General features: G+C 42.6%; 3 protein-coding genes across 6 annotated transcripts; 2 read left to right on the top strand and 1 right to left on the bottom strand.

Moving 5' to 3' along the window:
- Nucleotides 1–56,319: 56,319 nt before the first annotated feature.
- WIF1 (Wnt inhibitory factor 1) lies at nt 56,320–108,718 on the bottom strand. The gene is made up of 10 exons (XM_084810581.1): nt 108,400–108,718; nt 106,364–106,503; nt 83,648–83,756; nt 68,346–68,486; nt 68,016–68,111; nt 64,814–64,909; nt 63,131–63,226; nt 61,104–61,199; nt 60,824–60,919; nt 56,320–58,646 (listed from the first exon to the last, which is right to left on the bottom strand). The coding sequence occupies exons 1-10, from the start codon at nt 108,557–108,559 to the stop codon at nt 58,522–58,524; spliced, it is 1,155 nt and encodes a 384-aa protein (XP_084666707.1). The 5' UTR covers nt 108,560–108,718; the 3' UTR covers nt 56,320–58,521.
- A 20,686-nt stretch (nt 108,719–129,404) lies between these two features.
- LEMD3 (LEM domain containing 3) lies at nt 129,405–157,220 on the top strand. Of its 2 annotated transcripts, XM_084810579.1 has the most exons (13): nt 129,405–130,994; nt 136,112–136,146; nt 137,474–137,537; nt 143,111–143,178; nt 146,653–146,732; nt 147,116–147,264; nt 148,177–148,278; nt 149,209–149,311; nt 149,578–149,756; nt 151,985–152,066; nt 154,620–154,725; nt 154,811–154,889; nt 155,091–157,220. In XM_084810579.1, the coding sequence occupies exons 1-13, from the start codon at nt 129,482–129,484 to the stop codon at nt 155,252–155,254; spliced, it is 2,724 nt and encodes a 907-aa protein (XP_084666705.1). In that variant the 5' UTR covers nt 129,405–129,481; the 3' UTR covers nt 155,255–157,220. The 2 variants fall into 2 exon arrangements, with proteins under 2 accessions (XP_084666705.1, XP_084666706.1); XM_084810580.1 differs by lacking the exons at nt 154,620–154,725; nt 154,811–154,889 and having other exon boundaries at nt 155,091–157,213.
- Nucleotides 157,221–160,474: 3,254 nt separating this feature from the next.
- On the top strand, nt 160,475–263,153 carry MSRB3 (methionine sulfoxide reductase B3). 3 transcript variants are annotated; one of them, XM_084810577.1, is made up of 7 exons: nt 160,498–160,671; nt 181,360–181,486; nt 202,153–202,261; nt 204,129–204,206; nt 213,717–213,745; nt 252,465–252,562; nt 260,297–263,153. In XM_084810577.1, exons 2-7 carry the CDS (start codon nt 181,411–181,413, stop codon nt 260,459–260,461), a joined length of 555 nt encoding a protein of 184 aa, XP_084666703.1. In that variant the 5' UTR covers nt 160,498–160,671; nt 181,360–181,410; the 3' UTR covers nt 260,462–263,153. The 3 variants fall into 3 exon arrangements, with proteins under 3 accessions (XP_084666704.1, XP_084666703.1, XP_084666702.1); XM_084810576.1 differs by lacking the exon at nt 181,360–181,486 and adding an exon at nt 179,250–179,393 and having other exon boundaries at nt 160,651–160,671; XM_084810578.1 differs by lacking the exon at nt 181,360–181,486 and having other exon boundaries at nt 160,475–160,671.
- The last annotated feature ends 6,566 nt before the right edge of the window (nt 263,154–269,719 follow it).

The following is a 269,719-nucleotide window of genomic DNA, read 5'->3' as shown; positions in this document are numbered from 1 at the left end:
ATACCCGTTTAACATCATTATGACCATAACAATACAATCAGTATGCAAAGACCAAAAATAAATAAAAAAAAATAAATTAAACCAGAGTTAAAATCAACTTCTAAAAAGGTCTGGGAAAATAAAAAGTTTCTATCTGAAAGCCAAACCCTCAGTTCTTTCCATGACTGCTTCAGCCTTGTAATGCCTCTATGGGCCAAAAGCCATTACATGGTTGAACGCCAAGTTTAATATTTGGGTTTGAGGCGTAGGGCGACCTTGTAGCCCACTCCTAGGCTGTGCTATACAGGCAATGCACAATAGATTCCTCTACCTTCACAAGAGGGTTCTTTATTTCTACAATACATGAGAAAACACTAACTTATGTGGAGCCCCATGGCATGCTGTCTCAGCTTCAAGGCCAGCATTAAGAGAAAGATGGGGAGAGGTTCTACTTGGGCCTCCTGCAAGAGCTAAAGCCTTAATAAATTGCACTGCTGCTACAGTCAGCTTCCCAGCCCCATCTGCATTTCCCTAAAACATTAACAATGCTGCCCTGCACTGCAGAGTTGTCATACACTAACACACACGCCTCTGCAAAATGGGATTAACAATACCAGGCTACTTGCAGGACTTGAGTAACCCACGCTTCCTCAGTCACAGGCCTGCCTCCTGCAATATGGTTATAATAACGATTAACCTTACCTGCACAAATTTTCAAGGCAATTGTTTAAATATTTATAATCTCAGAAAAAATATTAACAACAGCTGAGTTAGATCATACACTCCTGTCTTTGCTGTACCTCCTGGAACAACGCTGCTTTCAGGAGGCGCCGGAAACAACACAGTATTGGTGTGTGCCTGACCAGGGGCAGCGAGTTTCAAAGAAAGAGGGTCACCAAACTGAAGGCTCTTCTCCTGGTGGATTCCAATCGGGCTATAGGTCCATGTGGAACCACCATATAGAAACAGATTATTGATCAGCATTGGAGCATTACACAATCCCATATATATATATATATGCGATTATATATATATTACACAATCCCATATATATATATATATATATATATGGGAGTATATATACACACATACATACACACACACACATACACATAGCGGGGGGGGCACACATAAGGAGAACGAAGTTGCTGTTGATGAGCCTTGCTTCACTTACCCACCAGCTCAACCAGTAAGGGAGGGACAGGTAAGCAAGCAAAGCTAGGATGATGGAAGCAGAAGAAACTAGTGGGATGGGCTATGTGCTCTCCCCCCCCTCCCATGTCACCTCATCTGTGGGCCGGAAAACAATTCATTGGTTCACTTTAAAGTGAACTTGGCAAGGGGCCCATGCCTGGGGGAACAGGATGGGAAATCAGTGATTTGAATAGTCATAGTAAGGGAATCCATCATACTACTGGCAGTTTGCTTTACGAGGCAGGCGCTCCCACAGGCTAACAAACTGAGACACCACGCCCCCAGGTTTACTTTACTGACCTCCCTGGCTGGGCTGGGGCGGGAGGCGACTAGAAAGCAGAGACAGACATGATGTCATGACTGGACTAGGAGGAGGAGTTGCACCTCCTTGCCCCTATGAGCCATGGGTCAGGTTGGCCTCTCTGGGAAGGCCAATCTGTGTTGGCAAACCTGGGTTGCCAACACAGAGAAGGTTCTATCCCCGGTCACCATCCACCTGATCAGTGGCAGCAAGAACCAGGAAAAAAAACCTTGAAGCAAATCTTAAACTTGTATGGAGGAAATTGGCCCTTGAGGTACCTGGGCCTAACCTATTTTAGGCTGTTGACACTGCAATCCCACTTATCTGGGAGAAATCTTCATTGTGTTCCACTGTACTTTCTTCTGAGTGGGCATGTATAAGATTGTGCTGTAGAAGTTAATCCTACCTAGTGCTTTGCTTTGTGCATGAAAGAGGCTAGGAGCCTGTTTAGAACTGATGTAATATGTTCTGTTCTCCTTGTCCCAATGAGTAATTTGGTTGCTATATTTTGAATGAGCTCCAGTTTTCAACTGATCCCTGTAAAAGATATTTGACCCATTTCAGCTGTTTATTTCATAGAATCATAGAATAGTAGGGTTGGAAGGGGCCTACAAGACCATCAAGTCAAATTGTCAATCATTAATCTCCAACAGCTATGCTTTCTAAATTCATCCCCTAACACAAGAAGCAACTTGCGAATTCAGAACTTTATTTTACATCCTGTATGAGAAGTGTATTTTTCTACAGACCCGCTCCAAAATCAAGCAATCATTTATATATATGTGTGTGTGTGTGTGTGTGTATATATATGTATATATATATAAAATATGCACCTTTATAGAACTTTTTTGTTTCGAAAGGTTCCAAAGATACAGGAATGAAGCAAAATTCTATCGTTTAAGAGGAAAAGGACACGGAAAAAGCAGTTATTAGCAGAGAAAAATAACTTCATTTTCAACTTGATCACTAGATGCCACTATTGGTCTAAACACAAACTACTTTTGCAGTTGGGAAAGGCTGGTGATTATGTGCGGATATAATGGCAGTTCCAAAAACATTCCCTATGCAAACAAACAAAAAAACCCTGTGGTTTAGGGTCAGTTTAATAAGATGCTCTTCGTGAGATGACTGTGTCTCAGATGTATATATGTGCTGCTGGCTATGCTGAAAGTTACCAAGTATTAGGGATGTCAGAGAATTCCGCTGCAGATCTCGGTGAGGCCGAATGACAGTGCATTCGGCCCCCCGAACTCCGTGGTGGAACGGCCTGCTACCCCCCGCCCCCTGCGGATCCCCCCCGGGACGAGACTTACCTGGGGCGGATATTCTGGGCGGCGGCGGCTCTGGCGGCTGTGGCAGCTGGTCTTCCGACCGGCTGCTGCCACTGCCATTTGCAGTCTTGTCGTTTTGGGTTTTTTTTACAAGACGTGGCTGCGTAAAAACAACAACACACACGTACGGAAATGGTGGCGGCTACAGCCGCCGCCATTTGCGTTCCATATTTTTGGCCGTCTTAGTATACGTAAATATTTATGTAGACTATGACGGTGAAAATAAACGGGAACACAAATAGCGTAGTGGGCGCTATTTGCGTCCCTTTTTGATTCGCCGTTTTAGCCTACATAAGTATTTACATAGGCTAAAACGGCGAATCAAAAAGGGACGCAAATAGCACCCGATACGCTATTTGCGTTCCCCTTTATTTTCGCTGTCATAGTCTACGTAAATGTTTACGTAGACTAAGACGGCCAAAAATAAGGAACGCAAATGGCGGCGGCCATAGCGGTTTTTTTTTTGTTTTTTTTCTTATCCGGCTGCGGATGGCTCTGGCCTGGGCCTGGCTGGCTGCTCTGCAGAGCTGCCGTGGAGCACAGCCGGCCATGGAGGATTCCGGGGGGAGGAACGGATCGCCTCCCCCCCCCAATCAATATAATCCGCGGAAAGGTAAATGACTTTCGTACATCCCTACCAAATATTGATTCAGCAAGACTGGACCCAGAGGGAATAAGGCATTGCCGTCACTCAGCTGCTCGTCAACTTAATAAGACGCAGAGCATCTTATTAAATTGACCCTAAACCACAGTTTTTTTGTTTGTTTGCATAGGAAATGTTTCTGGAACTGCCATTATATCCACACATAATCACCAGCCTTTCCTAACTGCAAAGCAGTTTGTGTTTAGACCAATAGTCTAAATGGGCAGGGAAATGTTAAAAGAACTTTTTGCCTGTTGAAAGCCTTGGGTTGAACATGTAACAGTGCTGAGTGTTCTTGTAATGCAGCCTTCTCCAACCTGGCACCTTCCAGTTGTGCTGGGCTACAGCTTCCATCATTGCCAGCCAACATAGCCAGTGGACCTGCTGGCAGGGGTGATGGAAGCCAGTTGGGGCTGGTGGCTCCGCTATCAGTGGGGTGGTGAATCTGTTCTGGGTTTCAGGCCAGAGCCAGTCAGAACTCTAGAGGAGCTGTCTAAGGTGCTGTCACTGATGGAAGCTGTAGTCCAACACATCTGGGGGGCACCAGGTTGGGGCAAGCTGGCTTAATGTATAGGATTCTACCCCAATTAAAGGATTGTATGTAGGAGGCTAGGAATATAGACACCATCATGAGACAATGGAGAACTGCATAGCCAAAGGTGCAGGAAGATGGGACTTGTAAGCCAAAACATCTGGAGGGCCACAAGTTACCCACCTGTGTGCAGTAGACAGTAGTAGTCTTGATGGGCTAAGGTTGAAATTCTAAATACGTTAACTAGAGAGTAAGCCCCATTGAACTCAGTGAGATTTACTTCAGAATTTTATTTATTCATTTATAATATTTATATACCACTCCACATCAAAGATTTCAGAGCAGTGAACAACAAGATAAAAGAATAAAACCCCATAATAAAAACTATTAGAACATTTTAAAAGAACAGATTCTGAACCTAATAAACCTCAGCTGGTCACTCAGGGAAGGCCTCTAGAAATAGCAATGTCTTCAGGAGGTGCGGAAAACAACACAACATTGGTGCCTGCCTGAGCTCCAAAGGCAGGAAATTCCACAGGAAGGGGGCCACCACGCTGAAGGCTCTTGGTGGACTCCAACCGGAACCACCGGGAGCAAGCAATGTGGAACCACCAGGAGCAAGCCCTCCGATGACCTCAGTGACTGGGCAGGTTGGTAAAGAAGAAGGCACTCTCTCAGGTATCCTGGTCCCAAGTTGTTTAGGGCTTTGTACCCAAGTACTAATACCTTAAACCAGGCCCGGTAGTGAATAGGCAGTCAGTGCAGTTCCCTCAGCAAAGGAGTTACATGCTGAAAAGGGGCAGCTCCCGACAACAGCCGAGCTCCTGCAGTCTGCACTAGCTCCAGCTTCCGGACCAGGCTCAAGGGCAGCTCCACATAAAGCACGTGCAGTAATCCAGTCTTGAGGTTACTAGTGCCTGTACCACTGTGGCCAAGCTATCCCTGTCCAGGAGAGGCTGTAGTTTGAGAACCAGATAAAACTGGTAAAAGGCACTCCGGGCCACTTGGGCTTACAGCGACAGTGATGGATCTAAGAGTACCCCCAAACTATGGACCTGATCTTTCAGAGCGAGTGCAACTCCATCCAGAACAATGAGCAATGAGCCTATCACCCGGACTTGGGAACCGCTCACCCACAGAATAAACATACATAGGATCGCACTGTCTGTGTATGGCAGCTTCCTATAAACCCTTGTAGCTGAATCTTACACATATTTACTCAGCAGAAACTGCCTAAGAGATCACTAAGGCTTAATTTCAAATCCGTAGGATTGCAGCTGCGTTTGCTAAACCACAAGACCAGGATGATTTAGGTTGTAATCTCATACCCTATTACCTGGGAGTAAGCCCTGTTGAACACAATGGAGCTTACGTCTGAGTAGACATGTATAGGATTGCACTGTTAACCTGTCCACCTGCAATCTACTCCAGGAGGCTCGCAATAAAAAGTATTCCACCACACAAAATCCTTTAATTGGAATCAATGCTAAAGAAGGTGTTTGTTTGTTTTGCAACAGTTGCTCTAAACTATAACAAGCCACCAAATGACTGTGAAAATCAAAGTGCCTTGCAGCTCTTCCTAAAAATATCTTGGGCTTGGGCCGAGATGGCTTTCACTAGATAGGGGTCCCATAGCTGTGAAGTGACTACTGATACTGAAAAGGCTTGGATACATGCTCTACTTACCTACCCGCTCTAACAGACAGGTGAGATCTTCAGTGGGAGGATTTTAGCATTAGTCAGAAGGCTCATTGGAGACCAGATTTTCCCAGGGTTTTATAAGGGCTTTACAGAGCAACCCTATACATGAAGGGAAGGTTGAGGCTTAGTGGTAGAGCCCATGCTTTGATTACACAAGGTCCCAGGTTCAATCCCTGGTAAGGCTGTAAACGCTCCTGAAACCTTGGAGAGGTGCTGCCAGTCTGTGTTAACAATACGGGCCTAAATGGACCAACAGTCTGAATCTGTAAAAGGCAGCTTCCTATGTTCCTATGTCTACTCAGAGGTAGATTTTGTTGTGTTTTCAATGAAGCTTGCTTACGTTGAAGTTCCCAGGTAGCCTTACACCAGGGGTGGGAAACCTGTGGTCCTCCAGATGTTGTTGGACTCAGACTTCCATCCACCCCAACTAGCATGACAGATGGCTGGAGATTATGGGAGTTGTAGTTCAACAACAACTGGAGGACCACAGGTCTCCCACCCCTGACCAAGGTTAAAACCTTAGTGGCCTGGAACTGCCACTATAAGCTAACAGGACTACCAGACCACACAGGTTAATGCTGTGAAGCGACTGATTGTAGTCTCTGATCCACCCACCTTGTTTGCAAGCTCACAGCAATGGATGAGGTCTGGAAAATTGCACTCTTGTTTTCATACTGCAAAGGCAACAGATTTCTCCTGAGAAGGTAGCAAAGCAAAGATCATACTTGTCTCCAAGTGATCTTCGTAAGTGAAGACATTTGAGAAAGCACCAGATAGTGAATTCAAGGAAATTGAATTTTTTCCACATGTATGTTCTCAGATCCCCCTGCCCCGCCACCCGCTCAGATGACTCAGTATCTCTTTTAATGTTCCTGAGTGCCTTGATGAAACATGGTGTTTATCTAAGATCCCAATCCAAATCACCCCTCCCCCGCTAAGCTAGAATGGCTCTGTCACTGATGTGATCTGTTCTACAATAAACTAAATGTCGAGCTGACACTCTTGCAGAAACCACACCAAGATGAGAAGTGACTTCTCGCCTACTCCACCCAGCACAAAAATGTCCGACCTATTATTCGCTTATATTTTTACCATATGTATGTGTGCTTGTATCTTTCCCTGCTGCCTATGTTATTGCCATCTGTGATTCAGACTGATAATACGTTCTCTTTTATGTCAGTGGGCTAGTGAGAGTGTGGAAAAGAAATTAAAAAGTGGCCAGCTGCTATATCTAGAGACGCAGGACATATGTATTCATGCCCCAATCCTTCATTTTCTTGCTCTGTGCCAATATCGCTGTTTCTCCCTCCATATAAGGCCATATAATTAGGTTTGGGCTCTCTCTGCTTTGCCTTCTCTTGCTAGGACTCTGTATTTTCTTTCCATGTAATCCTGAAATAAATACTATTATTCAGTTTCATAAACCACTACTTTGTTTTGTTTTCCCTTTGACTGATGCATTCATGCAGAATCACAACACAGGTATTTGTTTAGCCACATCCCATACAAAACTACAAAACCAAAAACAAGCTATGTAAATTAGAATGTGCCTTTGAATCTGTTCCCCCTTCAAATATTTAATTTCAGGGGCCATTAAAGGGAGACTGTAGCAGTCACAATGCATAAAGGAGCCCTTATTCATGCTCTCAGGGTCAGCCCTGCCATTAGGCAGAATGAAGCAGATGCTGATGGGGCAATAAGGTGTTGGAGGAGAGAGATGTGTGCCACGCAGACCTGCCCTATGCTTCCTAAACTAGCCTGCTGCCTTCAGGTGTGGTGGAGGATGCTGCCCCATCACTTGTGTTAAAGGAAGCTTCAAATTCCTGTCCAATTGGCTTTTGTACATAGAAAGGGAGGGGCTGCTGCCATCTTGTTCTTTGCCTCAGGCAGCAAAAACTCTTGGGCCGGCCCTGCATGATCCTGTAACAGTACTCTCACCATTGGAAAGACTCTGGGTGCTTCCAAACAGCGGGCTCTTACCACTGTCAATCAAAAGGGGTTGTGCAGCAATTCCATCTTTCCCTCCTTAATGGATTTTCTGAGGTAAGAAAAACGATGGAAGAAACTGTGGGGAAACAAGAGGTTACACATGGAAGATGACAACATCTGGACACACAAACACTGCTAAAATTCCACGAATGAGGCAAGGCAGTGGTGTGATAAAAGCCTCATCTGGAATCCCCCTCTGAGCATATTACTATTACCAGTAACCTACTCCAGTATGCTGCTTGGTTTTCCTAAATTTAGGAAGATGCTATCCCATTTTTCCACTTTGCGAGCAACAGGATACTTCTGCTTACACTTGCATGGGATAACACCCAGATATGATTTATGTCAGGTTTATGGAGAGCTGGTTCCATCTTCAATTTATTAGATGTTAACTTTATTCAGAAGCCTGCTATATTGTGTTGTGTTGTGTAAATCCTTTTCTTGTGAGGATGATACCACCTGCATTGAGCTCATGGCTTGCTTGTTTTTCTGTAGGGAATACTGGTGGGGAATGGCAGGCTGTTCACACAGACTGGAGGGTATCCAGTTAATCCCTAGAATGTAATGGCCAAAATAGACATTACTTGAAATCTGTGTCTAGCAGCTACATCTTTTGTTAATTTTTACTCTAGAATAGGCCCAGGAGCTGCAAATTTGGATCTTCAGCCCTCCTGTCCCAATCTGAATTGGGCCCCCTGCACCTACTCTTGAGTAAAAATGGGGCAGGGGGGGAGACGTAGCTGCTCAACACAGATTTAAAGTAATGTCTGTTTTAGCCCAAAGCATTAGGTTGTGGCCAAGTCTATCATTAAGAAAGGCAGTGATATGTGCGGTGAGGTGGAGTGCTTGAGGAGAAGCAGAAAGGAGAGCAGAGAAGCCTCTGAAAGTTCTCCAGGTGTAGCAAAGCCCAACAGGGAAGCCCTAGTAAAAACATAAGAGCCCTGCTGGATCAGACCAAAGCTCTATCTAGTCAAAGGGTGGGTAATTTGTGGCCCTGCAGATGTTTTGGCCTACAACTCCCATCAGCTTGCACTATTAACTGTGCTGATGGAAATTGTAAGGCAAAACATCTGCAGGGCCACAAGTTGCCTGATCTAGTCCATCATCCTGTTTCCCACCATAGCTACCCAGACACCCCTGGAAAGCCCACAGGCAGGACATGAAGGCAATAGCTGTCTCCCGTAGGTGCTCCTCAGCAATCAGTATTCAAAGGCAAACTGTCTCTGGCCCTGGGAGCTGCATATAGTCACCATGACTATTAGCTATTGGTACATTTTTCTTGCATGAACTTGCCTAATTTAAAGCAGTCTAAGCAAGTGGCTGTCACCATTTCTCATGGCTTCAAATTCTACAAATGACTTACATATTGTTCTGAATCTCCCAACATTTGGCTTAATTGGATTACCCCTTTGGGTTCTCATATCTTATGAGAGGGAGAAAACTTTTTCTCTATCCACTTTCTCTATACTATACATCAGAGGTAGGCAACCTGGTGCCCTCTGGTTATTTTGGACTACAAGTCCCAGAATCCCTGAGCAATGACCATCCTGGCAGGCTTTATGGAAGTTGTAGTCCAAAGCATCTGGAGGCCACCAGGTTGTCTACCCTGACTATACATAATCTAATAAACCTCTTATCATTTCCCCCTTTTGTTGCCTATTTTAATAAAAACTAAAACCTCCCAATCACCATAGCCATTCTTCATAGGGAAGGCTCCTGATAATTTTGGTTTCCATTTTCTGTATCTTTTTCAGCTCTGCAATATAATTTTTCATATGCAGCAACCAGAAGTATACACAGCATTCCAAGTATGTATGGACCACAGATTTGTATAAAGACATTATTATTCTGGCAGTTTTATTTTGAGCCTTTTCCTACTAACCCCTAGCATAGAATTCTCCATTCCCCAGAAGGCAAATATATGGAGCAAGGAATATGTGAGTCACGGACAGAAACATCACAACTTCACCCATGGAAATATGCTATAATTCAGTGGTAGAGCATAGGCTTTACTTGCAAAAGGTCCCAGATTAAATCCCTGGCATCTCCAGATAGGGCTGTGGAAGACCCCCCCCCCAACCCTGGAGAGCCACTGTTTACACTGTCTGTGTGAAGACAAAGTTAGGTTAATGGTCTGGGGAACCCTAGAAGGCCAGACTGGGGCCACACCAGGGCCAGACTTCATTCCCAGGCCTGAAGTTCTGCACCTCTGATGTAAGGCAACTTCCTGTGATCCTACCTAATCCAAACAAACCCATCCCCAAATACAAATTATTCTGAACTAGTGCTTAAATTTTGAAATTTGAGTTGGGAGGGCCTGAAGCCTGACTAGGAGTCAGCATCAGTGTGGTTGTTGTGGTAATGCAGGGTAGGAAGGGCACTCCACAGATGTCCTCCTAGGAATATGCTATGGAATGCCCAAATGAACTGGCCCATAATTTAATGGATGACATGGCTCATGGCCCCACAAGCTTCTAAAGTTAGCCAGCTCTAAGTCTAGATTGCAGAATATGTTTTGAGTCAGTTCTCATTGCGGTAGAACAAACAATCCGTCTATTTCACAAGGCAACCGTGAGAGAACAGCCCCTTCAACATACTCAAGGGCTATGAACGTGCTGAAGTAAAGATTTAATGAACTGAACAGAGAATTGGCTGCGAAATACAAACAGAGATTTGCCAGCCAGCTCTAATTCTGAGGTCTGGAACAAAATATCCCCTTGGAAAACAGCAGTCATTAAAATGGTATGCTCTTGTGAGTAATTTAAAGATGATGAAAATTGCCAGCATGTGAATTTAGAAGGAAAAGGGGGGGGGGGCTTTAGTGTTCTTATTCCCTGCCACATTAGAATCAATTCAAATGGGAATGCAAAATTGTTCCCAGCATTGATCTTGATTATTTGGCCGCTGTTTAAATTCCATTGGGCATTACTATATAAAGAAGAAATTACTGAGATACACAAGAAAAGCACCTTTGGTGAGCGTATTGGACTCAGATAAACAAGCGAGCGAGTTAATGAACTGTAGCGCAAGAGTAGGAGATGGTGCTGTATTTTTCATGTCTTAAAGGGGATGCTTCCACTTGGCCCTATCTTTCCATCCTAAGCTGTTGTGAAATAAATCATCTGATGCCAACCACTTGCCATGACTTCAACGCTGAACCATCTCCTTTTCTTTTATGTACAAAGAAGGCAGGGACCTAACAGAAGCAGATGAGATTAAGAAGAGGTGGCAAGAATACACAGAAGAACTATACAGGAAAGATCTGAATGTCCCTGATAGCCATGATAGTGCGGTCACTGAACTTGAGCCGGACATCCTCGAGAGTGAAGTCAAGTGGGCCTTAGGAAGCATTAGTAACAACAAAGCTAGTGGAGATGACAGTCTTCCAGCCGAGCTATTTAAAATCCTAAAAGATGATGCTGTTAAAGTGCTGCATTCAATATGCCAACAAATCTGGAACACTCAACAGTGGCCACAAGACTGGAAAAGGTCAGTTTACATTCCAGTTCGAAAGAAGGGCAACGCCAAAGAGTGTTCAAACTACCGCACCATTGCGCTCATTTCACATGCCAGCAAGGTGATGCTCAAAATCCTACAAGCTAGGCTTCAGCAGTATGCGAACCGAGAACTACCGGAAGTACAAGCTGGGTTTAGAAGAGGCAGAGGAACTAGAGATCAAATCGCCAACATTCGCTGCATCATGGAGAAAGCAAGAGAATTCCAGAAAAACGTCTATTTCTGCTTCATTGACTACGCTAAAGCCTTTGATTGTGTGGATCACAACAAACTGTGGCAAATTCTGAAAGTGATGGGAGTACCAGACCACCTTACCTGTCTCCTGAGAAACCTGTACGAGGGTCAAGAAGCAACAGTAAGAACCAGAGATGGAACAACCGATTGGTTCAAAATTGGGAAAGGAGTACGACAAGGCTGCATATTGTCACCCTGCTTATTTAACTTATATGCAGAGTACATCATGAGAAATGCCAGGTTGGATGAATCACAGGTCGGAATTAAGATTGCTGGGAGAATTATCAACAACCTCCGATATGCAGACGATACCACCCTAATGGCAGAAAGCGAAGAGGATCTCAAGAGCCTCTTGTTGAGGGTGAAAGAGGGGAGTGCAAAAGCTGGTTTGAAACTCAACATTAAAAAAACTAAGATCATGTCATCTGGCCCTATCACTTCCTGGCATATAGAAGGGGAAGAAATGGAAGCAGTGACAGATTTTACTTTCTTGGGCTCCAAGATCACCGCAGATGGTGACTGTAGCCATGAAATTAAAAGACGCTTGCTCCTTGGGAGGAAAGCTATGGCAAACCTAGACAGCATAGTAAGAAGCAGAGACATCACCTTGCTGACAAAGGTCCGTCTAATCAAAGCTATGGTTTTCCCAGTAGTAATGTATGGCTGTGAGAGCTGGACTATAAGGAAGGCTGAGCGCCGAAGAATTGATGCTTTCGAACTGTGGTGCTGGAGAAGACTCTTACGAGTCCCCTGGACTGCAAGGAGGTCAAATCAGTCCATCCTAAAGGAAATCAACCCTGAGTGCTCATTGGAAGGACAGATACTGAAGCTGAAGCTCCAATATTTTGGCCACCTAATGCGAAGAGAAAACTCCCTGGAAAAGACCCTGATGCTGGGAAAGACTGAAGGCAAAAGGAGAAGGGGACGGCAGAGGATGAGATGGCTAGATAGCATCACGGATGCAATGAATATGAACTTGAGCACGCTCCGGGAAAGAGCGCAGGACAGGAAGGCCTGGCGTGCTATGGTCCATGGGGTCACGAAGAGTCGGACACGGCTGAACGACTGAACAACAACAACAACAACACATGCCTCTGGTACTCAGTGGATTATGTGTCTGACTAGAATCCAACTATTTGTGCAGTTTAGTGCAAATTCCTGATGTGATTCAATATTTCACAGTGACATCAAAGGGACATTCCCCCAGTTAATGATGATTCCTCTCAATTCATAGGGAGATGGGAATTGCCCTAAAAGGCTACTGCAAATAAGGAAGTGGGAAGAATGAACAGCAAAGACAAGACAGGGTTCGGTTAGGGTAGCCTGATCCAGGCAGGCATGGCCTCCAGGCAGGGAGAGGGGAATGAATAATAAAACAACTCATTACAACTAAATGCCATCTTTAATACAGTTTTTTTTTAATTTCCCTGTCAAATGCATACACCAAAATGGCTTTGAAAAAATAAGTGTACTCTTCAGCTTCAATTTCCCTCCACTCATTAAATTGTGCTTCCCCTTATTAATCAACTATTTTTTTAAACTAATCTACTTAATTAAACAATTAAAGGACCAATCCTACGGCTGCTAGTCATTGGCTAGACGGTCATAGGATATGTCAGTTTCCGGGATCCGATGTCAGAGTCTGCACTCCCTGAGAACCGACCTCCTCCCCGTCCCATGCTGCCTCTCAGGCAGCTCAGAATGGCCCAGTGCTCGGAAGAGGAGCACAGAGTGGTGAAAATGGGGCGTTCCTGGGGACGTTCCAGGGCAGGGAAGGTGGAAATGCCAGTACAACACATCCAGTGTGTTGTCTGGCAGCTGCTTCCCCCGCCCCGCCTTCCCACGGCTAGACAGCCGAAATTGGCTGTCTAGCCGCAAATGCAGGGCGGCTGAAGCGCAGGGGGGACGATCTCTGCACTTCTCTTGCCCTGCATTGGATAGGTGGCTGCCTCCAAGTTCAGAGGCGGCTACCTGTCCCAGTAGGATTGCTCCCTCCATCTTGGAGTCCTAATTTTTACCAGTTGGTATATTTGAAATGCCAGTTGGTTACAAGATTATTTCATTTTATATTCTCCTGTGATGTTTGCGTACTCTTAGCATTTGAACTATAACCATGACTGTATGTAATCCACATGAACCTGTCAGTGCATTAAGACTCTTCTTAAGGTCAGAGATCAGACAGGCAGCAACCAGGGTTAGGCCTTTTCAGTGGTGGCACCCTGATTATAAATTGCTCTGATTAGTTTTAGGTGCCAGGCTTTGTTCCTTGCTTGGGCCTTGCTTTTAGAGCTACTATTTTATGGTGTTTGTTTTACTGTGGTTTAATTGTTGTTTGTATGCCGCTTTGGACATTTCAGTTTCATAGCTGAATTAAAAAAATATACTAAACATAGATAATCCAAAATTCAATTCTAAAGTAATATATACAAGTGAGGCCCTACAAAAAAATTGTGTGCGTGTGTGTGTGAGAGAATGAGAGAGAGAGAGGCTGGGTTCACACAAAAATGACAAGAGGGTTGTTTAACCCTCTCATAACTGACGCTCTCTGGGTTCACATGACATGACAACCCCCGAGTGGGTTTGGGATATTCAAAGTTTGGGATATGCCTGCGGGTGGGATATCCCAAGTGGGTTTGGGATATGCCTGCGGGTACTGTGGCTCGTCGTGGGTTAAATAACCCACAAAGAGCTGTGCCATGTTTTGTGAACCAGGTGTTAGTATTTGGGATGCTATTAGAAAGTGCTGCTGAATGATTCAGTCCTGCTTATAAGCAGACATGCAAAAGCTTTTCCTGCTTTTTGTTGTTGTTGTTCAGTCATTCAGTTGTGTCCGACTCTTCGTGACCCCATGGACCATAGCACGCCAGGCCTTCCTGTCCTGCGCTCTCTCCCGGAGTATGCTCAAGTCCATATTTATTGCATCGGTGATGCTATCTAGCCATCTCATCCTCTGCCGTCCCCTTCTCCTTTTGCCTTCAATCTTTCCCAGCATCAGGGTCTTTTCCAGGGACTTTTCTGTTTGCATTAGGTGGCCAAAATATTTGAGCTTCAGCTTCAGTATCTGAGTAAAAATGCAGTGGCTTAGTATGTGGGATGCTTTTTAAAAGTGCTACTGAGTGATTCAGTCTTGCTTAATTCTGAGTAGACATGTAGGGACTTGCCATGATGCATTACTCATAAATTTCAGTTGATTTAGGGAGGAGCATGATGTGAATGATTGAACTGAATAGGATAATTTATTGAAGGGAAATTAGAGCAGGATCTGGATTGAGGATAAATTAATTGAATAAAGGAACTGACTTGGAGTAGGTTGCAAATTAATTGAAGAATTTGGGTGTGTGTGATTTGGACAGGAAATTAATTTGTTTGTCTTCTGTGAAGTTCAAATTCTAGTAATTAGCTCCAAATGTACATATCTGAAAATAATTAGCATGTGTATTTTGTACGCAGGGCATGCTCTTTTGTCCTCTTTTTTCTGTGGTGCATGCCCTCTTTCTTAGCGGTGCAGAACTGGCCTCCCTAGTAAGGGGGCTTTATCTGCTTTCCCTCCAGCTGTGTGGATCTTGTTATCTCATGCTGTCTTTTTGAGGGAGGAGAGAGTAGTGGTGTACTTAGGTAATTTCAGACTCAGGATTTAATGCCCCCTAGGGGCAGTCCAAGACCCTTTTCTGCCTGAGGCAGACAAGATGGTGCCCCTTCCCACTGCATGTACGAAAGCCGACCAGACTGGCAGTTGAATCTTTCTTTAACACTGCCAATGGGACAGCATCCTGAAGGGGGGCACAGGACCATATGGCCTACTGCTCTCTCCTCAAATATTTTGCTGCCACCTCCCAGCATCTGCCACCTTAGGCGACTGCTTCACTCTCCCTAATGGTAGGGCCTGCCCTGATGCCCCCCGCCACCAGTTAGATGGCAATGTGTATGACTTGACTTAGTTCAAAACTTGGTAAGCCAGCCTCTGCTGCATTTGGAGGCCTCCTGCTCATTCTGATGGATTTCTGCCCAAAAGTCCTGCCATCATGGAACCACCGGGAGGGGAGAGGACGAAGACGGAAAGGACCTCTTGGGCAGTGCAGCTAAGCCATGAGAAGGATGAGGATCTTGGGGGTACAGCTAAACCCTCTCCTCTCCCTTTCTGAGTCCTGGAAACAGAGGCACCAGGACCCTGCTTCAACAGGCAACCTCATCTCCAACACTTAAGGAAATGAAAAGCATTCATCCCCCCATTCCCTGCACAAGTTGGAAACAACTCGTGGTGTGTGTGTGTGTACGCGTGTGTGCTTTTTCAACCCCTTTTGGCTTTTTTCTCTCCAGATTTTTTCTGCTTCTGCATACCTCAGGGATTCCCCAAGTCTTCTGATACCTCCTCTTGTGTGTGGTTGTGGCTGTTTGGACAACATAGCATCGGCCCTCTTCCCTCCTGATAGGAAATAGACGATATGATGATATAAAATAGCTTTGTGACAAGAAAAGCCAGGCATAACAGTTATTATAATGGAACGATTTTCTAATCAGATATTGAGATACATGTTTGACCAAGCTGAAATCCAAAACACTGTAGTGTAGTTCTCTGAACACCGAGAGTGATTTCACGATCTTTAAGGAAAGGTTATCAGTTTATTAACTAGTACATGAAGCAGTCACATGTTTTCAGTTACATTACGCTCCAAGGGTAGCAGGGGCTCCTCCTTCCCCACTTCAAAAGAGATCCTGTTTCAAATTATGGAGAAGAACCTGATATGGAATGATAGATCTAACAGTGGATTTAAAAAAAGATGGTGAAAATGAATTCCTAATAAGTTTCACATTGTTGAAGTGCCACTATTGGGCACTGCGGTGATGAAAGGCTGACAGGTGCATCCACTTCCCCTCGATCGGAGTGATTAAGCCCAATGGCATTTGTCAAACTGAATATATAACTTTTGGGTTATTTTTTAACCCTTGCCTTGATAGCTACTGTAACAATATCACTTACACACATAATGTTTTCCAGCTCCCCAAATGTATGGCATGAAGCAGCAAAATGTACCAGGCCACCACTAACATGGTGTAGCAAAATCTACAGGACAATTGGAACACACGAGTGTAAATTACATAATATTATAATATAAGGGGACAAAAACTGTGTGTATACAAAAAGGGCTAAACAAAAATAATATTTTAGATGCACCTTTGGTTCAATATTTTTATGACCAAGGTCATAATTATAACAAAATGAGGTTTTTGGCCATTGACAGGATTTATGCCCACAAATATAATCGGTGTAATTATGATAATTTACTTCTGCGAAATGAAGCAGAATGGATCTTTAAACTGAATACTGTTCAGCCTCATGATTTGAACCTGAATTTGGAATTAACGTCTTTCTTGGTTCAATGAGCAGTATCTATATATTTTTCAAGTGTTATATTATTATGGGTGCAATCCTATGGCCGCTAGTCAGTGGCTAGACGGCCATGGATAGGTCGGTTTCCAGGAACTGAACTCGGAATGGCCCCGTGCTCGGAAGCGAAGCGCAGAGCGGCAAAAACGGGGCGCCCTGGCAGTGTTCTGGGGCGGGGAAGTCAGAAATGCTGGTACGACATGTCCTAGGTGTTGTCCCGCTGCTGCTTCCCTTACTCCGAGGTCCTATGGCTAGAAAGCCGGGCAGAGGGAGTGAGGAGGAGATCTGCTCCTCACCACTCCTCCCACCCTGCACTCAATAGGCAGTCGCCCCCGGGCTCAGAGGCGACTGTCGACCCAGATAGGATTGCTACCTAAATTAACAATGCTTTTGTGTTGCACAATACAGCCCTGGTTAAATGTACCTAGGTTGTATTATCAGGTTAACAATATGCTGGTGACTCTATTTTTGGTTGAAACCCAATGTAAAATTGATACACTCCAATGCAAAAAATATGCACACTCTTTGAACTAAGAATATGGGTTTGTACATTGTTTACTTGAGCCGTTTGACACTCTGAGTTATTTAGGACAATATGTACAATTCCAGCAATAATTTTTGCACCACTGTATCAAAATCAAAAGTTGTGATTTTATGTGCTGGCAATCTTTGTTGTTGTTGAATAATTGAGTAGATATGTCCTTAAGAGAATATTGTATCTCTCTAGTATATATGCGTTTAAGACGACTGTATATATTGTAAGGGCTGGGCTACCACACCGGCCTAAACTCAATGCCATAGAAGCCTCTTTATCTTGGTTGTGTCGGGGAAGTGAGGTTTGAATAGTTGCTCACCTTTCTCTAACTGCTAAATATTTGTATTTAATTTCATATAGTGTTAAGTTATTTTTGTTTTTTAGTTAGCATTCTTTGGAAGAACTGGTTGATAATTGGATGTGAAGTCTTCCATTGGATAAACAATGTTTCTGTTGGTCATAGAGATTATCTCACTCCCACATCTTTATCTCAGCTGTGCCGGTGAGTTTACTACGACTATTAGGTCCATCAGATTGCAACACTGTTATGTATTGATGTGCAACCTTTAACAGGGATAATTATATTATTTACAGTGCACAGGCCACTGATATACAGTGCACAGGCCACTGAAGGCCACAACCTCTACAGCACAGTTTTTCCAGTTCCAATTAATGACTGTTTGACCTTGGAGCATTTAGCCAGTTTCATCTACATTTTTTATAATTTTGTTCCTTGTATTGTGAAGTTACTCTTGTGGTCCTTTTTGTATACGCACTGTTTTTGTCCCCTTATATTATAATATTATAAAATTTACACTCATGTGTTCCAGTTATGTGCGGTTTAGCATTTGGGGGTTTTGTTACAACTGGTGCCCTTTGTATTAGTCGGCAAAATCTACAGGGCCAGCCCTGTCATAAGGCAAAGTGAGGTGGCTGTCTCAGGCAGCGAATGCTGGGGTGGAGGCATGGGGCAGCAGTGAGGTGTTGCAGGACAGACCTGTGTGTGCCACATGTCATGCTCTGTACCCCCTATGCTAGCAAGCTGCCCTCGGGTGCAGTGGAAGCTGCTGTGTCTTCTTCAGTGTTGAATTCAGATTCACCTGCCCTGCTGGTTGACTTCTGTATGTGGAATGAAGGAGAAGACTCTTGTCCTTCACCTCAGGCAGCAAAATGTCCTGGGCCAGGCCTTATTTAGTCTGCCCCTGTGAAATGCCTTTCCTTTTGCCGCAACCGGGTACCTACATTTTTTTGCTCTCTGTCTCACATGGACATCTGTTTTTTACTCATATACCTACTTTGTCAGAGGAAATTGATTGGACTGACTATAGGGAGCAGGAGACTGGGAAGGCAGAGATCAGATTCCTGTGCAGCCTACAGGTGCTTCAGATTTGGTGGCTCAACCCAGGGAAGCACCATACCTTGTACTGGCTGTAAGAAACACCAGGCTTACACTGCAATTTCCTGCAGAAACATTTACCATGTGGATGAAATAATATACATGTGCATCTTTAAACACCTGTGTACACATATCTAGAAACCCTGACTGAACCCTGATGTGTGTTTAAGAGTGCAATCCTGTGGGGATAGGCGGCAGCCTCAGAATTCAGAGGTGACCGCCTATCCAATGCAGGGTAGGAGAAGCGCGGAGGGGATCATCCCCTCCGCGCTTCAGCCACCCTGCATTTGTGGCTAGACAGCCAATTTCAGCTGTTTAGCTATGGGAAGGCAGAGTGGGGGAAACAGCTGCCGGACGACACATAGGATATGGTGTCCCAGCATTTCCGCCTTCCCCGCCCTGGAACGCCCCCCAGAATGCCCCGTTTTCGCCGCTCCATGCTCCTCTTCCGAGTACGGAGCTGTTCCGAGCTGCCTGTGAGGCAGCGTGGCAGGGGGGGAAGGTCGGTTCTCTGGGAACCAACCTTGGAGCATGGACTCCAAGGTCAGTTCCTAGAAATCAACATATCCTATGGTTGTCTAGCTGCTGACTAGCAGCCGTAGGATTGCTCCCTAAGTATATTAAATTATTATTTAAATTATTAAATCTGACCTTATTGGAATTCATCTTTTAAAAACATGTTTTAGCTGTTTTAACCTGGTGTTTTATTATTTTATCTTTGTTGTTCACCGCTCGGAAATCTTCTGATGTGGAGTGGTATATAAATATTGTAAATAAATAAATAAATAAATAAATGAATAAATGAATGAATGAATTCCACATTTTACATCAGGGTGCAGAACCTCAGGCCTGGCAGATAAATCCAGCCCTCTGGAGTTCCCCTGGCTCCACCCCCATTTTCCCTGACCACTGTTCATGTGGTCATTTCTTAGTTTTTGTGCAGTTTTTTCCCCAGTTGTAGAAGTTTGAAATGCTTCTCCTAAGGCTTCGTTACATGCAGTAAGAGTTTAAGCTAAAATATGCTGGTATTTTTGCTATTTTGGCCCAGCCCCTATCTGTACAGGGATAACTGGGCTTCAATTTGCCTTGGCACCAGCCACCGCCGGAATGCAGCCCCTGAGAGCTACTCCAAAATGGAATCTGGCCTTCAGGCTGAAGGAGGTTCAACATCCCTGTTTTACATGGTTATACAGGCATAGCAGTGCCTGTTTAAGGCAGAGGCAAAAGAAGAAGAAGTGATAATCATGTTAGAGTCTGAAAATTCTGTTCTTTATAGTAATATAAAACACATACGTTGTATGACTTGACTTAAACTATAGTTTGTGGCTTGGCTCATTTTTGTAAGGTATCTGCCCTGCATGTACCTGAGTTCCTGTTTCCCAAGTGTGGCACAGTTGTAGTCTGAAATGTGTTGATCTGTGGCAGCCTGATACCTGAAGTGGATTGTATGCTTTGGTGACAGGGGATTTGTAAGCATATGTGTCTTAGTTTCATTTATGTGAACTATATTTATGGACAATGTCTGTCTCCAACATTGCATATTGAACTGAATATGTAAGCTGCTTTGGGAGACTTTTTTTGTCTGGAAAACGAGAGAGAAACATAAGAAATAAAATGAACAGACCGTTTTCTTTGGGCATCCTAACCCGCCAAACTCTGTCTCCTGGCCCTGGTGGGAGTGGCTTGCCAGGATGGAAAGGCTTTTAGCACCCTTTTCGTAGAGATACCAGCCATTTATTATATGTGAATCAAACAAAGGCTATTCTGTTCTTGTTCATATTGTGCTGTTAGTGGGTGCTTCTCCTGACCAGATAGATGATGTTCAACCTGTTCTGGATGGGGTTGCACTTCCTCTAAAGGAGCAGGTTTGTAGCTTGGGGTTCTCCTGGAGTCATCTCTGTCACTTGAGGCTCAGGTGGCCTCAGTGACACAGAATGCTTTCTACCAGCTTTGGCTGGTGGCCCAGCTATGCCCCTATCTGTACAGGGATAACTGGGCTTCAATAGCCTATGCTCTGGTAATCTCCAAGTTAGAATGCACTCTATGTGGGGCTGCCCTTGAAGGCTGTTCAGAAGCTGCAGTGTGTGCAAAAACCAGATTAACAGCAAGGACCAGAAGGTCCCTGAACATATAACACTAAGCCTGAACCAATTGCACTGGTTGCCTGTTTCTGAGCCCAATTCAAGGTTCTGGGACAGCAACACCTGATGGAGCACCTCTCACAATATGAACCTACCCAGACACTACGATCAACATCTGAGCTCCACCTCTGAGTGCCTCCTCCAAAGGAGGCTTGGAGGGTAGCAACAAAGGAGAGGACTTTCTTGGTGGTGGCCTCTCGATTATGGAATACTCTCTTGCTGAGGTCCACTGGGTGCCAACATTGTCGTCTTTTCAGTGCCAGGTAAGGACTGTCCTCTAATCCCGGGCATTTGACAGCATATGATGGGGCATTTATGTCAGTTGTTTTTATCAAGTCCAGTACCTTACTGTAACTGTATTTAGCTGTTTTAATTTTTTTTAAACTTTTGTATGTTAATTATTTTAGCATTTTAGCATTCCAGTTTTTTTAGCTCTGCTTGTCTGAAATCTGCTGTTGTGTTTTAAATATCTGTACTGCTGCTCGGTTTGACTCTGGCTGTATTTTTATTTTGTAGTTTTAATATATTATATTTTAGATTGTATTTTCTGTTGTATTTTTGTGGTTTTAGTTTTGTGAACCGCCCAGAGAGCTTCAGCTATTGGGCGGTATAAAAATGTTTTTAGTATCTATATTTGTAATTCTTGTGAACCACCCAGGGAACTTTGGCTATTCAGTGGTATAAAAATGAAAATAATAATTCTACATGTTAGAATTTTATTTTTTTTACCAAAGTCTGCATTAGTTTAGGAGCAGACTTAGGCATGGATGTTAAATTAAGTTAAGTAAGTTAAATTAAGGAGGTTCACAGAAGGAAAGTTTCCCTCCCCTCCTCCCCGATGCAGCCACCTTCCCTTATCCCCCAGTGCCTCCCTTGAGCATCTGGGGACCAGTGCAGAGGGCTGCTGGGGTAGGGAGTGCCCAAAATTGGGTTTGGATTCTAAGATAACTTAAGAAAGTTCACAAAAGGAATGTTTCTTGTCCCCTCCTTTCTCCACAAGACTTCCATGCCTTATCCCACATTGTTCAGTTTCTGCAGATAAACTTTCCGTGGATCACAGGTGGCTGTGGAGAGGATGGGAAAGTTCCTCTCCACAATTTTTTCTTAGGATCCAAGCCTTAGTGCTGATCCTGGATCACCCAATGATGGACCTTCCTACTTTACCAATGTAGCATGCCATATTTTTAGTATAGCACTGAGAACACAAGTGGTCACTTGGAGAATTCTGCTACTTCACTTAAAAGCTCCCATGACTTAATAATATCCAGCTAATCCTATACCACATCTCAATACTCATTTATTTATGCACACATCTCCAAAATAAATCTCTTGCTGTAATCTATCTTTGCCTTTTGTAGTTTCAGTGGCTCTCAGAGTGTTCTGCTTGGAAATGCCATCCAAAAAGATTTTATTCCTTGCCATCGAACAAGTTATTTTAAAACTAAGCTTCACATGTTAGTTGACAGGCAATTTTAAATTGTGTGCATTTAAATTATCACATTCAAATAAGAAACACCAGGTTGGTGTCCTTGGGAGGCTGGCCACTTACACATTGCCAAAAAAGTGGAATTGCAGCACCAAGAATGAGGACAAATGAGGACACAGATTTGTATAAAATGTGCATGTGCTAATATATATGTACAGTTGCAAATTTGGAAATATAATTTAAATAGAAATGCAGTACATCTCACTGTTGTGGGGAAGACTGTGACTAGGATTTATGTGTATGAAACAATATACATGGACAGAAAGTTTAAAAGGTGGACCCAGGGAGCGGAGTGAGCAAAACATGTCTGCTTGGAAGTAACTCATTCCCTTCAGTGGCACTTTACAGAGTAAACTAATGCGGTTTCAGGTGCTATTTGCCCCATGAAAGTGGGATTTTAAATATATATATATATGCACACTGCTTTACTGGCTGTTTGCCTCGGGAGGAGCAAACCCAATTTAATGAAAATCCAGATTTAAATGGAATCACCTCAAAAAGCATGTCCATGTCCATGGGACCAGAGAGAGAGAGAGAGAGAGAGAGAGAGATCTGATCATTCAGCAAATTATGTTGATGAATGATTCTGACAAAATATCTCCTCGTGTATGATGCATGCCAAACCAGGTAACCACCAAACAATCATAGTTGGTGGAAAGGGGACGTGGCCATGGGAACAGGACGTGGCTATCCAGCGACCCGCTGGAGAACCACACAGGGACCTCAGGTGGGGCAGATTTGGCCCTCATGCTTGCAGTTTAACGCCCCAGCTGTATGGTATTACAAATGGGAAGGGATCTGCTATATGACTTTGAATGAAGAGGTTTACTCTTAGGAAAGACAATACAATTTTTCAAGTCTTATATTTTTTAAAGATAGGTGAGGATTTAAAAAAATTCAACTTTGATTAAAATTTGATCACATTTTTCAGGAAAGAAGTATGACGAAATATTTAAAGCTACATTTATTTGTTTGTTTGTTTAAAATATTTCAAGGCTGCCTTTAAGCACAAAAACCCCTCCAAGGCGGCAAAGGGTGCAATCCTACGCATGTTTAGACAGAAAAAAGTCCTAAAACTGCATGGCTGCCAGGGGAATGTTGGGAGTTGTACCACTTTTTTCTGCACCCTTACATGATAAAATCCCGTACATTAAAACCCCACCTCATGATGAAACAAGAAGATAAAATAAAATCAACAATAAATCAATCAACAATCAAACATCTAGCCCAGATCTAAAATCTAAAACATACTCTGGGAAAGGCCAGAGAAAACAGGTAGATGAAATGGAGCTGGCAGCATTTGTTTTATGTGGGTTAATTGTAGTGTTATAAAGAAATCTGTTTTAAAAAATGGAGCTGGCAGCAAAAGACAGAAGCTTAAATGTTTTCCACTTGAATTTCCTCAATATTTTATTTCTTGCCAAATAAAGGCTATTATTAATTAAATCAAGTGAAGATCTTGTAAAATACTACAAAGTAAACAAAAACAGTTGTTTTCCAAAGCAACTTCGGGTTTTAAAACATGGGCCTCTTTCAAGACTTGGTATGTGCTATTGCCACTCTCAAGAGTGCCTTGTCGTCAGGGTCATGCCAACTGTTAGCCTTGGGTTCACTTGAACTTCCTGCAGCTTGAAAAGGAAACTAGAAATTCCACTTAAAATTCCAGCCTGACTTGTATCTGTGATTGACAGCTCTGACGAATCCCAGATGACTTAGCCCATGCTTTTGAACAGATTGTTTGATCTCATTTGAATTTCCTTCTGGGTTCACCTGTTCCATGTTTATTGAATGGAGAGAGAGCAGGTGGATACATCAACCATTTTACCACGGGGTGAAAATGGTTTGTAGGAAATTGGTGGACACAGCTGGAAAACTATAAATGGAATCATTCAGATTTATGAGCAAGTTAAGTAATGACGATTTTAATTATGTGAAGTGTAATGCTAAAAACATGCCATGGTTTGTAATGAAATTATCAACCCAGAACTCCTTTGTCTGCAATGTGTAAGTGTATGTATTAAGTATTTTAGGGTGTGAAGTTTTAATATGGTTAGTCCTTTGATCTAAATACTTGTAACTCTTACAAGGACAGGAGAGTCACTGCAAAGAATTGAGATTATAACCACACCTATTTCTCTTTAAAGACACTTCCCTTTTCCTTCAAAATATTTGTTTTTGTTTGGCAAACCTTTCTTTTGGATGTTCAGGCCTTTCTTTGTCACACCCATTCTGAAAATAAAATAAAGGTTGCATCAAACCCTAATGAGAAAACAATAGTTCAAAACCACAGAGGTGCACTTCAAACTTTATTGTCCGGGCAACCACTAACTGCTCCTTCATGGATCACTGCCTTGTTGTGGCGAAGGGGCTTGCGTAACTCAGTGAAGCCATAAGCTATGCCGTGCAGGGCCACCCAAGACGGACAGGTCATGGCAGAGAGTTCTGACAAAATGTGGTCCACTGGAGAAGGAAATGGCAACCCACTCCAGTATTCTTGCCAAGAAAACCCCATGGAACGTATCACAAGGCTAAAAGAGATGACGCCGGAAGATGAGCCCCTCAGGTCGGAAGGTGTCCAATATGCTACTGGGGAAGAGCAGAGGGTATTTCCAAGTAGCGCCAGAAAGAGTGAAGCGGCTGGGCCAAACCCGAAAGGACACTCAGCTGTGGATGTGTCTGGCGGTGAAAAGAAAATCCGATGCTGTAAAGAACAATATTGTTTAGGAACCTGGAATGTCAGATTAATGAATCAAGGTAAGCTGGAGGTGGTCAAACATGAGATGGCAAGACTGAACATCGACATCTTGGGAATCAGCGAACTAAAATGGACAGGCATGGGCGAATTTAATTCAGGTGACCATCATATCTACTATTGTGGGCAAGAATCTCTTAGAAGAAATGGAGTAGCACTCATAGTCAACAAAAGGGTGGGAAAAGCAGTACTGGGGTACAATCTTAAAAATGATAGAATGATCTCAGTACGAATCCAAGGCAAACCATTCAACATCACAGTAATTCATGTCTATGCCCCAGCCACTGAGGCCGAAGAAGCTGAGGTTGATCGGTTCTATGAAGACCTACAACACCTTCTAGAACTAACACCAAAAAAAGATGTCCTCTTCATCATAGGGGATTGGAATGCTAAAGTAGGAAGTCAAGAAATTACCGGGATAACAGGCAGGCATGGCCTTGGTGCGCAAAATGAAGCAGGACAAAAGCTAATAGAGTTTTGCCAAGAGAACATGCTGATCATAGCAAACACTCTTTTCCAACAGCACAAGAGGCGACTCTACACATGGACGTCACCAGATGGTCAATATCGAAATCAGATTGATTATGTCCTTTGCAGCCAAAGATGGAGAAGCTCCATACAGTCAGTAAAAACAAGACCTGGAGCTGACTGTGGCTCAGATCATGAGCTGCTTCTTGCAACATTTCGGCTTAAATTGAAGAACGTCGGGAAAACCACTAAACCGTTCAGGTATGACCTAAATCATATCCCTGATGAATATACAGTGGAGGTGAGGAATAGATTTCAGGGATTAGACCTGATAGACAAGATGCCTGAGGAACTACGGACGGAGGTCCGTAACATTGTTCAGGAGGCAGCAACGAAATCCGTCCCAAAGAAAAAGAAATGCAAGAAAGCAAAGTGGCTGTCTGATGAGGCTTTACAAGTAGCTCACGAAAGAAGGGAAGCGAAAAGCAAGGGAGAAAGGGGAAGATATACCCAACTGAACGCAGAGTTCCAGAGAATAGCAAGGAGAGACAAGAAGGCCTTCTTAAATGAACAATGCAAAGAAATCGAGGAAAACAACAGAATGGGAAAGACTAGAGATCTCTTCAAGAAAATTGGAGATCTCAAGGGAACGTTTTGTGCAAAGACGGGCATGATAAAGGACAAAGAAGGCAGGGACCTAACAGAAGCAGATGAGATTAAGAAGAGGTGGCAAGAATACACAGAAGAACTCTACAGGAAAGATCTGAATGTCCCTGATAGCCATGATAGTGCGGTCACTGAACTTGAGCCGGACATCCTCGAGAGTGAAGTCAAGTGGGCCTTAGGAAGCATTAGTAACAACAAAGCTAGTGGAGATGACAGTCTTCCAGCCGAGCTATTTAAAATCCTAAAAGATGATGCTGTTAAAGTGCTGCATTCAATATGCCAACAAATCTGGAACACTCAACAGTGGCCACAAGACTGGAAAAGGTCAGTTTACATTCCAATTCGAAAGAAGGGCAACGCCAAAGAGTGTTCAAACTACCGCACAATTGCGCTCATTTCACATGCCAGCAAGGTGATGCTCAAAATCCTACAAGCTAGGCTTCAGCAGTATGCGAACCGAGAACTACCGGAAGTACAAGCTGGGTTTAGAAGAGGCAGAGGAACTAGAGATCAAATCGCCAACATTCGCTGCATCATGGAGAAAGCAAGAGAATTCCAGAAAAACGTCTATTTCTGCTTCATTGACTACGCTAAAGCCTTTGATTGTGTGGATCACAACAAACTGTGGCAAATTCTTAAAGTGATGGGAGTACCAGACCACCTTACCTGTCTCCTGAGAAACCTGTACGAGGGTCAAGAAGCAACAGTAAGAACCGGACATGGAACAACCAAGTGGTTCAAAACTGGGAAAGGAGTACGACAAGGCTGCATATTGTCACCCTGCTTATTTAACTTATATGCAGAGTACATCATGAGAAACGCCGGGTTGGATGAATCAGAGGTCGGAATTAAGATTGCTGGGAGAATTATCAACAACCTCCGATATGCAGACGATACCACCCTAATGGCAGAAAGCGAAGAGGATCTAAAGAGCCTCTTGTTGAGGGTGAAAGAGGAGAGTGCAAAAGCTGGTTTGAAACTCAACATTAAAAAAACTAAGATCATGGCATCTGGCCCTATCACTTCCTGGCATATAGAAGGGGAAGAAATGGAAGCAGTGACAGATTTTACTTTCTTGGGCTCCACGATCACCGCAGACGGTGACTGTAGCCATGAAATTAAAAGACGCTTGCTCCTTGGGAGGAAAGCTATGGCCAACCTAGACAGCATAGTAAGAAGCAGAGACATCACCTTGCCGACAAAGGTCCGTCTAATCAAAGCTATGGTTTTCCCAGTAGTAATGTATGGCTGTGAGAGCTGGACTATAAGGAAGGCTGAGCGCCGAAGAATTGATGCTTTCGAACTGTGGTGCTGGAGAAGACTCTTATGAGTCCCCTGGACTGCAAGGAGGTCAAATCAGTCCATCCTAAAGGAAATCAACCCTGAGTGCTCATTGGAAGGACAGATAATGAAGCTGAAGCTCCAATATTTTGGCCACCTAATGCGAAGAGAAAACTCCCTGGAAAAGACCCTGATGCTGGGAAAGACTGAAGGCAAAAGGAGAAGGGGACGGCAGAGGATGAGATGGCTAGATAGCATCATGGATGCAATGAATATGAACTTGAGCACGCTCCGGGAGAGAGCGCAGGACAGGAAGGCCTGGCGTGCTATGGTCCATGGGGTCACGAAGAGTCGGACATGACTGAACGACTGCACAACAACCACTAACTGAAATACAGTGTGTTTTAAATTCAGATGGGGTCTATCTAGACCACCAGCAGAGATTGTGTGTGTGTGTGTGATATCCTGCCAGTATTATTTTAAGTGCGGGCCTAGTCCACACTGCACTTCTTAAATCTATAATTGAGCCCCACTTCCTTGGGATGTTGTCCAAAATCTTCTACATGACAAACAAAGTCTAAGCTTTTCTTGTGATGGATCTGGACAGATGTTTTAAGCTCTCCTCAGGCACCCAGCTGGGAATGTTAGAGCACCTGAAGGCAGGAATATTGGAGAAATTTGCAATGGATTCAAATTTCTATGGATCTGACCTGCGGATTCTCCAGCAGACTGGCCTTTTCTCAGTCACATGGATTCCATGGACTTGTGGACCAGTTTTTAATGGGGGGGGGGGAGATTTGTGCACATTTGCAAGTACACATTAGCGCAAGTAGAACAAAATTCTAATAAACAAAATCCAATTCTGTCAATGAGCGGAAGACGGAACAAAAGACCCCTGACAATCTGCAAAACACAGACAGAACAGATTTAACAAAATCCATACATCACTACCTGAAGGGGCCAAAAAAAAATCACAGAATGGCCAGATCACAAACACACATAACCCTATATGTATAAAACTATTTAATTGCATTACATACCAAGCAAATACATTTTAATTTTTGAAAATTGAAACATAATGTTTGTCAATTATCAGTCTGAAGTCATTGGCTGGAACACTGGAAAGTGGGAATAAGTTTACATCTTACAGAGCATGCTAACCCAACCGCCCCCGCCCCCCCCAGCTGGTGGGGGTTGGGATGGGGCAGAGGTGCTCCTCTGCCGGTGGAGAGAAGCTGCACCAGCAGAGGGGGATGTCTGCCCTAGAGACCCTGTTATGCCTGTGAAAAGCTCCAGAGGAGTAACTCTACCATCAGAGGTGCTTCTGCCAGTGGTAGACCCTGAAACGGTGTTGTGGCAGCGGGAGGGAGATGGCTTTGGATCAGGTGGATCCAAAGCCTCTCAACTACAGCAGGCTGTAGGTGGTGTAGTTAATTCCTCTCATTGGTTTCAGGTGGGAATTTTTTTTTTAAAGTTCTGTCATGGACCTTCAGGACAAAAGGCAAGGGAAGTCCACCCCTGACACCTCCTGCCTTAGCTGGGGTGAGTAGGCAGGGCTTTGGAAAGGGCAGATGATCCTCCATGTTGCCTTCCCACCCCCACTCAGTGCCTAGTGAGCCATTGGGCAGAACATGGCCTGCGTGCATCTCCTAATCATATCTTGGGAAGTGAAAGAGTTGGAAAGGGCCATACTTTTTAAATAAAAGCTGAAAATTCAGGGAAGGGGCTCAGGAGTATTCCTGAAGGGTCTAGTGCACCCCCCTTTAATGGCTATGGCCAAATATTTCTCCCAGGGCCCTGGATGTATTCCACAGAGCCCTGAGTGTCAGAATTTCATGTCTGTTGTATGCAGATGGTGGGTGCTTAAATTCTCAAATTCCTATAGGCTCACAAAGGTTCCTTAATGCTTTTGGAGATTCCCAGTGTGGCAAAAAAAGGGAGAACATCTTTAAGCATGTACAGAGTGCCTTCCCCCAGAATTATCACAATGAATCCACACACGTATGAGATTAGGAAGGAAGATTTCTGGATAGATGACTTGCAGATAGATGGGGTGATCCCTTGGGTGCCTCTTAGCCCAGGTTTCCCCAGCCTGATGCTCTCCAGATGTGTTGGACCATAATCCCCATGATCCCCAGCCAGCTCGGCTAATGCTCATGCTGGTAGGAGAGAGTTGTAGTCAAACAACATTTGGCAAGCATCAGGTTGGGGGAGGCTGTGGGAAACAGTAAGGCTGAAATCCTGGTCTAGATGTTCCTACACAAAGCCCAATGAACCGAGGACCAAAACAGATGTTACTTTACATCTGATTCTTGCAACAATGTCTCGCAACATTTTTCCTCTAGAGTAGGCACAAGGGAGCAAATTTGGATCTTAAAAGCCTCCCTATCCCCACACACTGGGACCCTGATCCAGACTGGGGGCCCTGCATCTACTCTAGAGTAAAAATGGACCCACCCACCCAGCATAGCTGCTAGATATGGATTTAAAGTAATGCTCTGTGGTTGTTACCCTGAAGACAGGATAGTAGTTGTCTTAGGCTAAAATCCTATACACACTTATACCTGGGAATAAGTCCACTGAACTCAGGGGGGCTTACTTCAGAGCAGACATATAAAGGATTGCAGCTTAAATCACTGAGCCTATCGGGCTTGGGCTCTATAAGAGCAGTCACGTATCCCCTAGAAAAAAAACTGTGTGGAACATTCCACCTGGCATAACCCTGAATATTCCCTAAAAAGGAGAAAGCCTCTTTATAGGATAAGGAAAATGTTGAGCAGCTTAGGTCTGACCCATGTGAGCAGGAATGGAATACTTCTCTGATGTGGTGACAGACTAAAATGGACATTACTATTATAATGCCAAAGCATGTCATTGTACTAGGGTTTTTTTTTTTAAAACATAGAAAACTAATTTGAAACGTTTTGGTTGTTTGTTGAGGAACAAAGGAAATCCACTGAAATACAGGGCATTTGTGATTACTTAATGTCCCTAATCTACTCTCATGCATTTTGTTATATATGCACTTAAGAGAGGGAGGAAGGGAGAAATTTTGGAAGATTATTTGTGTGTGTGCGTGGGCGGGGCAAGGCATGTATCTGTGATATTGTTTATTTGTTTTGCATAGATATAGTGAGATCTATTTATTTTTACTTTGCTTTCTGACACTAGGGCCATCAAACAGCTGAACATCAAGAATGTAAAAATATGAAATGATAGCATAAAACAACTAAAAGCTTCAAAACTCATAAACTAAAGACAGCAACAAGGTGCTATATCAACCAGCTCGCTAAGCACAAACAAGGGTGGCCATGTGTCCTACTTTATAGAGGACAGTCCTCAATTTTGAAGGCTTCTTGTGTTTGAAAGGCTGCCCAGTGCAAGTCCAGTTTAAAGATACAGAATAATCAGCAGGAAGACCTGGGCCCTGAAGTTGCCCATCAGCAATTCTTCCCCACTCTGGTGAGATGTATTGTATTCCTATCACTCACACCTCACCCCCCTTTCACTCACTCAGCCAATCATCTCCCATATGATAATACACCATTCCTCCTGCCACACATCCCATTCTCACTCTATATAGTCACCATAAAAAACAGAGATACAACTTCCCCACTCAGTCTTCCCCACTCTGGTGAAATGTATTGTATTTCTATATATATTGTAGTTATAATTATGAATTATTTCTAAATTAGTACACGCAGATGCTATGCAGATCTGTGTCTTCTCTTGTGCTCTTTCACAGAATAGTCATAGAATAGTAGGGTTGGAAGGGTAAAAGTGGACACACTATTTAGGGGGGGAATGCTGAAAATTGCTTGAAAATAGCCTGTCAGATCTCACCAGAGACAGCATTCAAAGAATAGCTACCATCATTGAAAAGATTCTGTTCCCAGCGGATGAAAACACTGATAGCGGTGGCATCTGAGTAACTAAGGATGCAATCCTATGCATGTTAAGGCAGAAAAAAAGTCCAACAAGACCCAGCATCCCCCAGCCAGCCATGCTGGCTGGGGAATGCTGGGAGTTGTATGGCTGTTTTCTGTCTAAACATGCATAGAATTGTGCACAACTCACCAGAACGTTATGTCTGAAGGGCTACATATGGGGGAAGGCATTCCTAGATATCCTGAAACCAGGCTGCTTGGGGCTTTAACATACTGAATGTGGCCCAGGAACAGACTGTTGCCCTATAATTATATATCCTGTATAATTTCATTTAATTATATGAGGAAGAGGCAGAGTTTAAGGAGCTCATCAAAGATCACAAAAGAGTGTAGGTCTTGTGCATCCTTTGTTAGTCCCTCCCTATCTGTTGTGGGGTCCAGCAGGGTCCAGTGTTAGCTAAGAAGGTTTAGGGTCAAACTACACCTTACATTAAATAAGCAGAGTGCAGCTTTGTATGTGTTTTTTTTTCTTTACGCAAAAGTAAGCATGGGGCCCCTAATCCAGATTAGGTTTGTGAGACACAGGAATAGCAGGTTTACAACCAAGACTGCCATCCCCCCCCCCAAAATCATCTCCCCCATCCCCGCTGCAGTTAGATAAAATTTTTAAAAATCTAATTGGTGTGTGTGTGCGTGTGTGTTTTACTCTCTCTAACTCGGGAACAGGGGGAGGGGGATTGCAGCCAGGGAGGGAAAGATTATACTGTCCCTCCCCACACATTGCCGTCCCCACACATTGCAGTCCCCACACATTGCAGGTTGCCCCCCCCCAAGCTTACTTTGAGTAAAGAAAGAACACAAAGGGAGCCACATGCTACATATTACACACAGTGGAGGCTGGTGGCTCCAATGTCAGTGGGCCAGTGAATCCACTCTGGGTTGCCAGTCAGAACTCTAAAGGAGCTGTCCAAGGTGCTCCTTTAGAGTTCTGACTGGTTCTGACTGAAATCTGGAGCGGATTCACTGCACAACTCACATTGGAGCCACCAGCTTCCACTGATTGAAGGTACTGCATAATTTTATCCTTAGACTTCAGGGAATCAGTGGATCAGAAAGGCTGTAATAGCACTTCTGTTTTAATGGAGAACTTTTTGACAATGAACATTACATGCCTGGGGGCCTCATCTTGATCAGGACATGTGCAGGGTGGGTGGGAGGGTGGGGAAGGCTTACAGCCTCCTGTCCACCACAATGCCCTGTCTGGATTGGGGACCCTGTACTTACTTTAGAGTAAGAAAGAAAGACATAGCTGCTAACTACGACTTCAAAGTACAGTGTAGTTTGTGTCTACCTTACAATTGTGGCATGGGCTTTACTCTTTTACTACAATTTCTTTGTCTCTTCCTAAAACATAATTGAACATATATTAGAAAGGTCTCTCCCCCGCCCCCAAGACGACTAAAGTCAATTTTCTGAAACGCCAACATTACTTAACCCTAGGAAAATAACAATAATAAGGGAACTTGAAATATAAGCAAACCACATGGCTGCATTTTGCTGTGTCAATCATTCTCTGCCAAACTGGAACACTAGCATGTAGAACTGTCAATTGCAGCTTTACTTAAATGTAGACTTTCATTATCCTGCCCTCATCTGTCTAAATTCATAGGGTGGACTGTTTAACCCATGAGTTATAGGGCATGATCCAGCCAAGTTCCATTGATTTCAATTAAGAGGATTTAAGGAAGTGCTTAACTCTCCCACTGAAATCAGAAGGGCCAAAAGGTTGGATTGGGGTGGATTGTTCCCTTATTATTTAAGAAGGAAAGGAAAGGTTCCTCCTGTGCAAGCACTGAGTCACTGCTGACTCCTACAGGGACGCTGCTTTTGCTGGCGTTTTCATGGCAGACTATAGCGGGATGGTTTGCCATTGCATTCCCCAGCCGTGACTACCTTTCCCCCAGCATGCTGGGTCCTCATTTTACCGACCTCGGAAGGATGGAGGGCTGAGTCGACCTGAGCCGGGTACCCAAGTCCCGGCTTCCACTGGGATCGAACTCAGGTTGTGGGGAGAGTTGCGGTTGCAATACTGCCACCTATCACTCTGCGCTACATGAGGCTATTATTTAAGAAACTCATAGGCTATCTTTTAAAAACAACAACAACAACAAGCCCCAAGAAGATTAAAGCATTTCCTCACAGAAGAACATAACATTAAGATCACAACTTAGATTTCCAGAACAAAACAACGATGAAATCAAAACAATGTAACAAGTGTAGACCAGCCTTTCCCAACCTAACACTGTCCAGACATGCCCGACTACAACTCCCAGCATCCCTGGCCAGTGCTTGATGGGAGTTTTGGTCAGACACATTTGGAGGGCGCTAGGTGGCAGAAGGCTGATGCAGCATGACAATATAATAATGTGAGTTTGTTCAAAAATACCTCCTTGAATCACATTGTCTTCCCTTGGCTTCTCAGGAACCATTAAGTTAGTACCAATGGGCCGCTCTGGGTTGGAAATTACACACCAGCGGGAATTAATATATTTTAGAAATGCACAGTTTTAGATCTTGCAAAAATGATGTTTTGGGGGACTTTCACAAGTGATGATGCCAATAATAGTTTTTACTCTGAAATCCTATAGTCATGATGAATGTGAGCTTGCCAATTAGGTATCTCAGCTCTAAGCCCAGAGCAGACCAATTTCCCTCCAGCTATGCTGCATAAGGAACTTGGAGATCACCTAAATGTTTGCAATGCATGAATGAACAGAAGTGAGGGATCATCACATTGCCAAAAGGGGAAGGGATGGTTATTGGGTTGGGAATTATGTAAAAGGCTGGTTTGGTTGGATGGCATATTGATGAAAGTTCTTGTACTTTTAATAATGTAGCCCCTTGCACATGTTACTCATGAGAAGAGAGGCTGCACATAGAAAGGGACAGCAGGACCACACACTGGCCCTGTTTCCAACATCCATGCTTTTCCACCTGCTCCGTGGCTGGGAAGCATACAAGCATAGATCTGTGCATGAAAGCTTCCAAGAGAGCTGGCACCCCGTGCAGTCCGTGTTCCAGATGCCAGGGAAGCCTGTGCATGCAGACGTCTCTGTGTGTAGGCATTGCTGGCTCAGATGTCCGTGCCTGATGTGGAGACATCAGGGGTGGGTGAAAAAATGTGGTAATTGAGGGCAGGGCCAGTGGTGTGACTCTGCTGCCCTTCTTCTCTCTGTGGAGCCCCTTTATGCAACTAACGTGACCTAAGAACTTAAGCAGCATGTCTTCTTTTGGTAGTATTGCATGAGCCCCAATACTGAGAGCTTGGTTATCCCTGATGTAGGAAATTTCAGAAGTTTGGAGCCAATGTGGTGTAGTGTTTAGAGTGCTGGACTGGGGCTTGGGAGACCTGGGTTCTAGTCCCCACTCAGCCATGAAGTTCACTGGGTGACTTTCAACCAGTCACTGACTCTCAGCCTAACTTACCTCACCGGGTTGTTGTGAGATAAAACGGAGAGGAGGGGGATCGTGTATGACTCCTTGGGCTCCTTAGAGGAAAGGCGGGATATAAATGTAACAAATTAATAATAATAATACAGTAATAATAATAAACTAGGTGACTGGTTTTGACCTTTAAATAACTTCCAGATTCTACTCCTTTCCTTCCTTTACCTGCCCCAACTAAAACTCTGGTATTTAGTATCAAAGGTATTTCGTAGAGAAAAATTCCCTTCCAGGTTCTTGAGTTTTGGTTGATACTCCAATTCCAAATTTCTGGATGGAAGCTCATACCAAATTAGGCTCCTTGTGGCTATTAGGCAAATTAGACAGGGCTCTGTCCTTGTGGCTAACTACTGCCATTGTTGTATTTCTTTCTTTCACTTATCCCACTCTCCTTTCATAAAACACAGAGCATCAGCCCCAAAAAGGCAATAACCAGTCTGAGATCTGCTTAGCTTTAGATCTAGTTAGATTTACTTATTTTAGCTCTACTTTATACCTACTTAGGTCTACTTATTCTGCACTGTTTTTATTCTTTGTTTTAAAGTTTGCATTGTATGTTTTTAATGTACTGAACACCACCCAGAGAACTTGGGTTATTGAGCAGTTTAAAAGTACAATAAATAAAATTAACTTTACCAGTGTAACAGCATCATGTGTTGCCCCCAGAGCGAGCTCTACGTCTGCATATCTGTGGAAAAACTTGGCTTCGACTACCCTGAAGAGAAAGATCCAGAGCAAACATGGTCTTTTCACTGTTGCTTTCAAGTTGCAATTGAGTATTTGTGAAATTGTCGTTTGCCTGCCAAAGGAATTATTTGCCAAAGGAATCACCTCAGCATTCTGTTGACATTGTAGTAATTTAGGCTCCTCTGTACCCATTTTAATTAGTAGCATAATTTTAGATGTTGGTTGGGTGGGGGAGGGGGTGGTGTCAGTTACTTTTATTATTTCTTCTGGCTGCCTCTCACCCCCTGAATGAAATAAATAACCCACATCCACTAAAGCAGAGTTTGGGGCCATTATGAGTTTATCACTGCCCTGAGCTTGGTCAGTTTTGAGCTGAAGTGGATTGCATCTGACCTGCAGTGTTTGTGTTGAAAACATCTGGGAATCAGCATAAACACCACTGGAAACTGTGTTTGTACAATTCAAGGTGTTCCACTTTGAAGAGGGGCAGATGTTCCTGCTAGCAGCTAATACAGGACACAAATATTTAGATATGGAATTTCGGAGTTAATCCCATCCTTGGCACTTGTGACTGCCATACGTAGGCTGCACTGTCTGTCCATGTGTTCTTCCCCACCACCCCCATATTATTGTTCCTACCTGGCGCAAGCTACCACTGTGTATATCAAGAACGCTGATGGGGAATTTCTTCCTCTCTCTCTGCGCTTTTCCCCAACAGGGCAAGGGGCAAATGCCACTGACAGAGCTTGAAGACGTTTTTTTCAAGCAAATGTTGTTAAATGCTGTAAAAACAGTAACTATGATCTCTAAAGCCCTCCATGGCTTGGGAGTGGGAGAAGGCTAGCTGAATGCTTGCCTGGGTACTGAGATCTCTGGGAAGGCCCTTTTCTCTGTCCTGCTAGCATCTGATGTGCATTTGGAAAGAACTCTAGAATGGGCCTTCTTAGTGGCTGTGCTCAGACTTGAGAATCCCAGCTGAGGGAAGGCCCCCTTATTGGTGGCCTTTCCACCAGCAGGCAACCCCATTGTCATTTGAACATATTTGAGTGGATTGGTGCAGCTCTGCAGCTCTGTGTTTTAATTTGCATTTTAAAATGTTTAATTATTTGTTTAAGTGGCTACCATTCTTTTTGCTCTTCTCTGAGTTTTATATGGTATTGTTGCTTATTATGTTGTGTGGCTTGATCATTTTCTATTTTAGATGTTATTGTTAGCTGCTTTGGGTATTCTTGATGGGAAAGGTGGCATAGAAATGTAACAAACTATAATATAATGTAATATAATATAAAAGGGTTCTAGCCTAGCTGTCTCCCTGACATGCTAGTTTTCTATGTGTGAGGCTTTTGTTTGTTTATATAGAGGATCATTCCTTCAGAAGAGCTCTCACCTGCAGTCTGAAGTGCCGCTGACCAGAATAAGGATCCCCCGCCTTGTGAGCACGCGCTCTGCACCTGCTGACATTCCCTCTTCTGCACAATTCTTAAAGGCACAGGATCCCTGTCTATGGCATCTGCTCACTGTTCTCATGATAGTAAAAGCATTTTTGAAAACCACCAAACCCTGTGAGAAGAATGGAGAGAGTGGGCAACACTGCTTCACGCAAGGAGATCTTGATGGCTCCAAAATGATAACTTTAATTCATGTCTGCCAAAAAAGACTATTATCTTAAACATTCCTAACATTTTTGGGGGTCTTATTCTGGGAAGGTTAGGTTGATTTGAGTGGAAGAGGGCAATTACATTCCCCACCAACCAACACTGTCATTAAAAATGGGATAAAATTTTGTTTACCCATCAGAGGCCACATTCAAACCTTTACAGAGTAGATTGTAGCAGTAGATCTCTATTTTTGTACTAAAATATAGCTGTCACCGCAAACCATGTCTTGACATTTTATATATGACACTGTGACAGCCTTCTAGACTTTTCAGTTCCACTCTCTCCTTGTACTGTCAAACCCAGATTTGTTAGGCTAAAGAACATGAGACAGGACTTGAGGGTGAATTCAGATCACCATTTGATTATTGTAGCCTGCTAAAAGTTCAGTGTTCTGAAAGCAGCCCCAAGGAACCATTCATACTGCCCAGTTCCATCTGAAACTTACTGTGGAACTAGATTTCTCCCCCTCAATTAAATTGTTGTGGTACGACCACTAATCAACTGGATCTTTTAAGTGCATTGTGTAAAAAAAAAAAAAGTATTTTATTTCAAATATTTATTTCCTGGGTTTTTTTCCTCTGATAAAGAACTTCAAGATAAATTTACAATAATGTAATCAAGGCAGGGCAGGGAGAGATATAAATGCAATTTACTTTTAGGTACTACAAGTGAGAGGGGAAAGTGAGAGCAGAATCGGTTTAACAAACCAGGAGCCAGTTAAGAACAAAACACAAAAACAGGCAGCAATTGCCTTAAAAACATTGATGATCCAAGACATTTTGCTTCCTGAAGTGGGGCGCAATGGTACTCCTCCCCCCACCACACACACACACACACAGACATTGCTAGGCCCAGCACTACGATGTGAAGCAGCTCAGCTCACCCTACCTAAAAGGCAGACCAAATGCCATTAAAAACAAAAGAGAAAAGGACAGACTTCACCTGACACCTTAAATACAAATAACAAAAATACATGCTTAGAGAGGGAATGTCATAATTTGGGCACTTGGCACCTTTGTTATTATCTTGAAAAGGCCATCTACAATCTTTCTCAGCCCTACAGTGGCACTGCTAGGATTGGATCGCTGGGCCGAAGTCCAGAGTCCCACAGACCCCAAATGACCATCCAGAAAGCAGCAGATGATGGGGGCATGGCAAGCAGTTCATCACCTAGGCTGGCAAACCCGATATTCTTCTTGTAGTCATGAAGGTGCTATGATTTAAATGAGTTTAAAAGGTAAAACTGCACATGCTCAGAGCATTTCTTTCTTTTATCAGGGATTGTATTGTTTTGTTATCACATATCAGGCATGTAGAAGCAATGGAAAAGCATGGAATGGTGATGAGGAGAAATGTTAATTGTGGGCTTCACAACTGAAGTAATAAACATTACTAAAGCCTAAAGTCTCCCCACACCCCCAGCTCCCCAGAAGACCATTAAATCCAGGATCTAAAATTACCAAGTTGCACCACTGGTGAAGATTCATACCAATAAACGTAACTAACGGTGTCTGAGTTGGTGCCTGCTTTTGATGGTATTAACCACAGCATAAGCTTTTTTTGTCATAAGCAAATTAATCCTGGGTCTATGGGAGAAGCAGCATTCTCTGAGCATCACAATAACTAAAATCATTGAACATCTCTGTTGATTAGCAAGACACTCCTTGGAATATATGTGCTTTTAATTCTTGCACTTTATATAATTCAAGCCCTTCAGAACCTAATTGTTTCTCAGTAAAATTCTCCACCCAAAATATTCTTAGTGGGTCGATCACACAGGGAGCTGGAGAAAACTTTGTTCTGTTCTCCTTCCTCTTGTACATCTACCCCCGCCCGCCGCCACCCGCCAAAACATTCCTATCCAGGCAGAATAAATCCTTCAGCAGCATTCTTTATTCATGGCTGTTTGATGTAGTTCCAGCAACTTCAAACACAAGAACTATCCAGACTGCTTAAAGTCGAAATGGCTGAGATTCCACTGTCAAGGGAACCGGCAATAGTGACAACGCAGGCCTGGCTGTCACGATGAGGAAGTCTGGAAGGGAAACGCTGTTTGGGGACAAACTGGCTATAGAGCCTCCCCCGGCGGCCCTTCTGCTTTTCAGTGGCCCTTGATGCATCTTTTGTCAATCTGTGACCAACCAAACAAGAGCGAGAGAGAAACTCCTCAATAGCTTTACTGCTGTGCTCAAAGCAGAGTAATGGGAACAGGGGCTCAGTGCAAGACACACAAGAAAACTTCAAGGAGGGTCTGAATGTGCAGCTGAAAACAACAGTGTGGTTATGTGGAGGAGTTTGGCTCTGCTTAAGAATTTCACAGCCCTCCTTTTTGGTGTTCGAGCTGCCTGGCAGCTTCCATCCATATGTCTGCAGGGTCAGCTAATTCCAGAAGCGGAGCACTACCTACAGGCCAAATGCTCAGGCAGTTCTGAGGCAGATTTGTTCTCTCCCCATCATTTATAATGCTAGAACCTGGGGTCATCTGATGAAGCTGAATGATGGGAGGTTCAGGACAGATCAAAATACGTATTTCTTCAGATAGCACATAGTTAAACTATGAAGGTTTTTTTTTACCACAAGAGGTAATGATGGCCCACCAATTTAGGGCCAAGCTAAACGTTCTGCTAATCACACATAGTGTAGCTATGCGCAGGGCTAGCCCTACCATTAGGCAGAGTGAGGCAGTTGCTTCAGGCAGCGGGTACTGGGAGGTGGCAGCAAGGAAAGTGTTGTGTATCATTCAGCCTTCCCTCAGCGTCCTAAGTTTGCCTTTCAGGTGCAGTGGGGGCTACGATTCCATTGCCAGTGTTGAAGAAAGAGTCAACCGCTGGTCCAGTTAACTTTTGTACATGGAATCTGAGAGGGCACCAACTTGTTCTTTGCCTCAGGCAGCAAATGTCTCAGGCCAGCCCTGGCTATGTGTGGTAGTTTTCCTTACTCGTATATAAGCCTGTGTGGCCCTGATTTGGATTGGGACCATGGCGCTCTGGGAGGGGGAGTAAAACTCTCACAAGCCCATTTTTTCCTGAAAATCCAGCTGCCCCCACCCGGGGAGTGTTAAAAAAAAAGCGAGGGGAAACATCTCCATGAAAGTAGCAAATCATGATGGCTACACATTACCTCCATTACCATAGTCAGTATGCCTCTGTATGCCTTTTGCTAGGGAACCAAAGTAGGAGGGTGTCTTGCATTCATGTCCTGCTCATGGGCTTCCTCTGGGCATCTGGGTGGCCACTATGGGAAACAGGATACTGGATTAAATAGGCCTTTGGTCTGGTCAAGCATAGCTCTTCTTATGTTATCATATTCAAATACCCTCATCAGGTGCCATAAGTCTGAAAGCAAAGATACCTGAAAGCAAGACAAGAGGAAGGAGCAGTACTCTCTGCAAACCTCCCACCACCAATTAAAGCAAGAAGCCATGGAGCACAGACCACTGGTTCCAGTTGCACTATGCTCACTTGAGGTGCTTCCAGGCGAGGCTTCATTCACTGGATTTTACAGGGGGTCCAGCCAATTATGCCTTCCATGTATAACCCTCCAGTGTTTTCCTACCACTTCTTCCATCTTTTGCTTACCACAGAAAATCTGTTATGGAGGGAAAGATGAAAAAGCTGCATACTGTCTTCTGACTGGAAGCAAGATGCATCTTTTATCCATCCATTTATTGAATTGCTAATTCCTTGTTCACAGATGCACTGCCCTGTGGGTGAAATATGGAAAACATTCGTGCTGAAGAAGACATGCAAAATGCTTGCTCTGTGTAGCACAGGCTTACCACCAATTATTTGTCCCACAACTGTGGTGAATGGGGCTGGTATCACCACCATGGTTGGGCATCTGCCAAGGGCCTGCACCCCAGCAGGGGTCCCCTGGACTTGCTCCTCCTCTTCACCGTTGCGACCTGATTGTTCACCTGCCTCTCGCTCTGACCCAGACAATGGTGGTGGTGAGAAGGAGGAGCAGAAGATGCCACTGCCTACTTGCACACTGTCTCTCTGCCTGTCAAGCAAGCAAGTGGCAGCAATGAGGAGAAAGACAATGAGGAGCAATAGTAGCTGGTGACAGTTGTCAGTGAGAAAGCAGACTTGCTGAGGGAGAGGGCCCATGGAGGGTTCTTGCCCAACAGCCCTCAAAAACCTGGAGCCAGCACTGGTGAAGTACTGAAACCAGAGACTATGGCAACCTTCCCCAACCTGGTGCCCTCCAGATGTTTTGGACCATTGGCCATGTTGGTTGGGGCTGATTATCTATCTATCTATCTATCTATCTATCTATCTATCTATCTATCTATCATCATCATCATCATCATCACATTTCTATACCACCCATTAGCCGAAGCTCTCTGGGTGGTTTACAAGCTTAAAACTATAAAATACAATAACTTAGTAACACATAATACGAAAACTGTACATTTAAAACAGAAAAAAGCCAAAGCAGTAACCAAGATAAAAGCCAGCAGCAGTACAAAGCTCTAAAAACACACTAAAACTATTTTTTAAACTGAAGGGCTAAAAAGCCTGGGAAAACAAAAGGGTTTCACCAGGAACCAAGAAGACCACAATGTAGGCACCTCTCTCTGGGGAGGTCATTCCACAACATGGGTGCCACCACTGAAAGGACCCTGTCCTTCGTAGCCACCCAGCTCACCTCATTTGGTGGGGACACCCAGTGAAGGGCCTCTGCGGATGATCTTAGGGTCTGCACATATGGAAGAAGATGGTCCTTCAGGTAACCTGGCCCCGAGCTATGTAGGGCTTTGTAAGTTAATACCAGCACTTTGAATTTGTCCTAGAAATGGACTGGCAGCCAGTGCAGATCATAAAGCACTGATGTAATATGATCATATTGGCCAGTCCCTGTTAACAATCTTGCTGCCCCATTTTGAATAGGCTGAAGTTTCCAGACTGTTTTCAAAGGTAGCCCCATGTATAACGCATTGCGGTAATCCTAACAAGAGGATGCCAGAGCATGGATGACTGTAGCTCGGCCATTTCTGTCCAGATAGAATCATAGTTGGTATATCAGCCTAAGGTGATGAAAGGTGCTCTGTGCTAATGAGGCCACCTGTGCCTCCAGTGACAGCGCTGGATCCAAGAGCACCCCCAAACTATGAACCTGATCCTTTAGGGGGAGTAAGCCCCATCCAGAACAGATTGAATATCACTCATCCAGGCAGAAGAATCACCACTAACAGTACCTCTGTCTAATCTGGATTTAATCTCAGTTTGTTGGCCCTCATCCAGTCCATTACTGCACCCAACCACTGATTCAGCCCACTGCCTCACCTGGATTTGGTGAAAAAGAGAGATAGAGCTGGGTGTCAACTGCATATTGGTGACGCCTCATTCCATACGTCCGGATACTCCCCCCCACATTTCACTTATGGAGGCATCCTCATCCCTCCCCAGGTTATCCAGTGAACTTCCCAGGAACATATTAAATTCTAATATAAAATGGAAAACCCCCCAGCCTAGATACCCACCCCAGTGTCAGCTAGAGCTTAGTTGCCAATGGCGGGGTGGGGGAGCTCTCTATCAGTCTCGGTCCTCTCTCAGCGCAGCAGCTAAGAAGGAGCAGGCAGTAAACCAGTAAATGGTTTTGAATGTCCCTACCTGCTCCTCTGCTGTCCTACTTGCTCTACTGTCCTGCTGCTGGTTGCTGGAGTGCATTGGACTGGGAAGATACGATGTTTGTGGCACTGGCCCCACTGATGCTACAGACTAAAAACCATAGGCTAAGAGCCAAAGGCCAAGAGGCCTTTGGCTCTTGCCCTTTGGTCACACCAAAGGCTCACACTTCTGCAACGATGCAGCCTTAAATATCTGGAGGGGAGGGGAGAAAGACAAACAGCTTCAGCTGGTTGGCACAGATGGAAAACTGGCCCTCCTGCCAACAAAAGGCTCCAACAGAAGTCCAACACATCTGGAAGGCACCAGGTTGGAGGAGGTTGCAGTATGCTATACTGAATAACAGAATGCCCAAGCTTACATAGCAACAGAAGGGCCTGGTAAGTGGCATTCCTATTAATCTTCCATGTTTCTAGCATAAGAGTGAGGGGTAACTAAGTTGCTGTCGCTACTGTTTGTGGGCAAAGAGAAGCTGCACATCTCCAGTCACTGATTAATGTTCTGGTACCTTTTATAAGCAATGCAGTTTGCTTTTGAAGAAGGGGGAAAAAACCAAGATGACAAATCTCAAATAAACATCTCAGAACCACAAGAGTTACAAAAGATCCAGTTTAAGACCTTTTTGAAAACTGAGTATGTTGTACTTATTGCATGTGCTTGTTGTTGTTGTTGTTCAGTCGTTCAGTCGTGTCCGACTCTTCGTGACCCCATGGACCATAGCACGCCAGGCCTTCCTGTCCTGCGCTCTCTCCCGGAGCGTGCTCAAGTTCATATTCATTGCATCGGTGATGCTATCTAGCCATCTCATCCTCTGCCGTCCCCTTCTCCTTTTGCCTTCAGTCTTTCCCAGCATCAGGGTCTTTTCCAGGGAGTTTTCTCTTCGCATTAGGTGGCCAAAATATTGGAGCTTCAGCTTCAGTATCTGTCCTTCCAATGAGCACTCAGGCTTGATTTCCTTTAGGATGGACTGATTTGACCTCCTTGCAGTCCAGGGGACTCGTAAGAGTCTTCTCCAGCACCACAGTTCGAAAGCATCAATTCTTCGGCGCTCAGCCTTCCTTATAGTCCAGCTCTCACAGCCATACATTACTACTGGGAAAACCATAGCTTTGATTAGACGGACCTTTGTCGGCAAGGTGATGTCTCTGCTTCTTACTATGCTGTCTAGGTTGGCCATAGCTTTCCTCCCCAGGAGCAAGCGTCTTTTAATTTCATGGCTACAGTCACCGTCTGCGGTGATCTTGGAGCCCAAGAAAGTAAAATCTGTCACTGCTTCCATTTCTTCCCCTTCTATATGCCAGGAAGTGATGGGGACAGATGCCATGATCTTAGTTTTTTTAATGTTGAGTTTCAAACCAGCTTTGGCACTCTCCTCTTTCATCCTCAACAAGAGGCTCTTTAGATCCTCTTCGCTTTCTGCCATTAGGGTGGTATCGTCTGCATATCGGAGGTTGTTGATAATTCTCCCAGCAATCTTAATTCCGACCTCTGATTCATCCAACCCGGCATTTCTCATGATGTACTCTGCATATAAGTTAAATAAGCAGGGTGACAATATGCAGCCTTGTCGTACTCCTTTCCCAATTTTGAACCACTCGGTTGTTCCATGTCCGGTTCTTACTGTTGCTTCTTGACCCTCGTACAGATTTCTCAGGAGACAGGTAAGGTGGTCTGGTACTCCCATCACTTTCAGAATTTGCCACAGTTTGTTGCGATCCACACAATCAAAGGCTTTAGCGTAGTCAATGAAGCAGAAATAGACATTTTTCTGGAATTCTCTTGCTTTCTCCATGATGCAGCGAATGTTGGCGATTTGATCTCTAGTTCCTCTGCCTCTTCGAAACCCAGCTTGTACTTCCGGTAGTTCTCGGTTCGCATACTGCTGAAGCCTAGCTTGTAGGATTTTGAGCATCACCTTGCTGGCATGTGAAATGAGCGCAATTGTGTGGTAGTTTGAACACTCTTTGGCGTTGCCCTTCTTTGGAATTGGAATGTAAACTGACCTTTTCCAGTCTTGTGGCCACTGTTGAGTGTTCCAGATTTGTTGGCATATTGAATGCAGCACTTTAACAGCATCATCTTTTAGGATTTTAAATAGCTCGGCTGGAATACTGTCATCTCCGCTAGCTTTGTTGTTACTAATGCTTCCTAAGGCCCACTTGACTTCACTCTCTAGGATGTCCGGCTCAAGTTCAGTGACCGCACTATCATGGCTATCAGGGACATTCAGATCTTTCCTGTATAGTTCTTCTGTGTATTCTTGCCACCTCTTCTTAATCTCATCTGCTTCTGTTAGGTCCCTGCCTTCTTTGTCCTTTATCATGCCCGTCTTTGCACAAAACGTTCCCTTGAGATCTCCAATTTTCTTGAAGAGATCTCTAGTCTTTCCCATTCTGTTGTTTTCCTCGATTTCCTTGCATTGTTCATTTAAGAAGGCCTTCTTGTCTCTCCTTGCTATTCTCTGGAACTCTGCATTCAGTTGGCTATATCTTCCCCTTTCTCCCTTGCTTTTCGCTTCCCTTCTTTCCTCAACTACTTGTAAAGCCTCCTCAGACAGCCACTTGGCTTTCTTGCATTTCTTTTTCTTTGGGATGGATTTCGTTGCTGCCTCCTGAACAATGTTACGGACCTCCGTCCATAGTTCCTCAGGCACTCTGTCTATCAGGTCTAATCCCTGAAATCTATTCCTCACCTCCACTGTATATTCATCAGGGATATGATTTAGGTCATACCTGAACGGTTTAGTGGTTTTCCCGACGTTCTTCAATTTAAGTCGAAATTTTGCAAGAAGCAGCTCATGATCTGAGCCACAGTCAGCTCCAGGTCTTGTTTTTACTGACTGTATGGAGCTTCTCCATCTTTGGCTGCAAAGGACATAATCAATCTGATTTCGATATTGACCATCTGGTGACGTCCATGTGTAGAGTTGCCTCTTGTGCTGTTGGAAAAGAGTGTTTGCTATGATCAGCATGTTCTCTTGGCAAAACTCGATTAGCTTTTGTCCTGCTTCATTTTGTACACCAAGGCCATGCCTGCCTGTTATCCCGGTGATTTCTTGACTTCCTACTTTAGCATTCCAATCCCCTATGATGAAGAGGACATCTTTTTTTGGTGTTAGTTCTAGAAGGTGTTGTAGGTCTTCATAGAACCGATCAACCTCACCTTCTTCAGCCTCAGTGGTTGGGGCATAGACTTGAATGACTGTGATGTTGAATGGTTTGGATTCGTACTGAGATCATTCTATCATTTTTAAGATTGTACCCCAGTACTGCTTTTCCCACCCTTTTGTTGACTATGAGTGCTGCTCCATTTCTTCTAAGGGATTCTTGGCCACAATAGTAGATATGATGGTCGCCTGAATTAAATTCACCCATGCCTGTCCATTTTAGTTCGCTGATTCCCAAGATGTCGATGTTCAATCTTGCCATCTCATGTTTGACCACCTCCAGCTTACCTTGATTCATTGATCTGACATTCCAGGTTCCTAAACAATATTGTTCTTTACAGCATCGGATTTTCTTTTCACCACCAGACACATCCACAGCTGAGTGTCCTTTCGGCTTTGGCCCAGCCGCTTCACTCTTTCTGGCGCTACTTGGAAATACCCTCTGCTCTTCCCCAGTAGCATATTGGACACCTTCCGACCTGAGGGGCTCATCTTCCGGCGTCATCTCTTTTAGCCTTGTGATACGTTCCATGGGGTTTTCTTGGCAAGAATACTGGAGTGGGTTGCCATTTCCTTCTCCAGTGGACCACATTTTGTCAGAACTCTCTGCCATGACCTGTCCATCTTGGGTGGCCCTGCACGGCATAGCTTATGGCTTCACTGAGTTACGCAAGCCCCTTCGCCACAACAAGGCAGTGATCCATGAAGGGGTGCATGTGCTTACACCGGTCCATTAATGTTAAGATTGTTCAACATAGTGAATATATTGCAGTGCTATCTGGTTTTGTTTGTGGTTTAAGAATCACACTTTCCAGGCTCTAGTTAAATAATTTACTTTACAACTTAATGCCTTTCAGCTGTCAGTCAGATAAAAGAGATCTCTAGAACAAGCTGCCAATGAAAAAAAGCCAACATTTGTCCAAACACAGAGTTTGGCGAAACAGTGGAAAACCCAGTTTGACAGAATATATAGGAGGGACAACGTAACACCCTTTGATCTACTCCCTAGTACTCAACGGAAAGAAAGAAAAACTAGTGTGTTTGTGCCCTTCATACCTACTTCCTATACACCCTCATTTTCAATGTATCTTTTTGGAATTAGAGTCATGGTGGTTTTGTCTTTTGTGTTTTATTATGCTCATTCAGTGCACCCAACACTAGCAAAAGGTGAATGTATTGCACGTTATCACGGAATAACTTTCAAAGAAGTAGCCGTGTTAGTCTGTTGCAGTAAGAACAATACATTTATGAGGGGCAATATGTCCCTATATGCCAGTTACTGGACACATGAGTGGGAGGGTGGTCTTGCGCTCGTCCTGTTTGTGGCCTTCCCATGGACGTCTGGTTGGTTGGCTGCTCTGTGAACAGAATGCTGAACTAGAAAGGCCTTTGGCCCAATCCAGCATGGGTTTTCTTATGTTCATATGTTCTTAAAGAGACCTGTTGCACCTTAAAGAATGACACATCAGTGAACTAGAGTCCACTTCTTTAGATGCATCTGAAGAAATGGACTCTTTAGACCACAAAAACTTATGCCAGCATAATGCATTTGTTAGTCTTGAAGGTGCTATGAGCCTCTTTGATGTTATAATGTGGGTATCAAGCGAGCAAAGCTGGATCAGGGCTCCGACATTAATGGTGGTGGTGGTGGTGGTGGTAGAGGAGGAGAAGTAATCCCATTTACTATACAGCACCAATTGTTGTCTCCACGAAACCTTGGGCAAGAGAACCAAGTGCCTCAATCCAAGTCAGGGCAAATCCACTGTAGGGTCACTGGACAATGTGACCTGTGAAAAATACTTTCCCAGCTTTAAATACAGTGACCAGTTAGACCCTACTCATCAGCACACCCCATCTATTGAGTTTCCACCATAATGGGTCATTTGATGCTCCAGTACTGAATGTCTTCTCCTGATGTGTTTCCTGATGGCATATTTCCTAGTGGCAGGGCCAGCCCTATCATTAGGAAGAGTGAGGAAGCAGATGCTGTGGATGGCAGTCAGGTGTTGAAGGAAAGAGCTCTGTGTGCCAGGCAGCCTGTCCAGCACACGCTAAGCTAGTGTGCTGTCTTCAGGTGCGGTGGAAGATGCTGTTCTGTTGCCAGTCTGAAGTAAGAGTCAAGGAGGGGCACCATCTTGTCCTTCACCTCAAGTAATAAAATGTCTTTGGCTGTCCCTGCTTTTCATACAGGATTGCAATCAGTCAGTCACATCATGCAAGCCATATAGCAGTGGCATACTTAGCAGGGAGTTCCTGCATACCCTCAATAACAGTTGATGTGATTAGTAGCCTAGTAAAATATCTTTTCGTGAGAATAAAGACGACAGTGAGGTAGGTTTAGGAGAACTAAGAACGTATGAAGAGCCATGCTGAATCAGATCAAAGGCCTATCTATTCCAGCATTCTGTTCACACAGTGACGAACCAGTTGCCTGTGAGAAGCCCACAAGTAGGACATGAGTGTAATAGCACCCTCCTGCTCATGTTCCTCAGCAACTGGTATGCAAAGGCATGCTGCCAACCAATATTGGAGGTAATTTATAGCCATCATGACTAGTAGCCATTGATGGATTACATCTCCATGAATTTGTCTAAGGCTAAGCCATCCTAATTGGTGGCCATCACTACATCTTGTGGAAGTGAATTCCGTAGTTTAACTATGGGTTTTGTGAAGAACTACTTCCTTTTATCTGTCCTGAATCTCCTACTATTCGGCTTTATGGGATGACCCGGGTTCTAGTATTATGGGAGAAGGAGAAAAAAGTCTCTCTATTCATTTTCTCCATACTATGCATAATTTTGTACACCTCTATCCTGTCTCCCTGTACAAATTAAACTGTCGAATGAGGTTGCTTGTCACCTCATGCCCTCGTTCTTTTCCATGTGATGTTTTGCTGTTGCCTGAAATTCGGCAGTGAGATACTCTTGGAGTGCCAGCATCTCTTCTTGGTTACATTCATCTCTTTGACTTTTAATTATTTACCTCTGTCTTCACTAATTAAAAAGAACCCCAGAGGGCCACATAAGGAACAAATAACATTTTGTTACAAAAGCAAGGGCAATCAAAAACAAATGGCCTGAGGAGCGCCGATTAAAGTTCCCATTAGGGTAGTACATCTCCCATTATCTTTTCTATTTTCAAATGTTCCTCTAAACGATAATAATTTAAAAACTTCTGAAACAAGTGGGCAGGTTAGGAGCTTAAATGTCAGCCTCTTCCTTGTGTTAAATTAGGATGTTTTCTAGTCCCATAATGAGTGAGTGTCTAAATGTTTAATAAACCATGTGCACTATTCCGTGTATTTTCTCTGCTTAATGGATGTCATCCTTTGATTTAGCTGTTTTTTTGTTCGCTGCCAGGGAAAATTGATTGGCCCTTCTCAGGCAAAACAGAGCCATCTGAATGATCAAAAGGAGTTTCAGTCTAAATACAAAGAAACAAACTGTTTTCTTATTGTTCCTAAAAATCCTCAAGATATCATGCAGGATTAGCATAGCTAGGCTCCTTTTGTCTGTGGGTGGTCTCCCAACTGGTTTTGATGGAAAAGAAACATATCGCCGGGGGAAAGGTAGAAAGAAAGATTTTGTTACTCCAATATGTATTTATTTATTTAGCTTATTTCGAAAAGCATTTGTAAACTACTTTTCGCCTTAACAAGGGCCCCTTTGTTAGGGCAAACAGAATCAAACCAAGCCAGACACCATCAAATGATGAAAAATACATCCTAACATCAAACAGAGCAGAGTTAAAACCTTCAGTGATAAAACCTTCCCTCAGAAACCATTAAAAGCCAAGCAGAATAAGAATGTTTTTGCTGCCTGCCCACACTCCGTTGGTGACGGGCCTAGTTTCACCTCCTTTAGGAAGGAATTCTACAATTGGGGTGCTGTCACAGAAAAGGCCCCGTTTCATGTTCCCACCAACCTAACCTGTTTTGGTGGTGGGACATTTACTAGGGGCTCTGAAGATGAATGATCTCTACTTACAGGTAGGTTCATATGGAAGGAGATATTCTGAGCCTAAGCTTTCCCTTAATGTGCTGCAAAGTCTTGGACTGAGGTTATTTTCCATAGACAGAAAAGCATTTTCTGTGTTTTTACATAGATTGTTCATGTTTACATAGATTATTTATCATATAAAAATCTTGTCATTAAGCTTTTATTATATTAATAATAGATGTTCATGATACACAATACACAGTTTTTAAAAAGCAAAACAAAAAACAAAAAATCCCAACCCCACCAATCTTCTCAAAGTATCCAATCTCTGAAATAAAGAAGTAACGTTTAACCATCATTATATAAGTCAGTGGTGGGGAACATGTGGCCCTCCAGATGTTGTTGGACTGCAACTCCCATCATTCTTTTCCATTGACTATGCTGGCAAAGGCTGATGGGAGTTGCAGTCCAATAACATCTGGAGGGCCACATATTCCCCACCACTGATAGAAGTCATGCATGTACCTTTACAACATGACTTTGGCGGCAATCCTATATTCACTCAGCTAGGGATAGATCCCATTGAATGCAGTGGGGCTTACTTCTGAGTCCATGCACTGTCAACATGGATGACAGAACATTCACCAAGTACATGCAGCACAGTATTCAGACTGAAAGCTGAACTGCAAACTCTGACATGTGGCTTTAAATCCTGATACTCAAAGGCTGCCTTCCCCAACCTGGTGCCCACCAAATGCTTGCTGGGGATGATAGGAGTTGTAGTCCAACATATCTAGGGGTGCCAAATTGAGCCGGGGTGAAGCAGCCTTCCCCAACCTGGTGCTCACCAAATGTTTGCTGGGGATTATAGGAGTTGTAGTTCAACACATCTGGAGGGCATCAGGCTGGGGAAGGTTGCTTCAAGGTTCGAAGGAACAATCCTAACATACTGGTGTTAGAGCACATGTTTGTATGCAGAAGACCCCAGGTTCAATCCCTGACATCTCCAGGTAGGGCTGGAAAAGACTTTTCTCTGAAAGGCTGGAGACTTGCTGCCAGTCAATGCAGACAATACTGACCTAGATGGACCAATAGTCTGGCTCAGTACAAGGCAGCTTTCTGTGTTCCTATGGTTCGAATGTCTAGATTATGTCTTCTGAAGTATTGCTAGTGAAATCAAAGAGATTACACTGGTCTAAGGGATTTTAGAACGTAGTGTGCATCAAAATATAATTTCAGTGCATTTACTTGGAACTAATCCCATAAATTTTAGTGAAATTCCCAAATAGCTAAACTAAGGCTGCTAAACTAAACTAAGGTTCTATACACACTTATCTGGAAGGAAGTCTCATTGAACTCAATGAGGCTTACTTCTGGGTAGAAACAGATAGGAATGTGCTGTTGGAATCTCTTGTGCGCATTCACTTGGAAGTAAGTCTGAGTTCAATGGGGCTTATTCGCATATACCTCATGTTGCTATGTTTATCTTTTCAAATATAATGCACTCCACTATTAACCCTTTACAATAATGTCCATGTAAAACAAACCATAGCACAAAATCTAAGTTAAACAAGAAGTGCTTATGCATTTTGATTCTGATATTTCATTTGATTTGACAGATCTTACGAAACTTGCAAATCAAAATGCAATAGTTTCAAATATATGTAGTTAAATTATATGTGTTCAGTAGAGCCTTTCCACAATCCACTACAATCCTGTTACTGTAGGCATAGATTTTTTGAAGTGTTTGATGGAGATTTGGATAATGGGGGTTCTACTGTAATGAAATACTCTGGCCCCAATCCAGTTAATATTATTATGACTTGCATTATTAATGACTAGCTTGTTCCATTAGTTTCGGGGGGACTTATTTCTATGTAAGGCTGCAATCGTATGCATACTTACATGAAAGCAAGCCTGATTGGAATGGATTCAGTGGAACTTACTTCTGAGTAAACATGTATAGGATTGCATTGTAGGAGCCCAATCCTATGCACATTTAATCAGAAATAATTTGCACTGAGTTCAACAGGGCTTAATCCCTAGTAAGCCATGCTCATGACTAACTATAGCTGGAGCCACCATCTGGAAATATCAAAACAAGATACACTGATGTCTTTCTGCCACAGGTGTAAATACCTTTCACATAACTTCAAAACCTTAAGCCTCAACAATGAAAAATTGGCCTTATGGTATCTGTTAGAAGCTGAACCTGGCAGCTCATCAGTTACAAAAGAGAAGGAAAGGAAAGGTTCCTCCTGTGCAAGCACCGAGTCATTGCTGACTCCTAGAGGGACGCCGCTTTCGCTGGCGTTTTCATGGCAGGCTATAGTGGGGTGGTTTGCCATTGCCTTCCCCAGTAGTGGCTACCTTTCCCCCAGCAAGCTGGGTACTCATTTTACCGACCTCGGAAGGATGGGAGGCTGAGTTGACCTGAGCCGGCTACCCGAGACCCGGCTTCCGCTGGGATCGAACTCAGGTCATGGGGAGAGTTTCGGTTGCAATATTGCCGCCTACCACTCTGTACCACATGAGCTCATTACAAAAGAGAACAAGACATTAAAATAAATAAAGAGCTGCTGGATAATCAAGACTCAGAACAAACCAGAGCACAAAACAAAAACCACTCGCACAGTAGCCAAGATTGCTCCATAAAATGTGGCGGCCAACTTTCTGGGAATGGAAAAAAATGCCAAGCTGAGGTTTCATCAGTGTCAAGTAGCCGTGTAAGACCCACCATGTTAGAATGTATAACATGAAATGCAAGCTGTTAACTGGGAAAGAACAATGATAATCAAGGGAGGCTCCATTCAAATATATACTGAAAGTGTTTGAGGGAGTCCACAGCAAAATGCCCTCTAGTGATTCCCTCCTATGTCACTGGGCTGCCCTGGTGGCTTTACCTGGTGGCAGTGGTGGGGGGTGGGGCAGGGGCAGAAGAACTCTGATGGACCTAGCCTGTAAATTTTCCCACAATGCCGCTGACATAGCATTGTCCCAAGGTATTGTGTGAAACTTAAAATGACAGCTCTCAGACTTGGGTACCTGATGCAAAAAAATGTTTAGAGGGGAGGCTAAGGCAGGCATCCGTGGTGGACCCTTCCAAGGCACTGGGCCCTTCAGTGTCAAACAATGCCAAATGATGATGCTGGGCCTATTTACATATTCATACTCCAAACTCCAATTTGTTTTAAATTAACTCACCACCATCCAGTTTTTGAGTCTCGCTTTTGTCATGAGTTCACGAGGTGGTCTTAGCCAAGCCACTGTCTCTCAAGTCTTCCTGCCATTCCATATGTAATACAGGAATAAAAATACTGACCTGTCTTACAGGGTGTTGTAAGAATTACAACGACATAGTACATGTGAAGTGTTCTGAATATTCTTAAGTGCGAGTCTCTGTGTGTAGGTACACGTAACACCTCCTCAGCACCACCCACCTTACCCTTTTGTGATCAGACAAAAAGCACTGGGCCTGGAAATCATAATTTTATAGGTAATATTTACAACCTGTGTAGATGTGCAACTGTGGTAGCTTCACCAGCTCTCTTCTTACAATGTTCTAAAGCTAGCCTACAAGCTAACTATCATTACTTGATGACTATGTATGTTTCAAGGACAAATATAGCAAACAGCAAGATCACCTCTTAAATTGAAAAATGCCGGTCACCTTAGTCAACAGTAGGGATATTGAAGAAATCTACAATGGATTCAGATGATTCGGAGTTCTATAAATCTGACCTGCGGATTCCAAAGTGGACCAGCTTTTTCTGAGCCATGCAGATTCTGCCAACTTACGAACTGGTTTTTCACTTGGGTGGGCTTTGAGCTAATGCACATTAACTAATGTGCACGTGTGCTAATGCAAATTAGCGCAAGCAGAACAAAATTCTGGTTTAAAAATCCGATTCCATCAATGAGCGGACAACGGAACAAAAAATGACTGACAATCTGTGAAACAGAGACAGAACAGATTTAACAAGTTCCATACATCCCTAGTCATCAGAGCATAATCTTTGTTAAGATTATCTGAAAGTTATATAAATATACACAAAAACAAATGCACCATCACGAGGGTTGGACGTGGCTTGAAATTAATAAATGCAAACAGTGTTTAAGTTCACCTAGAAATATTAGGATGGATGCAGGCACCATCAAGGGAATACTCAAAAGCATTAGGGAAGCCCAGGATCAAGGAGGTATCCAAGGTGCTTCTTTAGAGTTCTGACTGAAACCCCAAGCGGATTCACCAACCATGCTGACATCAGAGCCACCAGCCTCCACTGCCCGGGATGTTCAGTTGTAACCCCTGGAGGCTAATATGACTGCACTTGGGATGTGCGGCAAACCTTTTGTTCTGTTGAAGGCCACCTTCCCACAATGATAACCTGTTGGGGGCTGCCTGCTGGTGGTAGGCACAGTTAAAGACAGAAGTAGGTTGGGCCAGTGACCAAAGAGGATGGTGCCACCCCTTCTCTTTGTTTTCTCCCTCTTCCTCCCCACCCAGCAGGCTGCTGGAAGGATAGATTGTGATTGTCCGAGGGCTGAACTGATCGCTTGGGCCCCATCTACACAAGCCAGGGTAGCTGCAAGTTGAGGTCCCTTGGGACAGATGATGCAGTTGCCACCTTGCAGCCATCCATGGTTTTCTCCCGGAAAATGCAGATTTCCAAGGGGACATTTTGCTGCGGGTTTTCTGTGGTTGCGAGCCATCTGTCCCTTCCCCAAACCAACTTTGCATTTTGCAGTGGGTGTGTTGTAGGCATGCATAGTGCTTGCATCACTCTGTCATGCCCCTTTACTCCCCCAATCCCTTCGCAGCTGCACAGTTCCAGAGGCACAGAGAGGCGTTTTCATTTATTTAATCACAGTTTCGCACATTTTTGCAGCTTCATATCTTCGCAACGGTTGCTTTTGGACTCAGTGCTCAAGGGCCAGGGGGTGGAGGTCTTGGGGAGGATCAACTTCACTCTGGCCACCATTTCGGAGCGATGGGTAGGCATGTACCGCTCATGCTTGTGAGTGCAAACCATCGTGAGAGTCTCAGGCTGGAGAACGGACAAACAGATGGTGTGGAAATTAAGGAGCACAGAACACCTACATTTTACCTAACGTGGGATGGAGAAATACAACAGAACCCCTAAAATACAAAACAGCTGCTGAAGTGTCACACCCCCATGCTCATGGGACTGCACAGCTGCACATTAAAATATAATGGCAAAAAAAGGGCAAGGCGGAGTCTGTTAGGGAAGCCCACAGTAAATCGCGAGTGTATCGCAGAAGCTAATTCGAAGCTGAAATGTTGCGACAAGAGTGAAGGGTGAAAGCAGTGCCGTGTAGATGGGCCCTTGCAGTGGCTTCTGAAATTAGGCCTAGGGTAACAGGTTGCCCTCCCCTGGTAGTGCACCTACAGCTGAGTGCTGCTAGAATGACTAGAACACAAAACATGTCCCCAGAAATCTAATGTAATCACAGAACTTTTGTAATTGTACAAGATTTTGTGTGTCTACAAGTACAAGTTACTACTGATAATCAAAATCCCTGCAGAAGAGGGCTTATGTGCTTGTCTGATGTTTTTGTCCTTGAGAAGTGTCTGGGCAAGGATTAAACTCACTTCTACATTAAGTCATCATTTATAAAATATGCTTGAGGAAACTGAAGACTTACCAGCTGGGAGAAGGCTTCTCAAATAACCTTTTCTCCTAGGCAAAGCACAGGGGAATATATCATCTTTATCCTGCTTATGGAAGACATTATTGCCTTTGTTACATCAAAAGCCTGTACACCAACCCCTTCCTGCATCTCAGACCTATTTGCATGCCAAGCAACCAACACACTTCATACTACGTAAAGGGTGAAGACTGTCAAGCTTACTTAAGCTCAAACTAAACAACAACCAGCGTAGCTCCTTCAGGTACATTCCCATCATTCTGTAGGTATTTCACTAGTGAATGAATATATATACACACACGCGTGCACACACACATATAGTATTTATAATTTTCACCAACAATTTGCAGGTGACACACATATGTAATTTTGTAGGACCCATAGGGATCTATATGAGGGTATAGGGAAGTTGCCACACCTTGGAGAAATATTTTTGGTCCATCATTTGTATATCAACATGTGCTGCTGTTGATCCTGATGGTCAAGGTTAAGTGCTGTGATGTCAAAGAAGTCAGGAGAGCAGAGAAACATCTGCCATTTAGCCACTGCTTGGCTATACTTGTCATAGTATATGAGTGTGTATATGTCTCTGAATGAAATATTTGCATGGATAATGGACAGACAGTATTGCAAACATAAACACACACAGAAGCTTCCACTTCTTTTAATTAAAAACATTTGTAGTTATAGCTATCCTATTAGATAAGGATTTTATTACAGAATAGGGCTTTATGATAAATATAGGATTATGCTGGTTTTTCATTTCAAATTTTGAGAATATATGGATTTGATGTGCTAGGTGATTACACCCTTTTTCTGGCATGCATGTTACATGGAGAGTCCTTCTCATTTGTTTCCTATTTAAATACTGCAATAGAACTGTTAAAACAAATGAACTGTAACTTAGTTCTGTATGAAATGCTTATCCCCCCCCCGCCCCGCCCCGCCCCAATATCTCTGGGTAAGTTGGCAGTATTGTACCATAGCATACAAAAAAACCCATGTTGGGAGGTCACATTAAATTAATGGGATTTATATAGGAATGTATATTTTAAAAATACACTACAACCTCATTTATATGCTTAGCCTACTATAAACACTCTACAATGCCCATCAGAAAATAAAATGGGATTGCAGTTTATATATGATTGTTTTGACAAGGAAGCACACTCGGGAAACTGATCTTTATTATTACTCTGTGCTTAATTGCATACAGAATGCTTTATTATTCTTGGAGGGATCTAGAGCAAGTAAGCAACACTTAAGTCTCACTGAAATTAATGGGACCTAAGTTAGTCACGGTCAACTATGCACATTGATTTTAGTAGGAAGTAAGTATGACTAACTTGTTCTGGATTCAATGTCTTCTGTTTACCTATTAGTAAGCTTATCCAATGACCTTTTGCGCTCTATATTACATACATAATTATTTCTAGGCCTCCTAAGAACAGCTCACTACAGGAATTTGCTGGTGCACCCTTGTATTGGGGCCAGAGAACTAAGGCCGCTTTGATTACTGTTTCTATGCCACCAAGGGATAAGCTAGCTTTCCAACTTCTCCCATTTCGATAAAGTCTTGCAGGGGCTTAAAAGAAGTGATAGGAGAGGCCAACAGCATTGTTGTGAGAGCATATGAAGTAGCATTGGATCCCTGCGCTGGAGGAAGTTGTCTCCTTGCACCTGTCTTGGCCCCAGCACACTGAAGCAGAATATCATAAAATCATAGAGTTGGAGGAGGTCTTACAGGCCAACAAGTCTAACTCCCTGCTCGATACAGGCAATCCAGAGCTAGGGCATTTAGTGGCTGTCCAGCTGTGAGATGAGACAGTCTGCATATTCAGATACTGGGCTGGTGTCAAAGGTAGGCATGGTTGAGCATCTACTGAGGACCCAAATCTCAGCAGGGGCCCACTAGCAAGAGCCACCCGGACTTGTTCCTCCTCTTCACCATTTCAGTCTGCTTGTTCACCTGCCTCTCACTTTGGCCCAAACAACAGAGGTGGTGAGAAGGAGGAGCTGTAGATACCATTGCCTGCTTGCTTCCTGTCTGGTAACAATGGTGTTGAGAAGGTAGCTAAGTGGGGGCATAGAAGGTACCTTGCACAAGTGCCCTCAAAAACCTGGAGCCAGCATTGTTCAGATATTATGTCATGTGTCACCACATCTCAAGACACAAACACTAAAGCAGCATCTTTAATTTCATACATATCAGTATAAAAATGTTTTATTACATAAGAGCTGTATCGTGTACAATATATTATATCGCTATAAGCCAATGCAAAGATTGAGTTCATACGTCATACTTCCATTTTGTTTCCAATATATTATATCGTTTCAATGCCACAACCACATTATATTAATACAGAGCATCTTGCAGAAATGGGAACTGGTTTTAAATTAGAAAAAATGTATTATTAAACCAAACAAGTAAAATGCCATCACACTGAAATTCAAATTCAAATGTACTACTTGTTTAAACTAGCTAGGCACAAACCAGGGGAAAAATGGTGTGTTCCAGGCCAGACTTTTTTCAAAATTCCCCCTTTTGGATTGTCAATTTGTTTTGAGGAATTTCTGAGCAGAAAAAAAATGTAACTCAATAAAGACTTGAAATATAGTACAAAAAGAAACCGGTCAAAAACACTGAAAACAAGATGCCTATATAACGGTGCTAGAGAAGTAAAACTTAAAAGGAATAGTAAATATCAGCTCAGTGGTTTATAATGAAGCTAGTAAAATTCAGGCCAGTCATCTTAAAATGTAATGAACAGCATTTTAAACATTCAACACATGAAAGGTTAATTAAGGCTACGAACTTGGTGTAACATAAAGCATTGCAGACGCTGCAGTTCACCAGATATAATTGGATTCGGGGGGCGCTCGTCTCTCCTCAGCCCTTTTAGGTGAAGGCGTGTGCTGCTGCCTGTGTTTGGTGCCTGTTGGTCTGAGGGCGTTCAAAAGGTTGGCTTCATACCCTGAAAAACGATCCAGTTCAAGAGTAAAGAAACTACAAACGAAGCAGGCTTGCTGTCTTCACTGTTAATATTTCCCATGGAAGAGTTTTCTGCATTTGGATTAGGATGGTCACTTATGCCTCACCCCAAATGCAGGATGATTTGCTCTGGGTTTCAGCACCTTGGATAGCTCCTTTAGAGTTCTGACTGGTTCTGACTGAAACCCAGAGTGGATTCACTGACCCACTGACACTCAAGCCACCAACCTCCACTGCATGGAACAGGTCACAGATTGGCATAAAATCTGCATATGCTAATTAATATGTACAGAGGCACATTTAGAAATAATTACTACAACTTAAATAGAAATACAACAGATCTCACCAGAGCAGGGAAGGGTGAGAACAGGACCAGGTGTCCTGTGTGCTTTAGTCTGTTGTCCAGGTATTAATCTTCAAATAGAGGACTGTCCTCTGTCATGTCGGACACATGGCCACCCTAATTTGGATGCAGCAAGGTTCAATATGTGCCACACCAAGGCCTCGCACCAACAAATGCAGTGCCATCCATTTTACAAATACTGAATTGTGAAACAGCCACTTTCTCATGAGATTCATGGATTTACCTTGCCACAGGTGTCCTGCACCAATTTACAGACACACCGTCACAACAGCCAATTCACTTGATCATTTTCTATATAGTGAAACCAACAGAAGTTGACATTCTGGGTGGATTCTGGTAAAGGGCCTTTTTAATGCTCTGACAGAAGTGGCCAAGGTTGCAACTCTCACTATGATCTGGTACATTCACTTTTCAAAGGTTCCCAGAATTTGGTGAATTGTGATTTTAGCATATATTAGATCATATGAATGGCTGTTTTGTATACCACAGAGAAATTCAAATAGTGTTGGTGGATGAGTGGGCGGGCTGGCGGTTGTAGTGGACTCTGGTCCATGCCATAATAAATAATTTAGTCTTTAAAGTGCCACAAAACATCATCGTTTCTGCAACAAAATGTTTCACTGCGCACCACATTTCTAGCCAGTCATGCCCTCTTCCAGGATATTCCATTTCCTGGGAAATTGAAATCCTGGGCTGTCCTTGAGCCTGCTGAAAACTCTCTCGTGTGTGGAGATGGGGCCATTTAGGCTACATAAGCGTCCACACTCAGAGAATGAGTTCGCTATTAGTATAGTATACGGTGAATTGCAATAAGCCCCAGGCTGTTAAATAAATGTTAACCATGAGTGACTGTTACATGTACAGTGAGAACGTTTGAAGTCATATCCTTTTCTAAGAGATGATCGCCTTTAAAGAAGGCCATCGAAAGAAGTGCTTAAGATGGGGCACATCCTTCGGCCCAGGTCAGCTCACAGCCTGCGCCCTTGTACTAGCACTGCAGATTGAACTGGGATACCTAATTTGTGCAGCTGCAAGACTTCATGTTGCCATAACAGCAGCAGCAGCCACCACTGCCCAATGTGTCACAGTGCCAGTGCTCAAAATCACTGCGTGGAAACCAATTGCTTGGAGAGGAAGACTTGCATGATAGGGGTGGGGTCTCATTCACAATGGAGCCTGCTAAATCATTTTGGGTGTATGCACCGAATGCTCACAAGTGACCAGGTGTGATAGGATTTTAATGGAGAGGATGCCATTGTACCTACGTCAACTCAACTACATAGGCTGTGCATATTCGCAATACTGATTTCCAAATGCAAGGCTGTATATGAATGTACACAGTACCAATATCCCGTTTTGACCAATCTGGTCCTCTTCAGTGGGAGAAAATATAAACAATCACTGCAGCCCTAAGACAAAATTAACATATCTGAATTCCTACACGAATCCATATACACAGAAACTGAGATCCACACCATGCAACAGGTAGCTGCTTAAAAGAAAAAGGTTCTTCCATGTTCAAAAATGACTAATTCCTTTCGCTTGAAGCAGCCATTTAACATAACCAAAATAGACAAACCCATTGTTCTAAACAGTTTTTACAATGCTAACACACTGACAAAATCCTGGAGATGGCTTAACGCATAGTGTCTAAGCCATCTCCAGGAGTTGGTTGGTGTGTTACCATTCCAAAAACTGTTTAGAACAGGTTTATTTTACCTATGTCAACTCAAACCATCACAGCAATATTGCATATTTATACGGCCGAAGAATCAGATCTTATCGGTACCACTTACTTTTATTGCAGTGCCTTCCATGCCAGCCTTCTTGACACTGACATGTATTAGGTTCAATACAGGAGCCATATAATCCACAACCAGGTTCACAGACAGCTGTAAACAGATATCTACTGTTAATATCAAAACCAAGTGTCTTTCTGCTGAAGGATCATCTTCCACATGTATACATAAAAGCATATCTACTAGTACCTAGACAACACGATGTAAGTGTGAATGTAACAGACTTCTGAATCTTAAAACCCTTTAGAAAAAAATATCAGGTGGATTTAATACTTACGCTTTTTACAAAGATCTCCTTGGTAGCCCTTCGAACACTTGCATTTGTTTTTACCAGTACATTTACCTCCATTTCTACATGACTGATGGCATTTGCCTAGAAACAGAAAAGATGACAGTGGTACCTTAAAGCTAAAGCCAGTCAAGTGCCACCAGAAGTGGAGTGGTGACATACTGAACAACAATTATTATGACCTATGACACCCAAATGGGGCATCAATATGGTCAGGAAACCCTGACTCTGCATACTCAACAGAGTAAGTTGGAAGGGAGGCTTCTTTAGTCCTTTTGGTTTTTAAAAAAAATTGTGTTAGTGTATTTTTAGATCTTTGCACTGCTGCTGGCTTTCATCTTGGTTCTTTGGTTTTATTCTGTTTTAAACATATGGTTTTTATATTGTGCTTTGCTATGTTAATATATTTTATGATTTTAAGTTTGTTTTGTGAACCACCCAGAGAGCTTCAGCTTATGGGCAGTATAGAAATGTAATAGATAAATAAGAAAAATAAGGTAGAACTGGATCTAGTGGAAGACTTCTGTGTGAATTGCAGATGATTAGTAAGGATAACTGACTCCCACCAGCAACACTAACATTACACCCACCTCCACCCTAAATTATACTGCTGAAATGAAGAGAGCTCAGGGGTAAGGAGAAGTGGATGTTTTTGTGAAAGGACTGTGAACTCCTCTCAGCTCTGGTACTTAAAATTCGTGGGCTTAGGATTCTTTAATTCTAACTGTATCTCTTTTGCACCAGGGCCTGGCTGGTGGATCTCTAAACAAAGTAGATCCCGCAAGCCTGAAGTGTGCCCACTCCTCGACTAGGTACCTAGATACGGTCAGGTGGTTTGAGGGCAGTATCTTGAATGAAATCCAACACAGCAGCCTTTCACACTGCCTAGAATGGCACGTGAGGAGGGCTGCTGTTCAGCAAAATTAAGTCTAAAAACCCACTGGGCACATAAAAGCCTCTGGGCACGCCTAGAGTAGCTCTTTGGATCCCAGCCAAGGAGTCTAGGGAACTAACTACATATATTGCAGGCAATGCAAACATGTGCAACAGTGCCTGGATGCCAGATTTTTGTTTTTAAGGAAAACACTGCTTCTGGATGAGAGACGTTAATCCTTTCTCCACCCATCACTATTTTGCGCCAGATCAAGCGCTCCCAAATTAATTCTCTTTGGATAAAAAGAAGAAAGTCACTTGGGCTCCATTTGTTTATCACATCCTTTCCTAAGTTGGTACCCCCATATGTTTTAGACTGCAGCTCCATCATCCCAAGCTAACACAGACAATGACTGTGCTGGCTGAGGATGATGGAGGTTCTAGTTCAGCACATCTGGAGGGCATCAGCTTGGGGACATCTGGCTTATAATATGTACTTAGCTTCTACATGTAGTTATAATAACTTACCTACTTACCTGGGACTTGGAACTCATTGGGACTTATTTATGAGAAAGCCTGTGCAGGATTGCACTGTTTGAGTGCTACATCACTCTTTTGTCTTTTTGCTTCTATAATTTAGGATGACTATTTTTCTAGATGTGGGTGACTAACGGCGCAATCCTATGCATATTTAGACAGAAAAAGTCCTACAACTCCCAGCATTCCTCAGTCAGCCATGCTGGTTAGGGAATGCTGGGAATTGTAGGACTTTTTAGTGTTAGTTTTATGCAACCATGCATAGGGTTGCACCCTGAATTATTTTTGTCTAGCTAACCTGTAGAATGGTGCAACTTAGTTCTTTTCAGTCAATATACATGATAATCCAGACCACATTTGTGAATCATGGATGTTTGCCAAGACAGGGTTCCTAACAGTGCTTGATTAAATGCATCTAGTTCCCATGTTGCCTTATGACTTCTGTATTGTTAGAGAATACACAAAAGATAAAAATCAATCCCCAGGCAGACTTGTGTTGTGATGCCCAAGGATCGTTTTGGCCATGTATATCCTATTCTTGTATTTTAGGAATCTCAAATAGAATATTTTTGATTTAGGGAAAACGACATAAAACTGGGACATACTAATTTCACACTGATCCCCCTCAAGTCCTGCTGGGCAAATACATTTTCCTGGATAAAAACATGTTCCTCCGTTGAAGCAGGTGATCGTGCAGTTTGCTGAGGGATATAAAAACAAAGCATTAAAATATGCGGATTTTAACAAATAATAATGGAGAGCTATTAAGCCAAAGGCCTCCGTCAAGAGTAATATCCTGATTTAAAGCTCATGGCTGCTCAACTGTATTCAGAGGTCCAGCATCCCTTTGCATGAAAAAGTGTCATTTCCACTGAAATTAACTGAGAAGCCCCTAAGGTTCATGCACTGTGTGTGCTCCTCAGTGTTGCAGCAGTGCTAACAGGTACAGAAAACTCTTGGAATTGTCTTATCTGTTGGTGCAGAGAGTGATGTTTGGCCTCTGCTATCCTAAAGGGTAAACTCAGTGTAAACTGGAAATGTTCCCTTAGGCACACTCTAAGGTTAATTTTCGCAGAGAGTCAGCTAGGCCACACTGTCCTGAACTTGGATGTTTCCTGCTTAAAACTGAAGTGTATGCAAGAATAAATACAGAGGAATGCAATCCTGTGTAGATTCTGAGCCAAACTAGATGTGATGGTGGTAAACATGTGTTTCTTTCCATGAGTCCATTCCATTTGCATCAAAAACCGGGGGCGGGGTCAAACAATAAACAGAGCACGCAGACACGTCGTTGCCTCCTCCCTTCTTACCTCCACTCACTCCGTTGTTCAGGTCAGGCACTTTTCTCAGTTCCCAGCTGGAATCAGAGCCAGGAAGGGGGGAAAGTTCCAGGAGCAACCAACTATGGGAAGGTAATGCACAGAGCAGGGGGTAAAGGTCAGAGCCCCCCTTCTCCTGTGTGCCCCTTTACTGGCGAAGCAAGACCCTGTCTTTACTTTATGTTAGTTAGGTAGATATATGAATGTCTCTGTCACGTCTAGATTTGGCACGCTTAAGTTTAGCAATGGGTGTGGAGAGCTATGACTCCCCACCATCTTACAGGCCTAACAGGCAAGGAGAAGCAGGAGGCAGAGAGCTGAGGCAAAAAGACAAGGCCCTGGAGTCATTGGGAAGGAGTGCCGAAAGGGAGGCAGCAAGCTACAGTGGGTGGGAGGGCAGCCCAATGGATGCCCCCCCCCAATATTCTGATGGAGATTTAACCAGTTAAATAAATGCTACCCCACTCATTGTTAGTAGGGAAGGCCACCTTTTGTTTTTCACCAGTTGGCTTATCTACAACATAGACTATCATCCACATGAAAATATACCACAGTTAAAATGGCTTCAAAAATGAACAAGTTCACATCCTTTCAGTTACTGTGGAAGGAAAGTCAGGCTTACTAAGGCAGTTCCAGCCAACACGTCTCTGCTTCAATTGTCTGGGGTTGTCACTAGCTGAAGTGGCTTCATATTAAAAATGCAAAGTATTTGTTAGCTGTGGATAGAAACTGGGAGAAAAACACAAGAATCTCTTTCATCAAATCTAGCATAGGGAGAAGGAAATTAGCAGATTTAGCAGATTTGTACTGCCTGCACAGTGCTGTGGCTTTCAAGAGCCCTGAGATTTTGCTTGTTCAACCAATGAACTGGGCAGCAATTTTTTATCCGCAGTTACAGTTTGGGTGGCTTAGCCTCCTGACTGAATTGATTAGAGCTCACACATCTAATCACGATCCTTTCTGGCATACCTTTATCACAGTTGATGCCATAGAAATCAGGTGGACAGATGCACAATCCTGGCATGACGCAGAGCCCACCGTTCATGCAGTGCGGGGTACACAGGGCTGGTGAGAGAGTGAAGGTGAATCAACATGAAAGTGAGTCGCTGGTACTAATGCAGAGGGAAGAATATCGGGGGGGGGGGGTGTCGCTAAAGAAAAAGCCTTAAAGTCTAAAGCATTATTTTAAGCTCAGAACTGATATGATTGAGCAGTCTCTTCTGCAAAGCAAAATGGTTGTTTCAGTGGTAGACAGTGCCCCAAAATCCAGGTGTGTGAACAAGCCCTTGAGTCTTGATTTTCATCCAAGTCTCTCTGTAAACAGCATTTGGGTCATTGTACTGCAGCAGAAGGAAACTATAAGTTTACTAATCACTATGTCTAATGGGAAGTATACACAACCAGACTCACACATTCACTGAATGCATGAGAGGGGAGCAGGATTACACCCGCTGGGCTTGCCCCCAATGCTAATGTGTCCACTGGCCACGCCCCTCTGGTGGCCACAAGTAAAGTGATATTAAGCTATACATGTACAGCTATACAGTCAGGGCCAGAAATATTGGAACAAGGATAACTGTTTTGGCAGTTGGCCTCTGTACACCACCACACTGAAGTTGAAAGGAAACACACCCAGATGGGAGCGGTCAGGACTTTCAGCTGTAATTCAAGGGGTTTGACAAAAGTGGGGCACTAACCATTCAGGAAGGACAGCCAGTAGCATACACCCCGCCCCCCCCATCGTTGGTGGCTCATAAGTAATGGAACAAACCAACATCATTTCAAACTTAAGGATCGCCTTTAATACCTGGATGAAAATCCTTTGCAGTCAATGACTGCCTGAAGTCTGGAACCCATGGACATGACCAAATGCGGAGTTTCCTCCCTCGAGATACTTTGCCAGGCCTTTACTGCAGCTGCCTTCAGCGGCTGCTTGTTTGCGGGTCTTTCTGCCTTCAGTCTTGTCTTCAGTAATTGAAAAGCATGCTCTATTGGGTGGAGATCAGGTGACTGACTTGGCCATTGAAGAACATCCTGCTTCTTTGCCTGGAGAAACTCTTGGGTAGCTTTTGCTGTATGTTTGGGGTCATTATCCATCTGCAATATGAAGCAGCATCCTATCAGTTTGGCAGCATTCAGCTGAATCTGAGCAGAAAGTATAGCCCTCTACACTTCAGAATTAATCCTGCTGCTTTTATCAGCAGTCAGGTCATCAATAAACACCAGTGACCCAGTTCCATTGGCAGCCATACATGCCCATGCCATAACACTGCCTCCACCATGTTTGACAGATGATGTGGTATGCTTTGGATCATGAGCTGTTCCTTTTCTTCTCCATACTTTTCTCTTCCCATCATTCTGGTACAAGTTAATCGTGGTTTCATCAGTCCAAAGAATCTTATTCCAGAACTGGGCAGGCTTTTTTAGATGTTTGCTGGCAAAGGCTAACTGTCTGGCCTGTCTGTTCTTGAGCGTTACCAGTGGTTTGCACCTTGTCATGAAGCCTCTGAATTTACATTCATAAAGCTGTCTCTTGACTGTTGATGTTGACAATGACATGCCTACCTCCACAAGAGCGTTCTTGACCTGGCAGGATATTGTGAAAGGGTTCCTCTTCACCAGGAGCAGAATTCTGCGGTCATCCACTTTAGTTGTCTTCCGTGGTCTTCCAGGCCTTTTGCTGTTGCTGAGCTTGCCAGTTAATTCCTTCTTTTTCAGAATGTTCCAAACTGTTGTATTGGCCACTCCCACTGTTTTTGCTATCTCTCTGATGGGTTTATTTTGTTTCCTCAGCCTAATGATGGCCTCCTTCACTCGCATGGACACCTCTTTGGACCTCATGTTGGGGGTTCCAGTGAACAGCTACCAAATGCAAATGTAACACTCAGAACCATCTCCAGGCCTTTTATCTGCTTGATTGGTCATGGGGTACCCAGGAAACAGGCCACACCTGGCCATGCAGCTGCTTGTCAGCCATTCATTCCATTACTTATGAGCCACCAATGATGGGTGTGTGTGTATGCCACTGGCTGTCCTTCCTGAATGGTTAGTGCCCCCCTTTTGTCAAACCCCTTGAATTAGAGCTGAAAGTCCTGACTTTGCTTCCATCTGGGTGTGTTTCCTTTCAACTTCAATGTGGTGGTGTACAGAGGCCAACTGCCAAAACAGTTATCCTTGTTCCAATATTTCTGGCCCTGACTGTAGATACTTAGGGCCTTTCCTCATGATCAGGAACCCTGGGCCACTCCAGACTCCTGAACATGAGGAAGAGCTCTACACATGTAAGGCCCTGTCTCATTAACACCAAATGTGGGGCAGTGTGGAGGCCTGGCGAATGGGTACACTGGCTTTTGGGGGAAGGAATGGGGCGTATGATCCTCCTCTCCCCTTCATGCATGAAGGAGTTTGTGTGTACAGCCAAATCATAGTGAACTGATATACTGTACAAATAGCACGACACGCTATACAAATGTGGAACTGGAAGTTCTCCACAGTTCCTGTTCCCTGCAACATACTCATCTTGTGTACTTGTAACATCCTTAATCACATACCAAGAACCAGCCCTTCCCGGTATTGCTGTAGCTTCTTATCCTCCTGCTGTATTCCAGTTTTTCCCAATCTGCCGCCCTCCAGGAGTGCTGGACTCCAACTTCCATGAACCCCAGCTAACGATGAGATCGGTTATCAGAAAACCAGGACTGGTCCTGGTAAATAGGCCCCATTGGAATGTATGCAATAATATCATTCGTTCTCGCTCATACGGGCTGTTACTCTGCACAGATGCAGACATGCTTCTATGATTGGAAATGGACATACACTTCAGTAACAACAGTGGAGTAAAATAATTGTGGTACTTAGTTTTACAGCTAGTGTTCATTAGCAACAGTAACGTTTTGCCAGATGGACTCTCATTTGGTTTTTGGTCAATTCTATTCCATCTTTTAAACCCTTCAGTGGAGACTTTTTTTATCGTTTGTATAAACAATCTATGTTTTCTTAGAAGACACAGCTCATAAAATATTTTCTTGTGTGTTTAGATTTAATTTTTGGAAGCCTCCTAGCCACATCTGAAAACCTCTATGAAACAATATTGTGAAAGGCAGCGACTGCTTGGCTGTGCTTGCAGTATAAGTAGAGTACATAAAATAATTGAAGAAGCCTTTTTGGTTACCTTTTTCACAGTGAGGACCATAAAATCCATCTGGACATTCGCATACATGCCTTTCATTGCAAAACCCTCCATTTCTGCATCCTCCAGGACATTCAGCTTCAAAGAAGACAATAATACAGATTAAATGAATTGCATGTGTTGTGACTAAGTTATTCTTTGAGTAAGAGCAAACAGCTTCTAGTGATGATGTAACAGTGAAAGATATCCTGGGAGCAAATCCCAATCAGTGTCCGAATGATGGATATTTTGGTAGTACCTGCTGTGGATACTCCCAAAATGTGAGGACTATGATAAGACAGACAACATTGTCTTCAGGTCACTTCTGGTTACCTTGTTGACATGTTTTAAAGAAGATGGCGTTCTGTGGTGTCTGCAGGATGATATTGCCTTCCGAATTCATGATAATGACAGTAACTTCAAATGCTGCCACTCCATCTTGTTTCCCAAGGCAAGGAAATCCAACTTGAACAACTAAAAAGGAAAGGGGAGTTACCATTTTCAACAATATGTTCATTATGTCAGGGGCAATCTTATTATCTGGAAATGAAAAAGAGACACCAGACCAATGATAACTTATTGATAACTAAAGAAAACAAACATTGTGTGGAGCCACAAAACAGTCAAAATATGCCATATTTTAATGAGGTAACCCCTCATTAAAAATAGACTTGAAGGATTAAATTATCTCCTCTAATACAGTGCAAACCTGCCAAGTTTCCTACATATCAGTGACTGGTATTGAAAGGCAGATAGCCTCTGATACTGGAGGCGATATGAGCCTTCCTGACCAATTGCCATCCTCCTCTATGATACAATAGGATCTCCCACTTGGACGTCCCTGATCATGTGCAGGCTTTCTTCAAAGTTAAAAGCAGCTGCACAGAAGGAGGCAGGGGAATTGGATCAGGCCTGCAGCAGCACTGGGGACAAGGGCTTAACCACTCCCTCATGCTGTTTTTCCCATTAAATTGCTACTCAAAGTTGTTATTTGCCTTACACAACAAATATTTGATTCATGAGGGGGATTTAGATTGGGAAAACAGCATGGAGGGTGGGGTTAACTCAGCCCCCCCCAAATTCCCCCCATTCAATTTGGGCCGTCCTACTGCTGCTTTTCACTTTTAAAACAACCACAGGAGACCCAACCATGATTCTCCTCCTGCTACCTTGTCTATACGTTAAATGCATTGCCTGCAGCATCATCAGGAGGTTTACAAATATTGATTCTATGCACACTGGCAGGGGTAGGAAGGCAGGATTTAAATCACGACCACACTGTGTACAGAGAGGAAGTTCAACCTTTCCCTTCCCTGTCGCAAGCCTGATGAAAATCGCCCCTGCGCTGCAATTAGAGTCGGGGTGCGGGGGAAGGTTTCAATGGTACCAATGGGTTATTTTTTTCTCTTGCTAATTCCCACACTGGGGTGGTGGTGTCTGTTGATGTTGTCAGGATTGTAACGGGGGAGTTTAAACCTCCCCACCCCCTGCAAGCTGCAGTTCTGATTCAACACAGATCCACACATCCATGCTTACTATTTAATTTTTTAAAAACCCTTTCATATGATGCTGCAGACAATGCATTTAATGTCATGTATATGGCAAACCTAGACAGCATAGTAAGAAGCAGAGACATCACCTTGCCGACAAAGGTCCGTCTAATCAAAGCTATGGTTTTCCCAGTAGTAATGTATGGCTGTGAGAGCTGGACTATAAGGAAGGCTGAGCGCCGAAGAATTGATGCTTTTGAACTGTGGTGCTGGAGAAGACTCTTACGAGTCCCCTGGACTGCAAGGAGGTCAAATCAGTCCATCCTAAAGGAAATCAACCCTGAGTGCTCATTGGAAGGACAGATGCTGAAGCTGAAGCTGAAATATTTTGGCTACCTAATGCGAAGAGAAAACTCTCTGGAAAAGACCCTGATGCTGGGAAAGACTGAAGGCAAAAGGAGAAGGGGACGGCAGAGGATGAGATGGCTAGATAGCATCACCAATGCAATAATATGAACTTGAGCATGCTCCGGGAGAGAGCGCAGGACAGGAAGGCCTGGCGTGCTATGGTCCATGGGGTCACGAAGAGTCGGACACGACTGAACAACAACAATAGTTAAGCCCTACTTATGCCCACAGATGCTGATTACAAAAGGGGGTGGGGAGAGGGCTAACATCTGAGGCCTGCTGTAATGCACTGGCTAGGCACTTCCAGAATAAAATCTCTTCCATCCACCGGGACTTAGACTCCAGTATTACTGCAGGTGAATCTAGTGAGGTATCCAGAGCACAGTCTTGTCCACTTTTCTTGAGTTTCAGTTGCTACAGCCCAAGGATGTGGACAAGGCGTTTGGACCGGTTTGTGCAGCCACTTCCATATTGGTTCCTTAAGCCTTCTTGGCTAATAAAAACTAGCAGCGAGGGAACAGCTGGCTTGGCTAGGGACGTGATTAATGCCTCCTTGTGAGAGGGAGTGGTTCCGGGCTGCTTGAAAGAGGCAGTGGTGAGACCATTCCTGAAGAAATCCTCCCTAGACCCAGAAAACCTTAATAATTATAGGCCAGTTACAAATGTTCCATTCCTGGGCAAGGTCCTTGACCGAGTGGTTGCCAACCAGCTCCAGGCACTCTTGGATGAGACCAATTATCTGGATCCATTTCAATCGGGGTTCAGGCCTGGTTTTGGCACAGAAACAGCCTTGGTCACCCTGTATGATGACCTACATTGGGAGAAAGACGGGGAGTGTGACCCTGTTGATTCCCCTTGATCTCTCGGCATCTTTTGATACCCTTGATCATGGAGTCTTTCTGGGATGGCTCTCTGAGCTGGGAGTGGGAGGCACTGCATTGCAGTGGTTTCGCTCCTACTTGGAGGGTCGCCTCCAGAAGGTGGTGCCTGGGGAACACTGCTCGGCCCCGTGGATTCTCCAATATGGGGCTCCACAGGGGTCAGTTTTGTCCCCCATGCTGTCCAACATCTACATGAAACCATTGAGTGTGGTCATCCAGAGTTCTGGCGTGTGTTGTCATCAGTGTGCTGATGACATGCAGCTCTATTTCTCCTTTTCATCTTCTTCACATGAGGCTGTGCCTGTCTGTGACAACGGACTAGATGAGGGCTAATAAACTGAAACTCAATCCAGACAAGACTGAGATGCTGTTGGAGGGTGGTTCTGCTGCCTGGATGGAGGGTGTTCAACCTCTTCTGGATGGGGTTGCACTCTCCCAAGCGGGTCCGTAGCTTGGGGGTCTTCCTGGAACCATCTTTGTCACTTGAGGCTCAGGTGGTCTCAGTGGCACGGAGTACCGTCTACCAACTTTGGTTGGTGGTCCAGCTATGCCCCTGTCTGGACAGGCATAACCTGGCTTTTGTTGTCTATGCTCTGGTAATCTCCAAGTTAGATTACTGCAATGCACTCTACGTGGGGCTTCCTTTGAAGATGGTTCGGAAGCTGCAGATTGTGCAAAATGCAGTGGCCAGATTCCTAACAGGGACCAGAAGGTCTGAACATATAAGACCAACTCCGGCCTGCTTGCACTGGCTGCCTATATGCTTCCGAGCTCAATTCAAGGTGCTGGTTTTAACCTATAAAGTCCTATATGGCTTGGGACCGCAATACCTGATGAGACACCTCTCCCGAAACGAACCTACCGTACACTACGTTCAGCATCTAAGGCCCTCTTCCAAGTGCTGCCTCCAAGGGAAGCTTGGAAGGCAGCAATGAGGGAGAGGGCCTTCTCGGTGGTTGCCCTCCATCTGTGGAACAAGTTCCCTGATGAGGTCCACCTGGCACCAACATTATTATCTTTTAGGTGCCAGGTTAAGACCTATCTCTTTTCCCAGGCATTTGGCAGCACATGATAAGTTTTAATCAGTCCTGGATGTGTCTTTAGTTACGACTGATAGTTCAATGTTGTTTTTAGTTATATGTTGTTTGTGTATATTATCTGTGTGCTTTTTTTGTAAATGGCTTTTAAACTTGTTATATTGTATTTAATGTTTTAACTTCTGTAAACTGCTCAGAGTGCTTCTGCTATGGGGCAGAACAGAAATGCAATCAATCAATCAATCAAATAACTATTGCCTTCATGCGCTGTCAGTGCTCTGCTTATATGCCAACCTTTTATGTGCACAAGACAGCCTCCAATAAGAGTATCCGAAAAGCTCCCCTAGATCAGACCAGCTTTCCATTTAGTTCAGGATCCAGTTTGCAACAAAGCGCATATGTTATTATTAATAGGGTAACACCACATCAGAAAAGAGGAGAACTGAATTCTGGTAGTCCATCATTGAATTCTCCCCTGTTTATATATTGCCACATTTAAAATAAAGAAATGGATCAGACAACTCCCCTTTGAAAAAGAAAATATTCCCAGCTCTGACCAAAATTGTTCTAAATCCATTGAGTGAATGATCTTGGTCTCCCATGTCATGATATCTTTACCCTGCCTGCTACAAGGAGTCACATTATTAATTTTTGTTGGATTGACCGATCATTTCTCTTTGCTGTGACAGTAAGGAGATACCTGGGGCTGCACCATAGGATTTCTTTTCTATTTCTGGATTATCAGACGGATCTATCACATATGTAAACAGATAATTTTTTGGCTGCAAGATGTGCTTTGAAGCCACATGATGGAGAAACCTTGCTGATGCTAAACAGAGGAGCCCCTGAGCTTGTGATAGAAGAAAAGTGAGATATCAATATAATAAAAGAATCCAGAGCTTGCTTTAAAACAGGGGTGGGCAACTTTGAGGAGTCTGGGAGCTCTTTTCACCCCCGCCCCCTGGACTCCTCCATGAGTCACATTCTGTGGGGATGCCTGAAAAAAAATCATAAAAAATGGCCACATTTGTGCTAATAGAGCCCTCAATAGGCCAAATTTAGCTTGTTTGGAGCTAAATTTGACCCACATACTGCTGGGTCAAATTTAGCTTCAAAAACCCCCAATTTGGCCCATTTTGTAAAATAAAATAATAATAATATATTTACTATGGCAGGGATGCAGCCTGCATGAGGCCTGCGGACCACATGTTATACACCCCTCTTTAAAGATAGAACTGAATTTTATTGAGAGAAAAGGTACCAGTAATGTGTAACCAGGGTTTTATATTAGAACTAATAGATTTTAGCATAAAGTGTTTATGTTAAAAGATTGCAGTGTCAAACCTTTCACTTTCTAAATAAGATAACAGTTAAGAAATTTTGGGGCAGGGGGAGAGAGGTAAAGACACAGGTTTAACCAAATGTGTTCAGTGTTCTTTATGCAACAAATAGATGCAGTGGGCTGCTTGTTTCAATACAAATGTCTTCTTTTTTAACTACAAAGAGAAAGGCAGTAAATCTGGAGTGTTTTCATGAGGAGAAAGGCCTGGTAATCCCCCAGCCTTGGAATGCTGCTCTGTGGTTGTTTCAGCTGAAGACTGCTTGAGATTAACAGTGACACATATTTGTTGTCTTTATCGCTAGCTACTCATTGATGCTTTTAAAAACAGCATCAATTGCTCAGTCACCCCACCACATGTAGCACATTTTGAGGTTTTACTGCAAAATACTCTGCTAGTAAAGATATTTCTAGAAAAACCAATGAAGTCTGAATCTATTTTAGTGGGTAATCATCTCAGAGGCTGTTCACAAAAAATGCTAACCCATACTCAGTGGTTGAATATGGGTTGTTGTTGAACTGTGGGTTAGCGTGTTGTCTGAAACCAGGACATTTTCTGCAGAATGGCTTGTTAACCATGCAGTGTGGCTTGTTAACCACCCTGAACAACCCAACAACAAACCATGGGTGCTCAAGTGGCTTGTTTGAGAAAAATAAGCCAGACTGCATGGTTAACAAGCCACCCTGAGGAAAATGTCCTGGTTCAGACAACATGCTAACCCACGGTTCAACAAACAACAACACACACTCAAGCACTGAGGGTGGGTTAGCATGTAGTGTAAACCCAGTCACTCTCTTTGCAAACAATAGATGATCATAAATGTAACACCAGCCAAAATATAAGAAGTGTTAATTACAGATGTTTTTTCTACTAAATCTATATCATATTTTTCAATGGCTCAAGTGGCCTTGGGGCAGAATGGTCCGAACGATCAAATTCTTGCTTTTGTATTATTTTCATCCTCCCAGTCTTTAGCTCTGCTTCTGTTCCCATTCACAGCAAAAGAAAATGTTCATCACTTACCTACATTATTTCAGGATAACCAGTTCCACCAAGTCTTAAATTATGAAATGTGTCATTTTGATGCACACACATACATTTCCAACTAGCATACTGAATACTACTGCATGCCATATGTATTAACTTCGTGCAGGCTTACACATTATATGCATATATTTTTGTATGTCCGCACGTGTTCACCAGATGGAAATACACTCTAGATCTCCATAGCAGCCCTGGAACTCAGTCACCAGAACTACAGTTACAGTGAGCCTACTTTCATTCAACTCAGACCTCCCAGAATGTAAGGATGTCAGAGAATTTCTCCACGAATCTCCGGGAGGCCGAATGCCAGCGCATTCAGCCCCCCGAAATTGGTGGAGAAACGGTCCGCCCCCCCCCCCGGGATGGGACTTACCTTGTGCAAATGTCCATGCCGCCGCCATTTTACTTGGAAATGCCGCCGCCGCCATTTCCAAGTAAAAAACAACAACAACAACAAACGTGATAGGCTATGTAGAGATTTACGTAGCCTATCACGGCTAGATTTTCAAAAAACACCGTGATAGGCTACGTAAATGTTTACGTAGCCTATCACGGCTGACTTTGGGGGGAAAAAAAAAAAGCGCCGCCATTTGTGTTCCTTATTTGGGCACATGTAGTCTACGTAAACATGCTATTTGTGTTGCCCTTATTTTCGCCGTAGTCTACGTAAATGTTTACGTAGACTACACATGCCCAAATAAGGAATGCAAATGGCGGCGCCCATGGGCGCCGCCATTTGCACACGTGCTTTTTTTGGTTTTTTTTCAAAGTCAGCCGTGATAGGCTACGTAAACATTTACGTAGCCTATCACGGCTGACTGCAGGGATGCAAACGGCGGCAGCTACGGCCGCCGCCATTTGCGTCTCGGCAGGACAGCAGGATTCGTGGCCGGAGGGATGGGCGCCTCCCCCCCACCCAGAATTTCAGGGGGAGGGACGGAGCGCCTCCCCCCCACCGCGAAGCAAGCTGCGGGACTTTCGTCCATTCCTACCAGAATGTCAGTTAGCAGAGCTCCTTGAAACAAGAAGCCCTCTCTCTCCACCAGACTGGAGAATGAAGATAGTGGAGACTGAGTACTGGGCTTCAGCCTTCCAAAATGGTCAGTCACTGAAACAAACATCAGATTGCTGGGTGACAGGACCAGCCCCAAACACTTTGCTGTCTGAGAAAAAGGGCAAGGTGGCGTCCCTCCATTCCACATACATCATCCAACTGGACTGGCAGTTGAATTTCATTTCAACACTGATGAGGGACAGTATCCTTCGTGGTACCTGAGGTCAGCAGGCTAGTTTAGGGGGTGCAGCACAGGACACATGGCACACTCAGCTCTGTCTCCAAAACTTTGCCACCACTCCTTGCACCCAGCACCTGCCACCTCAAGCAACCACGTCATTCTGCCTAACGGAACAGCTGGCCCTGCTGATTGACATATTGTGCCCCAAACCAGGCCTTTCTACACGTGTTGCCTGATTCTTATGGGAAATCGTGTTTCACAGCACAGTAATTTCAAGGATTCAGTTGCAAAGTTTGTAGTTCCTCCTCTCATAAGAACATAAGAAGAGCCCTGCTGGATCAGACCAAGGATCCATCTAGTCCAGCATTCTGTTCACACAGTAGCCAACCAGCTGTCAACCAGAAAACCACAAGCAAGACATGAGTGCAAGAACACCCTCCTGCCCATCATCCCCAGCAACTGGTGTACATAAGCTTACTGCCTCTGGTACTGGAGGTAGCACATAACCATCAGGACTAGCAGTCATTGGTAGCCCTCTCCTCCAGGTATTTATCTAACCCCCTTTTAAAGCCATCCAAATTGGTGGCCATCACTACATGTTGTAGCAGCAACTTCCATTAACTATGTTCTGTGTAGTTCCTGCGCTCCTTTTATCTTTCCTGAACCTCCCACCAATCAGCTTCATGGGTTGATCGTGGGTTCTAATATTACGAGAGAGGGAGAAAAAAGTCTTCTTATCCACATTCTTCACACCATGCATCATTTTGTAGACCTCTGTCATGTCTCCCCTTACCCTCCTTTTTTCCCAAGCTAAACAATCCCAGCTGTTGCAACTTTCCCTTATGGGGAGATGCTCCAGCCGCTTGATCATTTTACTTGCCCTTTTCTGCACTTTTTCCAGCTCTACAGTACCCTTTTTAGGTGTGGTGACCACAACTGTACACAGTATTTCAAGTGTGGTCACACCATAGATTTGTATAAGGGCAGTATGATATTGGCAGTTTTATTCTCAATTCCTTTCCTAACTATGCCCAACATGGAGTACGCTTTTCTTTACAGAGGCTGTGCACTGGGTTGACATTTTCATTGAGCTGTCCACCTCAAGCCCAAGATCTCTTTCTTGGTCAGTCACTGCTAGCTCAGATCCCATCAGCTTATACTTGAAGTTGGGATTTTTTGACCCAACGCGCATCACTTTACACTTGCTTACATTGAACTGCATTTGCCATTTGGATGCCCATTCTCCCTGTTTGGAGAGATCCTTTTGGAGCTCCTCACAATCCCCTTTTTGTTCTAACCACCCTAAATAATTTGGTGTCATCAGCAAACTTGGCCACTTCACTGTTCATTCCTAATTCTTTTCAGATGTGGAACATCAGATACATTGATAATAAAGTTCAAGGACTCTCGTGGTTACCAAGTTAACAGCTCATCTGACACTAATAAGTCTGCAGAGCAGACAATGCAACTGCAAATACAAACAACCTTTTCTTCACATCTTTCTAACTGTCATTTCAAAAAGCATGCAGTTCACATAAGAAATCAGTGTTGTTGTATGTATTACCTATGTAATGGTTGCAACATCAAACAAGGGCTTGTGTGTGTGAAGGAACCATCAGAAATCCAACAGCAAAGACAGACCTTTCACAGAAGCGTACATTTGCTCAAGCACGAAGTTTTTCAAAGGAGGCCATTCCCCAATTCAGCTAGAGCAGGGATAGGCAACCTGGTACCCTCTAGATGTTTTGGACTACTAATCCCATCAGCCACAGCCAGCATGGCCAATGGTGAGAATTATGGGTGTTGTGGTCAAAACATCTGGGGGAAACTGAGTTGCCTACCCCTCAGCTGGAGTCATCAAGTGATATACACCATTGAACAACGAGATGTTAAGTGATACATGCGTATGTGCAAATCAACTTGGGTCTCTCCAGATGCTTTGTAACAAAATTCCCATCATCCCCAACCATTGGCCATGTTGGCTGGGGCTGATGGGGATTGCATTGCAAGACATCTGGAGGGACTTAGGTTGGGGGAGATTGCCTCATAGTATGGCCACCAAGTGGGAAGCTGGTGGAAATGCTTCTGTGGGCAACAATTCTACGTAGCAGCTGTAATGTGTGAGATTCATCATGTGGACTGCCTCAGCTACAGGTAGAGTTTTCACATCAATACAGTACACATTATGGCCTTTACATATGGCAATATTGCTATATGGAAGCATTTCTAGCAATGTCCCATGTGATTGCTACAAGGTACGAATTTGCCCTTGTTTGCCTCTGTCCTTTTAGCCTTTGCTCTGAATGTCCTGAGAACCTACACGATGGCCTTGACAAGCAACCGGCAGCCCTACCATGAGCCACATGACTCAGGCAGCATACTGGGAGGGGCGGCGGATCGTGCCTCCCATCTTATCCCTGACCTGCAGAGCTGCTCATCACTGCTGCCATACCTTCACCCCATAGCTGCTTCTGCGGTTCCATCAGCCCATGAGCTGTGGAGCGCCACTGCTTTTGCTGCTAAGGCAAACACCATTTAACTTTAAACAGTATTTGACAGATGATTAAAAACTTAAAGAGTTTTGGCAAACTCATCATGGCAAAGTGGCGGTGGCACAAGCGCTCTCTGGAGACTCCTCACCCACAACGCCTCACTCTGAGGAAGGACCCTTTCCTCAGAGAATGGCACTGAGGGGCTAGATGGCCCTGGAAATGTTGGCAGTGTCTGTGCTACCACCACTAAAGCAGAGGCAAAAACAACGAAGAGGAGCGAGACAGGAGCCAGAGGCAGTGGATCTGCCCATCTGCCTCAGGCAGCATCACTTATTTCCTCTGCCTTCTCCATATTCTCTCACATTTCCTCCTCTGATCCACCTTCCCGCCAATCTCACACTACACTCTCATAGCCTCGTTCTCTCTCTTCTCTTCTGTTTTCATTCCTTACCCAGCCTTTCAGCCATAATCCCTTTCTAAATGCTATCTCCTTCTCATCTGCTCATCATCCAACTCTGATCTTGGTCTTCTCCAGTCATGCTTCTGTCCTTTTCATTTTGCCGAAACCGCTCTGACCGAGTTTTATAATGATACATCAAAGCAAATAAGGTGAAGAAAGAACTCCTAACCTCTCCCCAAACCCCACCCTACTTTGCCACAACACTCCCACCTTTGCCATGGCTGGAGATATTGTTGTCTTCCCTGTCTCTCCTGGAACCCTTTAGTCATATTAAGTTGGTCTGTTTCATTCCCTCTCCTGCAACAGTTGCCAAGTTCTGTTTGTTCCTGTTCAGTATCTTCAGGATGCATAATTTCCTAAAAGTGAAATCCATGTGCTGGTCACCATTTGTCCAGACTGCTGTATATTCCCTGCTGCTGGCTTTTCTTCTCCTCACAATCTCTCATTGCTTTAGTCAAATCAGATGACTTTCTGCTTAAGCTTTCATCACCATGAAGATGCCACTCATCTCGTAAAACTTCTAGGTAACAGGAGTTTTGCCTAGAGCAATTGGAGCCTATGCATCATTAACCAACTCTGGATAAAGGAGGGAGCTGCATGGAAACCAGCAAAGGAGGCCAGAATAGATCCCTGTCCCCTAAAACAGATTCTGGGTCAGATTTGCTCACTTGTTTGAGCAGCTAGAAGACCTGCTCACGCTGAATACAGATGGTCTTCTCCATATCTTCAACTGCACAGAAGTCCAGTCTGACAGCAGGCCTCTCATTTAAAGTTTTCCATTTCTCTGCACCTGACTACTGGCCAATCAACACAAGCAGAAGAATCAGAATACAGGCATGGGAGATACATGACTGAGTGCTCTTTCACATTAAAAAAACACACATAGAGGGCTAGGGTAAAATACTTCTCTCTTACTTATTAACGGATCAAAGCCTAGGAGTTTTTGAGATGCAGTAGCTTTCCATTATGCAATCCACCCACCATCAACTGCATTTTCAAGAAGTATAATTACAGGACGGCTCTACCAATGACTTTTTCTGAATATCTGAAACAGTGATTTATTTGTACAATTATTTACAGCCTGCCTTTTGGCCCTCAAAAGGACACCCAGGACAGCTTACACACACACACACTTTAATACAAAAAATAATAACCATAGAATCATATAGAGTTGGAAGGCATCTTGGAGCTCATCTAGTCCCATCCCTGTGCAATGCAGAATCTGCAATTAAGGATGCAACTACAGCATCCCTCAGAGATGGCTGTCCAGCCTCCGCTTAAATACTTCCAGCCAAGGAGAGCCCACCACCTCCTGGGGCAGCCTGTTCCATTGTCAAACAACTCTTACCATTGGGAAGTTCCTCATAATGTTAGCTGAAATCTGCTTCCCTGCAGTTTCCACGTGGTGTTTCTAGTCCTGCTCTGTGGAGCAACAGAGAACAGGTCTGCTCCATCTTCTGCATGAGACTCCTTTAGATACTGGAAGACTGCTATCATCTCAACCTTACCTTTTCTTCTCCAGGCTAAACATACCCAGTTCTTTTAACCACTCCTTGTAGAACTAGGTTTCCAGATCCCTCATCATTCTGGCCACCCTCTGCTGGACATGCTCCAGTTTCTCAATGTCCTTCTTAAACTATGGTGCCCAGAATTGTGTACAGTATTTGGAACTAGTTTCTGTTTCTCACTGCTTATCTCCCCTTCTTGCTCTCTTATTCCACAGAAGATCATCTGCTATTTATGCAATTTGTCTCCTTATCCTGCTCCTATCTCTGTGCCTCTGCCATGCTGCTCCTAATGCTTAAAACGGCTTTCCCCCTCGATTTATCATCTCCTCTTTCAAATCCCTTTTCAAAGTCCACACATTCAGCAAAGGCTTTCCTGAACTCCATTTGCCCTTTTCAGTGCAATATAGAGCTTTTCTACATGAGGCATTTATTATTATTCCCTACTCATGGTTGTGAATGGGTTCTTTAGACAACGTTGTAACCCTCCAGTTTCGCTTCTGTTTATAAACAGTACTTTTGGCGAGTTTTTTAGAGCAGGGAAAATGGGGTATTATTTCTGATGGGAGAAAGAAAACATTTCTACTTGTGTATTCATGCTATACCACTATATCGCAGTGCCACCTAGACGTTACGGTGGACAAGCAGGAAAGGAAATGCCCCTCGTGTAGTGCTTGGATCTCAATTCTGTGATGTAACCAAAAGTAGATACAGCCAATTAACAGCCCCATGTAGAAAATCCCATAGCCTGCTTCTTATTCCACCTGCATTATTCTAACAACCCTCCTCTTGTTCATCTAATAGAGTCCATAAAGACATATCTAAATCGGGTGTCACTTCTGTTTTAGACAGAGCACCCAGATAACTGTGATGTGGTAATGGAAGAATACATGTACACATGTTTAACAGAGTCAAAGGCTAGAAGCAGATGAATTTGGAGAAGAACTCATTGGGAATTTCTCCTACATAAGCCTTATTGATATTACTGGGAGTTGCATGAAAGAAAGCCACCTGTATCAGTGAATAACCTTTGTGCCCTTTGTCAGATTCATATTCCTTTATTATATCAATCAGCAGAAAAGGCACATAAATGGATATAGAAATAGAAGGCAGATTACAAGCTAAGTAATGCCAGCACATCACAAAATATCAAATGTAGTAGGATAGACAAAAAATAGGCCAAAAGACCTTAACATATTATTCTTAAGAGTGTTTCCAGACCCTAAGAGCAATTGCCCTACTTTATTCACAGAGTTTTACAGGGGCAGGGTGGTCAGACAATGTCACCTTCCATTTGTACCCCTCTTGTGTTTTCCTACCACTTCTTGTATCTTTTTCTGTTGCCACAAAACATCTGTTAAGGAGGGAAAGATGGAAAGTGCTTCCAGAAGAGGCTTTTATCATGTCATCCCTCTGCCTAAGTTTCAGAAATTTGCGGGAGTCCAGACATTGTCATCTTCCACTCGTAACCCTTCTGCGTTTTCCCTACTGCTTCTTCCATCTTTTTCCTTACTGCAGAAAACCCATTAAGTAAGACGCTGCACAATGCCTTCTGATTGGTAGCACTAGGAGACTGGCATGTGGAAGCGGCCAGAATTGCTGCACAATGTCTTTTGATTGGTACCACTAGGAAGCACCTCTCAATTTCACTCCTACAAAAACAGCTGAACAGAAAGATTCCCATTTCAGATATATCATTTCTGCAAAATTCCTTCCCTAACAGACTTGTGTAATGTAGACAAGTTTGTGTAACATTTAGAATCCACTCCATGTTTTCTACTAGTTCTAGTACACCAGAATCTGGAAAGCCAGTGTGGTGTAGTGGCAAGAGTGTTGGACTAGGAGCTGGGAGATCCGGGTTCTAGTCCCCGCTCGGCCATGGAAGCTCACTGGGTGACTTTGGGCCAGTCACAGACTCTCAGCCCAACCCACCTCACAGGGTTGTTGTTGTGAGGATAAAATGGAGAGGAGGAGGATAATGTAAGCCGCCTTGGGTTCCTTGCAAGAGGAAAAAAGGCGGGGTATAAATGCAATAAATAAATAAATAAAATAAATAAATAAATAAACAGCCCCAACCCAGGTTTTACTTATGGCTCAGTCTTTTTGAAGCTAAATCTCTCAGGCAGCCATGAAAGATTCTGGTTGGCATCAACGTACAGATGTGCTTGCCTGCTTTGTACTGAAGTGGTTTCAGTAAAACTGGACTTTCCCCTTGAACACTTTTCTGTATTTTCCTGGGTCCATGAAGAATCTGACAGGCTGCCAAGGCAAATGCAAAAGACTATCTTTTTAACAGGTGTTCTTTGCCACCTAATAATTATGCCTTCCACCACTAATTTTAATTACCCCACCCTCGTCTTTCAGTCTAGTACAGCCTTCCACAACATGGCATCCTCTAGATGCACTGGACTACAACTCTCGTCATCCCCAGCACAGCTAGCTGGGATAATGGGAGGTGTAGTTCAATATATCTGGAGGGTGCTGGGTTGGGAGAGGCTCGTCTAGTACATCATCAATGCGGGTTTAAAACACTCTCCCCCCACCCGCAACCACACTGTACAGTTACTGTAAAGTGATGCTACCAGCTGTTATTTTGGCTACTGGTATGGAGATACTGAAGACTTAAAACAGTAATGCCTTTGTGAGTATTCTGAGTGGGAATCGTATTTTACATATATATTTTATGCTTTGCACTTTGGACTAGCTCCTACTAGATTGCATCCATTAGCAAGGCTAAAAAGGTTGTCTTGTATACAGAAAATATATAAAAGGTGCTCTTCATTAGATAGTTCAGAGATGGGGTTATGTCAAGTTGATAACACATTATTTTCTACAGAAGTAATGTTCAACATCATGGCAGACCTTTTTTATATGTAATAGCTCAGTTTGTAATATAGTATCTTTTTAAACTACTCATTGTCAAATTATTTCCTTTAAAACAGGGGTGGGAATCCTACAGGCCACATGCAGCCACCAGGCTTCCCCATCTGGCATTCTATCATATTTCCAAGCTCTGTCCACTCTCCTTGGCCCCATCCCCTCTGCAGCCGAGTTTCCCCCCATTTCTCATCTGAGCACTGGAGGGGGAGGGGAAGATTGCAGGAGAGAGGAGGTTTCATGATCTCCCCAACAGTTCACTGGATCCATGGGAAATAGCTGAGAAGTGAGGAAAACTGCAGAGGGGGCAGGGTGAGCTGGGGAAATCTACAGAGAGGGTGCTCTCTTCCCGCACTGCCAACTTGCCCCCTGTCCTCACTGCAGTCTCAAAAAGGGGGAAGAGAGAAGGACAAACAGAAAGTGACTGACAAGGCAAAAGAGATAGGCGGGGGGGGGGGAGAAAAGGGACAGAGAGAGAGCAAGAGAAAGAAGGGGCACAGAGAATAGTTGATAAGAGACAGAAAAGGGGAAAGAGAAGCAGGGGAGAAAAGGGTTATAGAGAAAGCAAGAAAAAGAAGTGGGAGAAAGAATGGGCGATAGAGAAAAGGAGAGAAAGAGAAGGGGGAGAGAAGGGGTAATGGAAAGTGCAAGAGAGACAGCAAGAGATATGGAGAGAAAGAAGAGAGAGAGAGAAAATGTGTCTTTGGCCCTGCCCATTTTTGGCTCTGGCCACACCCACCACTAGCATATGGTCCTCCAGAAAGTTTATGCACACAGAATGTGGTTCCAGGTGAAAAACATTTTCCCATCCCTGCTTTACAAGAATAACATGTTTGGACACATACATGTACACAGATGCCACAAACCTGAGGCTTGGTAAGGTACTGTTCCAAGTAGAGGGATGTTTACAGTTGGGTCAGCCATTATGCCTTTATCCAGTGATCGCAAAGACAGGAACTCGTAAAAGTATTCAGCCTATAAGAAGATCAGTGCATAAGACATATTTATTTCATTTTAATCAAACTGGTCTGTCTGTTGTTCAGCATATTAATTCCGATGAGAATCCAACTAAGACTGCAGTCTTGGTATTGCAGTCAATACACACTTGTATTGAATACAATTTGAGCTGTATTGAATACAATTTGACTTACTTCTGAATAAACATGCATAGAATTAGGGTGGATTTCTGTCTATTCATGGGCATTGTAGTTTTTTTTTTTTTTTTTTTGCTACTGCGATTTTTAAAATATTTTCCTCAAATTTAAACAAAAATACAAAGGATCAGAATAAAGTCTGCAAAAGCAAACTGAAACCTCCAATGACTATGGAGATATGATTCTTAGTTTTTCCAAGATCTGAAACAGAGATTTGAAAATATTCAAAACCTGCCCAAATTCCCAATTTACCATGCAGATGTTGGATGCAGCCTTTTTAATCTTGAATCCAAATGTTAATGTGTGACACTTCCCTCCTCAAAATTTAATTTAGACGTTGGCATCTCTTGATGGCTTTGATTTTGGCAGGGATCAGGTAAGAAATCTTATAAGCCATCAGCTGTCAAATACTAAATCAATATTTCATATTTGACAGTTGATATGTGACAGTATTTGATAGTTTACATATAAGGGTAACTATCAAATACTGTCAAATATCAACTTCAGATATTAAACATTGAATTTGAATATAATTCAATGCCAAATATAGATATAAGATATCTGGTGAATATTTGGCAAAGACATAATTAAGGAATAATTTTTAATAAATTTTTAGTAGTTTATATTTTTTTGCATATGAACCAGAAAGTAAAAGAAGATGTCCCTCACTAATTATGGCCCCCTCTTTCTACCTATTCATTTCTATAAATTAGGTTGGGCATGCATCCTACTTTACACATAGAGAAGACAGTCCTCTATTTGAAGGGCTGGCAGAGAACAGCCCTCCATTGGAAGGCACTATCTATTTGAAGGCTGTCCAGTCAAAGTCTGGTTTCAGGAAGGAAGTCCCATAAGAAGGGGGGGCAAGTTGTCCATCAGCAGTTAGCAGTTGGACCACAGTTGAGTGAGCAGGCATACAGGGACTTCCCTACTATAAAGAGATATATTCTGTTTCTATTAAAATTATATTGTTTCTACATTAAAGGGAGCAATGTCTGGAGTTCAGGGGCCAATTCCCCCCCGCCCGGAACCCACCGGGGGCAACCTCCTGTTGCTACCAAAATTCGGCAGTGTGACAGCTCGGCAGTAAAAAAAAGTATGGTACGTTACTACCACACAGCCACTTTTGGTGGCAAACCACAGCTTGTTTTCCTCTAACACAAGGGAAAATTGGCCCTTTTTGGCTCTGGCATTGCTGAATTTCTACAGCAAATTTAGTGGTGGGCAGGGGGACAAAAAAAAAAAAAGAAGGCCAGGGGACAGCATGAGGGCTGTGGACAGCGTGTTGCCCATCCCCGCTCTAAAATGTAAATCAGCATATGCCAATTTTATGTAAATATATCCCCCTTTGTCCTCTTCTTGGTGACACCTAAGTGGCCACCCTACTCTAAAGTCCTTTAAACTTTCAAGACTTGGAAAGGAAATGGAATTTTGCAAAATATGCTCCTCTCAGTAAAGGACATTTGAAAGAGATATAATGCAAAGAGAAGAGTAGGAAAATATGAGAGGACTACAGTACTATTTAAAGGTGGATTTTAATAAAGGGAAAGTTTTTTTCTATTGAAGTATGAGATAGCAAAGTATCAAAACGGCCCATACAGTTTAGTTCGTGAAAACTTGATTTTAAAATAAACTAATCTGGACAGAAAATTTGTTTCGCTCCCTTTAGATCCCCTACAAAGCCATGGCAACAGCACTACTGCCCCAGTGTCTGTTTCTCATTGCTTAGCTTTGATGTTTTAATTATATTGAAAACCAGGTTATAATGGGTTTTCTGATTAGAACAACATGGTCTTAGTAGTATGAAAACAACAACTGGTGAGTCAGTCAAATAACTTCATATTTGTCTTTTCATCTAGTGCTGCCCATTGTGTAAATCTACCTTAGCATTTTGGAATGTAGTTGGTATTCCTAACATAGAATAAATGATTATCATAAAGCTAAGAAGAAACCAATTAGAAGGGTGTAACAGGCAAGCTGGTTACATAATATTGTTCCCTTCAATGCAAAAGAACTGGGGAAGGAGCTGTCAGGGTGGAAACTGAGCCCATAGAACCTCAGAGCAGTTCTGATTCTGAGGAGGAACAGCCATCCGTGGGAGAGGAGCGCACTCTTCCCTCCCAGGCCCTGCAGCGGGCAGAGATTCCTCCTACCGGCATTCCAGACATAGATAGCAGTCCTGGGAGTGAAAGAGCACGGGAGGAGGACTCGCTGGATGCTCGACGCAGAGAGCGACGAGCTATGGAGGGCGCGGAAAGGAGGCGTAGCGCCTGTTTGGCGCGCAAGCAACAGTCACGTCCAGAGGACCCAAGGGAAAAGCAGAGGGACTCTCCCTAGCCCATAAGTCCAGGGTCTGCAAGTGATTCTTGTTCAAATAGGGACCAACTGTTTCCAACCCGGGGCATAGATTACTCTGCTGTTCATTGCTTAGTCGCTGGCGATAGAGTTATTAAGTTGTAAAAGGAATAAAGCCTTGAAAAGAATCCTTTGTCTGTGTCTGGAGTTGGCTACTGGAGTAGACTGAAAGAGGCCGGCTAGGGCCTCCTGACAGGAGCACATATTTCTTATCTTAGATAGATAGAACAAATACTGCAGACCTAGAAGGAAATCAAGGGATCAGATGTACTTCTACCCTCTTAAATGTAGTATCCTACACAAGGCAACAGGCTCATTAACACATAGGCCCTTTCCGGCCTTCCAGTTCTACGATCTCATTTAGTTCTATGATCTATCATGAGCACTATTTAGAGCTGTTTATACTGGTGCTACTGAACCCAGTGAGGGGAAACGTTAAAACTAGTGATGGGCAAACTTACCCTGAGTGAGCTTGTTATTTACTCAGAAAATAACAAACTCACCCATGCTGGCTCAGGTGAAAGTTCTCCCTCAGAAGAAGAACCCTACAAAGCTTGCTGACCATTTTGTAACTTTTTGGTTGGTCCTAATAGAGGTATTGACCTGGGTTTTTATTATTTTTATTCTAACAGATCAATGCAGCTGCAAACATTAGACCAATTCTCTTTAATGTTTTATTTTCCTGGTCCTTTTCATTGCAGAACCATGAATACCTGCCCAAAGTCCATTTCTCTTGCAAGTTGAGCTTTGATAGACAAAATAGCTACATGGAGTAACCATTCTTGTATCACAGCCTTTGCTTGCTGATGAGTAGTAGCTTGCTGATATGTGCTTCAACTTCCACCATAGTTATTGGCAGCATACAACAAAAAATAAATCCATAGTGACTTCCCTGAAATTAGTTGCAGTTGTGTGGGGCTTCACAAGGAAAATTCTCAGAAAGGTCTGTAGGATGTTTGTGAAGTAGACATTTACTTACATATATTTTGAGCCTGTAAATTCTACTGACTTTCATTGTCCCTGGGATCAATGTCCCTTATGGTGATTATCCTTCCCAGCAGCTGCCCCTTCCTCCTGTCTGTGCATAAGGAACTTTGGAACTGGTAGCTCTTGAGAAAGCATGTCAGATAGGGAAGCACAAATATCTGTCTATCAAACTAAACTACTAGTTTAATTGTGCAAGCCACACTCTTTGTTGTAAAGAAGGGCCTGGGCCAGCAACTCACTATTCAGAACATTGATTGTTCTGTTCTAGCACTATTTCTGATTCTCTCTGGCAAATCTCACAAGATCTGGAAATAGGTACATAGATATAGGGAAATAATTTTCCATAACAATCCTCAGGGATGATCCTCACTTTCCCCCCTCATGATAATGGTTTTGCATCCTCTGACCTGGTTTGCATGTAATGACAACCCACAGTATTGAGTATGGGCTGTTAAATCCATAGCGAACCTAGAGCTATGGGTTAACTCTGGATTGTTAACCATGAACAACCCAGGAAAAGGGCCCATGGTTTGTTGTTGAGTTATGAACTCTTGAGTTGTTTTAACTATAGGTTGTCATTGAGTGAACCCAGAAACATGGGTTGTTCATGGGTTGTTTTGTCAGGCTACAGAGGTGGCAGACAAGAGTGGTAAAAAAAACACAGCCACTCCACATGCCAGTACTACACCACCGCAAAGGCATTTGGGATACAGGGAAGGGAATCAAACAACCCAAGAACTGAAAAACAACCTGCACTTTGCCTGATTTCTGGCAGACAAATCATGGGTAAACTCTGGGTAAGGCAACAACCCATATTCCAGGTTGTCATTACGTTTGAACCAGGTAACTGTCTCCAGCCCTGGTAAAGAGTACCTTCCTGTCCCCATGCTTGGGCCCAGATCTGATCCCCTATCTCTCAGTTGCCCCTGTTTCTCAGTCTCTTTTTTGTTCACCCCCACTATCTTCTTTCCAGTCCACCTTACTGAACTTCATGGTAAGGGCACACAGGGCTTTCACTCATCCAGCAATCTGTATACTGATGGGGATATCAAACACAGGTGGTCTAAGCAGTTTGCCTTGCTGGATAAACATGCTGGAAAAACTAGCACCAACTCTACCATGTGCCTTTGAGTCCAGGGAGAGGATGAGCAACTTTCTCATACCATCATCATTGACAGGCCTTGGAGGGGGAGCAGATGTTTCCCAAAGTAGTGGAAATGGACCACAAACCATCTGTGTTTAGAATACTGCCATGCACAAGGGGGTCACAAAGCCCATGTACCTTATGCTGTACAGGCATAAGCTGGGTTAAAAGCTTGATGAGGGGATCATTATGATTCTGTGGACAAGGGAGCAATGAAAAAGGATGAAGTATCAAAGCGACCCAAAAAGCCATCTAGCCCAAACCCCTACTGCTAAAGTTAGCTGGCAGTATTACTTTAACAATGCAAGCCTATGTGTCTACTCAGAGGTAAGTCCCATTGAGTTCATGTACTTACTTTCAGGTAAGTGTATAAGACTGTAGCTCAGGAAGATTATATATCAGAGCAGTCTTCTCCAACCAGGTGCCCTTAAATGTGTTTAACTACAACTCCCATCCAGCATGGTCGGGAATGATGGACATCGCAGATGAAACATCTGGAGGTCACCAGGCTGGATAAGGCTGTATTAAAAAATCTAAAGTATCAGTTACCTCCTTTTTTTACCTATTTATTTACACTTTTTTCTTCTGGAGAAAAAAAAATGACATGATTTTTCTTCTATTTGCAAGATTAAAGAGAATGGACCTTGGAGATTAAAAAAAATATTTAGAAACATTTGTAAAATACATTTCCAAGTGACATTACTATTAATTAAGGGTGTATACTTAAATATTTTCATCTGTCAGTGATGGAAGCTTACCTGATGTGATGAGAGAAGAGTTCACAGCCTATGGGTAAGATCACCGACCTCTTTGAATTATAGGAAGCACGAACAGAACACACAGACTCACTTTGGCCATGCTTCAAAACTACTAAGCCATAAGAACAAAGGCTTACAAGAAGGCTTTGAAGTCTGGGATAAAACTCCTCTAACACACCATCACCAAAGAATAACCTTTTGATTATGATCTCATGAAAGTATAATCAATAACTTACATAAGTGAAAAGTATGGCTAGAAGCAAAAATTGTGTAATTGGATCTTTATTGCTTCCACGGGTTTCTCTACCAGCTTCAGCTTGCACTCTTGTATAATAAATCTCTTTCCCTAAAAGGTAAACTCTGTGTAAAACTATGAAATATCAGCAGCTACTGTTAGCCCTGAACATATTCAGGCCATAAAGGAGGTTTGTGCTGCATCTTTTGGGCAAGAAGTACCCTGTTGAAATCTAACCCAAAATATACGTCAACCATTAACAGAACATTTAGCAAAGTGAAATTTTAAAAATTGATAAGGATTAACCTTTGTAACCCTTAAGGAAAAAATAGGGGAACCTATCCATTTGTTATCTACCTTTTGCAACGTTCATGTTGTTGTTAGAAGCATGTTAGAATATTTCTGTGAAAACTCAGAACTTACTTAGGTTGGTCCAACTTGTGTAAGGTTTAAAAAACAAAGCAACATCTGGGTATTTCTTTCTATGAGGTGACTAGATGTTATATAATTTAAATGGGTTGCCCTGGCTAAAGAGAGACGAACCCTGTAAAAACAAGTGAAAAGAAATCTTTGCCATAGGTGCTATGGGCATGATCTAGCCCACTACAGGCACAGTCAGTGCCCTTCCAAATGAGGCTTTTATCAGGCAATCTGTCTTTCATTGGTACTCCTCCCATGTTTTCCCACTGCTACTTCTGTCTTTTTTTCTTTCTTTTTCTTTTCAGGTAGCACTCTGAACCAATCAGATGCTGACTTTGGGGGAGGGACTTGGCAACTGAGGACACAGGAGTGATGTAAAAACTGCGAAGTGCCCCCACAGGCAGCATCTGATTGGTTCAAAGCACTGCTACTCAAAATGTAAGTATTTTTTTTTCTTTTAAAGGTGTGCGTGGGGCTTGCAGGCTCAGCTGGCCAGGTGCTGAGGCGCTTTGCCAGCAGAGCCAGCCAGGCCAGGGAATGAGGAGGAACCACTGCCCACCCCACCAGGTAAACACAAAACAAGGATGGAAGGAGGGGGCTTTGGCCAGCTGGTGGGTGAGCTTCTACAGGAAGATGGGTGGGTAGATGGGCAGGGCTGTGGCTGCAGGCAGACTTTGGTGGGCAGGCCGGCCAGGGGGTTTTGCAGGTGGCTGAGTGGGTGTCTTATGTGTGTGGATGTCTTCAGCGGTGCCATGGGCCCATCGGCAGCACTATGCTGAGGGCCCACCAGAATCTGGTGCCAGCCCTACCAGCCCAAGTGGATAATACGGGGCTAGAAGAATAAATAGTCTGACCAGGTATAATCCAGTTTCCTATGTTCCTATGATTGTTAGACAGTGGGGTAATCAGTACATTAAGAACCCCCGATCTGTCCCTGGTGCCCAACTCTAGGTACAAATACTCAGAGCTTGGAGTTAACTGGATAGGAATCCTGGAAAGAGAAATGAGATCCCTAGACAACAGGAACCCCAACCATGTAGTTGATTTTGATGATACACCAAGAACTCATGAAGCACAGCAGAGATATCAGTTCCTCCCAGTGTGTCCACCCAAGTGTTGGCCAAGACATCATCCTCTCTTCCAGGATAAAATCATGAACGATGTTAGCTTTGTTATTAAGAGCAAAACTTAAATTTAGCAGCAGCACCAACAGGCTTAATGGGAAGGGCTGGAAAAAACACAGGGCTGGAGGGACTTAGGTTGGGGGAAAAAACCTGGGAGCAGGGAGGGCAGGGAAGAACGATGCCTTTCACCTCTCTAGCCTGATAACTTGTTGGAAGGGCAGCTCAGATCACCATGGCTGGTGAAAGGACTGGAAAGGAGGACAGCTATTACATCTCTGACCCCCTTCCCTCAACTAGTCCTTCCAACCCCACAGCCTGAAACTATCCCAAAGGGGTCACCTTACACTGGCACATTTTAGCAGTAATAGCACAACAACATTAAAAACCAAATAAAAATATCAAAAGGTAGCAAGGATAAAAACAAAAGGAGTGCAGCAGAAGTAAAAGACCAACAGAAGAGAAGAAAAGACCATCAGCAGAAGTCTTCACATCACATGCTACATCCAAAAATGTTCTTGGTAAGTTCAAGCAATGTGGTTGCACGGCAGTTTAAGTCGAGCTCATCTCTTTTGCATAGGCTTGGCTTTCTTGCTTCATGCATTTTAATGAACCTCTTTTATAAATTAGATTCTCTTTACTATGGTTAAGTAAAGGTTTTTGTTTGTGTTGCTTGCTACATGTGCAGACTGGGATGTTGTGCAAATTTAGGCTGCAACCCCATACTCACTTACCTAGGAGTGAACCCCACTGAACTCAATACGGCTTACTTTTGAGTAGACATTTACAGGACTCCCTTTGATCTCCCTCCAGACTTACACCAGCCTTCCCCAACCTGGTGCCCCCAGGTGGGGCATGCTGGGAATTGTAGCTCAGCACAGCTAGAAGGCATCAGATTACATGTCCTCCATTGGCTGCAGCAGACTGAGATGGAGCAAATTATGGGGCAATCGAAAAGGCAAGGCCACAAAGGCAAATGGTCATGCATAAATGTTCCAGTCCAGTATGCAATCAGGCAAAGGCAGGAGTGGTCCAGATACACACAAAGGTGAAAGCACAGTTAGGCAGTACATTACCATACACACTCCAGAAGCAGAGCCAAATGGGAGTTCAAGAGTCAGTAGCACAGAAGGTAAATCACAAAACAAGGTACAGAAAGCAAGGTACTGGACACAAGAGCTGATGAATGATGTTGTTCCAACACTGGCTAGGTCTACAGTGAAGGCTTTTAACTCCAAAGCCTTCTGAGCCCCACCCAGAGCTCAGGTCCAATAATCTGAGCTCCCTGGTAAGTGCTCTACTCCTGAGGAGTCCTTCTCTACAAGCAAGCACTCCGTCTCACAGGGGCCCTACTGGCCTGTTGCTTGAGGAGATGATGCTCCTGGGAGCCAGGGGGTTGTTTAGCCTCTGCCTCAGAAGCACCGTTGCTGCCTCCTCCTCCTCCTCCTGACAGGGATGGACTCCAGCTGTCTCTGAGGGCCCAGGCTCCTGCTGGTCTGGTGGCAGCACCTGATCTGGGGTGTCCCGGGTCCCTGGGGGCTCCAACTCCTTCTCTGAGAAGGACTCCTCTAGTGGAGTCATGACATTGCAGAAGATTGATTTACACTCTCCTGCCACTTTGTTAGCATGCTCTGTAATCATGGCTCTCACTTTCCATGGCTGACCGACACACTCTCCTTGAAATAGGGCTCCCACAGACAACCTCTCAATATATACCTTGGGCTACATTGCAGATCCTATCCCAGGGGTGCACCACCTTTTTGGCCCCAAGGGCTGCATTTGATGCTGGCTTGGGGGCTGCACACACATGTACACACACAGACATGTGTGTGTTGTGGATGCACAACCTCAGACCAGGAATCCTGATACAGAGAGCTCTTTCCTTGCTGCTAGTATTGGTGGGAGAAGCGCCATCTCTGGTGGAAGGAGTGGAGCGTGCAGGCAGTGGGAAAATTGACAGGAGGGGGAAATCAGGTAGTGTGGGGGTCAGGGCACCTGGGGTGTGTGTGCAGGCACCCGGGGGCGCAGGTTGTACATCCCTTGCCCTATCTCATGTAAGCCAATTCTGATAATTGGGCCTTGTTTCTAAAAAGGAAGCATGTAATCTCAAATCCTGGAGGAGCTCCACGAAATTTTGGATTGCAAACCCCAGCCAGCATGGCCAATGATCAGGGATGATGGGAGATGTAGTTCAAAACCTCCAAAGGGCACTTCCTTGGGGAAGGGCGTCCTAGAGCTATGCCTCTCCTTCTTCTGACTGAAGCCCACAGAGAAGCTACTGTCCAGTAGTGACAAAGAGCAAGGTAATGAAGTTCCAGCAGTCTTGGCTGTAACTGGGTTGCTGAGCTTAGCAGACAGGCACACCTAAGAACATCCAAAGAGTCCTGCTGGGTCAGACCAAAATATTTGCACAGTGGCAGCCAGGTGCCCATGAGCAGAGCATGAAGGCAACAGTTTATATATAAGTCATCTGCGCTCATGGTTGTCAACGTATCTTCGGGCAGCAAATTCCATCAGTTCGTGATGCAGGAATGAGGCGCATGCCACATCAGGGCAGCGTCAGAACCTGGGACAGCGCACTGTGGAAGACAGAGGCAAGACCAAGGCACATCAGCAGGGGTTAGGCCTGACACAGGGAACCCAGAAATATTGCTGCTCTTTGGGCGGTTCACAGAACAAAACTTAAAACCACAAAATACAAGAACATAATCAAATGTAATATGAAAAGCCAAAACATTTTAAACAACAGAATAAACTCAAAGTAAAAACCAAAGTAAAACCAAGCACTGTGCAAAGCTCTAACAACACACCAACAGTTTTTAGAACTGAAGGACTAACATTCCCTCTGTGGGTGTGGCTAAAGGCAGAGTGGGGAGAGCTAGACTGTGATCCTTACCTATTTTAAGCCTATTCAGAAGCAAGCAGGACTGAATCTGCATGTCTACATAGAAGCAAGCAGGTCTGAATCAGTCAGCAGCACTTTCAAATAGCATGGAGTTTGAAAAGGCGACTGGACAGGCATCCCATCGACAAACATTGCTAGAACTTTATTTATTGTTCATCAAAAGATTTTGAATTAATGCGTGCATGATTGGAATTGGATTATCTGTACTATCTTTTCACAAGGACACACAGGGCTTTAGGGAGGAGGAGGGGATTCAGGGGGTGGCCTTACCTAGGAAGACTGGATAGACTGGCCTGGCAGGCCAAATTTCACTTGTGGGTCAGAGGTTTCCCATCCCTTGTATACATCTTTTCAAGACTGTTTATATCTGTTTTTTCAATATAGCATCTGTGCTTTGCATGAAGTTCATTGTTTCTTAGTATTTTCAGGTATTCCTCATCTGTTTTGTCCTTTACAATTTGGGGTACCTGTACTTTCCCCCGCCTCTTCCCTTGCTCTACATTCCTACCATGACCTTCTAGATTCCACTCTTGCTTTATTTATATTTATTTATTACCAAAATTTATATACTGCTTTCCACAGAGTTAATGTGGTAAACATACAATGTCATTACCATCAAAAACAATAACGTAACAATAAAACTGCACAAGAAATAGATGCTAATAAGCAGTAAAAGTACACACTCTGCTGTGTGCTACAGACCACAGCTGGCTGGGTCACTTTTCAGGGAAAGCGTATGTAAAGAGATGGGTCTTGAGAAGACATCTGAACATCAGAATTGTGGGGGCCTGTCTAATGACAGCTGGTACAGTGTTCCAGAGGGTGGGCGCTGCAACACTAAATGATCTACTGTAATTCCTCCTGAGGCAAACTTCAGGAGCACGTGGCACCCTCAGACGTACCCCCTCTGATGATCGCATAGACTGGGCAGGGACATAAGGGGTGAGGTGATGCCTTTCTCAAACCTTGGCTGGACAGCTCTAATCTCTGCCTTACTCTGTATTACCTCTGTACAAGGGTAGTGATGGGAAGGGATGTAGTATTTTAAAAATAACAATATTGACAACTCTCTTCTCAGAGGCAATTGCTTTATACCAGGTTAAATGTTTTGTCCACCTCTCTGGAAAATGCTACACACAAGGTTGGGGAAGCCTGTTGAATGGGGTCAGCTATGGGATTGCTTTCGAACTGTGGTGCTGGAGAAGACTCTTACGAGTCCCCTGGACTGCAAGGAGGTCAAATCAGTCCATCCTAAAGGAAATCAACCCTGAGTGCTCATTGGAAGGACAGATAATGAAGCTGAAGCTCCAATATTTTGGCCACCTAATGCGAAGAGAAAACTCCCTGGAAAAGACCCTGATGCTGGGAAAGACTGAAGGCAAAAGGAGAAGGGGATGGCAGAGGATGAGATGGCTAGATAGCATCACCGATGCAATGAATATGAACTTGAGCACGCTCCGGGAGAGAGCGCAGGACAGGAAGGCCTGGCGTGCTATGGTCCATGGGGTCACGAAGAGTCGGACACGACTGAACGACTGAACAACAACAACAATGGGATTGAGGGAAGGGGGACCTCCCCCAAATCAAACAGAGGTGCTTTCTGTGAATCGAGCTCTGCTCACAGAAGGTGCCTCTGTCTGGGAGATCTTCCTTTCCCCCTGCTCTATTCTACCCCATTCAGCAGGGTCCCTGAACATGCCATGGAGAGGCAGGAGCACGGAAATCCACTTCCACCATCTTTCACCAGCCCAGTTGCACATACCTAAATCTGGATCCAATCCAATATATATGCACATGGCCTGCTTAGGAACTGACCACGTCTTCCATAAAACTCAAATGGAAGTTTAGACTTAGTATCAATAAATGGCCCAATATCTCTACTGTAAAGTGTCAGTAATGTTGGTAGCAATTGGTTGAACTGCTCTGATGTCAGAGATGGTTTAACAAACCAGAGAATCTAAGGGGCAGAAAAAGAAGAGGCCTAGGAAAGGAAGAATGGGTCCATGGCATGTAACACAAGGCAGACCTGTGGAACTCACAACACAAAATATATTAGTTGGGCCTCAATTGTCTATGAGTCAAGGAACCAATTGAGTCATACTGGGATGACCGGTTGTCCTACTTAGTTCAGAAGATCAGTAGCTGCACCGGGTACTGCATGAAGCCTTTCAACAGCCTTGAATTACAGTAGTCATTACTCCTGCTATAACTAACTATACATTTAGCACAAATAGTGTGCAATCAGCCCACTAGCTGATATAACAGCAATGTGTAAGTAGAAGAGAAAGATCATATCCTTTTGTTCAATAGAAGACAACAGCTGCTATAGCGGCCACTATCATTAATTTTCTACTGTCTGGTTCCTTCCAGTTTTATGATACTATCTACATGAAAAGATATATCCAACAGGAGTCTTTGACTGCTAGCTGATTAAGCAAAAGTCAAGCATACTGTGCAATCTATAGTGATGTATGCACACCACTTCAGTTCATTTATATCAAGCTTTCTCTATCAATAAACATTGCCTTGAAATTTTCAAAGTAAAGCCCCAGCCTGTTCTCTTTCATCCAGACCTCTTTCTCTGCCAAGCTCTTGAAAATAAAAGAAGTGTACTAATTAAATTCAGCAGGGTGAAAAGGAAAATAAGCTGAATGTAACGAGATGCTAAAGTCACCGTAGCCCAGAAGTCTCAGTTTCCCTTTGTGGCCTCACATGTGTGTGTAAGAATTCTGAGTAGCAGCACTACAGGATCTGACATGGGAGCCTTGAGCAGAAAGTAAACATTGACCCAACACCACACTCTGGAATCTCTCGGTGTGTATAGGAAAAAAAATCATGCTCTCCCTTGGAACTGGTGGGGCATGGGTGAGGCCTTGCTCAGGAGCACAAGATCAGACTGAACCACAGCGTGGAGTGGACATTTCAAACAAATAGCATCTCAGAAACCTGGGTTTTTATTTACCTTCTACAATACGGGAAATATATCCTATGATCTAGTAGATTATGCTACAAATCAGATTCCTACAATTGCAGGTTGAAACATTTGTCAGGGTTTGTTAATCCCCATCAGTATCTTTCTTAAGTCATAGTACTGGAGAAGTAGAACAGGAAAGTTTACTTGTGAATGCAAAATATTGACTTTTTGTGTTCTCTAGCTGTCTTCATAAAGCTAGCTGCGTGTGTGTGTGCGTGTGCACGCATACGCATACACACACACACACAATTCGTTTGCAAATAGAAATAAACAGGGCCTGGTGTTCATTTTCCCAGGGGGAGAAGAGACAATCCTATTATTACAGAGAAAACATTGTGAGATCACTTCCTACACACACACACTCCTAATCACTCCCAAGTCTTTAGTTCCTTTGACAAAACTAAGAAAGTGATCCTTAGCACATTTTTGGAAGCTAATTCAGTACGGGCTTACTTCCAAGTAAATGTTTGGGATTAATTTACTAGTCTGCATATTATAATATTGATCCTAAGTGGTTCACACTGCTCTGCTTCTATTTAGTTTTGTGCTAAGTGTGTGGCGTTAACTATCAACTTCCATTGCGTTGTTGCCTGTCATTTTCCCTTGTGCAATCCTTAATATTCACACACCTGCTATGAAATGAAGTGGTGCTATGGCAAAGTAAAAATTTATGAATTTATAACTACTTACAGATGATTCTACTGCCAAACGTTTACTTGAACAACATGACACTGAGAGATTAAGAAATGCACCTTTTCAGCTTTTGAAAGATAGACAAACACATATTTAAAAGCTGCAAAAATTCCCACTACGCAGTTAAAGACTACCAGCTCCAGCAAAAAGAAAGAAATAGAGAAAGAACAATTGAGTTTTTCCATACAGGGCACCTGATGGAGAAATTTCAGTTCTTCATTGCCAGGATGGACAGTTACCACTTTCATAACTTGGGCTTGACGTGTTCATTAACCATAGCAGGCTTGCAACTTTTAGGCTAAAAAAAACCGAACCTCTCCGCGGGTATCCATAATTAAAATCAGCCACTTTACACAACACTCACCTGTTGTGACAAAGTCTCCCTGAAGAATGGGTGATTTCACTTAAGGTTGTTTTGGCATAAGCAGCCTATGTAGACTATCCTTGAGGTCAGATACATTCACATCCTCCAGAACAACTAGTATTTCACCAATTTCAACACCAGAATGGTGGTTCTGCATGTTAAGCTTACCTTTTGATAGTTGCCTGCCATTGCAATCAATACTGGATTACCCACAGAAACTGGTGATGTGACCCTAAATGTCCAGGAGACTTGCCCCATTTCTTTTGTTGCACTATCATAATCATTAGGAACTACTACAGATCCCATTTTAAATTCTACAAGGTAGATATCAGCAAACAATATGCAATCAGGTTAAAAGGAAATCTCAGCAATTAACCTCAGTGTTCACCAGTTGTTCACTGGAAGAACATTTATTTTAGTCAAATGTATATATATGCCTCCTTTTCACTACAAATGGTATTCAAGGTAACTAACAACAATAACATGCCAGATAAAATACATTATAACCAAGGCATAAATGCAAATAAATTAAGAGATAAACAGCGTCCACCACATAAAACCTATTCTGGCAAAACTGAATCTGTTCAAAAGCCAAAAACTTATCTGAATAAAAATGTCCTTGAAGGACATCAAAAATGAAGCACGGAGTTCCAGAGACTGGAATCAGTCATCAAAAAGGTCATTCTCTCATGTTCATCAAACATGCCTCAGATAATGGTGGAAGAGAGAGAATGGCCTCCCCTGAGGATCTTAAAAGACGGGCAGGCTTATATGTGAGGTGGCGGTCTTTCAAAAAGCCTGGTCCCAAGTAGTGTAGGGTTGCCTTCATGGTGTGGCTTGCCATTTTGCCAAATGGTCAAAATGGTACGGATGTCTGGTAGCACTGATTAACTCACAAACCAAACTATTCCAGTTTAAGCCATTTCATCCAATTTGGGTCAACCTTAAGTGCTGCTGCAGTGGCAAAGCTAGCAACGCACAGGACGCTGAGCTTCTTGCGCTGAAATGGGCATAGCGGTGCAATGTGTTGCCTTGTGATGGTGCTAAGATCTGACACAACAGCAACATTGGCATCAGGGATGACTCCAAGGGACAGCTGCAGGGAAGTAAGAGGTGCTCTGCCAAAATATTTCCTGCTACCCCATTCACTCCCCCTGCTTTCAGTCTCAGTTTATTAAGATTCTATTTAGCAGTGGGCAGAAGACTTCCAGATGTTTTGGACTTCCAGAAGCCTCTGCCATCCTGACAAATGTTTAGGAATGCAGGGAATTGTAGTCCAAAACATCTGGAGGGCACGAGGTTAGGAAAGGTTGCCATAATCTCTGGTTACAATTCAAAATATCTGGAGATCTACTTTTCTGCCCACCCCTGCTATATAACATAATTAAATCCTTGCTCCTTAAAAAATAATGGTGTTTGCCATCCTTTTGTTCCACCAAACTAGTTTTTCTAGTGTAACCCCTGGCTGGCATGGCAGGTGCCCTCTTGTATGTAACACAATGTAATAGTGGCACAAGAGGTCACTTGAGTGGTGCATCACTTTAGCAGTAGTACTGCACAGCAAGAGTTCAAAGCATTCCCTCAAATGGATATTCTCAGGATCTTTGCAACCTATGGGGGCTGCCAATGCAACTGTGCTCCTTGCTATACTAGTGGTAAGTATTCAGTGAGGCTCTGGGAGATTCATACTGGCAGAGGTCAGACTCTTCCAAGACACTGGTAACTGTAGCATCACAACCCACTACTTGCACTGGTGTAGCTACAGTGACTTAATCGTGCCACTCCATTGATTCCCATGGCTGCAACTTCTGCAATCCCACTGTTGCCAAAATTGGGGGTCGGGGGAAGCAACTGACTGCTTTACTGTTTTTAGTCAAAGCACTTTTTTGTTTTGTTTTGGGAATGTGCTTATAGAAAAGAATAAATCCCATTGAAACTTTATTTGCCAAATGTTTATGCTGCTGCGAAGAAAGGAGGGAGGGAGGGAGGGAGGGAGAGAGAGAGAGTCATTCTGTAGTTTACATATATGCTATGTAAATGATTATGCAATCCAGATGTAGCTTACAAGGTACCTTGTAACTCATCTTTGCTGAGCAATAAAGCTTTTTGGCAAAAGTTTGAGAAATTTACTGCTGTTTTCTGTCAGCAGCTACAACAGATGGCTGGCACATGCCTGCCTTGCTAAATGAAGTGGGAACTCTACAGCATGATTCTTTGATCTCTGGTGGCATGTCCATAACAGCAAGATGCAAAATACCACAGCAGCACAGAATCTAAATATTAAACGTTCAGAGCTTTGCTTTTGATACGAGGATCCCTGCTTCTTTTTGTTTCTTTTTAATTGTGCCCTTAAGTCTATTCACATTCCATATTGCCACTGAAGTATGTTAGTCAGAAAAAACACACAAAAACATTTCTCCTGTTTGGTGACAGGAAAGCACAGTGAACCTACTGTTCAGAGTGCTGGATCATGCCGAAACTGCATCTACCATGCTATCCAAAACAGTCATATGTTGATGGCTATGAAAAGCCACCTTCTGAGGTAACTGGTTTAAAGGGGGGGGGGATCAAAATATAAGAAAGAAATGTGAAATATGGAGGAAAATGTGAACTGCTCTAAGTATTATGAATGAAAGGGTGGTTTCAAAAAGAAGGGAAAGAGGTTGATGCAAAATCCACCCAAGTATCATGGGGAGGGAGGGGGGTGTTGATGAACTTTCAGCAGTTATTTTGAGTGACTATTTGAACAGAAGCCCACCACCATCATTTTGTTCAAATGTTACAGCACCTCTGAATAAATGTAGGGGGAGGGGAGAAATCTAGTTATCCCTTATGCCAATAAGGGAGCCTTATGCTCCCTTATGCAAGGGAGGCTAGAATAACTCTTAGTTAGCACAACCAAAATTACCTTCCTTGTTGCCCTAAGACAGTTTCTGATCTAAGTAATCCCTGGGTCAATCCAAAGAAGCTCAAGTCATAAACATCCGTTATCTGCCAGGCTGCATTCTGTTCACCTTGAATTCAAACCTTCAGCATAGGATTGGCTTGGAAATGCCAGACGCTACAGTGATGCATATTTGACAAGTATTCCTATAGACTGGGCACTTCCTTTGTATTCCTTATCTTTCTTTTGAAGCTAGAAACTAAACTTCCTTTCACGTCTGAATCTTGAACAGGCGATGGAGATAATCAGAGTTTATATATGGTTGTCCAGGTATTAACACACATTCCTTTTCTTGCGTTCCTGTCATTTTCAGTATGCCTAAGCTGATGAGTGCCACTCTGTGTGCTTGGATGAGAAAGGGAGAGATGCGTCACCACAAAAAGGCTGACTCCTGTCCTCCTTCAGGGCCCAGGGACAAGGGGCGCTCCTGTAATCAGCAGCTGTGTGGGATGTGAGGCTTTCATGGGATGGCTGCTGGGGAGAGGGCCTACTCTTTGCCTACCTCTATGACTTCACCAGTTAGATGGCTCAGGCTTGGTACCCAAGGAACAGTTGTAGCCGGACAGCAAAATCAGTTCCTCAGGTAAAGCCAAGTTGAGAGGCTGAAATGGCCCAGCCAACCCTCACGCACACTGATCCCAGCTGATCATCCGTTCAGTTCAGTTTATTGCTCATTAACCAATCAGGCCATACACCTACAAACACATAATAAAATACCCCTCTTGTACAGAAAGTGACACCAAAACAAGAAATATTAAGGACAGTAATTATAAAAAAAGCTAATTAAAACATTTCCTAGGGGCTATTAAAACATTCTGCAATGTCTGGACAATGTTTGACTTATTGAAATATGTTAGCAGACTTAATATTCTAGGCCATTCAATTTCCGTTTCTCCCAAGCCCGTTGGACAAACTTGGCAGTCCTATAGGACGTATAGTAATCTGTACCAGCCAGTAGTAATAAGGTTGTACTTAGAAAAGATTTGTGACTGAACCCAGCTATTAAGGGCTCAAGGTATTGCTTCCTCAGCTCTGGGTACAGAGGACATTCCATTAGAAAGTGTACCATGTCCTCTATCTTGGGACAGCCATCTGGACAGTATCCATGATGAACTCTATAGCGCACTTTCACCTCCATCAGCTACACAGAGTTCAATCTGCATTTAGTCAGAAGCCATCTCAACTCATATGAGCCAATGGAGGACAAATGGGGGGCACCTTACCCAGGGAAATAATACTTTTATAAAGCAACTTGGAATAGCTGATCATCTAATGAACATCGTCCATCCATCAGGGTTTGGCCACGTTGAAACCCCAAGGTTGGTGTCTGTCTCCTTCTCACCACCCTCAATGGAACAGCCTCGTTCTACAAGTAGGAAAAGCTCAGCATACAAGTACTTGGGCAGCAAGAAGGTAACATTTGCACAAATTACTTTTATTTCCATTGGAAGGAAAACCCTTACAGAATGGGCGTTGGACCTCTTCCCAGCCTGAGGACTAAATTCAATTTTGAAGGAGCTCTTGAGGGCTGCCTTCCATGGTGGGCGGGACCAGTAGCAAAGGGGGTGAGGCTCAAACTATCCAAAACCCCAGCCTAAAGCTCTCACTGCCTGTAACTAAGCCTTGGGAGAGGCATTTCAAACTTTTAGAACAGAGGGGAAAGCCACGCAAAAGCCGGGAAACCACCAAATGATTGGCAGTTTGGGAAAGGCGCATGGCCCTCTGGGAAACCCCAAGTGGGCTTGATTTCATCCCTGGATGTGAGGTTCTGCACCCCTCTTACAGCACCACTGCCACTTTAGGCTTATCTACACTACAGCTGATCACAGTGCAAATGGGTACCATATTGGCTCACAGGGCTTGCACCAGTTTTGCATCTTTTAACCGATGCCAAATTATAAGGTCGCTGGTTCTACTTCTAAGCTTTGTATGTCTTTTTTGGCTTTGTTCTTTCCATTGTGTTAGTGAGGGGTGGGTTAGTTTTTGTGGGGAGGTTTTTTGCATTTCTTTGCACCCTTATAGATTAACCATTTTGATATTTTGCAAAAACAAAACCTCATGGAGAACTGCATAGCTATGTAAAATGACTTGAGAAGTCATATGGAAATGCACATTTGCGTAGCAACCCTACAAACCAAAACACACACACACAAACCCTGCAACCAATTACCCACATGGGTTACAGGTAGGAAAATGGACTTGTCTGGCAGCCAGAGCAGAGGGAGGAAGCATATGTGGCCACAAGAGACCCAGACATGACAACCAGAGCAAGGTTCAACCATTTCCACAAAATGAATAGCTCTATCCACTGACAAATAACAGCACTTCACAATAAACAGGTGAAAAGCAAAGCTAGGGGAAAACAGCAAGATGGTTTATTCTCTAACAAACTGGATATGATACACATATTCCAACTTTTGTTGTTGTTTAGATTTTGCCTCACTTAAAATTGTCTACAGAGGCCTGGTTGGCATGATTGTCGCAGCCTGGGTGGGTTGCAGTGCACGCTGGCAGCCACTGTGAATATTCAAGCCGCAGCAGGTGTTCGCCACGGCTTATCATGATGTGTAAACTTGGCCAGAGTGGGTTGTTGCCATGGTTAACAACCCACCCACAACCCATGGGCTGCTTTGGGGTTGTGGGTAGTTTGTTAACCATGGCAACAACCCACTTTGCTCCAGGTTTGCATGTCATGATAAGCTGCAGCACCTGCCCATCGTGGGCTTGAATATTCATAATGGCTGCTGGCACGCACCGTGGCTTAAATAAGTCACAGTGGGCTGCAGTGATCGTGCAAGCTGGCCCAGAGCATCCTATTGCAGAATAACCTTACTGATTTAATCATAACAATATAGAGAAAAGAAGGAAGCCTTTATAAACACATTCAACAGTTACAATAAAATACTATATTGTCATATTAGCAGCTTGCATTTAAAGGCTTGCCCACTTATCTTTCGGGGCCTGTTCTCCATTACCTGGATTGGATCCAGACTAAGGTCACAATCCTATACACACTTAGGAGAGAGTCCCATTACCATAGTGGCAGTGATGTCTGTGTAAATATGCCGACGTTTATGCTGCGTGTTAGTCATGCTTTAGATCCACTGAAATCATTGGGACTTGCTTTTGAGTAGACACGTATAGGATTGCTCTGTAACTTGTCCCATTGATTTCAGTGGAACTAAAGTGTAAATAACTTGGCCAGGATCCAACTCACTGTAAATACTGCTGCTTATTAATTGCTGTAAAAACTTTTTTTTTTTTTTAAACTCCAACATGAAAACTAAATATCTATTCTCAGAAGCTGTCCTAAGCCCAGGTAACTTTTATGCAGATTCACAATATCCTGTCAGCATGACAGACTAAATATGTGTTTGTTGAAGTATGTCCCAGGGAATAGTCTGAAGGCATATGAGGCAGCCACCTTGCTGAAGCTAAGCAGGTTTGGGTCTGGTCAGTGCTTGGGGGGTGGGGGGAACCACATGTAGCTACCTTGAGTTCCATGATGGAATAATAATAATAACAACAATGATGTAATAATAATAACAGTGATGATGTCATGCCAGGCATTCCTATAAAAATTCCCTTAAATAGAGGTCTGGAAGATCAATAGATGGCTATGCTCCATCATTTTGACACCATACTGTGTCATAACAAATCTGCCTGCCTGCACAGCATTTTCGCAGCAGTACCAGTTTAGGTACAAGTGCGATTTTTTTAATATAACAATTGAAAGTGTTAACTGGAGCTATGGAAGCCATTTTGGAACCACATGTTGACAAGCCATGGCACTGAAATCCCAGAGCTGAATGTAGCATAATGGCTGAAGTTGCGATCCTGTGTATCCTTTCCTAGAGGTGAGCTCCACTGACGACAGTAGGACTTACTTCTGAATAAAATGAACAAGTAGGATTGTGCTGTGAAAGGCTGAGCTCTGAACAAGGGAGTGCTTCAAAGCTTCAGGTGGCATTTTGAGAGCCACTATTTCTCAGCCCAAGACTTGTAATGGGGGTAAAGCTTCACAGTAGGTTGCCTTATACCGAGTCAGCCCATTGATCTATCGAGCTCAGTACCAGCAGTGGCTCTCCAGGGTTCCAGGACAGAATTCTTTCCCAGTCCACCCAGGAGATGCCAGGGACTGAACCTTGACCCTACTCCATACCGAAAAACTTCCTGACTGCTAGAGCAAAGCAATAATGGAGTCGATTCCCTAGGGAGGTGGTGGGCTCTCCCACACTGGAGGCATTCAAGATGGGGCTGGACAGCCATCTGCCAGGGATGCTCTGACTTGGGATTCCTGCACTGAGCAGGGGGTTGGACTCGATGGCCTTGTAGGCCCCTTCCAACCCTACTGTTCTATGATTCTATGATTTACTTTAAAGGGTAGTTGTAAAGATGACTGAAATGATGTATATGCAGTGCCTTGCAGCAGGTTTTTGAGGGCCCTTGGCTGGGACACCCTCAATGGGCCCCCTTCCTCCTTCCCACTTCTATTGTCACCAGCAGCTATTGCTCCTCATCCTCTTTCTCAAATTGCTACCACTTTCTTGCTCAACAGGCAGACAGCCAAGGAGCAAGTAGGCAGTGCCATCCTCTGCTCGTCCTTCTCACCACCACCATTCTCTGGGCCAGAGCAAGGCACAAGCAGGTTGCGACAGTGAAGAGGAGGAGCAAATCCAGGGGGTGTGGGCTCTCAGCAGGCGCGCAGTCATGCCTACCCTTGATGCTGGCCCTGCCTTGCACGCTCCTGTATCATTCACCATGTCGAAATGCTTTCAAGAATGGGTTGTTACGTAAAGCATAAGATTAGTTACGACGTTCCTTGTGAGTTACTTCATGAAACCCCTTATCCTTGGTCCCTCAGCTTTTTTCAGCAAAAATATGCTTCCGTCCTCAAGATTACTCTTTCAACTTTCTTTTCTTCCTGATCAGGTGTGTGTATATTCCAGCCTTCCCCAACCCAGTGCCATCCAGTTGTGTTGGACTGGGATATTCAGAGAGTAGTCATCTAATAAAAGTGGAAGCTGCCACGTTGGGGAAAGTTGGGGTACCGTTTAACAGCCTTATCCAACTTGGTGCCCTCCAGATATTTTGGACTACAAGTCCCATAATTCTTGGCCATGCTGGCTGGGGTTGATAGGAGTTGAAGTTCAAAACATCTGGAGAGACCCAGCTTGGGGAAGGCTGTCTATAAGGTGCCCTATTACACCTGTTGGTATCTTCTGAATTAAACTGAACTATTTGCTCCTTTAGGAACGGAGTTGCATTGGAAGGGGGCCAGAACGAGAGAGAGAAGGCATACTGTATACTTTTGCAAGCCATAGATTTGATTTATTAATATTTCTCATGACAGATGATTCAAGGCACCACTTTGTAGTGACTTTCTGGCACACCTCTGAAATACTTTCCATGAATATTTTTTATATAAACTAAATATTTGCTCCAGTTAAACATATTGCTCTTCTTCGCCAGCACCCCTCACCCATCCCAAGTTGCACCAGTTTTTCCCTACGTTAGGCTCTACCTACCCTTCCAGTTGCTTGCCAGGTGAAATTCACAGAGTGAATATTGACTGGGATAGCTGGCATTCTTTGTTGGGCTTTTCTGAAATCGTGGGTGAATGGGGCCATTTTCCCCTCTGAAACAATCAGAATATCCTCTTCAAAGCCTGTAAAACAAAACCAATTAACTTAAAACAGGTGGGAGATTAAATCCTAATGTGGGATGAAAAGCAAATGTTGACCCTGAAGAGTTTCACAGGCAGACAAACATGCAGGCTTCCCCCAAGGGCTGCTCAATCTTCCTACATGGAAAGCACTTCTGTGGAAGGAAAAGTGTGCAAACCACATGTTTCAGCTGCATGCACACAAACGAGGAAGCTGCTTTAGCACATGGGAGACTGTGTAATAATAGACCTATACAAGTGTAATCATGACCCATGACAACGTTCACATGTGGATTTGCATGCAAAAAAGGCATGGAGCTGCTTTCAGTACGAGAGACACACCTGCACAATCATCACCCATGATCTACCTGTGCTTTCCATGTTTCTCCCTGTGCTGCACAGAAGAGCTGTCTGTACAGAAAATGTGGTGCATTTGATCTTCCTCCCTCCCTGCCTCCCCCCTCTCCTTCCTTTTTCCAAGGCTCATCTAAGCATTTAAAGAATTCAGCACAAGGAAGTCAATACGGCTTCTCCTTATACGTATGAGATGAATGCTAACCCATTCATGCTTGGGGCTGCCATCCTATGCAGTTGTACATGGGAGGAAGTCCCACTCTGCTCAGTGTTAGAATTAGCGGGAGGGGCGTCCTTGGGCCACTTCTCCATTTGCGATAACCCCCCTTAGCTACTGTTTTTAGGATTTTGTTTGGAGGAAGCCAAAATTTGGTTAAAATTGGGGGCAGTCTTGGGTGGGGGGGAGACTTGTAGATTTCCTTAAGGGTTTCCTATAATTCCAGCATTGCACTTACTTCAAAGTAAATGTGCAAGGGATTGCCCTGTGAACATATTTGACTCTCAGGGCATAAGAGCCATGCTCAATCAGACCAAAGTCTGGCATTCTGTTCCTACAGAGACCAACCAGCTTCCTATGGGAATCCCACAAGCCGAACATGAATGCCACAGCAACCTCCTGCTCATGTGCCCCAGCATTACTGCCTCCAGAAGTAGAGGTAATAAACAGCCATCATGACTAGCAGACATCACTAGCCTCCATAAATTGGTCAAATTGCCTTTTAAAGCCATCCAAGTCAGTGGCCATCACCTACTGCATCTTGTGGTAGCAAATTCTACAGTGTAACTCTGCATTGTTTGAACGAACCAGGTGTACTCCAGCAGCTTGGCCGAACTCTGCTCCGATAGACCTCCTCCTCAGTGTAGTTTGGAGCACAATCCTATACATGTCTACTAAGAAGTAAGACCCATGGTCAATGGAGCTTATTCCCAGGTAAATGGGTAGAGCGTTTATTTGTTTATTTATTTCATTTCTATACCGGGAGCGTTGCAGCCTTAGTGTTAAAAGTCGGATCAAGCATCCGTAGCAGATCTGCTGGTGATAACGCTGCGAGAGCGCGCGGGGGGAGCGGGGGGGGGGAAGAGAACGGTACAAGATCCTCGTCACCTGCAGTTATCTGACCCAGCCCAAGCTCGTTCCCAGAAGCAGGCATGCTGGCTGGAGGCAGCGAGGTAGTTTTAGCCTCTAGACCTAATGGCCCAGGGGGCTTTAAACAGCCTTGTGATTATTCCAGTTGTGAAGCGCACAACGAATACCGCCCCCAAGCTTCCATGCTTTACAACTGCTTCTACACTCCTTATATGTTCGAGTGCTTGCCAACGCCGATTTTAAAAAACAATAATACTCTGAGCATGTGCAGTTGTGCATTTTAAGCTCCACTCACAGCACCATCACGACTGCACGAATAAAAAGGAGCTTGCTTCTGCTGCCCTCATCCCCTGCCGCTCTCCGGGTGGCCATTTGCCCCCCGCCACTTCGGGCCCTCGGTCCAGCCCTCGCCGCCCGCCGCCCGCGCCAGGCCCGGCTGGAGAGGGCGCCTGCCTTACCGATCAGCACGCGGGCTTGGTGCGCGTCAATCCACATGTAGAGGGAGTCTTCTTGGGGCGGCGCGGCGCGCGCAGGCGGCAGGCCACTCAGGCACGCCGCGCCGCAGAGGAGCCACAGCGCCGCCGCCGCGCACCCGGCGCGGCTTCCACCCCGGGCCATGCCGCCCTTGCCTTCGGAGGATCCCGCGGGGCAGGAGAGGTGAGGGCTGGAGCGGAGGGCGAGACGTCCTCCTTCCTCGGGCGAGGGCTCCGCGCCTCCCCGCGCGCTGCCTTCTCCTCCACGCGCACGGCCCGGGCGGAGCGAGCCCCAGCTCGGAACAGGCAGGGCGGGCTGCTGCTGGCTCGCTTCGCCTGCCTTTGACTTTTGCTGTTGCCGCCGCTGCTGGGGGTGGGTTTGCCTCTTGGCAGCCGCAGCAGTTATGAGCGGGACGGCGCGAGGGGGACGTGCCCTCGGGAGAGCAGGCGCTCCCGCTCCGCTCCGCAAGGTGGCGCGGGGGCGCCGAGGACATCTTGGGAAGGGGTCTTTCCGCCAGAGGGGCCCCTCGGCGAATCAAGGCCAGGAGCAGCCGGGCTTCACGCGAGCGGGAATCCCGCCGCCCCGCCAGGGGACTTGGCAGCGTTCACCCCCTCTAAGGGACTTCTTAGGGGCTGGGGGGGGTGTGTGTTCAATTCTACTGTGGCTTTCTTATTTTATCGACAAAGAGTCTTGTGGCACCTTGAAGGCTAACACATTTATTCTGATGAAGTGGGCCGTGGCCCACGAAAACTTATGTCAGAATAAGGGTGCAGTCCTATGCATGTTCAGACAGAAAAAAAAAAGCCCTACATCTCCCAGCATGGCTGGGCTAGGGCACGCTGGGAATTGTAGGACTTTTTGTTCTGTCTAAACACGCACAGGATTGCACCCCTTAGTCTTAAAGTGCTGCGAGATCCTCTGTTGCTTTTGCTGCAACGGACTAACATGCGACCCCTCTGGAAATCATTTTAATGGTACAATGGTAGGATTTCCTGTAGTCTGTAATTTTGAACTTTTCTTTGTCTAGCTTAGAAAGTTTAAGGGCAAAGAGAAAACAGTCCAGACATAAATAATTTTTACTTGACACTGAAGATGCCTTTAAATCTTTCAACAGATCAGACCTGCCGATATGATATGCAAAAATATGTTTTATGTGTTAATTGATAAAGATCTTCTCAAAGTGGTGTCTGTGTGTGTTTCATCGCGACGCTGTTTGGTTCAAATAGCGTTGGACAGTTGGGTTTTGTTTTTTAAAGAAACATTTACTTCAAAGTGAATGAAAAGAAGAGGGCCTTTTCTGCTGTGGCACCCCGGCTGTGGTTCTCCTGGCACCTATGCTGTACTCCTTTTGGCATCAGGTGAAGACCTTTTTATTTTCCCAGCATTTTAGCACTCTAGTCCTCTAGCTCCGGTGTTTTAAATCTGCATTTTAAATCTCTGCATTGCTGCTAGATTTTATTCTGGTTGTACTTTTACATTGTAGTTCTAAGCTTTCATATTTTATATTGTTCTGTAACATACTTTGTGGTTTTAATTTTTGTGGACCACCCAGAGAGCTTCAGCTGTTGGGCAGTATGGCAATGAAATAAATAAACCGCTTCCAGTGTTTGGAATATCTCAATGAACATATTGACAGCTCACAGTGTAGGTAGCATCAAGATGTAGAGCAGGGGAGGGGGCATAGCTCAGTGTGACAGAGCACATGCTTTGCATGTAGAAGGTCCCAGGTTTGATCCACAGCTTCTCCAGCCAGGGCAAGGAAAGAATTCTGCCTGAAACCCTGGAGAGCTGCTGCCAGTCAGTGTCGACAATACTGGGCTAGATGGACCAACGGTGTGACTCAGTATAAGGCAGCTTCCTATGTTCCACAGGGTGCCAAACCTCTTTAACTCCAGGCTGAATTTAATTTCTGAGAAGCATTCAAGCCCTGTATTCTCATGGTGAGCAGAGCTGAAGGCAAAAGGGGCGGAGCCAAATGAAGCCTTAGGAGCGGCATTTCAACCTATTAGAATGGGGGGGGAATTGCGCAAAAGCTGGGAAACCACCAAACAATTGGTGATTGGTGGAAAGGGGGGTGGGGCCAGGGGGAGGGGAGGGCTGGATTTGGCCTGTGGTTCAACACTCCTCGTGTACAGACTTAGAAGGAACAAAGAAGGCCATAAATAATTTTATCTGGTTGTTTCTTATCCTGTGAGAATTTACACAGAGTCAGAGAGCACAAACTATTGAAATACAGAGGGATCTTGGAAGAACAGAAGATCCCGTGCCATTGATCAACAGCCAGGTTTTATGTTCTGGCTGGCCAACATTTAGCCTGAAGGATAACTGTCTTTTCTTTCCTTTCCTTTGCTTTTGTTTTTGTGTTTATTATATTAGAGACATAGAGAAGCTGGTGGAACCAGCAGCTGCCCCTGTTTGTGCTTTACACTTCCATGCAAGAAATGCACCCCCCCCCCCCAAGGAGAGTTGAAAGCTGCTAGTCAAGGAGACATTCAACACGTGAAGCATTCCCCCATCTTCATATCTGTCTGCTGAGGAAATCTCTACATGTTGAATTTTTGCCTTAGGAATGTAGCTAACAGGAGCCCTGCCTGGAGAGGAGGAAAAGGTGGCCACTTTAAATAGCAATGGTGGTTCCTGTACTGGCCGTTGTGTGTGTGTGTGTCCATCGGCTCCACACTGCAACACTTCATTGCAGGTCCTTCTTGTGGACACTCTACTTCCCAAAGGAGGTTATGTAGGGCTTTCATTTTTTAATATAGAGATGCTAAAGGGTAGAATTACACCAATCTCCTTTCATTGATGGCAGCTTTCAATTTAATATCAGAAGGTCAGGCTGCCGGCATAAGGAATCATGTGAAACCCAACTGTAGGTGATCAAGTGTGATGAACTCAGCTGCATCTAATACCAGCAGCTGCTGCCTCTCTTGGCCTTGGCCAAGTGCGGGGTAAAGGGCAGTGTCAAGCAATCCATTTTCTTTTTGAGATTTAGCTGCTGATAACAGGCTCCATTTTGTGAGGAGGGGCTGGCATGCACTTGTTAAAACCACCTGTGTGTATCATAAGGTTTTTCTCCTCTCCAGGCCTTCACCGTTGGAGCTGAATTTCTGCCAGAATTAGACTTGACTGAGTTCAGTTGAGTTGCAGTGAGAGGTTTTCACTCCCCCCTCCTCTCCTGGAGCTTGAGGCACTTACCCAGGCTGACTGTGATTGGCTATGGAGGCTCACCTCACACATCTCAAGGGGTGGGCAGGAGATAAAGTTAGGGGGGGCTACTATTCCCATTTGGTCTTAATTATGGTATTTGTTTTGATCTCCAGCCTTCATCTGCTAACTGGCTTTTGGGCTTGTGAGCTTTTGGATCCTGAATTAGCCCCTGTCCTATGGGAAGACCCTTAACTCAGTAAAGTATAGGGCAGGATAGGTGTTGCTTCATTGTTTTTACCTGCAGTTTGTCTTACTGGTTTGGGTTTTCTCTGATTTCCTCTGATATTTGTACACCTTTTCTACCCCTTTCCCCCTTATTGTTAATAAACTTTACATCTATTTCAACATCTGGGTGTGCTTCATTCCACTTAAGCCTCAGAACTGAATTCAGGGCCTTCTACTTTCATCTTGCTACTGTTTAGAATTTTGGGCTTGTGGTGTGAAATAGAGGGTGTCAGTGTGAACCCTTATTTCTGTGCCCTAAGTGTGTCCTGAAAGGTCTGCGTATCCCCTGGCTCAGGCTGGGTTTGGATGTTAAGGGGTAGTGCCAGTCTGCTGGGTAATTTGTTTGCCTGCTGCCCACACTGCAGATATTTGGGAGTTTGGGGCAACCCCTCTTAACCCCCTTACTCTCCTTCACAGGTGCGGGAATACGGCTGTATTATTCCTCAAGCCCCTTTTAGGCTGCATGATATATAAAGTATACATGATAAGGTGGGGTAGAAATCTTCAAAAGGAAGGAAGAAATTAAGATAACCACTGTTGTAGAGCACTGAAGACAGACACAGTAGTGGCAGTTCACTGTAGATCAGGGGTGCAAAATCTCATGACTGGGGCCCCCCAGAAGGCCATGCCTCCTTTCCCCGACTACCAATCCCAGCTTTTATGCATACTCCCCCCCCTAATTCCAAAAGGTTGAAATGCCTCTCCCAAATTTTAGTTACTGGCAGTCAGAGCTTCAAGCTAAGATATGCTGGTATCTTGGACATGCCCCCCCCCTTGCCTTCAGCGCCGCACCCCACTGGAATGTGGCCCCTGAGAGTTTATCTGAAATGGCAGTCAGCCCTTGTGCTGAAAGAGAGCCAGTGTGTTGTAATGGCGAGAGTGTTGGACTGGGAGCTGGGAGATCTGGGTTCTAGTGCCCACTCAGCCATGGAAACTCACTTTGGGCCAGTCACAGACTCTCAGCCCAACCTACCTCACAGGGTTGTTGTTGTGAAAATGGAGAGGAGGAGGATAATGTAAGCTGCCTTGGGTTCCTTGCAAGAAGAAAAAAGGTGGGATATAAATGCAATAAATAAATAAATAAACAAACACCCCTGCTGTAGATAATGGGCTTTTGCCACTGAACAGCAATAAAGTGGAACCCTCTGACATCACATCCCTTATCCATATTGAGTTCTGGTAGCCACCCAGCAACCATGTGCCTGCCTGGTGGTGAGCTAATGGCAGTCTCATGTCTTCACCACAGCCTTGTGACATCAGATTTCCCCTCCCACTCAATCATTGCACAGTGGCAGAAGTCTATAACCTTCCAATGAATTACTTCCTGAACTTCCACTGACCATGTGTGACCCAGAGACTGCTTCATTGCCGGATCATTTAACAATGTTTGCCCATCAAGTCATAAAAATGTATCTGGCCAGTGTTAGGATGTAAGCTATCTAACACTGCTCTCATGAAAGTGCCATTCAGTAGTTTTCAGCAGATGCTCAGTTTTCAGCAGATGCTGTGCCCATACTTACTGGATTTGGGTAAAAAGTAATTACTTATCTAAAACATTGTGACAATACCAGCACTGCGGAATTTATTTTTTGGTGTGTGTGTTTTTAACAACATCTTTCTGGGGTTATGTTGTGTGTGTGTGTGTGTTCTAAAACGTGCACAGATTGCGCATTTTTTTTTAATTGCAATGTTAAGGCAACCATTTTAGGGTGCTTTTAAACTTCTCTAAACTGAATTCATTGATTAAAAATGGAAATAAACACAACTTGTCAGCTTGATCTTTTATTTTTTCCACTTGAAAATGTTTTCAGGTCAGGAATATAAAAACAAAGGCGAGATCAATATATCATACTTTTCTTTTAGAAACTTTGCAGCACAATTCTATGCATGTTTATTTGGAAGTAAGTCCTGTTGGGGCCAAGTAAATGTGAATAGAACTGAAGCCTTAGAATAATTGTTTATGAATGCTAGCCTAGCTTCATTTTAATTTAAATCTCATAATTTTAAATAGCCAATTTGTCCAATGGGCAATTATCATTGCACTTCTTTTAGTGTTTTCATCTGTTTCACCGGTGATTTATGTTTTTAAAGTGTTTATGATTTTAATCAACTGTCTTCAACAATCTGTATTAGATGTTATAATTAGTAATATTTTCTTTAGTTGGAGCCATTTATTTAATGAGGGATTATGTCATTGGTGTGAGGAGGCCCTCTGGTGGCTGATATTCCTAATAGCAAATTGTTAAGAAATGGAATTATTATTTTATAACCTACTAATCAACTTCATTATTATATTTTTCAGCAGTACAGATGTTGTACGCTCCCCCTCCCCTTAGGGATGCTACAGTCTTAAATACCTAAGCAGGTTTTGTTGAAAAATCTAGACTGCCATGTTCTCCTATTTGGTTTTAGTTGTAGAAAATTCTTTGTCTGGTTTAGAAGGGGCATTTATGTGTTCCCTTAAACCTAGTGCAAAATTTAGGGTGCAATCCTATGCAAGTTTAGACAGTAAAAAGGCCTACAACTCCCAGCATGCCCCAGCCAGCATAGCCAACTGGGGCATGCTGGGAGTTGTAGGCTTTATTTCCTGTCTAAACTTGCATAGGATTGTACCCTAAATGATTCAACAAGTGTGAATGTCCAGAAATTTAGAGTTTTCTGAGTTTTATGTCCAATAGAAAACATTACAAAAAGCCACACTGCCTGTACCAGGAAGTTAAGCTTTTATAATACTACAGCAGCTCCCAGACAAAATGGATCACTTGGCTTTTCATATAAAACTTAAAACTCAGTAGCTTTTTACAGATTCAAAAATGGAGAGGCAATCTGTGAAAGATGGTGTTAAGGCGTGAGGGGGGGAGATGACAGACAGGATACAATTTTACTCTGTAAAATAGTTCTTAAGAAGGATGCTAAAAATGACACTTGGTGTGTTGCTGCCAAGAGGTTTTTTTTAATTTTTTTTTATGAACCCATATGTATTTCTCTGTATTTCTCACTCAAAGAGCTTTTGGACATTTGCTGGAGGCAACACTAATTTTGGATGGCTAGAATATTTTTTAACTCCATGAAGTCAAGACTTTTGTAAAGGTAAAGGTTACATTTAGAATTTCACTAATTTATTTTTCTGCTTTCTTTGCAAATAAGCAAAATGCTACTGAGCATCTAAATCTGAAGTTGTGAGTGTGCTCTCACAAATGTGCATACCTCTTACTTAGGAGACCCATGGCACTATGGTATGTATGTAGTATGTATGTATGTATGTAAATGCCATTGAGTTCAATGGGATGTACTCTCAGGTAAGTGTGTATAGAGGATTGCTTAAGGTACATGGGGATTTTATTTATTTAAACTATTTTTAGCCTGCATTTCATTCCAAGAGACCTGTCAGAATAATAAAACAAGACCACAGAATTCACAGCAAATCTAAAATGAAGGAGTATCAGATATCCAGATCAACTGAGATAATGACCCAAATGCCTGCTGAAATAGTCCTGACTTTTAGCAAGCAGTGATGAGGCCAGACACACCTGTTATGGGAGGGCATTCCATAGTTTAGATGCCATTAATGAAAAGGCCCTGTCTCTAATCCTGCCTGCCACACCTCAGATGGTGGGGTGGAGGAATATAGATCATAAGAACATAAGAGCTATGCTGGATCAGACCAAGGGTCCATCTAGTCCAGCATTCTGTTCACACAGTGGCCAACCAGCTGCCCATAGGAAACCCACAAGCAGGACATCAGTGCAAAGCACACTCCCTCCCGTGTTCCCCAGGAAGTGGTGTACATAGGCATACCACCACTAGTACTGGAGGTAGCATAGAGCCATCAGGACTAGTAGCCATTGATAGCCTTCTCCTCCATGAATTTGTCTAACCCCCTTTTAAAGCCATCCAAATTGGTGGCCATCACTACATCTTGTGCTGGTGAATAGTTTAACTATGAGCTGTGTGAAAAAGTATTTCCTTTATCTGTCCTGAATTAATCAACTTCATGGGTTGACCCCAAGAAACTGTTGCAGTACAATAGTAGCTAGGAGGGAATGTTTGGTGAGAAATTGGGTTGGCAGCACCCCAGTCTGAATCAGGAGTGTGTTCTGGATCAGGGCCTCACACTGCAGCTTTCCTTCAAAAGAAAAGCGGCTAGTCTTAAGCAGGAGCAGAATCACGTAGTCTTTCATTTTGCCTTCAGACACATTGCTTTTCAATGCTGGCAGTTCACACATTCAACTATGTGTCATTGATAAGATATCATGTGAGGTATATGCACATATCTATTAGCTGACTGACACAGTGTTTCCCAAAAACAGAGTTAGGAAAGTTACCAAAAGGATTTTGTCCTAGTTTAGAAAGAACCTGCAAGCTGGGTCCCATACCTTCACTTAGTTAGAAGTCACTTTCCTAGATCCCATGCATCACACAGTTTCCAGCAACTATAGTAAACATCCTGAGCAACCTACATGGAATTTGTCAGTGACTCAGTGATGAATCCCAGCCCTGGGTTTGGAAAGACCTGTAGTAAGCCAGGAACTCACAATGGGGCAGCTGATAAGGATGTAGTCTGCTCTTCTTCAGAGTCAAAAGGGTCTTCTGCCTCTTCTCTTTGGAGCCTGATCTTATGCATATTTACGCAGGATCCACTGAGTTCTCCTGGTGGGACTTACTACTGTGCACACTTCGTTGGGAGTATTAGTAGTTTTTCTTACTGATGTTAGATGAATGGTATAAATTCTTGTTTACTCCTATTCTAGATGGCAATGGTATGCCATAATGCGGTTCAATTCCTCCATGTTGAAAGAAGAGCCGTGATCAGATCCAGCATTCTGTTCACACAGTGGCCAGCCAGATGCCTATGGAAAGCCTACAAGTAGGTCATGAGTGCAGTAGCACCCTCCTGGGCAACTGGTATTGAGAGGAGGTAGTATTTAGGCATCATGACTAGTAGCCATTGATAGTTTTATCCTCCATTAATATGTCAAATTCCCTTTTAAAGCCATCCAAGTTGGCTACCATCACTACAATTTGTGGTAGTGAATTCCATAGTTTCATTATGCACTGTGTGAAGTACTTCCTTTTATCTGTCCTGAATCTCCCACCAATCAGTTTCATGGGATGCTCCCAGGTTCTACTATTATGAAAGGGGGAGAAAAATGTTTTCCTGTCCAGTTTCTCCACACCATGCATAATTTTGTACACCTCTATTATGTCTCCCCTTACTTGCCTCTTTTCTAATCTAAATAGTCACAGAAGGTGTAACCTTGCCTCATAGGGGATTGCTCTAGCCTCTTGATCATTTTGGTTACCCTTCTCTGCACCTTTTCTGGCTCTACAATATTCTTTTTGAGGTGCGTCAACCAGAACTTTACACAGTATTCTGAGTGTGGTTGCACAATAAATTTGTATAAAGAGATTATGGTATTGGCAATTTTATTTTTCATTTCTTTCCTAATTATTCCTTTGCATAACCATGGTGTAATCCAAGCGAAAAAAGCCAAATTTGATCTTGTGCAGAGTAGCTGTTTGAAACGACCTTTTGCTGTGCAAAACACCCAAATTCCCTTGCTGCCGAATGGTATTGAAAGACTGAGAGTATTTCTACACCAGGCTAAAACCCCACACCTTTACCGGGGCTTTCTGCTCCTGTTTTAAATGCAGGATCACGATGGGCTCCCTTTGCATGCGCTTCCCTTCCCCCCTCCTTTTCCTCCTTATCTGCATGCTCTATATGTTTCATTATGCAGCCACTAAAAGGCGCTGTGGTCTAGGTCCTCTTATTAACAGGATTTCTTCTTTTCAAGAAGAAACTCAACACACTGTAATTTGATAGCTCACTATCTTTTAAAAAATAGGATAAAAGTCATTTAGTGCAGGAGATGCCCTGGAGGTTGACAACGTCATGTAAAGGACCCGCAAACTTCCGTGACTAACCAACCTCAATAGCAGGATAAAAGCCCTGTGTGGAGAAGCCCTGAGATAAGACTGAAAGAAGCTGCTGAGCTTTCTTTTTCTACAAGTAAATTTCTGTTATTAACCATTGGTGAGAAAATTCTGAAATAGTAACTACGCTTTTGCACTAAGTAACAGTTCCTGAATGCAGCACCAGGGGGTGCTGTTTTTTCTCTCTCTAGTTGCCTCTGGACAACAGCCACCATTGCTAAGCAAATTGTCTTTCTTTTGTCTCAGTAATGCTCAGGTTTAGCATGTAGGCAAGGCACCTAGAGCCATACCTCTCAAATGCCTGTGATTATAAGACATGTCACCAATATAAACCTCCATCTTTCAGCAGCTTTCATTATTCTTGCAATGTTCCTGTTCTGGAGTTTCTTGCAACTTTGTGTAAGAGTTGCCAGACCTATTGAAGTGGGAGACCAGCACCTGAAGCCAAAGTCACCCTATCCTTTATTCAGAGTGCAAAATTCTTAAGAAATATACTTTGTTGGAGAACAGATATCCACAGAGGCTTCTGAAACTTTTATGCCCCATGTCCATTTCTCCTAAAGACCCACTGCTCTCAGTAAAGTGTTTTTCATTTTATTTTAACAAGATATTTGATGTCTCTCATGATGTCCTTTTATTGAGGCACATCTTCATGAGTCTGGGACTCTACACCAAGCCAGCAGTGTTGGAGATGTTCCCTGAAAAAGGAGAGACATTCATTAGATAATGTGGAAAGCGGGGAGCCACAGAAATGTATGTGGGCGATTGCCCTCTGTGCAAACTGTTGCAAGTGTAGCTAACAGAGATTCTTCATCTCTGTTAGCTATACCTGCAATAGTTTGCACAGAAGGCAACTGAGCCATGTGCTTTAACTGACCAGGGTTGTCAGGTGTACACTGTTTCATGTGCTGAAGAGTTGCAAATTTAAAGGCATTATTAATCTCAGAATAGTTCAAGGAATCCCTGCCAAATGTTTTGCATTTTCCTAGCAGTCTTGCTTAGGATAGGTAGCCTCTCTTTGTGCAGACAAGTGAATCAGATCTTCCTATTGTGGAGCAGTCCATTTGATAGCTTATCAGCACAATCCTGTGTGTGTCTGCTTGAAAGTTAAGTTTCATTGAGCGCAGTGTGTATAGGATAGTAAGGATAGCAGCCTATGAGAGGCTCTGACTCTTCAATTAAAAACAGGCGTACACTGTTTCATGTGCTGAAGAGACAATGCACTTCCCACCTTATTGTGCAGCACTAGAGATCCTGCTTCATCATGAGTTACCCTGAAACATCTAGTGAAATGAGGGAACAGAGAACTTCGGATTTTGACTGTATAAATCAGTCTTAAGGTTGAAGCAAATTAAAAGCAAAGGAAAGTTATCATCTTGGAATATGTACCGATGTAAACAAACCTTTCAAGCCTTTACAATAAACATAATGCCAAGTACTGTACTTGTGTTAAATTACACCATGTTCAAACCTGTTATAGAACCCACCTTACTAACCGGTTTTAAGGGGAAATGAGCCTGTGCCAGGGAATACCGTGAATGAATGTGTTCATTCTTTTACCGACTTAAGCCTTTTTAAAGTGGTACAAAAATCTAGACATGTACTCCTGTATAAGCATTCAGACTCTCTATAAAAACAGCGTATATAAAGTTCTTCCTTTAGTCTAATTCATAAAGCACTTCCTTTAGTCTTGCAGATCTATTGGGTTTCATTGAACTGCAAATCAACTACACAAGAGAATGGCAAAGATTTAGGTGTTCCATTTTGAGAGACAGGTGCTCGCCAGGTAAAGATGCTTATTTATGTATGTAGATATTTATATCCCACCCTTCTAGTGCCCACGCACCACTCAGAGTGGGGCATAATTTGAAACCATAGCACAATATAAAATGATAAAGGTGTCCCCAACCAGTCGTGTCCGACTCTAGGGTGCGGTGCTCATCCCCGTTTCTAAGCTGAAGAGCCAGCGCTGTCCAAAGATGCTTCCGTGGTCATGTGGCCGGCATGACTGAACACCGAGGTGCACGGAACACTGTTACCTTTCCTGCCGAGGTGGTACCTATTTATCTACTTGCAATTTCTTGCTTTCGAACTGCTAGGTTGGCAGAAGCTGGGACTGAAGACGGGAGCTCACTCCGTCACGCAGCACTCGGGTCTCGAACTGCTGACCTGCCAACCTTCCAGTCTGCAGTTCAGCGTCTTAACCACTAAGCCACCGCGGCCCTTAAGCCACTGCAGCCCTTATAAAATGATACATTCAATTAAAAAACACAGAATAAAAATACAAAGGCAATAAATAAAAATATACATGCAAAGACCATAGAGGAAGCAGCCTTTAAAGAAAACAAAAATTTAGCAGGCAAAAGCCTCCCAGAATAGAAATATCTTCACCAAATGGAAAAAGACATCCAGATAGGGGGCCACCCATGCTTCATGGGGCAAAGTGTTCCACAATACTGGTGCAATTACTGAGAAGGCCCTGCCTCTCATCACTGTCAACCAAGCCTCCATCCTAGGTGGGACACAGATAACAGCCTATCCTTCTGTTCTTAGTAAGAAGGCACGTTGGAATGGAAAGAGGCAATTCTTCAGGTATCTTGGACCCAAGCCATTTAGGGGTTTAAAAGTCATCACCAAACACTTTGAATTGTGCCTGGAAGTGAATTGGCAAACAGTGCAGACATTGTAGGATAGGTGTAAAACGATTCTTTGGGCGTATAACCACTGACATCCTTGCTGCTACAGTATGGACCAACTGCAGCTTCTGAAGACTTCAAAGGTAGCTCCGTGTAGAGCTCGTTGCAGTAATCCAACTGTGATGTAACTAAGACATGTGTTACTGGAGCCAGGTCTGACTTCTTCAGGAATGGGTGCAGCTAGTGCAACAGCCTAAGCTGGGCGAAGATGCTCCTAGCCACTTCCATCATGTGGTCATCCAGATGCAGAGCCAATTCCAGGAGCACCCCCAAACAGCAAACCTGTTTTTTCAACGGGAGTACTAACCCCATCAAAGCATGTTGAGATGAATTCCTATTTTTGAGTCCATCTCCTCCTGACCAGGAGAACCTTTATCTTGTCTGTCTTAAGCTTCAGTTTGTTAGCCATCACCCAACCCATTATTACCTCCAGGCATTGGTCTTGAACCCCCAACAGCTTCCATGGTACTGTAGGTGAAAAAGAAAAATAGAGTTGTGTGGTGCCTGAATATTGGTGACACACTCCAAACCTTCAGAAACCTGTCCCAGCAGTTCCATGTACATGTTAAATAACACAGGGAACAGAACTGACTCCTGGGGGACACCATACACCAATGGCCAAGGTATCAAACTGTAGTAGCAATGTAGAGGGTCAGACTAAGTAGCCTTATGCCTCATGTTCTTGCTGAGCTCTTTCTCTCTTGAATATATGTTTGTAAGCTGACGAGACACAGGAATTTCTTATCTTGTCAACAAGGCTAAGGTCAGCATAGAGTTGTATATCATGTTCTCTGCTGTTCTCTGCTTATCATGTCCTATAACCCATTTCCTGGGATATAAACAATGGTGCTAGGAGAGGAAATGTTGAGGACTGCAACCCCACACGGGAGGGAGAGGAGGAGCCGTTTCCTATGTGTCACAATATCTATAAAAACAATCTGCTGATGTAAATCGGGGCTTTTGGCACTTTGGAAGTGATTCCAGCTATAAAGCCCGCATGTTAATAAAGAAGAACTCTTTTTCCTTCACTCCGTGGTCTCTCTAACTCAGATTTCTGCAACAAAACAAGAGTCTCCAACATCACCTTTGGGAACTGACTCTTCAGGAAAGACTGGAGCCACTGCAGAACAGTGCCTCCTTGACCCATCCCTACCAAACAATCCAGGAGGATACCATGATTCATGGCATTGACCGGCACCAAGAGCTCCAGCAGAACCAAGAGGGATGTACTCTTGTCTAATTTTTAGTGTAGATCAGTTGGTTCTTCCAAGGTGACCAAAGCTGTTTCAAACCTAAAACCAGGCCTGAAGCCAAACTAAAATGGATCTAGATAATTTGGTTCAGTCAAGAATCTGTGGAGCTGAGATGCCACTATACACTCAAGTACCTTGTCCAGTAATGGCAACTTTGAGACTGGTCAGGATTTATCCAGTATGGTGGGATCCAGAGAGGGTTTTTCCAATAAAGATCTTAATACAGCCATCTTAAGGCTGGACGGAACTACACGTCCTTTAAAGAGGCATTCATCATTCTCCTTAACCATTTGACCAAGCCTCGCTTGGCTGCCTTAATCCATCAAGAAGGGCAAGGATCACTCTACCAAGGATCTTGTCCACATCCCCAGGCTGTGCAAACTGTCACCTAGTCAAAGCAACCAAACAGATGCCAGAGGTAAATTATTAGGAACTGCTACAACCATGGTATCAAAGTCGGAATCAGGTGGTATGGGTGTGCTATACTGGAGAGTAGTTTATACAGCCAAACATTATTTTCAGTAAGGGCATTACATTGATAGGTCCTCTCCCTTTTCAGTCTTGTAAAATGAATGAGGGAAGTTTTACTAATTGTGTTATCTCTATATTTTTTGTTTAAAAATAACAGGCAGGTGGTAGTGAGAGCACAGAAAAATATTTGAAAATATTTACTCTGTCCACTTGAGACATTAGAGCTTGACAATATGCTGTTGCAACCTCTTCAGGGACTGCTACAATAGTATATTTTTCAATTGTAGTATATGCTAATTTATATGTACAGAGGGATATTTAGAAGGAATTATAATTTAAATAGAATTACAATTCATCTCTCAACAGTGGAGAAGACTGTGGCCACATAATCTGTGTGTATACTTCATCTGCTGTCCAGGTGCAAACTCTTGATCGGCAACTTCTTATGGTTCCTTATCTTTAAACCAGACATGGACCGGACAGCCCTTCAAGCAGAGGACTGCCATGTGTAAAGTAGTAATTGTGGCCATCCTTCCTTTGAGTTATACCCAGAAATCAAGAGGTATGTAGTGCACTGTTTAAGGACTGGTCCACTATTGGTCTCATCAGCCAGTCTTGAATAAAGGACTTTTAGGGGTGATAAGATGGCTTATTATAATATTATTATTAAACACACTTATTTTGGTTTATAAAACACAACAGGAAAATACAACAAATGCATTTTTAAAAAAACAAGCCAAAACGTTTCACCCACAGCCCATCCCAACCCCCCCCCTTTCTTCCCATAAACCCACCTTTCCTATTTCCACATCAAATTTAGGGGCACTATGGAAAGCAGTAATCAGTAAAGCAACAGAAATACACAACAAAACGAAAGGAAAGGAGGAAAGAACCCCACACCTGTAATTATACAAACACAAAATTGCATTTGAAGTTTTCTTTGCAAATTTAAAGGCATTATTAATCTCAGAATAGTTCAAGGACTCCCTGCCAAATGTTTTGCATTTTCCTAGCAGTCTTGCTTAAGATAGGTAGCCTCTCTTTGTGCAGACAAGTGAATCAGATCTTCCTATTGTGGAGCAGTCCATTTGATAGCTTATCAGCACAATCCTGTGTGTGTCTGCTTGAAAGTTAAGTTTCATTGAGCTCAGTGTGTATAGGATAGCAGCCTATGAGAGGCTCTGACTCTTCAATTAAAAACACAGCAGTAATAAGGTTTGTGGAGACTGAGTGGTTTAAGATTAACCTGACATTTAAAAGGTACTTAAGAACAAGGGATATATCATGCTTATAATCTACAATACTATATCTTCTGAAGCACTTTTAAGGCCCAATACTTAAAAAAAATGCAATAAGCAATTATGAGAATGATTTACTTTGAAATTGATTGGATTTCCGGATAAGAAATTACAGCTAGAATTAGGGAAGAACTGGAGCCTTTGGAAAGGGCTTTTACGTTTAAGTTACATAAAAATAAAGCATTTTATCATTAGGTAAAATGCTTTGAAGAGAGGTTTTGGTTATGGTTTCTTTTCTTTTGAAAATAATTATTCTATTTTTAATCTTTATAAATGGTTATGGTTTCTGACCGCATAGAGTAGTACCATAGTAGTATTTGTAACATTTTGGGCTGGAACCAACACAAAATGTCTGTAGGCTGTAAATTTGCTACATGTCCTTTATGGCTTTTTCTTTGTCTGGTGGTGAAAAGAAAATCCGATGCTGTAAAGAACAATATTGTTTAGGAACCTGGAATGTCAGATCAATGAATCAAGGTAAGCTGGAGGTGGTCAAACATGAGATGGCAAGATTGAACATCGACATCTTGGGAATCAGCGAACTAAAATGGACAGGCATGGGCGAATTTAATTCAGGTGACCATCATATCTACTATTGTGGGCAAGAATCCCTTAGAAGAAATGGAGTAGCACTCATAGTCAACAAAAGGGTGGGAAAAGCAGTATTGGGGTACAATCTTAAAAATGATAGAATGATCTCAGTACGAATCCAAGGCAAACCATTCAACATCACAGTAATTCAAGTCTATGCCCCAACCACTGAGGCTGAAGAAGGTGAGGTTGATCGGTTCTATGAAGACCTACAACACCTTCTAGAACTAACACCAAAAAAAGATGTCCTCTTCATCATAGGGGATTGGAATGCTAAAGTAGGAAGTCAAGAAATCACCGGGATAACAGGCAGGCATGGCCTTGGTGTACAAAATGAAGCAGGACAAAAGCTAATAGAGTTTTGCCAAGAGAACATGCTGATCATAGCAAACACTCTTTTCCAACAGCACAAGAGGCGACTCTACACATGGACGTCACCAGATGGTCAATATCGACATCAGATTGATTATGTCCTTTGCAGCCAAAGATGGAGAAGCTCCATACAGTCAGTAAAAACAAGACCTGGAGCTGACTGTGGCTCAGATCATGAGCTGCTTCTTGCAAAATTTCGGCTTAAATTGAAGAACGTCGGGAAAACCACTAAACCGTTCAGGTATGACCTAAATCATATCCCTGATGAATATACAGTGGAGGTGAGGAATAGATTTCAGGGATTAGACCTGATAGACAGAGTGCCTGAGGAACTATGGACGGAGGTCCGTAACATTGTTCAGGAGGCAGCAACGAAATCCGTCCCAAAGAAAAAGAAATGCAAGAAAGCCAAGTGGCTGTCTGATGAGGCTTTACAAGTAGCTGAGGAAAGAAGGGAAGCGAAAAGCAAGGGAGAAAGGGGAAGATATAGCCAACTGAATGCAGAGTTCCAGAGAATAGCAAGGAGAGACAAGAAGGCCTTCTTAAATGAACAATGCAAAGAAATCGAGGAAAACAACAGAATGGGAAAGACTAGAGATCTCTTCAAGAAAATCGGAGATCTCAAGGGAACGTTTTGTGCAAAGACGGGCATGATCAAGGACAAAGAAGGCAGGGACCTAACAGAAGCAGATGAGATTAAGAAGAGGTGGCAAGAATACACAGAAGAACTATACAGGAAAGATCTGAATGTCCCTGATAGCCATGATAGTGCGGTCACTGAACTTGAGCCGGACATCCTCGAGAGTGAAGTCAAGTGGGCCTTAGGAGGCATTAGTAACAACAAAGCTAGCGGAGATGACAGTATTCCAGCCGAGCTATTTAAAATCCTAAAAGATGATGCTGTTAAAGTGCTGCATTCAATATGCCAACAAATCTGGAACACTCAACAGTGGCCACAAGACTGGAAAAGGTCAGTTTACATTCCAATTCCAAAGAAGGGCAACGCCAAAGAGTGTTCAAACTACCGCACAATTGCGCTCATTTCACATGCCAGCAAGGTGATGCTCAAAATCCTACAAGCTAGGCTTCAGCAGTATGTGAACCGAGAACTACCGGAAGTGCAAGCTGGGTTTAGAAGAGGCAGAGGAACTAGAGATCAAATCGCCAACATTCGCTGCATCATGGAGAAAGCAAGAGAATTCCAGAAAAACGTCTATTTCTGCTTCATTGACTATGCTAAAGCCTTTGATTGTGTGGATCACAACAAACTGTGGCAAATTCTGAAAGTGATGGGAGTACCAGACCACCTTACCTGTCTCCTGAGAAACCTGTACGAGGGTCAAGAAGCAACAGTCAGAACCAGACATGGAACAACCGATTGGTTCAAAATTGGGAAAGGAGTACGACAAGGCTGCATATTGTCACCCTGCTTATTTAACTTATATGCAGAGTACATCATGAGAAATGCCGGGTTGGATGAATCAGAGGTCGGAATTAAGATTGCTGGGAGAATTATCAACAACCTCCGATATGCAGACGATACCACCCTAATGGCAGAAAGCGAAGAGGATCTCAAGAGCCTCTTGTTGAGGGTGAAAGAGGAGAGTGCAAAAGCTGGTTTGAAACTCAACATTAAAAAAACTAAGATCATGTCATCTGGCCCCATCACTTCCTGGCATATAGAAGGGGAAGAAATGGAAGCAGTGACAGATTTTACTTTCTTGGGCTCCAAGATCACCGCAGACGGTGACTGTAGCCATGAAATTAAAAGACGCTTGCTCCTTGGGAGGAAAGCTATGGCCAACCTAGACAGCATAGTAAGAAGCAGAGACATCACCTTGCCGACAAAGGTCCGTCTAATCAAAGCTATGGTTTTCCCAGTAGTAATGTATGGCTGTGAGAGCTGGACTATAAGGAAGGCTGAGCGCCGAAGAATTGATGCTTTCGAACTGTGGTGCTGGAGAAGACTCTTACGAGTCCCCTGGACTGCAAGGAGGTCAAATCAGTCCATCCTAAAGGAAATTAACCCTGAGTGCTCATTGGAAGGACAGATACTGAAGCTGAAGCTCCAATATTTTGGCCACCTAATGCGAAGAGAAAACTCCCTGGAAAAGACCCTGATGCTGGGAAAGACTGAAGGCAAAAGGAGAAGGGGACAGCAGAGGATGAGATGGCTAGATAGCATCACGGATGCAATGAATATGAACTTGAGCACACTCCGGGAGAGAGCGCAGGACAGGAAGGCCTGGCGTGCTATGGTCCATGGGGTCACGAAGAGTCGGACACGACTGAACGACTGAACAACAACAACACAGTAGTCAGAACATTGGGTTGTATCCAGTGTTGTCATTCCACTCGCACCGTGTGCGAGTGCTGTATCCAAGCCGTCGTGCAAGCATTTTCACGACACATTAGGGTAGCTGCTGCTTGAGCTAGTTGTTCTACTGGTGCTTGTGCAAATGCCAGCGGAACAACACCTCTTGCACTGTTTGCACAACTGGCGATACCTTGGATACAGCAGCCTATTATAATTCTCTAGACTTGTAGGGTGATTCAGTCCCACTGAACTTAAGGCACAGGTGTGGAACCCTTTATTGGACTCCGGCTTCCATCTGCCCGGGGCCAGCATTGAAAGTTTGCCCTGTCCTTTTTGCTGCACTGCAGAGCGTCTGAATCTAAGGTTGCCAGCCAGGCTAAAATGCCCAAACAGAGAAGATTCAAGATCTGATCCGTGGACTCCATGGATCTACACTGCCTTTATAAAAACACATCAAGGACACACGTTATGGTTGTCCTTTTGGTCGGTGACGGGGGCTTGCAGCAGCCCTTCCACAAGCGACGTAAACGTAATGTGCGTGATCTTGATCTTAGCAAGCCCGCTCGTCCCCCCGCCCTGCGCGCCTTTGGCGGGCGGGCGGGCGGGCGGCGCGGCGCTTCCAGGGTGACGGGCGGGTCTAGACCACAGTCTAGTGCGCACGCGTCAGTTCCGGCCGGCGGGGACCGAAGAGATAGGAAAAATCAAACGCTTAACTCAGCCACCATTTCCTGTTCTGAATAGACACCTCCATATGCGGGGTATGCATAAATTGGAATCAATGTGAAACACACGCAACCGGCTGCGTTCAATAGGCGCCTTTTCTTTGCGCTGCCTTGAAGTAATCACGCCTTCTACCGCCAAAAAGTTCTTTTGCTCTCTGGATGAGGCTGCTTCCTCATTGGCTGTGGGAATAAACTGCTTTTTTGTTTTAAATACTGAAAATGGTAGGCTGTTTGTGAGAAGAGGCAGCCAGTGGGTGAGGGATTTAAAAGCCAGCATAAACCATATAATTAGTTTTGCTTGTAAATAAATGGTATAAACAGCCTCCCTTGATCCTTCCCCTGCCCCCAACAAAGGCAATGCGTGGAATAGGAAGTGTCTGATCCTTTCCCACCTTGCCCCATCTAACCTCCCTGATCCGCAGCAGGAATAACTTGTATAGAAGCTGGAGGTGGGAGAGGATGGGAATATGCAGGGCCGGCCCTACCAATAGGAGGAGTGAGGTCCCTCCCGCAGGCAGCAGATCCCGGGGAAGGAGTGGCAGCGAGTTGGTGGACAGAGCTGTATGCCACGTGGACCTGTGCTGCCTAAGGTTGCCTGATACCCCCAGATATGGTGGAGGATGCTGTCCTGTTGCCACTGTTGAAATAAGATTTTCAGTCTGGCTGGCTTCTTCTATATGTGGAATAGGGTGGGATGCCATCTTGCCTTCTCAGGCAGCAAAATGTCTTGGTCCAGGCTCTAGGAATATGGCACACAGAGCAGGATCTCCCACAATTCCCAGCGCTGGTAGTATGGGCATTTAGGATGAACAGCATCCTTTTAGCCTGAAAATGCGCTGTTGAACAGGTCTTTTAAGGCTGCAGTCCTGCGCACACATACCTAGGAGTCCCGCTGAACTCTGTGGGCCTTATTTCTGTGTAAACACACATGGGTTTATGCTGTAACAGACTTAAGATTTGTGTTTTGTGTATGTGGTTTGTGTGGTGTGATATATTCTAGTAGTTATTGGCCCAGGCCATTTATTCCACATGTGGTTCAAGGAAGGTGTGCCAAACTGAGATTTATGTTTGATACCTGCAGCCCATCAGAACTTGAAGTGAAGGTTTCATACAAGGGTAAAAAGGCCCATTGGGAGTTTATTAGGTGGTGGATGTCCACATTACAGATACAATGTTGGGCTTCAACTGGGAAGCCTCCCGTGTCTTTCAAAGTTGTGCAGTAGGCAGAAATTCAATCGGTGCTGCCTTCATAATGGGAGAGTGTTGCAATAGTTGAACTTCTGGCTGTGTTGCAGTCCCCTCATTTAAACTTTAAAGGCACAGGAGACCTGCCCCCATTAAATATGTTTGCTGTTAAAAATAAATATAAATCAAAAGCTTTCCTCTACTGAAAAGGGCAGAAAAGGGAGCATGTAAGTTACACTCTTAGGACTTTAACAACAAAGAATCTTGTGCCACTTGAAGGCTAATAAATTTATTCTAGCATAGACTTTTGTGGACTGTCCACTTCATCAGGTACATGAAATTGACAGCCCTGTATACATATGCTTGGAGGGCGGGAGATGTAAACTGTATGTCAGAGGGAATTTATAACCTAAATGTCAGGCAGAAATACAGCGGGTGAAGCCTCTCACATCGCCACATATCCACCTGTTGAATATCTGTGTCCTGCCAGGGGGGGAAATACAACCCTACTAGGAATGATAATGTCATCCTGCTCTATCTTTAGTTTTGTACACACACTATGTGTGCACGCATGCACGCAAAATAGAGCACGATTATCGCCCTGACATTTCTGCCTTAACTCCTATGTGTTTGCAGCCCTTACTCAGCCCCGCACATGGCGCAGCCTTTCCTCCGCTGCAGTCGGGAAACCGGAGCTCTCGCCAGAGCACCATTAAGGCTGCAGCCCCTGGGCGGGGACGGGGGCTCGGCGCGTGGGTCGGAAGCGGCCGCGGCGGCGGTTGAGGGAGGAAAATGGCGGCGGCCGCCGCGCAGCTCACTGACGAGGAGCTTTTCTCCGAGCTGAGGCGCCTCGGCTTCTCCCCGGGGCCGGTGACGGAGAGCACTCGGCCGGTCTACCTGAAAAAGCTCAAGAAGCTGCGGGAGGAAGAGCGGGCTGGCGGGGCCCGTGGCGCCGCCGCCGCCGCCAGCAAGACCCGGAACAGCAACAACAATAACCTGGGGGCAGGCGGCGGCGGCGGCGGCTTGGGGGCTAGGCTGGCCAGCGCCGACTTCTCCTCGCTGTACGGGGAGGCTGGCGGCGGCCGGGCCCGCGCAGCTCCCCTGGGCGGCGGCAAAGTCCTGCTGGGCTTCAGCTCTGACGAATCGGATGCGGAGGCCAGCCCCAGGGGCCACGCTGGCGCCGCTGGCAGCCGGAGGGAACGGGGCTCCGGCTCGCGCCGGGACCCGAGGCCCGCAGCGGCGTTGGGCGCTGGCTGCCTTAGTAACAGCGCCTTGGAGGCGCCGGCCCGGAGGAAGCCCAATGCCTGGTGGGGGGCGACGGCTAGACGGGCGGCGGTCACGGCAGGGGCTCGGGAGCAGACTGAGGGCGGGAGGGAGCTGGGCGCCGGCGGCGAGGAGAGGAGGGAGGAAGAGCTGCAGCGGGAGCGGTGTAAGACCCGGGCCCTGAACGGGAACAGGCTCCCTGCCTACGGCGGCGCAACGAGGAGGGACAAATACTCGGACTCTGAAGAGGAGGAGGTGGCGGCGCCGGAGGCTGAGGCCAAGCTGCAGGTACTGAAGGAGGAGTCGCTTGCCCGCCACTACCTGGCCAGAAAAAGCCTTGGCAAATGCGCTACCCCGTTCTCGGCCCGTAAATGTGCTGCAGCTGGCGATGGCTTGATGGAGGCTGGCCAGGGGCAAGGCGGCGGCGGCTCAGGGAACGTTAGGGTGGGGGCAGCTGCAACAGCTGCTGGTGGGAACGTTAACGAGAGGGGGAAAAGTCGAGAGGAAGACGAGGAAGGAAGAGCAGCCAAACGAGATGGTGAATATCTAGACTCAAGTCCGCTCATCCCCAGATACCGCTGCAGCTCTTCTAAGAAAGCCCATCAGCTGTTATTGCCACCACTGCTGGCTGACTTGGACAGTAGCAAAATGACTGATTCTCTGGGTGGCAACAGGAAACCAGCCAACAATCATGTCCTCACTGGTGCTCTTGGTGGCTACAGTACTGAACCCAGGATCTATACAGCTACCAACAGCCTCTCTCCAGGTGCTACCACTTCCACCTCCACTAGAATTAATCACTCCAACCACACAGGCTCCAATCATACCTATCTGAAAAACACCTATAAACAGAAGCTTTCTGAGCCAGAGGAGGATCTTCTTCAGCAGTTCAAGAGAGACGAAATATCCACCACGGGAGGCTTCAGTGCTCACTACCTGTCTATGTTCCTCTTAACTGCTGCCTGCTTGTTCTTTCTGATCCTGGGACTCACTTACCTAAGAATGAGAGGTTCTGGAGTAGCTGAGGATGTGGAAGTTGATAGTAAGTACTAAGACATGGGGTATAGGTCTCTTGCCACACTACATGTCATTTGAGTAAATGGGTGAATCCTAAAGCATGTCTTAGGTGGCAAGCGAAGCTTGAGTAGTACTTCTTGATGACTGGTGAACTTTTAACACTTGCTTCTGTAGAATCATGCTTTTCTGTTTCAGCAGTGGAATTAAGAACAATAGCTTTAAAACGGCTTGGTCCTCTCTCTCTCCCTCCCTGCCCCCCCCCCAATTCTATAGTCTCTAGGTTTTTATGTTTGATTAGAACACTGCTGCATTTTAATTATGCATCGTTCAACATTGATGAAGGTTTTGGCCAGGGTTTGGTGCACTTGATTATGCTACAGGATGATGTCTGTTTTGTTTCTCAGAACGGCATGGTTACTGTTATGCCTCCTAGGACTAAAAATGGAAGCTTCATCCAAAAGTTGTGATGTAGGCCTGGTGATGGCTCTGGGAGATGGATCAAATTTTAAATAGTATTTGACACTCAGATATTCATCCCAACTAATTTTTGCCCTGTTGGAGGATGGGGCTGCACACACCAGTCCTGACTCCAGTGTCTCCAACCGCTCTATGTTGAACAGGGAAGTCTGCAGAGGGCTTCTTCTACTCGGGTTTGAATGTGAGTAGAAGTCTCCATGTCTCGAGGAACCCTGCTTTATCAGGGTTCCCAAATATGCAAAGGGCTCTACTTATGTTCAAGCCAATGCGAATAGAAGCTCCCTGCAGACCTTCCCATTCAACATGGGACTGAGGTGTCAGGGCTGGCACTTGTGAGAATGTTGTGGGTAGGGGCTAGCCGCCCTGCCCCTCTTACTCAGGCATGTGGCCTATTCAGGCCTGAATAGGGGTACAGTTTTACATGAATTTTTATCATGTGTCATAAAGCTGGCTTACAGTGCAATCCTATGCATGTCTATTCAGAAATCAGTCCATTGGGATTAATGGGGCTTACCCCTGGGTAGCTGTGTAGAGGGTTGCAGCCTTAGTTGCTCAACTGTCTGGGAACTCTGTTGAAGGGAGAAAATAAATGCGAGAAGAAGCACGTGTTTGCCAAATTCCCCCTCAACTGAAGTCAGTGGGAGTTCTTGAGCAGGAGGAAACAATTGTTCTTTGGTTTAAAGTTGTTCTAGCAAGATGTTGTGTGTTGTTCAATGTATAATACTTTTGTCTTTAATGTGCTATGTATACAAAAGAAAAGAGAAAAATAGAAGGCCCATAAATACCTCTCTTTCCTCCCCCGACCCCCACCATTGTAAGGCATGGCAAGGCACCTTCAATATTTATTTATTTATTGCATTTATACCCCGCCTTTTTTCCTCTTGCGAGGAACTTGCAATACTTTAATGGTCTCCTATAACTTGGAGCTCAGTGACATTTACGGTCTGAATCCAAGATTATGAATATCTGTTTTTTCATCTTTTTTTTGTTTTTTTGTGATTTGCTTCTTTGCTGACATTTTCACAATGTTCCTCCCTTGGTAAACAGGAAAAAACAGAACTTGCTGATTTCCCCATTATGTAGATAATATTTTGGTAACTCATGAAAACATTCTTTTTACCACAAAAGAACAGATAAGACAATTTAAAACCTGGAAACCACTGTTTTTATTTGTCTTGTGAGTCTTTAAGTGAATAAATATTTAGCCAGAGACAGTGTTTCTTGGATACTGCATCAAAAGATGGATATGCATCTATCTTTGTAGCTCATGTGTTTGGTCACTTTTTATTATGCCATCGTTGCCTGTCTGAAGTATGATTTGAGTCCAAAATGGTTGATAAAGAGACTTTTAGGACTGTATTTTTTAAAAACAAAAGCATAACTACACCTGTCAACAGAATCTTGAAACAATGCCTCTGATGTATGGGATACATGTGGTATACTTGTACGTTTTCACTAATTTCATCCACTTCATGTGAAGTGGCACTCAGACTTGGAATGCTTTACAATGGCAGTAATATAAATAAACAGAGGGAGAAATTGGTGGCAAATAATATTTTCCCAGAATTGTGACACTTGTCTTCAGGCTACATTTTTAATGGTTTGATCTGGGTAATGGTATCTAATGCTTTGTTTTTTAAATTTCAAACCCTTAAATTGCGCACATGCTTTCCACATGGTGATTGTGGATGGTGGTTTTGGCAAATGGACGCTACATATTGAGGCTCCTGAGGAAAGCTGTATTTTTCCTTATTAGCATGCTGTATGTTAACGCTAATATCTGATTATTTATGTACAACCATAAGCTGAAATTAAGTTGTCAAATAATTAAAATAACAAAGAAATCCTAATACAGGAATATTACAATCATATTCATAAGTATGGAGGTTTTCAGTTTGAACCACATTTATTAAGGAGATGCAGCTTCAGTTTTGAGAGCTGTATTCTTTGAGGGCTACATAACTATGTGGCTATTTTCCAAGTTTATAATTCTAGAAAGGCACTGTGGGACAGAAACGAAGTCACCAATTTCTATATATGTCTAGCATATTTAGTGAATGTTGCTGTCAAAAATTGAATGAGGAGAGGCTTATGTGTACTAACTTCCAGCTGTATTGTTGTTGAGCACTGCAATTTGTGTCAAACCCGCTGATGGACAAGAGAAGTTACTATACTTCTAAAAAGATAGGGTGTAACCAAAGTTGGGGAGAAGCCATAGCTCAGTCAAAGAGTACATGCTTTGTATGCAGAAGGTACCAGGTTCAATCTGTGGCATCTTTAAGTAGCGTTGGGGAAGATCCTTCCCAGGAGAACTCCTGCCGTCAGCATAGACAGTATTTTGCTAGATGGACCAATGGTCTGACCTGGTATAAGGTAGCTTCTGTGTTCTGATTTTGCACATTCAGAGGCAAATGTGGGTTTGCTCCAAGTGTACCTGTAAGACGCACATGTTTGCAGACACACTTATTGCATTACTTTTTATATTTTTTTATATTTATATCTAAAAATACAATCAATTGGCCCTGTTCAGACATAACAATAAGCCAAGATCTAACAAACTGGAAATGAGTCATGTCTTGACATGGCTCTTTGCCGCTCCCCTTCTTTCCTGTCACATGCCCAGCTATAGCAAATATATCTTAGGGTGCAATCCTATGCATGTTTAGACAGAAAAAAAGTCCTACAACTCCCAGCGTGTCCTAGCCAGCCATGCTGGGAGATATAGGACTTTTTCTCTCTAAATGTGAATAGGATTGCACCTTTAGTTTCTGAAACCAGTTTCTTGAGATAAATGAATTGGGAAACTGGCTTAAAGGTTCCCTCCAAGCCAGGATATGAACAAATATCAAACTGTGGTTTTGCATCGTGTCTGAACCAATAAGCAGAGGGCTACCACTGAAAACAGCAGCTGAATATTGAATTCCCCCTCATTCCTCTTCCAATAATGTGCAGTACAACTTTGTTTCCTGATGTCATTATGCTTTGCATTTCCTCACCCTTTCTCTACAATCTAGCTACTGAGAGTAGCTATATTGCTCACTAAACTTGTACTTAGGGGCCGTGGTGGCTTAGTGGTTAAGATGCTGAACTGCAGACCGGAAGGTCGGCAGGACAGCAGTTCGAGACCCGAGTGCCATGTGACGGAGTGAGCTCCCGTCTTCAGTCCCAGCTTCTGCCAACCTAGCAGTTCGAAAGCAAGAAATTGCAAGTAGATAAATAGGTACCGCTTCGACGGGAAAGGTAACAGCGTTCCGTGCACCTCGGTGTTCAGTCATGCCGGCCACATGACCACGGAAGCGTCTTCGGACAGCGCTGGCTCTTCAGCTTAGAAATGGAGATGAGCACCACACCCTAGAGTCGGACACAACTGGTTGGGGACACCTTTACCTTTTTAAACTTGTACTGCATGTTATAGCACTCTCTTGTGCATGCTCTCTCTGAATCTACATGGAGCTAGTGTTCTTCACAGCAGCACTGCGATTCTTACAACGACTGAATTCAGACGTAACATTTCCAATCCATCAATCCATATTATTCCATTATGTCAGTTGATCTGGATTTGGAGGGCTCCTTCAAAACATAGTTTACTGGCTAAGATGTAGTGGCAAACTAAAGTTTGATGAAACCAGGAAGCTATCCATTAAGCTGCTATAATCTCAGGGGAGCAGAGAGCACAAGCTCAGGCTTTAGAAATATAGGAAGTTGAGCTAGATCGACCATTGGTCCGTCTAAGTCAATATTGTGTACTGACTGGCAGCAGCTCTCCAGGGTTTCAGGCAGGAATCTTTTCCAGCTCTACTTGGAGATGCCAGGCATTGCAGCTGGGGCTTTCTGCATATAAAGCATGTGCTCTGCCACTGAGCTATGATCCTTCATCTATGATAGAGAGGAGAACTGGAAACGGTATGCCTGCATGTGTACAGTGCATGGTCCTACCCTGAATCCTATTATAATCAGTGGGATTTAATGTTTAAACTGATCACTTAGGGGTAGTTTCATGTATTACTAAGCAAACCAAAGTTTGTTCTGGAGTATATATTTGGCAGGGTACTGTAGCTCCTTACGTAAGGTATGCTGGTTGCATTTACACTTCATAATTTTATTTTTACTACATCTTTTCCTGCCCTTCATCCAAAGTCATGAGTCTTAGGATCACATTGTAAAGTGTTACTATGGGATGTCTACTAAAATATGTATAGTAATATAAACCAGAGCTTCTGGGATTTCTTTTGGATTTTTTTTACTAGAATCTCAAAGTCCACCAGCTGGTATCAGTTGCAAAATAGTGGCACAGGGTGGATATACACCTAGTAGAATTAAGGAACAGAGTGCCTCTGAGCACATGGCTCAGACCAAGAATTTGTTTACAGTATCAGAACTGAGCTCACAGTCTTCTCACACAAAAATCCACTCCTGGTTTCCTCCTCCCAGCAAGCTTTCTTCATTTCATTGCTGCTATTAAACTACTGAGAGTCAGAAACCCTTGCAGATCTACTTCGTATCATCCAGACTTCTACCAATAGATCGCATCTACCTTCTGCCCACCATTGATGTAAAAAAGTACATACTGCATTTAACCTGATGTTTTGGTTCATTTTTGTAACTTTATTTCAAATGTTGGCATTGATATGATATTAAGTCAATTTCTTTTTTCTCTGTTAATAGATAAAAATCTGTTCACTGGCAAACTCGATATAGAAGTAAGTACATACTTAATATCCATGTTGAGGGTCTGTCAGTTGAATTCTTGACCATCACTTTGATTAAGTGGGGTTATCTAAATATCAGATGATCTCACTGTAAGAGTTTTGCATGTTGCATGCTAGATATCCATTATGTAAAGAATTTATATCATTTTCAAGGTATTACCGGCTTTGGGAAGCTCTACTTTGTGTGTATTTCTGATAAGAGTTTGGTTATACTTTAAGACTATGCTAGAATCACTTGTACACAAACCTTAGGATGAGACACTGCAGAGGAAAATAGGTGAACTAGGGGACATCCTGGTTTGCCATCTTAGGCAAATCAGGTTCTGAAACTGTTTACTCAGGAGAACTTAACAGGTGAGATGTACTCAACTCCCTTTGCTGGTTTTGCTTTCAGTAGCCAGTAGTTTTAGTTTGTTACTCTAACTAAAAACTTGACGCTCCACAGTCCTTGGCAAGGTGGATTAGGCCCTACAAGATGAAGGCTTGTAAGCATTACTCCGCCATGCAAACATAGTCCAGGATTTCACATACCTTATGTTGACTGTAGTATACTCTTCTCTGAGCCAGTCTTGGAACAGTGGCAGTTGAGAATGGGACCCATGCGAAAGTAAGTAGTTTAATCCATATAATTAGGGCAGAGCATTGTGTATTTTCCCTAGTCTCCTTGCTGTTCAGATGTACTGTAGAGCAGGGGTCCCCAACCCCTGGGCCATGGACTGGTCTCGGTCCGTGGCCAGTTAGGAACCGGGCTGTACAGCAGGAGGTGAGCATAGGGGTGTGCGAAACCCCCTTACCTTGGGTCCGCGGGGTCCGCAGGAATGGGGGAGGCAATCCGTCCCCCCCCCCCGAATCCTCGTCAGTCCTGGTCAGCTCTGCTCTGTGGCGAGTCCGCGGAGCTGCTGGCCAGCTCCAGCCACTGGCGGACTTCTGGCTGCTGGGACGCAAATGGAGTCTACATAGCAGACACCATTTGTGTTCCTATTCTTCAAGTAATAAGCTACATAAATCTTTACGTAGCCTATTACTGCGAAGTAATAAATGTAATGCGCTTGAATCATCTGAAACCATCCCCCCGGTCCATGGAAAAATTGTCTTCCATGAAACTGGTCCCTGGTGCCAAAAAGGTTGGGGACCGCTGCTGTAGAGGAATATAAAGGAGAAGTGTGAATTGTTCTGAAAACTTAGGATGCTATACTTTTAAAGGGTGTGGCATTCACTATGGCCTCTGTTTATAATTGTGAATGTTTTAAATCATTTCAGGGTTTGCTTTTTTACACACTTCAAACAACTTTTGTTAACTGGCTTCTTAAATTTCTAGGCAAACAATTCAATTCTTATGAAAAGCTTATACATACTTCATGATAAGTTGGCACAAGTAGCAGGTAAGCTTTTAAAGATAATAAATTGCTGGGATTTTAAAAACATGCATGTGTAAAAATAAGCAAAGGTAGTTATGGGAATAGACAAATTTTGAAGGTTCTTCCTCATGGCAGGAACAAAAAAAGAATAATCTGCTTGTATTGGTAATAAAATTGTACTGAATCTGCTGTAATACAAGAAGTGGTAAGACACTTTGGCCTGGTTCGTTTGTACATAGCAACAACCTAGGGTTGTTTTTTTTTTAAAGATATTGCCCTATTGTGGATTTTTCCAACACATCTGCCTATGCTTTGTCTGATATAAGTAGTTACTCTGTTGATTAAAACAGCAGTATTTAGTTTTCTTTAAACATGTTTTTCATAAATATATTTTAACAATGTAATCAACATATAGGTTTATATCAACATATGACTACCTGCCAGTGGGAGTGATCAAGCAGAATGAACTAGCACACTCTCTCATTCACAACAACCTAGAGTTAAAAAAATAGTCTGCTTTGTCATTTGTGTGACAAACCTATATGTTATATATAAAATCTGGCAGTTATTCAGTTCTGTGTCAAGCCCTAATTGGAATACACAGGTCCCAAAGCTGGAGGTTAATTTTTAGGAAGGGCAGTAGATAAAACTCAGTAGGAGGCTTATTTGGTAGTGGTTGGAGGGCATGCAACTTCCAAAAGTAAAATCCCATCTTTGAGTGGTAGAACACTGCCATAATTGGAGGCTAGTCCAGTTATGTTGGCATATCTGCTTAGTCCAGTCCAGCTGTAAACATAGCAGAGTTAAAGCCAGTTAAGCAATATTTAGAAATATCTTTACCTGATGCCCAAAAGTGCCATTTAAAGGTGCTGGGCAAGCCTCCATGGGGAGAGTGTTCCAAAATCAGGATGCCCCAACTGAAAAGTCTGTCTCTCCATTCACCACCTGTCTAATGTCTGAAGGCAGGGTATCTGGAGAAGAGCCTCAGAAGATTACCTCAGTAAGTAGGTAGATTGATGTGGGTGTGGGTAGTTCTTCTACCCTTCTAACTTGTGGAAGCGAGCGTACTTGGGTTTGGATTCCTCTGCTGTCATGAAAGAGGGGGAGATTTGTGCCAGTACGGTGAGGAATTCCTTTGGATTGTGCCCTAAATGCAGTATCTACAGATGTCATCTACACCCTGTGTAATACAAATGATGGAATTATTTCATCTCTGTTTTGAATGAAGATTGTCTAGTGTAAATTAGTACATACTGGGTTGGGTCTAGACTGAGGCACGTGCAACGAGGCTGTCAGAAATGGACTCCCCCCCCCCATGGCAGCCCTTCTATCCCCCCCCCCCCCGGAAGTGCTACACACTTTGGGGAGTAAGTGGGTTGGTGGACCCTGCTGAATGGGGTAGGCTGGGGTGGGGGTGGGGGCTGAAGAAGGAAGGATCCCTGAAAATTGGGCAGAGGTACCTTCTGTGAACAGATCCCTCCTTCCCCTTCAGTCCACTGCACTACAGCCTGCCTCATTCAGCAGGGTCCCCCGATCCTCTTTGTAGCATTTTTGTGGGGATGGAGAAGCTGTTGTGGAGAGAAGGGGGAAGGGATGTCTGCTTCTGCCAGCCCCATTGCACACACCTAAATATGGATCCAACCTTCTGTCTGTGGAACTTCAGAGAATTTGAAATTGATAATTATTTCAGCTGAAACCTTTTAGCTGAAACTTACCACTCTGAACTGGCAATAGTTAGTGTTGATAGAATTTTAGGAAAATGGTTTGAATTCTATTTCAGCAGGAAAACAGGTGTGAAACTTACTGTGAAGTGTTTTGAGGTTAGCAGGCTCTTGGGCTGTGATGCAAAGGGATATTTTAGGCACATATAAGAGCTTGTGTTCGTTCAGTGGCAGTTTTTAAATTGACCTCTGTGCCATACTTCAGGCCATCCAGTTGTTGTTGGACTGCAACCCTCACCATTGGCTGTGCTGACTAGGGCTGGTGGGAGTTGTAGTTCAACATCTGAAGGGCCACATGTTCTCCACCACTGCCATATATAATAAACTACTTTTTATCCCGCTGCCCCGTTTTTTAAAAAGGCTTGCCATATGGCATGGGAAGTGGCAGCTGTGTGTGGAGCACAACTCCAACCTACCTTGAGCATGTGTGACTAGCTGTGCAGTTCTTCAACTTCAGGCCTTTGTTAATTGGACAAGTTTTACTTTATTTAAATTAAGTTTCATAATGTGTTCTTTGTAGGAAAAAAATGTGTTTTTCCCTTCAAAATGTTAATTCTACTTGTTAGGTTGCTGTTTTCACTGACATGTGAATAGGCTCATTTATCTTTGTATCAAGTGTGTCTTGTACTACATTCATGGGACACCCCTTCCTAATTTTACTGAACTATGAGCTTTAGAAAATTAATAACTTCTATATCCTATCAGTATTGCTAATCTGTGGTTTAATTGTATATTCTTAATGTCTGAAGGCAACAGTTGTACATTCTACATTATAACTGGGCTTAGTGAGTATTTCAGAAACACATACCCTCACATCTTTGGACACAAACTAAGGTTCCATTTTGCTTTTCTGGCCAGTTTGGGGGGTCTGTTTTTCTTTCAAGCCAAAGTTTTTCTTCACATATTTAAAAAATTCAGCAGAGTGGTTAAGCCAGGATTTTTAACCAAATTGTGCACTTCGGTTTAAAAGCATCAAATTTGCCATGGACATGCAGTGATCATGCCTAAACATTTCCTGATGTGAATCCCTCCTCACATCTACTCCTCTTTTGAAATACAACATACATAGACAAAAAACACGAAACAAAGAGTGTGCATATTTACAATATAGTAGGAAACCCTATGACATCTCTTGAAAGAAATATACATGCAAGTGGTTCACTGGAAAATATTGTTATGCAATGTTAATGCAAGATACTGTTTCTGAAAAATCTTTTTAGCAATCATTGATCCAGTGTTAACACCAAACATTAATAGCCTCCAAATAAATTTGCAAAAGTCTTGGCTATGTGTGTAAATTGATACAGTATGGGACTTAAATTGTTTTATGGGATATGAATACGGGTATGTACCTATGTTACGGATAAATGTCAACTGGAAACCCTGTTCTGTGGCATAAATTCACGCTGCAATACATAATGTCATGACTGTTACTCAGGTTAAATTGTTCTTAAATAGTTTTCTTCATGGTATGAAAGAGCAATGCACTTAAGGATGGCACTTTAGCACTTGCATAGGCAACTGTATGCCTTTACAGTTACATTGTATCATTTCATACTACCACTTTTCTTGAGCTTGGCCAAAAGTTGTCCGCTTTGGTTGCCACCAAGATCCACCTTTCCTCTCCCAACCCCAATTTGCAGTACTCTGTAACTTCGAATCCCTCTGAAATACCTTTTCCACATAAAGGTTGTCCCTGATAGATTGTGTGCATTGTGTGTTGTTTGAAAACTATTTGTGCTGGTGGAGTATTCTCTAGGGATCGTGACCTTCTTGACAGTGGGTGCTGCTTTGAGTCATTGACTTTACACAATCCACTGGTTCTGTTATACAAAAGTACTACAAACCTTTCATGTAGCACGGTGGTATTGGGAGGGGTTGCGGCTTATGCCAATATAAAAAAACTCATCCTTACCATCTGGAAATGTATTCCATATGCCCAACCTGACTTACTGCCTTTTTCGGCAAAAAGAGGTCACATCACATCCAGTGAGTGTGGAGCTGCCCCGCCCCTAATACTTAACAACATCTTGTGTCCAAATGAATAATTGGACCAGATAATATGGTTTGCCACGCATAGAAGACACTCCCATGGAGCTTTGGGCCATGATTTGGGGTGGCCCAAAGCTTATTGTGTGGTGCAGACCTCCATTCCTGTATTCATTTCTGCATACTTCGGGTATTTACATAATGAAACTTCCATAATTGGAAGTGTCTCATGCCCACATGAAGAATTGGACCAGAATCATAGAATCTTACAATAGTAGGGTTGGAAGGGGCCTTCAAGACCATCGGGTCCAACCCCCCAGAAGGTTTGGATCTTGTAGAGGTCACTCTTCCTGGGATTTAAGTACATGATTTGAAATTATCAAAATTTTAGTTTGGGGTGCATCCTTCAGTTCCTCATTCTTTTGGTCTATTTCTGGCATGGTGGCAGTATATTTGAGTGTCTGGCACCTATACAAAGCATCGGGCTAGAAGTGATGCTGTGACAACACATAGAGGAGACTTTACTGGAGGTGTAAGTGACCACAAAGCACTCTGGATCTTGTATTTCCCCATCTTAAGCAAGTTGCTTCACTTTGCTGCAAGATAGGGCTGGCCCTGGGTAAGATTTATATGAATTGTGATTACACAAAACCATGTGATTGGAGGTCACAAACATCTGTTTTTCATCTCTTGGGGTAGATCTTGCTAAAAATCACATCCACAATTATTAATCTCATATGGTAAGAATTTTTGTCCTGACTTGTGAGCTAGGAGATAGAATAACACATTTGTCAGTCTCCTGCTCCTCAGGGGGCACTGCTGACTGGGATCCATATAAAAAAATGTCACACTTATACAGTGACCTATAGTGAACAAGTTTCATACCTTTAAGCCGAAGTGCACAATTTTAGGTTTAACCACTCTGCTAATTGAACTAATTCAATTTTAATAAAGCATTCTAAATTATGTAAAGCACTCACTAGAAAAGTTAAAATGGAAGGCTGCCTGTATTTTCTTCTGTCTTCTTTGTATGTATGCATTGAGGAACTATTGCTTATTAGTTTAAACCTCTCCTGCATTCAGTTTGAATTAATACAGTTATAGATGAATTTAATAAATACCTGCAATGTGTATATATTAGGAACAGTACTAAAACCCTGTTTTTAAGACTCAAAAATATAAACAGCACATCAAGTTTAAACATTATGGCTTAGATCCTAAGTTAATTTAATTTAAGGAGAATGTTTCCTGTTCCCTCCTCCCCCCTGCAGCTCCAAAAAAGGCACAATGTGGGATGGGATATGATGGGAAGAGAAGATGGAAAAATTTTCTTCAGTGAACTTATACTAGGATTGAAATCTGATTTAGGGTGATTCCCCCCCCCCAGCAGCCCCCTTGTGCCCCATCCCACATCGTTCATGAGGGCTCCCCTAACCCTCTGGAGAGGCTTTTCAGGGAGCTGCAGTAGTGGGGAAGAGGGGATGGAAAAAATTTCTTCCATGAAATTCTTTAAGTTAACTTATCTTAGGATCCAAGACTCTATGTTCAAAATAACATTGAACATAAAACTGATTGATTTTATTCATAACCTGAAGATTAGTTGTGCCACTTAGGCTGCTATCCTGTACCCACTTATTGGGGAGTAAGCCACATTGAATTCAGTAGTCCTTACTTCTGAACAGGCATGTATGGAGCTGCACTGTGAACTGGTGGTAGAGACATCCATGGATTTATAGACTATTAAAAATGTATAGGGTGCTTTTAAATAAAAACAATATCAAAATAGTTTAGAAACCATAAAATCTTAATCATGTGATTCTGTCTAAAGTTCATATTCTTCAGTGATAAATATAATACAAATAAATAATGGAAGTTTAATTCTATCAGGAGATCATGAATGTGGCAATTCTGTCAAGAAAGGTCTTTCCATCCAGGAGGCGGCTACATATTTAAAAGTAAGGAAATATTGATCTTTTAAAATTGGGATTATCTTTGTGTAAATATTACATTTTCCCCTTTTGATTAAATTACTGCTTTTAAAATATGCTTTGTTTGCAGGAGTGATAGTATGTTGCATATTGTGATACATATAACGTTGAAAGAAACCATGCTGGTTTTTTTTTTTAATATGCCTATTTTTAGGAGCCCGGAAGTGGAAAAGTGTAGATCTTATTCTTTTAAAAAAGAACTGGTATTCTGTTCTTATCTGCAGATTACTCAGTATAACCTATAATTTTAAAACGGAGTGGTGTTAAATTAATAGGCCATCTGAATTCTATAATATTTTAAAGAATGTCTTGCTATAGGAAAAGATAGAACCAATTGTGCACTGAGACTTCAAAGGAGCAGCCCAAAGCATTGCTGCTTTCCTTTCATCATCTGATCAGGATTTGCATACATTTTTCAACAGGCTGTTAGGAACATAGGAAGTTGCCTTATAGTCAACCAGACTATTGGTCCATCTAGCCTAGTATTCTTAACACCGACTGTCAGCAGCTCTCTAAGATTTCAGGCAGGATTCATGCCTAGCCCTACTTGAAGATACTGGGAATGAAACTTGGAACCTTCTGCATGTAAAGCATGTGCTCAGCCACTGAGCTATGGTCCTTCCCAAGGCAGAGGTATGGTTGTATCTCTGCCTTGGGTTGGGCATAGGGGATGCAGTATAGCAACTCATCTGACACCTGAGAGCGTTACTTATTGTGATATGAGATGCGTGACTGGAAGGAAGTGGACATTACTCACTTATCACTGATTAGGCGAAGTTCTTGAGCACCAAAGCTTAGCTCTTCTGCGAAGAGGCTGATGCAGGGAAGACACTTGTTTACAGGGTTTTATGAATATTGGAGAGTAGTGATGAGCTTCATACATGTTTCTGACCTTGGAGTAGGCCTTTGGGAAAGGCTCTTCATCTTGCTTCTGCTATCCAGGGCCAACTCTATCACTAGGCAGCGTGAGGTGGCTGCAAATTGGTTATTTAATGCATTATTATTGTATTGCTCATGGCAGGGAGGGAGGCAGGCACTTGTAGGATTTTCTGCTTCATCAGAGAAAATTACTTGACCTACCTTTAACTTGGGTGCCATTTGCTGCTCTGTTTCAGGCAGCAAAATGTCTTCGGCAACCCCTGCCTCTGTCCGCTTTAGTCCTTCTATATCCTATAGAAACACAGTGGTAGAACATGTGGCTCAGTAATAGCGCACATACTTGCATGCAAAAGTTCAGTCCCTGGCGGCTCTAGGCAGTCCTGGAAAAGACTCCCATCTGAAACACTGGAGAGCTGCTGCAGTTAAAATAGATAATACTGAGCTATATGGACTGATGGTATGAGGCAGCCTCTTACGCTCGTTCTTGTTTTGTTTTTCCTACCTATACCACAGTTCTGAAAGGAAGTGGAACTCTGCCAAGCTAAGGATCCTACAAAGAAGATTTTTTTGTAGATTAGAAGAGCGTGATACCTTGTCTAGCTCTTGATATTTGAAGGCTTCTGACACAATCTGATAAATTTCTAGTAGAAACATTGCCACATATATATGTAGGTGTTGTATTTTATTGCCATGTTCATGCATATGTATTTAAATGTTGTTCTCTCTAATAGATATAACTCTTTAGCCCTTCTTTTCAATACAAGTCTATGAGAGGAGTGTTGCTGATGTAGCAAATGGGGATATAGAGAGACTTACAGATCATTGATGCTTCTCCCCCACCCCCCGCCAGTTCATTAATTTTATAAAACTGGATCTGGCAGGCTTTGTTGTCCAAATTCCTCCATAGCTACTTATTAACTAAATTCTTTTACTGTTGAGTGCATGGATTTGCATTGTTGATGAGCAGCTTTTTCAGTAACCATAGAAATATCTCCCAGTTTGCAATATTGTACATTTACTAGCAACAGTAATTCTCTCACAGCTAAGTTCTTTTTGGCTCTACAAGGGTGATCTTTGAATGGAAAATATATTACAAGCTTATTGTCAGTACTGTTGGGAATATTATATGCTCAACATAAATGAAAGTCTGGCTTCTATATGGCTTTAGACTACAAAGCTATAAATTATATGTACCTATTCCACTTTTCAGAGGAAAGTGTGCAACATTGATTTTAATTAACAGAAACTAGGAGAGAAGTATGGAGTGGAAGATACAGCAGATAGATTAAAAGTGTGATTGACTTTCTTTTAGCAGTTCAAACATAGAACTTGACGTTTACGTTCTCCTAATGTGCCAAAAAATGTTTAAAACCTTGCAGATTAAAAGTGTGCAAATGCAGTGTCACTCACCTGCATTGCGTTGCTTCAAGTGGGTTGTACATATGGATGAACATCCCAATGTAAAGGAGCATTGGCCTGACTGCCTTGGGAACAGGGACAAGTTCCCGCTATCATTCCCCAGGCAGCAGCAGATTGGGGGAACACTATGAGCAGGCATGAAAAATGAAAAAAAGAAAGATGTTTACCCCCCCAACCCAACATATTTAGGAACCCCCCTCATTTCACAAAAATTAGGCACGGCACTAGTATTGATCCTTAGTTGCTTGTTACCAGGATACAAAGGCATTTTAAAAGTATGCCTTAGTACCCTGGTGCTGCAGTAAAAAAAAGTGCATCTGTTTATCGCATTTTATTTTGTTATTAGATTTTCTGCTCCTGTTTTGTGACACGCATGGCTGCTATCATTTATGTTTGCAATGTTGATTCAATATAGCAGATTGAGTGATAAAAAGCAGTGATTGCTTTGGATGTTATTGCACTTAGTTGAGAAGCTGCTGTTAGCACTTAAATTTTTACTAGGTGCTATACTCAGAATCAACATAGGTCGCTGCCAGAATGGCTTCAAGTCTAATAGGTAAGACACCCAATGAAAAAGGGACAGCAAAAGAAAGAAAGAAAGAAGCACATTCACAGTTAAAAGTGTGATCACTTGACAAATGGCTAACTGGAATAGCTGCTGAAGGGAGTATGTTCAGAAGAGAGGAGCCCAGTGGTAATTAGTCTAAGCCAGGCCACTAGAGAGGGCCTGGAATGGGCATACAAAAGAATGTAACAAATGCTCTTGCAAGAGTGGTATGAACAAATATTTCATTTAATATCCCTCCTTTAATGGACAGATCCTGACTATAATCAGCAGAATTTAGTACTGATAAACATACACTGCACTTTCTGAATAAACATGGCTAGTTTTTCTTGTTCCTATATTTGAGGGAATAATTGGTATTAAGAACATGGGGGTTATAGTTAAGTATTGACTTAGGTTTTATTAGAATGTTTTGGATGATATTGTTACATATTCATAGCATATATTCAGTGGATGGGAGGCGGGATTTCTCTTGCAAGAATACTCAGCATTGAGCCTTTGGGATATGGTGGGTCGGTGGGTGGGTGGGGGAAAACTCAGTCAGCTTTATTTTTACGAAGTTTCCTTGTTTTTCTTAGAGTTTAGGTCCAGACTATGAAAAAGTACTTAACGAATCCCTGCAATGGATTCTAAAAAGTGGAGAAGAAGTTGGTATAAAGTAAGTCATTTTATTTCATATTCTGCTCTTTTCACACAAAATTCAGATAATCCTTCAAATAATTGTTTTGAGGATTGTGTACAAGCTCCGTCTTGGCTTTCCCCTATTTTTTTGTCGTTTGCTGCAATGTCTGAATTGGTACATTTGCCCTCCAAATCACAATTGGAAACCTATTCAGACTGTTTTCTGATTGGTTTGGTGGGCAAGTGCTAAGCATAGTTTTACTGATTGGGATGTTGCAGCTGAGTGTGGTTAGTGCTAAACGAGAGATGGAGGGCGAATCCACAGAAGAGGGGAGGAAGAAGTGCATGGGTCTTTGGATCATTTGTGGTCTGAGCCCCAGTTGTCATGTCAAAGAATTAGACTATCTTCTTTTTAAACAGGTGCATTGGCCATAGCTCGGATGAGGAGTACATAACCAATACAACTGATGTAAAATACCTAATATCAACTAGGCCACAGATGTCTTTTACATGTCGTTTCCGTCGTGCATTTATTACTGTAACATGTAGATCGTTAATTCTACTTTTAGGTGAGTTTTTTTCCTGTGAACAAAGGAAAATTTGTCATACTTGCTCAGCTCTAGGGAAACCGCAAGCATGGTGTTGGCAGACAAGTGCTTAAGGCTTTGTAATATATTTCATAGTAGATTGTCCTATCTGAAAGAAGAGGAAATTGGGAACCATTTTCTAAGAACACAATATGGGATAGATAGGATGTGGTTAGTGATATCAAAATGCTGCTAATGCAAGAACAGCCTGCATCTTTCATTCATTTATAACGAGATGACTCAGTAAAAGTTCAGTGCTCAGTAAAAAGGCATTGAAAGCTCTTCAGGTACTCTCAACTTGTATAAATATTACTATATGCATAGTTTAATTAAAATTATTCCTCTAAACTTCATAAAAGTACTAATGGTGAAAATAGTCCATGTTTTACTAAAAGTAATCACTGTGCTGACATTGACCTGGTTCGCACAATCATGTGGCTTGTTTAAGCCATTGTGGCTGTGTAAGGTGTAGTGCATAATCATCCACTCAGATGTGGCTTGTCATGTTGTTTGAACCCTGGTGGCATGGCTTGTTGGAGGGGGAAACAACCCTCAAATAACCCGTGGGCTGTTGTTGGATTATTTGAGGGTTGTTTCCCCCTCCACCAAGCCATGCTGCCTGTGTTTGGATGACATGATAAACTGCATCCAGGCAGTTGAATTAGGTAAATGGCACCTGCTGCGGCTTAAACAAGCCACAGTGGTGATTGAGTGAACTGGCCCACTGAATGATACCATATCTCATTCTTCCTAAATGATGATTCCTTCTGAAACATCTTTAGCACGTTTTCTTTGGTTTTTGTTGGATGTAAAGTATTTTTACCTTCTAAGCAAACTAGTGATCTTTATAAACTTTGGAATGTTAAGCTAGCTAAATCTTTCTATTTGGCACAGGTGTAGGAATGGTTTGGGGAGCCTTGAGGTATATGAAATATCGGTGGTCTAAGGAGGAGGAGGAGACCAGACAGATGTATGATATGGTTGTAAAAATTATAGGTAAGTTTTAGTTAAACTCTCATTATACAGTAGCCTGTTTGGACAAAATGTTGAACTGTCATTTAATGAGCATGAAGCTGGTGCGCTTTCCCCTCTCCTCCTCTCTCATGGCTGCAAGAAGAAGATCTGAAGCTTTTACTTCCTTTTTCAATTAAGTACAGTATATTACATCTGAAGGCTAAAGTGGCTAGTCTTAACTATGATTTAGGGGAAACAAGCGAGTGTCATAAACCATGGTTTGAAGCTGGCTTTTTTCAACAAACTATAGTTAAGACTAATCATACCATGTCCAGGTTTGGGCATAATGACAACCTGCAGTTAGATAAAAATGGACATGACACCTTCCTGTCTCCTTTGCACCAGGTGAGGAAATGGGAGTAGGGAGCTGAGAAGCTCAAGACTTGTGCATGTAATGCTAAGCCATAGTCTAGCATTATGTCTGAATGTGGCCAGTGTCTTGCCCGCATAGGGACTTGCATCTTTTTCAGTTTGTGTGTTGAGGACTTAAACATTATTCAAGCAGGAAAAACTGAGAATATTTCCTTCTGGCAAATCTTTGAATAGTTTATTCTGCTGTTTACTTTTTATCTTCAGTGCACATGGAGAAATATCCTGAAGATTGAGTGACAGGTCTATGATGTGACTCATAATGGGGATGTGTGATGGGGGGAAGAGGCTTCCTAAAGCCTGGACTATCAGTAGCTATTCTCATTCCTTGTCCTTCTGGGTAACAACAAAGTTATACTTCATCTTGTACATAGACATACTACGTACTCTGGGTACTTTCATTTATCAGGAGTGCCCACTCCTTGACCCGGTCACAGAAAATGTTATTGGTTCCACTGTCGTTAAATACTTTCCATTGGATTTCTAAACATGATTTATTCCAGTTTGATTTACAGTATAGTTAACTCAATGCAATGCTTTCAGATGTTTTAAGAACCCACAATGAAGCATGCCAGGAAAACAAAGATTTACAGCCATACATGCCTATTCCCCATGTACGAGATTCTTTGATTCCACCTCAAGACAGGTATGTGCAAATAATTATGTACTGTAGGTACATCATACCATGTCCAGGTTTGGGCATAATGACAAACTGCAGTTAGATAAAAATGGACATGACACCTTCCTGTCTCCTTTGCACCAGGTGAGGTCCTCAGTTTATACTGAGGACCTCAAAGATGCACTTTTGATTTTGAGTCTTCTGTATAGGATGTCCAAGGCTCTCAATACCTTGGCAGTCAGAGAAGTAATTTTGCTTAAACTTTTAAAAGTTATTTTTCCTTTATATTTAAGGAAAAAAATGAAGAAGGTGTGGAATAGAGCTGTTGATTTCCTTGCTGCGAATGAATCTAGAGTCCGCACAGAAACACGAAGAATAGGTGGTGCTGATTTCTTGGTTTGGAGGTGGATACAGCCATCAGCATCATGTGATAAAATGTTAGTCATACCATCTAAAGTATGGCAAGGGCAAGGTATACAACAGCTTATTTATACTTCGTGAAACTTACCTTTTTCCTGTATGCATTTAACATTAACTGAAATATGTCTCTAAAATCAAGATTAATACAACTTTTTTGTAGTTGGAAAACCTTACTTTATTGTCCGTGTACATGTTCTTTGAGGTATCTGTGTTTGTGTGTAGTAATATCTATACAGTTCTGACAGGTGATTTCTTTTCTATCAGGTTAGGTAGATTGAGTCCATTCCTTGGTTTGAAATCTGCCTGATTCAGTGTTTTATAGAAGTCCTTGTATGTCTGATCCCCACAGTGAACACCTAGGGGCTTCCTTCCCACCGTTGTATGTACATGTGGGATAGCTCTTTAACATACACATCTACTGCTGAGGAGACAAAAAACTTGAGAAGAGCCATGAATGAGGATCTGTATCTGTGAAGTGGTAATTAGCCAGCTCCCCTAAAATCCATCCTTTCCTAGTAATTTGTTCAGTCTTAAGAAAGAGATTAGGTAGTAATAGCTATAGTTGCTAATAATAGCTATAGTTGCTATCTACAAGAGCTGTGAGTGATGACTAAGACTGGATGACATGGCAAGACAATCTTGCAGTCTCTTACCAGCCATTCTGTTAGGATGCTGGTTTGCTTGCCAAAACAATACATTTGGCCTGTGATCTGCTGGAAGATTCTGAATTAACGTTACTTTTATTTATTAATACTTCTATACCGCTGAATATTAAAAATCTAAGCAGTTCACATATAAATATTAAAAATCACATTTAAATACATTATTAAAACAATCTCAAACTACAGTAACAATGCAGAACAATACAAAGAGCAATAAGATGGAGCAGCATTTGATTAATTGCAATTATTTACAAACCAGAGAACATCTGGGTGAACAAGTGCATTTTCAGGAGGCAATTGAAACATACCGCATTTTCTGCCTCCAGAGCTACCCAGGGGAGGGTTTTCCAAAGGGTGGGTGCCACAACTGAGAAGGCCTGCCTTTGAGATATTACATGGCGACATTCTGTTGGTTGCAGAATGACCAGCAAAGCCTCTTCTGAAGATCTTATCGGTCAGGTGGGCATATATAGAGGAAGGTGGTCTGCAAAGTATCCTGGTCCTAAGTTGTTTAGAGCTTTGTATGTCAAAAACATAATCTTGAACATGGCTTGGTATGTAATAGGTAGCCAGTGCAGTTCTTTTAACACAGGTGTTACGTGAACATAGTCGACTGTCCCACTAAGCACCCTAGCTGCTGCATTCTGCTCTAACTGCAGTTTCTGAATAAGGTACAAGGGTGGCCCCACGTAGAGCACGTTAACAATAGTCTAACTGTGAGGTTACCAGTGTATGGATTGCTGTTTTCTGAAACCGACCTTGCTGAACCGCTGTAAGACAGTTAAGTCATTAACTGTGACTTAAGCACCATGTGGCTTCATCTGAACACCCAGATTATTCAACAAATTAGACATCTTAAGTCTCAAACTACATGTGATGTGGCAGGCCTGTTTGGACCTGTGTCTGCCCCAATCTCACATAAAACAGATATGCATATCTGATTTTTAGAGCAAAAGAGGCACATGGATGAAGAAAACTGAACCTTCCCCATGTCTGCCATTTACCTCTTATAGCTGAGCTCGCTTGAAGTAGTGGAGCCTCGTGATGCATCCTTATGCTGTAGTACTTTCTGTGCTACAGAATAATGTGCGTTTGGAGTAGAATCTGGCTCAAATGCCAAGCATTGCAAAACATTTGTGTTGTCTTGTAACCAGTGACATTAGTGCAACTGTATTGCTAATATTTGCTGTTACTTTTATAACACAATTGCTTGCCTCACTTGCCAAGTCTAAGTGTGGGAAATCACTGTGAGCTCTACTGCAGCCACGTAGGATCAGGATGTCCATAGTACAAAGGACCATTTCATTAAATACAAAAGCAATGCTTTATAATATAAGTGAAAACTTAGTTGTGCATATAGCAGAGTTTTTGCATATTACTCATTTGCATTTGTTAAAAATTGTTGGGGATATCAATTTCTGAAGCCTCATTCAGGAATAACCTAAGCACAGACACAAATTCGGTATTAAAGTTCTACAAGTTGTAACGGTTCATTGAGTTTTGTTCCATGATGCACAAAGAATGATTTTTACAGTTTTATAGATTAATATTAAAATATTTGAGGTATAATAATATCCTATTTGCTAAATGAACACTCCTATCTATTTTTTCTTGGTAGCATTTCATTTAGATAGAAGAAATTCACCACCAAATAGTTTGACACCATGCTTGAAGATTCGCAATATGTTTGATCCAGTTATGTAAGTATACTTTTGCTCTTGGTTTTACATGTGTCTAGAAGCTATAGAAGTAAAGGGAATACGCATGTATTCTCTATTTCAATATAAGATACTGGCATTCGGTGGCTGGGGAAGGAGGGATAGAGCAGAATTGCTTCTCAGTAGTTTGCATTCATCTTAACTATGTGTGACTGTCCATCTCGCTAAGGGTTTCTTTCCACTGGGAACTTTATCCCCAGATCCAACTCCAGGATTTTATTCTGAGTTTTCCACCTCTTGTGTTTGGCCAGAAACCAGATCATTTCATTTGAAGCAGGAGAGTCTTTCTTCCTACCCAAACTTTCCTCCTAGACCCTACCCTGGGATGGAGGAGGGAGTGGTGGTGTTTGATGGAATAAATGAGAAATGGAAAAACTCAGGCCAGCCCTACAGCTTCAAAAATGGGTTCCCTACACAGAGTTCAATCCCTGTGGGCTGATTTCCCTGGTTCTGAGTTCTCTTGCCTGTGCAAAGAAGCAGCTCCTGGTGCAAAGGACCTTCCTCCATTAGGAACCTGAAAGGAATCTGTTTTGTGGGTTAAGGGGAGGGGGGGCTCTTGTAGGTTTTATGGATACATAATCCAGTAGGGCAGGGGTCCCCAACCTTTTTGAGCTGTGGACACATTTGGGAATTTGAGAAACTGCTGTGGGCACCACCAAAAAATGGCTCTCATGGAGGATGTGGCTAGTCATATAATGGCTGCTGTGGGGGCCTGACTAGTCAAAGGGCAGATAATTCACCCAAGAAACCGAGTACAAGAAGAGGAAGGATCTGAACTCCATTGCCAATGTGCATTTTTGTCTCATAGAAACACAACAAAATACCCATTTAAGGTTGCAATCCTATGCATGCTTACATGGAAGTCAATGGAAATTACTTCCGAGTAGGCTATATAGGATTGCTCTGCTCATCTTATAGCAAGATAAAGGGGGGAGAGGGAGAGAAAGAGCAAGGCTAGAGGCTGAGGGAAGGAGAAACAGTAAGGTAAAGAGGTTGGGGAGAGAGATAGTGAGGGTAGGGACCGAGAGGGAGGGGGAAATAGCAAGGTAGACAGGAGAGAAATAGCAAAGTTAGAGGCTTGGAGTGGAGAGAGACAGCAAAGGGAAAGGTCTGTATGGATGGAAGAAGATTGGGTGGGGCCAAGAAGCAACTCTTCTCTTTCTTCTCACTGAACAGCTGATCAGCGGCAGGTTCAGGAACAGGAAGGAGAACCTGGATCCCTAATGTTTTCAAGTTTCGTAAATTAAAAATGTTTGAAGGGAGCTTTATGGGCACCATTGGAGGTCCCCACAGGCGCCACATTGGGGATCATTGCAGTACAGTGCATTAGAGCTGTCAGTCTTTCTATGCTTGTCCCTGCAAACCTTCTCTAGCTCCCAGTCCACCCAGCTTGACTTTGTATTCCAAGCCCTGCAGCCTTGGCATTAGAGAGGTGTATTCTCTTGGCCTCTTTTGGCTATCCTGGGTGTCAGTGACATGGAACTGGAATTTTACTAGTAGTATAACTGCCATTCATATATGTGCATGGCCTTTATGAATATATGAAGGTACTCTATACTGAGTGAGACCATTGGTCTCTCTAGTCCAGAATTGTCTATTCTGACTGGCAGTGGATTTTGAAGGTCCTGGATGGAGCTCTTCTCGAACTCTGCAGCTTGAACTCCTCTTTGCTAGAGATGGTAGGGGTTAAACCTGAGATCTTTAGCATGTATGTCATCTATAGCCCATCCCCAGTCCTTGATGTGTGGAGGGCTATTTTCAGACATCACTGCTCTTTAGAATCCTTGCCCATATAAAAAGAGAAAGTGTTTTACATAGGAAGAAAACACTTCTGTTACAAAGCAGAAGAGGAAATAACTCTGTGTAAGGAAGAACTGGGGCTAGTTTGTAGGTGAACTCCAAACTGAAAGGTTTTCCTCCATATTTTAGAAAAATAAAATGTCTGACCACTGGAAATTATGGTCCCTCTTGGTATGTAGTGTCATAGGCAACTGATGTTTTCTCTTTCTAACTGCTGACCTGTTCAAATTGCCTACTTAGTTTATGTTAAGAGAACATTGTAATTTAGGATGTAGTTCTGTTTTTAGTTAGGATGTGTGTGCAGTAGAGGGTCTCTAGTGCTCTCGGGTTGGTGTTCTGCAGTATAGGAATCAAAAGAGAGCTCCCTTTTCATGGCTTAGAGGTACTGTTTTTTCTCTTGCTCGACACTGGGAAAATACTTTATTCTTGTTCTCAAATATGTTAGTGAAAACTCATTTCGGAGAAATTTTGTGTTCCAAAGAAACCAATACTTATGGGCTCATTGTTCCTTAAGCTGCTAAGCAGCACCGCTTCTCTACACCCCAGCTGCCCTGCTCCCTGACACAGCTTATTGGGTTTTACAGGATATTCTCAAGGCTGTTTTAAAACTCAAGTATGTATCTAGAAAATTGCTTATTACTGTGTGTTGCTTCCTAATTTAGACTGCTGTCATATTTTTTCAATATTTTTTCCCAATATTGATTCACACTTTGTGTTTTTATGTGTGTATTTTAGGGAAATAGGTGATCACTGGCATTTGGCAATTCAAGAAGCAATCTTGGAAAAGTGTAGTGATAATGAGGGAATTGTTCACATAGCAGTGGACAAAAATTCACGTGAGGTAAACATTGATTTACAGTAGATAATTCATATACTCAATTCTTTGTTAGATCTAAATCAACAAATCAATTTATTTCTCCCCTCAGGGTTGTGTGTATGTCAAGTGTTTGTCTCCAGAATATGCTGGAAAGGCTTTTAAAGCATTACATGGGTCTTGGTTTGATGGTAAGAAGTTTTAATTTACAAATAATCCAGGAGGTTGGCAGTAACTGGCAGTGCATCATCATAGACAGCAAGAATGGCTATTTATAGATAAAAATATTGTAGATTGATTAATTTTTAATGTACTGATAAATGTAAATCTGTGAATAGGGTGGTCTAAAAAAAATCAAAGCCTCAACCTATTGAAATTGTACTTTACTACAGGCAAACTGGTAACAGTAAAATATCTACGGCTAGATCGATATCATCATCGTTTTCCCCAGGCTATCACTTGCAATGCTCCGCTGAAGCCATCAAATACACACATGAACTCAATGTCACATCTTCGTCTCCGGACAGGCACAACTAACTCTCAGGGTAACTCCTGAGACATTTTACTGCTACTAGAACTATTGACTTGCAGCAGGAACATTTCCTGTCTGGCCCTGTCTTCCACTTTTAGTACTTTTTGTATGTTAACATTTTCATTAATCAACGTTCCAGAGGTCTCATTTTTTCAGGATGTCTGAGCAATGAGACGGTAGTACTGAGATAAAAGAACAATTGCTCTATGAAGTGTTTTGGAGCTCAAGCAAACCAACACATTAAGTTTTGCATGACAAATGTTGAATTTATTAACCATTCTCAGATGTGGCTGTATTTTTGCACCAACAAGTGTTTGATAACAGTCTAAAAGCATGGAGATGTACTGTATTTCCATAGTTTCCTGTGAAATAATCTTGTGGGTATTTTGTAACAAAACCACCTACAGTTTCTGATGGAAAGTGAGTAGAAGTGTTTGTTTCTGTCTGGTCTTTGGTTTCTGTTGCTGTAAAAGTTTCATCTGTGTCAGCCTAGGGAGGGGAAAGAATTTTGTCATTGTGGTTGTGGAGGAAAAACAACTGAATGCAGATGTACTGGTTTTGTAAATAAATGTAGGTGGCGGCGGTGGTGGCGGTGGCGGCAGTGGCAGCAGCAAAAGTAATCTTGTTTTGTGAGGATGTCTGCATTAAAGCAGTGAATAAGCTTCCTATTTTATTCATAACCTAATGTTTTATATATTTTGGCTGTACCATTACATAAAGGCCAAACACCTTGAAGTATTAGATACAAGTTAAATATCTTTTATAGGTTTTATATTAAAATATATGGTTATGATTTTGTGTGAATGGTCTGATATTGTAACTGTGATAATGGATTCAAAATTATGTGAGCAATAAAGAAGCAATTGGCAGGTACTCAAACACTTCGTGAAATTTATTTATTATAAAAGGAACGCTCTGGCAATGTACCACTGGGGAATATACTTTCCTATATCGTTTTGCTACCTAAACATGTGTAAATGTAAAAAGATGCACATATTTTGGAAACAATCTTGATGGTTAGAGCTTAGAAATGCAGTACATTTACATGAAGAGTTGTCTATGTTCAATATTAAGTGTGTGCATTGTTTACACCTAAAACTGCAAAATTGTTGAAGTTTAGCTGAAAATATAAAAATTAGATACAATAAATCCTATTGAAGCAGCATAATTTGTCAATCCAGCTGGAAATTGCAAAGGTGAAGAGATGGGAAACCAACCAGTTTAAAATACATTTATTAAAGCCCAGTTTTTATTGTAGATATGGATCTGCAGCATGAACTTGCACAAATAATGCACGTTTTCTTATGGTTAAGTGAACATGATGCACACTTCTGTAATGGAAAATCCTATTGTGCCTTACCTTTGTGCTTTTTTTGTGGGCAACATGTTTAATAATGGACGGTTTCTTATCTGGAAAAAACCTTAGTCTGTTTTATGTCCTGGATGCTAACAAACAAGTATGTGTAATATAATCAGCCATGCAAAGTTCTACTCACCAAGAACAAGTACATATTTTTGACAAGTGAGTAGATTTTGTCAGGTCTGGTAGATTTTTCATGAGATTTACTACATACATATACAAATATGTATAATATACATGTATATGTATTTATATGTATATAATCAGATTTTGTTGTATTTGTGCATCATAGTGATTTATTGACCTGATCTTAGTAACCATCTTGTGACCTGTTGCAAGCGTGAATGTAAAATTTAGTTGTGGCAGTTTAAAAGGTTGCCTTTCGATGCAGATGCATCTTTCTTGCTTCTAAACTATTTGTAAACACTGTACATTTATTATAGTAATCTGTACTATTATGCAGCTTACTTTACCTTTAAAATGTTGACCAATATTCCTCCCTGCAAGACAGATGGGAATGTGTATAATAACTTGGACATTTGAGAAAATCAGATGTTTGTAATATGTCATTTGTCCTGTAAAAACACAAAAGCGAAACAAAACTAATTAAAGATTTATTAGGGCTTCTTACATATGTGTCATTGTTTTTAGAGCTTTGAAAATCTGGGAATTACAGCAGCTTTAACTTACACCTTCATCTTTTTGGGGTGGGAGGAAGACATGAAAGAAAGGGGGTTTATTGAAGATTGCAGCACACAAAAGAGCACTGTACCACATTCCACAATATCAAGGTGTTCTTCACGCTACCAGCTTCTTCTCAGTCTATTTGCATCTTCTGCCACTCGCCACTAAACAGCTTTGAAAAGTTGGATGATATGATGTGGGAGAGCCTTGGGCTGACACCAGACTTTCTGCAGAAGCCATTGGTACACTTAATGGCTTGCCATCAGGCTCCCATACAGCTGTTCTGCATTTGCAGGAAGCAGCTGTACAACTACCATGTACAAAAGCCTAATTGCAAGATAGTCCTGACCGCATTTGCAAGACAATATTTGATTCTAGCCATGCTAATACTAAATTTCCTTGAAGGTTCTTTGTATAGGGCTTTTGCATAGTGGAAAAGACAACTTCACAAGATCCCTTACTTCCCCTGTTTACCAGAGGCAGAGTGAGATAAATGTAGAGACCACAAGTGGTGATCTCTTTAAAACTGCCTTCAACACTAAAATGATTGTTGGTTTCAGCCAAGGAGGAAATATAATGCACACCTACAGCCATTCGGAAAATGTACTGGGCTGGATCCAATCTGTCATGCTTAGAGTAGACCCACTGAAATCAATGGGACAAGGAAATCATGACTAACTTAACTCCTGATTAATTAGTCTACTCTAGGTATGCCTAAATATGGATCCAACCCATTGTATTGCTTGTTGTTGTTCAGTCGTTCAGTCGTGTCCGACTCTTCGTGACCCCATGGACCATAGCACGCCAGGCCTTCCTGTCCTGTGCTCTCTCCCGGACCGTGCTCAAGTTCATATTCATTGCATCCGTGATGCTATCTAGCCATCTCATCCTCTGCCGTCCCCTTCTCCTTTTGCCTTCAGTCTTTCCCAGCATCAGGGTCTTTTCCAGGGAGTTTTCTCTTCGCATTAGGTGGCCAAAATATTGGAGCTTCAGCTTCATTATCTGTCCTTCCAAAGAGCACTCAGGGTTGATTTCCTTTAGGATGGACTGATTTGACCTCCTTGCAGTCCAGGGGACTCGTAAGAGTCTTCTCCAGCACCACAGTTCGAAAGCATCAATTCTTCGGCGCTCAGCCTTCCTTATAGTCCAGCTCTCACAGCCATACATTACTACTGGGAAAACCATAGCTTTGATTAGACGGACCTTTGTCGGCAAGGTGATGTCTCTGCTTCTTACTATGCTGTCTAGGTTTGCCATAGCTTTCCTCCCAAGGAGCAAGCGTCTTTTAATTTCATGGCTACAGTCACCGTCTGCGGTGATCTTGGAGCCCAAGAAAGTAAAATCTGTCACTGCTTCCATTTCTTCCCCTTCTATATGCCAGGAAGTGATAGGGCCAGATGCCATGATCTTAGTTTTTTTAATGTTGAGTTTCAAACCAGCTTTTGCACTCTCCTCTTTCACCCTCAACAAGAGGCTCTTGAGATCCTCTTCGCTTTCTGCCATTAGGGTGGTATCGTCTGCATATCAGAGGTTGTTGATAATTCTCCCGGCAATCTTAATTCCGATCTCTGATTCGCTGTTCAATTCCTTGCACTATCTGACAAAATGAATTGTAGCCTACAAACCTCCTGCTTTTAAAATAGTCTTCACAATGCTGAGCATCAGTTCCTTTTGAACATTGTATTGCTATTGCTGTTCAAAAGGAACTGATGCTCAGCATTGTGAAGACTATTTTAAAAGCAGGAGGTTTGTAGGCTACAATTCATTTTGTCAGATAGTGCAAGGAATTGAACAGCAGAACTCACTTCATGGCGTTTGTTTGAATTTTAAAAGGATCTGGCTTGGTAAAATCTTTTACAGTAATTTGTATTTCTTCCATCAAGTTTTATAATGAGAAGGAAAACCACTGGCTTGTATCAACCTGTCTGTATCTATGTAGTGGTGAGAGTGACGGACTGGGAGCCGGGAGATCCGGGTTCTAGTCCCCACTTGGCCATGGAAGCTCACTGGGTGACTTTGGGCCAGTCACAGACTCTCAGCCCAACCTACCTCACAGGGTTGTTGTTGTGAGGATACAACGGTGAGGAGGAGGAGAATGTAAGCCGCCTTGAGTTCCTTGCGAGAGGGAGAAAGGCGGGGTATAAATGCAATAAATAAATAAATAAATAAATCTATTTCAACATCTGATGAACTAGTCTACAGAAGGTCATACTTCTAAAGGAAGTTGGTCTTTAAAACACTGCAAGGACCAAGTATTTTCTCTCTCAATAAACAGCAATAGACCAACACTGAAAACCCCTTTACTGAGTTCCAACGTGATCCTCATCAGATACTCAAGAACACCCCCCCAAAACACACACACACACCTCTAGAAGGGTGATTTTAAAGGGAAGGTTGGAACAGGACAATAGTATTTATGGAGGCAACATATGCCTGTAGCCTTCCCCAATCCTATGCCCTCCTGTTGGATGGTAACTCCTATAACTCCCAGTCCCAGCTAGCATGCTGGGACTTACAGGAGTTGTAGTCCAACACAACTGGAGGGGGTAAGGCTGTACTGGAGTCTGGAGGCAGACAAGGGGATGGCTGCTGTTCTCCTAACACCCTGCTTGTGAGCTCCCAGAAACAGCTGCCTAGTTACTGTACTGAAAAAAGGATGCAGGACTAGATGGACCTTGGCCTCACCCTATCAAGCAGTATGAGTTTGTGCCTTGGATCCAGTCTTGGGTTCTTCCAGATGGAGGGTGCCTAATGCTACCAATCAAAAAGCATTGTGCAGCTATTCTGGCATTAGGATTGCATAATAAAAATCCTCATCTGGAAGCAACCAAGTCAAAAACAGACCCACTGAAATAAAGTTTAATCCATTGTTAGTCCGCCTTAGAATAGATCCATTGAAATGAATGGGACTTAAGTTAGAGTAACATGATTTCAATGGGTCTACTCCAAGTATGTTTAAGTCTGGATCCAGCCCCGTCTCTTAATAACTCGGCCAAAGAAGAAAGGATGAGGTCTCCTGCTGAGGCGGTAGGCCTTTAAAATCCAATAAGCACGAGCAAATCCCCCCACCCTTTTTGTGGAAGAGTTCCAGGCCGGCCCTGCGGGCAAGCTGGCTGCAAAAAGGGCAGGAGAGAAGCCGGCTGAACCTGCTTACACTCTCTATGCTCATATTTGGAGCTGCCCGGGCAGCTGGTGCCCAGGAATTTCCCGTCATGCCTCTTGCAGAGGCTGCTGGGCCTGTCATTTCGCTGGACCGTGGTGGGGCGGGCGGCGACGGACTACTTCTGCCTTCTCTGCCGCTTGACTCTTTCCGCTTTGCCTCTCCTCCCCATGCGCGCGGGGCTTCCCTTCTTGCTGAACTTCTCTTGCCTGGTAGCGGCCGCCGCGCTGATAGCAGGTAAGGGAAGCCGTCCTGCGGACGAGGCTATTTTGCATACCTATCTCCATTCGTGCTTCTAGAGCCTTCTGTGCGGCCGTGGCGCTCAGCGCCGCCTTTCTCCCCTCCCCTCCCCTCCCCTCGGGAAGAATTTGAGAATTAAGGGCCGGTGGGTAAGAGGAGACACTTTGTGGGGAAGAACGGGAGGGGAGCGTTGCAGGAGTCGCCCCTGCCGCTGGGTGTATGTTCCAGCTCAGAGACTTCTAGCATCACGCTACGGACTGCTTAATCCCGTAACATGCTTAACAGCAAGATTCTATACACGTCTACTCGGAAGTAAGTCCAGCTGAATTCAGTGGGGCTAACTCCCAGGTAAGTGGGTCCAGGACTGCGGCCCTAAAGCGCCTTGCCATACTGGTACAGCACAATCCCATCTATGCTTACTCAGAAGTAAGCCCCACTGAGTTCAGTGGGACTGACTCCCAGGTAAGTGTGCATTAGGTTGTAACCTAAAGTTGGAATCCTGGATCCACTTAGCTGGGAGCAGTGGTGGTTCCAGCTTTTGGGGGACCCCTAAGCAACTTACCTTTAATGGCCCCCTGCCCTTACTGAGTCTACTTTTTCACCCCCATTGTCACCAGCTGCTGCTGTTGCATTACTTTTTCCTCATCTTTGCTATCATCTGCTTGCTTGCCAGGCAGAGAACCAGAGAGCAAGCAAGCCATGGCATCTCCTCCTCCCCGCACCACCACCACTGTTGTCTGGACCAAGTGAGAAGGAGGTTGTGATGGTGAAGAGGAAGAACTGTTGTCCCTGGGCCCCCTGCTGGAGTGTGGGCCCTTGGCAAGTGCCCAACCCTGCCAACTCTGCCTGGGAGCAAGTCCCACTGAACTCAGTGGGACTTGCTACTGAATAGACATGTATAGTATCACCCTGGCAGTCAGTAGAAGCCTTCTGTTTGCGTAGTGTGTGTGTGCTGGAATGTAATTGTGATCATACAACTAGGGGCTGGCAGTTATTCTGGGTTAAATATGGAGTCGGAATATACGAAGTGCCTTGCTAAAGGATCTCACTAAAGTCATGTAGTTTAGTAATCCATTTATAATGGCAGCTAGCCAGACCATACCTCTGGAAGCTGACAAGCAGTGCATGATGTACATAATATTATATTGCATACATGGCAACAAAATAGAAAGTACTGTATTTGGCTTGCTTTTGGCATCCAGAATGGGGGCGAGGGTAAAGAAAATTAAAAACCCTCACTGAGGTGGGATTCTTTCTTCCCAGGATCCTTTTTTTAAGTATCCTGTACTAGAGGAATTCACATTTATTTTCTCCTTTTGGATTGGTAGGGGAATATGATGCAACAATTCCTAGAGCAAATAGTCTCCTAAAAGGGTAGTACAAAGTGAAAGCCTTTGGCAAGGGTGTAGAAATAAAGCAGCTGACAACTTGCCAGATTTTGGTGAATGTTGAGGGCATGTTCTAACTGGCCATGGAATGTTGGAATGCTAGATCATATAAATCATCCTACTATGGATTTGCAGAATATTTTGCTGCTTGTGTTTGGGCTCTGGAACTGTGATGCGCAAATGAAAACTTTTGCCTTTCCTTCTGAAACTTTTTCTTCTCTTATGTACATAAGATGCAAATATATACAAAGTAGCAAGAGTAGCTCTTCTTAGATTTCACAAATGCATGTATTTTCTCCCAGGGATTTTCAGTTAATACTCAACACACACAACAGAGAAATGAATCCTTGCAACTAGCAAACAAACATTTTATATAAACTAGTGATGCTGAAGGTTGTGAGATTTGAGATTGCATAATGTTTATAGTCTTGTTCTCTTTCCCTCCAATTCACATTCTAGACATTGCATCCTCCTCTCACAGGAAATGGTAGAATGACATAAGATAAGGAGGAGTATTAGGATGTGCCGTATATTATTTTTATATTTGTTTTCTCATGTTTATTGTGAGATTGAAGCAAGGGCATAAGTTAAGTGTTATGTGGCAAGGAAGTATTCTGTAGATCAAGGTTTCCCTCATTTTGGAAATAGTGGAAGGACACTTCATTCTCCATTAACATATATACTTATTTTCTTGATCAACTCTCAGAATATGTATTTATTTAGAATTCGTCTTTCCTCCAAAAGGAGCACAGAGCAGCTTACAATATTATTTATTTATTTATTTATTTTATTTATTGCATTTATACCCCGCCTTTCTCCCTCTCGCAAGGAACTCAAGGCGGCTTACATTATCCTCCTCCTCACTGTTGTATCCTCACAACAACAACCCTGTGAGGTAGGTTGGGCTGAGAGTCTGTGACTGGCCCAAAGTCACCCAGTGAGCTTCCATGGCCATGTGGGGACTAGAACCCGGATCTCCCGGCTCCCAGTCCGTCACTCTCACCACTACACTACACTGGCTCTTGGTAATAAAAACTACCAATAAAATATTGGTAATAAAACTACCAATAAAACAACAATAAAATCCTACTTTCACAATAACACTATTTAAAATACAACAATAATCTAACCTAAAAACATCCAAACCAAGGATGTCAGGAGCCAAATGCTTTTTTATTTTTTTTAAGGTCTTTAACTTATGTTTTAAATTATTCACAGTGGGGATGAATTGCATGTCTCCCGGGAGGGACCACCACTGAGAATGCCCTATCTTGTGTCCCCACCCTCTTCACCTCACATAGGGAGGGGACAGCGAGCAGGGCATATCCTGCAGATCAAAGGGCCCTAGTTAGCTGGTAGCGGGGAAGGCACTCCTTCCAGTACCAGGTTCCAAATCATTAAGGGATTTATATGCTTGAAGCAAGGCCTTAAACTGGGCTCCGTATCTCACTGGCAGCCAGTGCAGAGCTTTCAGGACAGGTGTAATACAATCCCTCTTAGCTGCTCCTACCAGCAGCCAGGCTGCTCTAGTCTGCACTGGCTGCAGCTTCCAGATCTTCTTCAAAGGGAGCCACACATAGATAATACTGGCAGGCAAGCATCTTCAGTTGCAAGATAGCTCAGCAAATATCGCCTCCTAGTTCCCTTCCTTCCTCTTTGGCCTGACAGTTGGAGTTTGGGGATAGAAAATTGCTTTCTGGGCAGTGTGAATGATTCAGGAGTTCCCTCATGCATATCTGCTAAAGCTGTGTCAGGGAATCACATTGTGCCCATACTAATTCCCTTAGAATAATGTTGCTGTGTATGTATTTGCAAAGAAAGGGAGGAATCAACGCTGCATGAAGGGCGTAGAGTGATAGATGCATCCAGCATGCTGGATTGATTTTTCAAGCTCCTCTCGGTGCACACAATCTAAAAGCACTGTTGTAGTTTGTTAATAGTTCTTGGACTACAGCAAGGGTGGTGAACCTGTGGGTGGATCTCCGGATATTGTTGGACTTCAACTCTCATCATCCCTAACTATTGGCCATGCTGGCTGGGACTGGTGTCCAACAACGTTTAGAGGGCCACGGCTTCCCCACCTACAGTATGAGAAACATCACAGTAAAGCAAATGATATTCAATTACCATTGATACTGAGTTATTGACTGTTGACTTGTTATTACAGAACTGTCCTTAAGGACCCAGAGCCATCACTTTTTTATCAGCAGGGACTCTGATGTCATGTACCACCATCCCCTGCCTCCCGCCTAATTTCCCTGTTCCCTCTGAGCTTAGTTGCAGTCTTCACAGTAAGGGGGGGGGAATGAATTTTCCCAGCAGCGGTATATTGTTCCCTGTTGTAATGCAAAATATTTAGGGGTGGCTTGGTCTTGAATGAGCCATTAGAACCCATTATCCTGACAAAAGACCTGCTCCTGATGGGGATGAAAATGGCTAGAACTGTTGTACGATATGGATCAACACAGCTGCCTGAATTTTTGGACTCTACACCACTGTCGTTAAATCTATTTCAGTGCTCCTCCAATGCAAACTGAAATTAGTAGTATATTAAATGATATATTGTATATTACTATCTTCCCTCAACATATTTCAGCTTCATTTCTGGTTGCATGCACACGACCCACCTTATGTTATAGTCTTACACAAGTATAAGGTGACAGCTATAGCCTCAACCAAAGAATTGCCCTAGACCATATATTTGGGCTGGAATCTGAAGTACATGTTCGGATAACCCAGAGAATTAAGTGATGTGCAGCAAAACCTATGCATGTTTACTTGGACATTCCACTGCTTTCAGTGGCTTGCTCCTAAGTGCATAGGAGTACAGCATCAGTGAGTTACATGGGAAATGGAGGCTAACATCCTTGCTCACTTAGGGAGCAATCTCATGGGCCCTAGGCAGCATCTGAGGGACAACAAGATACTTTAGATTCCCAGATACAAGATCAGAGACAGTGCTCCGACCTCAGAGGGGATAATCTTGCAGCTGGCACAGTTCCCCACTGCTCTCCGAGGTCAGGAACTCGAACTTGGAGGATGAGCAAAGGGGCGTTTTGGTGGGTGGGGAGGGGACTGAAGAGGCAAGGATGTGAGCTATCCTGAGGCCTCTGCAGCCTCCTTCCCTCCCCCTCTGAAACACCCCAGCTAGATAGGCAAAAAGGCCATCTAGCAAAAATGCAGAGCAGGAGGACAGGTAGGTGAAGATCGCCTCTGCTGTGCCTCCCACTCTCTCCATTGGATGGTCCTAAGCTTCTGAGTTCAGAGGCTTACAGTCTTTGAGGATGGAAACAATAGGATTGTGCCCTTAGTCATAGAGTTCAGAGGATGACCTTGAGTGGTCACAGATTTGCTGTGAGGCTTCAGTACTAGTCCTTGGAGGGAGGACAGGAAAAAAAATGTAAAAAGTAAACAGTACAGAACCATTGCATTGATTGGGAGCCCACTTACCGTGTCTGTGTGAAGCCCCTGCATGTGTTGTTACCCCATACAATTCAAAGAGGACTGCCCTTTCCAGTCAAGTTCAGGAGTGCAGAACTATGTATCTGTGTGCAGGAAACCTAACACCTGGAGAGAGAGAAAAAATCCTGTTTTTCTGTGTAGTAGTGCTTATGTAAAAATAAATATTTTTGACTTCATTTATCAGTTGTGTATGAAATATATTTCTTGTAATAAGAGAAGTTCAAAGCATCCAATGTTCAAAGCTGGCTGGGGAATGCTCGGAGTTGTAGGCCTTTTCTCTGTCTAAACGTGGATAGGATTGTGCCCTAAATTTCTTAATAATGATATCTGTATTATTGGAGATATTAGATTATCTCTCTAGCACATAATCTGTATTGGTAGATATGAATCCACCCACCTTGACTCCAGCTCAGTGCTGAGAATTTCTGTGTGTGTGTGTTTGTATTGCTGCTTGGGACACATTTTGTATTTGAATGTGGAATCTTTTTATAGTTCTGTCATAATGACTAGAGCGTCTTGTTGTTATTTGTTTTTGCCAAGACCAGTGGTAGCAGAGCCCTTTGAAGTTTGATTTCAGACAAAATGTCCATGTGGCTGTTAATCCTAATCAAACATGTATTCCTGTTTCTTTATAACGATTAACTGCTCTAGAGATTCTAATTAATAAATGTAATACATAATTATATTTGATTTAGTTATATTTTTACAGTAAATATAATACAAACATATCAGAAGATATATTTGTGATCCTAAACAGAAAAACATAATTAGAGTGAAAAGACTCTGATGAAACAGACCAGCCTTCCCAACCTGGTGCCTTTCAGATGTGCGGGCTATGGATGTTCAACACATTTGCAGAACACCAGGTTGGAGAAGGCTGAAATCATTCACAGAAGCTTATGCCATAATTTGTTAGTCATCAAGGTGCTGCAAAACTCATTTTCATAAGTCTCTCTTATCCATTTTATTTTTTTATTATTATATTTATATCCCACTGTTTCTCCTGCTTAAGGAACCCAAGGTGGCATACATTATCCCCCCCCCCTCCATTTTATCCTCACAACAACCCTGTGAGGTAGGTTGGGCTGAGGGTCACCCCGTGAGCTTCCATGGCTCAGTGGAGACTAGAATCCAGATCTCCACACTCCCAGTCCAACACTCTAGCCACTATACCACATTGGCTCTCCATCTTAAAGGTTAGTTTCCCAAAGTTATGGTATCTACTTAGGAGGAATAGGTCTGGATTAGGATTTTCACTCATAGCTGGACAATGGCCTCAAATACTTCTGTTGATCTTCCTTTTCAGAAATGAGGTCCTTTAGTTGAAGGTTCCAGATGCTGAAGTGGAACAGGCAGTTTTAATACCTGCTGTAGCATATTCATATCTAACTAGCAAAATGCAAGTTTTTATTTATTTATTTATTTATATTTATTTATTGCATTTATATCCCGCCTTTTTCCCTCTTGCAATGAACCCAAGGCGGCTTACATTATCCTCCTCCTCTCCATTTTCACAACAACAACCCTGTGAGGTAGGTTGGGCTGAGAGTCTGTGACTGGCCCAAAGTGACCTTCCATGGCTGAGTGGGGACTAGAACCTGGATCTCCCGACTCCCAGTCCATCACTCTCACCACTACAAGTTCCTATGACCAACCATGTTGCTCAAGTGCAATGCTTTAACCATTCACTTATATGGGAGAAATTAAGTGAGTGGCTTTGGAGACACCAAATCAAGTCTGTTTACTGCCCTAGTGATCAAAGCCATTGAGAATCAACCGCATTCATATCTGCATAAGTCTGTGTTAGATTCTGCTACATACTGCCTATCTACAATATTTCAAAGGTTGAAATGCTTGCCAATTCTACCTACCTACCTACCTACCTACCTATCTATCATGGCTATTTACACACACAGTTACATAACTTGCATAAATTGTACTGGTTAAACTTAAAGAATGGAATTAGTTGAATTAGGGAAAATGCTTTTAAATCAGCCTTATCCTAATCTTGTCTAAGTTGGCAGGTAATTCGATTAAGCTAAACCAATTAAGGTGATTTTAAAGTGTCTCTGCTAACTGGTTTTTACCTATTTAATTAAATAAGTTTTCAAAAAGGTTTTAGTTAAGTCTAGGTTATAAACATTCCTTTGGACAAAGCATTGGTTCATGCATTGAGTGTCAGAAGCAAATTTACAGAGCAGCAGAAAATAAATCTTGCTTGGCAACATAGCAGCTTCCCATCATGGCATGTTATCAGGCAAGTGGCAAGTTTTCCAAGCCACTAGTTTGTTCCATCCAAAAATACTCAATTGGGCAAATGTCACCTAGGCCATCTGTATCACTTCTTGTTATTCAGATCAACAAAAGGGCTGTTCCTATGGGCTGGTATCTTTTCCAGCCCCTGAATCCATCTGCAGCTCCTTCCACCCTCTCCTCCTGGAGAGAAGGGCCCAGAACTTGGCCTAGGACATCAACTGCTAGGACCCAAAAGAGGCTGCCATAAACAACTCCAAGCCCTTATTTATTACATTATTTTGTGGATTTTAATTGTATGCTGCTTTGGAAGCCAGTCTTGACTGAAAAGCTGGGTATAAATAAAATAATATTGTTCTTCATACCCCATGTTTCTGTGACATTATTTATGAGTTGCACATGCCTTTATTTGCCTTCTAGTGGTGATCAATCTCCCTTCCCTGTTATACCACCTGCAGGTACTCACTACACTTTTTTGAGCCCAAGCCTGGATTTTTAAACATCTTTCTGCTTTTCCTACACCAAATCCTAATCTTGGCCATAGACCCAGGCTCCTTATCAACCAACTGCCTATGGGCTTCAGATTTTGTGCATTTCCTAGCATCATTTTATGACTCAGCCCTGCCTGATATTCCAGTAATTATTACACTTAGCATACTGTGACTCTGGCACCTGTACCAGTCTCCCATACTGGCTGCTGAATAAGGCAAGGGCTTTCTGTAGAAGAATATGAAAAGTTCCTCTTTTCCCAAACAACAGGGGCAATAAGCAGGTATGTCTACTATCCTGTGATGGAGTGGGTGGGTGATAGAAGCTAATAGAGAATGGTTCCTGGAATGCCCAAGGCAGTAAGTGTTGCACTATTCCCTTTTTATTTGCACAATGGGTACTCGAGGAGAAGCGATTCCCTTAGATGATTTCAAACTTGCCTTTTGCAAGAGGTTTTAATGTGTTACAGTTTTGAAAACATAGAACAACCATATTCTCTTGCAAAGAGAACCTTTCTGATCAGATCTATGTTAAGTCTTCTGGTCAATAGCTCTGGTTAATAGTTATTAGGCTGCTTCACTGACATCAGTTGGTCTTTTGCACTGAGTGCAGTAACAAAGCAGAATTTGTTATTTCCTTGTAATCAATGTGGCCCTTTTAAAATCCTAACAATCTGAAATAAAAGGGAAAAGACCACTAAGGTTCCCCTCCCTCAAACAATTCAAGAATCATGCGAGACTACAAATACCATTAGAAGGCTAGCATTTGAATTCGGCATGGCTATGCCTTGGTAGTTGTACAGCTGTACCAAGTGTTTGCATATCCAATTACTATAAGCAATACAGCAACAACAACAACAGGTCAGACAAGGTGGGCTTATATCCCTCTTCTGCTCGGTGGAGTCTCATTCCCACCTGGGATTCACTGAAGAAAAGGAGATCTCCTTGTGTGATGTGTTCTCTGGTGCTTTCTGCCAGGCTACAGAAATGACAGAATACTGAGAAATGGGGATACATTATGAAATCCTTGGTACTGTGGGATCCAGGCCCCCTTAAGGAAAAGGAGGCTTTGTGTCTCCATCAGAAATGGAACACTGAAAAGTAGTAGGAAAAGATGTTTTAAAAAAGAAGACCCAGTAAACAACTTCCTTCCATATAATTAAACTTACAATTTAAGTTTAAAGGCTTAGCTTCGATTCCCAATCTTGACAATATTTTACAATTCCTTTTTCTTCTTTTTAAAATTTCAGACTTGGCCGGAGTTCAGTCTACCCAGGGTAAGGGAGGATATGATATCAATAATTAGGCTTTAAGAATAGCCTACAGAAGCTTCCATATCACAAGTACACAAAAATCTTCCCTCTCTCTTGGGGTACTTGCTGTTAATTTGTGCAGTCGATCTGCCTCATTCATGGAATTTTATGGGGTGTCCAGACATCATCATTTTCCACTGGAGGCCCTGCTGTGTTTTCTCATTTCTTTTTTCTGTCTTTTTTTCTTTCCACAAAAAAAAGGAACACTACCCAGGTAGGTGTTGCTCCAACCCCCTGTTGAAGGTATCTCCAGGATCGCAGGGAAAGGGAAAAAGCTGATAAGGAGTAAATGACGAAATATCTGCATGATGTTTTTTGGTTGGTAGTGCTAGGAGCTCTCCGTCTGGAAGCACCCTATGTTACAGGCTGAGCATTTATCACTGTGATGCAAAGTGAAAGCCACGAGAAGGCAAATCAAGTGACGTTTCTTATATTTGAGTTCAGTATTTTATTTATTTGTTTATTTATTTCTATACCACCCAATAGCCGAAGCTCTCCGGGCAGTTCACAAAAATTAAAACCAAATGGCGCACAATAAAACAATTTAAAATATATAGAACATTAAAACCACAATATTACAATACAACCACAATAAAACCTAGCAGCAGTGCAGGAATTTAAAATACAGATTTAAAACAGCAAAGCTGAAAGTCTAGAAAGCTAAAATTCTAAAATGCCTGGGAAATAAAAAGGTCTTCACCTGGCGCCGAAAGGAATACAATGTAGGTGGCAGACAAACCTCACTAGGGAGCTCATTCCACAGCCAGGGTGCCACATATGCAGTTTAAACAGTATGCAGTTAAAATTTCACTGTGGCAGGCATTTTGACTTTTAATATTTGGTGAAAATGTTATTTTATACTACATTACTAAGGAAAATGCGATAAGACAATGGCTGCCAATGCCATCAAAATGGTTTTGTAGTGTATAAGTGAATTTAATTTGTGGCGTGAGCCAAGCTACAATTTCTCAGCTTCATATGCATTATTATTAATGTTGTTGTTATTATTATTTACATTCCTAAAGCGCCCCATAGCCGAAGCCCTCTGGGCGTTTACAAAAGTTAAAACACTAAATACAATATAAAAAGTTTAAAAGCCATTTACAAAGAAGCACGCAGACAATATAGACAAACAACATAACTAAAGACACATCCAGGACTGATTAAAACTCATCATGTGCTGCCAAATGCCTGGGAAAAGAGATAGGTCTTTTGGAGGTGATATTACTGACATACTGTAAGGTAGGGTTGCTCTAAGGCAGTGGGGCGGGGAAGCATTTTTGGCCTGAGGGTCTCATTCTTTCATGGGAAACCTTCCAGGGGTCATATGCCAGCCATAGGTGGGGCAGTACCAAAGTGGGCAGGGCCAGAGTAACCCTACACTCTGTCTCTCACACACACCCATTCTCTCTTATTTCCTCCTGCTGCTGCTCCTCTCTGTCTCTGTCTCCCCTGTTCCCAGTTGCCTCCCCACACAGCACTTGTTCTGTCACATTCTAGTATAACAACAAATCAGGGCCCAAAATGAATGAGCTTTTCTAGATGAGGATTTTATTGTGAACTTGTCATTCCTCATGGTTGCTTATGAGAGCTTTAGACAACATCATGACCCTCCAGTTTCGCTTCTGTTTTCTTGAAGCAGGGAAAATCTGGTATTTCTTGGCATTGCTAAACAAAGTGCAAGTACCCACCAGTGTAGTTGTGTTATTCTGCTATACCACAGTGCCACCTAGAGGTTATGTAATGAAAAGTATGGAAAAGACAATGTAGAGCTCCGATCTTAAATCTGCAATGAAACCAGAAGTAGAAACAGCAGGTTAAACAGTCTTGTCTAGAAAAGCTCAGAGGCCACCATTTATTTCCAAGGAGAAAAGTAAAATGCTACAGAAGGGCAAAACTGTTGCTCCACCCTCTCCTGATGACATCTCCAGGATTGCAGTGAGGGGAAATATCTTTTGGAGAACTTTGTTATGGGGCAGCGTACAAATATTGTAAATAAATACAGAAGCGCTCCCCATCCTGCATGCAACATCTGCAAAAATAAAATAAATAAGATGAGAACTAGGATTGGATAAAGGACCAGACCTTTCCCTCCCTCCCACGTCAAACTTAATGCGTTTTTAGGGCATCTCTCTACATATGAAGCTAGCCCTCAGTATTTCTGTCACATTGTACTGGGACAAAGAAACAGAATCTAGGCTGAACTATGTAGGTGGGGCCTGGCTTAGTTTTTACCAGCTGCCTTTAGCAATGAGAATGTGAACCTAGGTAAGGTTCATACACTTCTGTATGTGTGTGTATGTATATGTGTGAATTAGTCAGTGTGATGAACTTAGTATGTGTGCAGCTCATTCTAAGCTGAACACACCAGTGTGTATTGAATACCTTGAATTCAATAGAAAACCTATGAACAAATGCCAAACCTAAATAATTGTGTTCCATGAAAAACTCCAAGAACAAAGTCTCCAAAGCTTCATTCCAGCTTGTCTATTATGTCTAATTTCATTAATTCATTAGGTTTATATCCAGCCACAAGCTTTTAAAAGCCTCGGGGCTTTTGCTTTTTTTGTTTTGTTTTTTACCTGCTTAAACCTTCTTCCACCTGCTGATTCTCTCTCACTGCCTCCTCCCCTCTGTCACGTTTATTTCTCTACCCTGAAAGGGAATGGGGGGAGGGAGGCTTAGAGGAGGGAGTTGCATATGAGAATCAATATATTGTGGGAAAATGCCATGCCTCAGTCCTCAATATGGCCCCTTTAGCTGTAAGTGCACCCATGGACACTTCTCCAAGCATCCACCGAGACCCCCTTCCCCCACCAATTTTTTTTATACTTGCAGTGTGGGGGCACACTGCAAAGTGAGGTGCCAGCTCACAGCCCACCATATTTACTTTCCCAGAATGCCTCTGGGCCTCATCTGGGGCTGTAGGTATTCTTAGAAAACGAAAATGTTGGGGAACCCATTGCTTTGCTTTGGAGTGTACTCTGGCCAAGAAAAAAAAAAGTTTGTTTTTAAAAGGAGTCTTGCAGCCAGCTCTGCTGCCTGGTAAACTGGGGCAGTTGGATATGTATGGCTGGTGAGACTGTCAGGGAAGACAGTGGTGGCTGGAGGAGAAAAGGGTGTGTGTGGGGGTATATGCATACATGATGCGTGCATGGGGTGCACACTTGTGCACGGTGTGTATGAATGGATGGATGGAGGCTGTTGGGTGAATGTGTTTGAGAAAGAGAGAGAATGTGTGAATAGCAGCTGGTCCAGGGTGAAAAATGGTGTGCGCTCGCGCGTCTTAAGTGCAGGATGGCGGGATTGTATGACTGGATGGCTCCCCCATAGTAATACTTCCTGCACCTCAAAATCTAGATGCTAGGGAGAAGAGCTCCAGCCTAATTGCCCCCTTGTCATGCGTCTTTTCTGCACAGGATTGTGCATATGTCAGATGGTTACCATACCGTCCTCCTCCTCCAGTTGAGCAGTCCAAGAACATATGCCAAGAACTTTCCACATGGTGACCTGTTTTTCTAGAGAGCTAGCCTCTGAGTTCCAAAATGAGGACCATATTGGCCTACTGTATAGGGCTGTGAAAAGGATTGTTGTCTGAGCCATGACGTTATTAACACAATTATAAGTTGTATGATTCATTTTTAAGAAGTAAATAGCAGCCATGGGACACCCGCCCGCCCCAGTCTGGATCAGGACTGTGGCATGATGGCAGGGAGGCCTTCAAATCACGGTCCACTACTGTTGCCTTTTGGATCAGGAAGAAAACATCACGTCTAGTTTGGCTCTGAGATAATGTATCTGAAGTGCTTTGAACACTTATAGGATTAAACACAGGCTCACCTTTGCAAGGTGTCAAAGAAGGCAAGTGTGTGGGGGCAGTGTGTGTGAAAGCAAGTGTGATAGACCCCTTTGTTTCCCCCCAGCATTGGGGTCGGAGTGTAGAGAGAAGCTTTATGGATGTTATGCCTACTGACCAACATGATTTTTTGGGGTATGGGGTTCTTTCCCCAGATCTGATGATCAGGAGGAGGAGGTTGGTGTTTCACCGTGATCCTGTACTTAAATACGGAGAATTTTTTCTCCCTGCCTCATAATACTGGACAGTGGGTCAATGAAGCTGAATGATGGGAGATTCAGGACAGACAAAAGGAAGTACTTCTTCACATAACTCATTGAGAAGCTATGGAATTTCTTACCTCAAGAGGTGGTGAGGAACACCAATTTAGATGGCTTTAAAATGGGATTAGACAAACTCATGGAAGATAAGGCTATCATTGGCTACTAGTCATGATGGCCATATGCTACTTCCAAGATCAGTGGCAGCCTGCCTTTGAATACCACCTGCTGGGTAACATGGGCAGGAGAGGGCTCTTGCCCTCATGTCCTGCTTGTGGGCTCCCCAGAGGCACCTAGCTGGCCATTGTGGGAAACAGACTAGACAGGCTTTTGGTCTAACATAAACTCTTCTTATGTTCTCACCTCTGTCTATTTTCCTGAATGTCCAGAGGCCACAGAGCTTTTCTTTGGCCATGCCTTTCCAATCAGGCTCAGACAACCCATGGACCTCTAGGGATGATTTTGATCGGTTAAAAAAGATGTATCAGTTGACCAATCATTACTGGACCAATAATAGTCAAGTATTTTTATGGCATAAATGTTATGAGAACAACAAAGAAGATAGTTATCAACAGGCTTGCTACCTAAGCTAATTACAAAAACAAATTAGATAGCAGTTATTGTAGAACAATGACATTTAAAAAAAGAAAAAGAGAAAAGTATTAAATTTTATTCTGGCTTTCCCTGAAGCAACTCTGGGTTGCATAAATAGTCCCCCCCACACATTTTATATTCGCAACAGCCCTGTGAGGTAGGTAAGGCTGACAGTGCCTTGCATAAGTATTCACACACACCCCTTTGACTTTTCCACATTTTGTTGTATTACGACCTGGAATTAAAATGGATTTAATTAGAATTTCTTGTCACTGATTTACACAAAATAGTCCATGATGTCAAAGAGAGGAAAAATCTACATATTTTATAAACCCTTTGCTGTGACACCCCTAAATACATTCTGGTGCAATCAACTGCCTTCAGAAGTCACATAATTAGTTGAATAGAGTCCACCTGTGTGCAGTTCAAGTGTCACATGACCTCAGATTAAATATACCTGTTTCTGGAAGGCCCCAGAATTTATTGGAGAGCATATCTAAACAAACAACATCATGAAGACCAAGAAGCTATCAAAACAAGTCTGGGATAAAGATCTGGAGAAGCACCAATAAGGGTTGGTATCTATCTATCTATCTATCTATCTATCTATCTATCTATCTATCTATCTATCCCAAACTAAGAACATCCCCTGGAGCACTGTTAAATCCATTATTACAAAATGTAAAGAATATGGCACAACCGTGACTCTGCCTAGAGAAGGCTGTCCACGGAAACTCAGTGACCGGGTAAGGAGGTCATTAGTCAGAGAAGCAACCAAGAGGCCAGTGGTAACTCTGAAGGAGCTGGAGAGATCCACAGCTGAGATAGGAAAAACTATCCATGGGACAACTATCACCAGGATGCTACACAAAGGCTGGGCTTTATGGAAGAGTGGCGAGAAGAAAGCCATTGCTGGAAAAAAAACACCATATCAAATCCCATTTGGATTTTGCCAGAAGGCATGTGGGGAGACACAGCAAACATGTGGAAAAAGTTTATCTGGTCTGATGAGACCAAAATTGAACTTTTTGGCTTTACCACAAAATGCTATGTGTGGTGCAAAGCCAACAGTGCTCATCGCCCTGAGCCATTCCCATGGTGAAACATGGTGGTGGCAGCATCATGTTGTGGGATCCTTTTAATCGGATTGTGGGCAAGATGGATGGAGCCAAATACAGGGCAATTCTTGAGGGAAAACCTGTTTCAGTCTGCAAGGGACCTGAGACTGGGGTGGAGGTTCACCTTCCAGCAGGACAATGACCCTAAACACACAGCCAAAGTTACATTGGTGTGATTTAAAAACAAAAACCTGCATGTCTTAGAAAGGCCCAAAGCCCAGACCTCAGTCTTATTGAGAACCTGTGGCAAGACTTGAAAATTTCTGTTCACCAACAGTCCGCATCCAACTTGGCAGAGCTTGAGCAATTTGGCCAAGAAGAATGGGCAAAAATTGCAGGATCTAGATGCGCAAAGCTGGTAGAAATTTACCCCCAAAGACTCACAGCTGTAATTGCTGCCAAAGGTGCTTCTACCGAGTACTGACTCAGGGGGATGAATGCTTATGCAACCAACAAATGCCAGTTTGTTTTTATTTAATTAGCTTTTGTGCCACAGTACAAATATTTTGCACCTTCAAAGTGTTGCATCTGTTGTGTAAATCAAATGGTAAAAATGTCAGTTAAAGCCATTTTAATTCCAGGTTGTAACACAACAAAATGCGGAGAAGTAAAAGGGGGGTGAATATTTCTGCAAGGCACTGTATGTGACTAGCCCAATATCACCTAATGAGTTCCATGGCTGAGTGAGGATTTGGACCTTCCTAGTCTGATGCTCTAGCTGTGTCAACCTGGCACTCCTCCTGGTTCTTTATCTTCAAATAAGGCAGACAGTCTCTCTCACCTGCACTCTATTTCCTTCTCAGGATTCTTCCTGTCTCAAAATCTCCCTGTCAGTATTTCACCTGGAGATCTCGGAAGAGCAGCCAGTACTGTGCCTGCCAGGGGCTGTATTTCTGCTAGCCATTGATGGAAGAAGAGTTTGCTCCCATATGGCCCTGGCCTACAACTGTGGTTTTTTTTATCTCACATTTGTCTCAGTGTCCTGTTGCTATCAGAATTCTGGCTCAGACACAGGATAAGGTATTTTTGGTTGCTGTGCGCAGATAGTGTAATTCCCTACTTTGGGAGGCCCAACTGGCCTCCCTCTGTTGGCTTTTTGGTGTTCTCTTGGGGCCTTTCTTTTTTGCCAAGCCTTTGGATTAGTATAAGTCTCCCACTGCTGCTGTGAGTTACGTTTTTGTGTCCTCACCCCTGTTTTTTAGCTCCCTTGTTTCATATGATGATGTTTTGATTGTATTATGTTTTTAACTTGTGATTGTGCCTTAGGCTGGGGCCCCATGTGGATAAATAATTTTATCTTCCTCACATCTGCTTCTGAATTCTATCTTTTACTCAAGGGAAATCATGAAAATAATAGGTGCTTTTAACCCTGTAGACTCTAAATTCACTTCCCTTATGCAGCTGTGACACATCAATAGCATGCCATCTATATATCTCCTAAATTCTAGAAATCAGTTTATAATTTCTTAGTTTTATACATCATTCACGCTTTGATGTTCCAGTATATTTTCATTTCTGTCAAGGGTATTTTAAACTTCATTTTTCTTCTGTGTTGGATGAAAAGTTATTCTGTTCTTCCATATGTTTGGCAGAAATCATATTTTTTAAATTTTATTATTAAGATTTATATCCTGCCCTCCAATAAAGTATTGGGGCAGGTTATAATACTAAAAATACAATAAAATCCTATACCACAGCCTTATTTCCACCATCACTTGTATATCTTGCAATGGGGAGTGATTAGAATTTTCACAAGAGGAATTATTCACAGGTATCTCACAGATATCTATCACATCTTCTAGAAATGTTTCGGAGCCCACACTAGTGAGTTTAAAAAAATACTCCATTTGTTAGTCGTAAGTGGAATCTGGTCAGTTCCACATAGTGAATGTGAAAACTTGTGCTGTGTGGTGGTAGAGTCCTGAGGTGGTATAATGGATTGTACTATTACAAGTGGAAGGTCACATTTTTAATGTCCCTCCACACACAAAAAACCCACCCGAAAGAAATAGTAGCACAACTGGGAGTGACCTGGGCTGGAATATTTCTCCCTGATGTGCTAGGTTTTAGGGTTTTTTTAAACAGGTGGAGAAGGTTTGTTTTTAGATGGGGAAGCATTCAAAATGGTATTGTCTACCTGCTGTGGTACCACTTCATTCAGCTTCATACATGATCTATTCCTGAAATGTGCCGTGTCTACCAGCATTTTCAGTCATACCTTGTCACAGAATGCAGACCAATCTGATCAGAGTGCCTTTATGATGCCTCTGAAATCATGGCCATCAAGCAGGGATGGTGTAGGAGTAGATTTCCTGCATCAGGTGATGGTTTGACTAGATGACATTTGAGGTCTCTTCCAACTCTATGATTCTATCTAGTCTCCTGTTTACCTGGAAAGGATAAGTGCAACAGAGAAAGGATAAGTGCAACAGTAATCAAAGTCTGGATAAAACCATAATCCTCTTGGGTAAATGCCATCTTTATTCCATCTCTTGTTACGCAGGATGCCAGTCAACCTGCAAACCAAAATAGTAACAGTATGTTTATAGTAAACCAGCCTGTAAATGTTTAATTGAAGGGTGGGATAGAAATTTGATAAAATAAAGAGGGCATGATTATGCTGTGATCAGCTTATGTCCCCTCTTTTTCTAAGAGCCTTTGAGATTTCTCCCTTTTACCTGTATTATCTGGATTATGGTAAACCAACAGTAAGTCCAGACCTCAGATTATTTATTTATTTATTTACAATATTTATATACTGCTCCACATCAGAAGATTTTGGAATGGTGAACAACACAGTAAAAGAATAAAACAGCAGGTTAAAAGAGTTAGAACATTTTTTAAAAAGACAAACCCAAACAAAGTGGAATTTAACAAACCACGGCTGGTCATGCAAGGAAGGTTGACTTCAGGAGGCGCCGGAAGGAACACAATGTTGGTGCCTGCCTGACCTCTAAAGGCAGGGAATTTCACAGGAAGGGGGCCACCACACTGAAGGCTTTTTTCCTGGTGGACTCCAACCTGTCCATAGGCCCATGTGGAACCACCAGGAACCATGCCCTCTGATGACCAGTGACTGGGCAGGTTGGTAAAGAAGAAGGTGCTTTCTCAGGTATCCTGGTCCCAAGTTGTTTAGGGCTTTGTACACTAGTACTCATAACTTAAACCTGGCCCAGTAGCGAATAGGCAGCCAGTGCAGTTCCCTCAGTAGAGGAGTTACACGCTGAAAAGGGGCAGCTCCCGACAACAGCCAAGCTGCTGCATTCTGCACTAGCTCCAGCTTCCGGACCAGCCTTAAGGGCAGCCCCACATAGAGCATGTGCAGTAATCCAGTCTTGAGGTTACTAATGCCTGTACCACCGTGGTCAAGCTATCCCTGCGAACCAGCCGAAGCTGGTAAAAGGCACTCCGAGCCACTGTGATGAAGCAATACTCCCAAATTTCCAGGCAAATCTAGAATGTTTCTGTTCACTATGTTTACCAGTACAAATAATAGATGGGTTTATTTAATCTGGAGCATTTTCTGAGGGCAAACTAACCCCCACTTTTATTCTTATTATTGGCATCAAAACCTTTTAACTTTCAGAAGTCGTATTATCTAGCTTTAGCAACACAAGCTATCCCTTTTGCTTGCTCTTGACACCGTTTTGCCATGCTAACCACAAGGTGGTGCTCTGCTACTTAGCTAGTGGAGAAAATAGCATTAGCCATAAATCACTAAGTAAAAGCATGCTTAGAGGCTTCTACTCCTGGGGCACCCAGCTTTTTAATGGTAGAATACATCTTTGTTCTTTGCCTGACCTGAAGAGTGACATCACTGCCTTTCTTCCTGTTGCACTGTAGCTGCTTGACTCACAGGCTTTGACACAAGCCAGATGGCTGCGATTGGTAGGCGTACAGGCTGCCTGGTACTACAGTTGATGAGACATAATAGGAAGACGTTTTATGATCAGCTGCGGGAGCACAATAAGACTGCAGCTTTGCTAGGTAATTACGTTTTCACTGCACACTTTTATTCCTCATGGTGAAGCTTGCTGGGGATGGAGGGAATCACATTTTTATTTCTGTGCTTGGAATGCATAGACCTTTGATCTTTTATTAGTCAGTAGTCTGCTCCAGAGGAATGCTGTGTGTTTTTTTAAAAAAAGGAAACAAAAAAGCAGTTCTGCAGTTACTCGTGAAAATGACATGTTTATTTAAGTTTAATGGTTCTCTCAGGCTGTTCATTGTGGTACTTACCTTCTCTCTCTCACCACCACTTTTGTCTCCATTTAGTAACACACAAATGTTTGGGTTCTGCAGTTTTGAAGTCAGAGTTCAGGCTTGTTAATGCAAGCAGTTTTTTGGTTGGATGTACTCAGAAGTGATTTAGTAACATATGTAATGATGGTCATTTTGTAGTGCAGGAGAGGCACTACGCAACTTCCCTTCTGCTTGAGCAGCAGGGTGAATAGAAGAGGTAATCCCCCTTGTCTACCTTTGCATTGTGTAACTCACATGCTGCCCCCCCCAGTTGGATTCAAAGGGTGCATGAGAAGAAAAGCATTTGTACAACAGATCTTTCCTATCCTGCTCTTTCCCCCCGCACTCCCCCCCAAAGCTTCTTCAGAGCTTTTGGACGGACCCTTCAGAACAGCATAGACTCTGGCTGCATTGGGAGTGGGGAGCCTCTGAAAATTGGGCAGAGGCACTTTGCAGGAACGGAGATCCACTCACGCCAAGTGCCTTTGCTCACACAGCTTGGATGCCATATTTTTCAGAAGTTAAGAAGGAGCAAGGACAATTTCACTATTACCCATTGGGCCTGTCTACCTGCTCTCTGGATGCCTGCAGAAAGAGGGTTTGGGGGGTATTGGGACACAGTGTTTTGGTGCACCCCATAGCCACAACCCATATGGGTACTCTGTTAGTTCCCATACTTACCCTGTTTGGCCAAATGCTACATCAGAGAATTAGCAAGGAGAATGTGGACGGCATGTTCTACATAAAGAATCACCCAGATTCTTTTTACAAACATATGTGAAACTTTGTAGCCGTTTATATTTATACTGCTTCCTGCAACTCTGGTTTAGCTTTAAATTGTATAAGCAGCAGGGCAGGAAGCTGATGCCAGGATGCAGAATTAGTGAAACTAATACGCAGTTTTGTATTACATCTTGTGTGCAATCTATTGGAAATGTCTGGACAAGCCCATTAAAATGAATGGGAATAGCACAAGAGAATGGGTGTATCCTTACACAACATATTTATATCACTGTGCCTTAACCACTACCAGTTTCTGATGGGTTCTAATCTATTTTGGGTGCATTACAGAACCTCCTAAAAAGTGACTGAGTGGTTATTACATGATCACCTGCATAAGTTGCAGTCCCCTTATATAACTCTCCTCATTGCATCTCTTGTTCTTCCTCCGAGGAGTTCTATGCAGTACACATGTCGTTTCCCTATTTATGTATAGAGACATTTATACATCCTTATTTGGAGGGGGACAGTATTAAACAGTTTTAAGATGCCAGTTACTTATGTAACAGAAGGTACCCCATCATTTTTAAGGGAACTGGAACATTCATGCAACCTAATCGTATAATAGTATGTGAAAAGGACAAATCCCATGTTTACTTTCTGAATTTTTCATGTGATCACTTTTCAGTCATCTTTGAATTGCCATTTTTTTTTGGGGGGGGGTGTTTCCTTGTTTTTAAGTAAAATGCTTCATTGCCTGACATAGAACAATCATTGTTATAAATTATGTTGTGCTAATGTAAATCAAGCACTAGCCCAATGGCAAGGAATGACAAAAACTCACTTAATAAATGCATACTTGGAATGTTAGTATTGTGTTTTTCCTTTCAGTAAAAAATAAAATAAAATCATAACCATCAGTTTTGCTGTGACTGTGTCTAACATTTTTGCTGTTTTAATTTTATTTTCATCTTTTTTTCCCCTTACTCAGCTCTTGTCCCTGTTCTTTGCCTCTGGTTGTGTTGGTGAGGATATTACAGTGATGTCTGCATTCAACCTACTGCATTTGGTGACCAAGAGCCAGCCAGTGGCCCTGCGAGCCTGTGGTCTTCCCTCAGGTTGAATGGGTGCTACTTGTTGTGGTCATGCTATGAAGGTCCCTCTTAGTAGAGTGGGTGTCTCCGCTACAGAAAATAACATGCTATGGTTCGCTAAACGTTTAGCTTTCTAAAACATTGAAGCTGGAAGTCTTTGTGTAAAGATATACCATACCTCACAGGTTTGTTTAAAATATGTTTACCTTGGCCCTCATATGATGGAATTTCTTAAATTTGACAATGAGCCTTTCTACATGAGGCTTTTATTGTGTGCTTCTGATTGCTTATTCACGGTAGTTTGCGGGTCCTTTATATGATATTTTCATCCTCCAGGGCCTCTCCTGTGCAACCACTATCACAGTTTTTTTTCCTAATGAGGAAACTGGTGTTATTTAGAAATGGTGGAATGAGAGTCTTGTGAAATTGCGCAATTCTGCTATACCACAGAGTCATCTAGTGGTTGTATAAAGAAACATACAGATTGGGTTCTTTCAACACACCATCCTATCATGGGTGATTGGCCATGTGAGCCTGGACCATGCTTATCAGGTTGGGTTGCTTTTCCGAAATAACCCACCTTGATAATCAACAATCTGCAGTAGGGGTTGTTTTACCCATGATGGGTTGACATGTCATGTGAACCCACACATGCCAACCTGTTGTGGGTAAAGGGCATTGGGCACCAAGCTGCTCGGCAAGAGTGGCAACCCCCCCTGCAGCTCTGGCTGAGCAGGGCCATGACTGCCGTTCATGATCATGGCCAAGCCGCTGCCTGTGCCCTTTCCCCCTTGCCAGCAACAGCCCCTCCAATAGTGCCCAAATGGCACCTTGGAGAGGCTGTCACCCACCCCCTTTGCCCCCGCCAAGGCCCCCTTCCCAGCTCTGATCATGATCATGGTCAGAGCCCTTAAAAAAAAAAAAATCCTGGCCACAGTTTTGCAAAAAAAAACCCAGGGCTGAAAATTTATTTTTGCACTTCCCCGGTGCCTGGAGAATGTGTAAATGTGCAAATGTCCCCCCCCAAAATATTTGTTTTTATGCTGTTGCACATATGCACAACAGCAGGAAACCAAAGGATACTGACTTGCCCCTCTTGCACCCCTGTATGTTGCACATAGAGGGGTGCAGGTGAGGATAGCATCCTTTTGTTGGGGTGCCGGGCACACCATTTCCTTTTGCCACAAAGATCCCGCAAGCTGCTTTGGTTTTGACAGCTGTCAAAACCGAAGCAGCCACAGCAATCTTTAGGGTTAAACAGGGATGTACGTGTACTTTTATGGGAAGGAACATGGGGGAGGAGTAGGGTGCCAAATGGGGGCCTCTGTTAAGGGGCTAGTCTACCCATATAAGTGTGGGAATCCCTCAGGTAAGTGGGAAATTTTAAGTCTCCCCCCCCCCCCCGCAGGGTGGGGAAAAAAAGATTTAAAACTGCGCACTTACCTGGGGGTTTCCCATGGTTTCCCCATGCTTTTATGGGTAGACTAAATCTTTGGGATGGTCCCCTGCTTGGCACCCCCATTCCCCCACTCCTTCATATAAAAGTACATGCGTGTCCCCAGTTTTGGGGAAAGATTGTTGAAGCGGCTTGCATTTCGAAAGCTGTCAAAATGAAAGCTGCTTCAGTGATCCTTACGAGGGGTGTGGGAAAGCGACCACTTCCCCATGCCGGGAGCCTGGCACAGGGAGGGGTGGAATACGGTGGCGGAGGTGACTGCACCATATCCCACCCCTCCCTATGCTGGGCTCACTGCTTCTTCATATATTTTTAAAATTTCTTCATGCCACTCATTCCGCTAGAGCGACATGATCTTTTGTTTTAAGCCAGTGCCCACTTTCACATGAAGAAGCGGGGAGGCTGGCACAGGGAGGGGTAGGATAGGGTGTGGTCCCACCCCTCCCCATGCCAGCCTCCCCACTTCTTCATGCGAAAGTGGGTGCTAGGTTTTTAAGCCTTCTTCATGTTGTTGCTATACGAGCATATGAGAGTTCGCTCCGTAGGCTTGTATAGGAACTTAAAAGCACACCATGCTGAAGCCTATGTAAAGGTGCAGGATAAAAGCCTTATGTAGAAATGACCAATATCTCTCAATTCAAACAAAGAAATAAACAAAAACCAATCTATTCCTGTAAATAACAGTTGCCTTAACTATTATACTAGCACTATATTTTTATCAGATTATAGTACATCTCAGTAACAAGCAAAATGAGGAGTGTGGGGTTGGGTGCTCTGGTCATGGTTGCTCTTAGGAAATGGTGGACATTTTGCATACAGTTTTTAAAGGAACAAAAAAAAATGTAATTTTTTAAGCCCTCGTCCTCCCCGCTATAAATGGTAGCCATAATATGACTCCCTTATCATGTGAAGTAGTAGAATTGTTTAGTTTTGAAAACTGGAGAAAAGCTATAGTAGCATCTTTGAAGTGCACAACATAGAGATAGTTGTGGGGAGCAGGAATGGGATGTTTCGATGGAGCAAGAACTCTTAAGGGAGTTCTTCCTTAGGACTCTAAGGGCGCGATCTTATGGCTGCTAGACAGTGGTTAGATGGCCAGATGAGTTTTTGGTTTTCAGGAACCAACCTCGGAGCCTACACTCTGAGGTCGGTTCCCAGAAAACCACCTCCCTGCCCTCACTCCCACCACCTTATAGGCAGCGTGGATTGTCCCGGGCTCCGCACTTGGAAGAGCAGAGTGGAGTGGAAGGAAAGGGGGTATTCCCAGGGGTGGGGGTGGTAGAAGCATGGCTACTAGACTTCCTATGCATCATCCAGCTGCCCCCCTGCTCCGAACTGCTCTGGCTAGACAGCTGAAATCAGCCGTCTAGCTGGTAATGCAGGGTGGCTGGAGCATGGAGCTCCATGCTCCCCCCACCCTGCATCGGATAGGCAGTTGCCTCCGAGTTCAGGGGTGAGCGCCTATCCCAGTAGGATTGCGCCCTAAGGGAGGTAGCAAGATTATGGATGGAAGCTAGCAGCTGGGACATGAATTGATACTGCAAGGCATAGGAAAGCCATTGGAAGACAGAATAGTGGTGTTTTTGTTTTTTTTTTAAAAAACCAATTCAATGGAGAAGAAAGCTTGGGCAGTTCACAGGCAGAATATCTGGAGCAGGAGATGTGGTGTTACTGGAATAGTTCAAGGGGTGGCATAAATTTTGTGGGTCAGTAGATGGGAAGGTGGCATTATTTCAGGCATAAATTCTCTATAGTTAATTATAGAAGTTATTCTAAAAAATTAAATATGAAAAAGGTCCAAATATGAACATCGCAAGACTGAATGCCCATATTTAATCAAGATGCCAAAGGGCACAGAAATGCTTGGCTAAAGTGCTATACTAGACATTCATAACACTAGGCTTTTCATCTCCTTCACTACTTTCCACCTCTGTGGCTTTATTGCAAAATGGAGAAATAACATAAGAAGAGCCTTGATGGATCATAGCAGAGGCCTAGCTAGTCCAACATCCTGTTCTCACAGTGGTCAACCAGAAGCCGGTCAGAAGTCAACAAATAGGATATGAGGGCAGTAGCCCTTTCCCACTGTGGTTTTCCAAAGGTGGGAGCCTGCTCTGGAAAGTAACCGGAGCTAAGCAAAGGGCTGGATGTGCCTGATCTCATCTGATCTCGGAAGCTAAACAGGGTCAGCCTTCGTTAGTACTTGGATGGGAGACAGCTTGGGAATCAGACTTCCTGCACTGAGCAGGGGGTTGGACTCAATGGTCTTGTAGGCCCCTTCCAACCTTATGATTCTAGTAATGGTGGGATGAGAACAGGCTTACTTAATGTTATTGTTCCCTGTTGAACGAATCACCATCTATTTTCTCTTGTTTAGATTGACCTTTTCTTCATGACTGAAATAGGAGTTATAAGTGTGCATTAATGAGAGACATTAATAATATGGTATTATTAATGACAATAATAATATGGCATACCCATAACATTATGCAGGTACAGTGTGGCTTATGTATATAGAAATTTGAGCTGGGAGATTTAAGACCACACCTGACTCCTTTGAAGTGTTATATTTGGGGTGGGTTAGGGTATTTTAGAAAATGTTTTTACTGTAGAATTTTATTGTTTTAAACTGTTTTATTGTATGTTGTACATCGCCCAGAGTGGCTGGGTGACCAGCCAGATGGGCGATTAATAAATTTAATAATAATAATAATTATTATTATTATATATATGCATTTTTAGATAGCTCTGCAGGTATCCATATGCTGTCTGCTTTTGTTTCAAATACTTTCCCTTGTCCAAATCCTACCATCAGCTCAACCCCTTCTTTGGTCTCTTCCAAAACTTGCCACTCATTCGGGGTACATATTATTATTTCTGTAGTAAATATTTGTAGTTATTTATAAGTGCATTTTGATGTGTCTATGATATAGTTTAGGGTTTCTTTTTAATTACAAGGACAAGGGCTTATTTAGAAATGAATTTGTTTTAAATTAATACATGATTTCCAGGAATTTCAGCCTAAGTGATCATTACTCCACATTTCCAATAGATGGCACTAATTATGTATTATTTTGCATATACTAATAGAATTGTAAGCCTTCAAACTAGAAATCTTTCAGTGTAGAGAAACTGATAATTTAGCTAAGTTGTTAAAAATGTATAAAAAAGCAAATTTATTCTATAAACCGTATTAATAGTGTTTCTACATGGCACTTGTATAGTGCTTTTAAAACAATTTCCAGTGATATTTGTAAGTACATTATAGTTTTGTGTCTAACTGTTTCTTTGAATGTTTGGGTACATTTTAATTTATCAAATGGTTAGGTTCATTTGGAAAGGGGAAATTAAATCTTCCTTCATGTGGCTTTCTCCTTTCCAGGAATTGCCTGTTGCAAACTGTATTTTTGCAGAATCTTCAAAATATTTTCTGTAGCAGAGCACCACATTTATATAGAGGAAATACTTTTGTTGCTTTGCTGTGAGTTTGCATTGTATGAGCTCACTCATCTCTGAAAAAATGCACTTTGTCCCCTTTTAACACTCTTGTATTGCTTACATCACTTTTTGCATGCAGTAGAAAGCTTTCTCTTCCTGCTCTTACAAGTCTAGAAATTTAGAATTACATATAATTTTAATTAAATTAATGAGGAAGATGTTCTGAAAGACATGGATGCTCCTTAACACCAAAGTGTTCATTTTTGAAATAAAGTTTTAGATAAAATACTGTGCAGTGTTTAATTGCTAGAATATTTAAATGCCATTCATAAAACATATCTCTATGTTCACAGTGGAAATGACAATACATCTATATGTAGGTATTGGGCATATCATGTTAATTATTTTTTGTATATATTTAATACTAAATTTTATTCACTGATTTTAATGAATAATTATTAGGCACTTTTAATGTGAAATCTATTCTTTTTTTACATTTAGAATATATAAAGTCTTCATGCTTGACTTTAAATAAGCTGATTCAGGATCCCACTGAACTCTGGAATGTTGATATGGTTAATATTAACTATAGTCCAATACAACCCTTAGAGGATATTTTGAATAGTATGTTCATTTACAAAGACAGCTTGCTCATTTCTCTGCATATCTTGATGCTCATCTGAGCCTCATTGCACTGGCAGGTTGGGATGCGTATCCTAATTAGGGACCGCTATTTGTTATGTTCAGATGGTTACAGCGGTATAGTGGAGCCAGGGCTTACAGGGTCAAAGCGCTGGAACTTTCCAATCAGGAGAGAGTCTGACCTCATCTGCTAACTCTACCAGACTTCCTTGTTCCCTTTGAGTATAGCTGTAATCCTCACAGTAGCGGGAGGGGTGACGAGATGGATTTTCCCAGCAACAATATATTATTGTGAGCTATCTCTGGGAGCTAGCCTGCTAGAACCTGTCTGTTGACTTCGGCATAAATGGTTTTTTCCTCGTGCTGGGAAAAGAAAATCTTGAGAGTGTGTGCGTACGTGCACAAATACACACACACACACACACATACACACAGATATGAATCAACACAACTACCTGAATTTTTGAACTCTTCCTGGGGGCATGGGCTCCCAGGACTATCATGATGAGAACTTACACTTCAAAATTTACTACTACACCACTGGTTGGTTACCTGCAGCTAGAGTAGGGTATGAGCTATTGGTTTTCATATACGTGAACTAATTCAAATGTCATTTCATATAGATTCTAGAGTATATGTACATTACCCACACAAAAACAGGACTGTTCATTATTACTATTCCCAAAGTCCATAATATTGCATGGAATCTATTAGTACATACTTTGAATTTCTAAGAATTTACATGTTTTAAAGTCAAATTTCTTCTCATGATATTTCTGACAATCCTTAAATGTGTTTCTTATTCACTTCAGTGGAGAGAGCAGCAATGTGTGTGAATCTCTCTGGGGTATTGTGCTACCCCTCCGTTGAGGTACATGGCAGGGTGGAAGTCCAGCTGTGTATCAAGGCTCCTATATGCACACGAAAACATTCAAGCAAGGCAATTGTCCATCTTCAAAAGATAAAGGGTTAGATATGCAGTGCCTTCTGTAGTGCCCAGTTATGTTCCTCTATCCATATGTGCCTTTGCTACCCTTTATTTTACAGGATCATTCTCTGCTAACAGTACTTTGCTTCTTTCCCACTTCCCAAATTAAAATTCTACTAAATCTTCAATGTTGTGTTTAGAATAAAAATTAGTTGACTACAAAATATAATCAGATTTACAGAAATCTCATTATGTAATGTAGAATGGAGCAAATATTTCCCACTGAGCCTATGGCAGAGAAAAAGTGGATCCAGGAACATATTTGGCTGGTGGACCCTATATTGTACATGTCTAATGAAATTTAGTTGATGGTAGAAGGCCCCTTCATGGATCACTGCCTTGTTGTGGCGAAGGGGCTTGCGTAACTCAGTGAAGCCATAAGCTATGCTGTGCAGGGCCACCCAAGACGGACAGGTCATGGCGGAGAGTTCTGACAAAATGTGGTCCACTGGAGAAGGAAATGGCAACCCACTCCAGTATTCTTGCCAAGAAAACCCCATGGAATGTATCACAAGGCTAAAAGATATGACGCCGGAAGATGAGCCCCTCAGGTCGGAAGGTGTCCAATATACTACTGGGGAAGAGCAGAAGGTATTTCCAAGTAGCGCCAGAAAGAGTGAAGCGGCTGGGCCAAACCTGAAAGGACACTCAGCTGTGGATGTGTCTGGTGGTGAAAAGAAAATCCGATGCTGTAAAGAACAATATTGTTTAGGAACCTGGAATGTCAGATCAATGAATAAAGGTAAGCTGGAGGTAGTCAAACATGAGATGGCAAGATTGAACATCGACATCTTGGGAATCAGCGAAGTAAAATGGACAAGCATGGGTGAATTTAATTCAGGTGACCATTATATCTACTACTGTGGGCAAGAATCCCTTAAAAGAAATGGAGTAGCACTCATAGTCAACAAAAGGGTGGGAAAAGCAGTACTGGGGTACAATCTTAAAAATGATAGAATGATCTCAGTACGAATCCAAGGCAAACCATTCAACATCACAGTAATTCAAGTCTATGCCCCAACCACTGATGCCGAAGAAGCTGAGGTTGATGGGTTCTATGAAGACCTACAACACCTTCTAGAACTAACACCAAAAAAAGATGTCCTCTTCATCATAGGGGATTGGAATGCTAAAGTAGGAAGTCAAGAAATCACCAGGATAACAGGCAGGCATGGCCTTGGTGTACAAAATGAAGCAGGACAAAAGCTAATAGAGTTTTGCCAAGAGAACATGCTGATCATAGCAAACACTCTTTTCCAACAGCACAACAGGCGACTCTACACATGGACGTCACCAGATGGTCAATATCGAAATCAGATTGATTACGTCCTTTGCAGCCAAAGATGGAGAAGCTCCATACAGTCAGTAAAAACAAGACATGGAGCTGACTGTGGTTCAGATCATGAGCTGCTTCTTGCAAAATTTCGGCTTAAATTGAAGAACGTCGGGAAAACCACTAAACCGTTCAGGTATGACCTAAATCATATCCCTGATGAATATACAGTGGAGGTGAGGAATAGATTTCAGGGATTAGACCTGATAGACAGAGTGCCTGAGGAACTATGGACGGAGGTCCGTAACATTGTTCAGGAGGCAGCAACTCAATCCATCCCAAAGAAAAAGAAATGCAAGAAAGCCAAGTGGCTGTCTGATGAGGCTTTACAAGTAGCTGAGGAAAGAAGGGAAGCGAAAAGCAAGGGAGAAAGGGGAAGATATAGCCAACTGAATGCAGAGTTCCAGAGAATAGCAAGGAGAGACAAGAAGGCCTTCTTAAATGAACAATGCAAAGAAATCGAGGAAAACAACAGAATGGGAAGGACTAGAGATCTCTTCAAGAAAATTGGAGATCTCAAGGGAACGTTTTGTGCAAAGACTGGCATGATAAAGGACAAAGAAGGCAGGGACCTAACAGAAGCAGATGAGATTAAGAAGAGGTGGCAAGAATACACAGAAGAACTATACAGGAAAGGCCTGAATGTCCCTGATAGCCATGATAGTGCGGTCACTGAACTTGAGCCGGACATCCTCGAGAGTGAAGTCAAGTGGGCCTTAGGAAGCATTAGTAACAACAAAGCTAGCGGAGATGACAGTATTCCAGCCGAGCTATTTAAAATCCTAAAAGTTGATGCTGTTAAAGTGCTGCATTCAATATGCCAACAAATCTGGAACACTCAACAGTGGCCACAAGACTGGAAAAGGTCAGTTTACATTCCAATTCCAAAGAAGGGCAACGCCAAAGAGTGTTCAAACTACCGCACAATTGCGCTCATTTCACATGCCAGCAAGGTGATGCTCAAAATCCTACAAGCTAGGCTTCAGCAGTATGCGAACTGAGAACTACCGGAAGTACAAGCTGGGTTTCGAAGAGGCAGAGGAACTAGAGATCAAATCGCCAACATTCACTGCATCATGGAGAAAGCAAGAGAATTCCAGAAAAATGTCTATTTCTGCTTCATTGACTACGCTAAAGCCTTTGATTGTGTGGATCACAACAAACTGTGGCAAATTCTTAAAGTGATGGGAGTACCAGACCACCTTACCTGTCTCCTGAGAAACCTGTACGAGGGTCAAGAAGCAACAGTAAGAACCAGACATGGAACAACCGATTGGTTCAAAATTGGGAAAGGAGTACGACAAGGCTGCATATTGTCACCCTGCTTATTTAACTTATATGCAGAGTACATCATGAGAAATGCCGGGTTGGATGAATCAGAGGTCGGAATTAAGACTGCTGGGAGAATTATCAACAACCTCCGATATGCAGACGATACCACCCTAATGGCAGAAAGCGAAGAGGATCTCAAGAGCCTCTTGTTGAGGGTGAAAGAGGAGAGTGCAAAAGCTGGTTTGAAACTCAACATTAAAAAAACGAAGATCATGGCATCTGGCCCCATCACTTCCTGGCATATAGAAGGGGAAGAAATGGAAGCAGTGACAGATTTTACTTTCTTGGGCTCCAAGATCACCGCAGACGGTGACTGTAGCCATGAAATTAAAAGACGCTTGCTCCTTGGGAGGAAAGCTATGGCCAACCTAGACAGCATAGTAAGAAGCAGAGACATCACCTTGCCGACAAAGGTCCGTCTAATCAAAGCTATGGTTTTCCCAGTAGTAATGTATGGCTGTGAGAGCTGGACTATAAGGAAGGCTGAGCACCGAAGAATTGATGCTTTCGAACTGTGGTGCTGGAGAAGACTCTTACGAGTCCCCTGGACTGCAAGGAGGTCAAATCAGTCCATCCTAAAGGAAATCAACCCTGAGTGCTCATTGGAAGGACAGATAATGAAGCTGAAGCTCCAATATTTTGGCCACCTAATGCGAAGAGAAAACTCCCTGGAAAAGACCCTGATGCTGGGAAAGACTGAAGGCAAAAGGAGAAGGGGACGGCAGAGGATGAGATGGCTAGATAGCATCACGGATGCAATGAATATGAACTTGAGCACGCTCCGGGAGAGAGCGCAGGACAGGAAGGCCTGGCGTGCTATGGTCCATGGGGTCACGAAGAGTCGGACACGACTGAACGACTGAACAACAGCAGAAGGGTTGGATGGTAGAATTACTGAGAGATTAAGGAGAATTTAGAAAATCACAACAGATCATGTGAGTCTTTTCCTTGAAGACTGCCAGGTCTCTGGTAGCAAAGCAGGGAGGAGAGATTTGGAAGCAAGGACATCTGCTGATATTATCCATTCCATGCATAGGAGCCTTATACCTTACTAAACCCTACCCCTCCAAAAGACATCTAGATTTTCACTAAGGTAAATTTGCCAAAATCTAACTCGAATTACTAAATATATAATGGGTGTAAAACATTTCTAAAGAGGAGACAACACAAATATTGAAATATGGCATCTACATAATGGGAGAGTCCTAAGAATAGCAAAGGACAGGAAGGCCTGGCGTGCTATGGTCCATGGGGTCACAAAGAGTCGGACACAACTGAACAACTGAACAACAACAATGATAGCAAAGGAATGTAGGAATGGATACCAGCCACACATTACAACTGAAAACATGAGGAACTTGTGTAGAACACTTGAAACTTCTTTCAGTGCCTGTCTTTGGCAATACGATTCTTATACTTTTAACAGAGTGCTTCCAGCAGACAATTCTGGCATGATACTGAAAAATAGGAATGTATTGCTCAGCAGTAGCAAGAACCAGTTGGATGCATGATGATTTGGTTCAGCTTGGGTGTCACCATTTTAAATACATTTGTGTTTTGAGATGTTGGAGGGTAAATTTGAGTCTTTTTCGTGCTGAGGCAGAGGGTCAGTTTAGGAGTATGAAGGCAACCACTTGCAAGTTGAACTTGTGCCTGACCTAGTCAGTGGAAGTTGTTTGTTAATTGTAAATGGTTTAATTAAAGTAATATTCAAAGTAGCTTAAAAGAAATAAAAACAAATTTTTTTTTAAAGGGCAGCATGCAGAAAAATAAGCTAGTCCGAGGCAGAGTGTTTACTGTCTTGTGTTATTAATGATGCCTCATTCAGGGAAGATAAGAGCATTGTGCAGTCCCAAATCTTCAAATTTGAATGGTCTTAATCAAATTGAACAACCTCCCCTGGATGTGAATTCCATGGCTGAGTGATCCTACACCTTCTCCTATCTTTTCACCTTGCAGAAGGAGGTCAGTGGGCCTCTACCTTCAAGAACATATGGATAATAGTTTGAATTTAATCTGTGTTTCTGACCCAGATTGACTGTCTCATGGTGTTTGCCCATGGTTGGGGACTGGATATAGATGAACCAGCTGACAAGACAAAAGTCGTGATGATTGACAGGCTTTGCATTATGGAATAGACAGGCATTCCAGTCATTGGTTGGTTGGTTTGGTCACTTAGGCTTACAGCCTTGGGGTGCTCCTGGATTCTTCATTGAGCCCAGATACCCAGGTTGCAGTAAGTGGCCATGTACTTGGTGAAAAAACTGGCATTCCCTCAGTGATAAAGACCAAGCAATGAACATTCATGGCTTCATAAATTTAGTCATAGGCCACTGTAATGAAGTTTGTGTAATGCTGCCATTGGTAGTGATCAGAAGCTGTAGCTTGTGCAAAATGGGAGAGTTCTGGGTAGAGTTTGGTTATTGGAAGCACATTGTATCAGTTTTCCAGTGCTTTCCAGGCTCAGTTCAAGGTGCTGATGATGATTCTAAAAGACCTAAATGGACTGGTCCCAACACGTAGCCCTTCAGAAAAGTGGTCTCAGCTGCAGGATTTCCTTTCCCAGGAAATTTGGCAAGGCCTAAGTTTATCCATCTACTGGAAGGTCCTAAGGGAATCCTGAAGCAACTTACAAGAAAGAAAACAACAGAGAACAAAACAATATATTTAACAAAACAATATGCAACAAAGTCACATCAAATGCATACAAGAGAAAAAATACATAATCCCTTTTTAGAATACCAGTGCTCTCCTACTGTACCATTCTGGAATGGAAGCACAGATAATTTGGTGGTTCTATTATTTTGTTTTTAGATTGCTTTTATCATAACTTTTTTTTAAGTAACTGGCTTAAGGTCAAGGAGAGGTAGTATATAAATATTTTAAATAAACAAGTTGTGTGTGTATGTGTGTGTGTGTGTGTGTTTAAAGTTTGTCAGTGCCCATTTGCTCCCCTTTAGTCCTTTAAGAATTTTTGGTTCAAATTGGCTTTTCTTGGCCAGGGATAAATGGAAATACAACAGGTAGAGATTTTTCCCGTTAGATTTTCGGGGTTTGTTCTTAACACATTGCTAACTGTTCTGAGCACCTAAGGTAGAGAATGACATATAGAAAAGAAATAAATAAATATTTTTTGTAGCTGTGGATTTAGATCAGAGGCTATGTTGACTTACATTCTAAAATTAAGAGTTTATACAATAAGGCAACATTGACATGCTTCTGGGTTTTTAAGGTTAGTCCTCACACATTTTGATAGTGTAAGTGTTGCATGCATGAATAATGCAAAGTCTTCCTTTTGCTTTTATGTAAACCTTTGAAAGACTTAACAATGCAAGAAAACAGCATAGTCTGAGAATATAAGCCTCTACCACTCGACTTCTTAAAATAAGCAACAGAATGTTATAAAGCACAAACCTCACTTACAGTTTGGAAACAATATTTATATTTAAGGTTGAGAAGCCAGGATGTAGGAAAATCTTGCTAATTTGGAAGGTGACCTTTAAGTGCACCAAAACCAAATAATTTGTCGGTTATGACACAGGGCACATTCCTGCAAAATTTCGGTGAATACTCCTTTAGTGATTATTGTAAGACAAACAAAGAAATCTGAAATGCAGTCTTTATCCCCCTCCAAAATAAGGTTTAACTAACAATGGGGCTACAAACGGTGGTCTTTCAAAGCCTCCCATTAAAACAAGGGCTCTGCAGCAGTTAATGAGAGAGCTCACAGCAGAAAATTCTGCATTTTTCAAGAATGTTTGTATCAAAAGTAATTTCTAATCTGTGAAATAAAAAGTTTATTTTCAGTACCTTAAATTCAACATCTGAGCATTTAATGTATGTAGTATTTACTTCAGTCATATGTTTTTGATTTTATTCTTTCTATCTGCAAATATGTAACAGAGTTAGTTGGTAGTGACTAGCAGCAGTGTGTATTTCTTATTTTAAATAAAAATGGAAGAAATGGAAGAAAAAAGAAACATATTTGCTTAAATTATTTGAAAGCATATGTTCTTTAAGCTACTTTTTATGAACACTCCTTAGTAATGACTAAAGGTAAAAATGCAGAAAAGCATCCAATGTTAGGAAATTGCAATCCAATACCATGTAATTTAAACCTGCCGTTTCTTCTCTTGTGCTAAATGACATACAGATGGATAGCTCTGGTCACTCTACATTGAGAACACAATTGCTTTCTTTATGAGCATATGTCTATTACTAGCAAACATTAGTAAAGACTGTGTATTTCTAATCAAGCACAAGTCCTTCAGTAAGTGGAAAAACTAATTTTATTTTCCTAAAATGCCTGTGTGATTTGCAGAATATAATTTTAAATATATATATTTCTAGCCTAATTGAATGGTGAAATTAGGCTGATACTTATGTTTCTCCACCTGCCTGTGTACCAGTCTGAATTTCAGTCTGTTAAGACTGGTGAAAGACCAAGAAAAAGAAATGCCGCAAACAGTGCAATCATGAACAGGTCGACTCAGAAGTAAGCCATATTGAGTTCTATGATAGTGGGTTGATGGAAGCCTCCAATTTTCCAGTGACCTATCAGGCTGCTACTGGCAGGACAGGAGGAAAGATGGAGGTGATTTTCGCCTCTCTGTCCTCCTTTTTAATTTTTCCCCTCTAGATGGACCTTTGAGCCCATCTAGAGGATGTGCATTGGCAGGGGCAGGGCTGGAAAGGCCATCAGATTTTTAATTTCTGGGCCTCACCTCTCCCCGCCTATTGGAACACCCCTTTTATGAGGTCAGCCGCTTTTACGACCTTGGGAAGCAGGTGCTTTGGTTTTTTCCACACTGTGAGGAGGCAGAGGAAGGGATCGTATTGTGTAGTCCCCCTCCCAAACTCATAGCAGTGTCTACAGCTTTGGGAGGGAGAACTCGAGAAATTTTATGCTCACTGGGATGCTCCCAGGGACAACAAGATCTTTCTTTCTTTCTTTCTTTCTTTCTTTCTTTCTTTCTTTCTTTCTTTTTCTTTCTTTTTTTTCTTTAATGGAATTGATGAAAAAGTGACAATTTGTTTATTAGATTAGCATATTATTAAACATTTGATAGCAATTATGAACACTATTGACAGTGGGATTAATTTTCAAAATTAATTCCATATGCCAGAACCATGGACTGTAAGGAACAACATGAAATTCAACCAAAACCAATATATAACATCTTACATGTTCCAGAGAGAAAAACAAAAAGATATGTACAAGCCAAAGTTGTTCTGCTGAGATGGGCATGGGTGTTATAAGATATCATAATAGAGTCATCAAGCATCAGCATTTGCAAAGTCTCTTCCACCAAACAAAATACAATTTTGGCTGCATTGTACACAAAACAGTTTCTGAGTAGTATATGATGTTCTGGACACTGTATTTTAAGTCCAGGGGATTTGGAGAAGGTCCACCTGGCTGTTGGCTCAGGTGGCAATGATCATAGGATTGCTCTGTTATTCACTTAACTGGGAGTAAGCCCCAAAGAAATTAAAGGGACTTACTTCTGAGTAGACATGTATAGGATTGCACTGTTAGATAATTAAGGGAGCAATCCCTTGGCCGCTAGACAGCGGCTAGATGGCCATAGGATATGTGGTTTTCTTGGAACTGACCTTGGAGCCCGCACTACAAGGTCGGTTCCTGGAGAACTGACCTCCCCCCACTTCTGCGCTGCCTTGGAGGCAGTGTGGAACAGCCCCATCCTCCATGCACGCAAGGGGAGTGCGGAGCGGCCGAAAAGGGGCATTCCAGGGTGGGGAGGACGGAAATGCCTGTACGACACATCCAATGTGTCATACAGCAGCCTCCTCCCCCACTCTGCCCTCCTGTGGCTAGACAGCTGCAATCAGCTGTCTAGCCGAAAATGCAGGGGAGGAGAAGCGCGGAGGGAACAATCCCCTCCGTGCTTCTCCTGCCCTGCTTTGGATAGGCAGTCGCCTCCAAGTTCAGAGGCAGCTGCCTATCTGAATAGGATTGTGCCCTTAATATATTAGTCTGCTATCCACTACACACTTTCCTGGGATGAAATCCAGTTGAACTCCATGGAATTTCCTTCTGAGTAGGTATACATAGGATTGCACTGTTAAGGAGCAGAACATTTGCTCATCTACTAGATGATTAGTGAATGCATACATGCTCCAATAATATTTTATCCATGTGCAAGTAGCCATTCAAAGACAATATTGTTGGCCACCTTTACAATAAAAATCAAGGAGAAGCAGACAGCCTCTGAAGAACAAAAAGTACTTCTAGCATGCTTATTTATTTATTTTAAAACATGTATAGCAAACATTTACACTAAAACCATTTGCTATAAAACCCAATGCAAAAATAAAATAATACCAAGCAGTTTGTGAGTTCTCCTATTCCAAAACCTTTACAGTAGGAGAACCCTGGTATTCTGAAGTGCTGTAGTGCGTTTTTCTTTCTTTTATGTCACTTTATTGCTGTATATTGTTTTATTGAATAATAGTATTTTTTGTACCCTGTCTTGGGAAGTCCTTTGGGACTGAAAATGCAAGATATGAAATAAATCATCTAAAACAGAAAGCCACATATTAGTGTGGCCTGGTGGATGAATGGAGCTGTGCTGCTTGCCACCATTCATACCACAAACAGTGCGTATGGAGCTGAACATGGCAGTTACCATATAGATCAAGGGTGTAGAGTCTCTTTCAGCCAAAGGCCAAAGTCCAATTTAGAGATGCTCTTGGGGCCCCGGCTCCAGTAGTAGGCAGGACTGAAAGCACAAGGGGTGGGGCACCAAACATCAACTTATTTTGTCTTAAAGTCTTATTGCCAGTAGCTGAGCCTTCGGAAATGAATGTCAACCTTTAGGAATATCAAAAAGTGGCACAAAACCCAGGAAACCAATGACCAGTGATTGGGAGAAAGAGACATGGCCTTCTAAGAATACGGGGTGGGGTGGGGGGCTGGATTAGGAGCCTTGGAAGGCCAGATTTGGCTCCAGGAAGTGCACTCCTGATATAGATGGATGTAATATCTGGATTAAGAATTCCAGTTTTCCAGTATAGTTATATAGTAGCCCTAATCTAGCTTTAGTTACATGTGAACAGTGTTAAAGTGCAATTACTTACACACAAGTGTGGATGGGAATGGCCATTCCATTCAAAACAATGCATTCTGGATACACTGCACCCTCACTCTGATTTCAGCGTGTGTCCAGTTTGTGTCCATGGTTCACAATCCAGGGGTGTGTGTATAAGCCTATTTAATGCCTGTGGATCCCCTTAGCTGTATCAGGGTAGATATTTCTGCTTTAGCAGCAGTTTTGTACAGATGCAATTGAATTGCATTCAACAAGCATTTGTTTGCCCTAAAATCTGCTAATATGAAAAGGCTTCCAAATTTGTATGTCTGTTTTCTCTACATTCCTACTGAATAGCCAATATAGCTGAAATGTCATAGCAAGGACCCTTGCTTGGAATATTCCGATGTTATTTAACCCATCCACACTGTTAAGGATACTTTTTGTTTTGTTGTGAATATTTTGGTTAAGAAGCTCCATCCAACATTTTCTTCTCAACTCTATCAAATGCCTTTTCAGTGGCAAAAAAGGCTAAAATAGTTGCTTGTTGACCTTTATTCCCTTTGTATATTAACTTTATTGATTTCCTGGTATTATCTTTAAAAATATGTCCTTTGGCATACCCTCAATTGATTGGTATGAACATATGTAAACACAATTCAGCCTTTTGGCTATGATAGTCATCATTGTTTTATGGTCTTGATTTAGCAAAGCTATAGGATAATAGGATTTTACATTGGAGGGTACTTTCCCGTCTTGGAATCAGTGTAATGCATGTTTACATCCAAGCTTCTGGAATGCTTTTACTGTTGAGTATTTCATTTAGGAAATAGATTAGTGCAGTAACAAGTTCATCCTTTAAAGTTAAATATAGAATTGTGCAGATAATCCATCAAAACAGGGCCTTTTCATTCCTTTTCACCTGCATTCAGAAGGTGTTTATCAGTGTCAAATAATTTTGCAGATCTGATATTTTAATTTTAAAATATTCTGTTTGCTCCTTTGAAGGGTTACTTGAGGCATACAATTCAGATTAATAATATTTAATGAAATTTCCCCCTTTGCTTTAATCCCACTTTGGGTTTGAATAGGAAGAGTTTCTTTCAACTGCTTTAAATGCTAGAAATTTCTCAGTATTTTTGTAGAAGCTCAAAGTATTCTTCTTTTGACTATGCTAAAAACTTATCAGTTTCTGCCATCTCTGATAAATTCAGCTGCTTATTATATAACTTTAAGGCTATTAGAGAGCAATCATATGCCCACCAGATAGCATCTGAGGGGGCATAGGATAGTCTGGCTTCCTGGCTCAGCACCAGGAAACCGTGCTCCCCCCTCCCCCTCACAGCAAGTTCAGAGACAAACACACCAGCTACCTCTCCACGCTTGGAAAATGGAGCGCAGAGATGGGGAAAAGGTGTTGTTCCTGGGGAGGGGAGGAGACTAGGGCAGCTCTATTATGCCATTTTCTATGGCCACCACAGCCTCCTTCCCCCCACTCTGAGGTGTTGCTGCTAGATGGGTGAAATCGCCATCTAGCAGAAATGCATGGCGGCTGGAGCTTGGAGCCACCACTCTCTTCCTGCCCTGCATTGGATACTCAACAGCCTCCGAGTTTGGAGGCTGCCGACTGTCTGGATAGGGTTGCACCCTTAGACTTTTTCTTCTTTAGGGTCTTTCTTACATCTGTTTTCTAATCCTTGGATTTTAGCTATAATGTTGCCCCTCATTTTATTTTTTAACATTTTAGAAGCTTAGCTTTATATCAGACTTAGCCTCATGCATACTTTAAAAAACTTCCCACACCATATAAACATGTAACTCAGGGATTATGTTAATTTGAAAGAAATGCTTGATGTCATCACTCATTTTTTTAATTATATAAGCTAGCAATTATTGGTTTATTCTCCAAATTTTATCATCTTTTCCTGTTTTACCCTAAGATAATAAAGCATAATCAGATATGTTCCTTATTCCAATTTCACATTCTGTTAACCTTTTCATTATGGGTAGAGACAGAAGAAACAGATCAATCCTAGAACAAGCGTGTTGAGCAGAAGATAACATCCTTTAAAAAATATCACCTATGCAACCTATAGCTTAGCTGGATTGCTTTTAATCAGTCAAAGAAAGCAATACTGTGGTCCCTAGGCAGTGTCTAGACAGCCATAGTATGATGTAGAGCTCTGACCTTGGAGGAGGAGATCCAATTGTGGGTCTCCTCCCAATCTCCTCCCAGGTGCCGTGGAAAGCTCTATGGTGGCTCCTGCTCCCGAAGTTGACATCACAACCTCACAAGGGGAGGAAATGGGTATGTTGGGCAGGCCAGTGGACAGGGAGGGGAGAGCCATGGATTTTCCACCTCTAACAAGGTGAGTGTGTTAGATGGGCTCAGAGGTCTGTCTAACATAAAATATATTTTCAGAGGACAGAGAGGCTAAAAAAGCCTCTGACATTCCTCCCACCCTGCCAGGCTCTTGCTAGCAGGTTGTAGGATGGATGGAGGACTCCAGTTTTCATTGCCATCCATTTGTTTTAATGGATCACATTTTGGCAATTAAAGGTACAGAACTGGATCACAGCAGGGGGCAAAGCTCCCCTACTCATCATACTGACGTTCCAATCTATATCAGGACCCTTGCACTTATTTTAGAGTAAGAAATGAGTAGCTGCTAGTTACATCTTCAAAGTAATGTGTAGTTTGGGTCTTATTATAGAACAACTTTATTAACAACAAAAGTGAAAGAGAGGTAATAATCTCCAACCAAAAGCGATATCCAATTAAAATGCCTCCACACTAACAGTGATTTTTCATTTAGTAATATTAATACTACTTCACAGAAATTCTATATCTGATTTTAATAAGAGTTGCCACTTTTATATTGCTAGATGCAAAAAACTTAAATAAAAATATCATAAAACACAAATAAGAGCTTTCAACTAAAGTTGCAACAGGAAAGTATGCATCGGATTGTGGCCTATTTCTCTCTCAACAATTGGTAGCATTTCTCAGTTGTGTATGTCAAGATTTTGGATACTCCCAAGACAGAAGAGACAGTGGTCAATTAGTGGCCTCCAGATAAAGTGTTTTGTGCTTGGAATGTTACAAAAACCAAATTGACCATGCAGCATGGCTCATCTGTCTTTTATCAGCAGCAGATAATCCTTTCAAATGCCATTACTTAGATTTAAAGTTCCAAATTACAGCCTCCAACTGAAGGGCTTGAATGCCCTGATGATAGGAGCAAGAGTTCCTTAACAACGGTGTATTTTTCAGTGGTTGTATATATAAAAAGTATCTCAGATTGTCCCAAGGCAGAATGATTAGCAGTTCATTTAGTTCACAAACAAGTCAGATTAAAGTGTGTCAGGTTTGTACCTTATTTTAACAGAGATAGGTTGACAAAGTTATCAATGAAATTTATTTATCTTTACAGCAGCCATTAATCCTTCAAAGTGCTGTGTGTGGAGCTCTTAAAAGTATTCCAGACTAAGCAAATTGCAATAGTTCCCAGTTTAAAAGACTTTGTACTAGCAGGAGTATTTCACATGCTTACAATCTCTTACTGTAGTCACCAGACTAATGAGAATTCGTACTGTGGTTGACTTTTCAAAAATAAAGTCCAAACTGCTGGTGTTGAGAACTTAATACAGACAGCAAGGCACAATGAAAAGAAGGTATCTCCCCATGCATCTTAACTATACCTTCATGGCCTAGCATTCCCAGGTCTCTCTTGAGGTCTTACCAAAGAGCACCTTTTGGTGCAGCCCTCCCATGTGCTCCAGTAGCAAGCAGGCTAGGATCTCCTGCACTCACTTTCACGTTGGAAACCAGGACATATGCCCTGATACCTTCTTGTTGGACTTCACTGGGAGGGGGAAGGTTTTTTAAAAAAAAAAAATTTTTAAAATCCTATGGTCTGCAGCAGGGTTGATTATATTCTTGCCAGCTACAGTTTTTAATGTAAAGTCAATTTTTTAATGAATGTTTGCTTCTAAAGTAACAATAATGAATTACAAGATTTTCAAGTTACTCCAAACTGGGGTTAAAACATAATATGCCCATTACCTTTTATCTACAATATAGATGTCTTGTCAATATTAAGGCTGTGCTCCTTTGCATATTTACTGGGAAGTCGTGATTAAAAATGTTTAGGGTAAGGATGTCACCTTCTTGTGAATGTACACTCTCGCCAAAGGTTGTGGCTTTTCTGCACAGAGCAGGCTTTGGCTGTATCACATTATCGCTGTTCCGCTAGAGTCTCCTGCCTTGTGCACAGCAGACGTCTTAAAGCTGGATTTGAAGAAGCAATCGTTTGAGCCTCTCAAACACATTAGGATCCAATCTGGTCATTGGAAAAGTGAATGAAGACACTGTGTTTTGGCTGGCAGCCAAAGCAATTATTCAGGATTTAAAGTAAAAAGATTCTCCTGTATCCTCTTCCTTTGCAGGGTCACGTAGGGATAAAAAGAACTGTAAGGTGGTCTTTTCCCAGGAAGAACTGAGGAAGCGGCTGACACCCTTGCAGTACCATGTTACTCAGGAGAAAGGAACTGAAAGGTAAGGCAAGACGAGAGAGATGTGGGCAATAAGAAATCCCTTCATCACTGTGCTGCTGTTTTCTTCCCAGCTTGTTGGTTTCGAGGAATTCTGCACTTGTTTCTTGTTTACTGACTAAGACAAATTAACACCACAAAACAGACAGGAATTTGCAGTGTGGAGGACAAGGTCACAGACTTCATAAATACGACATGAACACTACTGTGTCTCTTGCCTTATGTTTAGGGTCTGTTTTTAGTTTACTACAAAATGTGTGGAAGGAATGGCAGTTAAGAAAGTATTTTGTTGTTTTTTGGGAAGACACCAGGGCAAGCAGAACCATAAGGGAAATAGCCTTGTGCCATTAAGGCTGAAGTTTTCAAGGTGGTCATTGTAAGTAGAGACATTTTGGCTGAAGGAAAGAGAGAGAGAAAAGGTAGTATGATTTTGTTCATTTCCACTCCACTCCAATTTCTTTTTTGAAGCACATGTGGAGAAAGCATTTGTTGGCTCATTTGTGGCTGGAATGTCAAGTATTTTCAATAACTGCCCTCACATGGCTTTAGTCCTTGGAAGCAAGCCCTAAATCCTGGAGGGGGGGTGGGGGAAGCACACGAGCTCGCTTCCAAGGCTTGAACAGTGAATATAACTCAGCTGATTCTAGCATGAAGAGTAAACATCTTTGCCAAGGTCTGACTACTTTGGCACCTTATTCCAACCATAGAAGGTTGAACCAGGCATTAGCCTCCTTCTGATCCAATAGGGTTAATGATGCAACCTTGTTTCTGTTCCAGACTCCAAAAGGCCCTTTTGCCACATGTGGGGTCCTAGTTAATTGGCAACACTCTTTCTGCCAGAGTCTACTATTTACTAGACTTTCTGAGTGGGTATCACTGGCGCTAAGATGTCTGTAGCCCCTCAGCAGACTGGTGGTGATGCTCCATCCAGTTCAGGAGGCCATCCAGCTAAGTCATTGATTGTTGTGTACAAGATTAGTGAAATGATTTCGTGCACACAAACAACTAGAGATTAGGTCATTTTTTTTAAACCCGTTTATAAAAAAATATTGGACCCCATAAAAAGGGTGAAAGGATAATAAAAACAAGCTGCAGAGCACATAGACTTTTTGTTGGAGTAGCACAGCTGATTTGTATTAGATGAATGACCTCCTAGCCTTTAAGATTGTTAACTTAGAAAAATATTCCCTTAAAGCAGTAATATTCCTTTTCAAATAAAAGTATAGAGCTCACACAGCTTGAAATCATGGACTAGGGTTTTTCCCCCCAGTTTCAGTTTGATTCTTTTGGTGCTTGAACATACTTGTGTGTCCTGTCTTCCACAAGGATCTTGCATTAGGGCTTTATATTTAATATTAGTGCTTTATGTTTAATATACAGGATCAGCACTAAGAAATAAGATCTGGAAAAGTTGTTAGAAAGATGCTTAGGATCAAAATGTTTTTTTTTTAATTATGTTAATCGTCAGGTACAAATTAAAGGAGTGAACTGAAAATGTCTTACTTGGCTTTCCCCAGCCCTCCAGATGTGCTGGGCTACAACTCCCACCATTCCCGTTAGGAATTGTAGTCCAACTCATCCGGATGGCGCCAGGTTGGAGAAGACTGGCCTAACTTGTAGGTGAGTATGTGCTTCGATATTTGAACAGTAGCTTCTTTTCTTGTGCAAGAGACATTTATGTCGCTGTTCAGATTATAATGTGTATATTTTTATTTTGCCTTTTCAATAAGGAGCAGTAATGCATAAATTATTAAATGCTAATTATTGTAGACATTATATAATGTTAGAACTTATCAAACCATTTCAGTGTTAACACATTCAGAACTCCCTAATTGTTAAAGTACTATGTTGATGTTGTTTTGTCTCTCTAGTGCCTTTGAAGGAGAATACGCATATCACAAAGCTCATGGAATATACAAATGTATTGTTTGTGGAACTCCTTTGTTCAAGTGAGTAGATTAAAACAATTACAAAATAATGGTACCTTTGTTTTCTTGAGTGTTATATATGAGCAATAAATGGGAATGTGACGATAAAACTAATTCTCTTATTTTGACTCATACCTGGGTGGGGTGGGGGGAAAGTATGAACAAATAAAAAAGAATCTGATAGGATAGCTAAATGTACAAAAACAGAGCTGAATATGAACATAAACGAACTGATTTCAAGATATAAACTTAGGATTCCTTGCAGATATTTCAAAGACCCAGATATGGATTTGAATTAGTTGCCTTGGGCTTTTCTACACAAGGCATTGATCATATGCTTGTCAAACAACTCATGGTTGTTTACAGGTTCCTGAGATGGTATCTTGACCCTCCAGTCTTGACTCCACTTCTTTGTCTAAAGAGCACTTTCAGCGGGTGTTTTTAGAGCAGGGATAGAGCGGTATTTAATTGTAAATGTGAAAGAAAATGTATTTTTTACTTGTGTATTTGGCTATTCTGCTATACCACAGTGCCACCTAGAGGTTATGTAGTGGAAAAGCAGGAAAGGAAATACTCCCTGTGTAGTGCACGGATCTCAATTCTGTGACAAACTGAAAATAGATACAGAGGATTAACAGCCTCATGTAGAAAAGCTCCTAAACTCTTCAAGTCAATGTAAACAATGCAGAAAACAATGCAGTCTACTAGGTATTGTGTTAAAGTAAGAGGGAGGAGAAAGAGAGATCTCAATACCTTGCTCATCTTAAGGCTGGTCCTGAGTGCATGTAGTCTTTCAGAACCAAACTAGACATGACACAGGTGTCATATGGAGTGTCTCCAGATTATTATTTTTCATTTGCCACACCCAAAAGGGGCTCTAAATTCAGTCAGAGCAATGGTGAGGGGAAAGGGGATGCTTCATCCCTTTCTTCCTGGGCTGTTTTCCTGATGATAACCATACACACACAGCTGCTTTTCTCCCTGAAAAGTCCATGCATCTCAGGCAGATAGACCTTAATTCTTGCATGAAGTCTCAAACCTTATCTACATGTACTTTTAAAGATCCCTTCAGTTGCTTTTTCCTCTTCCACCAGTACTCTGCTTACACATTTGTGGATGTATTCCACTTTGCAACACTTGGAGGCTGTGACTTGGTTCTTCACAGGGGCAATTCCTGGATTGTTTAACCCAGGAATTGCAGCAGTGAGTGGAGTGTGTGAGTTGCGCACTCATCGTTTCCACTTTTAATTAACAACCCATGAATGCCCCTGTTTTATGACATGTAAACCTAGAACTCTGGGTTGTTTATGGATTAAACAACACAGGGTTAACCCAACGATTGCCCGTAGTTTGTTGTTGGGTAACTCTGGGTTGTTTAAGCCATTAACAACCCAGAGTTTCTGGGTTTGCTTGTCATGAAACAACCCAGAAACCTGGTTTCTGTGTTGTTAATTAAAAGCGGAAATGACAAGCACACGGCTTGTCCCCTCATTTCCTGGATTAAATAACCCAGGAATTGCTGCCGTGATGTGTAAACCAGGTGTGTGTCTGTGTAGATTCTTTCAAAATAGGTCATACGCTTCCCCAAGTGGAGGGCAATCAAGTTGTTGTAATCTAATGTATTGCTTGGCCCCTTCTTTATGATTCTCACTTCCTTCCCCACCCCCTTCGGTTTGACCTGCTGGGTCAAAGAAGTATTCATTTCTGCTTCTTTTTCATCTCCTCTTCCCTCCTCCTATGATTGATTAGAAACCATTTTGTGTTGTTGGTCCACGCCCAATCTGTGATTGCAAACTCCTTTTGTTCACTGCATGTCCACCAGCACTGCATCCAGAGCCTAGAACTCCCAGTTACAATCGTACCCGTGAAGTTAAGAGAACTGAAAGATAGCTTTTTTGGTCTGGGCTGCTTTTTTCTTCACTCCACAGAAGACACTGTTGACATATTTTAAAGTAGAACTGTGCACAAATGACCTCTTGAAATTCTCCACCCTATGTGTGAGCAGAGAAATTGGGGAGACAATTTCACCAAATTTCTCCAGTGGGAAGAGAAATTCTTCAACAATTTCTTACACATAGGGCTCACCATTGCAAAGGGTTGTAGCACAGTTTCTTTCTTTTTTTGTAAGGGTTTGCAGGTGGGGGGGTTGCACTGTCCCTGCAAGTGGCAACAGCCTGCCCCGCATTTTGCATTCGCCACAATACCCCATTCCTAGCGTTGTTACAGGGCATTTGTGGGGGGGGGGGTGGAGAGGGAAGGCAAACCCCTCCAAAAATGAGGAAGAAAATGTGGGTAAATTCTGCAAAATGGCCTTTTATTCCTAGTGGGATAAGAAAAGAAAAATCTCAGGACATTTCTGAGAAAAACGTCTTCTGAGAAATTTTGGCTCAGCTTTAGTTGTCATTCTTTAGGGTGCAGCACCTTCCTCATAATCTTTCAAATGAATAAAAATTCTGAGGGGTGATTGTGGATACATCTTGCCTTTAATGCAGGTGCAGAGAGATGATTGTACAATGAAAGACAGGACACTCATACACACTCCTCAGCCACCTCTTAAGTAAAGTAAGCACAAGAACCCTGAACCCAACCCAGAAGAATTTCTCCGAAATTTCCCTTCCTTTGAATTACTTTTTGAAAGCCATTTCTTTTCTATCAAGTTGAATGAGAATGGTCGAAAAAGATGTGGAGAAATTTTCAGCACAGCACTATTTTAAAGACAGATTTATTTTTAAGTGACAATGGAAGAACGTTCAGCTCAGCAGCAGTTACCAAATTTCAAATTTGGGAGTGCCATCACAAGATAAACATATAACCTGGCTTTACATTAGGATGATCTGTATAGGCTTATTTCTGTGTGGCGGTATTATTTAGATACTTTGTTGGTCTGTAGACATTTAGGGCACAATCCTATGGGGATGGCCGTAAGCCTCTGAACTCAGGGCCTGATGGGCATCCAAAGCAGAGTGGGAGGAGCACAGAGGCAATCGTTGCCTCCACACTTCTCCCACTTTGCATTTTTGCTGGATGGGTGTTTTTGCCCATCTAGCTAGGGCTCTGTGGAAGGGGAGGGAAGGAAGCTGGGGATAGCTCAAATCCCTGCTTCCCCAGTCCCTACCCTGCTCACAGAGCCACCCCTTTCCCCTCCTCTACATGGTCACTTTTGAGAGCTCAGCTCTTCATGCCAGCTGGAAGGTTGAGAGGGCGGGGAGCTCGGACTCTTGGGTCTGAGGTCAGTGCATTGTCTCTGACCTTGGATCCTGGAATCCAAACTATCCTATGGCCCCCTAGATGCTGTCTGGGGCCATAGGATTGCTCTCCCCATCACTCTCTTAAACTGGATTTCATTTCTTGTAAATATGGACCCAAATAGTAGTTGATAGAAAAAGTCTCCTCAACCCCATCTGCCAGTAAATCTTCAAAGATATCTCCTTCAATTGGCTGCTAACTAAAGTTACAGCTACTGACCCTAAATAAATTAGGAAGAGACCCCTAATAAATGAGAACCAGTGGTGGTGTAGTGGTTGGAGTGTTGGACTGGGACTTGGGAGACCAGTGTTCTGGTCCCCACTTGGCTATGAAGCTCAGTGACTTTGGGCCAGTCACTGACTCAGCCTAACCTACCTCACAGGGTTGTTGTGAAGTTAAAATGGAGAAGAGGAGGATCATGTAAGCCGCCTTTGGTTGCTTTGAAGAAAAAAGGCAGAATACAAATATAATAATAAATGAAAATAAAAATAATTTAGTTAACATTGGATAGGACAAAATGGATTATAGTCCACAGACATAAATCTTTCCAGTATTTGGAGAAGTAGTTTTGATGGAGACTTGGCTCTTTGTGGCTATTCAAGACTAAAGAGCAAGAGTTCTTCTTCCTTTTCCTCCTCCTCCAGTCCCTGCTCTGTATTCCTGCTACAAGGAATTGTGAGAAGCAGTGACTGCTGCTGCTCCATCCTGAAACATCAGATTACAATGGGTTGCTCCAAATGGTGGCACAACCGTTTATTTTCCAGCCTGCTCAGTACCTTGAATATGCTTTCGGACAGTCCTGAGATATTGGGAAAATGACTCATACATTATAGAAATAAATACACTTTGAGAGGTCTTGGGTGGGTGGGGAATTCCATGAGAGGATCTCTAAAGTGCTCAGGGAATTCCCCCCCCCCCAGTTAGGCACAATGCAGGGCTGCTTCCTAGATCCTCTGAAGGTTCCCTCTCCCTCTGCTGCCCTCAAAGTTCTCAGAGTTTGTAAAGCTGCTTTGCAGTTCAGTTACTAGCACCACAATCCTAAGCATGTCTACTCTGGAGTAAGTTCCACTGAGTTCAATAGGATATCCTCACAGGTACGTATGACAAGGACTACAGCCTAACAAATCCTGTGCTTATTTACTTTGAAGTAATTCCTACTGTGTTCAGCAAGTCTTGCTCCCTGGTAAGTGTGTTTCTCATGAAAGGGACCCTAAGGCAGTTGTGGCATTTGCCAAGTTTTTTGTTTCCATATATCTAATGCTGTATTTTCCCATGTTTTCACCTGCTGGGCTGCCTTGGGTTAACTGGGATGTAAAGCAGAATTTATTTACGACATCCCCTTAACTGTTTTTTTGTTTTTTAAACCTGAAATCTTGGATTAGAAAGTAACTGTTGGTATGCTAAGTGGGATTTGACATTTTTCTTTGATCAGTAGATCCCTAATGCTAATGGCCTTCAGTCCCTTCAGATTCAAAGGGGGCTTATTACGTGGCATGGAGAGCTCTTGTTTTGCAAAACACAAGCCCAAAGCTCCAATGGATGTATGGAACTAGCTGCATAGCTTGTTGAATCCTGACTACAGAGTTTTGCAGTTAATACCAAAATTTCTAGATTATAAATAAGAAAAGAAAAATGGGTACAAGATCAATTAATTTGGTCTACATGTGCCAGGTATATTGGTAGGCTTTGAGAACACATTTTCTTTGCTTGAAATGGAAGCAGTATAATTGAAGTCCTTGTTGAGATGGGTATTTTTTTAAACAAGATAATGCAAGGGCTACATCAAAATCTACAAGTAAGGTGCACATTAAATTCATATTGAATCAGGATTCATGTGTAGAAAGGCAGCAGTGCAGACTCACTCTTGGAAGACATGCTATCATGAGAACAGCATGACTCAAACAAAAACGTTGAGCCTTTTAGGAGCAAAGACAGAGGATAGAAACAGGATCAGTTTAGAGATTTCCCACTCCTTACCATCATAAATGAGAAGTAAAACTAAAAACACAAGTTCACAGTCTGTCATTCAACAAATTCCTCCATGACAAATCTGGATGACCAGTACATCCTCTGACATATTAGGAGGACCATCATCATGTAAAATTGAGGTAACAGTTTCATTTATTTCCCCCCACCTTCCCCGCCCCCAAATCCATGTTTGTATTAGTTCCTCTTGGGTGTCAGACTGGCATCTGTTAATTTTTTGTTCTTTGCACCATCGTTATCTGTTCTTTAACTAATATATAATCATGGCCTGTGAACCAGTTAGTTCTGCCAGCAAGGGGAGAATGGTTCTTCAGTACTAAGATTAACAAACTTCATATTTTAATAGGACTGATTTATGCTGTGTCTTTACCATGTGACATGCCAGGTCAAGGAACTCATGAATTTTGTTCTCCAGATGAAAGACCTTCATATTTGAGTACATGTTTAAGACAGAATTCTATCTTTTTCAGCAAAACAGATAAAAGGAACCATTGAAACCCAATATCACTCTTCATTTAATTTGCTAATTCCAGCAACTTGAAACGTTACAGAAGAAGAAGTTTCCCTTCTTTTCTCATAGGGAAACGTGGCACAGTATTACAATCCTTGCCCAAAGAAATCCAGCTTTTCTGTTACAAAAGTACTCTGAGGTTATCGTTAAGGGAATTTCCCCACATATGGTCATCTAAAGAAAAAATGTTATCAATAAGTCAGAGATACATTAGCTCATCTCATTGGCTTTCCCTATAATCTTCCTACAGGTGGCTACTGTATGTATTAGGAGTCTCTCTCTTGCAGTCCTTATGGTTTGTTTCCCTAATGTGTTGTTCCCTGTACTACATGCTGTGTGTTCTGTAGCAACTTGTCTGCAGTAAATATGCACCTCCATATTTTGTGATTACTGGCTTTACAGCTCACAAAAAAAATCTTATAGCTTGCAAAAACAAAAGTTCCTAAATTAGTGCATAGCCATGAATATGCCTGTTCCTTAAAATCATCTTCTTAGGCCTTGTTCTGGGTGCTCCTGCTTTCAGAGATAAGGCAGATGGTGACTGAGGACAGGGCTTTTTTGTGTGGTAGTGCCCTTTTTGTGAAATACTTTCCCAGGAGGTATTTGTGTGGCACCCAACCTTATTATCTTTCAGGCTCAAAGTGAAAATATATTCTCTTAAGCATATGATGAATGATGTGTTTTCTGGCTATCTTTATTATAATGGGATGATTAATAATAATAATAATAGTTTTCTTGGATCTTATGTTGAATTATTTTAATGTTTCTAAGCTTCCTCAAAGGCTTATCAATAGAAAAGTAGGGCAGAATGTTTTAAAATACCCAAACAAATATGATTCCATTGAGTACTGCTACTTTGGGGCTGTTTGCAATTTTTAAAAAGGGGGAAGCTTGAGACATCTTTATGTAACTGTAAAATAGCTTGGTGTTGCTTGAAGTCAGAAAAATACACTTAAAAAAAGGTGTCTGAAGAAGAAGGTATTTTTTTCATTTATTCAATTTATATCCCACCTATATACAAAATACTCTAGGCGGCATACAAAGTTAAAAATAAATTAAACAAGATTGAAATGGATTGTTCATACAAGCTGATTAAAAAGTTATCATAAAGATAGAGAGGGTGAAGTTGGCAAGGTGGTTGCCAGAATGAGAAGATCTGTATCGTTGTATACAGTATATATACATTATATATACTGTATACAAGTGCTATCAGTTCTCTGCCTAGCACTTATACCATTGTTAAGCTTTTAAAGACATTTGCAGTGCAGGTCTGTGCATGCCTACTCAAAAGTAAGCCCCACTTAGGTCAATGGGAGTTACTCCCAGGTAAGTCTGTATAGGATTGCAGCCTTCATATTCTTCTGGTGGCCAAAATAAATATGGTACAATATGTCACACACTATTATAATGGGCTTGATATGGGCGTGGTAGCCAGGCTCTAGCAAATCATCAAAGGTATTAAGAATCTAGCTTTGGCTGGAGGCATACTATCCTGTCCAGTTTTCAAATTAGTCATAATGATACCCCTTATTCAGTACACAGCAAGACAATAAGAAGCACTTTAATTTTTACCCCTCTACCTCTGAGTAGAAAGAATGCTGCTTGTCTGTAATAACTAGTTACTATCTTAATGCAACTTAACTTTGATCATATTAGAATTAAGTAAGTAATGTATCCTGTACAATGTCTAATATTAATGTAACATTGTTACAGATTTATTTGAGAAATGATATTCCTTAACCACTTTCCCCATATGCTGCTCCTTCTACAGGAGTTTATTGCCATCAGCTACCTACTCTTATGGGCTGTCCTTCCATTGGTTGCATTTGTGAGCTATTTTGTGGGATGTGCCTAATGACTCACGTGGCTGTCTGACAGAATCTGACCCTAAGTGTGTTTAAAGTATATTCTGTTAAGTAATGTAAAGGCTCTATTAAGTTGTCGGTCAACATGCATTAACCACTGCAGTGATCAGTATGCATATTTTCTTTAGGAAATATCTGATATACAAATGGGAAATGATATAAATTAGGTTGACTGAAATTGAACTAGCCTGCTTGTGAAAGAGACTAGAAAATTGGATTTCACTGAGGCTTGTACAGAAGAACTTCCTGGTGGATTGTGCCCAGAGGAAACAAAGTTGGTAGCAGGACTGCTGACAGGATCCTCAAAACCCAATACCCTATTTGTATTCAGCACCAACCCCCTCAGGGCATGTGTGAAATTTCTGGCCACATGACAGCTGCACTGGGCTCTGTAAACCCACCTACCCACCCATCTGCAGCCTTGGGTGACCATGCTACACTATTTAGTGCAATGGTGTTGGTCCATTTGTAATGGGGATTTAACTCTTTGATTAGTGCTGCTGGTACGCTGTTTAGCACTATAGGACTGTATTTCTGGCTGAAGAATGTTTGCTTTCGTCCCTTATACTACTTTTGGATCATATTGACAGCTTCTCTTTTTTTAAAAAAAGTTTCAGAACAAAGAGGTCATTTTCCATTTATTCCATTCCATTTTCCAAACTCTTCTCCCCCAGTTTTCTTGGCTTTCTGACTCTTTCCATCTAACGACATATTCCAGTTACCTTGAAGTTGACTGGAATTCTTTAAAAATGCTTGCTTTACACAAATTCATTTTTCTGTTTAACACAGCAGTTTATACTATGTGGTTAACAAATGTGCATGAGTTCCCAAAGCACACCAATATCTTCTCTTGGTTTGAAAGAATCTGCCATTTCCCACTTAGGTTGGGTGCATTTCTCTATAAAAAACATTTCTCTATAAACCCCTAAAAAACTAACCTCTTTTATGAAGACTCCTGCTGATCAGTTTTTGTATCTTGCTGAGGCAGCTGTGAATATATATATAATATAATATGTGCACACAGACTCACATATGTGCATGGGTGACACACATACACACGCCACTGATTGTTAATTTGTGATATAAATCTGGCTGGAGCATGCCCGCTAATTGGTTTGAGAGTTAAATCTAGAGAATGCTTCTTATAGCTGTTTTGTTCGGATAGGCCTAGTCATAGCGTTAATTCTGCTTGACAGCACTTCAGCTGCATCTTAAAAGTAATTACCCAACTTACATTTTCCCACAGCTGAATTGAGAGCTTCAAAGGCTTCTGAGTTTAGAACTATTATTAACCAATATCTGAAACATGATGTTCCACAAAGGCGAATTTTTCTCCTCTTTCGCCCTCTTTTTCATTATTAAATGTACAGCCTATTGAGTTTCATTGATGATACGCTAAACACCACAGTAAACAGACAACAATAGGTAGTATGTTTTGCATGTGCTATTCTCTTGTTCAATAAGAATTCACAAGAAGGTTGGATTTCCAACCTCCTTAAGAGAAACTATCATTTTTTTGGGGGTGGGGGTGGCGGGATATAGGAATGCACATCGATACGACCATCTGATGATGCGGTGCAAAGAAGTACTCCTCACAAGTATAATATCAAGGAGGAATCATGCTAATAAATGTTTAAAAATCAAATATAAATTACGCATAACGGAAATGTGTGTTTTGTAATTCTAATACTGTGTTTCTATTTCTAACTTTTTCAGAGGTTTCTGTTGCATTTACTAGTTCTGCAAATTGAAATTAATATTGATAAAGTTGCTAATGTGAAAATAGATTGAAAGTACATTTAGGATCAAATATGTTTGCAGACAAGGTGCATTAACATGGAGACATATGCTTGTAGTTTGGACCCATGACATAAACAGTTCTTTATAATTAAAGGATTTTCCCTCCATTCTTTTTTGTTTTAGATCAGAAACAAAGTTTGACTCCAATTCAGGTATGTTTAGCTTTACAATCTTATGTTGAATATGCTGTTTTCATGTTACTCTCAAAGGAGTCATTTATCAGTTCACGTACAATCTTAACTTTAAACAGTCTGGAACAGGCCGATCTTTAAAACAATCTCAGGTTTCAGAATGCCTCAGACAGTGCTATTATTGTGAATGGCAGTGCTTTTATTCCTTCCATAGGTTCAAGTCTCTCTTTAATTTTACTCTTTCATGTTAAGATGATTGCAAGGAAGCCTGTCAGTTCTGCATTAGGTTTTGAATGATATGGGGCTGAGGGAAGTGGACTTTGGGAATACTGGCTGATTTTTAAAGGATATTTTTCTTCCTGGAGGACAAAGCTGTTTCATGGGCATGAAGTCTGAGCAACCAATACATCAGGAAACAGGTTATTTGTCATCAAATGCTCATGATATGTCCATGTATACATGCCCGACAAGGCTGTAGATTTCTCTCTACGTGGGTAACTAGGTGTCAACTGCTTTTATATTTATAAAAATATTTATGTCATGGTCTCTAAATAGCAGAACATTCCAAAAGTAAATTTAAACTCAACAAGCTTGCTATAATCATTATAGCAAATAGGGTGACTTTCTTAAATTGGGGTTGTGGTGGAAGAATCTGATTTGTCATTTGTTTTAGCAGCATAGGCTTTCATGTTATGACACAACATGCTTTTAAATGGTAAAATCATGGTTTTTATTGAGAAATGGAAGCTACTTCTGTATAATTATTTATATTTAATTAGGTATTTTTATAGTTCCTTTCTGGGCAAAAAGCCCTTTCGATATATTTTTAAAATATGAACACAGAACAAATTAAAAGATAAAATACAATTAATGATACTTTGAGAGGGTTCTGTTTTTAAAGATTTGAATTGCCGAGAGTTTGCCTATTGAAATGTAGTAAATAAAGGCGGCCTAAAAATAATTTTGAATAACATAAATAAATAATTAAAAAAAAGGTAAAGGTGTTCCCCACCAGTCGTGTCCCACTCTAGGGTGCGGTGCTCATCCCCGTTTCTAAGCCGAAGAGCAAGCGCTGTCCGAAGACGCTTCCGTGGTCATGTGGCCGGCATGACTGAACACCGAGGTGCACGGAACGCTGTTACCTTTCCCGCCGAGGCGGTACCTATTTATCTACTTGCAATTTCTTGCTTTCGAACTGCTAGGTTGGCAGGAGCTGGGACTGAAGACGGGAGTTCACTCCGTCACGCAGCACTCGGGTCTCGAACTGCTGTCCTGCCGACCTTCCAGTCTGCAGTTCAGTGTCTTAACCACTAAGCCACCACGGCCCCTTAACATAAATAAATACCAACACCTACAAACATTTCACTCCAAACTAACAATAAATAGCAGCAACAGTTAAAATTACAGCTTTAAAATAAAGACTAGCAGGATTATTCAATTAAGAGTAGATATGAACAGCCAGGTCTTGAAGACCCATTTAAAAGCAATCAATGAGGAAGCCAAACATACTTCCTATGGGAGAGAGTTCCACAATTATGGGGCCATCACTGAAAGGACCTTGCCCCTTGTGCCTCTCAGTCAGATAGACCCTGCCAGTGGATCCCTAAGCAGGGCTTCTGCAGCCGATCTTAAAGCCAGCGCAGTTTCATATAGGTATAGGAGATCCTTCAAATAACTTAGTCCAAACCATTTAGGGCTTTAAAGGTAACCAGCAGTAACCTTTAAGTTTGGCCCCAAAATACATTGGCCACCAGTGCAGCTGGTACAGAATCAGTGTTATATGCTTGGCCACACAAACAACTGAGTACTGCATTCTGCATGAGCTGATGCCTCCAAAGTGTCTTCAAAGGCAGCTCCAGATAAAGCAAAGTACAACAGTCATGTCTGGATGTAGCCAGGGCATTAATGACTTTGATAAGATCTGCTTTCAATAGATAGGGGTGCAGCTCATGAATCAGCCAAAGCTGCTGAAAGGCACCTTTGGCCTAGAGTTCTTTAATAAGAAGTTTTCTGTATGGATTGCCAGTAATGCATCCCTGCAGTGGCTCTCCATGTAACGAATCAACTGGGCCACAGACTACATTGTTGGTTTATTATAGGTTATGGAACCAGCTGGATCAAATATTTTCCAAGAAGGTCATATAAGCTTATTTTCCTTGACTTGAGAATGATGGATATGTCATAAACCCCTGGATGGAATATGGCAGAACCATGAAAGCCTAGTTGTTTTACTGCTTTGTCGTTCTTATATCACAGTTTTGTAGCTTGTTTAATTAAAGAGGTTTACTTCTTGAATACTGTTTTTGTTGCTGTTTCTGCACATTAGCCCAGAACAGACATTTTCTCCTCCCTTGCACAAACACTCTATGCGCAGAAAGGAAATGTACTTGAAAACCATTTGTAAAGCACCAATACTATCCTTTGAGGAAAGTCTGATAATTTCAGTGCGTTTTTGCGAGAATAACATGAAGAATAACACAGATTTATTTCCTTGCAATAAAAGTGGAGTCTGGCATACAGGTATTTATGAGAGGTCTAATTTATTAATTTTAACTACAAAATCTGGAAACATCATACAGGGCTGAAATACTGAAGAAAACATTGTCTATGCAACATGAATTTGAACCTGAACATTTAACTTCAAAGTGAAACAAAATATTAAATTAATGGTCAATATTCATCATACAAATGGCTATAACATATGTAAAGAAAGAAATGCACAGTGTTCATCTTGATAACTAGCCATTGACTTACTTTGGTAACAGTGACATCTTTGGTTGAAAGAAATTCTCCTCTCCTGTAGATACTCCTGTGTGAGAAAACTATTATGTTCCTGTTTTTGAAACTTAATGCCATGGAATAAAATATTGATGTAATAGAACTGTATTTATACTTTTAACTTTAACAAGAGTACGGTAAGAAATTGGATTAATAGGCATTTCATTAACAGCTGGCATAAGGGAAATAGATATTTCCATGGAAGTCTAGTGCCTTGTGTGGAACATTTTGAATTACTGTAAGTGAACAAAGACTAGTAGGAATTGTTAATACCCTCTTGTTTAAAAAGACAAACATGTTCCAAACATTTTGTATATGTTATGGGTCAGCAGAATCTTTCATTAAAATATACTACAAAGGAACTGTTTTGTTTTTTTAAAAAAAAAAATCTGTCACCTACTTTCAGACACTTCGTAAAATTAACAATGTTTTAAAATGAACAGTGTTTAAAAAATGCATTTTAAATTTGATTTTAAATTTCACAGAGGTATTCAGTGTCGACTTCAATACAAGGCATAGAATTATCTTTATATAGTCCCTCTAGCTTTAATTCAGGCTCTGTTTACAAAACCTCTCTCCCTTATTACACTGTTGCCACATCACAGTGTATTCACGCAGGCCTGTTGTAAAATGGGATTTGTACACAAGTTTATAGTGTCCACTGAAGCCAAAGCTGGATTTTTTCCTTTAACATCCCCCCTGACACACACCTGTGAGCTTTGAATTGGTCATTATGAAAAAATGGAGGGGCGGGGGGGGGGCAGAAAACCAACATAAAGGAGAAAATGTAGTAACAGAACAGAAACATGGAGGATGCTGCTCAAAGTGTGTGTGTGTGTGTGTGTATACATACATACATACATATATGAGGTGAGATTTTTCTAAATTCCATATAGTGTAAATAAAATGACAGTGTCTTAAGTATATATACTGTGAAAGTCAAATTTTAATATATGGCATGCAAAAGATTGAGGCCAGGAGCAAACCTGTTAGTTTCTTTTAGGTTCTGATAACTGCAGTTTTCTTCTTTGATGTTCAGAATTGCATTGTATCAGTGATTATTTCCACTGGGATGTGTAAAAATAAGCTTATTTGGCCATGAAATGACTTACGGTTAGCACATGGTACCCTTTATTTTTGGGAAACGAAGTTCAAGTCTGGGGCCCATGGATTATCCTCAGAAGGTCTTTGAGGACATCTTTAGGGGACATTCTTCAAGATTTGCTCATTTAGCACATTTGATCTCTGCAAACCATACTCATGCTCAGGTGAGCCTGAACTGCTAATCTGCACAGTAGAATGGGATCGTAATGAGGCCAGGCAAGTGGCACTATCTGATGGACTCAGTGTGCTTATGGCATAGAGTTTCCAGTGTCACATTGTACTAGAGATCATTCCAGATATTTCACTCAGACTTGCTGTTTGGTGTTAAAGTACTGATCTCAGAGTGGGAAAAAGTCATTTGCAGACTAGCTCTTTCTGTATTGCATTTGTTAAGTTTTTGAACGAAATGTACAAGTGTCCATATGTGAAATGTACAAGTGACCATAGATGTACAATAAATGTACATCTATGGTCTAGAAGTAAGTAGCGCTGAATAGATTTGGCAGTTGACACTTGAGAACATCCTAAAGTTGAGCCAGCATAAGAATGGTGGTACTTTGGAAAAGCCAGTGTCATTTTAGGCTGTGCCGATAAGGCTGGGCAGCTACTCAAGATCCATGAGTTTTTGAAGAGGTCCCAAATCTAACCCCATAGTCATAGGTAAAGAGCCTTAAATATGAAGACCGGGAGCTTGAAATTGAAGTAGAAAGTAATTGGGAGCCAGTGCAGAGACCCGGGACTTCTCCACATGCGGCTTTTATCCTGCGATTGAGATTGGTTACTCACGGAAGTTTGCAGGTCCTTTACATGATGTCGTTGACCTCCACCTCTCTTGTGGCTTCTGACCATTTCCACAGCTTAAATTGAAACGGAAATAATGAGTTAATAAAAAGAAGCATTTTGAATTGCTTTGAATTTGTCTGTGTAAAGAGGAAGTGGAGCTATAACAATGGCACCATCTAGTGGCTGTATAATGAAACATATAGAACTCACAGATAAAGGGGAAAAAAGGGGAGTGCATGTAAAGCGCTGATCTTAATCTCTCAAAGAATCCGGAAGCAAAAGCACCAGTAAAATCATGGGATAGAAAGCCTCTGTGTGGAGAAGCCCTTAAGGTTGATAGGTAATATCATCTTACTGATGGCAATGACCTGGTTCACACAAGAAGGCAGCCTCATCAGGGATTGTTTAACTCATGAGTCGTGGCATGTGCCAGATGTGTGTGGGTGACATTTCGAATATGCAACTCCCATTTGGGGGTTGTCATGTCAAGTGAACTTGACCACCAAGGGTTATTTTAGGGCTAAACAAGGGTTGGAGGTTTATGCAAGGGTTGTTTAATCCTCACATAATCCTCAGTGGCCAGGTTTGCACAACGCAACAATCCCCACTTGGGGTTGCATATTCAGAATGTCACCTGGCATGCACTATGGCTCATCATGGGTTAAATAAATCATGGTGAGCCACCTGGGTCATGCAAACCAGCCCAGTGAGAGATAATTTCAGTAGAAACAGGGCCAAAACAGATATTACTTTAAGTGAGCAATCCCATGGCTGCTAGTCTAAATTGTAAATTCCTCCTTGAGAGAGGGAGTGGTGCCTGCCGCTTTTAAAAGAGGCAGTAATTAGACCACTCCTGAAAAAGCCTAACCTGGACCCAGAGGATGTTAACAGTTATAGGCCAGTGGCCAACATCCCCTTCCTGGGCAAGGTGCTTGAGCGGGTGGTTGTAGGACAGCTCCAGGCACTGTTGAATGAAACGGATTATCTAGATCCATTTCAATCAGGCTTCAGGCCTGGTTTTGGAACGGAAACTGCCTTGGTCGCCCTGTGGGATGACCTCTGCCGGGAGAGGGACAGGGGGAGTGCGACCCTGTTGATTCTCCTGGACCTCTCAGCGGCTTTCGATACCATCGACCATGGTATCCTTCTGGATAGGTTGTCTGGGTTAGGAGTTGGAGGCACTGCACTACAGTGGTTCCACTCCTGCTTGGATGGCCGATTCCAGAAGGTGGTGCTGGGGGATTATTGCTCTGTGCCATGGCAATTGTGCCATGGGGTTCCACAGGGCTCTATTTTATCCCCCATGCTGTTTAACATCTACATGAAACCGCTGGGGGAGGTTATCCGGAGGTGTGGGCTGAGGTGCCATCAATATGCAGATGACACCCAGCTCTACCTCTCTTTTACATCAATACCAGGTGAGGCAGTGGCTGTTCTGAATCAGTGCCTGGGCATGGTACTGGACTGGATGAGGGCTAATAAACTGAAACTCAATCCAGACAAGACGGAGGTACTGTTAGTGGGTGGTTCATCTGCCCGGCTAGGTGATAGTCAACCTGTTCTGGAGGGGGTTGCACTCCCCCTAAAGGATCAGGTTCGTAGTTTGGGGGTGGTCTTGGATCCAGAACTGTCACTTGAGGCACAGGTGAACTCAGTGGCACGGAGCACTTTTTATCAGCTTAGGCTGGTATACCAACTACGCCCTTACCTGGACAGAGATAGCCTAGCTACAGTTATCCATGCTCTGATAACTTCTCGTCTGGATTACTGCAATGCGTTATACGTGGGGCTGCCTTTGAAAACGGTCCGGAAACTTCAGCTGGTCCAAAATAGGGCAGTAAGATTGTTAACAGGGACTGGCCTGCGAGCTCATATTACGCCAGTACTTTTCCAGCTGCACTGGCTGCCAGTCCATTTCCGGGCCCGATTCAAAGTGCTGGTGTTAACATTCAAAGCCCTTAACGGCTTGGGGCCAGGTTACCTGAAGGATCGCCTCCTCCCATATGTGCCTGCCCGGACCTTAAGATCATCATCAGCGGCCCTTCTCCATGAGCCCCTGCCAAAGGAAGTGAGGCGGGTGGCTACTAGGAGGAGGGCTTTTTCTGCTGTGGCACCCCGGCTCTGGAATGAGCTCCCTAGTGAGGTTCGCCTGGCGCCTACATTGTATTCCTTTTGGCGCCAGGTGAAGACCTTTTTATTTTCCCAGGCATTTTAGCATTTTAGCTTTCTAAATTTTTATCTTTGCTGTTTTAAATCTGTATTTTAAACTCCTGCACTGCTGCTAGGTTTTATTGTGGTTGTATTGTTATATTGTGGTTTTAATGTTCTATATATTTTAAATTGTTTTATTGTGTGTTGTTTGGTTTTAATTTTGTGAACCGCCCAGAGAGCTTCGGCTATTGGGTGGCATAGAAATGAAATGAATGAATAAATAAATAAATAAATAATAAATAGTCTTGTTTTCTGGGAACTGACCTCGGAGCCCGTGCTCCAAGGTTGGTTCCTGAAGAACTGACCTTGTCCCCTCCCGCACTGAAGCTCCGTGCTCAGAAGAGGAGTGTGGAGCAGCTAAAATGGGGTGTTCCAGGGTGGGCAGGGTGGAAATGCCTGTACGATACATCCAATGTGTCATACAGCAGCCTCCTCCCCGCCTCTGTCCCCCTGCAGCTAGACAGCTGAAAGTGGCTGTCTCGCTGAAAATTCAGGGCAGGAGGAGCATGGAGGGAACAATCCCCTCCGTGCTTCTCCTGCCCTGCGTTGGATAGGTGGTTGCCTCCAAGTTCAGAGGCGGCAGCCTATCTGCATAGGATTGAGCCCTCAATCTGTGTCTAGCAGCTATTCGGTTTTTCATTTTACTCTAGAGTAGGTTCAGGGGCCTGATCTGAAGTCAGGGCAGTGGCAAGAAAGATGGCAGCATGGATGAGGCTGAAGTAATATAGGTAAAATGTGGCAAGAACCCTGGCAAGGGTCGTAGCAGTAGGTCCACAAATCTTAAAAAATGTTAAGAGTGAGAAACAGTTGTACTTAGCAGTGGTATCTGAAGTAGTAACAAAGGAAAAGAGAGCCTGAGCCAACACTCAAGTCTGCATGCCTAGTTTGCAAGCTGAAGGACTCTGGAGTAGAATGCAGAGGAGACAGGATAATAATAGGAAGGAAAAGATGAGGATTGGTAGTGTCTTTTTTTTTTTTTTACAGGAAACTGGACATTTTCCACATGCTTAAACTTCAGGCATAAGAGACGAACAGATGCGGAAAGGATGTGGTATGGAGAACATGTGGGATTGGAGCTGGAGGGAAGGCAAGATTTTCAGAGTGTGAATGATTTGATGAAGGAGAGGTTAGAAAGCAGAGGGAAGTAGGAAGGGAAATAGCTTGAAGAGGGACAGACTGAGGTTGTTGGGCTTTTACTTGGTAAAGACCTCCAGGGGTGAAAGGTGGAAGACAGGCCAAATGGGGAGGTCTGGAGCAAGCTAAAAGTGACAAGGGGAATTATGGGACAAGACGGGCCTATGCCACTTAACCTGTTTGTCCACTGGTCGTACATTGTTGCCTGCCAGGTGCTTGGCAATCTCCCTGTTTTTGCAGTCACAGGTTGGAAGCAAAATCAAGAATTTCACTGAGCTCGTGATGGATCATCATACATGCTTGGTTGGCTGCATTCAGCATGGGCAGGTCACAAATTGGGCAGGCCTGGGAGTTGCTCATGGAAGTTGCTTGCCAAGCAGAGTTGGAGGATGTGAATTTTCAGTGAAGAATGCCAAAACTTTCAGGATCACAGAGCTTGAAAGGGCTAGTGGGATCATCTAGTCCAGGGGTGGGCAACCTGTGGCCCTGCAGATGATGTTGGACTCCAACTTCCATCATCCCTGACCATTGGTCATGCTGGCTGGGGCTGATGGGAGTTGGAGGCTCACAACATCAGGGCTACAGATTGCCCACTATGTCTAGTCCAATATGATGTACTTCAAAGATTTACAAGGCATGATGGTGGTGCACTCAGGTTAGTAACAAGAAGAGAGCTCAGCAAATATGAGGTGGTAGACCAATGGAAATAAGAGGAAGAAAAGTGCCCAGAGTGGGAACAGTAGCTGAAAATGGTGATCATGCAGACATGAAATGGAAGATGGCCAAGAGAAGTAGAAAGCCAAGGAACATGAATTGGCTAGAGGTCACAGAGGGAGTTGGTGGTGATTTGAGCCGACGACAGTGCATTAAGTTAAATGTGACCATCTGGTGATCAGAGACAGAGTTACAAAATACTCAGAGTAGTAGATGTAGGATGAATGATACTGCAGTGTCTGAAGTCATATGCATGAAATACATGGACAACAAAACCAACCATAACAATGCAAGTTTTAAAAATAGCACCATGATTGTTTTTAAAATACAATAGAAAGGAATAAACCCAATGTTTAGTACAAACAATGTGCTCTACGTGGGGTTACCCTTGAAGACAGTTCGGAAGCTGCAGCTGGTACAGAACGCGGTGGCTCGCCTGATTAAAGGCAGCCGCCAGCGAGATCACATCACTCCAGTGCTGAAGGTTGCACTGGTTACCAGTTGTTTTCCGGGCCAAATTCAAGGTGTTGGTTTTGACCTTTAAAACCCTATATGGTTCCGGCCCAGCCTACCTTAAGGAGCGCCTCCAGCAACACCAGACAGGCCGCTTAACAAGATCAGCCTCGGATGGCCTTCTCTCTGTCCCATCAGCCAGGACAGTTAGACTGGTGGGGATGAGGGAGAGGGCCTTTTCTGTGGTGGCCCCCACTCTGGAACTCCCTCCGTAGGGAACTCCGCCATGTCCCCTCTTTAATGAGCTTCCGCCGTGCATTAAAAACGTGGTTGTTCAGGCAGGCATTTGGGGTGGGTTAGGGTATTTTAGAAAAGGTTGTTATTGTAGAATTTTATTGTTTTAAATTGTTTTATTATATGCTGTACATCGCCCAGAGTGGCTGGGTGACCAGCCAGATGGGCGATTAATAAATTTAATAATAATAATAATAATAAACTGAAGGGAGTTACCAGGCCAATGAATTGGGGGAGTGTAGGACCTGGAGTTTGTTTGTTTGTTTATTTGATTTGATTTATATCTTGCCTTTCCAGCAAAAAATGGCACTTGGCTGGCTATTGTTTATTTTGTTTTGTACGTATATCTGTCACTTCACTAAAAATGCTCAAAGCAACTTACAATATGATTAAAATATATCAAAGTCAGATATCTCAAAAGAAAACAATTAATAACAGTAAAAGCAGCATAATTAATCAATAATTAATCAATTTTAAAACCTTAATCATTTTAAGCTGGAAATGCTTTTAAAAACCGAAATGACTTTACGCTGTATCAAAACTTCCGCAATAGATAATAGATTCTTGTGGCATCTTGAAGACTAACATATGTAATGTACCGTTATGCATGTTTACTTGGAAATACACTCCAGCGAATTCAGTGGGACTTACTCCCAAGCAGTGCAGGCTGCTGGCTCTGATTTTGGTGGGGCAATAATTCCATTCTGGGTTTCAGTCAGAACCAGCCAGAACTCTAAGGATGTATCCAAGCTGCTGAACCCTATCCCCCAAATATGTTCAGCATTGTGGGTAGCTCCTTTAGAGTTCTGACTGAAATCCAGAATGGAATCACAGCCCCACTGAAATCAGAGCCACCAGCCGCCCTGCTTCCAAGTAAGGGCTCTTCCAAATGGACGGCTCCTAGCACCACTGATCATTGGACTTCCGCTGTAAAGTACAAGGAGAATTTATGTGTACTGCCCACAGCGTCAGGGGAAATTGCTGCTACATGCCATATCCTTCTGTCCAAAGCAGTCAGAGAAGATGTATCCAAAGCTGTTCCCCCTGCCCCCGCATCCTTTGTGCCGAGGTGTTTGTGTGTGTGTGTGTGTGTGTGTGTGTGTGTGGGTTGGGTGGGTTCTTCTCTGGAATGGCACAATTCTGGAAATCCAAAGGTTCACTGCTGCACTTTTACTCCTGTTTAAACACATGGCTGTGATTTGGATCCAGGACCATTCTGGGAGTGGAGAATTAAACCTCCCCCCTCCCCAACACATGCACGCATGCACACACACACACACACACCACTTTTTCCCCAACACTCAAAGAAAAAAAGTCAATTCAAGTAATCTTTTTAAAAAAGTAAAACCTCTTCTGGTGTGGGTGTGGGCTTTTCTGCAAAAGTCATTTATTGTGTGCTTGTCATTCCCTACTCATGGTTGGTCGTGGGTTCTTTAGATGCTGTTGTGACCCTCCAGTTTTCCTTCTTTGTCTAAAGAGCACTTTTAGCAAGTGTTTTTTAGGGCAGGGAAAGTGCTGTATCTAACTGTAAAAAGGAAAGAAAACATTTTTTTTTTACTGGTGGCACTATTCCGCTATACCACATTGCCACCTAGAGGTTATGTAGTGGAAAAGCAGGAAAGGAAACAGTCATTGTTTAGTGCTTGGATCTCAATTCTGTGATTAAACCAAAAGCAGATACAGTGGATTAATAGATTAATAGCTGATTAACAGCCTTATGTAGAAAAGGTCTGTGTGAAATGTTTTTTTTTGGCGGGGGGAACTGGTGTGTGTGTGTGTGTGTGTGTGTAGGGAAAGGTTTAACTCTGTCCTACCAGAATGCCATGGCTCTGATCTGAACTGGGGCCATGTACACTTACACTGGAGTAAAAACGGAGCAGTGAACCTTTGGACTTTCAGAATTGCACAATTCAGAGAATGAGAAACCAACAAAAACAAAAAACCTTGGTACAAATATTACTAGTTGTCTCACATGCACACCACCCTTTATTTTGTTGCTAAAACAGGAGCTTGTGTGTGTGTTGGGTGGGTGGGGAGTGACGGAAAGAGCAGAACAGCAGCAAAGGGAAAGGTGTGATCGGTTTCCTGGGCGAGGGAAAAACGTGGTTGTCTGGCCAGCCTGAAGCCATGAAAACGCACCTCCCGCAATATCACCTTACATGTCACACAGCCCCAGCCCCACAAAACACTGTGGCTCCTGAAATAAGGCAGCCACAGCACTTGTTGTTGGGGGTTTTTTTTTTGGCACATCATAAAATAATTAACACGTTTTCCCTGGTGTGAGAAAATATGGGAAAAGCGGGAGGGGGAGGACAAGGGATGAGTGTAGGAGACACACAACATTGTGTGTGCAGCCCCAAACATCCTGCAAACATGGCAAACCGATAACACCTTAAAACCCCCACCTGGAAAAGCCTTACGTGTGCATAGTATTGGAGCCTTATTATGGGATGAACTATTGTGCACTGGAGCCCATTTGGAGCTGACATAGAATGCCATGAAACACAAAGCATAGGAGTAGGCCTCTGGTGTTTTTATGTGGAGCCTAATTGTGTGCAAGTTTCACAGCAACAACACTTTATATTGTTTTCACGATATTGTTGTCAATAGGTCACTCTGTTCTTATGCTATCCCTGTTTGGGCAAGACCCTTTGCCTCCTGAGGCAGCTGGCACCCCTTCCACATTCCACACATAGAAGCTGGCTGGACTGGCAACTGAATCTTACTTCAGCAGTGGCACTAGGCACTCCACCACAAATGAAGCTACAAGCTAGTTTAGAGGGCCCAGGGCAGACGGTGTGGCATTCATAGTTCTATCTTCCAATAGAAGGGAATGGCCAGGAAGTTTAGAAGGAACAGCTGGGAGGCTGTCCTTGCTGCCTCCCAGAATCTTCCACCTGAAGTGATCACCTCTGAATTTTTCTACATCAGGCTTCCCCCCCCCCCACTTTACTGAAGCTTCTGTTTCCGGATTCTTCGTGGGATTAAGATCGGCTCCTTTACACATTTTTTTCCCCTTGCGGGTTTCTTTCCCTGCCTTTCCATATGTTCCATTACACAACTGCTAGGTGGTGCTGTAATAGTGGAATTGCACAAATATACCAGGGTTTCATGCCACCATTTAAGGAAATACCAGACAAAGATGCTTTTGATTCCATGCCACTGTTATCAGCACAGCAACCTTGAGCGCTTTGCACTCCCAGGTAGAAGCACCTGTATCTACCGTAATAAGGCAAAACATTCCCACCTGCCTGGCCTCTGTCCAAGCAGCCTCATCCCTGCCTCTGATGGCGTACCTACCCCCGCAAAACTGTAGCCCCCTGAGCCCCTAGTGCTGCAGAGGTGAAGCCCCAGTATGTGAGACATGTCACCACTCTGTGCCACTGTGGGAGGGACAGGTGGGCAGCTGGGGGCAGCTGGTGGGTGGCTTCTGGCATGGGAAAGATGGATCACAGGCTGCGTGTGTGTGCAGGTGGCAGGATGTGCCCAGTAGGGAGGCAGCTGCTGCAGCACCGAGTCCCTAGATGTCTGCCCGTGGCTGCTGAAGCTCCAAAATGGCTGCCCATGGCTGCTGCAGCGCTGTGCCTCAAGATGACTGCCCATGGCCATTTGCTCCACTAAGGCCACTGGGATGCATAGTGGCCTGTCCGGATAACTGCAAGGTTTTGCAGGACAGGGGGTAGTTAGGAAGTGATTAGGCTAACCTCGCTACAGGCCATGGTTCTTTGCACGTGTGTCAGGAGCATGTGGCATGTTAATGGTAAGCATCATGCATTGTGGTTAGCCTAACCACCCTTCTCCATGTTATGTCTGAACAGGGGTTAAGAATGCAATTCTACACATCTCTACTCAGATTTAATTTCTCTGAATGTTGGTGCATACAGCACTGAGAGCCTGGGGAGGAATGCACCCCACTTTGACTTCACATTTTGTTGTGTTACAACCTGGAATTAAAATGGCCTTAACTGACATTTTTACCATTTGATTTCCACAACAGACGCAACACTTTGAAGGTGCAAAATATTTTTATTGTGGCACAAAAGTTAATTAAACAAAAACAAACTGGCATTTGTTGGTTGCATAAGCGTTCACCCCCCTGAGTCAGTACTTGGTAGAAGCACCTTTGGCACCAATTACAGCTGTGAGTCTTTTGGGGTAAGTCTCTACCAGCTTTGCGCATCTGGATCCTGCAATTTTTGCCCATTCTTCTTGGCCAAATTGCTCAAGCTCTGCCAAGTTGGATGGGGACCATTGGTGAACAGATCAGGGACAAGAAATCCTAATTAAATCCATTTTAATTCCAGATTGTAACACAACAAAATGGAAAAGTCAAAGGGGGATGAGTACTTGCGCAAAGCATTGTATATGGTGAGAGGCAAGAATATAATAACCCCAAACTCCCTTTTATTGTTTAGGACTAATCATGTAAGATCTGGGATGCAGATGGGAATCTGTCTTTAAATAAAATGTGGCCTGGATAGGCATCTTGAAGTCCCCAGTCCTTTCATGTATTTTTAGAGGGCAAAGATGTGTTGCACAAGGTGGTGGAAAATTTGAATCTTCAAGGCCTGTTTGATTTTTGCATTTGGACAGGATTGCAAGGTGATGTGAAGGTCTTCTGTGAGATTTTTGACTTCCAAGTGTAGTAACTGGATGTTCTCTCTGAAACAGATTGCCCTGATGGCTCCTTCTCCCCCTCCCCTGCAGAGATATGGACTGTGTGTTACCCCTTAGGTGATTTTATAGAAGGAATCCTACTGAGCACACCTGGTATTGGAGACAATTACATCAAAAGCATGTGCAAAACTTTTGGTACGCTTGAGCTTTTCAAGGGGTGGAAACACATCATTTTTTTAAGTGTGTGCAGACATTTGTGCTTAAGAAATGCAGTCATTTCCCACAGTGGGCAGAAGTGCACCAGAGCAAAAGTTTAAGAAGAGAGGTTTGAAAGGTGGCTGGCAACATCATGAACATATGAACAAAGAGGAAAGGTGAACAGTTGATTACAGAAGGTGGGAATGGATGTACTCAAGAGGTCTTCCGCAGTGTTCTCATGCTATTGCGCTTCCTTACCTTTTCCTCCTTCTGTTGAAAAGGCATTCTTTGGTACAGGAAAAAATGAAACAATTTTATTTGAAGAATCTCAGAACAATGTGTGCACACGATAAGTGGTACTTATATAGGCTTCACTTGTAAATTAGTACACTAAAGCGAAGTGTGGCTGTGTCTTGCAATGTAGAACCTGATTTTATACTTAAGCCTTTTTTTTCTAACTTAGGCACATGTGATAACTGAACATTAGAAAAACAAACCAGCATCCAGATAAGGTGAACTGCAGATTGTTCTTAGCTTGAACATGCCAAATACTTTTACACATTTTTAAAAGGGGTAATTTTCTCATAACATCTATGGCAGAAGTCACTGTTCCCAGAAGGAACTCTAATTATGCAATGAATATTGAGGAGCTTGGATGGTGCCTTTTTGTTTTAAGACCATTGGAACAGCTTATTTATCACCCTACCATTCTGTTCTTAGAAGATTCTTTACCTTTAATGCAAGCAGCTGCAGATTACTTTATTTACTTCTTTACTTATAAATATATATAAAATAAAATGAATATCAAAAGGTGACTTTTTAATGGAATTACTTTGTGATCAGTGTATGGGCTTCCATCATCATCATCATCAGAAATATTAGCTGGAGTGCCTTGTTACATGGCATCTAGGGTTTCCAATATGGAAGTTTGTCTATCTAAAGCTTGAAATGCTTGTTGTATTATCCTGCCATCTGGTGTTTTGTTGAAGGCCAAAGCATAATCACAGTCCTTTAGAAATTCCACTCCATCAATCATTTTGATATTAATATAATAATTTATTTTGTACCTAAAATAAAGTTTTTAAAGGTTAAATCTCATCTATATTGAATACTTTCACAGGTGCTGTGTTGTAGATTAAAGAGCGCAGGACAGGAAGGCCTGGCGTGCTATGGTCCATGGGGTCACGAAGAGTCGGACACGACTTAACGACTGAACAATAGGAGATGCATAAGAAAGAAATTGCAACTCTGTGTCATTAACTTTAATTCCTGGCATTCTGCATATGGAAATTAACTCATTCTAATTAATGATTTCAAAAATAATCTTGATATCTCTGTCTAGATTACTGGCTCTTTTACGCTGATTTCATAGGAAGTGTCTATATAAATCTGTTCATCACTATACCTTGCCACCAATATTGAGGCAAACAACTCACTTTAAATGCTGAGTTAGTTGTCAGTCCTGTCCTGCACCATTCTTCTAGTGGATGAACAATGGTTAAGCCTGATTTTTAGACAATTAAGCACCACTTGTACATTTATGCTGTTAAAAATTCATATGGCACCTTACTATGTCTGTCTGTAATTTGTAACTTAGGTGGGCACTTTCAGATATCATTCATTTGTAAGTTCCCCCATAGGAAATCATTGTAGATGCATGGGCCACAACCAAATTTCTGCTCACATAATGGAGCTGACAGAGAATGTCAAAGTGCCTCTAGATCAGATTTAGGCAACCTAATGCCTTCCAGATGGTTTGGACTACAACTCTAATCAGCATGGCTAATGGACAGGAATTATGGGACTTTTCGTTCAAAACATTTGGAGGGCACCAGGTTGCCTACGCCTATTCTAGATTGATCATGTACCAAATGCTTGTTCATGTATAGAATCATAGAATAGTAGGGTTGGAAGGGGCCTACAAGGCCATCGAGTCCAACCCCCTGCTCAATGCAGGAATCCAAGTCAGAGCATCCCTGACAGATGGCTGTCCAGCCTCGTCTTGAACGCCTCCAGTGTGGGAGAGCCCACCACCTCCCTAGGTAATTGGTTCCATTGTTGTATTGCTCTAACAGTCAGGACGTTTTTCCTGATGTTCAGCTGGAATCTGGCTTCCTGTAACTTGAGCTCATTATTCCGTGTCCTGTACTCTGGGATGATCAAGAAGAGATCCTGGCCTTCTTCTCTGTGACAACCTTTCAAGTACTTGAAGAGTGCTATCATATCTCCCCTCAGTCTTTTCTTCTCAAGGCTAAACATGCCCAGTTCTTTCAGTCTCTCTTCATAGGGCTTTGTTTCCAGTCCTCTGATCATCTTTGTTGCCCCCCTCTGAACCCTGTCCAGTTTGTCTGCATCCTTCTTAAAGTGTGGTGCCCAGAACTGGACACAGTACTCCAGATGAGGCCTAACTAGTGCTGAGTAGAGGGGAACTAGTACTTCCTGGGATTTGGAAGCTATGCTTCTATTAATGCAGCCCAAAAGAGCATTTGCCTTTTTTGCAGCCACATCACATTGTTGGCTCATATTCAGCTTGTGATCGACAACAATTCCAAGATCTTTCTCACTTGTAGTGTTGTTGAGCCATGTATCCCCCATCTTGTAACTGTGCATTTGGTTTCTTTTTCCTAGGTGCAGAACTTGGCATTTATTCCTATTAAATGTCATTCTGTTGTTTTCTGCCCAGCGCTCCAGTCTATCCATATCACTTTGAATTTTGTTCCTGTCTTCCAAAGTATTAGCTATCCTGCCCAATTTTGGACAGGCATGGGCGAATTTAATTCAGGTGACCATCATATCTACCACTGTGGGCAAGAATCCCTTAGAAGAAATGGAGTAGCACTCATAGTCAACAAAAGGGTGGGAAAAGCAGTACTGGAGTACAGTCTTAAAAACGATAGAATGATCTCAGTACAAATCCAAGGCAAACCATTCAACATCACAGTAATTCAAGTCTATGCCCCAAACACTGATGCCGAAGAAGCTGAGGTTGATCGGTTCTATGAAGACCTACAACACCTTCTAGAACTAACACCAAACAAAGATGTTGTTTTCATCATAGGGGATTGGAATGCTAAAGTAGGAAGTCAAGAAATCACCGGGATAACAGGCAGGCATGGCCTTGGTGTACAAAATGAAGCAGGACAAAAGCTAATAGAGTTTTGCCAAGAGAACACGCTGATTATAGCAAACACTCTTTTCCAACAGCACAAGAGGCGACTCTACACATGGACATCACCAGATGGTCAATATCGACATCAGATTGATTATGTCCTTTGCAGTCAAAGATGGAGAAGCTCTATACAGTCAGTCAAAACAAGACCTGGAGCTGACTGTGGCTCAGATCATGAGCTTCTTGTTGCAAAATTTCGGCTGAAATTGAAGAACGTCGGGAAAACCACTAAACCGTTCAGGTATGACCTAAATCATATCCCTGATGAATATACAGTGGAGGTGAGGAATAGATTTCAGGGATTAGACCTGATAGACAGAGTGTCTGAGGAACTATGGACGGAGGTCCGTAACATTGTTCAGGAGGCAGCAACTCAATCCATCCCAAAGAAAAAGAAATGCAAGAAAGCCAAGTGGCTGTCTGAGGAGGCTTTACAAGTAGTTGAGGAAAGAAGGGAAGCGAAAAGCAAGGGAGAAAGGGGAAGATATACCCAACTGAATGCAGAGTTCCAGAGAATAGCAAGGAGAGACAAGAAGGCCTTCTTAAATGAACAATGCAAAGAAATCGAGGAAAACAACAGAATGGGAAGGACTAGAGATCTCTTCAAGAAAATTGGAGATCTCAGGGGAACATTTTGTGCAAAGACGGGCATGATAAAGGACAAAGAAGGCAGGGACCTAACAGAAGCACATGAGATTAAGAAGAGGTGGAAAGAATACACAGAAGAACTATACAGGAAAGATCTGAATGTCTCTGATAGCCATGAGAGTGCGGTCACTGAACTTGAGCCAGACATCCTAGAGAGTGAAGTCAAGTGGGCCTTAGGAAGCATTACTAACAACAAAGCTAGCGGAGATGACAGTCTTCCAGCTGAGCTATTTAAGATCCTAAAAGATGATGCTGTTAAAGTGCTGCATTCAATATGCCAACAAATTTGGCACACTCAACAATGGCCACAAGACTGGAAAAGGTCAGTTTACATTCCAATTCCAAAGAAGGGCAACGCCAAAGAGTGTTCAAACTACCGCACAATTGCGCTCATTTCACATGCCAACAAGGTCATGCTCAAAATCCTACAAGCTAGGCTTCAGCAGTATGCGAACCGAGAACTACTGGAAGTACAAGCGGGGTTTCGAAGAGGCAGAGGAACTAGAGATCAAATCACCAACGTTCGCTGGATCATGGAGAAAGCAAGAGAATTCCAGAAAAACGTCTATTTCTGCTTCATTGACTACGCTAAAGCCTTTGATTGTGTGGATCACAACAAACTGTGGCAAATTCTTAAAGTGATGGGAATACCAGATCTCCTTATCTGTCTCCTGAGAAACGTATACGAGGGTCAAGAAGCAACAGTAAGAACCAGACATGGAACAACCGATTGGTTCAAAATTGGGAAAGGAGTACGACAAGGCTGCATATTGTCACCCTGCTTATTTAACTTATATGCAGAGTACATCATGAGAAACGCCGGGTTCGATGAATCACAGGTCGGAATTAAGATTGCTGGGAGAATTATCAACAACCTCCGATATGCAGACGATACCACCCTAATGGCAGAAAGTGAAGAGGATCTCAAGAGCCTCTTGTTGAGGGTGAAAGAGGAGAGTGCAAAAGCTGGTTTGAAACTCAACATTAAAAAAACGAAGATCATGGCATCTGGCCCCATCACTTCCTGGCATATAGAAGGGGAAGAAATGGAAGCAGTGACAGATTTTACTTTCTTGGGCTCCAAGATCACCGCAGATGGTGACTGTAGCCATGAAATTAAAAGACGCTTGCTCCTTGGGAGGAAAGCTATGGCCAACCTAGACAGCATAGTAAGAAGCAGAGACATCACCTTGCCGACAAAGGTCCGTCTAATCAAAGCTATGGTTTTCCCAGTAGTAATGTATGGCTGTGAGAGCTGGACTATAAGGAAGGCTGAGTGCCGAAGAATTAATGCTTTCGAACTGTGGTGCTGGAGAAGACTCTTACGAGTCCCCTGGACTGCAAGGAGGTCAAATCAGTCAATCCTAAAGGAAATCAACCCTGAGTGCTCATTGGAAGGACAGATACTGAAGCTGAAGCGCCAATATTTTGGCCACCTAATGCGAAGAGAAAACGCTCTGATAAAGTCCCTGATGCTGGGAAAGACTGAAGGCCAAAGGAGAAGGGGACGGCAGAGGATGAGATGGCTAGATAGTATCACGGATGCAATGAATATGAACTTGAGCACAGTCCGGGAGAGAGCGCAGGACAGGAAGGCCTGGCGTGCTATGGTCCATGGGGTCACGAAGAGTTGGACACGACTGAACAACAACAACCAATTTTGTTTCATCTGCAAATTTGATCAGCATTCCCTGCACCTCCTCCTCCAAGTCATTAATAAAAATGTTGAAGAGCACTGGGCCCAGGACTGAGCCCTGCGGTACCCCAGTCGTTACCTCTCCCCAATTTGAGAAGGTCCCATTGATAAGCACTCTTTGAGTCCGATTCTGTAGCCAACTGTGGATCCACCGGATCGTTGTTTCATCTAGCCCACTTTGAGCTAGTTTGCTCATCAGGATATCATGGGGCACTTTGTTGAAAGCTTTGCTGAAGTCGAGGGATATGATGTCTACAGCATTCCCACGGTCTATATGGGAGGTTACTTGATCAAAAAATGAGATCAGATTTGTCTGGCAGGACTTGTTTTTGACAAATCCATGTTGGCTTTGAGTAATCACGGCATTGTTTTCAAGGTGCTTCCAGATGGATTGCTTTATCATCTGCTCCAGAATTTTCCCTGGGATTGGTGTCAGACTGACTCGTTTGTTTTTTTTACCCTTTTTGAAGATAGGGACAACATTAGCCCTGCTCCAATCATCTGGCACTTCCCCCGTCCTCCCTGATTTCTCAAAGAGAATAGATAGTGGTTCTGAGAGTTCTTCTGCCAGTTTCTTTATTACTCTAGGATGCAGTTCATCTGGCCCTGGAGATTTGAACTCATTCAGAGTAATTAGGTGTTCCTTGACCATATGCCTATCGATCTCAAGCTGCAATCCTGCCCCTTCAGCCTGTACTTCGCCTTTGCCAGGGAGGTCATAGACCCTCTTTTGGGAGAAGACTGAGCCAAAGTAGGAATTGAGCACCTCTGCCTTTTCTTTGTCATCTGTTATCATTTTGCCATCCTTATTTAATAGCTGAACCACCATTTCTTTCCTCTGCCTTTTACTATGCACGTAGCTGAAGAAAGCCTTTTTGTTGTTTTTAACATCCCTCGCTAACCTCAGCTCGTTCTCAGCTTTAGCCTTCCTGACGCCATCCCTGCAATTCTGTGCTACCTGCCTGTACTCTTCCTTTGTTACTTGGCCTTCTTTCCACTTCCTATATGTGTCCTTTTTTGTTTTCAGGTCATGCCTAAGCTTTTTGTGAAGCCACATTGGCTTCTTCTGTTGTCTTCCACCTTTTCTTCTTGTTGGAATTGTTTGTGATTGTGCCTTGAGAATTTCCTTTTTTAAAAGCTCCCACCCATCTTGGACTCCTTTTCTTGTTAGCGTCGCTTGCCATGGGACCTTACTGATCATTGTTCTGAGTTTATTGAAATCAGCTTTCCTAAAATCCTGGGTACGCGTTTGACTACACTCGGCTTTTGCTTCCCTTAGAACCAAGAACTCAAGTGCAACAAGAGTTTTTGAGATGTACTCAAAATCTTTAGCATTTCACACTAGTCATTAATTTATTTTTTAAAGAAAACTTCATGTGACAATCAGTACTACTGATGCACATGTGGTCACAACATAATTTGTGAATTATGGCTTTAGCTCCTCAGAGTTCTAGTTCACTCTGGTCAGACTGGAGCTGTTCCTTGCAATGTAGTGTGGTATTGGAATCTCTCTAAAATTGAGAAGACACCTTTCTAACTATCACAGGAAGCATATACTCCTTGTTAGTCAGAGTACTGGTGAGTAGCCCAGAATAGCTGCTTGTTGTGTCATCAGCCGTAGCTCAGTGGTAGAGCACCTGCTTTGCATGCAGAAGGCCCCTGGTTCAATCCCCGGCATCTCCAGGTAGGGTTGGAAAAAACCCTGCCTAAAACCCTGGACAGTCGCTGCCAGAGAGTGTCAACAATACTAAGCTAGATGGACCAAGGATGTGACTCAGTATAGGTCAGCTTCCTATGTTCCTAATGAGAACTAATGATTAGGAGATGATTTCCTGGTAGCTTGGGAATCTCTGTTTGAACCATGTACCCATTAGACTGGACAAGGTGGAATACACACCTAAAATGAAAAGGGGTGGTGAAAATGCAGTGTGTGTTTGTGTGTGTGTGTGTGAGGGAGAGAGAGAGAGAGTGGCAGCTTACAGGTTGACATGAACGAAAACCCCCCAGCAGAGAGTTCCTAGCTGGAGTCAGCTGATGGGGGGGCATACTTGGGTGGTTGCTTTCTGGTACATTTTTTGCCTTTTAAGAGTTGCTGTTTTCACATCCAATTTGCTTCTGCATTTGCAAATAAAGCACATTTTTCAAATCCATGCTCTGCAGCTAGGCTTCTGGATTCTGCACACAGATTTGCTGCCATCACATCTTAGATGCTGTTCCTTTGTATTTGAAACTATTCTTTAATGAATAAAGGAAGTGAAGATGTAACTGCTGTTGGGAGAAATTGAGAAGACTCAAAAGTAACTGTGGTGTGAATTAAAACAGTCTTCTTCCAGCTGGTGCTATTCACAACATTTCTGACAGTTACTATACACACATTTCTCATGTCTATTTAATCTAAACATTGCTGTTTTAAAAGGAGTCCAGAACTGGACCACAATGTAGACAGTTAGAAAGGAAGTCAAGTAATAGTTGAACACCTCCATCTTTTAATATATTTGTTTGCAAGCAAGTCACATTAATTTCAGTGGAATCTACTTCCAAGTAAATATGCTTAGAATCTCATCCTAATGTTGAATAGGCTGCCGTACTATGTTCACGATGGCCTAGCTTTTAATGAGGTGGTAAATCTTTGCTTGAGCTACTGCAGACTGGAGGTGGGGGATTACCTCAAGCAGCATCCAGGACTCTCCGAGGGAGAGGGGCCAGCCAAGTTGGGAGGGGGTGATGGTTCAAGTTGTAGAAATACTGGACCTAAGCCCAACACTCCTTGAAGCCATAAACCTCTGGACTAGAACTGCCAGAATCAGTGCCTCCTGAGCCAGATCCTCCTGAGAGACTGGTACTTTGAACAATGGGGGCCTCACATTCCCTAGTGCAGGCATGGGCACCTTCTCCTGGTTCAGGCAATCACCTTGGAACTGCCACTGCTGCGCAGCCAAAAAAAAATTAGAATCAGTAAGTTCCTGTGTGCCTTGTTTTAAAGCAAAACTGCACTTCTCAGAGACTTCCGGGAGCATGATTTATTTATTTTTTTTAAACAAGGCACATGCTCCCTGAGCAGTTTGTTTTAAAGGAAAATCCATGGTTTTTCCCATGCTGCCATGCCGCTGAATTTTGGCAGTGTGTTAGCGGAACAATGGGGGCTGCAATATCATCTCAGTGGCCTGCGTGTTGCCCACCCAAGCCCTAATGCTTACAATGCACCAGGCAGGAATTAATAGAAAGGCTACAGATACTCCCTTAAAGCGCTCTCTTGCTCAGGAATAGGGAGGAGCCTAGGAGGGGTAGTCAGGCCCAGGAGTGATGTAAAGGACAGTTGGCCAGATTTCATGATTCTGCAATCTACTTTGTTTTTTTATTAGAATGACAAGGTCCATCAGCTGGAGCCTGGGGCAAAAGACACACTTGGAATCAAAGCATTCTGAGCCCAGAAATTTGTTTCGAGTATCAGAACTGAACAGAATTCACAGTCTTTCCAAACTCCAGGTTACCCCACATTTTCTTCATTTCAGCAGTATACTTGAAGAGGTTGGGGGTCTTTTTGTTGCTGCTTTGTTAAACACTTGGAAATAAGAAATCCTTGCCAATCTCGTTCCAGATTTTCCTTATGCCCACCCCTGATGTAAGGGATTATGTGTAGCTAAAAGCATGCTCAGTGTACTGAAGACACTGGTGCTGAGCACCCTTCTCCTTCCATTTTTCTCCATTTCCAGTGAGACAGGGGCGTGGTCAGACACAATCACCACCCTATATTAGCATTAGTAGCTCTCTCCCAGGCTTCCTTTGAAACAAAAATATCAAGTCTAGAATGAGTTTAAATCTAGGCAAAATACTACTACTACTACTACTACTACTAACAATAACCCATTTCAGTGGGGTGAAGCATAGCTCCAAGAGTCTATCAGGTTGTATGATTTAACAAGATCCATTAATTGGCCTCCTCTAGCGGACTGTCATTTGTGCCTCACCAGCTTTGATCAGGCTTCCTGCACTTACTTTAGAGTAAGAAAGATATAGTTGCTAGGTACATCTTCAAAGTAATGTATAGTTTGGGTCTCAGTTTACCACCTCAGCGAGAATTAGGTTTTGCTTAGGAGTGTGGCCAAGCTGTCCTGTTGAACTCAGACTTATTTCAGAGTGAATGTTCATAGGTCCTGGCTGATAAAGGTAGGTTGCCATTAGGTCAATTTGTTCTCAATGTATCATACAGAATATATTATTATTATTATTATTATTATTATTATTATTATTATTATTATTGATAATTAAGGAACTAGGTGCTGTACAGAATTGCTTTCCCCATTGCTTTCTTGTCTGTGTGTTGCCTCTAAAAAGCAAAGATCTAATTTCATTATTCTGATATTTAAAACCTGTCATATTAGCAAATGCTTTAAATTACATAATTCATACTTACAAATTGCTAGCTTTGACATGTGAATTAATAAACACTTCCCAGAAAGTGAATTGCTGGAATACATCTCTCAGTCCACAAACATTTCCAAACTTTGGCAGTAATTGGCATCAAATGCTCTAGCATTTAACGATTTTTTAAGGAAATACCCTGGTGTGCTTGGTGTCCCCAAGGTGGTACTTGTGTTGGCAGTGTAGGCTTGTTGGGAGTTCAGTTTGCTACATAACCAATAACATTTTATTTGTAATGGCAGGTTCCTAAATAGTTATGCTTTTATTCTTGGGAGGAATATAAGGGCAAGCTAGATGAAATGATGGAGATCTGTGATCAGATTTCCCAGCTCATTACATTTCTTTTAAAAGGAGTCACAGCCCTTCGCGAACTGGATCAGCACCCTGTTACTGGTGGCATGGGAGTTAACTCCTTTCTCTTATGCTGTTTTCCCAAAGCTGATTTAGAAAGAGAACATACCACTGCAAAGTTAACAAGAAATCTAACTGACTGTCCTGTAACCATACCAACAGATTTAGGTGACTCCAAACCTCCACATTCTCAACTTTCATCATATCCAGGGTCTACAATGTCTGGATATACACAGAGGTTCCAATATTCCTGGTTTAAATCACAGGAGTGGCTGGAGTACTGTTAGTAGAGATGTGGCATTTTGTTTCGTTGGTAGAAAATTTCCTGTTGCAAACTCTGACTCAGCATTTATAAGTACAGGATACACTGATCAGTATTATGCACCAGAAAGAGGCAAGTGGTTTCCAAGCATGCAAAATCAATAGCCCATAAAAGTGCAATGGATAATTTTCTGGAGCAACAAAAATGAGAATTTACAGGAAAAAAACTATTCAGAAAAAAAGTGTGGTCAAGTGATAAAAAATAAATACTATGTGAAATGTATTGCTAAAGTAATTCATGTTTTAGTTGATAATCAATTGTCTTTTAGGGACAATTCAGGGTGTGAACAATTAGGAGTAGATACAAGTGGGCTCTTTCTACAGTTATTTGCATTTTCTATGACAAAAGATCAAACATTGCAAGAGTGAAAATAATTCTTGCAAATGCTAAATACACCAGCCATGAAATCCAAAATGAAATAATCCACATCATGGCTATAACTGTTGTAGAAATTATTACAGAGCATATCAATGAATGTGTTGTGTTGTTGGTTGATAAGACTAGGGACAGACAAGCCATTGAAGATGTAGCATCTGCTCTCCAATATCTTGTAAGCATAAAGCCAACAGAAAAACGTGTTGCTATGTTAGAACTTCGTTCACAAAGTGCTCGGTCTGAAATTTTGTCAACACTGAAAAGTTAAAATTTACAGTTAAATTTTGACAAACTAATTGCTCAGTCTGTGATGGAGCATCTATTATGAAAGCCACATCTGGTGGTGTTCAAACTGTGATCTCAAAAGAACTTGACTGAAACATTTTGTTTCTTTATTGCTTTAATTGCCAGCTCCATTTGGTAATAGTACATGCCATTGAGGCTATACCTGAGATGAAGGAATATTTTGACTTATGTGAACAGTTGTATGTATTTTTTAAGAAGGCCATGTTGCTCAGATTTATAAAGGCAGTTCTTTAAAATGCCTGTTGGTTCAATGATGGACTGGACACTTTGATTCAGTTACAGTTATACATTCAGACAAAGGATTCATTCTTTCCACATTCAAATTAATCAGTATATCTTCCCATTGTGAAAAATGTGGTCATCTAAAAACTGAACCTATTGGATTGCTCAATCAGATCAGTACTCTTTCTTTTTTCCTTTCTTACTCCAATTATGCTAAAAGTACTGGGATATCTTAAATCTGTAACATTATTGCCACAGCAGAAGAATCTGGATATCGAGGCAGCATTGAAGCTTACTGACTGTTTTGGGAGGCAGTTGTACGAAATGCAAAATGATGTTTTGTTTTCAACAAAATCTTTGAAGCAGGCAAGTAAAGCATGTGAATCTGCTGACCTTTAAGCACCGTCAAAACACGGCAGTTTTCTGGCAATATTGTTGATGGTAGTGGTGTTAATTTTGAAGGAAGGCGTGAAAATGAACTAGAGTTCAGAAGCTTTTATAACAGTGTTATTGACCATTGTGCTCATGAATTGGAAATAGATTCAAGGAGCAAGACAATACTGTTATAGTAGCAGCTTGCAATAATTTCTTCCAGCATGGGAATGAAGTCCATTTGAATCCACGATGTGAAATATTGAAACGCAACTCAGACAATTTTAAAAAGCTAGAAAGCTTAAAATCAGAGCTTGAGTTGGCAAAATCCCTTATTACCGAAAGACCATCACTGATACTATTTGTAGATGAGCTCACAAAATATGGATCTGCATTTCCTGGATTTGGATTTTTGGTTGAGGCTGCACTGATCATTCCGAGCGGCACTGCAACACTCAAAAGCTGCTTTTCTCATTTAACGTCAGTTTTATGTCCACAGAGATATGAACGCAAAGCTGGTCTTGTTCTTTTAAGTTATACTAAGGAAATTACTAGAGCATTGGATCTGGATGACCTTTTACTACATTTTGCAGTGTCAAAAACAAGTAAACTTTTGTTATAAACTATAAGAATACTCCTGTTGTAGCTTATTCTTGATTTTCTAATAGTGGATAGATTTTTATCTTGTTTGTTAATTGCTGGGAAGAAAAGTAACTATTGAAGTTGCTTAGTGAAATATTTTGAATGTACACAAATTGCAGTATGGCTGCAAATATGAAGGTTTAATAAAAACGGTTTAGAATTTTTTACTTTAAAAGGCCTGCAGACCAGATAAACTACTCCCCTGCTTTTTTGGTGCCCCCCCTGCAACTATTAGGTTGGCTATGGCCCTGCTATTGTAGCCATCTGCCTCACCTCACCTCAATACATAAGCCGTGACAGCTAGTTTGGACATTTTGCTCAGCAATTACTGTTTTGGAAGATGGTGATGCCCACACTGATCCAACCAGGGGATGATTATGGTGATCAGCATAGTCATGCCCAAGTCACTTGTGGACATTGGTGATGCTGAATTAGTGTGTCCGAGACTTTAAAAAAAGAAAAGAAAACTTCCTTCTATTTGGAAGTATGATCAGATTTTATGTATGGAGTGCTGAGGATCAGGAAAACAATATGGCATGGGATGGGTAGTGGGGGAGACACACGTTTTCTACAAAACCTTTGGCTGAACTATGAATAGAACCCTAAACTTTTTCAGGTTCTCTCAAATACTGTAATGTTTGATTGCCTGCTACGTTATGCTTTTCCTTCCTTTTGCAACCAGCTTGGATTAATTCTTAGGTTGTCTTCAGAAGCTATACAGTAGCCAGTTAAAAACAGATAACATGGCACTTGCCATCTCTGACCTCCCAGTGACCACACAGTGTCACTGGTTCTCTGCTGTCCTCAGTTTTTGAGTAGATGTGGCAGTGCTAGTCTGTCAGCTACTACATTTGTGGATGCAAGCATTTGCAGCAGTCTCTGCACAGTACAGATGCTAAACAGAAGCTACTACATGGTTCCCCAGTCATCTGAGTCCGTGCTTACTGTGTGTGGAGTGTCACTGCATGGCCCCAGTAAGTACTTTATTTCAGCAAGATCCTTAACAGTGCCATAAGAATTGTACATATTTGCAATTAAGTTGAATCCAGAGCATCCAGTTATCCTGCCAAACACAAACAAAGAGAGTTCTGACAAAATGTGGTCCACTGAAGAAGGAAATGGCAACCCACTCCAGTATTCTTGCCAAGAAAACCCCATGGAACGTATCACAAAGCTAAAAGATATGATGCCAGAAGATGAGCTCCTCAGGTCGGAAGGTGTCCAATATACTACTGGGGAAGAGCAGAGGATATTTCCAAGTAGCGCCAGAAAGAGTGAAGCGGCTGGGCCAAAGCCGAAAGGACACTCAGCTGTGGATATGTCTGGTGGTGAAAAGAAAATCCGATGCTGTAAAGAACAATATTGTTTAGGAACCTGGAATGTCAGATCAATGAATCAAGGTAAGCTGGAGGTGGTCAGACATGAGATGGCAAGATTGAACATCGACATCTTAGGAATCAGTGAACTAAAATGGTCAAGCATGGGCAAATTTAATTCAGGTGACCATTATATCTACTACTGTGGGCAAGAATCCCTTAGAAGAAATGGAATAGCACGCGTCGTCAATAAAAGAGTGGGAAAAGCAGTACTGGGGTACAATCTCAAAAACAACAGAATGATCTCAGTACAAATCCAAGGCAAACCATTCAACATCACAGTAATTCAAGTCTATGCCCCAACTACTGAGGCCAAAGAAGCTGAGGTTGATCGGTTCTATGAAGACCTACAACACCTTCTAGAACTAACACCAAAAAAAGATGTCCTTTTCATCATAGGGGATTGGAATGCGAAAGTAGGAAGTCAAGAAATAACCAGGATAACAGGCAAGCATGGCCTTGTTGTACAAAATGAAGCAGGACAAAAGCTAATAGAGTTTTGCCAAGAGAACACGCTGATCATAGCAAACACTCTATTCCAACAGCACAAGAGGCGACTCTACACATGGACATCACCAGATGGTCAATATCGACATCAGATTGATTATGTCCTTTGCAGCCAAAGATGGAGAAGCTCTATACAGTCAGTCAAAACAAGACCTGGAGCTGACTGTGGCTCAGATCATGAGCTACTTCTTGCAAAATTTCAGCTGAAATTGAAGAACGTAGGGAAAACCATTAACCATTCAGGTATGACCTAAATCATATCCCTGATGAATATACAGTGGAGGTGAGGAATAGATTTCAGGGATTAGACCTGATAGACAGAGTGCCTGAGGAACTATGGACGGAGGTCCGTAACATTGTTCAGGAGGCAGCAACTCAATCCATCCCAAAGAAAAAGAAATGCAAGAAAGCCAAGTGGCTGTCTGATGAGGCTTTACAAGTAGCTGAGGAAAGAAGGGAAGCGAAAAGCAAGGGAGAAAGGGGAAGATATATCCAACTGAATGCAGAGTTCCAGAGAATAGCAAGGAGAGACAAGAAGGCCTTCTTAAATGAACAATGCAAGGAAATCGAGGAAAACAACAGAATGGGAAAGACTAGAGATCTCTTCAAGAAAATCAGAGATCTCAAGAGAACGTTTTGTGCAAAGACGGGCATGATAAAGGACAAAGAAGGTAGGGACCTAACAGAAGCAGATGAGATTAAGAAGAGGTGGAAAGAATACACAGAAGAACTATATAGGAAAGATCTTAATGTCCCTGATAGCCATGATAGTGCGGTCACTGAACTTGAGCCGGACATCCTCGAGAGTGAAGTCAAGTGGGCCTTAGGAAGCATTAGTAACAACAAAGCTAGCGGAGATTACAGTATTCCAACTGAGCTATTTAAGATCCTAAAAGATGATGCTGTTAAAGTGCTGCACTCAATATGCCAACAAATTTGGAACACTCAACAGTGGCCACAAAACTGGAAAAGGTCAGTTTACATTCCAATTCCAAAGAAGGGCAACACCAAAGAGTGTTCAAACTACCGTACAATTGCGCTCGTTTCACATGCCAGCAAGGTTATGCTCAAAATCCTACAAGCTAGGCTTCAGCAGTATGTGAACCGAGAACTACTGGAAGTACAAGCGGGGTTTCGAAGAGGCAGAGGAACTAGAGATCAAATCGCCAACATTCACTGGATCATGGAGAAAGCAAGAGAATTCCAGAAAACGTCTATTTCTGCTGGGAGCATGCTAGGAGTTATAGGACTTTTTTCTGTCTAAACATGCATAGGATTGCACCCTTAACCTCCTTTTTTCTTCACATGGCTGCCTAGGTGTTTCTCAGTATCTACATGTGCATACTTTAGTCTAATTCTGTGAATGTGACAGAGACACTTAGTGTTAGTATGTGGCTTCCAGGCTTGCCCCATCATGTTTTCATCACTCAGTTGTTGTAAAGGAGAAAGATAAAGTTACAGATATTTTGGCCCATTTAGCAGTTGATGAAAAATGCCCTTCACGTGCTGTCTTTTTCTCTCATAAAGAAACTCCAATTTTTTTTTGAAGGGCGTAAAATTCAGGATAGGTTGCAATTCTGGAGCTCTAATGTGTGTTTGTTTGCAAGACTGAGTGACTTGGAGATGATACTTTTTGATGTGTGAGTTTTGGAAATCTGTAGAGTGGTAATGTGTGAACAAGTCTTGCTTATACAAGGAATTTTCATTGATGTGCATCTCTGGCTGTATAAGATGGCAGTGCTTAGTTCTTAGTTATCAATCGTGTGATATATTTGAACATCCTTGAGGTTGAGGAGCTCAGGATACAGGTAATATATCCAGATGCATTTTAAAAATAGACACTTCTCAAATGCACTTAGCAAAATAATTGTTTGCTTCTGATAGTTCATGCTTCAAAGTATATCACGTCCCTGATAGGCAAAGCCAAGCTAGTTGACTTAGCTCTGTAGTAAGCTATGTATTTAGCACATGATATAAATGTACTCAGAAAATTTTCAGAATGTTGTTACACACAATCCTAATGGGGCACATAATGAAATTACATTTCTGGAAAATATCATTTTAATGTGGATTCCTCTGTGAGTATCTTCCCATGGCAGACAAATGTTTGAATCAGTTCCAAAATGAGATGTTAGAACCTGGGGAAGGCACTATATGCAAATGCAAAATTTCTGCCTCTTGTTATTTTTCATGGTTATCATTTTTTAAAAATGAAATGATGCTAAAATGACTTCATTGGCAACTGATGATGTTCTGTCTCTTGAAGTTGCAGTCCTAGTATTTAGTGATGAGTTATCTTAAAAATTCTACATCAGCCGGGATAAATGGATTTTCTTTCCCTATCAGCAGGTGGAGACAGGAACACAGACATTAAACATCAGTCTTGTTATAGCATGCTTGCTAACTTTCATCCAGAATTGTAGGCTGTTGCCACCAGATGGAAGCAGTTCCTTGTTTGCTACTTAGATTTTCTATTAAGCTTCCTGGTTATGCTACATACGTTGTTGCACTTTCTGAAATTCTGCTAAGTCCTTCATGTAAAGGTATGCTCTTGTTTGAATTGGTCGATAATGGGAACTAGCACTGTATATGGTAAACCAGTTTTGGAGCTCTGTGTCTCATGTGATAATCTCACTGGAGGCCACCATGACATAACTCAATAGAAATCTATTCTGTACATCTTATTTTTCTTCACTCCTTGAAAATAGAAAGAAGGCTAAGATTTTAAAGAGTCCAAGATTACCTGTGGCGTTTCCATGTTCAGTGATAGAAAAGCAGGAGAAAAACGTGTTCTTTCTTGCTTTGGACTCTGGAAGTAATTCATCTGCCTTAGAGGAAATTATCAGATCATCTTGAATAGATTGTGCAGAAAAATTCTATAGAGTTGATCCACCTGTTAGGATGTGAGATGGCTGTTCCTTAGTCCCATCATGTTAGCCCACTTCTATTTCATAAGTAGCTAGCCACGGCTCATTTTGTTAATTTCAAATTAACAAATGTGGTTGATATAGCCATAATTAATCTTGGCTATGGATGTCATTATTCACCACTCTCCCTTGTGAATTTTTGGGAATTTCTGCCAAAAGGCTTAACAAAAAGAGCAGATCTTGCTGCGTTGAGTAGACTCTGACACTGGAGATGAGCCATTGCTTTTAAGAGAGTCGATTAGCAGGCATGATTAGCAGGCATCCTTGCCTACCAAGTACACACTCATTTCTTTTGTCTCTATTTTATCTCCGATCACCCCGCCTACAGTTTGTTGGGAAATGCTTTGAAATAACTTTTCTTATTCACCTTAATTGTTTCTGTCCCTTCTTTTTAGCTTCTTTAATAGCTTCTTTTTACAGTAAAAAAACATCCAAATAGCTGCAACTTTCTGCAGGCAAAGCAAGTGTTCTAATGGTCATGGATTCATAGAATTTAGTCTAAAGTTGTAGTCCTATGCACATCTCCTTGGGAGTAAGCACACTTAAACTCAACAGAATTTTCATGTGTTGTCTTCTGAAATAATATGTATAGAAATAAAATCTACCTCATTACAGCAACCAGCAGTTCCCAAAAACCAGGAGTATGAAAATCACGGGAGTCTCAGCTGAATTAGGAGAGTTGAAGGGTAAAGAACAAAGCACTTAGGAGCCTACGTTATACAAACAGGGCACGTTCCTGTCAGAGTTAGGTCCTTTTGCATCCTTTGATTTCAAGGGATAAGTTACATCTTTGTTAATTCTTTACCATTGAATCAGTAGGATGAATTCTTAATTTTGGCTAGAACATAAGTGGCTATGTAAACTGATTGCAACAGTTTAAAGAAGAAAATATTGCATTTGTGTTAATGAAAACTTTACTTAGAGTGCAATCCTTCCCTTAGAAGGAAACTCTGATCTTGGAGGCCTCCACATATCCAATGTCTGGCTGGAAGGTGTGATGGAGGCAATTTTCACCTCTCCTTCCTCCTTTTAAATGTTATTCTAGACAGGGCTTTTGAGCCTGTCTAGAGAGGGCACGCTGGCAAGGGCTGGGCCAGGGCTGTCCCTCTGAGGCCCTATTTGTGACCTTGGGAAGCAGCCGGTGTGGGTCTTTGAGCAGCAGCTGCAAGGGCCTGGGGGCAGGGGATCAGAACTCAGAGTCCCCTCCTGAAGACATAGCTGTGTCTATGGCCTCAGGATGGGGATTCCAAATGAAACTATGGGCCCTGGGATGTTCTCCCAGGGACCATAGGATTGCTCTCTCTCCCAGAATTATGTTTTTCACGGATTTGATTTGAATGATTTATGCTGATTTGTCTGATGTGTTGTGTTGATGTAGTACTGCTTTGCAACATTTTTATTACACTCTGGTTTTCTACAGTACCTAGTTGACAGAGTAGTATAGGCTAAGACTTAAATAACTGCAGAGGGGCGTGTAGACAGTATTTTATTATGGACAATCTTAACTATACAAACTGCAATTTTATAGCATCCTGAAGCTAGTGAGTAATTTATAAAGAAATAAACAGAGGGAGTATGTGAGATGTTTTATTGAACTACTTTTTGGGATAGCAACAAAAATATTATTCAACATCGAATGCTGTTAAGGTGAGGTTACTAGGTCACCAGTAAATTTTTAAAACTATTTGAAACATTTTTAAATGGCACTTCAAAATTATAGCTTAAGGTTATACTTCTACACAATGCCCTTCAGATCCTTTGATGCTGAAGATCTACAACTGACTTATGCTTTAGAAGATCTGTTTTCAAAAACATTCCCTGTGATTTAAAGTAATACAAGAGATCAAGCAGAGGTGGACAAGGAGAAAATAACACTTTAGCTGAATTGAAGCAGGTTCAATGGCTTTATTTAGCTTGAGCTATAAAGGTATATAATTAATGGCAGAATCTTAACTGGTGAGATATTTTCCCCTTCAACCTGATTAGCGCATTGAATAGTAGTTAATATGTTTGGATAAGCATAATCCTATTGGCTATTTCTAATGCCACTTCTAATACATTTTAAAGAATTGTATTGAATAATTCACTACATTTTGAAAAACAATGTTGGTAGAGTATATTAAAGCTACTATAATGGTATTAGTTTTATAAGTATTTGTGTTAAACCTGTGGGGAAAACCCCTGAGCAGAGTATATTTTCATTCTTCAAGGGTGTCCAAGTTGCTCTTGTCAATCTCATATTTCTGAGCAACCCACACGTAAAACCTCACATTTTAAAGTCACTTTTAACTGACTTATAAAACAAGTGTTGTCCTACTGAGAAATGAGCTAAAGAAATGAAGCTTGACAAACTATTTCCGTAAGATCTCTTTGCGCATTCATTAGGAAGGGAAGAAAGAAACCTAATCTCAATCCTTTTTGTTTCCTTGTTACTGAAATGAGAAAGAGAGAGAAAAGGAATTTCATCATAAAATTTGAGATTCAGAAATACAGCTAAAATATATGCATGTTGTTTTTCCTCAAGTATATTTTCCCAGGACGAAGCTGTGGAGGGGCCATAGCTCAGTGGTAGAGCACCTGCTTTGCATGCAGAAGGTCCCAGGTTCAATCCCCGGCATCTCCAGGTCAGGCTGGAAAAACTCTTGCCTGAAACCCTGGAGAGCTGCTGCTGCCAGTCAGCGTTGGCAGTACTGGGCTAGATGGACCAACGGTCTGACTCAGTATAAGGCAGCTTCCCATGTTCCTACCTCGTCAGTCCCCCGTCTTATGCTGTTTCCCTTGCTGCCACTTCAGCTCCAAACTTTAACTCCCTCCAAATTCTTTCCCTTTGTAATTTTATCTGAAAGAGGCTACTCTGCAGGACTTCTCCAATGGTAAATATTGTGTGTCGGCATTCTTGCTGCAGAGGGAGAAGCATTCCAGGGCCTGGGAGTGAAGCTTCACCTACCTCCTGGGTGTGGAATCCCAGAGACCCCATTAGGCATTTAGCAGGTTGTTTTAGAAATTGTGTGCCCTTAAGGGAAAGGACTGATAGCATCTGAGTCCATTGGATAGGGTGGGCTATACATTGAATGAATGAACAAATGAATGAGACATGTTAGAGAAATAGGACACATGCCATGTAACCATCTAGCACTTAAGGTCCAACAGGCTGATTCCAGTCACACACTTGTTGAATTTAGAGTTTGCTAGAGTTCAGCAGGAAGTACTCTATGGCTGAATGGTGTTCTGCTAGAGCCTTGATAGCATTATTGGGCGGAACTCATGAGCTCCTCCCTACAATCATTGTGCCAGAACATACAGCTTCTCTACCTAACTCTTCTTAGGACCATATCTCTTCTGCATGTGAGAGAGCTGAGTGGATGCTGTTTCTCACCTGGTCTTAAAGGATATGTACAGTTTTAGTTAGTTGTCATAGTGCTGCACTACTATTTCCTCTGCTGGGAGCAGCAGTGTAGCCATGACAACACTCTGGTGTGCTCTGGCTTTCAGTGGCCTGAATAGACAGCAGAGATAATGGTGGGACATGCAGGCACAGGGTGGAGTGGGGGAATGGCAGGGAGGCTTGAAAAGGGCTTCATTTGAAGTAAATGTAGAATGGAAAAAAACAGGTATTTCAGTAGCCACCAGGGAGAGACAGACTAGCCATTGTTACCGGCACTGGGAAAGTTAAATTCTGACTGTGTGGGTTTCAGAGGAACAAGCCAGTGTTTCTTCCTTATACTGCTGTCAAATGAAACTTGTGCACCCTAAGATGCTCTCCCGCCCTAATACCTTTGGGATGACAACATCCCTCCATGTCTTGGCACTTCACGCTGGTGTTAGGTGTTCCAGAATGGGTGGCTCTAGACCTAGCCTGGAGTGGCTTTGAATCTGCATGGCTCTTAAGCTTAGGCCATCATGACTAAATAGTTTATTGGGACGAGGGTGTCTTCTAGCTGGTCAAACCTCTACACCTTCTGTGGGGAACTAATGAGCTTTCTCCCTGTGTGTGTGTATCATCAATCTGGGTGTAATTCCCAGGTTCTCTCCTCTATCTAATACTCAGTAAGCAGGGATCTTTTAATTGCAATGAAGTAGATGAAAGCGAATGGTTCTAATGGAATATCAGTTGCTTAGGGAGCAACAGCAAGAGAGAGCTATTGCCTCCGTGGCCTGACTGAGGGCTTCTCAGAGACATCTTTTTGGCCACTGTGGAAGAAGGATGCTTAGGAAGGTTCTTCTTAAGTTTTCAGTTGGTGCCATTTTGTAATGCTCAACATTTTCCTTTTCCACCTGTAAATAGCCTTCTTTAAGAAATGTTCCTAACAGTTACAGAAGGGGGGAAAGATACAAAGCAGGCTATCCTTAATAGCTTCCTAAATAGAAAACAACTGCCCAAAGGGATGCTTGAAGGAGAGGGCAGAAGGTCTGAGAGCATTGCACCAAGTTAAAGCATTTGGTGGTGGTTGCAATTGTGCTATTTTTAAACAGGGGGTGGGGCTGAAATACTAAGAGATCTGAAAGAACATCAGGTATGTATAACTTTTCAAAAGAAAGGTACCTTTTGTTATTGGAGGGAATGTTTATGCAAAGCATTATGAGTGCTGCAAAATATAAAATCAAAATGATAACATATAAATAAAAGTAATAACACATTAATCCTTGTTGCTAGAACTGTGCCTGAATAAAAAGATTTCACTTGATTCTGAAAAATTGCTGGTTTTGTATTTTATTGGGTTGCTCTTGGGAAAGGAATTAAAATTAGAGCCATAGCTTAACAGGTCTTGTCATGATGGTTGTGATAAAACACAAAGCTTCAATCCTGTGAGGTTGTGAAGTGCTTTTCTCACTAAATGAACAATACCAATGAACAATTCCATGCCTTGAAAGAGCCGATGCCTTATTGATAGAAGAAAAAAGAATGAGGAATAAAAGATACAGGGTTTGTTTTGTTTTTTGTAAAGGTGGCTTGGAGGTAGATGGGAGAGGAGTATTTCTCATATGCCTGTACAGGGTTTCAGCTGGCTTGATATTCAGAAAGTGAATGGCATAATAAAATAATATATTTTCTTTATGCTTAGGGAAGGAGTGGAGGACAAAAGAGAAAGGCTGTAAGTAATGGATGAGTAATTGACCATTAATATCAAAACTGGGAAGAAATTCCATCCATTGAATCCTTTTGCATGATATAACTTTTTCCATAAGACGGAGATTGCTTTAGTCTTTTCATATCAGCCTTTGAAGTTTGCCTCTTGCTTTGCGGGGTAGGGATGTTCTCTTTGAGGATTTCTTCAGTACTGAACAGGCCTTCCTCCCAAAATGTTTGCATGATAAAGGTATTCTTCTTCCAAAGTACTGCTGTCTGTTTATAGCAATAAAGAATTGGTCCAATCCAGAAGCTATTATTAGGGATACTTTATCCTCCTGGAAGATGCGAATGCTTGTGGAGGGTTACTTTCTCTGGCTGCTTTCCATTAGCTTGGCAGGAATGGAGGAATGTCTAGTGTTTATACTGCAAGATGTTCTTGTATTGTCTGGTCATTCTGGTCTGCTTCTTTTTCAGCGTTCCCATGTGATCCTGATCTGGTCAATTGGATGTACTTGGTAGATACTTTTAGGCTGTGAACCTAAGTAATTGCTTCTACGTAACTGGGTAGGAATGCAATGAGGTCCTTCCATTAGTTTTTGGCCATGAGCTGTACTGACTCCCCAGTGAGCTTTCTGATCTTAGAAGTCTCTGAATGGAAGTGGCTGAAAGACGTGAAGCTTAATTTACAGTGTTTGGCTATACGAGGTTTTCATTTTGTTTCATTTTGAGAGTCCTTTTCAAATACTCTCTTCTTTCACTCCTTCCTTCACTTTAATTTGGTTTCAGTTACATCAGAAAACGGAGTCTGTTCCCTTTTGTTTTCACAATTTCCCAACCCATATTGAGACCATTTGATGACTTTTGTACCATATTTTGCTTTAAAATGTTATACAATGTTGAGCACATCCTGTAATACATTTGTATCTGAAAGCACAATTCTTTAGAATTTGAAGACGTTATTGGTAGCACATGTTTACCCGATAGAGGAGAATGAATAAGAGGCGTTGATTCACATAACATTTTCTGAAAAGTTTCTGTAATTGGGAATGGAAGGGGTACGTATACTAGGAATATATATATCTGTGCGTCTTTGCTACCCTGACATTGTTAGATTACTTTAGAAAGCAAGGGAGGGCTTGCAGGCTTCCAAGAGGCCTCTGGGTGACCACTGTTGAAAACTGCATTACTTTGATCTGATTCATCAGGGCTCCTCTTGTGTTTTTAGGTTTCATGAACGTTATATTCTGGCATTATTTGGAAATAGTAAACCCTTGTTCAGTGCATCTGTGATATGCTCAAGTTGTATTTGTTCTCACAAGCAAACATCAAGGTATTGTCATTGACCCTTTCTTGCTTTTAAAGGTGTTGTCACTGACCCTTACTTGCTTTGAAAGAGTTATTGAAAGAATTTTACTATGGCACCATTGCAGCTAGTGGAAATGGTGGTTTGGGCTTCTCTGATACAAGAGAAGGGCAGCAGTTCCCAATTAGCTATTTCTGGGAAAGTGCTAGTCTTAAGTACTTTTCACACCAGAGACATAGTGTCAGAATAACACATCCTTCTGCCCACACCCCATTTCACACACACACACACACACACACACACACGAAACTGGAGGTAATTCAAGCAAAACCAAGCTCAGACAAAAAGAAGTTGGAGGCAGAAAAATTGTGCCCTTCTAGAAACTTCTTAATGTTACAACTTCTTAATATTCTCCATGATAAGTAAGCACTGTTCTGGGGACCTGTTAACCCCCATTTCATATTTTGGTTTTTCAAAAGTGATAGAAATGAAAATACTTTATGGGATAAAATGTGTTAGCATGCTGGTGTAGATTTGTATAGTTTCAGGTCACCCAGGACTTTTTTTTCTAAGCAGGAAGGAAGAGCATTTTTACATCTCAAAAACTTGCTTCTTTATCTTCCCAGTCTAGTTAAAGTTATCATCTGGAGCATGTTGGATCTCTGACAACCACATTTCTGATTAAAAACTTTTAGAATCCTATCTGACACACGTTAATTTCTTGTTCATTCTTTTTATTCTTCAGGTTGGCCTTCATTCTCTGATGTGATTGCTTCTGACACCATTACATTCACTGATGACTACTCCTTTGGGATGCACAGGGTTGAGACAAGCTGCAGTCAGGTCAGTTTAGAGACAAAAAGGCCATTCTAATGTTAAAGGTTGCAGAAATCATTGTACTTTCTCTCTTCTAAAGGTTTGCAGACCTTTGCAAACAGTTCATGTGGTTGTTGGGAACATTGGATTGGCTACATGTGTGCCAATTCCATCGTTGTGCATTGCTGAAGAGCAGTACTTAACAGTAGTCCAGTAGTTATTCCCATGGTATCCTTCTGCTCATCTCCGAGTCCTGTCTACCAAAAGACTAATAATACCAGACACTGTCACTTTTCCATTACCTGTTTCATTCTAATTCCTTTCATCTTTTGTCATTACCAGCCTTCTGTGGCATTAATGGCTCAGTCCTTAATGTATCAAGGAAGAAGGGTTTCTTACCTGGCAGTTAGTGGAAATGCTTGACTAAGTTGCAGCTTCTGTTGAAGATGCACCAGCTTTGATCAGAACTTAAGTCTGATCTTCTGGGGTCTTCTTTGGTATGTTTTTCAGACCAGCGTGTGCCTGGAAATTTGGCAGGAAAAAAAGAAGCATTGAGGAACTCTCTGAACAAGCTAGGGGTTACATATTAAGTAGCCATTTTCAGTTACTCTTTAGAAGTAACTGCCATTGGAAGACCTTTAAGGGCACAATCTGATGCATGTTTAGACAGAAAAAAAGTCTGGCTTCATTTCGGTATCGTAGTGCATACGGGGGTGATTATCTCAAATTGTTTCTAAGATGATCTAAGGGTGCAATCCTATCTAGATAGGCAGCCGCTTCCGAACTTGGAGGCGACTGCCTATCTAAAGTAAGGCAGGAGAAGCGTGGAGGGGATCGCTCCTTCCGTGCTTCTCTTGCCCTGCTTTTTTGGCTAGGCAGCCAATTGCGGCAGTCTAGCCACAGGAGCATGGAATGGGGAGGGAGGGTGCTGTACGACACATAGGATGTGTTGTACAGGCAGCTATGCTCTCCCCATCCTGGAACGCCCCCAGCCACGCCCCTTTCCGGCCACTCTGTGCTCCTCTTGCGAGCGCAGAGGATGGGGCTGTTCCACAGGTGGGCTCTGAGGTCGGTTCCCGTAAAACAGCATATTCTATGGCTGTCTAGCCACTGTCTAGTGGCCATAGGATTGCTCCCTAAGTCTTTCATTCCACCATCTTCTGCAACATTGCAAGGGATCCTGGGAAACATGTTCCGGTTTACAGAATGCAGAATGACATGGCAAAAAGTCTTAGACTGACCCTGCCTCTAAATAAGTCTATTCAATAGAACAGGTTGTGCTGTTCTTTAGCATTTAGTATTCAGGTGCATTCAGGTTATTTAGCATTCAGGTGCATTTGCAGCACTAGTATGCTGCTGCAGTCTGCATATGAGTGGGCCCAATCACGTGGGGCTTTTCCTTCCGGCCAGGAGTGCTCTTGGATGAGCACCTTGTATGCATCCTTACAAGAACCCTGTAAGTTCATTCGCTATTCTCGTCCCTGTATTAGGAGACTGAGACAGAGTGGCTTGCCTAAGACCACCTAGTGAGTTCATGGGGTGAACTAGGGACAGCTCATAGTTTGAATCACTATCCATTCATTGTACTTATACCCAGAGCAGCTTACATTTGGCTCCCAGTGGAGGCTGTTGGCTCCGATTTCCATGAGTCTGTGAATCCGCTCTGGATTTCAGACAGAACCAGCCAGAACCCGAAAGGAGCTATCCAAAGTACTTGACCGTAAGCACCTTGGATAGCTCCTTTAGAGTTCTGACTGAAACCCAGAGCAGATTCACAGCCCTACCAAAATCGGAGCCACCAGCCTCCATTGGCTCCCAGTCAATTTGCATACTTTCAGCCTTTCAGATCATTCTCTGTACCACTACACATCTTATAGTAATTGAAAGGCTGTGATTCAGAACTGCTTTCAGTGGTGCAGACCAACTGATTTGAGTGGACCACGCTAGTGTAAGTGGTTTGTGTCCTCCTCTTCTAAAAGAGGCACAAAAACACCACATAGCACATTCATCGCACAATAATTTCTTCCCTTCTCCATGGGCCTAGCGACATGAATCATGCATCCAGCTGCAAAATACAACAGTCTTATTACAGACAGGAATTGCATTGGGAGTTTACTGTTAAATGGAGAACAAAATCCTCCTTTTTTAAAGAGAAAAAATGAAGCAGATGAATAATTGACTTGTCTTTCCATATATATTGTGGCACCTGTTTTGCTCCAGTGCAATTATCTTGCTTTAAAATGTCATTGGAACCAATGAGGGCTTGGGAAGAAAATTACCTTGCTATAAAACTAAAGCATCCTAGGCCCTCTCTGTGAAACAGCATTCACTGTTTTGTTAGAAATACATCATGTGAAATGTCAGATATTTGTGACGAGTAAACATTAATTGCAGAAGTATTTAGGAAATCAACTGAAATTCGTCGCACATTCTCCCTTTCCCCCTGCTTTTCTTATACGAGGGCTATTTCCCTTGGGAATCCTGGTAGCTTCTGTATTGTACCCGTAGAAGCCAATTACATGGTTTAATCACAAAAAGGATGGCTTGCATATTGATTTGCTGTGACTAAATCATAGGCAACTATCCTCAATTCATAACAATGGGCTTATTTTATTTATAGCCACAAGCTCAGAGCCAAACTGCATGATCTTCAAATCACACATAGCAGAGCTATGCATGTTTGGCTTATTTACCACAGTGTTAAGTGTGCACGGCCCCAATTTGGACTGGGACCATGGCACTCCAGGAGGTGGGATTTAAACTCCCCTTCCCATCGAAACCCACCTCTTCCGAAGCACCACAGTCCTGATCCAAACTGGGGCTGTGTGCACTTGCAGGAAAGTAGGGCAGACAATCACATATAGCGTATCTATACTTGATTAAAGAAATGTTTAGTTTGGCCCTCAAGAGGTGAAATATGTGCACAGCTAGCCCAGGGCTAATCCACATGAAAAAGATGGCATATTGACAATCGAGTTCAGAATGCGGTAGAGTAGTCATGTGATTTTTGTTATCCAACCAATGTTCAACCGACTTCTGGCAGTTAGGTATGGCACAATCAATGGAGGCTAAATTACGAACTAGGCACATTGTATAACATTCAGATGTCATTCCATGTCTTCCATTTTCCTACCTGTGGTAGAATCTGCAGATTTCATAAATTCGGAGGCCTGTTTTATATAAGGTACCAAAAAACCCCACGTGCTACAATCTTGGGGCTGCAGCTACTTGTAGGAAGTAATGTGGAGGAAGCCCACCATATCACCTATGCAACTCTCTGACTGAGTTCTATTGAGCATAGGAGCACTTTTTTTTAACCTTCTGTGCTTGCATAAATTGCCATTAGGAAGCTACATGGCCTTGTCAACTCATACATTACCTCCTCCATGCAGCTATGGCAACAGGAATTCTCTTTGCATAGGCTGTTTTAGTATATATAAACTGGGCCTTCAGTGATGCTAGTGAACTTTCAGTATGAAAACTCTTATGCATAGGCCAGACATGCCATGAATATAACAGTGTGAAAGACTAAAACATTATATTTCTGGATTCATCAAGCTTCACTGATATACGGCAGATACCAAGAAAACTACTTCTTGAGATACTGTCTTTGTTTCTTTTTCCTTTTTTTAAAGTGGAAAATAAAATTGGTCAACAGTCCAATGATAGATTGACAAGAAGGTTTTGGCAATTGGCTTTCAGCAAGGAAATGCTGTAGTAACAGGCCAAAACAGTACTTAATGCATGTGTGCTTGTATGTAAGTCCAGAAATTCCCTGGGTTGAAGTGCAAACAAATGATCAATCATCCTGTGGTATTCTTAGTATTTTATGCTCACCTCACAGTGACATATGCCACCAGAGTTCAAAGGCCCTGGAGAGAAAATGACTGAGATAACACCTGGGAACCCTTGCCTGTGAATTTGCTATAGATGCATGAGGTGTTTTTTCCCCACCCAAGATTTGTCATAAAAGTATTAACAAGTATTTGTAACCAAGTATTTGTTTGGTTAACCAAATGCTTTTCTTGCAAAACTTGCATACATAATTCTCTGGATTCTTCAACTGTGATCTGAGCTGCCTTGAAAAAAATTGTGCAATTGTACAAATGTTTTTGTTACAAAAAAGAAAAAGGGAAAAAAAGAACATTCACACTAATGGGTGTTGCACAGCCTGTATCAAGCACCAGAAACATGCCCTTTTTCAGGTTGGCAGGCTTCCACTTCATTCTGCAGGTTTTTTCAATGGCCAGACTTAAAAAAAAAAGACTATTAGTTAATTTGAATAGAAAGACCACAAATTATCAAAAACTCTGTCTTTTCAATATTATGTGAATTCAGCATAATTTTAATTCAGTTAAAATTAAGCATATAATTCATTTTGTCCAGTCTTGAGCATCATTCCTTCAAAATCTTTCCATGTTTGATGTTTCTAATTCACATTTCCTGCAAACTTAATAGTTAATGGTGGGCCTGTGCCAACACAAGAGTGTTTCAGGTAGAATTCATCATTCAGGCCCCACTCTACATTCTGGTGTGTTTTTCAGAACTTCAGATGCAGATAATGCATCATAGATAAGTAGAATTGCACCAGATGTGCTTTCGTGTGTCTAACAGTTCAATCCTATACATGTCTACTGGGAAGTAACTCCTACAGAATTCAGTGGGGCTTACTCCAAGGTAAGTGTGTATAGGATTGCAGCCTAAGCCTTCTATTTGGCTTGCTGGTGCTTTTTACTTGTGGCTAAGCAGTTTCTTTCACTTTGTGTGTGGCAGTCGTCTGCATCCCTAGTCCTGGGGCAATCTTCCTTAGAGTACCTATGGTTACACTACCTCTACAAACACTGAAATTCAGTACCTCAAAGGCCTATTGCACTGTCAGGATTGATTCTGTGTGCAGGGAGATAGTAGCAGCTCAGATTTAGAGGAAGAGCAGCCAGAACTGGGGGAGGCATTTTCACAAGCCAGTTCAGATATGGGTAGGCGTGCTTTTCAGGTTACCAGCTCCCAGATGGCCGGGCATGAAGCTTCCTCCTTGCCCCCCTCTGTGAGAAGCAGCAAGCAGGAGGAGGAGGGGCTTGAGGACTGTGACCTAAGAGACGCAAGGCGGCAGCGCAGAGCGAAGAGGGAAACGTCAGGGGCGGAGCGCAGATGGTTGAACCGGTTAGCGATGCGTGAGAGTCTACGCAGGGAAGCATCACACAAGGGGCGGGGCCTCCCTCCCTAAGTTAGCCTAGCCAGAAAGCCTCCCTGCGGGCAACTTTCGGTGATCCCATTTGAATCCCCTGCAGACATTCCTTTGTAGCCAGAGAGTCTTTCTTCGAGGATTTGCATCTGTGATGAACCTGTGAATAATGAATTAAAGGCGTGAGATTGAAGTCTCTCTAACTGTGTGTGTGAGAGTGCTTAAAGAAAGAGGGGGCCAAGGGATTTGTGACATGCACTGAGCTAAGACTTGGACATGGGGGTCCAGTTGTACCCCCACATTATCCTTAAGAGCATGAAAAGTGGTAGGAGTGGCTGTGCAGGCTATCTGGAAGGATGCATAAAAAAACAACATTCCCTACTTTAGGCAATACTCTGGTGCTTCTGTGTCATTCCCAGCCCAACCTGCCGGTCAGCTATAATTGAGTAGCAAAAGGATATACAGCTAAAGGAAGAAGGACGGAATACAGAGGATACAACTCCTATGTATATACAACTTTTGACATCAGTTGGATGCCTGTGCATTTGGTAGGGCGGCCTGTCATTTCAGGCTATGGGAGAAGATGGGCGTATACTTAGTGCCTTATAGAAACACAGTGTTCATGATTTGTCAGGTGGGCATATACATGTCTAGATTTCAGTTGGGCAAACAGTCTTGTATGGCAGATGCAAATGCCGATGAACTGAAACTGTAGCCTTACGCAGTCATGGCTTTCATGCTGCAGTGCTTGACTCCATCCCTGCATCTAGAGGCAAGGGAGACAAATTAGATTTCACTTGGTAGGATGTGCTCTCAGGCTAGAGTGATAAAACCCTCAAGATAATAAAGGAAGCAAGAGCTTAATATCTGAACAGTGCATTTCAACCACCTTTCTGTTATCTCACTTTGCTCAGAGAATCATTTATATAATACAACTCTTCAATGTTTTGGCAAAGTGGTCTTTTTCTCATAATGAATCCTATTATTTCCAAAATGCAAACCATTTATCAGGTTCCCTGTAGGAAGACTCTATTGTATTATTATTAATTACATTTCTATACTGCCCCAAGCCGAAGCTCTCTGGGTGGTTTACAGAAGTGAAAACATTACAATACAATATAAAAAGTTTAAAAACCATTCACATAAAAGCACACAGACAATATATACAAGCAACATATAACTGAAAACAACTTTGAACAGTCAGTCATAACTAAAAACACATCCACGACCAATTAAAACTCATAATGTGCTGCCAGATGCCTGGGAAAAGAGATAGGTCTTAACCTGGTGCCAAAAAGATAACAATGTTGGTGTGAGCCAGACCTCATCGGGGAGCTCATTCCACAGAAGAGGGGCCACCACTGAGAAGGCCCCCTCTTTCATTGTCGCTTTCTGAGCTTCCCTTGGAGGAGGCACTCAGAGAAGGACCTTAGATGTTGAACGTAGAGTACAGGTAGGTTCATTTCGGGAGAGGCGTTCCATCAGGTATTGTGGTCCCAAGCTGCATAGGGCTTTATAGGTTAAAACTAGCACTTTGAATTGAGCTTGGAAGCATATAGGCAGTCAGTGCAAGCGGGCCAGAGTCGGTCTTATATGTGCAGACTGTCTAATCCCAGTTATCAATCTGGCGCTGCATTTTGCACGAGCTGCAGCTTCCAAACCATCTTCAAAGGCAGCCCCACGTAGAGTGCATTGCAGTAATCTAAGTTGGAAGTTACCAGAGTATAATTACCCTCGCCATGGCATGGGTTGTGGGGTGATTTGGAAGCCGTTCCTGCAGCACACCTCACCAGGTTCAGATGTCATGGCAACCTGTACCGTGGTAATGATAATTAAGGAAATAGTGGGCATGCGAGCGCCACATGCATGACAGGGAAAAGAAGCCACCATGGCTTCTTTTCCCTGCTGATCATCCAGACCCAGCCTTAGATGACTGATCTTGCATTCCTTGTTCTAGTAATTCCACCTCTATTTTTGGATAACCCATTCATATGAATTAACAAGGTCACGTGCAGAAGACTTGAGACACTTCTGGATGTGGTGGTATTCTAAAATGGACTTGCTTTGTCATGTGGCCTCCCCCCTTTCTGAATTTCTTGCATTTGTAGGGGGACTGAAAAGAACCAGTGGGATCTATGCTTCAACAGATCTTGCTTTTGTGTGCCTCGTCATCCACATGCAGTGGTAAAGACATGGCTCTGGTGCTTGATATAAGGTGTGTGTACCTCACCCTTTGGTATGGCTATCGAAGGCACTCTGGAAGAATTCGTCACACAGATAAGCATATTCTGTTTGTAGATGTTTGCATCAAAATGTACATTATCTGAAGCTCCTTTGCACAAGCCAGCCTTCTCCTGGAAGATAGCCTATATTTTCACAATACTAGTAAATAAGAAAGGATAGTGATTGTAGCTCCAAAAATGTAGCTTCTAAATATCCTGATCAAACTTTACTGACTTTAAAAGCATTCAAAACAACGCTTGTTACGTGTGACTCTCAAAAAGCAGACTACATTCTTACAGGTAATATGTTTGTTTTCTGTAAAATACATGAGTGCAACTTATTCTCTTCTCTTTCAGTGCGGTGCTCACCTTGGGCATATTTTTGATGATGGGCCTCGTCCAACTGGCAAACGATATTGCATCAATTCAGCTTCACTGTCTTTTGAGTCTGCAGACAAGAACTATGCTGGAGAAGGAAGCATTAGCTCTGCTTCTGCTCAACCAGACAAGACAGAGCTGTAGTAGGAAGATAATTCCTCCAAAAACTTGTGTTCTTGAATGACCTATAAAGAATGTTATTCTAAATTGCCTTCTATCTTATATGTTTTTAAACAAACTTGTAAAGATATTCTGCACTGTCAGTTTTTTTCTGAATCAAAATGAGGCCTTGTGTGCTGATGTATTTTGTTATATAATCACACCTAAATAATTGTCAACTCCTCTGCTTGGGGGAATCCCCTAACAAAAGAGTCTTTAGCACTACGGGTTGTTAATTTCTATGTACTGTTTTGTTAAGATAGATTTGAATAAAATCCGTCCTCATTTGTGAGGGAGAGGGTTACAGTTCTCATAAGTCCATGCAGAATTGTAGTATGTAACAGCATTTCTGTTATCTTAGTACTTAAGTGCTTTTGTTCTGATTTACAAGTCATGTTTAGTCAACCATCTCTCTGCAAGTACCACACCCTTCCATAATAGAAGGCTAGGATTTCTGCCAAAATCTCAAAATTGTACTTATTGTTAAGTAAATAGTAATCACTTACTCCCCACTCCCACAATTGGGGGTACTAAATCTTAATCAAAACAATGAGCTCCCTTGTGTTGGGGCTGGTTAGAACAGATAGCAGGCCTTTGCCCTTTTTTTGGATCTATGGCTTTCCATTTCAACAGTTGAAGTTGCAATCAGATTTTAAATCAATGTGAATAGGGATCTGCTTATTTTAGGCAGCAGCATCTAGAACTTTAGAGGCCAGCTCTATTTGCCCGAAGTGGATGAAGGTTAGTCGTAGCATGTCACTTGTTTTACCATGCCCTAATGAGATCCTGAAAAATATACACCAGCAGCAGCAGAGCACCAAAGAGGATTCACAGGGTAGCCTGAACTAGTTGTTTTCACGGGTCCTCTTTCAGAGCACGCAGTAAACAACCGGTGCAGTCTATACCACATCCTTGTTGCTAAGTAGTGCTCTACTTTTGTCCTGGGAAAGTTAATACCTCATTAAAGAGGTATAAACTTTACTACAATCCCCCTTGCAATGTTTGGCATTACAAGAGATGCTGTTCCCATTCTCTCAGACAAGCATGAATAGTCACAACCAATGTGATGTTTCAAGCAGCAGGCTGTTGTGCCTATGCATGTGCAAATTTTCAGCAGTGTTGCTTGAAAAACAATAACTTGGCCTCCACTATCTTGCCATTTTTCAGCTTCTACATGTGCACAATCCTCTTTTTCGTGCACATGTACAGCAGATGCACAAAGAGTGTTTCCAGAATAAAGAGGGACAAACCAAACAATAAGAAATGCAGCAAGGAACAGTCATATCCATAGAGAGATCGAGTAGCATAATGAGGAGAGAGCATGTTTTAATTTAAATTTGTCCCAGTGTCCTTAGTGAGATTAGAATACTCCTGCAAGGAAATGATTACTTTGTGTTGAAATTTTCTTTTTACGTTGTAAGAGGACTGGCACAACTGCTCTGAGCATTGCCTTTAAGTAGCATATGCGATTGTAATTGAGAATAGCTGCATTTTCTAAACTTCAGCACTACAGCAGTAATTAAGATAATTTTGCCACGCAATATCCAATATCAATTTAAAACATACTACCTGAAGTATCTTAACACTGAAGTCCTATACTATAGGTTAGAATTACTACCATTTTAGCCCTACAGTTCAAAGGAGAAAAACCATATGCTAATAAATAACAAATAGAACTGAATAATAGACAGATGTAGCACTTCAGAATGCATCCATATACATAAGAGAACAATTACTTTTGCAGCACCACTTTCATGTCAGCAATTATTCTCTAGTTTGTGCAGACCTTAGAATATAATGGCAGCACAATTTCTGTGTGTCCTGTCATTGTTTTTTGTTTGTTGGTGTGTGTGTTTTTGTTTTGTTTTTTGGAGAAGGGCTATTCTTGTTCCTTGCCTTTATTGGAAGAAAACTGAGTTTTCTCCTATAACATTTTCTGACATAAATCTTTAATATGCATGATGAATAAAAATGTTGGACATGCATGCAGTTTACTTTGCAGATCACTGTTATAGTTAAAGGTTATCATGTTTCAGCATATTTCTGTCTTGCATTAAAGACATATATTACTAAAACTTCAGTGAGCAATAATGTCAGCTGTCCATCGGTAGATTTATATTCGCAGGATACAGAATGCAATGAACTGAGTCAGTGTGGCAAGGTGTATGTGATCTGCGGGAGTGTCACACCATGAATATAGGGAAGCTATTGTTCTTTCTCTGTACCGCAACACTGGGCAATGTTTTTCTCTATGAATGCCAACAATGGATACAAGCATGACTGGTATTGTAAAGCCTAAATACAGGTCCCTTTGTTTATGGACTTGACAAAGGATCTTGGAAGTTCAGCACAACATATAGCCTAGAAGTCTATTGGTGTGTCTTTGTATTGTGTGGATGTGCATAACTACTAAGTGCGAATTATCTAGGAATGGAGAACTCTATAATATCATATCTAGATTATATATACAGTTGCAGATCATATATTGCAGAGTATATAAAGATACTTTAAAGAAAGAGAAAAATAAAATGATCATTTTAGCATATACCATTTTAAATATTTGAACTTTTCCTCAGAATTGTTCTTTGCTTTTAAGGTATCAGTATTGGATTTTTCAATGAAGATATCTTTTAATATATTTGTTGTACACCGATATGCAATAAATCTATAACAAATATATCTCTGTCTTGTTATGCATCTCTCCTTTTGTTGCAGCTGTCTTGTGTCCCATCCCCCCATTGCTTCCAACCCATGAGAACATAAGTGTCATGCTGAATTAGACCTAGGGTCAATCTAGTCCAGCATTCTGTTCAAACAGTGGCCAACCAACTGCCTGTGGGACGCCAACAAGGAGAACACGAGTGCAATAGCACCTTCTCACTCATGCTCCCCAGCAACTGGTACTAAGTGGCATATTGCCTCTGATGCTGGAAGTAATATGTAGCCTTCATGTGCAGTAGCTATTGATAGCCTTCTTCTCCATGAATTTGTCTAACCCCCTTTTAGAATCATCTCATGGTAACAACTTGCATACTTTAACTATGTGCTGTGTGAAGAAGTATATCCTTTTATCTGTCCTGAATCTCCCACTATTCAGCTTTATGTGATGACCCTGGATAAGCATTATGAGAGAGAGAGAGAGAGAGAGAGAGAGAAGTCTCCCTATCCACTTTCTCAACACCATGCATAATTTGTACACCTCTATCATGTCTCCCAATTCTCACCTTTTTTCTAAGTTAAGCAGTCCCAGACATTTTAACCTTTCCTCATAGGGAAGTTGCTCCAGCCCCTTGATGATTTTGGTTGTCTTTTTCTACAATATCCTTTTTAGGTGCAGTGACAAGAACCGTACACAGTTTTGTACACCCCAGCCAATGACAGTCTGTGTTTTGGATACCACATATCAACTCTAGCATCCTTCCTAAGAAGAGGAGGAGGAAAAGCAAACTGATAGAGCATATTCCAGTTCCCTGCATGTACTATGACTCTGGGAAAATATTTCAGGGATCCAGATATAGCTGAGGGGAGGAAACATTTACGGAAGTGTTCAACCTTCACCTTAGCAAAGGATCTCAGCCCTTTGTGTACATTCTTGTGTTTTGTGGAAGGCTATGGACTGTTCCACAGTGATAACACAGTGCATATTATAAGAATTCTGCCAAAGAAGTCCTAAACTGCAGCTGAATAATTTGGCTGAAAACATTTTCTGAGGATTGGTGACTAGGGAAACAGCTTTGGAATGCCCCATTGTTTGCAGATAAGCCCATTTTGATAAATCAGCTACACAAAAATTTGGGTCAAAAGGGAGCTTTTGTGTTGTCCTCCACCCAGCTTTCATGTTGACATTCCCTGAGAACTGCTGGTACAGCCATTCAGTTGTTAATATTGTCAAATATTAGAAGGGCTATCTAGGCCATCAAAGTGCAGTGGGTGCAGCCAGTGATTAGAATGCCAGGTGGTCATGATCTGACCTACTTGCCAGCTTTAGAATTCATTAGGTCACTAAAAGCAGATTTAAACTGAATTTGCTCTGTCATTTTATATTCAGTTTTGTATGGCAGTACTACTACTTAGTACTGCAAGAGATACTAAGTAGCATGCTAGTCTTGATCTATCACAGGTGGGCAACTTGTGGGCCCCCAGATATTTTGGCCTACAACTCCCATCAGCCCTAGCCAGCATAGCCAATGGTGAGGGATCATAGGAGTTGTAGACCAAAACATCTGGAGGGCCACAAGTTGCCGACTCCTGACCAACTGACCAAGAGTCTCTCCATGGTGTGTACACGCTGTTAAAACAAGGATTTTTGTCATATTATGGGGAACACTTAGGGCTGGCCCAACAATCTCCTGCCTGAGGCAAAGAAGAAGAGGGAGCCTCACTCCCATCCCATGTGCAAAAGTTAATCAAACTGGCAACTTCAACACTGGCAACAGGTCAGCATCTTCCACAGCACCTGATGGCAGTATGCACAACTCCATCCTCCCACATCTCAGCGCTACTCTCCGTCCCCAGCATCAGCTGTCTGAAGCCGCCATCTCACTCTACTTGATCTCAGGGCTGTCCTGGGAAAACTGCAACTACACATACCACAAAAGTGTGTGCTTGTGATTTTGTGTGAAGCAACCAATATACCATGAAAATCACTGAATGTATAAATAAACCAGGTATTTTGCATTTTCTTTAAAAGATGTGTGTTTGTTTAAAAGACTCTTCCTCTAAATGAATGGCATTAGGTTCTAGGCATACTAGAATGGATAGGATTCCTCCCACAGTTACCGCTGTTAGAGATGTGTGGTAATAATGTCATATTTTGATCCATTTTCTCATGCTAAATTGAGGCTATGGGGAAATCCAGATGTAAAAATTGGTAAGAAGATGTTTTTGTGGCGGACGTGGACAGATAAGGCTATTTTTTTACCTTGGACCAACTGGTGGGTGCTGATGATGAATTTTTATCATTCTCTATTTCACGGGCTAAATATGACTTGCCAGCTATGGCTGAATGCCAATACTTACAACTGCAACATTTGTTAGTATCTAGGTTTAGCCCTGCCACTTTTACAGTTTCAGCATCTCCCTCGCTATTAGAAGCATTTATTGAGCTGATCAGGCAATCGACCTACGATCCTATAAATACTTATTCTTGGTGAATAAATATGATATACAGGGTCTTAAGTAGCAATGGAATAGGGAGCTGGGTTGTCCCAGTTTGTCTAATCAATGGATTGCCACATTGGCATCCATATCTGATGTGTCTATGGATCTCAAGTTGCATCTTATTCAGCAAAAACATTTATTTCATGTCTGTTGGATGCCGCAATGTCTCTTTAATAAGAGTTTGTCTAAGTCAGCTAATTGGGGTGTAATATAGCTATTGCTTCTTTTGAGCGTATGTTTTGGCAATGCCCAGTAGTTGCCCCTTTTTGGGAGGATGTCATTATACAGATAAATTTTGTATTGGAATGTTCCTTAATATTTGCTGATGTACAAGCTCTTTTAAATTATCTACCTGCTTCCTGGAAGTTAATGGATGGTCAGCACAAATGGATTCTCTGTGCCCTTCTGCCAGCATAAAGACTGATATTACATCATTGGAAGGATAAACACTCACCTCCTGTAATGCAATGGATTGAAGACCTTATAATGCTTTCAACATTTGAACGGGTGGTGTATAGACAACACCTGCAAATGGATACTTATTGGATATTTGGCCTGCTTTTATTGAAGTTTAGGTATAGTTTTTAGAAACCTGTATTTCCATGTGTGCGAGTGTGTGTGTGTGTGGTGTGTTTGTATCTATCATATGTATGCATTGAAATGGATATATTCAAATCTATGTAGCCACATTTTCTCTTTCTTTTTGTTGAAATTTCACAATAAAAAATTAGTTGAAAACATAAAATCAAATAAGTGATATTAGTTAAGTTTCATCAATTATATCCCCACTTCTAAATACCTGGACTTATAGAAAACATCCTCTTTATAAGAGATCTTGGACTTTATCTGACTAATTCTCAGGAGCAAGCTTTGTCTCATGAAATAAAACCTTATTAATTTCTGAGATATGACTTGTATCATGCATTCCAAAAAAACCTTAGCCTTCCCCCGCCACTTCAATGAACATTTAATGGTGATACAATGGAGTCCTGTCAATTCTTTTTTTCCAGCAAAGTTTTCACTAAAGTCCATCTGTGTCTCTAGCTGATAAAGACTGAAGCAGGAAGCACACGTGTAGAATTGCACTGTTAAAATTACACAGGTGAGGCTGTTGCGGCCATAAGGTCACAAGATGCCAAAGCCTGTTTACATTTTAAAATGAGGGCAGAGGTAGCGGGTGTTGTTGAATCACTGCACCCAAACATGACATCCTAAACCAAACAGCAACCTGGCCAAAGGGCAGTTTTGTTCATCCTGTTGGACACTGTGACCAGATAGAGAGTGGTTCCAACTACTGAATGACGTACATAGGATGTGAAGAATAACTGGCATTTTTAATCAATGACCATGTGAGCATCCTGCATCACTTTGTGTCAATTACTCGGAATGGAGACATTTTGACCATATGGCCTTGGCCAATCATTGCAAGGTAGTAGTTTTCCTACATGTTTTGACATCAAGAAGGATAATACATTACACTCTATGACAAGGTGGGCAACTTGTGGCCCTCCAGTTGTTGTTGGACTCGATGAGGGCCAATAAACTGAGTCTCAGTCCAGACAAGATGGAGGTGGCTGGTTCGTCTGCCTGGCTAGGTGATGTTCAACCTGTTCTGTGAGGGATTGCATTCCCCTGAAAGGATCAAGGTCATAGTTTGGGGGTGCTCTTGGAGCCAGAACAATCTCTTGAGGCACAGGTGGATTTGGTGGCATGGAGCACCTTTTATCAGCTTAGGCTGATGTACCAACTATGTCCTTATCTGGACAAAGATAGCCTATAGTTATCCATGCTCTGATAACCTCGTCTGGATTACTGCAATGCGTTATATATGGGCTGCCTTTGAAAACGGTCTGGAAACTTCAGCTGGTCCAAAACAGGGCAGTGAGACTGTTAACGGGGACTGGCTAATGTGATCATATAATGCCAGTACTTTTCCAGCTGCACTGGCTGCCAATCCATGTCCGGGCTCAATTTAAAGTGCTGATATTAACAGTCAAAGCCCTAAACGGCTTGGAGCCAGGTTATCTGAAGGATCATGTCCTCTCATATGTACCTGCCTGGACCCTAAAATCATCTTCAGGGGTCCTTCTCCAGGAACCTGTCGCAAAGGAAGTGGGGCAGGTGGCTACCAGGAGGAAGCCTTTTTCTGCTGTGGCACCCTGGCTGTGGAATGAGCTCCCTAGAGAGGTTCATCTGGCACTTACTTTATACTCCTTTTGGTACCAGGTGAAGATCATTTTATTTTCCAAGTGTTTTAGCGTTCTAGTCTTTTAGCTCTGCTGTTTTAAATCTGTATTTTAAATCTCTGCATTGCTGCTAGGTTTTATTCAGGTTGTACTTTTATATTGTAGCTTTAAGCTTTCATATTTGTTTTGTGTTGTACTTTGTGGTTTTTGTTTTTGTAAATCACTCAGAAAGCTTCAGCTATTGGGCGGTATAGAAATGTAATAAACAAACAAACAAACTCCCATCATCCCTCATCATTGGCTATACTGGCTAGGGCTGATGGGAATTGCAGTCCAGCAACATCTAGAGGGCCACAAGTTGCCTTACCCCTGCTATATGCCATTACAAATTGAGTGAGTCACAGTCAAATCCTATCTATGTCTACTCAAAGGTAAGTTCCACTGAGTTCAATCTATTTATTTATCTATTACATTTATATCCCACCTTTTTTCCACCTAAGGAACCCAAGGCGGTGTACACAATCTTCCTCCGTTCCCTTTTATCCTCACAACAACAACCCTGTCAGGTAGGTTGGGCTGAGAGTCTATGACTGGCCCAAAGTCACCCAGTGAGCTTCCATGGCCAAGTGGGACTAGAACCCAGATCTCCTGACTCCCAGTCCAACACTCTCCCACTACACCACACTGGCTCTCGATGGGGCTTATTCCAAGGAAAATGTGTTGCTATGCATGCATACTTGGGAGTGAGTCCCAGTAACTTCTCAGTAGGCATGTGTAGGATGTATAAAGCTGCAATTCTATACCCACTTACCTTGGAGGCCCCACTGAAATCAGTGGGACTCCCCTCTGAGTAGAAATGTGTATAGGATAGAAATTTAAACTGTGTTTCTGTTTATTTTCTATGACCATCTTTGCAAAATAATTTAGGGCCTTTCCAGGTAATGAGCTTGTAATGCAAATGCTCATTTGCTGCTACTTTATGGCATGGGTCCAGTATACCTTGTCTTCTTCTAGAAACTGCTTCTCGTGTTGGGGAAATGAAGTCTTTACAGGTCAAAACTAGCACCTTGAATTGGGCTCAGAAACATACAGGCAGCCAGTGCATGTGGGCCAGAGTTGGTCTTATATGTTTGGACCTTCTGGTCCCCATTATCAATCTGGTCACTGCATTATGCATGAGCTGCCACTTCTGAACAATCTTCAGAGGCAGCCCCACATACACTGCATTGCAGTAATCTAACTTGGAGGTTACCAGAGCATAGACAACTGAAGCCATGTTATTGCTGTCCAGATAGGGGCATAGCTGGGCCACCAACCAAAGTTGGTAGAAGACACTCTGTGCTACTGAGGCCACCTGAGCTCAAGTGACAAAGATGGCTCCAGCAGAATCCCCAAACTATGAACCTGCCCCTTCAGAGGAAATACAACCAAATCCAGAACAGGTTGAGCACCCTCCATCTGGTCAGAAGAACCATCCGCTAACAGCATCTCAGTCTTGTCTGGGTAACTGGCTACTAGTCATGATGCCTATATATTACTTCTAGCATCAGGGGCAGTATGCCTCTGTATACCAGCTGCTGGGGAACTTGAGTGAGAGGGTGCTATTGTGCTCATATCCTACTTGTGGGCTACCAATAGGCAGCTGGTTGGCCACTGTGTGAACACAATGCTGTACCACATGGGCCTTTGGTCTGATCCAGCAGGACTCTTCTTATGTTCTTGAGGTTCTTAAGAGAGAGGATGAAGCCGTGTGGGGTGGTAATGTTCTCAGAGAGAGGCTGTCCTCCCCCCCCCCGGCATGGATCTTGTCTACTTCTGGTGCATGGCCCCTGACAGAGTACCTCCAGGGAATGTGTCCCTCCAATGGAAAAATGAAGGGAACTGTCATAGACAGTTC

This window comes from Heloderma suspectum, chromosome 7, assembly GCF_057233095.1.
Source record: "Heloderma suspectum isolate Gila_16-S chromosome 7, 16-S_ref, whole genome shotgun sequence".
Classification (NCBI taxonomy): Eukaryota; Metazoa; Chordata; class Lepidosauria; order Squamata; family Helodermatidae; genus Heloderma; species Heloderma suspectum.
This window is presented reverse-complemented; position numbering and strand designations above follow the sequence as displayed.

Coding starts and splice junctions, on each gene's coding strand:
- MSRB3 (XM_084810576.1), top strand. CDS start 179,282: ATGGCTGCGATTGGTAGGCGTACAGGCTGCCTGGTACTACAGTTGATG. Junction 202,262..204,128: donor CAGGAGAAAGGAACTGAAAG/GTAAGGCAAGAC, acceptor TTGTCTCTCTAG/TGCCTTTGAAGGAGAATACG. Junction 204,207..213,716: donor TGTGGAACTCCTTTGTTCAA/GTGAGTAGATTA, acceptor TTTTTGTTTTAG/ATCAGAAACAAAGTTTGACT.
- LEMD3 (XM_084810579.1), top strand. CDS start 129,482: ATGGCGGCGGCCGCCGCGCAGCTCACTGACGAGGAGCTTTTCTCCGAG. Junction 136,147..137,473: donor CTGGCAAACTCGATATAGAA/GTAAGTACATAC, acceptor TTAAATTTCTAG/GCAAACAATTCAATTCTTAT. Junction 154,890..155,090: donor ACATGGGTCTTGGTTTGATG/GTAAGAAGTTTT, acceptor ACTTTACTACAG/GCAAACTGGTAACAGTAAAA.
- WIF1 (XM_084810581.1), bottom strand. CDS start 108,559: ATGGCCCGGGGTGGAAGCCGCGCCGGGTGCGCGGCGGCGGCGCTGTGG. Junction 68,487..83,647: donor AGTACCTTACCAAGCCTCAG/GTTTGTGGCATC, acceptor TTTCCTTTTTAG/TTGTTCAAGTTGGATTTCCT. Junction 68,112..68,345: donor CTTTAAAACATGTCAACAAG/GTAACCAGAAGT, acceptor TCTTCTTTGAAG/CTGAATGTCCTGGAGGATGC.